The 270,145-nt window shown below is 43.7% G+C and overlaps 1 protein-coding gene across 1 annotated transcript; it reads right to left on the bottom strand.

The window, feature by feature from the left end:
* Positions 1 to 33,107: 33,107 nt before the first annotated feature.
* On the bottom strand, positions 33,108 to 154,196 carry LOC309562077 (coagulation factor XIII B chain-like). Its single transcript, XM_082266194.1, has 5 exons — positions 154,000 to 154,196; positions 143,816 to 144,007; positions 124,521 to 124,712; positions 38,621 to 38,842; positions 33,108 to 33,631 (listed from the first exon to the last, which is right to left on the bottom strand). The coding sequence occupies exons 1-5, from the start codon at positions 154,130 to 154,132 to the stop codon at positions 33,576 to 33,578; spliced, it is 795 nt and encodes a 264-aa protein (XP_082122320.1). The 5' UTR covers positions 154,133 to 154,196; the 3' UTR covers positions 33,108 to 33,575.
* Positions 154,197 to 270,145: the final 115,949 nt, after the last annotated feature.

Here is a 270,145-nt window from a genome sequence, read left to right as displayed (position 1 = left end):
TTTCAATACTTCTACTGCAATATATTTTTTTTGTGCTGCATAGTTACTCGTTACTATTATAAAAATTACCACTGCCAGAACAGTAGATGGCAGGTTTCATGAAGCTCAAAACGTGTATTATCAGCGCATACAAAAATAAATGCTACTTTATGTATAAATAAAAGCTGCATTTGAAATAATAAAAAACAATATGATGTTCAAACTTTTGACTTCTTTCTTTAATAACTACATAACACAGTACTTGTACTTTTACTTTCAGTACTTGAGTAGCATTTTTTTTTCAAAACTACTGGTACTTTTACTTTCAGTACTTGAGTAGCAAAATTTAAAAAAACTACTTGCAATACTTAAGTACAAAAAATGTTGAATACTTTAGTACTTCTACTCAAGTCACTTTTTGATCGAGCACTTCCACTTCTACTCAAGTCACTTTTTGATCGAGCACTTGTACTTTTATTCAAGTATGGGTTTCGAGTACTTTATACAACCCTGTTTATAGCTTAATTGACCCTTTTACATACAGTATTTCTACTACAAGTTTAGAGGAGAAATGGTTCTTTCTGTAACAGTCGCTACTTCAAAGTTTCACATGCCTGTTAGATAAAAATCTGTTTCAGATTAGTTTAAATTGCCACATATCTCCCAACTTTCTGAGACAAGAAAAGGAACATAGGAACCAGTATACTGTATAAGGATACACATCTACCACATCCCCATAAACTAAGAACATGAAAAAAAAAAAATTTACTACTTTTGCTTTTTACAGATTGCATTATTTAGAGAAGAAAGAGGGACAATTAAAAAGAAAAGAGGGACAGAGGGATTTGGTTCCACCCTAAATGAGGAACATTAGGGAGTTATTTATCCAGCATTCTAGTGTAGCTTTCCCTCCTTCTCTATGCATTGTTGCTGGAAGATCTGAGCCAACTAAAGAAATGCTGAACTTCCTGGACTTCTACCCTTAGCCAGTAGATGGTTGATGATGTGTAGATAGCAACTGAACAAGTAAAATAGGAACTGTGACATATTCCTATGTGGAGTTTGCAGGTTTAAATAGGTGAAGAGAAGAGGAATGCCTCGTTACTATGGGGATCCTTACGTATAGACAAAAGAGAAGGCTTAAAGTAAGGTAACACAGGAAGATACAAGAAGCTCGAATTGGTGGTATTGTCATTTGGGTCCAAACAGTCAGCCCTTTCTGAGAGATACAAAGAAACTTCCATTGCTGACTTTCCACTCTGCAAATGTTAGTTTAATGACCACTTGGTTTTTATACTTAGGGTCACAGACCCAAAACAGGTAAGCAGATAAGGACTTCCAACATTATTTGGACTTTTCTGATCTGCATTTCTGCTCTGGTTCAGTGACTCTGAAAGTATTGAAGCCAGAGTATCAGCGCAGCAGCCTGACAACTAGCATTGCCTTGCCAGAAGATTAGCATCGGAAGCTTTCATCTTTCTTTTTTTTTTTCTTTTTCAAGTTAGAACAGTTTACATAAACAGATGTCAAGTGTTTTCTGCCTGAAGTTGTGCTTTTAGTAAAATATATACTGTGTCTTGCCCTCTGTTACAAATATTTTTTTCATATTTAAAATTAGTAGAGGAATTAGAAATACAATGTACACTACACGCCAGCACGCATTATAGACAAATACAATAATTACAACTGCTAACAAAAATTACTCCAAATGCAATCCATAAGTATTTAACCACTTAAGGACCGGAAGGTTTTACTCCCTTTATGACCATGCCATTTTTGCGATTCGGCAAAGCGTTACTTTAACTGACAATTGCGCAGTCGTGCAAAGCTGTACCCAAATAAAATTGATGTCCTTTTTTTCCCACAAAAAACGCTGGTGGTATTTGATCACCCCTGGGATCTTTATTTTTTGCGCTGTAAACAAAAAAAGAGTGACAATTTTGAAAAAAAAAAAAAAAATCAATATGTTTTACTTTCTGCTATATAACATTCCCAATAAAAAATTTTATTAATCAGATTTTTTTCATAATTTTAGGCCAATTTGTATTTCTGGCAAAAAAAAATCCTAGAAGTGTATATTGATTGGTTTGCACAAAAGTTATATCGTATACAAACTAGGGGAAAGATTTATGTCATTTTTATAAAAAAAAAAAATTTTTTACTAGTAATGGCGGCGATCAGTGATTTTTAGCGGGACTGCGACATTGCGGCAGACAGATCGGACACCTAACTGACATTTTTGACAGTTTTGGGGGGACCAGTGACATTACTACAGTAATCAGTGTTAAAAAATATGCACTCTTACTGTACTAATGACACTGGCAGAGAAGGGGTTAACACAAGGGTGATCAAAGGGTTAAATGTATGCCTAGGGGGTGTTTTCTAACTGTGAGGGGGGTGGGCTTATGGAATCAACACAGGGACCTGTGTTCCTAAATAGAAGGAACACAGGAGCCCTGTGCTGATTGCTGACAGAACAATGGTCTGCTGTGTTTACAATGGCAGACCGCCCTTCTTTCTTCCCGGGAAGTGATCGCGGGTGCCGGATGGCAATGGAAATTTGCACAGCCATGCCATCCTGCTGCAGTATTTCTGTGGAGGGCAGTGGCAAGTGGTTAATGTTTTAATAATGTTAAAAGGAGAGAGTAAAGGTGGGGAGGGTAAAGAGAGGGACAAGGACTCATAGAAGACTATGCAACTATCAATATATGATATCACGTGAGATCTGAGATAAGTGAGATAATCAACACACAGCATTTAGTAAAAATTGTTATTAATAACCACCGTAACCAAGTGACTTTTAAAGTTTAAAGTGTTACTAACTACTTTAAACTTTAAAGTGTCCACAACAGTAAAATCAGTGTGTTTATTCCGTAGAGCATGCTTGTTATACTCACTGTGAAACCTAAGGGGTTAATCCTCCGCATTGTGTAAAAAGGCAGTTTGATCCTGTCTTCTCTGATCCTCCCCTCCTTCCACTGTCCCCTGATAATTTCCTGATAACACAGAGTCTATGGAGTCAGGCTGCACATGCTCAGTTTGGTGTGTATTGCCGGAGAAGTTTTTCTTTCTTGGGAGAGTGCATGTGATCAGCACAGATCCAATCAGAACTGTCCAGACAGAAGATCAGGGGACATGCATCCTGATAGGACAGTCAGAAAACTCCTACAAACTTTAACCATTCTGCCTGCATTAAACTCCTGAAGAAGCGGGTACTCCACGAAACATGTAGAGTGTTTGAAACATGTAGAATTTTAATTAATGTGAATTTAGATCCCCCCCTGATTGGGAGGACACTATGTCCAAAATATCCAATCTGTAATAGAGGAATAAATACTATATGAGAACTGTTTGGCTGTCTGTATTTACTCCCCCCCCCCCCTTTTTTTTTAGAGAATTTTAATATGTAATACATTTTTCTATTTTGAAAGAATATTGCGTTGTGAGTTCATACCGTACCATGAAAGTTCTTAGTGCCGCAATCTACTTTCCAAATTGATATTCCAATTCATAGGACGTAGGTACAGGTATTTGTTTTTTATCTATGTAGCATACATCACTTACTATTTAACCAATGCTTGGCTGGACACTGATAGAAGTCAGAAGATTGCTCTAACTACTGATGAGAAAAGGTATTTAGCAGTTTATATTTACTAAAAAGATTGCATTTCCATGCTCTGTGTACTTTAGAAGACCAGATATACTGAATGCAGGGTCCTGGATTTAGTAACACTTTAAAGAGCTAGTTAAAGTTAAGTTTAATAAAAGTTTATGAAAATAACTTAGAGTGTATTTCTTCTCCCATTCCCTATCAGAAATTTTGCGTGATAACTCGAGTTCCCATAATTTCTTATATTTGTCGTCAAAATTCGGCGACGGGGCTATAAGCCACTGATAGGTCATCGATGTCGTCTTCGATATTGGGGACTGTCTCTCACACATCCTCTCAAAAGCAGTTAGTTGTCTAGCCCACAAAGTTTTCTTTTTGTTATTTTGAACAAAGCTGTGCAGCTGGATATAATTCCACTTGTTCAATGAGATGTTTTGGGGTTTTAGGTTGTTTAGTTCGTGAAGAGATATAATTTTTTGATCACGAATGCAATGTTTAATGAGCAAAGGATGGTCAGCAGAGCACTTTATATTAAGACCCGGAACAAAGTCTGGGTTGTGGGAAACCGGAGTCAGAGGGCTCGGGTTGGTGGATAAGTTATATGATTTCGCTAGCTTGTGATAGATGGTAAGGGTGGTGTTGATTAAGGGGTGGTGTTTAACTTCAGAAGGGAAGTTGTGAGGGTCTGTCCAAAGCAGGAACTGGGTCAGATACCGGGAGCTGTGCCTCTCCATGGCCACCCAGTCCTTTTGAGTTGAATGGCAGTGCCAGTCGATCGCTCTGGTGAGGTGAGTGGCTTGGTAATATTTATAATAATCCGGGACCCCTATGCCTCCATTGATCTTGGGTAATTGCATATATTTTAGTTGTATCCTAGGTCTTTTGTTGGCCCATATGAATTTCCTTTGAATAGTCGTTAGTTTCCTGAAAAAGGAGGGAGGTATTGTGATGGGTAAAGCGTGAAATAAATAAAGTAGTCTAGGCAAGATGACCATCTTTAAGATGGCTGCTCTGCCGAACCACGAGAAATGTTTAACATCCCATTTACTCAGGTCATTAGTGATGTTTTTCAGGATTGGGATAAAATTGGCCTCATAGAGGGCATCTAGAGTTGGGGTAAGTTTGATTCCTAAGTATTTAAGTGAGGTCGAATCCCATTTGTAGGAGCAATTAGATTTAGTTAATTGTTTTACTTTATCGGGGAGTGAGATGTCCATGGCCTCCGATTTGGAATGGTTGATTTTAAAGTTTGATATGTATCTGAAGGTGCGGAAATGTAAGTTCAGTTTTGGAATGGAGATATGTGGTTGTGATATATAGAAGAGGAGATCGTCCGCATAAGCAGAAACTTTGAATTCTCTTTCTTTAATGCCGAAGCCATGCACATCTGTGTCCCCGTTAATATGTCTAATTAATGGTTCTAACGCCAATATAAAGAGGATGGGTGACAAAGGACAGCCTTGTCTAGTTCCATTCTTTAGATGGATAGGGGCAGAAAGGATGTTGTTCACCTTAACTTTGGCTGTGGGATTAGAGTAGAGGGATCTTATCCAAGATATCATACTACTTTTCAGTCCTATATGTTCACAAATCATCAACATGTAGTCCCAGGCCACTCTATCGAAAGCCTTTTCGGTGTCGGTTGAGATTAACAGACCTTCAATTCCTAATTTGTGGGCTCTGTGTATTAAGTTCAGGGATCTGATAGTATTATCCCTAGCCTCACGGCCTGGCATGAAGCCTACTTGTTCAGGGCCTATAACTTGTTGCAATAGCGGTCTTAACCTATTTGCTAAGATTTTTGCTAACAGCTTCACATCTAGATTTAGTAGGGAAATCGGTCTATAGCTGGCGCATGTAGTCGGATCTTTAACTGCTTTCGGAATCACTGTGATGTGAGCAGTAAGAAAATCTTGAGATGGTTTTTGCTGTTTGGTTAGTATGTTTAGTGCGTTTTTTAGGGGGTCTGTTAAAGAGGTTTCAAACATCTTGTAATATTGGGACGTTAGTCCATCTGGACCAGGACTCTTCCCATTTTTAAGATCTAGAATTGCCAATTTGGTTTCTTCTGGGGAAATTTCCTTTTCTAATGCCTCCACATCTCCATCTGAAATCTGAGGAAGGCCACTGTCAATGATGTATTGTTTCATAATTGAATGTCTGGAACCTATGAGGTCGCTGGGTCTATTCTGAGGGGGCAAGTTGTAAAGCTTCTCATAGAAAGATCGAAAGGATTCCGCTATCTTTCTAGGGTCATGTGTTAGTTTATTAGATTTGTCTTTTAGTGACATAATGTGTGTAGAGGCTTGCGCGTCCTTTAATGCCCTTGCTAGGTACTTGCTTCCCTTATCCCCAAATTCGTAGTATATTGCCTTTTTAAAAAAAAGTGATCTTTTTATTTTGTTGTTTAGGATTTCGGACAAGGATTTCCTAAGAGATAATAGTTCTTGGTGGTGTTCTTTGGTTAATGACATTTTATGTTGAGCCTCAAGAGTCGAAATTTTTGTGATCAAATCTTGGACCTGTTGCTCCTTCTCTCTCTTGGCCCCGTATTTAATGAATTCACCTCTCACCACACATTTGTGGGCCTCCCACAGGGTCATGGGGGAGATATCAGAGGATTTGTTTTCATTGAAATAATTTGTGATTGTAGTTTGAATTTCACTTTGTATTTTAGCGTCTATTAAGAGAGAGGGGTTTAGCCTCCAATTAAATACTGGTTTGCAATGCGTGGTTGAGGAGAGAGAGAGTGATATCGGAGCGTGGTCAGATGAAGAGATGATCCCGATGTTAGCGTCCGTAAGGTTGGGAAGGTCCCTCTGAGTAGAACAGATGGTCTATTCTTGTGTATCTATTGTGCGGTGCTGAGTAGAAAGTGAAATCCCTGTCGACCGAGTGTAACGATCTCCAGGTATCCACCAGGTTCAGTGATCTTAGTGCATGTTTGATTTTTTTCAGTGATTGGTATTTAATACACGAATGACCTGAAGATGTGTCCTGGAGGGGATTTAGGGGGACATTGAAGTCTCCCCCTAAAATAATACATCCTCTGGCAAAGCTTTTTAATTCATCAATAATTCTTAAGCAAAAGGACACATGTGCCTTATTTGGGAAATATACATTTGCTAGCGTGGTTGGACGTCCGAATAATGTACCAGAGAGGAACAGAAACCTGCCTTCTGGGTCTGAGTGTTGATTTTCAACTACAAAGGGTGCAGATTTGTGTAATAAAATAGCGACTCCTTTAGTCTTAGTGATGGTACTAGATGCCTCATATATTTTAGTGTAGTTTTTGTCAGTCAGGGTAGGGATCTTGGGTCCCTTGAAATGTGTCTCTTGTAGAAACACAATTTGAGCTTTTGATTTTTGTAGTTCATATAGCAATTTCCTCCGCTTTTCTGGGATATTAAGGCCGTTCACATTATGGGAAATTATCAGGGGGTTCTTTCCCAGCTGTGAATAAGCCATGGTTAGTCAGGGGACAAAGGGGTATTGGACACGGACAATGAGGGGAGGGGGAAAATGGTAGTAGAGAAAAGGCAGAGAGAAGAAAGAAGAGAAGGAGGAAGGAAGAATAGACAAGTAAGTAGTATCACCGACACAATGATCAACAGACCGTGAAGGTGAGAATCAGGATTAGGTACAAATCAAAGAATTATTTAACTTTGAATGGATTATGATGAATAATATTCCCTACTGGGGGGTGAGTGGAAGGAGTACAGTCCGGTCTGTCCGGTGAGAAGCCGTAAAAATTTGAACAAATTACGGACAACACGCCAGTCTGAAGCCGGACAACCCCCCATCCATTATTAAACAAACAAGAAAAAAAGAAAAGACTTAACGTAAGCCTAGATTCAATATATAACAATAGGCAATGAATAAAAGGACTGCAAGATATGATATATTTGGTGAATAACCAATGTATCCCTGGGTTCGGCAGTAGCGCTCAGGGACACACAAAAAAAAAAAAAAAGAAAAAAAATTTCTCCCTCAAAGGTTGAAGAAAATTAAAAAGGTACTGTCAAGTAGATTATGACTCCTTGAACTGTTAGCATGTTTATCATGTAACAATTGCTGTGATATGGGTCTAAGAACTTTTCAACATTTTTGGGGAAAATGGAGGCAAACGCCACCCCGAGAATTAGGGGACCCCCGCCTCCACATCCCCAAGAGCAGGATAATATTAACTACTAAGTCACATAAACCATTACATTGGATGAATCAAACCTTTCCAGCATTGATAAAGAGGGAGAAAGGACGGATAGAGTTTTTGATCTCCATTGTTCCGCGTGGATGCTATAAGAAGTAAGTTACAGTACCTTGGAGTAGACCCAGGAATATAACCCGGTAGGTATTTCAATAACGGTCCTCTGTGGAAGTCCCAGTGTAGTTGTCTCTTTTTGCTGCAACCCAAACTATCTCAGAGGTAGGGAGATAGAAAGACAAAAAAGAAAGGGAAAACAAACCCGTTATGGGGCGAGGTTAATTAAATCAAGTATCGACAACATGAGATCTGTCATTGCGAAAGAACATGGGTAGGCATGTCATTCTAAAGACTCAGTATATCTGAGACTCCTGAGATTGAAATCAACTACACAGTGTCGGCATCTTGTGGCAAACTAAAGTATTGCAAGCCGTAAAATGAAGAGAATTCCATTAATGAGAAGTGGTAATATCTTGTAAGATATTATAGTAAATTCCTCATAAAGGCAAATCCCTGTGCGTAGGAACCATCCACAATAGTCAGTCAATCAGGGCTTGCATGTGAGTATTCCTATTATTCATAGGTAAGGTGGAAACTAGGCATCATTGAGCCGGTGAGACTCTTGATTCTGTGTTTATTTCCACCTTCAAGAAGTGGTAACCTGTATGTTGACAACTTCCTGTGGACATAGGAGAACAGTACATCTACCCATTATTTCTGTGGGTCTAGCACCATCTACTGGACAGATGTTCAAACATCAACCTATTAAAAAAAACTTGAAAGCAATTGAGCAGAACCAAAAAACAAAATAAAAAGAAAAAGGGAAGAGACTTGCAGTCCTTTTCAACTTGAGTGAGCGGGATCAAGTGTGATCTTTGGGTCTGGGGGTTTTAGGAGGTGAGGAGAAGACGTTGTGAGGATCTCTGCCTTTAAATTTCTTTCCTCCATTTTTAGTTGCAGGTGACCTCATTGATGTTGAACATGAGGCTTCGTGGGTGTCACTCATGGATGTAGGCAACATAAATTCTGCATACCATTCTGGCAATGAGATTGGCTCCAAATTTAGGTTAGCGCAGAATGTGGGGAGATCGTCTGGTGTGCGAAGAAAAAATTGTTTCCCTTGATATGATGCCTGGACCGCAAAGGGGAATTTCCACCTGTAGGTTATATTTCTCTCCTTTAATGCTTCCAACACAGGTCTTACAGCCCTTCTATTTTTCAGTGTGATGGGGAGAGATCTTGGTATAATTGAATAGGTGTTTCATTGAACAAGATCTGTTCATTTTGCCTTGCCTTATAGAGGATTTCTTCTTTAACTGGGTGGTTTGAGAGGCAGCATATAATGTCTCTCGGAGGGTTGGGATCTGGAGCTTTGGGTCTGAGCGCACGGTGGGCTCTGTCGAACTCAATCGGGGACTCTGGGGTCTCTCCAGAAGATTATTAAAAATGGAGGTCAACACTGGTCTGATATTTTCACCGCTGACCGTTTCAGGTATCCCCCTAATCCTGATGTTATTACGTCGTCCCCGATTGTCCAAGTCCTCTAGTTGACGATTCATGGCAATAATATGTTCAGAGTGTGAGGTGGCTACAGTCTCCAGTCGTTTAATAGCCTTATCTCTGCCTTTTCCTGCTCTCTCCCCCACCGCAATTTGTTCAGTGATCCTCAGTATGTCTGCCTTCAGGTCAGTTATAGCTGCGGCAAATTAATTTTTTATGTCTGCAGTTATATCTGCGGCAATCACAGTCATGTCTTTAAATGTGAGTTGTCTGTCAGAATGTGGAGAATCTCCTACCGTATCCTCCGATGCGGTGATTGAGTCTGCATCATATTCTTCTTCTTCCTCCTGTGTTGGTCGTCTCGCCATGTTGGAACCTGCTTTGTTCCTCCTCACGGGAGCCTGGGTTTTGAAAATATCGGCAATTCCCTTGCTGCTAACATCTTTTCCAGAGCGTTGTATTTTCCCCTGGGATCCTGTCTTAAGTATCCTGCCCATTGTATGCTGTCTTACATTAGAAATGTGGCTGCATGGTGGATGGGGGGTTGTCCTGTGATCGGCTCTCTCTTTTTAGTCGGCCATCTCCGCTGCGCACAGACTTTTTTTTTTTTTTTTAACGTTATTTTAAGTGCTACTGTGTCAGGTGGGTGGGTGGGTGAGCCCCGGTTTTACACAATGTCCGCTACATTCAAATAATGCCAAGTTTCTTGGGTTTCCAGGGAGGGGGTAGCGGGTGTGTGGAATTACAGCCAGCTACACCAGTATGTCTTCAGGGGCAATTACTGGATTTGTTTAGTGGTGTGCTGCTTGCTGAGTGTCTCTGTCCCCTTCTGCAGCCAAGATGGCGGACTGCTATGTTGTGGGGGTTGTAATTTTTGTTGGGGCCTTACTGTGAGAAGCTGGTGGGGATGGGTAGGCAAGTGGGGCACCTCTAGGAGGAAGGATGGCCTCTGTACAATGCGGCCCCACCAAAACCCGGAAGTCCCGGCCTACTCCAGGAAAGGCCGCGGCTCCGGAGCCCAACTAGGCCGCCGAAAAACCGGGCCTTCAATCCGTTGTATCACCTCTCAAAAATGTCCAGTGGCAGTACCTGGAGTGCTGATGGGTCCCCCCGAGGCGTTTGCAGGCGTTTGCAGCCCTCCTCAGATGCGGCCTTACCCGGATCCCGTATCGCGGCCGCGGGTGCCGCTTTTAGGCGAGTCCGCGGCTTTAGAGCCCGACTAGGCCGCAACCTCAAAAGTCCCTCCCGGAGCCAAAATAGACCTACTGGTGGGTTCCTTGGGCTCTGGTGTGGAGGATTGTGGAATTAGTGTCGCTCCCGGGGTGATCAGAGAGGAGGATTAGGCCTGATTAATTCTGCCAAAAAGGAGCCTCTCCACAAGACGTCCTTCCCGGTCCGCTTCCGACCACGCCCACCTAGAGTGTATTTCTTATAGCCTATCTTGTGCTACAACTTTCACTTAACCCTTAGCAGCTGGCATTTAAAGTGAACTTTTTTTTAATGAGCTCACTGCTCTGGTGAAACAGTGCTACCAATTGACCAGTTAGGAAAAATTCTCAACAAATAGAAAAAAAAGACTTTCAAACTCAGCTTTAAATGGAAAAATACTGTGAGCCATATTTGTTCTATTAAAAATAAAAATCATACAAAAATTCAGCAATTGTGTTTTTTTAATGTAAAGAAATATTTTACACAAATAGAAAGGGCTGCACTAATAATAATGGGGAATTTTAACTACCTGGAAATTGACTGGAGTAATGGCACTGCAGGAACAGTTAAAGGGAAAAAATGTATTAAGTATTTTAAAAGACAATTTTATGGTGCAGTTTATAAAGGCCTGGACTAGAAATGATGCTCTGCTGGACCTGGTATTTTGAAATCATGCAGAGCCTATTATTAATGTTGATATAAAAAAACATCTGGGTAGCAGTGATCATAACATGATTTCATTTATTGTTAGCTGTAAGCAAGCACATACTGGAAAGGTAAAAACGCGTAACTTTAAGAGAGCAAATTTTCCAAGGTTGGGGGCTGCTCTCCAAGACTGGGAGGGAACATTGGCATTGATGAACACAGATCAGAAATGGGAGATCTTCAAGAAGGCTGTATGTGAACACAATGCAAAATACAGTATATTCCCACGGGCAAGAAGAAGGCTGTATGTGAACACAATGCAAAATACAGTATATTCCCACGGGCAAGAAGTTTAACACTTGAGCTCCAGAAGCTTTAACCCCTTTTATGACCAGGCCATTTTTTTGCAAAACGGCACTGCATTACTTTAACAGACAATTACCCAAACAAACGCTGTACCCAAACAAAATGTATGTCCTTTTTTCCCCAAAAATAGAGCTTTCTTTTGGAGGTATTTGATCACTGCTGCAGTGTTTATTTTTTGCGCTATAAACAAAAAAAGACAGATAATTTTGAAAAAAAAACAAAAAAAAAAAACACAACAATATGTTTTGCTTTCTGCTATAAAACATATCTAATAAAATAAATGAAAAAATCTAATTTTATCATCATGCTACATATTTTTGGTAAAAAAAAAAAAAAAAAAAAAATATATATATATATATATATATATATATATATATATATATATATATATATATATATATTTTTTTTTTTTTTAGTAGTAATGACGGTGATCAGCGACCTATAATGGGAATGCGATATTGCAGCAGTCAGTCAGGACAATAACTTTTTGGCACTTTTTGGGGACCAGTGACACTAATACAGTGATTACTATTAGTGCTATAAATATGCACTGTTACTGTACTAATGACTGTACTATTGACACTGTCTGGGAAGGGGTGAACATCAGGGGTGATCAAAGGGTTAAATGTGTGCCTAACCAGTGTTTATTAACTGTTTGGGAGGTGCTTTTACTAGGGGAAGGCATTCATCCATGTTCCTGCTTTGCAGGAACACAGGATCTGAACTGACAGAATGGCGATCTGCCTTGTTTACAATGATAATAATAATGATACAACAATGATAATGATTGGCCCGTGCCGGCGAATATCGAGTCTGCTCTACCCGCAGATCAGCTCCTGCTGTGTCTAATCACAGTAGGAGTGCATGCGTATACCAGGCCCAGAAGTGTTGGATCACTTACTGGGTACAGCACCCGCCCTTCTGCAATATATGTGCAGTGGGCGGTTGTAAAGTGGTTAAAAGGCTAACAATAAAACCTATGTGGCTCACAGCCAAAGTTAAAAAAAACTATAAATAATAAGAAAAGAGCTTTTAAAAAAATATAAAATTGAAGGGACACAATCATCGTTTAAATGTTACAAATAATGTAACAAATTATGTAAAAAGGAAATCAAGGCTGCAAAAATTCAAAACAAACGTCAGATTGCAAAAGATAGCAGGACAAATCCAAAAATAAACTTCAAATATATACTAAAAAGGTCAGGTCTGAGCATGTAGGACCTTTACAAAATAATCTACAGTGGGTGACAAAGAGAAGGCAAATGTATTAAGTACCTTCTTCAGTTCTGTGTATATAATGGACCATGGGGGAGCTCATGCCCATAATGGGGATAGCACTGACACAGCTCGAAATGATCCACAGTCGCTCAAAAATTGATTTATTCCAGAAATATTTAGACAGAACAAAGGTGAATAAAGCACCTGGACCAGATAGCATCCACCCACGGATCCCAAAAGATTTGAGCTCTGTCATTTCAAAGCCATTGTTTCTCATTTTTAGGGACTCTTTAATTACTAGAATAGTACCACTGGACAGGTGTAAATCCAATGTGGTGCCTATATTTAAAAAGGGATCAAAGTCATTACCAAGTAACTAGATGTTGCCTGGTCGCAAGACTAGTGTTGTTCAGACTGTTGTTGTGTTAGAAGTGTGGACTTGTGAATTATGGGAGTTCCGAGAGGAGTAAGGACCATAGACTGCCTGGTAACAAGTCTCTTCTCCCAGGGAGCAATGGGACTCACGGAGCCTGCTGGGAGTGTCTTTATAAAGGGGCGGGATCAACGCTCGCTCTCTTGCCTCGAGGACAGCGTGCTGTGAGGAAGGGGAAGAGCTGCTGCGGAGTGCAGAAGAGTAGGCCGGAGGCCTGGCAGAGGACACCGGAGTCAGAGTGAGCAGTGTGTGTGGAAGGATCTTGGTAGTGTGACCGAGTGGAAGGACGCCCTGAGAGGCCATGAGAGTCGCCAAAGAGAGCGGGACCTTGCTGAAGGAGACCGGGAACAGAGTTCGGGACCTTGGGTGAGAGAAATCCAGTCAAAGCTTTTGTCATACGCCTAGACTGAGCCAGGGTCGAACTGCAGAGTTGTTTAGCAGAGGGCCCTATTAAACTTAATGGTCGCCACAGGACATTGTAGTTCCACATAGTGCATGGCAGGCAGAAAAGGCCTTAAGCCCTTCTCACAGTGTTAGGCTGACTGCCTATCGTGAAGTACTGGAATCTATTCTCCTCTTTCATCTGTTTGGATTACAATTGCTGGTTATAACCCTGGGAATTACAGTTAATTAATCACCTTTACTGTGGATTACAAAGTATCCCTTGCCGGTGAAGACTAGCGAGGCCTCACTCATCCAGGAGACTCTTTCAATTCAGTGTAAAGGGGGCCCCCGTTTAGTATACAGAGTGCATTTATTTAATGCAGAGATAATATTCTTGCTAAAGAGTTATTAATAGTAAAGTTATTCTTTAAGTACTGTCAACCTTAAATTGCGGTCACTCTCTTTTTTTACATTAAAACATAGTGTATTTACAGTATTATAAGGTATTAATCCTCTAGCATATATATGTATACAGTGCTGAACCCTACTTAATTTACAGGTTGGGGATTCAGGATCTATATTGTCATTGCTGTTCTTAACCAATTGGTCTATTGACATTGTTTGTGCATTTTACTAAACTCAAGTCAAAGATCAGTACATTTGATTCTTTATTGTAACCTTTCTGTGGTCTTGATTAGGGTTGAGCAAACACGGACTGTATTATTCGTGTTCGTACCGAATAATTGGATTTTTGTTACCCGAACACGGACCCGAAAACTTTACTGTGTGTTCGGTCATTTTATTTCCGGGTTTTGTATGTATTGGCGCGCTTTTCATGGCGGGCTTTCAACACCCAATCAACAAACGTTTAACTGGTGTGCCTTAAGCCATCCCAGCCATGCCTACAAATGTATTAGTAGCTGTTATTGGCCATCTGAAGCATGTGACCAAGTCTTTATAAGTTCGAGACGGAGCGCCGCTGAGTCATTATGCTATAGTTCAGGGACAGAGCACACATCATACGTGCTGGCTGCTGATTAGGGACAGACAGGCAAAAATCATTTGTGTCCGGATAGAATTAAGGGACAGGTCGGAGTGTTTTAGGCAGGGCGAGATATAGGCATTTTAGGGCGAGGCTGCTGATTTTTAGGGTCAGTGTTCTACAATCGATTTTGCTGTGTGGGGGGGGGGGGTTTGCAGTGACCAATCTTATCAATCCTTTTAGGGAGAGGCTGGAGATAGGCAGGTGTCAGTGGTCCACATCGATTTTGCTGTGTGTGGGGTGCAGTGAACACAATCTTTTTTGCCAACTGAGGAGGAGGGAGAAAAGTCTTTTTCTATCAGTCACTGTGTGCAGCGTTTTTCCTTCAGTGCTGCTGTGCTGACTGTGATAATACACTGTTGTGTTCACATGTGCTATTATTGAGTGATTTCAAAAGTTATACTCTTTTTTTCTATTCCACTATTCAATATACACCCTTGGGTTAAAAAAATTAAATTGTGTCATAGTCTGTACTAATCTAATTAAAAATTACAAACTTAAAAGGGGAATTTTTTTCCCTCCATAGCCTGCAGCAGAGCTGGTCCACATCGATTTTGCTGTGTGTGGGGTGCAGTGAAAATAATCTTTTTTGCCCACTGAGGAGGAGGGAGAAAAGTCTTTTTCATCAGTCACTGTGTGAAGCCTTTTTCCTTCAGTGCTGCTGTGCTGACTGTGATAATACACTGCTGTGTTCATATGTGCTATTATTGAGTGATTTCAAAAATTATACACTTTTTTCTATTCCACTATTCAATATACACCCTTGGGTTAAAAAAATTAAATTGTGGCATAGTCTGTACTAATCTAGTTAAAAATTACAAACTTAAAAGGGGAATTTTTTTTTCCCTCCATAGCCTGCAGCAGAGCTGACTGATATAAGACACTGCTGTTCACATGTGCTATTGATAAATCACACCAATTTTATATAATATTTTCTATTCCGCTATTCAATAAAAACCTTTGGGTATAAACAATTAAATTGCGGGATAGCCTGCGTTGGTACGTGTGAGATACACCTTTCCAATTTTTGGGGTGCATCTCATACTTCCGAGGATTTGAGGGTGCTGCCTGTTCCGAACTCCTCCTACTCCTCATCCTGCCTTTGGGGGTACAAAAAATAGTAATTGGGGCCTAGTCTGGTTCTGTACGTGTGAGATACATACACCTTTTTTAGATAATATTTTCAATTCCGCTATTCAATAAAAACCTTTGGGTATAAACAATTAAATTGCGGGATAGTCTGTGTTGGTACGTGTGAGATACACCTTTCCAATTTTTGGGGTGCATCTCATACTTCCGAGGATTTGAGGGTGCTGCCTGTTCCGAACTCCTCCTACTCCTCATCCTGCCTTTGGGGGTACAAAAAATAGTAATTGGGGCCTAGTCTGGTTCTGTACGTGTGAGATACATACACCTTTTTTAGATAATATTTCCTATTCCGCTATTCAATCAAAACCTTTGGGTATAAACAATTAAATTGCGGGATAGTCTGTGTTGGTACGTGTGAGATACACCTTTCCAATTTTTGGGGTGCATCTCATACTTCCGAGGATTTGAGGGTGCTGCCTGTTCCGAACTCCTCCTACTCCTCAACCTGCCTTTGGGGGTACAAAAAATAGTAATTGGGGCCTAGTCTGGTTCTGTACGTGTGAGATACATACACCTTTTTTTGATAATATTTTCTATTCCGCTATTCAATCAAAACCTTTGGGTATAAACAATTCAATTGCGGGATAGTCTGCGTTGGTACGTGTGAGATACACCTTTCCAATTTTTGGGGTGCATCTCATACTTCTGAAGATTTGAGGGTGCTGCCTGTTCCGAACTCCTCCTACTCCTCATCCTGCCTTTGGGGGTACAAAAAATAGTAATTGGGGCCTAGTCTGGTTCTGTACGTGTGAGATACATACACCTTTTTTAGATAATATTTTCTATTCCGCTATTCAATAAAAACCTTTGGGTATAAACAATTAAATTGCGGGATAGTCTGTGTTTGTACGTGTGAGATACACCTTTCCAATTTTTGGGGTGCATCTAATACTTCTGAAGATTTGAGGGTGCTGCCTGTTCCGAACTCCTCCTACTCCTCATCCTCCCTTTGGGGGTACAAAAAATAGAAATTGGGGCCTAGTCTGGTTCTGTACGTGTGAGATACATACACCTTTTTTTGATAATATTTTATATTCCGCTATTCAATAAAAACCTTTGGGTATAAACAATTAAATTGCGGGATAGTCTGTGTTGGTACGTGTGAGATACACCTTTCCAATTTTTGGGGTGCATCTCATACTTCCGAGGATTTGAGGGTGCTGCCTGTTCCGAACTCCTCCTACTCCTCATCCTGCCTTTGGGGGTACAAAAAATAGTAATTGGGGCCTAGTCTGGTTCTGTACGTGGGAGATACATACACCTTTTTTAGATAATATTTCCTATTCCGCTATTCAATCAAAACCTTTGGGTATAAACAATTAAATTGCGGGATAGTCTGTGTTGGTACGTGTGAGATACACCTTTCCAATTTTTGGGGTGCATCTCATACTTCCGAGGATTTGAGGGTGCTGCCTGTTCCGAACTCCTCCTACTCCTCAACCTGCCTTTGGGGGTACAAAAAATAGTAATTGGGGCCTAGTCTGGTTCTGTACGTGTGAGATACATACACCTTTTTTTGATAATATTTTCTATTCCGCTATTCAATCAAAACCTTTGGGTATAAACAATTAAATTGCGGGATAGTCTGCGTTGGTACGTGTGAGATACACCTTTCCAATTTTTTGGGTGCATCTCATACTTCTGAAGATTTGAGGGTGCTGCCTGTTCCGAACTCCTCCTACTCCTCATCCTGCCTTTGGGGGTACAAAAAATAGTAATTGGGGCCTAGTCTGGTTCTGTACGTGTGAGATACATACACCTTTTTTAGATAATATTTTCTATTCCGCTATTCAATAAAAACCTTTGGGTATAAACAATTAAATTGCGGGATAGTCTGTGTTTGTACGTGTGAGATACACCTTTCCAATTTTTGGGGTGCATCTAATACTTCTGAAGATTTGAGGGTGCTGCCTGTTCCGAACTCCTCCTACTCCTCATCCTGCCTTTGGGGGTACAAAAAATAGAAATTGGGGCCTAGTCTGGTTCTGTACGTGTGAGATACACACACCTTTTTTTGATAATATTTTATATTCCGCTGTTCAATAAAAACCTTTGGGTATAAACAATTAAATTGCGGGATAGTCTGTGTTGGTACGTGTGAGATACACCTTTCCAATTTTTGGGGTGCATCTCATACTTCCGAGGATTTGAGGGTGCTGCCTGTTCCGAACTCCTCCTACTCCTCATCCTGCCTTTGGGGGTACAAAAAATAGTAATTGTGGCCTAGTCTGGTTCTGTACGTGTGAGATACATACACCTTTTTTTGATAATATTTTCTATTCCGCTATTCAATCAAAACCTTTGGGTATAAACAATTAAATTGCGGGATAGTCTGTGTTGGTCAGTGTGAGATACACCTTTCCAATTTTTGGGGTGCATCTCATACTTCCGAGGATTTGAGGGTGCTACCTGTTCCGAACCCCTCGTACTCCTCATCCTGCCTTTGGGGGTACAAAAAATTGTAATTGGGGCCTAGTCTGGTTCTGTACGTGTGAGATACATACACCTTTTTTAGATAATATTTTCTATTCCGCTATGCAATAAAAACCATTGGGTATAAACAATAAAATTGCGGGATAGTCTGTGTTGGTACGTGTGAGATACACCTTTCAAATTTTTGGGGTGCATCTCATACTTCCGAGGATTTGAGGGTGCTGCCTGTTCCGAACTCCTCCTACTCCTCATCCTGCCTTTGGGGGTACAAAAAATAGTAATTGGGGCCTAGTCTGGTTCTGTACGTGTGAGATACATACACCTTTTTTTGATAATATTTTCTATACCGCTATTCAATCAAAACCTTTGGGTATAAACAATTAAATTGCGGGATAGTCTGTGTTGGTCAGTGTGAGATACACCTTTCCAATTTTTGGGGTGCATCTCATACTTCCGAGGATTTGAGGGTGCTGCCTGTTCCGAACTCCTCCTACTCCTCATCCTGCCTTTGGGGGTACAAAAAATAGTAATTGGGGCCTAGTCTGGTTCTGTACGTCTGAGATACATACACCTTTTTTTGATAATATTTTCTATTCCGCTATTCAATAAAAACCTTTGGGTATAAACAATTAAATTGCGGGATAGTCTGTGTTGGTACGTGTGAGATACACCTTTCCAATTTTTGGGGTGCATCTCATACTTCCAAGGATTTGAGGGTGCTGCCTGTTCCGAACTCCTCCTACTCCTCATCCTGCCTTTGGGGGTACAAAAAATAGAAATTGGGGCCTAGTCTGGTTCTGTACGTGTGAGATACATACACGTTTTTTAGATAATATTTTCTATTCCGCTATTCAATAAAAACCTTTGGGTATAAACAATTAAATTGCGGGATAGTCTGTGTTGGTACGTGTGAGATACACCTTTCCAATTTTTGGGGTCCATCTCATACTTCCGAGGATTTGAGGGTGCTGCCTGTTCCGAACTCCTCCTACTCCTCAACCTGCCTTTGGGGGTACAAAAAATTGTAATCGGGGCCTAGTTTGTGTTTGTACATGTGAGATACACCGTTTTGTAAAATTTGTCCTATTCCGCTATTCAATATACACCCTGTTTGAGTTTAAAAAATTAAATTGCGGGATAGTCTGTATCGGTACATGTGAGATACGCCTTTTTAAATTTGTTTGGCGCATCTCCTTCTACCGCCGAGGATTGCAGGGCGCTTCAGTTTGCCTCCTGTTCCCAACTCCTCCTACTCCTCTTCCTCATCCTGCCTTTAGGGTACAAAAAAATGTAATCGGGCCTAGTCTGTGTTTGTACGTGTGAGATACACCATTTTTTATCCTTTTTCCTATTCCGCTATTTAATATACACCCTTTTGGGGTAAAAAACATTAAATTGCGGCATAGTTTGCATATTTGACTGTGAGATACACCCGTGCGATACTGTTGTTGTTTTGTTCTGCTATTCAATAAACACCTTTCTAGGGCAAGATCCTAAATTACAGAAATATGAGGAGACCATCAAATAGGGGCCGTGGCCTGGGTCGTGATGCTGCTGGTAGAGCTCCTGTTGCAAGGAGAGGACGTGGTCGATCTCTGCCAGCTACACGCACAAGTGAAACACCTTCCTCAAGTGTGAGTAGGCGACAGAACCTGCATCAGTATTTTGTAGGGCATCTTACGCCTCTAGAAGTGATGAGGCCAGAACAAGTAGAGGCGATAGTAGATTGGTTTGCTGCTGACAGTGCCTCCAGTTCCTTCACATTGTCTCCCACCCAGTCTACTGCAGAAAGGTCAGAGTTGGCACCTGCAGCCGATGTCCAACCGTCTTTCACCTCACCCCCTTGCAAATCAGGCAAGCAGTCTGAGCCCCAAGCCATACAGCAGTCTCTTCTTCTTTTTGATGACTCTGTCAGCAGGGTTTCCCAGGGCCATAAACCAAGCCCTGCCCCAGAAGTGGAAGAGATTGAGTGCAGTGATGCCCAACCACTTATTTCTCAAGATGAGTACATGCAAGGACCATCGCAGCACGTCTCCGATGATGACGAAACGCAGGTGCCAACTGCTGCGGCGTTCAGAATTGTGGAGACCAACAAGGAGGGCAGGGGTGAAGACTGGGTGGAAGATGATGTGGATGACGATGAGGTCCTCGACCCCACATGGAATGAAGGTCATGCAGGTGACCTGAGTAGTTTGGAGGAAGAGGCGGTGGTGGCACAGAGCCACCAGCACAGCAGAAGAGGGAACAGGGTGCAGAAGCGGAGCGGCCGTGCCCTAGACACTACGCCTGCTACTGCCCAACGCAGCAAGGGAACGAGCGCAGGAAAGCCAGCTCAAAGGAGTTCTCTAGCGTGGAAGTTCTTTAGAAAATGTGCTGATGACAGGACACGAGTGGTTTGCACCCTGTGCAATCAGAGCCTGAAGCGAGGCATAAACCTTCTCAACCTGAGCACAACCTGCATGATCAGGCATCTAAGGCATCCATCCACATCTGTAGTGATACCGGCACCTGCCACCCCGCAAACAGACGATCTGTCAGCAACACCACCACCTGGGTCACCAACCATCTCCACAATGTCCCGTGGAAGCGTTCAGCTTTCCATCTCCCAAACACTTGAGAGGAAGAGGAAGTACCCCCCCTACCCACCCACGATCCCTGGCCCTGAATGCCAGCATTTCAAAATTCTTGGCCTTTGAAATGCTGTCATTCCGTCTGGTGGAGACACACAGTTTTAAAAACCTTATGTCGGTGGCTGTCCCACAGTACGTCGTGCCCAGCCGCCACTACTTTTCCAGGCAAGCCATCCCTTCCCTGCACAACCAAGTGGGGGAAAAAATCAGGTGTGCACTGGGCAACGCCATCTGTGCCAGGGTCCACCTAACTACCGATACGTGGACCAGTAAGCACACTGGGAAAATGCAGTGGCGGATGGGCCTGAGGCGGATAGCAATTTGGCGCATGTCCTTCCACCACCGAGGATTGCAGGGCGCTTCAGTTTGCCTCCTGTTCCTAACTCCTCCTACTCCGCTTCCTCATCCTCTACCGCCTCCTCATCCGGACAGCGTAACACCTTCACCACCAACTTCAGCACGGCCAGGGGTAAACGACAGCAGGCAGTTTTAAAACTTGCCTGTTTGGGGGAAAAAAACACACACCGCGCAGGAGTTGTGGAGGAGCATGGAACAGCAGACAAATGAGTGGTTGCTGCCAGGGACCCTCAAGCCCGGCCTGGTGGTGTGCGATAACGGGCGAAATCTCATAGCAGCTCTGGGCCTAGCCGGTTTGACGCACATCCCTTGCCTGGCGCATGTGCTGAATTTGGTGGTGCAGAGGTTCCTTAAAAATTATCCCGATATGTCAGAGCTGCTGCAGAAAGTGCGGGCCGTCTGTGTGCACTTTCGGCGTTCTCACCCTGCTGCTGCTCGCCTGTCAGCGCTGCAGCGTAACTTCGGCCTTCCCGCTCACCGCCTCATATGTGACGTGCCCACAAGGTGGAACTCCACCTTGCACATGCTGCAAAGACTGTGCGAGCAGCAGCAGGCCATAGTGGAGTTTCAGCTGCAGCACGCACGCGTGAGTTGCTCTGCGGAACAGCACCACTTCACCACCAATAACTGGGCCTCCATGCCGATGACGCCGTTGTCAGCTTAACTATCCCACTTCTATGCCTCCTTGAAAAAACAATTCGGGCGATGATGGAAGAGGATGTGGCACAGGATGAGGAGGAGGAGGAGTAGGAGGATGAAGAGGTAACATTTCCAAGGCTTTCAGGGCAGTCATTCGCAAGGGGCTCCGAGGGTGGGTTCCTGCACACACAAACGCCAGGGACACAATTGTCCAGCAGGGGCACAGTTCTGGAGGATGAGGAGGAGGAGATGGAGGAGGAGATGGAACCATGTTCACAGCAGGGTGGCACCCAGGCCAGCTCATGGCCATCACTGGTGCGTGGCTGGGGGGATACAGAGGACACAGACGATACACCTCCCACAGAGGACAGCCTTTTGTTGCCTCTGGGCAGCCTGGCACACATGAGCGATTACATGCTGCAGTGTCTCCACAACGACCGCCGAGTTGCCCACATTCTAACTTGTGCTGATTACTGGGTGGCCACGCTGCTGGATCCCCGTTACAAGGACAGCGTACCGTCCTTAATTCACTCACTGGATCGCGATCGCAAGATGCGCGAGTACAAGCGCACGCTGGTAGACGCGATGCTGCCGGCATTCCCACCTGACAGCGGGGCCACAGTGGAAGCACAAGGCAGAGGAGGAGGAGGAAGAGGTCGCCAACGCAACCAGGGCACCGCCAGCACCTCAAAAGGCAGGGTTAGCATGGCCGAAATGTGGAAAAGCTTTGTCAGCACACCACAACAAACAGCAGCACCAGCAGCTCATATGGAACGTCTTAGCAGGAGGCAGCATTTCACCAACATGGTGGAGCAGTATGTGTGCACACGCCTACATGTAGTGAATGACGGGTCTGCCCCCTTCAACTTCTGGGTCTCCAAATTGGGCATTTGGCCTGAGCTTGCCCTTTACGCCTTGGAGGTGCTGGCGTGCCCTGCAGCCAGTGTATTATCTGAACGGTATTTAGCATGGCTGGGGGCGTTATCACAGACAAGCGCAGCCGCCTGTCCAGAGACAATGTGGACAAGCTCACGTTCATTAAAATGAACCAGGCATGGATCCCACTGGACTTTTCCGTACCTTGTGCAGAATAGCGATGGATACCGACCTTACCCAGCCATTGTTCTATTTTTGTTCTTTCTCACTCTTATGGGGTGTACCCTCATTTAAAATTTCTGAAAAAAAAGCATTGTTGGCTACCTCATCCTCCTCAGGGCCAGATTAACATAGGGGCTATTGGAGCTGCAGCTCCAGGCCCCTACCTTAATATAGGCCCCGGGTTGGCCATATTCACTGTTACCGCTCTTCTGTCACTTGTAAACACAGAAGTCTGGCTTCTATGCTCGCTTCCCCAGGCAGCTCCCTCAGAACCTCCCCACACAGCACGAAGGCCGGACAAGGAGGGACAGTTGCCGATGCATGGATGTGTTTATGGGCTTCAGAGACAGCATCCCATGTTGAATTAGGCATGCATGGCTGCACCCTTCCTCCTCTGGGTGCATGCCAAGGCACGGCCCTTAAGGCCCTTCACAATCCTCAGCACCAAGCCCATGATGCTCTTAATCCAGCCCTGGTCCTCCTCCACCGCCGCTTCCACCTACACCGCCCATAGGTGTGCGCAGCCTATTGCATTAGGGTGTGCACCCCAAAGTTTAAATACACATGCATGTGTTTGCCTACATGTACATGGCCCCGATACATTACTCTGAAGGACACTGAATTTCAAAAGAGCCAATTTCCCTAAACTGCGCTCGCTGCTAGAAAATATCAAATGGGATAGAACCCTGGGAACAAAGAACACGGAGGAAAAATGGGAGTGCTTCAAGAGCATACTTAACAAGGGGGTGGGCCAGTGCATTCCACAGGGAAATAAATTTAAAAGAGCAAAACTAAACCCTGGGTGGCTAAACTCCAACATAAAAATGTATATTAGAGCTAAAGAAAAGGCCTTCAAAAAATACAAGACTGAGGGGTCATTGGCAGCATTTAAGCACTACAAAGAGTGTAATAAGAAATGTAAAGATGAAATCAGGGCGGCTAAAATAGAACAAGAGAGACATATAGCAGAGGAGAGTAAAAAGAACCCCAAGAAGTTCTTTAAGTATATAAACAGTAGGAAAGCGAGGCCAGAGCACATTGGCCCCATAAAAGATGATAAAGGAAAAATGGCCACTGAGGACAGAGAAAAGGCGGAAGTGTTAAATAATTTCTTCTCTTCAGTCTTCACAAAGGAATCAGGGGGCTACACGAACCTTGCTTGTAAGGCAGAACTAAATAATACACCTCAGGAAGTGCCGCCATGGCTAACAGAGGATAGACTTAGAACTAAACTAGAGAAACTTAACATAAATAAATCCCCGGGACTGGATGGCTTGCACCCGAGGGTTCTTAATGAGCTCAGCCAGGTGATTGCCAGACCATTATTCTTGATCTTTAAGGATAGTTTACAGACGGGTATGGTGCCAGCTGATTGGAAAAAAGCCAACGTGGTACCAATATTTAAAAAGGGGCCGAGATATATCCCGGGTAACTATAGGCCGGTCAGCCTAACATCAGTAGTCTGCAAAATTTTGGAGGGGATGTTAAGGGACCACATACAAGACTTTAGTAATGAAAACGGTATTATAAGTAGTAATCAGCACGGATTCATGAAAAATCGTTTGTGCCAAACCAATCTATTAACCTTCTACGATGAAGTGAGCTGCCACCTAGATAAAGGAAAGCCTGTGGATGTGGTGTATCTGGACTTTGCAAAGGCCTTTGACACCGTTCCCCACAAACGCTTACTGTACAAACTAAGGAAGGTAGGTATGGACCATAAGGTGAGTACCTGGATAGAGAACTGGCTCCAGGGGAGAGTACAGAGGGTGGTGATTAATGGGGAGTACTCAGATTGGGCGGATGTGGAAAGTGGGGTCCCCCAGGGTTCTGTCCTGGGACCAATCCTGTTTAATTTATTCATAAATGATCTGGAGGAGGGGATATCGAGTACAATCTCAGTATTTGCGGATGATACTAAATTAGGCATGCCAATATCTTCTATGCAGGATGTGGAAACCTTGCAAGCGGACCTGAACAAAATAACGGGGTGGGCAACTACATGGCAGATGAGATTTAATGTAGAAAAATGTAAAGTAATGCACTTGGGGGCCAGAAACCAGAAAGCAAGCTACTCACTAGGGGGGGAACCTCTGGGTGAGTCTAGGATGGAAAAGGACTTGGGGGTACTGGTAGACAACAGGCTTGGCAGTGGAATGCAATGCCAAGCCGCCGCAAGCAAAGCCAACAGAATACTGGGATGTATAAAAAAGGGGATTCACTCCAGAAATAAAGAGATTATTCTCCCGCTCTACAAGACTCTGGTCCGGCCACATCTGGAGTATGCTGTCCAGTTCTGGGCACCGGTCCTCAGGAAGGATGTGCCGGAACTGGAGAAAGTCCAGAGAAGGGCAACAAAAATAATTAGGGGAATGGAGGACATCAGCTATGAGGGAAGACTACAAGCACTGAACCTATTCTCTCTGGAGAAGAGACGATTGAGGGGGGATATGATATCAATGTACAAATACTGTACTGGCGACCCGAGCATAAGGAACAAACTATTCAGAGAAAGGAGATACAATAAGACACGTGGCCACTCACTAAAACTTGAGGAAAGGCGGTTTAACCTTAAAATGCGTAAGGGGTTCTTCACTGTAAGAGCGGTAAGGATGTGGAATTCTCTTCCACAAGCAGTCGTATCAGCAGGGAGCATTGATAGTTTCAAAAAACTATTGGATGGACACCTTAAAGACCACGACATACAGGGGTATACAATGTACGGTTAAAAGCAGGCACACACGCATATCATAGGTTGAACTGGATGGACTGATGTCTTTTTTCAACCTCACTAACTATGTAACTATGTAACTATGTAACTCTCCCTGCTGGCAAAGTGAAATAGAGCAGAGCATGTCCGAGGGAGATCTTTCCCATCTCCTCACTGGCAAACAGAGCGATAATGCTAATGTGCCCTAGGTGATTAAGGTGTGCCCAGGTACACCCGGCACACCCTGTGCGCACGCCTATGACACCGCCACATCCACCACCACCTCAAGCTCCCTCCTACTCCATATGGGCCTCGTCCTTCAGAGATGAAGAACATTGTTTTATTTTTCTGAAAAAAGACTAACCCCCTTTGGGTGGGTGGGACTTTAAGGGCAACTAGTAATTATCTCTCATAGGAAAGATTAATTTAGAATAAAACAATTTATTGAAAAAAGTGATTATAGGAAGAATCATCAAGGAAAATCCTGTCAGATATATTCCCCTATTTACAAAAAATATATTTCCAGGGATTTTTCCCATTTTTCTTATCCCCATTTCTTCATCTCTTTTCCCCCCTTTTTGTTTTCTCCCTCTTTCCGCCTGGTGGGTTCACCAGCGGCTTTGGAGCCATAACCTTGCATAGCATGGTCTTGTTTTGTCCTTCTTGGGGAGATTACCCACAGCATAGGAGCCCGGCACGGGTGAGACATTCTCCAATGGAGATCCCCATCCAATAGGGATGTCTCCATTTAACAACTGGAGAAATAAGCGTCTTTTCAGCTGGATCAATTCCCCATAATTTTTTCGGGAATTCCATGTCTGAACCCCGGGTGAGCTCAGGGGGTTAAACGCTATCTCCCGTGCCGGGGCGATATCTGATAGGATTTTCCTTCTCTGTCAACCAGCACCATGCCGTTCTCCACAACAAGTAATTTACATATACATATATAACTGAGGTTTTATTTCATTATGTATTAATGGTCTGATCATATTCATGATCGGATTCTTCAGTGTTAAATGTTCATTTTTCTTTCTATTCTTCATCGTCATTTCATTCTGTCTTTTGGTGGTACCCATGGACCGCGAGAAACATGGGCGGACATATAGTTATGCCCATCTGTAAGTCAGGGCGGAAGTATGTCTTTGACGGCGGCTACGTGGCACGCTTCCAAGATAAAGACTATAAGGGCGGATGTGACGTCACCGTAGACTCGCGAGATTTCACGCGAAATAGGGAAACGGAGGTGACGACATCCCAGTGCGCCGATTAGACGTAATCTCGCGAGATTCAACGAGAATTCACGGCAATGGTTTGATACTTAAGGAAACGCCGAGAGTCAGTCCGGAGAGTTATCTCTCCGTGACATGACAGGTCTATAGCTTATTTTTCCTACAATCAGTAAGTATGCTTCAGGGGACTTAAACAGCCTGTGCTAGGCTTTGACTCCACATAAGGGGATTTTCGTTTTGTTACCTTCAGGATACTGGATGGAATTGATAAGGCTGCGCTATTAAGTCTTGGGACCTGTTTGACGGCCAAAACGCTTGTGGATAGCAACTAGATGTTTGACGTTCCACCTACATTAAACGGTATTTATACGTTATCTTAACGGGCGAGATTTATGCATGGCATATTTTTATATATGGGGAATTAGATGAATATATTTTCTTTATATATTGTTGCAGGCAGCTAGTTGGTATTGATACCGATAAATACTGCAGCCCTTCAAGTGGTGGGGATACTATGGACAACCCACCTCAATATTGAGGTAAGGCAGTCCAAATCTCATAAATCCATTATATATTTTTTTTCTCTTTTTTGGGGGGGATTTCTTTCTCCTCCATATCTTTTCCCACACATAAAGTTATATATGATCCATGTATCTGTCCTAGATTGATATCCAACATCGACCTGAAAATTTGGGAATAAATTTTGGAATAGATACTTTATACATACCCGTGTGAATATTATATCCATAGAAGTCAACAAAGACACCATGGATGTTTCACATTAATATGGAGGTAAGGTATCCGAAATACCAAGGATATATCACATAGTCTACCGTGGTTAATGGATATATTTATTCTGTCGGTTCCCTGTTCTTCTTTTCTTTTTTCATCAGGATTTACCACCTGCCAAGTCCTGAAGGCACCCCCATTGGAGGATAACCATCACAAGTTTTTTAGGATCTTTTTCCTTTCTTTTATATTTGGAGGGAATTTTTTCTCTTCCCCTCTTCACATATTAAACATTTTTGATCATCATAACAGGTGAATTGATCCATAGTCTTCTATATATATGGTGGATTAAATTTATGAAACCCCCCCCCCCTTTTTCCGCTGACAATGAATTATTATCTTTAGGTAATGAACATCATGAGTTAATATCTGACTCTTGCTCCTACACTGTGGGATTACTATATATCCCCCCCTTTTTTGGACAGATATTTTTGGCTCCAAAGGTCTGCAGGTATGTGAACTCTTACCATGTGGTATGCTTCTTTCTTTTTCTTCTTCTTTTCTTGCTTAATTTTCTATAGGGTATAAGATAAGGTTTCTGACTTACTGATGGCTAATTTAGCCAGGAATTTTTCTCACAATAAGATGGAGTAATATGTTGTCGCAACTGCAAAAAGTATTCATGCTAATGATTTGATATATAATATTTAGTCATTATTTTGCTTTTTTCTTTTCTTTTCTTTTTTATATTTTTTTGATTTATTTCTGGCATATGCTTTTCAGGAATATACACAGATTCCCTGAGGAAGATTCTGGTATTATACAATTCTTCGAAACGCGTTGGACTCTGTTGTGCACCTGTAACATTGTATTGTATCACATGTCTATTTATACTGTTACATATGTAATATAAATTACCTTGACGATTCTTCCTATAATCACTTTTTTCAATAAATTGTTTTATTCTAAATTAATCTTTCCTATGAGAGATAATTACTAGTTGCCCTTAAAGTCCCACCCACCCAAAGGGGGTTAGTCTTTTTTCACAATTTTCATGGGATTATGGTAACACCCTACCTGGAAACTACCTACATACTTTTACAGTTTTATTTTTCTGTTTTTTTTTTTGTTGTTTTAAGTTATTTCCCTATCCACATTTGTTTGCAGAGCACTTGCCATGCTCTTAACTATGTTTTGCTGCCATTTGCAGCACTCTAGCCCTTTCCTTTGGTGTTTTAGAGCCATTTTAGTGCCTGAAAGTTCGGGTCCCCATTGACTTCAATGGGGTTCGGTGTCCGGACTTTTTTTTTCAAGTTCGGCCGAACCCGCCGAACACGGACATCCAGGTGTCCGCTCAACTCTAGTCTTGATTATTTCCAATGACAGAACCAATAGTGTCAGGTGGGTTGGAGATCATTCAGGGCCACCGAAGTGAGGAGGATATGTCTGCATTAAGCCACTCCCCTGGGAGCAGGGCTACATATAGATCTGTTAGTTTAACTTCTATAGTTGGGAAGATACTGGAGAGTTTAACAAAAGACCAGATAGATGAGTTCTTGCTGGAAAAAATATTTTAAGCAACAGGCAGCATAAATTCATGAAAGACAGAACTTGTCAGACAAATCTGATTTCTTTTTGTGAGGAGGTAAGTAAAAAACCTTAGACAAAGGAGTAGCTATGGACACCGTACACCTGGATTTTGCTAAAGTATTTGACACAGTTTCCCACACACGGCTAATGTGTAAGGTAAAGTTTACAGGCTTGGAAAAATCAGTTTGTAAATGGATAGAAAGCTGGATTAAAGACCAAATTCAGAGAGTAGTGGTTAATGATTCTTACTCTGAATGGTCTTGGATTATTAGTTGTGTACCCCAAGGTTCAGTGTGGGGCCCTTACTTTTTAATATATTTATAAATGATATAGGGTCTGGGATTAAGAGAACCATTTCAGTCATTGCAGATGACACCAAGCTATGCAGTGGAATAACATCCTAAGGGGATGTCTCCAACTTGCAAGCCAACCTTAATGCGCTGTTTAATTGGGCAACTGCGTGGCAAATGAGGTTTAATGTTGAAAAATGTAAAGTTATGCACTTTGGGGCTAAAAATATGCATGCATCATACTAACTAGGGGGAATCAATGGTGGAAAAGGATCTGGGTGTTCTGGTACATCATAAGCCTAATAATGGCATGCAATGCCTAGTTGCAGTTTCCTAGGCGAGAAAAATCCTTTCTTGTATTAAGAGAAATATAGACTCCAGAGAGAGAGAGAGAGAGGTATATTTTGCTCCTGTACAAATCATTAGTAAGACCTCATCTGGATTATGCAGTTCAGTTTTGGGCACCAATTCACAAAAATAATATTGGGGAACTGGAGAAAGTGCAGTTAAGAGCAACTAAACTGATAAGAAGCATGAAGGAGCTCAGCTATGAGGCAAGATAAGAGGAACTGAATTTATTCTCTCTTTAGAAGAGGAGTTTGAGGGGGATATAATCACTGTGTATAAATAAATAAGTGGTCTATATAGTGAACTTGGTGTTGAGTTTTTCACTTTAAGTCATCACGACAAGGGTCCACTCTTTCATCTGGAGATTTTATCTCCAAATACAGTTGAGAAGAGCAGAGCTGTAACAATTTGGAATAGACTCCCTCAAGAGCTGGTTCTTTCCAGCTCAGTAGATTGCTTTTAAAAAAGGCCTGGATTCTTTCTTAAATGTACATAATACAACTGGATACTAACATTTATAGGTAAAGTTGATGCAAGGTATATATGATTGCCTCTTGGGGGATCAGGAAGGACTTTTTTCCCCTGCTGGAGCAAATTGGATCATGCTTTGCTGTTTTTTTTCCTTCTTCTGGACCAACAGTGGGTAAAGGATTGCATTCTTCCCCCCTCTTTTATTGGTTGAACTTGATGGACTTCAAAAAGCTGTTCAAAAACACGAGACACTTGAGGTTCAGTTTCAAAAGGAGACATTGTTTTCTCACTTGCTAAACCCAGTCATTGTAGCTTGTCACATAAGTCAATTTTCTGCACTTAGTTATTGTGTACTGTCATGCTGGATACATTACAATGAGAACACAAATGCATGGATGCAAATTTTTTAAAGTCATTAGCTGCCCTGGAGTATGTTCAGGCAGTTGCATATGTACAACCCCAACTCTGTCGGATACAAGTTGTTACCTGGCAATTATGCTTCAGCTGTCTAAGCCCAACTCTGTGCTTCAGACGTCTCCCTCCCCTCATTGAGCGCCCTCCCTCAGTTGTGTTTATTTTATGATTTTGTAAAATGTTATTCATAAATTCCTACATGCCTTCAGGCAAGTGATGAGAGAAGTCCTCTTTGGTTCTTTTTCCAGTGGTGGTTGCCCTTTTCCCTCAGTATTGCAAAGAGTGGCACTGATGTAATGACGTCAATGTTGCTAACACCCCCTCAGGGCTAATATTATTTTGCTACTGTAAAATGATGGTTGGACTGATTATTTAGCTAATAGCAGGGTGTGTATTGGTTGATGATACACCCACTGCCTGCTGTCAATCACAAGGCCCGTGGACCTGATGGAGAATGAAGTGCCTGTAAACTCCCATCATGTTTCACACCCCAGGTACAAACACAGTTGTATGCTGTTTACACAACGGATTGCTGACTGTATCTTCAGTTCCAGAGTGCGAGTCCTTTATTAAATATTGAGGATACATATAAAAAGTAGCAATGGGTTTCTGCACCTGGGGGCTTTGGTCATAGCTGACAGCATCGACAAAACACTACAATAAATAGTTTCTCCGATCTTGAGTGCTAAAGGAAGGGACCCAGTTTCACTCTGGCCTCAGTGTGCCTCCACACTTGGCTCATGCCCCAAATTTATGTATCTGTGTACAACAGGTACATAATTCTGCCTGCTTTTCTAATAAATAAGTCATTGCTGTATTCTTTGGCAGTAAGTAGCAATTTAAACCAAACCACACAGAATGAACAAAAGGGTTAAAAGTAGGGATCCTAGAGCTGGGTCTTACCTGCATCTACAAATGTAACATCATCCTTCCATTAAAGGGGCAGGCCTAGGAAACTTGACACTGAAACTGAAATCTTGGGCATGTGCTCTGTGTGCCAGCATCTAACATTGCCACTGACAGAAAGTGATTTTCTCTTGCTATTCAAAGGGCAGCTGAGTGTCACAATATGGGACTTTTTGCAAAAACTCCCTTAAAACAGCAATTTTGACTCTCCCTCTTGAAAAAAACAAAACAAAAACTAAAAAACTGCACGTACCTGCAAAATCTTCAAAAAAGTGTTCACATAAGAAAAAATACCAGGCATGCTGATAGGCAAAGCTCCAAAATTTCTTGATAGTACCAAAGCTTGCCTGCCCTTTCCTGACTCCTGTGCATTCCTATTGACCAATGTGGCAGCCCATGCTGTTAAGCCAACAGTAATCTAACAGGATGGGACAGAGCTCTGGCTTTAAGAACGATCAGGAAGTCATCCATACTTGAAGGCTTTTTGAAGTTCCTATAAGTACATGCAGGCATCTTTAGGTGTCTACGCTTTATACCTGCAGCAGTTTTCTAATTTTTTTTTCTAGAGACAGGGCCCCTGTAAATAATAATCTTATCTCTGTCTTTTTCTTTCTTTACTTGTATACAGTATCTTACACATATGTACTAAATAAATGTATATTTTACAGAAAAACTGATTTAAAATTGCTGATAGAAACAATTTATTTAGATCAATCTTTTATTACTGGTTTTCAAGTTATTTATAATGATTCAAAAAATACAAAATTGTAAGTCACACGGTGGTACACACTAGAAATAAAATACATGGCTTACTAAAACACATAAGCGTAGAAGGTATATGGGAGTACAACCAACAACATTATCTAGAACATTTATCATCCTCAGTCAAAATGTGTACATTTCCTGTTCCTATCACAATATCTGACTGATGATCTATAAAAGATGTTCATTTAATAAAGTTTGAGTTGAAGGCAGTGCTGGACCCCTCAAGGCTGCCTAGCAGCAAGTTACTGTGTGGCACATGTAGATGGGATTGCTTCCAATGGGTTATATCCCAATTGTAGGTAGTAAGTGATAGACTTTGTTGGGGTCTAGGGCTGCTACCTTTCTAATAACGACAATGAAGGCGTTACTGCAGTGAACAATTTGGGTGATTGGAGAAGGGTGCCCGATGTCCAAAAAGAGGAAGGTCTCAGTTGATGAATTGTATAGTTATTTGATGGAGATAAAAGTAAACAAGACTGGCTACTGCAGAGCTGCTGATTAAATATAACCCTCTCACAATTTAACCACTCTTCAAGAAATACAGCCCTGAAGAAAGAAAGGGGGTCTTGTTTACTTTTATCTCCAGAAGATAATGATAAAATTCATCAAGTGAGACCTTCCTCTTTTTGGACATCAGGTGCTCCTCTCCAGTCACCCAAAGTATTTATTAAAGTGTCACTAACCAATGTCTTTACTCGGTTTTATTCAGTGAAATAAGTTACAATGATGGGGACTAGAATGAAAAAAATATTGAAGAATATAAGAAAATAATTTGGAGTAGAGGGTTTCCATGTAGAAGCGGTAGCATATAACTGGTACTAAGAAAAACAGGAGGGGTGGAAAAGGGAGGGAAAGTTTTACCTCTCTCCACCATGATCAAAACAACAAAGAACTGCATTGAAGAGGATGCCATAAATTAAAATTCTGCTGAGTACAGAACGGAATACGCAATACAGTTCAGTTAATCCAAGTAGTTGTATGCTGGTCCAGCCTATCATCTTCTGCTGCTAAGAGCTGTTCTAAGTCCATAATAGAATCCAACTCTAAAACCCCTTCTGTTCAGAAACAATTTTTTTAAACAGTGTATGTACTCTATAATATAAAAATGTAATACCAAGCAGGGTAAAGAGATTTAAATGTGCTGTTTTGCCTGCCCTTGTCAGGCCTTGCAATCCTAATTTGATTGCTTTCTTCATCTCAAGTGCAATATTCTTCTGAAACCAGTTTTCAGTATATATTAGGTTCACTTTCCACAGAAGGCTGAACAGTAATTTCATCTGTTGCTATAAGAAAGAAATAGGGACAATTTAAATTTGTAAGTTGTTGACACTGTATAACAAGCACTAAGATTTTTTTCTGAGGTACACAATGATACCTTCTGAAGGTGCACAAAGATTCCGCTCACCCACCGGGGAGTCCAATAGTGAGCGGAATTGATTGATGCGCATCGGAAGGTACATTGATTATTATTTGCAACCCTCGGTAGTTAAAACAGCCTCCTACTTGAGAGACACTAAGGATGTTATCAATATCCTCGGGAGGACATTTTTAAATGGAGACCATCTGCTAGTGACAGCTGATGTTGCCTCCCTTTACACCTGCATCCCGCATTCCCGAGGGTTTGAGGCGGTTCAATACTTTTTACAAAGAGATGACTCCATCCCTTCATTGCAACGGGATTTTATTTTGGAGCTTCTGTTGTTTGCTGCTGGTCACAATTATTTTTGGTTTGATGGAGATTTTTATTTACAGCAGAGAGGTGTGGCCATGGGGGCAAAGTTCGCCCCCAGTTTGGCCAACCTGTTTATGGCCAAGTGGGAGGAGGATGTCGTTTTACCCTATGGCGCAACCCAAGGTTACTCTCTGGGTTCGCTATATAGACAACATCCTCCTCCTCTGGAAGGGTGATCAGCTGTCTCTTGAAGCATTTATGACCACTCTTAATTTGAATGACAGGGGTATCCAGTTAACCTATGAATAGAGTAAATCCAAGATTCATTTCTTGGATCTGGAAATTTCGGTCAGTGGCGATGGATTAATTACCAGCACTTTTTTTAAAGCCACTGACCGAAACTCATATCTACCCACGGACAGTTGCCATCATAGGTCTTGGCTTAGGTCAATTCCTAACAGCCTATTCACCAGGCTGAGACGCAACTGTACCCTCGATTCAGATTATTTTGAACAGTCCTAAGTCCTTAAGAATAGATTTGTAGCAAAGGGATATAAATCAAGTGAATTGGAAGCAGAAATTGTTAAGGTGTCCCTAATAGACAGAGGTAAGCTATTGTCTAATTCTTCAAGAGAAAATAATGGTTCAAACTTTGCCAAATAGTCCCTCTTTACAGAGTTTTCCATACAGCATAGACAAAATAACCACTTGCCTACTGTGCACTTAAACACCCTTCCCATCCAGGCCAATTTTCAGCTTTCAGCGCTCGCACGCGTTGACTGACAATTGCGCGGTCATGCTACACTGTACCCATATGAAATTTTTATCATTTTTTTTCACACAAATAGAGCTTTCTTTTGGTGGTATTTAATCACCTCTGGGTTTTTTATTTTTTACAAAAAGAAAAAAGACAGAAAATTTTGAAAAAAAAAAAAGTTTTTCTTATTTTCGGCGAGTAAATTTTGAAAATAATTTTTTCTCCCTCACTGATGTGCGCTGATGAGGCGGCACTGATGGGCACTGATAGGCTGCACTGATGGGCACTGATGAGGTGGCACTTATGGGCACTGATGAGGTGGCACTTATGGGCACTGATGAGGTGACACTTATGGGCACTGATGAGGAGGTACTAATATGCCACACTGATGAGCACTGATAGGCGGCATTGATAGACGGCACTGATAGGCGGCACTGATAGGCGGCACTGATGAGCACTGATAGGTGGCACTGCTGGGCACTGAGAGGTGGCACTGCTGGACACTGAGAGGCGGCACTGACGGGCGGCACTGATGGGCACTGATAGGCGGCACTGATGGACACTGATGGGTGGCACTGATGAGCACTGATGGGCGGCACTGATGAGCACTGATGGGCAGCACCATCAGTGCCCACACTCAGTGCCCATAGTGCTGCCAGTCAGTGCTCATCAGTGCCTAGATGAGCAGGCACTGATGGGCACTGACTGGCAGCACTATGAGCACTGATTGTGGGCATTGATGGGGGCACTGATGGCGGGCACTGTGGGCACTGATGGGGGGGCAATGTGTGTGTTTTTTTTTACCTTTAGTAATCAGGGCACTGATCACATTGCTGTGTGTCCCCAGCGGCTGTCGACTCCCCCTCCTTCCTCACACTGCAGTGTCTGTGTGAGGAAGGAGCGCCATATGAGTTTACATATGAGATCATCTCTCATTGGACGGCTTGATCACGTGGTGAATGGCCGCTGTGATTGGCCATTCACCATGATCTGTGATCGGCCGTGTCCAAGGGACACGGCCGACACAGATTCTCCCCGATGCGCGCTCGCGGGAGCGCGCGGGGAGAGTCTTTCTGGGAGGCCGTTTAAAAACGGCCTCCCGAAAATTCAAGTCCGCGCTACAGCCGTATATAGGCTGTAGCGTGGATGTGAGGTAGTTAAAGGCATTTTTTCCAAATATTGGGACATTTTGAAAAACAATTGAGTTTTAGGTCCTGTTCTACCCGATAAAGCGCTGGTCACGTTCAGAGGTGCTCTATCCCTCAGAAATCGTCTTGCCCCGAATGTTATTAACACTCCAAAGAGACCGGTGTTTTTCCAGAATCTAGTAGGATACTATCCCTGTAAGAAATGTAACGTTTGTAAAATGAATTGTACCCGTGGAAAGGTTAGTTCTTTCCAATCCACGGTCACCAATTCCACCTTCCCTATGAAAGTGTTCTCCACATGCGATACAACACATGTGGTTTATTTGATCACATGTCCTTGTAATAAGCAGTATGTTGGCCGCACTATTAGAACATTTTCTGTCCGTGTCAACGAACATATTAGTAACACCTTAAAAGGGAAGACAAACCATAGTGTACCAAAACATTATGCGTTATGTCACAATAAAAATCAGACAGGTACCAGGTTCCAGGTTATTGACCGATTCATTGCCCCCTGGAGAGGTGCATCCAAGATTCAAGGTGTTTCTCGCCTCAAGACTTATTGGATTTACACCTTACAATCGTATGTTCCATATGGGCTCAATGTGGAATGGGACATTAACGCATTTATAAATACCTCTTAGGATGGAGGTGCGTTTCTGTTCCCATTTCTCTATTATTCTATGGTCTCTTTCCATTAATGTGTATATCCCACAATATTTCATTAACGGTTCACCCTTTTAGATGTGTGTGACTTTAAAACCCCATCTTTTCCCCTCCTCTCCCATTCCTCACTTTCAGAGGGATATAATTGGAGATTTGGGGTAGTTTGTCTCTATATTCAATACTCCCGATTCCTATACTTTAGTCACATTTTATAATAATTTTTACAAATTGTATTCATTTTTATTAATTTTTAATAATTTTAGTTCTGGTTTATTTCCACTGGTCATGTTGCGGTTTGTACCGATATAGTGATATAATATATGGCAGTAGAATATATCAGATCGCTAACTATTATCTGTTTTTATCTTTATCAGTTTACTGTGTTTATATTCTATGGGCATTGTCATGAGCTTTTGGCTTGTAACAGTAATAGATCTATACAGTGAAGGATTCAAGATTGTTTGTTTAGATCTCATTAGTGTAGTCTTTTCTCCCCATCTTGCTCAGGCTTCGGTTTAGGATGAAGTATCTTATGTTGCCTCGGTTACAGGGATGCACCTCCTCGCTTCCTGTTGTTGTCCTGTGGGCTGGAGATATGGTCTCGCTGATTACACAGTCAACTGACTCCCGGAAGTGACGCCGCCCCTATGATGAGCTTCCTGTATGAGAGCGAGGCTTGACATGCAAGCCGACACCATTTTGGAGGAAGTGGCAGCTCTCTCAGCTGTCATGGATTATCTGATCTTTATGGGGATAAGACACACTATTTAAGACGCCGGAGAGGGCTCTCCTAATATGGCAACCTCCTATGATTATGTCTGCTTAGAGGAAATGCGTTAGGACCGTCATTCATGCCATCTACTTCTGTATTACAGGCCTAAGTTCATTGGATGCTTGTAAGTGTTTTTTTGGCTTTTATATTATAATAAAGTCTAGTGGTTTTACACTATGTCGGTCTTATCCGGCTTTCTCCATGTATAACTGTGAGAGATTTACGGCTTCCGTTGTGATACCGTGGCTACCTTCCTGATATCCGGTGTTCCAGCCTTGTCTTGGAAGTATACAGCAATACCAGCCCGTATGGCCCATATACTATTTAGTATCTTAGGTCCATACTCTCTGGTGAGCGCAATTTATTGATCTTTGGTGTGCGGTCCCCTGGCATGGTTGAATATCATCTTTGTATTTGGAAGCACACCTATCATCACTACCTGGGACTCTCTTTATGAACTTTTTTCAGTGGCTACACTTGATCACCTCATATTTCATTTGATTATATATCATTTATTTTGATTTGTGTATTCATGGATTCACTTATGGTCACATGATGTTTGTTATTTTGGTTTAGCGCTGCAATTTTCAATTTTTTCATTTTTACACAATGATAGCATACTTTATTACTAGTGATATCTCATATTGCATACTATTATTAGTGGCAAAATAACAAATATCACGTGATGGCACTGCATCACTTATCAAGGAAGAAAAATATTCCAGGAGCTATTTAAAAAAAAGTATTTCTACCTTTTAATTTTAAAGTGAACCTGTCAGTACAGGGTCACTTGTAAAGAAAAACATATCTGTAATTGAAGAGAGGCTCTATGAATACTTAAATCTCCAGCAGCCCATTTCTTGAAATGCTTTTTCGTTGGTTCTTGACAACTGCTGCATGTGTTTCACGCTTTTGAATGTGTGAAATATCTGCTCCCCTACCGCATGCCGTGGTTTCTCCCTTTTAGCTTTTACGTCACTACAGGATGTACAAGCCAGTGGGAGGCATCATTGCGTGTGGTGGGTGATAAAGGCATACGATTTATCAAGCCAGTCAACTACCTGCAGTGGTCAGCTAAAAGCAAAGAGATGTCATTTTTAAAACTTTTTTCGCTTGGTTAGTGAGAAAAAAAAAAAAAGCTAAACGGTCTGAGCTTGGGGAGAATGAGGCTTGGATGCTTTATTCTGTTTTAACCCCTTTTCCACAAAGTGAAAAAAAAACAAAATGAGCTTTATAGAAAGAACTCTGTGTACTTACCTATTTTAAAGCATTTTGGATACTCTATAACTCCGCTGAGACATTTGACTTTTAATTTCTCATGCTCAGAAGTTTTATAATCAGGCAAACAGGCAAATTCAATGGTCTCATTTTCCTTAATACCACATTTGTTTTGCACCTTTTGATTTCCACAATGCTTATTACCATTTTTCACTGTGATGTTGTTTTCTAGCATTGTCATTTCATTTAGAGAACAAGGTTCTGTAACATAAACATATGCTTAAAATAGGAGTTCCAGATAAAAGACATTTAGTTATAGACATACGAGTGTTTTTTGCAGAAAAAAAATCATTCATATAAAAAGGTTTGTTGTTTTTTAAGAACATTTAAAACAACATTTAAGCCCTAAAATGGACAAATGTCTTCCTCTGGCCTTTCCCCTTTTCCACACTGCTAAACATGCCTACTTTTCACTCTCCTGCCAGTTAGGGATGATCGAACGGTTCGGGTCGACGATCGGTTCGGCCCAAACATTGGGTGTTCGAGGTTCGGCCGAATTTAGAACTTTTTGCCCAAAAAGTTCGGAATTCGGCAACCAGAACCGACCAAAATGCAATGGTTCAGGAAATGGGCTTTAAAAGCCTGTGATTGGACCAGAACCATTAGCAAAAGCCAATTGAGGGGGCAGAAGAATGCTAGGAATGTGATTGGAGTGACTAGGGGGTCCCTAGACCAATCATTAGTGAATACGCCCCCCAGTATATAAGATAGCCCCCGCCAAATTCCTAGCATTGTTATACTGGACATGGAAGAGAGTGGAAGCAGTTCTGTTAATTTTACTTTAAAAGTGTCATTTAGCATTTATTAGTGTGAGGAAAGGGATATCTAGTGTAGTTAGAGTGCTCCTTTACACTTTAGTTAGCTTCAAAAATTTAGTTTCTGTAGGGAAAGTATGAAGTGTCAGGGTGACCGTAATGTAGTGTAGGGTGAACTGACACTGACTGCTATGGCAGGGTGACCGCAATAGAGAAAAGCTATTTTCTCTTAGCTGACTTTCGTTTCTGTAATATGGCTTCGCCGCCACCAGCATTTTTGGCTGCAGGCGTTGCTAGTGCTTTTTTGAGCACATGTTTGGAGTCAGACATGACATCTGAACATGTGTATAGGGGGTATATATACACACCCATGTCTGTATATATACACCTGCACATATATAGGTGTGAAAGGAGCAGAAAAAACTACTTGCGCTAATGAAATAATTAACACCAATATATTTCTGCTCCTATCACACCTATATATGTCTAGGTGTGTATATACATATAAGTATGTGTGTATATACACCACTATACACAAGTTCAAATGTTTTGCCTGCCTCCAAAGAACCCAAAAAAATTCCCAAAAAACGCTAGCGTCAAAAAAACAAAAACGCCCAGGTGTGTTGTTGCAGGCATTTTGGGGGGTTTTTTGGAGGCAGGCAAAACATCTGAACTTGTGTATAGTGTACCTGTGAAGTTTCAGCTCTGTAGCATGTCCAGAACCAGAAAAAAAGATAATTTTTCATTAGAGCAGGGAACTTGGGACCCCACTTTTACACTTATATGATTTTTTGGGGGGGTTCTGGACATGCTACAGAGCTGAAACTTCACAGGTACACCTTTTAGACCCCCCAGACACTAAATCACACAAAAAAAAAGTTCTTGAAAATTGTCATTTTTGATAGATTTTTGATAGAGAGCCAATTATTGAAAAAATAAAAAAAATAAAAAAAAATAAAAAAAATAAAAAAAGTTCAGATGTTTTTCCTGACTCCAAAGAACCCAAAAAAATGCCCCCCAAAAAACACCTGCTATTAAACCGGCAAGGTGTGAAAAGCGAGAAGCCATATTCCAGATTCCAGTGGTCTATAAGTGCACAAATACAAACGATCTTTTTTTTTATGGTGTTGGACATGCTACAGAGCTGAAACTTCACAGGTACACTTTTTAGACCCCCCAGATAATAAATCCAAAGAATTTTTTTTATTTTTTTTTATTTTTTCAATAATTGGCTCTCTATCAAAAATCTATTAAAAATGACAATTTTTAAGAACTTTTTTTGTGTGATTTTGTGTCTGGGGGGTCTAAAAGGTGTACCTGTAAAGTTTCAGCTCTGTAGCATGTCCAGAACCCCCCCAAAAAAATCATATAAGTGTAAAAGCGGGGTCCCACCATCCCTGGTCTACTGAAAAAGTATCTTTTTTATGGTTCTGGACATGCTACAGAGCTGAAACTTCCCAGGTACACTTTTTAGACCCAGATACTAAATACTAAATCCAAAGAAATTTTTTTTTTAATTTTTATTTTTAATTTTTTAAATAATTGGCTCTCTATCAAAAATGACAATTTTTAAGAACTTTTTTTGTGTGATTTTGTGTCTGGGGGGTCTAAAAGGTGTACCTGTGAAGTTTCAGCTCTGTAGCATGTCCAGAACCCCCAAAAAAAAGATCATATAGGTGTAAAAGTGGGGTCCCAAGTTCCCTGCTCTAATGAAAAATTATCTTTTTTTCTGGTTCTGGACATGCTACAGAGCTGAAACTTTACAGGTACACTTTTTAGACCCCCCAGATACTAAATCCAAAGTCAAAATAAAAAAAAAAATCTATTTTTTTTTTCAATAATTTGCTTTTTTTTATCAAAAATGACAATTTTTAAGAACTTTTTTTGTGTGATTAATAGTCCCTGGGACATGACCCAGAACCCTAGGCACTTTTTAAGGGCATTTATTGGGTTTTAGGGCTTTAAAATGGTGTTTTTTGATTACTGAAGTTCGGGTCCATTGATTTCAATGGGGTTCTGAAATCCGGGCCGAACTTTCGGGTAGTTTGGATGTTCTGGCCGAACCGAACTTTTCAAAAGTCATCAAAAAAGTCATCGATCATCCCTACTGCAAGTTGCCTGCCAGAGCAGTGTGCGTCCGTATAACTAAAATTGTAGTCCCAGGCTCCTTAGAACATGTGAATCTCTCTCTATTCTTCCATAATCTGCTGCTTGTAAGAATGTCCAATTGGCAGGCCTGAACATTGTTGACTGAGGTTGGGGGAAGAGTCTTTAGCCTGGAGCTTACACAGGTTGGCTGTTATGTAAAACTGTTGTTTTGCTCTGCATGGACAATTTTTTAATCACATCAGCCGTGCCTGGTAGAAATGAAGAGATGTAACATCAAAGCACGGTGCTGTGTATGAATATATATTAAACGTGGGGAAGATTTACTGAAGCTGGAGAGTGCAAAATCAGGCGCAGCTCTGCAAAGAAGCCAATAAGCTTCCAGGTTTTATTGCCAAAGCTTAATTGAACATTCTGAAGTTAGAATCTGATTGGCTATCGTGCATAGCTGCACCAGATTCTGAGTGCTCCAGTTATAGTAAATCTACCCATATATATCTGTTTTAAATACATATACAGTATGTTTACAAACTACATCTCCAATCACAGTGTGTCAATCACAGTCGGTCACAAATGTAAACAAAGACCGGCAACTCACTGTTTCTGGCTTCTTCTCCTCAAACACAGATCTAGTGTGAGGAGAAGAGTGTTGGCAAACTGTGAGTTACCGATCTTAGTGTATTTCTACTGTGCACAACACACACCAGGAAAAAGCTAACTTGTCACATCGCCCATCAGCAGTGTTACTGTCACCCATCAGTGCCCATCAGTGTACCTGTTACCCATCAGCAGTATACCTGTTGCCCATCAGTGCCCATCGGCAGTGCGCCTGTCGCACTTCACACATCATTGCCGCCATCACCAGAGTACCCGTCACACAGCCACCATCAGTAGAGTCCCTGTTCTACAGCCGCCAATAAGCAGGGTACCTGTCCTACAGCCTCCCATCAGTAGAGTACTCATTCTACAGCCACCCATGAGCAGAGTACTCATCACACATCTGCCCATCAGTAGAGTACCCATCCTACAGCCACCATCAGCAGTCTATATGTCAAAAGTGTCACCAGAACCAGCCATGTCAAAATGATTTACACTAGTGAGGAGAAGTTTTAAATCCTCAGTATGACTGATGGGAGCAGCAGGGAGCTCTCACCATCGGATTCTGATTCTGTGTATATACCGGTCAAAAGTAGTGGATCAATGACTGAATCAGAGAAGGAAAGGGTCCCTCCTAAAAGGATAAGGCAATCTGAAAATCAGACAGCCACCAGCAGCGCCATACACCCCAATGGTGAATTTACAGACACCAATGGGGCTAGTCCCCAGGATGAAAAACCCAGTACCAGCACTGGAAAAACACACCAGACCCCCAATAATTAGTACCCATAAAACTCTCCCAGACATAATTGTGAACCCAATATGGCTTCGCTTAAACTTGGGATCAGCAAGTATTCCTCCAAGTATTTGGTGAAGCACAGCCAGGTGTGCAGGCCAACACTGAATATTTTTCAGAAATTTATTTTTTTTATTTATTTTAGCCTGACAACTTACTTTAGTTTATTGTGGACCAGACTAACCTTTTTGCCCAACAATATATTGCAAACAACCCAAATTCATGCTATGCTTGTCCGTTTGAATGGAGGTGTCTTACAGTGGAGGAGTTCAAGTTATTTTTAGGCCTCTCCATTAACATGGACCTTACAAAGAAAATGAAGAACGTGCCTATTGGTCCACCCACCCCATTCATCACATGCCGATTTATTCTTCTGTAATGCCCAAGTTATGCTATGAAATGGTCATGCATTTTCTTCATTTCAGTGAGATTACCCAGTGCCCTCCCCAAGATCATCCCAAATATGACAAACTATACAAAATTCACCAACTTTTTTTCCCAAAGATTTGCTGAACATTATGTGCCTACTCAAAACATCTGTGTGTATGAATCCCTTGTCCACTTCACTGCCCGGCTGGGATTCAAGCGATACATTCCCAGCAAAAGGGCCAGATATGGAGTAAAGATCTACAAGGTTTGTGAAAGAGCCACGGGATATATGTATTCACACAGATTCAGTGTGTATGGAGGCAAAAGATTGCCAGCTCCAGCCCCCTGAGTGACCAACCTACATTGACACATGTGGAAAAAATGTCTGGGACCTAGCATTTCCACGTTTCAACAAGGGTTATCACATCTACCTTGAAAACTTCTTTACAAAAGTCTACACCTTTTCCTCCACCTGTACCGTAAGAAAACCTTGGCCTGTGGTACCACCCAAAAAAACAGGAAGGGCTTCCCACAAAGTTTAGTGTCCACAAAGCTACAAAGGGGAGAGTCAGCAAGTCTGAGGAACGATGAATTGTTACCCGTGAAGTGGAAGAATAAGAGAGATGTGTATGTCCTGTCCACCAATGACACATTGGTGGAAATTCCCAAAAGACACTGTCCCATCCAAAAGCCTATGTGTATCCAAGATTATAATCTCTGCATGGTAGCAGGGGGGTGGATTTCAACAATTAAGTGCTACAGCCCTATTTAGTAACAAGATGGTTGCATTTGTGGTACATAAAAGTTGCAAATAACCTTTTTCAATTGGCCATTTATGATGCATATGTCACCTACCCTAAATCTACAGAAAGACCCACCATATTATAGAAGAAATCATCATATCTCTTATCTAACAGCATGGACCCCCCCAGAAAAAATTTGCTCTGATTCTTTGAGCAGACTTCATGAGTGTCATTTTCCTGAGAGCATTCCACCAACAGAAGCAGTCCGAAGATGCTATTGTCCCCAATGTCTCTCCCAAAAGGGCCTATACATTGGAGACTGCTTCTGACATTATCTCATATCCCTAGCCCATATTTCTAACAGCCTGCCCCATTTTCTAATATCTGTTGATTTTTTGCCTGCTGTCTTAACTGAAAAAAAAAAAAAATTGAAAAAAATAAAATAAAGTCCCATTTTCCCCCCTTTTTTATTGTTTTCCCTGTTAGATATGTTAGGCAATGGGCTGTTTGTACCAATCTATAATTTACTGTGAGTTCAATATTACATTACGATTTTATCTTGTTATATTTGCTATAAGGCCCATTGCCCGGTGTAGCTTTTTTACCAATTTTATTTTTATTTCCCCTATATATGCTGTCTTAACTGATCATACCACTGCCTTCCACCTGAACTGACCCCGATCTGTTTATGGACTATTTCTCTGCCTGCTATCTGCATTGTTTATCAGCCACGTTTCTGCCTTCCACCTGAACTTAACTGGCTTGTTTATTGACTATGCCTCTGCTTGCTGTCTGGATTGTTTATCAACCACGTTTCTGCCTTCTACCTGCACTGGCCTTGGCCTGTTAATCGACTAGGTTTTTTGCCTGTCGCTTGGACTGATCTTTTGCCCTGCTACTTTAGTAGTGGGATTCAAGTAAACACAGGGGTCTCACATATGCCAGGGGCTTCAAAATAGTGTTTTGAGTGGGGAAAACCAATTTTTGTTTTTTTTCTGGGTTTTGTAATTCCCAGATCTGGGTCTGATGACTGAAGGCTTAGAAGAGATTTGGATGGGAAGCAACCTTTACCCCTGTGATTTTTGTGTTACATAGGTTGCAATTTTAGGTACAAAATCCATTCAGAAATTGAAAAGGTTTTGTGGTATCCCCATAATGTAGCAGAATGTAATTTGGGGTGTAATGCTAAATATGTACAGTATATGCTGTTTGTTAGAAATATCTTATAGTTTGACAACTGTGTAAAAAAAAAATAATAATTTTCTTTCCACTTTTTCCATAAACTTATGGAAAAAAATTACATGTTCAAAAGACTCATTATACCTCATGGAAAATAGGTAGGGATGTTTGCTTTCCAAAATGAGTTAATTTCATGGGTGTTTGCACTGTTCTGGTGCTCCAGGGCCTTCAAAAATGTGCTAGGTTGTCAGGAAATTAGATATGTCATGTATGCCCTTAGAACACCTGAACGTGCTACATTGATGTTGGGCCTCTCTATGTGGCCAGACTGTGGAAAAGTCCCACACACGTGGTATCGCCATACTCAGGAGAAGTAGCAGATTGTAATTTGGGGTTTAATTATTGGTATGTACATATTGTGTGCTAGAAATATCTTATAAATTGACAACTTTGTGTAAAAAAAAATTTTTTAAATTTTCTTTCCACTTTTTCCAAAAACTTGTGGAAAAAATGACAAGTTCAAAAGACTCATTATGCCTCAAAGAAAATACAATGGGGTTTCTTTCCAAACTTGGGTCATTTTGTGGGTGTTTCCATTGTCCTGTTAATACAGGACCTTCGAAAATGTGATTTTATCAAGGTTATCAGGAAATTTGCTGTGTAATTTATGCCCTTAGAACGCCTGAAGGTGCTACTTTGATGTTGGGCCTCTCTATGTGGCCGGGCTGTGGAAAACTTTCACACATGTGCTATCTCCATACTCAGGAGAAGTAGAAGAATGTATGTTGGATGTAGTTCTTGGCATGTACATGCTGTGTGCTAGAACAAGCTAGAGATGGCCTTGCGGTTTGCCCAGCGTTCGGTTCGCGTCGAGTTTTGCTTGGTCGCAAATTTGCGAAAAGGCAGACTTTTGCCAATGTTCGTGGCGGCCATATTAGTTTACATTGGGGAGAACTTTGACCCATGACACAGCCGTCAGGTGGAACAGGACAGCCAATTGAAAAATTTCAGCACATGAACATGCCCCCTACCTTATAAATAGACCAGAGCAGGCGGCCATTTCACATTCTGCTTTTTGTCAGCGTAGAGAGAGGTCTGCTGTAAGCATCAGGGAGAGATTGACAGGCACAAATAGCTCTGTTAAGATCCACAAAAGTCCTTTTCAGGGCTGGTATTTTGGTATAGGTCTACTACAGTATCTTTTCAGGTTAGGGGCAGGTATCCAGTCAGTGCTTTAGGGACAGTTAGAGATCGGCAGCAGCGACACAAATCGCTCTGTTAATGTCCACAAAAGTCATTTAAAGGGCTGAAATTTTTGGTATAGGTCCAGTCTCTTTTCAGGTTAGGGACAGGTATCCAGTCTGTGCTTTAGGGGCAGTTAGAGATCGGCAGCATTCACACAAATCACCACACTTGTATAAAGTACTCGAAACCCATACTTGAGTAAAAGTACAAGTGCTCGATCAAAAAGTGACTTGAGTAGAAGTGGGAGTGCTCTATCAAAAAGTGACTTGAGTAGAAGTACTAAAGTATTCAACATTTTTTGTACTTAAGTATTGCAAGTAGTTTTTTTTTTTTAATTTTGCTACTCAAGTACTGAAAGTAAAAGTACAAGTACTGTGTGATGTAGTTATTAAAGAAAGAAGTCAAAAGTTTGAACATCATATTGTTTTTTATGATTTCAAATAATTAACATAAAGGACAATCACAATTCCTTTGGCTGTAACTTTTTGTAAACAAAAACAGATAAAGTATGTCCCTCCCTTCCCCCTTTAAAGCATCCCTCCTTCTCTTCCCTGCATGTATTTTTCTCTCCACAGCTTATTGGTAGTAATGTCGCGAACATAAAATTCGCTGTTCGCGAACGCGAACATCGGCGAATGTTCGCGAACCGGCGAACATCGGCGAACCGCCATAGACTTTAATAGGCAGGCGAATTTTAAAACCCACAGGGACTCTTTCTGGCCACAATAGTAATGGAAAAGTTGTTTCAAGGGGACAAACACCTGGACTGTGGCATGCCGGAGAGGGATCACACAAAAAAAAGTTCTTAAAAATTGTATTTTTTTGATAGAGAGCCAATTATTGGAAAAATTAAAAAAAATAAAAATAAAAAATTTCTTTGGATTTAGCATCTGGGGGGTCTAAAAGTGTACCTGTGAAGTTTCAGCTCTGTAGCATGTCCGGAACCAGAAAAAATTACGAATTAGGGTTAGGGCTAGGGTTAGGGTTAGGGCTAGGGTTAGGGTTAGGGTTAGGGCTAGGGTTAGGGTTAGGGCTAGGGCTAGGGTTAGGGTTAGGGTTATTTTTATGGCTAGGCTTAGAGGGTTAGGGTTAAGGTTAGAGGGTTAGGGTTATGGTTAGAGGGTTAGGGTTAGGTTTAGTGTTAGGGGCTAGGGTTAGGGTTATGGTGAGATACTTAGGGTTAGAGTTAGTAGCCCTACCCCTACCCCTCTAACTCTAACCCTAAGCACTAAAAATAACCCTAACCTTAGCCCTGACCCTAACCCTAGCCCTAACCCTAGCCCTAACCCTGATTCTATTTTTTTTTCTGGTTCTGGACATGCTACAGAGCTGAAACTTCACAGGTACACTTTTTAGACCCCCCAGACAATAAATCCAAAGAATTTTTTTTTTTTTTTAAAGTTTTTTTTTTTTTTTTTTAAGTTTTCCAATAATTGTCTCTCTATCAAAAATGACAATTTTTAAGAACTTTTTTGTGTGATTTAGTGTCTAGGGGGTCTAAAAAGTGTACTTGTGAAGTTTCAGCTCTGTAGCATGTCCAGAACCAGAAAAAAAGATAATTTTTCAGTAGAGCAGGGATGGTGGGAACCCCTTTTACACCTATATGATCTTTTTTTCTGGTTCTGGACATGCTACATATATATATATATATATATATATATATATATATATATTAAAAAAATACTCAAATAACAGCCCTCAAAGGGGCTTTTGGGGACAATATATATATATATATATATATATATATATATATATATATATATATATATATATATATATCACAGAACAAAAGAAATTACACAAATACCAGCCCTCAAAAGGGCTTTTGGGGACAATATATATATATATATATATATATATATATATATATATATATATATATATATATATCACAGAACAAAAAAAATTACACAAATACCAGCCCTCAAAAGGGCGTTTGGGGACAATAGATATATATATATATGTTCTGCCCATATTGGTCAGTGCTGTTACAGATTATACTGCAATGTTGTTGATGTTGCTGCCATATAGTGGTCAGAGTTAGTTATTTGCCAGAGCTTATAGGAAGTAATGTTTTCCATCATAGGAAGAGGTTGTAACCTTCAACCTGGAAGTGTATTTGTTAGAGCTTGACAGGAAAAGGTATTCCCCTCAGAGGGAAGGGCTGTAACCTTTAACCTGGAACTGTATTTCCTCCATTTCATAACTATTCCTGACAGCATTCAGAAGAGCTCTTATCTATTCCAGGACTAATGAGGGAATTGTCTGTAAGTACATCCACTGATGGAGTGAGGCTGCTGTATAATGTTTAATGTACTGACACATATGTTTTGTTTATGCTTATGTTGTAGTTTTACAAAGTTATTCAGAAAAAAGAATACATACAGATTTGATGTCTCACGTTTCTTGACTTCTGAATTATTGTTAAGCTGTCTGACTAGTGTTATACAACAGTTCAATAACACGAACCAGAACAATATATATATCACAGAACAAGAAAAATTACACAAATACCAGCCCTCAAAAGGGCTTTTGGGGACAATATATATATATATATATATATATATATATATATATATATATATATATATATATATATATAAAACCTCAAATACCAGCCCTAGGAAGGGCTTTTTGGGGTGCTGTCCTTACAGCAGGAGTGTACCAAGAACACTGGCTAACAAGACCGGGAACTGTCCCCAGCTATAACAGCAGCAGCAGCACCAGCACTTTCCCTGCTCTCAGTAACAGAAATGATCTAAAATGGATGCTGCCCTTGCTTATTTATAGGAGGTGGGAGGGTGTGGGAGGGAGGTATGCTGATTGGCCTGGAATGTGTCTGCTGACTGTGATGTTCAGGGTCAAAGTTTGCCTCAATGATGATGTATAGGAGGCGGACCGAACATCGCATATGTTCGCCCGCAGCGGCGAACGCGAACGTTCGAAGTTTGCCGGGAACCGTTCGCCGGCGAACCGTTCGGTACATCTCTACTTATTGGTGCGCAAAATCATATATAAACCAATGTGATATACAACAATATGTTCCAATAATGAAATAAAGGAAGAGTGTATGAAATCAAAGTCAATAAAAAGTCCATATATATAATGCCATAATACCATAATACCATATATATGTGACAAAACAAGATGAATATATTTTCAAAGGTGCAGGAAAAAAACAGTTGCTATTCCAAATAATAGGCGCAGACTCCCACCACCTTGTGGATTTCCCCCTTACCCGGCGGATGAAGGTAAGTGCAAAATAATATCCAAATAGACTCTTTCAGTGAAACAAAACTGCAAAACCTGTGCTCTCTCAACTTCCAGTGAAAAAAAGCAAAATCAGCCTCTTACCAGAAAAAAGGTCTATGTACGCTTGTGACTCTCCTTGGTTGGGGAAGGTTCTCTTTCCCCTTAACAGGAGATATGTAGACCATTTTATTGATACATACAGTAGCATTTATTTTCGTATGCGCTGATTTACACATGACATTATACACATTTTTTTGAACTTCATGAAACCTGCCATCTACTGTTCTGGCAGTGGTAATTTTTATAATTGTAACAAGTAACTATGCAGCACAAAAACAAATATCGGAGTAGAAGTATTGAAATCATCGAAAAAATGTAGTGAAGTAAAAGTGAAGTAGGAGAAAAAAATTCTACTCCAGGAAAGTACAGATACCGCCTTTCGGTACTTAAGTACAGTAGTGAAGTAGTTCTACTTAGTTACTATACATCTCTGCAAATCCCTCTGTTAATGTCCACAAAAGTAATTTAAAGGGCTGAAATTTCTTTTGGTATTGCTGTGCAGTGCACTATATGGGGGGGGGGGGGGGTAATCCACAGTACAATATACGTTGTAGAAAGCATATTATAGTGGATTAGTAGTAGTATTGTGCACTGTGCAGAATTGAGACAGGTGTGGTGACTGAGTGTTGCTGCAGCAATACTACAAACAGTGACAAAAGCACTTTTAATGCATTATAACTGGTGTGATAGACCAGTGCCCCCCCCCCCCCCAATACCACATATTGAAGTGGGGTGTTATCTGAGTATACTTTTAGCCCCCGTTCACATAGGGGCGATCCGACTTGGGGGGGCGACCTCCGAGGTCACGGTGCGAGCAGCGCGCTGCGACCTCGGAGCGGCCGCCACGGACTTCATAACTTCGAAGTCTATGGCGGTCGCCTCCGGGTCGCCCCAAAGAAGCTCCGGACCCTTTTTCTAAGTCGGAGCGACTTGTGTCGCTCCTATTAGAACGGGTCCGCAGCTTCCCTATGGAAGGCGACCTACGGCGACCTGTGAGGCGACCAGGTCGCCTCACAGGTCGCCTTAGTGTGAACGGGGGCTTACAAGTGTATTTGTGTCCTGCAACAATTTTGCCACTTTTGCTGCGTTCAGTCTGATACACACAGTGCCAAACTCACTGGACAATTTTTTGAACAACCGGTGTGATAGACCAGTGGCCCCCAATACCACACATTGAAGTGGCGTGTTATTTAACAGTATACTTTTCTAAGAGTGTATTTTAGTCCTGCAAAAATTTGGCTTCTGTTGCTGTGTTAACTCTGCTACACACAGTGACAACAGTTACTGGCCAATTATTTGTAGAACTGGTGTAATAAACCTGTGGCCCCCCAATACCACAGATTGATGCGGGTGTTAACTGAGTATACTTTCCTAAGTGTATTTGTGTCCTGCAACAATATTGCCTCTTTTGCTGCGTTCAGTCTGATACACACAGTGCCAAAATCCCTGGCCAATGTTTTGAACAACTGGTGTGATAGACCAGTGGCCCCCCAATACCACATATTGAAGTGGGTGTTATCTGAGTATACTTTCCTAAGTGTATTTGTGTTCTGCAACAATATTGCCTCTTTTGCTGCATTCAGTCTGATCCACACAGTGCCACACTCCCTGGCCAATTATTTGAACAACTGGTGTGATAGACCAGTTGCCCCCCAATACCACATATTGAAGTATGGTGTTATTTAACAGTATACTTTTCTAAGAGTGTATTTTAGTCCTGCGAAAATGTGGCCTCTGTTGCTGTGTTAACTGTGCTACACACAGTGACAACAGTTACTGGCCAATTATTTATAGAACTGGTGTAATAAACCTGTGGCCCCCCAATACCAGAGATTGACGCAGGGTGTTATCTGAGTATACTTTCCTAAGTGTATTTGTGTCCTGAAACAATATTGCCTCTTTTGCTGCGTTCAGTCTGATACACACAGTGCCAAACTCCCTGACCAATTTTTTGAACAACTGGTGTGATAGACCAGTGGCTAGTGATGGACAAACATCGGCCGGGGTGGTTCGCGAATGGCAGCCGCAAATTTTCTCAAAAGTCCGCAAACCGCGAGTTCGTGGCGGGCCCCATTGACTTTAATGGGAGGCGAACTTTAAAAACCTTTAGGTCATATTTGCAGCCACAAAACATGTACTAGCTGTGCACAAATAGTCCCAGCACATTGTCAGGGAACTAGCCGCATGAATACGCACGCACGTATTGCAAACGCACGTCCGCTAGGGCGAAGACGTGTGCATGCTGGCCCACAAAGTGGACGTCCAATCCCAGCACCCTCTGGCCTTTAAAAGGATATCTGTGGCACATGAACATTGCTGACTGGTCTTCAGCTTCCTGTTTCCTGCTTCCTGTGTTTGCTGCTGCTTCTGATCACCTGTTGTCAACCCGGCTTGTTCTTGGATTCCTCTTGTCTCTCTCCCAGCTCTGACCTCGGATTGTTCACGGATCTTCTCTTGTCCTCTGCCCTGTGTAAGACCCCGGCTTACCTAACTTGATCTGCTGACCTCTGGCTTACTGACCTCTGCTTCTGTCCCCGACTACGCCTTTGGCTGTGCCTTGTCTGCTGTGATCTGCCTTGGTGCCCACCTGTTGTACCCAGCCTGCAGAACCTGCTTCCAGTACTTACCTGTTGATCCTGCCAGCTGCACTCTCCATTACAAACTACTTCCAGCCGTGTACTGTCTGCAACTTCCACAGCACTCCTGGGTCCTAGTGCTCACCTCCTCTGGTGTTCACTTGCAGAGAGATATTCCTACCATCAACCCTCATCTGGGGTACAGCTGGCAATCCCTGCTACTTTGGGCTTCGTGCTTCCTGTTACCACCTTCAGGGACACCGAGCACTCAGCCGCAAGGAGAGCAGCCCTCTCAGCATTTCGGCTTCAGAACCAGGTACGTGACACACATGGACAATGTCATAACAGAAGTATTGCAATTGAAAAAGTTACCCTATATTTTTTTTTTTTTTTTACAGCAAAAAATATATATATTTTTTTATAAATCGGCCAGAACTGACAGCAGCCGATAAAAAAATTGTCTAATACATATTGGGTCCATTCACACATCTGTAAAATGGGTCCGCATCCATTCCACAATTCCGCGGAACCTTTACAGACCCATCGTTTTTCATTTCCAGTCTGAAAAATTTGGCATTCACAGGATAAAGAAGTAAGTGTCGGCCATTAAAGGCCCCAAAAATTAGCCCACATGCGTTTACCTGACAGCTAAGAACGTTGTATTCTGTGGCTGAAGGTACATTAGGCATTCACAGGTAATAGAAGTAAGTGTCGGCCAGTATTGGCTGCAAAAATGACCTCACATGGTTTGAACTGACAGCAAAAACATAGTTTTTGATGGCTAGAGGTGCGGTAGGCGTTCACAGTACACAGAACCGTAAGTGTCGGCCTGTATAGGCTCCAAAAATTAGCTCACATGGTTTGAACTGACAGCAAAGAACTTATTTTTTCTGTGAATGCCTAATATATCCTCCAGCCACCAAATACTAATTGTCGGCCCAGAAAGTCCCCTAAAGTTTGCCATTCAATGGACATGAAATGCTTTTTATGCCGCTGTATGTAGCGAAGCCAAGGACCAGGACTTGTTGTGGGTGGAGGAATTTCGATGAAACCTGGTCTACTGGTCACATGTGTTGAATTCCTCAGAGATCCATGCCTCATTCATTTTTATAAATGTGAGGTAGTCTACACTGTCATGAGCTCGGCGAGTGCGCTTATCGGTCATGATCCCCCCTGCTGCACTGAACGTCCTTTCAGACAGGACACTGGACGGGGGGCAAGCCAACATTTCCATTGCAAATTGTGCAAGCTCTGGCCAGAGGTCAAGCCTGCTCACCCAGTAGTCCAGGGGTTCATCACTCCACATCGGCCGTTAACCCGATGTAGTCGGTCACCTGTCGGTCTAGGCGTTCCCTCATGCTGGATCCGGAGTACAGCTGTCGATGGTTCGGCTGAAAGAAGGATCTCATATCTGAGGTGACCAAGACATCTTCCAACTGCCCTCTTCTTGCAGGCGCTGTTGGATTGCTACCCGCAACTGTCTCTCTGTGACTGGAAATTCCTCTGCCAGCGCACGGAAAAGCAGAAAGCAGCATTTCCCGCAGCAAGGCCCGGAAGTGCTGCATTCTGACCGCCCTCTGTGATTGTGGTACATTTCCGCCATTTTGTGTTTGTACTGGGGGGTCTAAGTACGTTGCCACCCAGTACTGGTCCTTGGCCTTTATGCGTTTTATACGGGGTCCCCCTTAAAACACTGCAGCATGTAGGCCCCCATTCCCACTAAACTGGAAGCGGTATAGTGGCCTGCTTCCAGCTCATCATCCAGGATAATGTCGTCCTCGTTCTCCTCCCCCCATCCACGGATAACAGCAGGGATCCCAGAAAGGTTTAAAGCAAGCTCTTCTTGCTCCTCCTCATCCCCCCCAGCACCATCCTCCTCCTCTGACTCCTCTTCAGACTCCTGCTGTTGATTTGTCTCAGATGGAGTAGCACCCCCTGGGAATTCATCCAACATTGCGAATTCCTCATCTTCCTGCTCCTCGATGGCTTGATCAATGACACAATGAAATGCAAGCTCCAGAAAGAAGGTGTAAGGTATGATGTCACTTACGGTGCCCTGGCCGTGACTGACCAGTTTGGTGATCTCATCGAATGGCCGCAGAAGTCTGCATGCGTCCCGCATGAGCAGCCACTGGCGAGGTGAAAAAAACCCAAGCTCCCCACAACCTGTCCTTCCGCCGAGTTCGAACAGGTAGTCATTAACTGCACGTTTCTGCTGGAGCAGCCTATCGAGCATATGCAACGTTGAGTTCCATTGCGTCGCGCAGTCCCAAATAAGACGCCTGAGGGGCAGGTTGTGTCGCCGCTAAATCTCAGCAAGGCAAGCCATAGCTGTGTAAGATCTTTGGAAATGGCCCGAGATTTTACTGGCCTGCCGCAAGATGTCCTGGACCCCAGGGTATTTGGCAATGAATCGCTGCACCACCAAGTTCAGGATGTGTGCCATGCATGCATGGCACGTGTGTTATTTTGCCCTGTTTCAGCGCGCTCAGCAGATTGGCACCGTTGTCGCACACCACTTTACCAGCTGACAAATTCAGTGGTGTCAGCCACTGATCTGCCTGTGAACGCAAAGCTGAAAGGAGTGCAGGACCAGTGTGGCTCTTGGCTTCCAGGCACAACAGACACAGCACAGCATGGCAACTTCTCACCTGGCATGTGGAATAGGTTCTGGGGATCTTGGGCGGCGCAGGGGAAGAGACGGTAGCAGCGGAAGAGGAGGAGTCAGCCGAGGAGGAGAGGGAGGATGGAATAGGAGGAGAAGAAGAGGCAGGCCTGCTTGCAATCCATGGCGGTACAACTAAATCTACGCGGTGCCACGGGTTGCATGCTTAACGGCCGTCAGAAGGTTCACCAAGTGGGCACTAAAAGTGATATACCTTCCCTGCCCGTGTTTTCTAGACCATGTGTCTGTGTAGATAACACCTCGCTTCAATCTGTGGTATTGGGGGTCCACAGCTTTATCACACCAGTTCTACAAATAATTGGCCAGTATCTGTTGTCAATGTGTGTAGCACAGTTAACACAGCAAAAGAGGCCACATTTTTGCAGGACTAAAATACAATCTTAGAAAAGTATACTGTTAAATAACACCCCGCTTCAATATGTGGTATTGGGGGGGCCACTGGTCTATCACACCAGTTGTTCAAAAAATTGGCCAGTGAGTTTAGCACTGTTTGTATCAGAGTTAACACAGCAAAAGAGGCAATATTGTTGCAGGACACAAATACACTTGTAAAAGTATACTCAGATAACACCCCACTTCAATATGTGGTATTGGGGGGCCACTGGTTTATCACACCAGTTGTTCAAAAAATTGGTCAGTGAGTTTGGCACTGTGTGTACCAGACTTAACTCAGTAGAGGAGGCAATATTGTTGCAGGGCACAAATACACTTATGAAAGTATTCTAAGATTGATAACACCCCACTTCAATATGTGGTATTGGGGGGCCACTGGTTTATCACACCAGTTGTTCAAAAAATTGGCCAGTGAGTTTGGCACTGTGTATATCAGATTGCCAAAAGAGGCAATATTGTTGTAGGACACAAATACACTGGTAAAGGTATACTCAGATAGGCTCCAAAAATTATCTCACAATGTTTTAACTGACAGTAAAGAACGTAGTATATGATTGCTAGAGGTACAGTAGGCGTTCACAGTATACACAAGTTGGTGGCGGGCTGTATAGGCCGCAAACATGAGCTCACATGGGTTGAACTGACAGCAAAGAACGTAGTATATGATTGCTAGAGGTACAGTAGGCGTTCACAGTATACACAAGTTGGTGGCGGGCTGTATAGGCTGCAAAAATTAGCTCACATGGGTTGAACTGACTGCAAAGAATGTAGTATATGATTGCTAGAGGTACAGTAGGCGTTCACAGTATACACAAGTTGGTGGCGGGCTGTTTAGGCCGCAAACATGAGCTCACATGGGTTGAACTGACACCTTTTCTTACGCTCCAACATTCGAACCACAGAAGCCTGCCTTTTTCCATAAAAACGTGACGACGGCATCATGGAAGGTGGAATGTTGGACAAATGAGACAGGAGAAGGAGAAGGGGGAAGAGAAGGAGAAGAGGCTGGATGGTGAGAGCATGGAGTGTGGCTTTGTGGGTTCTGACATTTTTGCTCCCACTGGGCTTGGTGATGGGATTTCAGGTGCCTTCTTAAGGCGGTTGTCCCTAGGTGAGTGTTGGGCTTACCGCGACTTATGCGTTGACTGCAAGGCTGCAGATGGCAACACTGATGTCAGCAACGGACACATTAATAAAAGCCCCCACTGCAAAGCCATGTGCCAGCATCCTGGGAGCGCCACATGTGACAGTACATGGTTGATGGCTCGCTCCTGATACATTTGCAGTCTGCTTTCTACCTATTCTGCAATGCAAGTTCTGCCTGCCTCTCCTCCCTATCTGCCGGTACGTCTGTCCGCCAGTTCTACAAATAATTGGCCAGTAACTGTTGTCACTGTGTGTTGCAGAGTTAACACAGCAAAAGAGGCCAAATGTTTGCAAGACTAAAATACAATCTTAGAAAAGTATACTGTTAAATAACACCTCAATTCAATATGTGGCATGGGGGGGGGGGCACAGGTTTATTACACCAGTTCTACAAATAATTGGCCAGTAATTGTTGTCACTGTGTGTAGCAAGAGGCCAAATTTTTGCAGGACTAAAATACACTCTTAGAAATGTATACTGTTAAATAACACCCCACTTCAATATGTGGCATTGGTGTAGCACACCAGTTCAAAAAATTGGCCAGTGAGTTTGGCGCTGTGTGTACCATGCTTCACTCAGCAAACTAGGCAATATTGTTGCATGACACAAATACACTTGAAAAAGTTTACTCAGAGAACACCCCACTTCAATATGTGGCCAAATTTTTGCAGGACTAAAATACACTCTTAGAAATTTATACTGTTAAATAACACCTCACTTCAATATGTGGCATTGGGGGGGTCCACAGGTTTATTACACCAGTTCTACAAATAATTGGCCAGTAACTGTTGTCACTGTGTGTAGCACTGTTTACACAGCGAGAGGCAACATTTTTGCAGGACTAAATCACACTCTTAGAAAATTATACTGTTATATAACACCCCACTTCAATATTTGGCATGGTTGTAGCACACCAGTTCAAAAAATTGGCCAGTGAGTTTGGCGCTGTGTACCAGACTTCACTCAGCAAACTAGGCAATATTGTTGCATGACACAAATACACTTGAAAAAGCTTACTCAGAGAACACCCCACTTCAATATGTGGCATGGGGGGGGAGCATTGGTGTAGCACACCAGTTCAAAAAATTGGGCAGTGAGTTTGGCGCTGTGTACCAGACTTCACTCAGCAAACTAGGCAATATTGTTGCATGACACAAATACACTTGAAAACGTTTACTCAGATTACACCCCACTTCAATATGTGGCATTGGTGGGGGGGGGGGCAATTGGTCTATCACACCAGTTATAATACATTATAAGTACTTTTGTCACTGTGTGTAGTGTTGCTGCAGAAACGCTCAGTCTCACCACCACACCTGTCACAATGCTGCACAGTGCACAATAATAGTACTAATCCACTATAATATGCTTTCTACAAAGTATGTTATACTATGGATTACCCCCCTCTCCCCCCCCCTTTTTAGTTCACTGCACAGCAATACCAAAAAATTTGCAGCCCTTTACATGACTTTTGTGGACATTGACAAAGCGATTTCTGTGCGACTGCAGCTGATATCTAACTGCCCCTAAAGCATCCACAGGATACCTGGCCCTAATGTTAACCACTCTACTACCGCTCACGGTAATAGTACTGCGGCAGAGTGGCTCGTTCCCGTCCAGTCACGTAGTATTAACGTGACTGGACTCCTCCCCTTCTGGGCGGCGCTTGCGCGCCGCCGGAGGCTCGCTCCCGCTGTTTTCATTCACAGCGGGAGTCGGGCCAGGGGAGGAGCAGCGGCGATCGCCGCTGCTCTTACCCGATCGTCGGGGATCGAGTCTGGAGATCCGCCCGCTGTGTGTAAACACAGCGGGCGGATCTCCATAGTGACAGGGAGTGACAGATCGGACTGTTCAGCATAGCTGGACATCCGATCTGTCCATGAATCACATAGTCACCTCCCCCCCTACACGTCAGTAAGCACCAGGCATACATTAACCCCTCCCTCTCCAATAAAATTAACCCCTTCCCTGCCAGTGTCATTTTTACAGTAACAGTGCATATATATAGCACTGATTACTGCAGTAATGTCACTGGTACCCCCAAAAGTGTCAAAAATGTCAGTCAGGGGTCCGGTCTGTCCGCCGCAATGTCGCAGTCCCGCAAAAAAAATCGCAGATCGCCGCCATTACGCGTTAAAAAAAAAACACCAAAAATGACAGAAATCTTTCCCTTTGTTAGTAAACGCAATAACTTTTGCGCAAACCAATCAAAATACGCTTATTGCGATTTTTTTTACCAAACATATGTAGCATAAAACAAATTGGCCAAAAACTTTTAAAAAAATTGGTTTTTACATCTTTTTTGGGGGGAATTTCATATAAAAAAATGTGAAAAATATTGTTATTTTTTCAAAATAAACGCTCTTTTTTTGTTTATAGCGCAAAAAGTAAAAATCGCACAGGTGATCAAATACCACCAAAATAAAGCTCTGTTTGTGGGAGAAAAAGGACGTAAATTTCGTTTGGGTACGGCGTCGCACGACCGCGCAATTGTCAGTTGAAGTCGCACAGCGCCGAATCGCAAAAAGTGGCCTGGACGGAAGACAGCAAAATCCTCCGGTTGTAAAGTGGTTAAAGAGACTGTAATAGACCCTAAAACGACATTGGAGCATTTTAAATTACTTTTGTGGACATTGACAAAGCAATTTCTGTATAACTGCAGCCGATATCTAACTGCCCCTAAAGCAACCACAGGATACCTGGCCCTAATGTTAAAGAGACTGTAATAGACCCTAAAACGACATTGGAGCATTTTAAATGACTTTTATGGACATTGACCAAGCGATTTCTGTGCGACTGCAGCCGATATCTAACTGTCCCTAAAGCAACCACAGGATACCTGGCCCTAATGTTAAAGAGACTGTAATAGACCCTAAAATGACATTGGAGCATTTTAAATTACTTTTGTGGACATTGACAAAGCGATTTCTGTGCGAATGCAGCCGATTTCTAACTGCCCCTACAGCAACCACAGGATACCTCTCCCTAAGCTCAAAAGTTTCTAGACCTATACCGAAATACCAGCCCTGAGAAGGACTTTTGTGGACATTGACAGAGCGATTTGTGACTGCAGCCGATCTCTAACTGCCCCTAAAGCAACCACAGGATACTTGTCCCTAACCTGAAAAGAGACTGTAGAAGGCCTATACCGAAATACCAGCCCTGGAAAGGACTTTTGTGGATCTTTACGTGTCTAGCAAACTCTCCCTAATGAGCACAGCAGACCTCTCCCTACTCTGGCAGAAAGCGGAATTTGAAATGGCGGACAGCTCAGGTCTATTTATAGGGTAGAGGGACTGTCCATGTGCTGGAATGTTTCAATTGGCTGTCCCGTTCCACCTGACGGCTGTGTCATGGGTCAAAGTTCTCCCCAATGTAAACAAATATGGCCGCTGCGAATGACGTCATGTGTCCGAAAATTTGGCGGGTAGCAAACAAGCAAAGTTAGCCGCGAACTGACCGCCGGGCGAACCGCAAGGCCATCTCTAATCTCCATTACCATTACTAATGATGTCCAAGAGGAAAGAAGTGGGATATATATCTTTTCAACCCTCCTGCTCCTGTTATTAGATATGACATCATTTTTACCACCCTGAGGCATTTCAAAGGTTTATAAATATTCTTACAATGCAGCGCAACCAAAAATCACCATAAAAATAATAGAATAAAAATATAATAAATAATCAAAATGTGTCCTTTTAAATCAACAATATGTAAAATTACACCCCAAAAATCAAAGTCCATGTGTAAAAAAAAAAAAAAAAAAAAAAAAAAAAAGCAATATAAAGAGTAGTGTTGAGTGAACACGGACTGTATTATTCGTGTTCGTACCGAATAATTGGATTTTTGTTACTCGAACTTTACTGTATGTTCGGGTTTAAAATCCGTGTTCGGTCATTTTATTTCCGTGTTTGTATGTATTGGCACGCTTTTAATGGCGGGCTTTCAACAGCCAATCAACAAGCGTTTAACTGGTGTGCCTTAAGCCATCCCAGCCATGCCTACAAATGTATTAGTAGCTGTGATTGGCCATCTGAAGCATGTGATCAAGTCTTTATAAGTTCGAGACCGAGCGCCGCTGCGTCATTCTGCTGTAGTAAAGGGACAGAGCACACATCATACGTGCTGGCTGTTGATTAGGGACAGACAGTCAAAAATAATATTGTGTCTGAAAAGAATTCAGGGACAGGTCGGAGTGCAGGCAGGGCGAGATATTAGGGCATTTTAGGGCGAGGCTGGAGATAGGCAGGGTCAATGTTCTACAATCGATTTTGCTGTGTGGGGGGTTTGCAGTGCCGGCAGTGACCAATCTTATCGATCATTTTAGGGCGAGGCTGGAGAATAGGCAGGGTCAGTAGTCCACATCGATTTTGCTGTGTGTGGGGTGGTGTGAACACAATATTTTTGCCTGCTGAGGAGGAGGGAGAAAAAAATCTTTTTTATCAGTCAGTTGTGTGCAGCGTTTTTCCTTCAGTGCTGCTGACTGTGATAATACACTGCTGTGTTCACATGTGCTATTATTGAGTGATTTCAAAATTTATACACTTTTTTCAATTCCACTATTCAATATACACCCTTTTGGGTTAAAAAAATTAAATTCTGGCATAGTCTGCACTAATCTATTTAAAAATTTCAAACTTAAAAGGGGAATTTTCTTTTTTTTCCCCTCCATAGCCTGCAGCAGAGCTGACTGATATAAGACACTGCTGTTCACATGTGCTATTGAAAAATCACCAATTTTATATCATATTTTCGATTCCGCTATTCAATCTACACCCTTGGGGTAAAAAGAATTAAATTGCGGGATAGTCTGCATCGGTACGTGTGAGATACACCTTTCCAATTTTTGGGGCGCATCTCATACTGCCGAGGATTGCAGGGTGCTTTAGTGTGCCTCCTGCCTGTTCCGAACTCCTCCTACTTCTCATCCTGCCTTTGGGGGTGCAAAAAATAGTAATTTGGGCCTAGTCTGGGTCTGTACTTGTGAGATACATACACCTTTTGATATCATATTTTCTATTCCGCTATTCAATCTACACCTTTGGGGTAAAAACAATTAAATTGCGGGATATTCTGTATCGGTACGTGTGAGATACACCTTTCCAATTTTTGGGGCGCATCTCATACCGCCGAGGATTGCAGGGTGCTTCAGTGTGCCTCCTGCCTGTTCCGAACTCCTCCTACTCCTCATCCTGCCTTTGGGGGTACAAAAAATAGTAATTTGGGCCTAGTCTGGGTCTGTACGTGTGAGATACATACACCTTTTGATATCATATTTTCTATTCCGCTATTCAATCTACACCTTTGGGGTAAAAACAATTAAATTGCGGGATAGTCTGTATCGGTACGTGTGAGATACACCTTTCCAATTTTTGGGGCGCATCTCATACCGCCGAGGATTGCAGGGTGCTTCAGTGTGCCTCCTGCCTGTTCCGAACTCCTCCTACTCCTCATCCTGCCTTTGGGGGTACAAAAAATAGTAATTTGGGCCTAGTCTGGGTCTGTACGTGTGAGATACATACACCTTTTGATATCATATTTTCTATTCCGCTATTCAATCTACACCTTTGGGGTAAAAACAATTAAATTGCGGGATAGTCTGTATCGGTACGTGTGAGATACACCTTTCCAATTTTTGGGGCGCATCTCATACCGCCGAGGATTGCAGGGTGCTTCAGTTTGCCTCCTGTTCGGACCTCCTCCTACTCCTCATCCTGCCTTTGGGTGTAAAAAAAAATAGTAATCGGGGCCTAGTCTGGGTCTGTACGTGTGAGATCCATACACCTTTTGATATCATTTTCTATTCTGCTATTCAATCTACACCTTTGGGGTAAAAACAATTAAATTGCGGGATAGTCTGTATCGGTACGTGTGAGATATACCTTTCCAATTTTTGGGGCGCATCTCATACCGCCGAGGATTGCAGGGTGCTTCAGTCTGCCTCCTGCCTGTTCCGAACTCCTCCTACTCCTCATCCTGCCTTTGGGGGTACAAAAAATAGTAATTTGGGCCTAGTCTGGGTCTGTACGTGTGAGATACATACACCTTTTGATATCATATTTTCTATTCCGCTATTCAATCTACACCCTTGGGGTAAAAACAATTAAATTGCGGGATAGTCTGTATCAGTACGTGTGAGATACACCTTTCCAATTTTTGGGGCGCATCTCATACCGCCGAGGATTGCAGGGTGCTTCAGTGTGCCTCCTGCCTGTTCCGAACTCCTCCTACTCCTCATCCTGCCTTTGGGGGTACAAAAAATAGTAATCTGGGCCTAGTCTGGGTCTGTACGTGTGAGATACATACACCTTTTGACATCATATTTTCTATTCCGCTATTCAATCTACACCTTTGGGGTAAAAACAATTAAATTGCGGGATAGTCTGTATCGGTACGTGTGAGATACACCTTTCCAATTTTTGGGGCGCATCTCATACCGCCGAGGATTGCAGGGTGCTTCAGTGTGCCTCCTGCCTGTTCCGAACTCCTCCTACTCCTCATCCTGCCTTTGGGGGTACAAAAAATAGTAATTTGGGCCTAGTCTGGGTCTGTACGTGTGAGATACATACACCTTTTGATATCATATTTTCTATTCCGCTATTCAATCTACACCTTTGGGGTAAAAACAATTAAATTGCGGGATAGTCTGTATCGGTACGTGTGAGATACACCTTTCCAATTTTGGGGGCGCATCTCATACCGCCGAGGATTGCAGGGTGCTTCAGTCTGCCTCCTGCCTGTTCCGAACTCCTCCTACTCCTCATCCTGCCTTTGGGGGTACAAAAAATAGTAATTTGGGCCTAGTCTGGGTCTGTACGTGTGAGATACATACACCTTTTGATATCATATTTTCTATTCCGCTATTCAATCTACACCCTTGGGGTAAAAACAATTAAATTGCGGGATAGTCTGTATCAGTACGTGTGAGATACACCTTTCCAATTTTTGGGGCGCATCTCATACCGCCGAGGATTGCAGGGTGCTTCAGTGTGCCTCCTGCCTGTTCCGAACTCCTCCTACTCCTCATCCTGCATTTGGGGGTACAAAAAAATAGTAATTTGGGCCTAGTCTGGGTCTGTACGTGTGAGATACATACACCTTTTGATATCATATTTTCTATTCCGCTATTCAATCTACACCTTTGGGGTAAAAACAATTAAATTGCGGGATAGTCTGTATCGGTACGTGTGAATACACCTTTCCAATTTTTGGGGCGCATCTCATACCGCCGAGGATTGCAGGGTGCTTCAGTTTGCCTCCTGTTCGGACCTCCTCCTACTCCTCATCCTGCCTTTGGGGGTACAAAAAATAGTAATCGGGGCCTAGTCTGGGTCTGTACGTGTGAGATACACCATTTTGTAAAATTTTTCCTATTCCGCTATTCAATATACACCCTGTTTGAGTTTAAAAAATTAAATTACGGCATAGTCTGTATCGGTACATGTGAGATACACCTTTTTAAATTTGTTTGGCACATCTCCTTCCACCGCCGAGGATTGCAGGGCGCTTCAGTTTGCCTCCTGTTCCGAACTCCTCCTACTCCTCTTCCTCATCCTGCCTTTAGGGTACAAAAAATTGTAATCGGGGTCTAGTCTGTGTTTGTACGTGTGAGATACACCGTTTTATAAAATTTTTCCTATTCCGCTATTCAATATACACCCTGTTTGAGTGTAAAAAATTAAATTACGGCATAGTCTGTATCGGTACATGTGAGATACACCTTTTTAACCGCTTCCATACAGAGCAGTTAGACACCCTTCCTGCCCAGACCAATTTTCAGCTTTCAGCACTCTCACACTTTGAATGACAATTGCTCAGTCATGCTACACTGTAACCAAACAACATTTTTATCATTTTTTTCACACAAATAGAGCTTTCTTTTGGTGGTATTTGATCACAACTGGGGGTTTTTTTTTCGTGATATATGCAAAAAAAGAGCAAAAATTTTGAAAAAAAAACACTTTTTTTTAGTTTCAATTATGAAATTTTGCAAAAAATAAATTTTTCTTCATACATTTGGGCCAAAATGTATACTGCTACATGTCTCTGGTAAAATTAACCCAAATTAGTGTATATTATTTAGTCTGTGTGAAAGTTATTGAGTCTAGAAGCTATGGTACCAATTACTGAAAATTGATCACACCAGATGTACTGACTGCCTATCTCCTTTCTTGAGGCCCTGAAATGTCAGGACAGTACAAATACCGACCAAATGACCCCTTTTTGTAAAGTAGACAGTCCAAGGTATTTAGTAAGAGGCATGGTGAGTTTTTTGAAGTTGTAATTTTTTCCCACAATTCTTGGGAAAATGAAGAAAATTTTTTTTTTTTTTTTTTTCCCCACAAAGTTGTCAATTTATAAGCTATTTCTAACACATAGCATGTACACAGCAAAAATCACACCCAAAAATACATTCTGCTACTCCTTCCGAGTATGGCGATACCACATGTGTGAGACTTTTACACAGCCTGGCCACAAAAAGAGACTCCACGTCCAAGAAGCACATTCAGGCGTTCTAGGAGCATAAATACACATAAAACTTTCTTACTACCTATCACACTTTTCAAGGCCCTAGAGCACCAATACAATGGAAAAGTCCACAAAATGACCCCATTTTGGAAAGCAAACACTCCAACGTATATTCTATGAGGCATTATGGGTCGTTTGAACATATCATTTTTTTCCACAGGTTTTTGGAAAATGTGGGAAAAAAATGAAAACTTTTTTTTTTACACAAAGTTGTCAATTTATAGGATATTCCTAACACATAGCATGTACACAGCAAAAATGACACCCCAAAATACATTCTGCCACTCCTCCTGAGTATGGCAATACCACATGTGTGAGACTTTTTCACAGCCTAGCCATATAGAGGGGCCTAACATCCAAGGAGTATCATCATGCATCCTAGCCACTTGCCTAGGCCTATTTTTGACATTTGGTGTTTACAAGCTAAAATCAGTTGTTTTGCTAGAAAACTGCTTAGAACCCCCAAACATTATATATATTTTTTTTAGCAGAGACCCTAGAGAATAAAATGGAGATTATTGCAATATTTTTTATCACACCGTATTTGCGTAGCGGTCTTCCAAACGCAATTTTTTTGGAAAAAATTCACTTTTTTTAATTAAAAAATAAGAAACCAGTAAAGTTAGCCCAATTTTTTTCCATAATGTGAAAGATAATGTTACGCAGAGTAAATAGATACCCAACATGCCATGTTTCAAAATTGCGCACGCTCACGGAATGGTGACAAACTTTGGTACTTAAAAATCCCCATAGGCGACAATTTAAAAATTTCTACAGGTTGCCATCTTTGAGTTACAGAGGAGGTCTAGGGCTCAAATTATTCCGCTTGCTCTAACGATCGCGGCGATACCTCACATGTGTGGTTTGAACACCGTTTACATATGTGGGCGGGTTTTCTGTATGCATTCGCTTCTGCGCGCGAGCTAACGGGGACAGGGCGCTTTTAATTTTTTTTTTTTTTTTTTTTTACTATTTATTTTATTTATTATTTTTTATTTTTACACCGTTTAAAAAAAAAAAAAAAATTGATCATTTTTATTTCTATTAAAAGAAATGTAAATATTCCTCGTAATAGAAATAGGCACGACAGGACCTCTTTTTTGTGAGATCTGGGGTCAAAAGGTCCTCATATCTCACAAGTACACTAAAAGATAGAAAAAAAAAAAATAAATAATTATAATATAAAATGAAAAAAAAAAAAAAAAGGACCTTTAAACCGGTTGCTAGGCAACAACATTTTCCGTAGCTCCGGTCCTCCAAGACCATAGAGTCAAGTGAGGGCAAGCTTGCCCTCACTCGACATCCTGTCTGTGAGGATTCGGGACCGGATCGTTTTCCCCGCTGCCGGCGGGTCCGGTAAGCGGGGAAAAGGACCGGAACGCGTCGGGAGGGGGGGGGGGCGCCTCTTCCGCCATCCCGGAAGGGTGATCCCACAGCGAATCCGCCGCTGGGACCACCCTTATCGGAAAGCCAACCGTCCACCGTTTAAAAAAATACCAGGGTTATGGCAGCTATCTGCTGCCATAACACAGGTATTTAGGTTTAAACGGAGGACGTATATAAACCTTTTTGGACTTGGACATGGTGGCTGTATGAAGGGTGACAGGTACTCGGGTACTTTGTTGGGCAGGTGACAGGTACTCTGGTACTGATGAGCAGGTGGCAGGTACTCGGGTACTCCGATAGGCAGGTGACAGGTACTCGGGTACTCTGATGGGCAGGTGACAGGCAGGTGATAGGTACTGATGAGTAGTACTGATACTGATAGGTGATACTGTACTGATGGGTACTGATGATCAGTACTGATACGTGATAGGTACTGATGAGTACTGATGAGTAGTGATGGGTACTGATGAGCAGGCGGCAAGTACTTGGGTACTTCAGGCGTCAGGTACTCTGATGAGCAGGTGGAAGGTACTCGGGTACTCTGATGGGTATGTGACAGGTACTCAGGTACTCTGATGATGGGTACTCCGTTGACAGGTACTCAAAGTACCCGAGTACCTGTCATCAGAGTACCCGAGTACCTGTCATCAGAGTACCCGAGTACCTGTCAGAGTACCCAAGTACCTGTCATCAGAGTACCCGAGTACCCGTCATCAGAGTACTCGAGTACCTGTCATCAGAGTACCCGAGTACCCGTCATCAGAGTACCCGAGTACCCGTCATCAGAGTACCCGAGTACCCGTCAGAGTACCCGAGTACCTGTCATCAGAGTACCCGAGTACCTGTCATCAGAGTACCCGAGTACCCGTCATCAGAGTACCCGAGTACCTGTCATCAGAGTACCTGTCATCAGAGTACCCGAATACCTGTCACCAGCCCATCAGAGTACCCAAGTACCTGTCATCTGAGTACCTGATGGGCTGGTGACAGGTACTCGGGTACTTTGATGGGCTAGTGACAGGTGCTCTTTATTGGGGGGGGCAATCAGTGTGTTTAGCGTGCACTGTAATCAGTAACTAGCTGTTACCACACTCTCTTCCTCACACAGGATCAGTGTGTGAGGAGGAGAACACGGTGACAGCTAGTTACCGTGTTCTCTGTTGACATTTGTGACCGGCTGTGATTGGACACAGCCGGTCACGTGGTAAAGAGCCAATTTCATTGGCTCTTTACCTAGATCAGGGATCGACTCTGTCCGAGGGACGAGCCTCGTCCCCGATCGCTGCTCTGCGCGCCCCCGGGGGCGCGCATTGCAGAGAGAACGAGCGGCTCGTGCTGGAGCCGCTCATGTGATCGGCTGTGATTGACACAGCCGATCACGTGGTAAACAGCCAATTTCTCTTGGCTGTTTACCTTGATCAGGGATGGGCTATGTCCGAGGGACGAGCCTCATCCCTGATCGCGCTGCTGCGCGCCACCGGGGGCGCGCAGTAGCAGCTAGAACGGGCCGACGTCATATGACGGCGGCCCGGATCTAGACAACCACTTTGCCGACGTCATTTTACATGACTCGGAATGGAAGTGGTTAAATTTGTTTGGCGCATCTCCTTCCACCGCCGAGGATTGCAGGACGCTTCAGTTTGCCTCCTGTTCCGATCTCCTCCTACTCCTCTTCCTCATCCTGCCTTTAGGGTACAAAAAATTGTAATCGGGGCCTAGTCTGTGTTTGTACGTGTGAGATACACCATTTTTTATCCTTTTTTCTATTCCGCTATTCAATATACACCCTTTTGGGGTAAAAAAAATTAAATTGCGGCATAGTTTGCATATTTGACTGTGAGATACACCCGTGCGATACTGTTGTTTTGTTCCGCTATTCAATAAACACCTTTCTAGGGCAAGATCATAAATTACAGAAATATGAGGAGACCGTCAAATAGGGGCCGTGGCCTGGGTCGTGGTGCTGCTGGTAGAGCTCCTGTTGCAAGGAGAGGACGTGGTCGATCTGTGCCAGCTACATGCACAAGTGAAACACCTTCCTCAAGTGTGAGTAGGCAACAGAACCTGCAGCAGTATTTGGTAGGGCATCATGCGCCTCTAGAAGTGATGAGGCCAGAAGAAGTACAGGCGATAGTAGATTGGGTTGCTGACAGTGCCTCCAGTTCCTTCACATTGTCTCCCACCCAGTCTACTGCAGAAAGGTCAGAGTTGGCACCTGCAGCCAATGTCCAACCGTCTTTCACCTCACCCCCTTGCAAATCAGGCAAGCAGTCTGAGCCCCAAGTCATGCAGCAGTCTCTTCTTCTTTTTGATGACTCTGTCAGCAGGGTTTCCCAGGGCCATCCACCTAGCCCTGCCCCAGAAGTGGAAGAGATTGAGTGAAGCGATGCCCAACCACTTATTTCTCAAGATGAGTACATGGAAGGACCATCACAGCACGTCTCAGATGATGACGAAACTCAGGTGCCAACTGCTGCGGCATTCAGAATTGTGGAGACCGACAAGGAGGGCAGGGGTGAAGACTGGGTGGAAGATGATGTGGAGGACGATAAGGTCCTCAACCCCACATGGAATGAAGGTCATGCAGGTGACCTGAGTAGTTTGGAGGAAGAGCGCCCATGCCCTAGACACTACGCCTGCTACTGCCCAACGCAGCAAGGGAACGAGCGCACCAAAGCGAGCTCAAAGGATTTCTCTAGCGTGGAAGTTCTTCAGAAAATGTGCTGATGACAGGACACGAGTGGTTTGCACCCTGTGCAATCAGAGCCTGAAGCGAGGCATAAACCTTCTCAACCTGAGCACAACCTGCATGATCAGGCATCTAAGTGCAAAGCACGAGCTTCAGTGGAGTAGACACCTTCAAAACCAAGAAAGGTCTCTGGCTCCTCCTGCTTCCTCTTCTGCTGCAGTCTCGGCCTCTCCATCCACATCTGTAGTGATACCGGCACCCCGCAAACAGACGGTCTGTCAGCAACACCACCACCTGGGTCACCAACCATCTCCACAATGTCCCGTGGAAGCGTTCAGATTTCCATCTCCCAAACACTTCAGAGGAAGAGGAAGTACCCCCCTACCCAACCGCGATCCCTGGCCCTGAATGCCAGCATTTCAAAATTCTTGGCCTTTGAAATGCTGTCATTCTGTCTGGTGGAGACGCACAGTTTTAAAAGCCTTATGTCGGTGGCTGTCCCACAGTATGTCGTGCCCAGTCGCCACTACTTTTCCAGGCAAGCCAAAATCAGGTGTGCTCTGCTCAACGCCATCTGTGCCAAGGTCCACCTAACTACCGATACGTGGACCAGTAAGCACGGTCAGGGGCGTTATATCTCCCTAATGGCACACTGGGTAAATGCAGTGGCGGATGGGCCTGAGGCGGATAGCAATTTGGCGAACATCCTTCCACCACCGAGGATTGCAGGGCGCTTCAGTTTGCCTCCTGTTCCTAACTCCTCCTACTCGGCTTCCTCATCCTCTACCGCCTCCTCATCCGGTCAGCGTAACACCTACACCACCAACTTCAGCCTGTTTGGGGGAAAAACCACACACCGCGCAGGAGTTGTGGAGGAGCATGGAACAGCAGACAAATGAGTGGTTGCTGCCAGCGAGCCTCAAGCCCGGCCTGGTGGTGTGCGATAACGGGCGAAATCTCATAGCAGCTCTGGGCCTAGCCGGTTTGACGCACATCCCTTGCTGAATTTGGTGGTGCAGAGGTTCCTTAAAAATTACCCCGATATGTCAGAGCTGCTGCAGAAAGTGCGGGCCGTCTGTGCACACTTTCGGCGTTCTCACCCTGCTGCTGCTCGCCTGTCAGCGCTGCAGCGTAACTCCAGCCTTCCCGCTCACTGCCTCATATGTGACGTGCCCACAAGGTGGAACTCCACCTTGCACATGCTGGAAAGACTATGCGAGCAGCAGCAGGCCATAGTGGAGTTTCAGCTGCAGCACGCACACGTGAGTCCCTCTGCGGAACAGCACCACTTCACCACCAATAACTGGGCCTCCATGCGAGACCTGTGTGCCTTGTTGCGCTGTTTTGAGTACTCCACCAACATGGCCAGTGCAGATGACGCCGTTGTCAGCTTAACTATCCCACTTCTATGCCTCCTTCAAAAAACGATTCGGGCGATAATGGAAGAGGATGTGGCACAGGATGAGGAGGAGGAGGAGGATGAAGAGGTAACATTTCCAAGGCTTTCAGGGCAGTCATTCGCAAGTGGCTCCGAGGGTGGGTTCCTGCACCCAAACGACAGGGACACAATTGTCCAGCAGGGGCACAGTTCTGGAGGATGAGGAGGAGGAGATGGAGGAGGAGATGGAACCATGTTCACAGCAGGGTGGCACCCAGGCCAGCTCATGGCCATCACTGGTGCGTGGCTGGGGGGATACAGAGGACACAGACGATACACCTCCCACAGAGGACAGCCTTTCGTTGCCTCTGGGCAGCCTGGCACACATGAGCGATTACATGCTGCAGTGTCTCCACAACGACCGCCGAGTTGCCCACATTCTAACTTGTGCTGATTACTGGGTGGCCACGCTGCTGGATCCCCGTTACAAGGACAATGTACCATCCTTAATTCACTCACTGGAGCGCGATCGCAAGATGCGCGAGTACAAGCGCACGCTGGTAGACTCAATGCTGCTGGCATTCCCACCTGACAGCGGGGCCACAGTGGAAGCACAAGGCCAAGGCAGAGGAGGAAGAGGTCGCCAACGCAACCAGGGCACTGCCAGCACCTCAGAAGGCAGGGTTAGCATGGCCGAAATGTGGAAAAGCTTTGTCAGCACGCCACAACAAACAGCAGCACCAGCAGCTCATATGGAACGTCTTAGCAGGAGGCAGCATTTCACCAACATGGTGGAGCAGTATGTGTGCACACGCCTACATGTAGTGAATGACGGGTCTGCCCCCTTCAACTTCTGGGTCTCCAAATTGGGCACATGGCCTGAGCTTGCCCTTTATGCCTTGGAGGTGCTGGCTGCCCTGCAGCCAGTGTATTATCTGAACGTGTATTTAGCATGGCTGGGGGCGTTATCACAGACAAGCGCAGCCGCCTGTCCAGAGACAATGTGGACAAGCTCACGTTCATTAAAATGAACCAGGCATGGATCCCACAGGACTTTTCCGTACCTTGTGCAGAATAGAGATGGATACAGACCTTACCCAGCCATTGTTCTATTTTTGCTCTTTCTCACTCTTTTGGGGTGTACCCTCATTTAAAATGACTGAAAAAAAGCAGTGTTGGCTACCTCGTCCTCCTCCACCGCCGCTTCCACCTACACCACCCATAGGTGTGCGCAGCCTATTGCATTAGGGTGTGCACCCCAAAGTTTAAATACACATGCATGTGCTTGCCTACATGTATATGGCCCCGGTACATTACTCTCCCTGCTGGCAAAGTGAAATAGAAGTGTGTGGCACTTCTCTTATGGCAGAGCAGGTCCAAGGGAGATCTTTCCCATATTCTCACTGGCAAACAGAGCGATAATGCTAATGTGCCCTAGGAGATTAGGGTGTGCCCAGGCACACCCGGCACACCCTGTGTGCACGCCTATGATACCGCCACATCCACCACCACCTCAACCTCCCTCCTACTCCATATGGGCCTTGTCCTTCACAGATGAAGAACATTGTTTTATTTTTCTGTTTTTGTTTTTTGTTTTTTAAGTTATTTCTCTATCCTATTTGTTTGCAGAGCACTCGCCATGCTTTTGCAGCACTCTAGCCCTTTCCATAGGTGTTTTAGAGCCATTTGAGTGCCTGAAAGTTCGGGTCCCCATTGACTTCAATGGGGTTCGGTGTCCGGGTAATGTTCGGAAAAAGTCTGGGACACGGACCCGGACTTTTTTTTCAAGTTCGGCTGAACCCGCCGAACACGGACATCCAGGGGTCCGCTCAACTCTAATAAAGAGTGATTCAATGGCGCATGCGCGGCTTCTGGACATGGTGGACGTGTGAGAGCCCAGTCTGCTCTCCGTGACCCCTGCTCAGCTACAATTCACTCCTTTTGCATCGGGGGTAAGCTGTATCTCTCCCTGATTCCTGATTCCTACGGGCAACCCATGGGCAAAATTGGCCAGCAGAGGCACGTGTATAACTCGTCCCAAGAGCCGCGCTCACAGGCCGCCATGGATCGCTTCCTCACTAGGCCGCAATCCCCGGCCTCGCTTACACCGGTGGATCCATTTGCCTCCATGGATCCCCTGCTGGGGATCGAAGGTGCTGGCAGTACTCCCCCAAATGCTCCAGTTCACCCGGCACATTTCTCGCGTCCCACGCAGGCACTATTAACCCCTGCCATCCTGGACAAAAAGCTGCAGGCTCTGCTTCATCAAATCACACGAAATATTGCAGCAGAGGTGAGCAAGATATCACAGGAGCTTAGGGGGGAAATTACTCAGATTGGTGAATGCACAGATGCTTTAGAGACTAAATTTGATGATCTAGTACAGTATGTTCAGGTGCTGGAGGAGGAAAATTCTGTTTTGAAACACTCCGTTTCGCAATTACAACTGCAACAGGAGGATTTGGAGAATTGTGAGAGGCGCCAAAATCTCAGTTTTTGGGGTATTCCAGAAAATGTGGGTGATAATAACCTTCAGTCTTTCCTGCTGGGGCTTTTAAACACTCTAGTCCCCAACATTGTGGACATTGATTGGCGTTTGGATCGGGCTCATAAATCCTTAGGCCCCAATCCACCTGCAGGGGCCTGTCACTATTATGACAGTAAGGAGGCTCTGACTCTGGCCACTCACAATAAATCACAGTTTGAATATAAAGGGGCTAAGATTCAAATATTTAATGACTTGTTCCCAATAACCCTCACCAAGCGGAGAAACCTGAGACCTGTAACTTCTCATTTACAACAACATCGTATTACTTACTACTGGGGGTTTCCATTTTGCCTAATTGTCACCCAACACAGCTTACGTGATCTGCACGAAGGAGATGCCTTTATAAAAGGTCTAGGACTTCCCCCCTCTTCCTGAAGATGATCTGCTTCAGCCACCACACTTGGGGAGGCCTGCTCCTAGTACCCCTAGTCGACTCTGGACCCCTGCGAAACGACAGCCTCGGAAATCTACAGCCACCCTTCAGCATTCCCGTTTTCCTAAACTTCCTACCTGATGAGACCTGGGTGTCTTCTGAGAACTTTTTGTCTTCTTTTTTTCCTTCCACCTAGGCCTGATGCCTCTGTGGTCTGATTTCAGGCTTCTTGCTGCCCTAGCTTGGGCTGCCATTCCCCTACCCATGGGGTTTTTGTTGCTGCTTAACTTTTTCGATCTGGAACTTTGGCCCTGTTTTGTTTGCCTTTATTAACCTCTTTTTTGACTTACAGGTTTTTCTTTTGCTGGAGTGTAGACGGGTCCCTCCTCTGGAGTTCACATGTTGGAGGCCCCCGTGTTTCCCCATGTAACCCAAGGCCTCGGCTTTGGACTCCTGAGACGCTTTTGCCTCTCAGGCTTCCTACTGATGTTTTTGGTTATTATTTTTTCTTTCTTCTTTTCTTTTTTCTGAACCTTTTTTTGGTTCATGTCTGTGTTTTTGGTACTCTGTATTGGTGCCTCTGTGACTTTCCCCTTGGCTCGCTACAGACAGCATTGGGGTGTGGTCGCTCATATTGTTGTTTTATTATGTGCAATTATTCTTTTTCATTATTTTATGCTTCTAAACCTCTATTCACATTTCCTAAAGTTATGGCATTAGGTTTCTTTCATATAATGTGAAGGGTTTGAATTCAGTACAAAAGCGGTGGCTGGCTCTCAGGGAGTTTAGCAGACATAGGAGTAAGTCACACATGTGCAAGTCACAAGCAAGTCTCAAGTCTTAACCTTCAAGTCTCAAGCAAATCCCAAGTTACTGTGGCGAAAAGCAAGCAAGTCAAGTCGAGTCCCTGCTAGAAGTCAAGCAAGTCAAGTCAAGCCATTTATTTTGGTCAAGTCACAAATCAAGTCAAAATACTGATCTACCCCAATTTTTACCTTTAAATCAGTTAAAGGTCAGTGGTCAGGAAAGGTTTTGTTTTATTTTCAACATTAACAAAACTGCTTAGTGCTTTTTTCTTGGCATATTAAAGAAACACTTTGAATGCCCAAACAGCTCAAAATCCTTTGTCTGGTCATGTTTCAACACCACAGTCACTAAAAAATGTTAAGTATTTCCACTGTTAAACAGCCAGTGTCCTAAAAATCAGAACACGCTGAGGTGTTTTAAGTGACTGTGGTGCCAGAAACATAACAGGCACATTCATTTTGCTTTAACACATCTTGAGAAAATGCAAATACTTAATAACTAGGGTTGAGCGAACCCGGACTGTATTTTACGGGATCGTACCGAACTTTTGGGTGTTCAGTACCCGGACATGGACCCAAACATTTTACTGTATATTCGGGATACAGTCCGTTGTTCGGTAATTTTATTTCATGTTTTGGCACAGTTTTAATGTTTTGGCGCGGTTTTAATGGTGCGGTTTCAACAGCTGCAGGGCAGCCAATCAACAAGTGTTTAACTAGTGTGCCCTTAGAAGCCATCACAGCCATGCCTACTAATGGCATGGCTGTGATTGACCTGTGCAGCATGTGACCCAGCCTCTATATAAGCTGAAGTCCCGTAGCGCCGCACGTCACTCTGCTCTGACTACTGTAGGGAGAGGTTCCTAAAGCTGCTGAGGGAGAGATAGGAGATTATTGTAGGGGCAGGCTGGTTGCTTTCAGGGAAAGAATAGGAAGAATCTTCTTTAATCAGACAGCGATCTACATCGATTTTATTGTGTGGGGGTGCAGTGCACGATCTTTTTGCCCTGACCTGAGCCCAGTGAGGAGGGAGGAAAAAAAAACTTTTATCAGTCTGTTAGGTGGGCGACGTGCGGCGTGTAGCAGCCATGTAATGCAAGCTCAGTGCATATGTGTCTGCTTAATCTGGATTTAAAAAAAAAAAAATGTTTTCCTTCATATTGTACAGTAACATACGTTGTTTAGACACTGCTGTTCCAATCTGCTATTCAAAAATCAACAATTTAAGGGGAAAAAAATATTTTTCAGGTTTTCATTCAAATGTTTTTTTTTTTTACTCAATAGCGGAATAAAACAACAATAGTATCTAACCTGTTAGGCGTGCGGCGTGTAGCAGCCATGTAATGCAAGCTCAGTGCATATGTGTCTGCTTAATATGGATTTAAAAAAAAAAAAAACTTTTTTCCTTCATATTTTACAGTGACATACACTGTTTAGACACTGCTGTTCCAATCTGCTATTCAAAAATCAACAATTTAAGGGAAAAATAACAATTTTTCATTCATACATTACTGTGAGATACACCCTTTGTATACTGTTGTTCTATTCTGCTATTCAATAAAAACCCATTTAGGGGGGGAAAAAAATTGCGGCCTAGTCTGCATATTTTACTGTGAGATGCACCCGTTGGATACTGTTGTTCTAGTCCGCTTTTCAATATAAACCCATTTAGGGGGGGGGGGGAAACTGCGGCCTAGTCTGCATATTTTACTGTGAGATACACCCGTTGGATACTGTTGTTCTATTCTGCTATTCAATAAACACCCATTTAGGGGAAAGAAAGATATTAAATTGCGGCCTAGTCTGTGTCTGTATGTGTGAGATACACCCTTTGGATACTGTTGAACTATTCTGCTATTCAATAAACACCCATTTAGGGTAAAGAAAGATATTAAATTGTGGCCTAGTCTGTATCTGTACATGTGAGATACACCCTTTGGATACTGTTGTTCTATTCTGCTATTCAATAAACACCCATTTAGGGGAAATTAATAATTTTGCAGCATTTGCTGATTATGTTACTGTGAGATACACCCATTAAATTTGTTTGGCGCATCTCCTTCCACCACCGAGGATTGCAGGGCGCTTCAGTTTGACTCCTGTTTCTAACTCCTCCTACTCCGCTTCCTCATCCACTACCGCCTCTGCATCCAGAGCAGTGATCATTTCCAAGGCCTTCAGGTCATTCACAAGTGGCTTCGAGGGTGGGTTCCTGCACCAACAAATGCCAGGTGCACAATTGTCCAGCAAGGGCACAGTTCTGGAGGATGAGGAGGAGGAAACATGTGCACAGCAGGGTGGGCACTCAGATAACTGATAACAACAGATACTACACTTGATCTTAGCCAAAAGGTCGAGAAGCGATGCTGGTGGCATTCCCACCTGACAGCGGGGGCACAGTGGAAGCACAAGGCAAAGGCAGAGGAGGTTGCCAACGCAGCCAGGGCACTGCCAGCACCTCAGAAGGTAGGGTTAGTGTGTATGAAATGTGGAAAAGCTTTGTCGGCACGCCACAACAACCAGGACCACCAGCTGTTTGTTTTTTTTAAGCCTGTGGTGTGTGAACACACTCAGACTATCACCCGGTGGGTGCATTAATAAGTGCACACCAAAAAAGTGAAAGACAAAGAGTGCACAGGGTGTACACATGGTCCCTGACCCTGATCCCCCGGGGTGCAAGGCTCCTGGCAGGGACTGGGGTACTTACACTGGCTAACCTGGCCGAAACCAGGCAGCCCCGTTATTTAGGAAACAGACCACCCAAAGAGAGACCCCATGAGAGAGGGGGAACCAAGCCAGAAGGCCATATCCTACCCCTCCCAAGACTTTCAGGGACAGGCCCAAGGACCTACATCCTAATAATCACGCTGTGCAAAATAAAGTGTACCGCCACAATAAAAAACACAAAACGTGAGACACACAACACATAAAAGCGGGGAAAGGGATAGTGAAGAAAAAGTGCAAGGTTAGTGCCACGTTGCAATACTATGGCAGGCCTTTCGGCCAGGAATATAAAATTCCTCTGGTCCTGACTCCTGACCAAAAGGCCTGGCCCTAGAGGCAGGTGTGAAAAACGTGTGTAGGAAGTGCAGTGTCCTTGGTGCCATACTCATAGTGTTGCCATCCACCGTGAATTATGGTACCTCTGGACTGCCACCCCAGGGGCAAATACACCACAGGCTTTTCAGAATCCCGGTCCCTGGCAAGACCAGACCAGTGAACTCGCTTCCAGGTGTTCGTTCAACTCTATTAATAGCTTTAAAAAGTAAAGTCATTTCAAGTCATATGTCTCAAGTCAAAGTCAAGTCTCAAGTCATGAATACCAAGTCAAAGTCAAGTTGAGTCTTTTATTAATTTTAGTCAAGCAAGTCTCAAGTCCTCAAATTGGTGACTTAAGTCTGACTCAAGTCAAGTCAGTGACTTGAGTCCCCCACCTCTGGAGTTTAGGTCCTCCAGGGCGGATGTGGTCCTGGTTCAGGAAACGCACTTCCGCTCTGGGGGCACATTGAAGTTTGCTCCCGGATACTTTCCAACCTCATTCCTTGCCTCTGACCCTACTGGGAAGGCCAGAGTGGCAATCCTCATTAGGAAATCCTGCCCTTTAGGCTTCAAGGAAACCTACCTTTATCCCCATGGAAGGTTTATTATTCTAGTTTGTGACTACATGTCTTCCTCATTTACATTGTTGAATATATATGCCCCGAATTCCGGGCAATTCAAATTTCTTGATGGGGTGTTTGATTCCAGCCAACGCTATTCTCAGCCATTCATGATAGTTGGTGGTGATTTCAATATGGTAATGTCCCCTAACAGAGACAGACAAACCTTGAGCCAGGAAATTGCTTCTCGCAGAGTGCTGTCACAAGCTACTTCCTTTCATAAGTGTGTTAGATCTTGCCGACTGTTTAACTCTTGGAGGATCAAACATCCCCTGCATAGGCAGTACTCCTTCTACTCAGCTGCTCATAAAATGCATTCTAGATTAGATTGTTTCCGCCCCTCTTATTTCATGTATTGTAAATTCAGACATATCCCCTATTACCTGGTCTGATCACGCACCTATTATTCTAGATGTTACCCTGTCTTCATCATCCCCCAAGAAGTGTCATTGGAGCCTTAACGACCATCTCCTTCAGTCCCAGGTTGTTCGCGGCAGATTGGCTGGGAGCTTGGTGGAATTTTTTACCTTAAATAAGGGTTCGGTCCAGGATACCTTCACACTGTGGGAGGCCCACAAGGCCTTCTTTGGGGGCTCTAGTATTGCTGTGGGCACTCGCTTAAAGAGGGAGTCCGACGGCCTTAAATATTCCTTGTTGGCCGATTTGAAGTTGGCGGAGCGTCGGCTTGTGGGTGCTCCCTCAATGTCGAACCTCCGAAGAGTCACGTGTCTCCCTTTTTCCAATAAACCACATAGAATGTTGGTGAATAAACTCCGTCCACACCCTTTTCACTCGATTCCAGACCTCCTTACTGTATACAGACTAACGGTATGGTACTCTGACCCACTGCCCTTATACTATGGCTAAAGCTTTTGGAACATTTTACAGTAAGCTTTATAATTGTTTAACCCCTGAGAATCGTTTTACTTTTACACAGGAAAACTTTGAAAGTTTTTTTAAGGACCTTCTCTTGCCTAAGTTGTCCATATCAGATTTGGCTAAGCTGAATGCTGATATTTCCCTTGAGGAACTTATGGCCACAGTTAAAGGCCTGCCCTCACGTAAATCTCCAGGACCAGATGGTCTTCCTTAACTGTATTACAATACCTTCCTACCCATTCTAGCACCGCACATGTTAGAGCTTTATGCCACTTTGCTCCAGGGGACTGTCCCTCATCCCCAATTTACGTATTCTTATATCTCTGTAATCACTAAACCTGGTAAAGATGCTTCCTTGCCTGATAACTATAGGCCTATTGCCCTGTTGAACTCAGACTACAAGATATTCACCAAGATCTTGGCCACTAGACTATCAAAATGTATCCCCAAACTGATTAATGAAGACCAGGTGGGATTTTTTTCATCTAGACATGCTGGGGACAACACTAGGTGCACCATTGACTTAATTGACCTCCTCAACAGGTTCCCTCGTCCGGCTCTAGTCTTGAGTTTAGATGCCCAGAAGGTCTTTGATAGGCTGAGTTGGCCTTATATGTTCTCCACCCTGTCCTGCTTTGGCTTTCGGGCCCCTTTTTTAGGGCCTTAGAGGCACTGTACTTGCCCACTACTGCTCAGGTCCGGATGTCATCTACCTTTCTGTCGCCTCCATTAGTGCTATCTCAGGGTATAAGGTTAATAATGCAAAGACTGAGGCTATGCCGCTACACATGCCACAATCCCTATTGACCCAACTTGAGCAGGCATACCCGTATAGGTGGTGCCCTTCTTCGCTTACTTATCTAGGTATTAAACTGACCCCCTCTTATTCCACTCTCTACTCAGCTAATTATTCCCCTTTGCTTCTGGAGGGTTTTCACTCTTTGCACCAATGGACTGGGTATCCCCTATATCTCTTGGGAAGAATCAATGTTTTGAAGATGTCAATTTTGCCTAAGCTACTTTACTTCTTTGAGATTTTGCCATTTGCCATCCCCATGTCCCAACTTCAGGCCCTTCAGAGGGGCTTTCTTACATTTATTTGGAATAATAGGGTACATTGCTAGCTCAGTGGCATTTTCTCCACAGAAGCGGGGGGGGGGGTCTGGGGGCTCCTGATATTATTAAATATTATTATGCTTCCCACCTCCGGTCAGTGGCCTTCTGGTCTTCTTTTGCGGCTCCCAATCAGTGGTCGGAAATAGAGAGGGGATCTGTGTATCTGGTTCATCCCGGTTCTTTGGTGGTCTGAGGCATTACATGTGGATCCTGTTCTGAAACGTTTATGTCTTGCCCCTATGCTTTTCACCTTGGAGATATGGCGGAAGTGTTTTCGGAAGTTCTCTTTCTCTTCACCATGCCCCCCCCCCCCAGCAATTGTGCTGGATGTGGGTCTGCCAGGGTTACCGTTAGCAACAACAGCACATTTAAGCATGTTCTCCAAGTGTGAGCACTGAGACAGGAAACAGTCCAGCATCTTTGGGTTTTGTATTTATTTAGGAACTTGGATGGGAGAAGGGAATTAGTGGGATACTCCTCTGGCTCAACTATTCATAAGATAATGGGACAACTGAGAAAAATGCCCATGGACGCTGACTTGACGCTGGCCGAATGCCGGTCAACGCAAGTTGGCGCTGGTTAACGTTGACTTACTGTCTGTTATCTCCGACCTGACTTTGTTACTCCCCATTGGCACAAAGTCCTTTGTACTGCTGCCTTTAGCCCTCCTGGCTGAGGTAGCTACCTGTAAACACTGCTGCAACTCAACACTTCAGGGCCCACACTGGCACCCTCTCTCACAGACTTCTCTTCAGGGGTTAGACTCTGGCACCTCCTTTCTAAGCCCTCTCTCCCGGTTGACTGGCTCCTGGATCCCTCTGACCTTCCAGAGCGGTCCCCTATCCTAGGCAGACCCCTGGGCAATTTACAGTACTCATGACACTGCTTTCCTGGAAACTACTGCCCCAGCAGCTCCACTCGGTCCACAGCACACTGGACCCCTCTCTGCAGCTCAGCTCAACCTTCCGTCCTCTAGGCCGACCGCCAAGGACACCTTTCCTCACGCTGACAGGAGGAGAGACAGCCGTCACCCTCCTACTGGGACTCTGCTTTCCGTCAAAGACACCCTATCTCCTGCCAGAATGCACTGCGGCAGATTCTGCCCTCTAGGGTAGATACAAGCCTTGATGTGCAATTGGCCTTGTTACCTCCACTGTCCAATGATAGCCATCATTGGACACAGTGGGGAGACTCCCCAAGCTCAACAGGCACACCTGAGAACACATGACAGCCTAGCTGAACAATTAAGGCCCCCCTGATAAGCAGACAGGGCCACCCATATACTTTTCCTAGCACCTACCTAGGAGGGTGCTACACATATATTTTGTTTAATCCACTGCTACCGGATAGTCTACAGTTTAGTCACACATGGTCATGGTCGCAGGCTCCCCTGTTTCAGCTCTTTAACCTGGTTCACCCGGTGTCTCGAATTCTGTACCCTTTCGAGGCGTTGCGGGAGAAGTTCGCCATCCCGAAACACTCGTTTTAATTTTACTTACAAGTTCGACACTTTTTTCACTCTATGTCAATGTCCCTGACTTTAGATAGATCTACTATGTTTGAGTACTTGTGTGCCCATGGCTCCCACCAGGGACACTTAGTGTCATCCATCTATTGCATCCTTCATGATGCGGTTCCCCTTACTGAAGAGTCTCATTCTTATATGCGTCAATGAACACGATTGTTGCAACAACTCATATCTTTACACATGTGGGATAAGATATGGACTTCAGCTTTTAAATCCTCCAGATGCGTGGTGCAGAGAGAGACCACTTTAAAAGTTTTAATGTTTTGATATAGGACCCCAGAGTGCTTACACAAAATGGATCCGTCCTGTACAGACAGGTGTTGGCGATGCGGCCTGGACTTGTGATCACTCTACCATATTTTTTGGCTTTGTTCTCGCATACAGCCCTTTTGGACTGAGGTGATGTCATTGATTCAGTCGGTGACAGGTTTATCCTGCCGCTCTATCCCATTCATTACTTATTGGGTCTTCCATTCGCTGGTGTCTCCAGGCCTGTCAAACGCTTGATCTCATATCTTCTCTTGGCTGCCAGGAGGGCTATTCCACTCTGTTGGGTGTCAACAGAGGCTCCTGATAGATCTCTTTTTCTCCGACTGGTGGCGGAGATCCGGAGGATGGAATTCTTAACGGCCACTGTTCATGATGATGTCCCTCGGTTAAATATTATTTCGGAAAGTTGGGACCGGTCCGACTTTAGTATTGTTTAATTTTTGAGGTTCCCTCCTTTTTTCAGGGAGCTTTATACATACTTAATTACACCATCAGGTTTTGTGCTTGTGCAGGTTTTCTCTGAGTCTGGGTTGGATCCAGGACTTCTGAAAATGTTCTATACTTGAATTATTGGTCAAGATGTTCTCTCCTTTCTTGCATATTTCTGGCCTCCCTTACAGAGAATGTTACTCATTGACTTCTTTTTTTATGTCTTTTACTTTCCTTTTGTGTGTGTCTTAGCACTATTGTTATTTTTATTATGTTTTATTTCTTGTTCCTTTTGTTATACTTGTACTGTTATACATAATTGGGCTGTTTGTCCCTTGTTTGTACATTATTCTTTCTCAAAACAAATAAAAATATAATTTCCAAAAACAAAAAAAAGAGTGATTCACCGCAGTGTTCTTCAATCACTTAATGACACCAAAAAGTGCACACCACCACCGGCTGGAAAACCTGCTCACCTCACAGATGATATCAATCAGCTTTGTAGATAGACACTCCTACAATCTCCTGCTACAGTCTCCTCTCCAGGCATTCAGCTCTGCAAGCTCCTCTTACTGCTCTGTGAACCTCATGCAAGTACAAAGGCAGACTACATAGTGCTCTCCATTTGAACAATGTTTATTAAAAGCCCCCATATAAAAAACACTTACAAAATGTAAAATCAAAAGTGCTTGTAATCACATTCACATTCGTCTGCTCAGATCGCACAGATCTCAGAGGCTGCGTGACATCACGAGCTCAGCCCCTCCCTCCTATACGCGTGTCACCCACTCATTGGGCTTCTTCAGTAAGTGGGTGGGCCCCCTTACCCGAGCCTTTATATATGCTTAACATTGTCATGGTAACCTCCTGAGCTTCACCATGACAGCCTAGAGCAGTAATGGCGAACCTTGGCACCCCAGATGTTTTGGAACTACATTTACCATGATGCTCATGCACTCTGCAGTGTAGATGAGCATCATGGGAAATATAGTTCCAAAACATCTGGGGTGCCAAAGTTTGCCATCACTGGCCTAGAGTTACAAAGCCCAGCCCACTTCCTGTAGACTACGGAAGGAGGAATTCTAATGCAGCTGTGATGTATTCCCTACCCACTGCAAAAATCTCTAGTTTCCCCACATTCCCCACTGGGCTAACAACAATTTAACTCATTGCTGGCTATCGGGGTGAGCGCTCAGATACATTCTAAGACTTTACATCTTAGAAACTAGAACATATAAGTACACAATTATAATACTAATCTCAAATACTGAAAAAACACATATAAAAACACTAATTTTTTTACACCAACTATGTATATACATTAACCCTTAATAAGACTCTATATCAAAAGCCGGAGATCTCTCCATCTCTCCACTACATACAGTAATTGTAAACCTACTATTAGATACTCTATTCCCCTTTAACTCTATGGGGCCCATTCAGTCGCTAAAAAGCGAGTGTTAATATCTTAAAACCCCTATCTAATAAAAGACCATTCTCTATATCTATACTGTGGAATCACACCACAATTATGTTCATATTCTATTACCAATCACTAGCAAGACCCCCTACAAGATTATTTTATTACTAATATTCTCCTACACCCCTAATCCAAATCACTGTACCCCAATCGACCATGACATCGATGTCATGTTGCTCATTACTAATAAAACAATATAAATCAAAATCAACATTAAGTCCTCTGGGTACCAAAACCTGGGTTTCATACGTAGATCCAAAAGGACTCACATTGACTGAGGGAGCGTACAAAATTTTCCCCTCTCCAATGATTACTCACTTTCTCTACTCCCCAAAATCTGAGACCCTCCGGATTCTTATCATGGACCTCTCTGAAGTGTTTTAACACACTGTGATCCCTTTTACCCTTTTTAATATTGATTATATGTTCACGCACCTTACCAAGAGGGGTCTGGAAGTTCGGCCCACATATTGCATCTTGCAAAGGCCCTCCAACATATAAACAACACCGTCTGTTGTGCATGTAATAAACTCTTTTATCATATGGACCCTCCCAGTGGTTGTTGTTGTAAATTCATTTCTTCTTTTTTTTATTATGCCCCTTTGTTGTCCTACATGCCAGACATCTTCCACATGAGTAAAAGGTTTTTAGAGGTTTTAATTAGTGACTGTCCGATATCGGTTTTTCGTTGCCGATACCGATATTTTGCCCAATTCGTATCGGTATTGTATATTTTCTTTTTATTTTATTATTTTTTTTTTTTCAAAGGTACTTTTGTGGAGGGATCTGGGGGTCTAAAAGACCCCAAACCCCTCCTCTGCACTTAAAAGCATTCAAAACGCCAAGGATGGATGCCCGGGTCTCCCCGGGAAGGCGGTGAGGAGGGTGAAGCGAGCCTCAGAAGGCAGTGGGAGGGGGGACGTCCCGTCCTGCTCCTTGTAATGACAGCCGGGCGGCTTCCCAGCCACATCGGTTATCATTACAAGATAATGGACGGTACCGGGGTGATGCCTCTAACTGCAGGCATCACTCCGGTACAAGCACTTTCCCAAAATATCGGCAATATCGGTAACCTCAGGGGCCGATTCTGATATATCGGAAAAAGTGCATATCGGCCCTCGATATATCAGCTTTGCCGATAATCGGTTGATCCCTAATGTTCCCATCCTACTCACAGGTGGGTCTAATACCCCTGGGGCTGGTCTATGTCTTAAACTAGGGGCCTTTTTATATATGAATGTTAGGAGGGAAGTATCTCCCCTAACACCCTGTCCCTAGGCAATATACCCCAATATTTCTTGAAAATGTTCTCCACCTTTTGGACATTGTAACCTAATAAAATCCTAAACTCATCCCCTTCTTTTGTTTGACCTCCTGCCTTTTCTTTTGTTACCAATAATTCATTTCTTTCTATATTTCTTACTGTGTGCTTCACCGCAGTCACCACCATTAGCATTGTCTGTAATACATGTTGTATCATGGGCAGGTCTGGCACAAGGGGTGGGCAGGAGGGGAGGCTGCCCTGGGCACTGTGGTATCATGTGAGGTGGGGGTGGCACGAGGAGATTGGGGGGAGGGGACTTGTGTTTGGAGGAGGAATTTGGGGGGTAGCAGAGCGTACAAATTGCTCTAGGAGGGGAAATTTAGGGTGGATGTGCTAGGAGTGGTGTTTTTTTTTTTGTTTTGGGGGGGGGGGATTTGTGTTAGGAGTGGGGATTTTGAGTGGGGGGGGGTGAGGTTGTGTACTTGGAGGGATAATTTGAGGGATTTGAAGGGTAAAGGATCTGTGCTGGGAGAGGTGTTTTTTTTTTTGGGGGGGGGACATTTGTGTTGGGGGATTTCAGCAGGGGAAGTGGATTTGTACTGGGAAGAGGGGAAATGTATGCTTAGAGGGAAGGCATGCAGATTAGTGTTCATTTTTTTTGGGGGGGGGGGGTTGCTGACACATGATGCTCATACATCCTGGGGGGGGGGGCGCAGTTTGGCATTGTTACCCTGGGCTCTACATGACCTTGTCCCAGCACTGATCATATGGAATGAAGTATATTTTGCTCTCCAATTTATTTTGTATTGTTCTATGAAACAAATAAGCCAGATGAGTGTTTTCAATCTAATATAGGAGTATCATAAAGAGGCTCTGTTTCCTTTCATCAAAGTTTGATGTAGGGTCCCACTTTATAACATTCCTTCGAAAAATGATGAGACTTACAGAATATCTTAGCGAAAAGAAAACCCTTATAGCAAATCCAGTAAACGAATAACACAAGTAGGAATTATATTTCTGAAGGCATTCTTTACACTGCCAGCTTGAACACCCTCATGTTTCCATACTACAAGCAAGTGAGGTTTAATTTTTTTACAACAATATATAGTATATGTGATATCAATAATTTAGAAAAAGTGACTTCCGGTTCCGGCGCCACATGAGCAGGGAGTGAAGAATGGCGGCTCCGGTAACCCCCGGATACAAAGCCTCTAAATCACCGCTCTCAGACTGCTCACACTGGCCCCGCTACTATCCCTGTGATCTGCCAACCCTCGCCATCCGGATGGACCACTTCATGGTACACAGCGGGACCGGGAATGTCGCAATACACAGGGAGGACTCCCAGCAGCAGACCGTGCTATCACAGGCAAGTAACATGGCCGTTGCTGACAGTATGGACATCACAGCTCCTGCACTCCCCACATCCGCACACACAGATGTCCATATCAGAGGTGGAACACAGAGTCTCGGACATAGAAGATGAAATTCAATCCTCATTTGCTAATGACAGCAAAACCGCCCAGACTCAACTGTACATATTAGAGAAACTAGATGATCTTGAAAACAGATCTCGCAGGAATAATCTTAGAGTCATTGGGCTGCCAGAATCTTTTAATGCGGGCATGCTGACTGAAATCTGTTCAATCCGGATTCCCTATGCATTGGGCATCAACACGGTCTGTACCATTGAACGTGCACACCGCCTTGGATCCCCGTCAAACAATCGCAGATCCCCACGCCCTGTCATAGCGAGATTCCTCAATTACTCAGACAGGCTGGCCATTCTCAAGTCCTTTAAAAATGCCAAATCCCTCGCTCTAGACAGCCACAAGCTTCTGTTGTTCGCAGATTACTCACAGGCAATGCTCTTTACCTCAAAGGCATTAAGTTTACCCTGGCCTACCCCGCCACCCTTCGGTTCACTGACCAATTTGGAGAATCCAAGTCCTTTTCACACCCCGAAGAGGCGGCGGACTACATCCGATCTCACCTTCATCTCTCCATGGATACCAACTCCACTGCTGCCCCCTCCCTCTCTCCTTCCATTAGGGATCTTCGCAGCACATGAAAGGAATCTCCTAAGAGGGCTCGCCTCTCCCAAAACCCACCCTTGCAGGACCGGCACCGCTAGGACCCTACCTTAACCCCCAGGGGTGTCCTTCACTCAATTTTCAGTAGTTGTTGGAGGTGTCTTTACCGTCCACTCAGTGCTACTGTCTGTGCTTTACGCACTAACTCACCATAATGCAATGTATCTATGCTCCTACTGCTACCTAATGTTGTTTGTCACACCTTGTTATATGCATTTTTCATGTGTTTTGTTGATCTGTTATTAACTTTTGCTGTCCCCCCACAGCCTTCCCAGAGTTCTGATTCCTCTTGCGCTTTTCTTTTCCTAAGTGTCACCACTCTACTCTCCTATTGGCCGGAGACTTCAACTCAGTAATGGACTCTAAGGAAGACAAATCCCCCCTAAATCCTGTAATTCATACTGCTCCCCTTTGGCTGCCACATCTCTAGCGTCCTTTGCTGACAGTCTGCAACTAGCTGATGTTTGGCGATTGGCTAACCCTGTAGGCAGGGAATACACTTTCTACTCCTCTCCACATGCCACCTTTTCTCGAATAGACTACATCTTCAGCAACTCCCTATTGCTTCATTCTTTACTCTCCTCCTCCATCTCCGACTTGGTCCTCTCTGATCATGCCCCCATTTCTATCATTATGACCTCTTCCTCACCCTCCCCTATCTCTAAACCTTGGCGATTCCCATCGTATCTTGCAAACAAATGCTGACCTTCGCTCGTCCCTTCAGGCCACATGGTCGGATTTTCTCAGAGACAATGCAGAGCATACAAATGACCCAGTCCTTCTGTGGGAGACGGGCAAAGCTGTTCTCAGAGGCAAGATTATTGCCTTTGCCTCAGCCTACAAAAAGAAGGCCAATGCAAACTACTCAATATAATGGGGGGAAGTACCGCGCTCTAAAGGTGCATATGTGCTACAACTAACGATGTGTCATCCAAATATATATAATAAATTAATCAAACAATGTATAAAGTGATCATGTGCTTCAGTGATTAATATAATATGTATATCTCCAAAAAATTAATATCATAAATTGGTGGGTGTCTGACAAACCTTATAAATCCGATTTTTTATAAATATACCATACAAAATATTCTTGGTAATGAATAAATAATATAAATAAAGTGTTCCATGCTTAAATTATTTAAAATCAATCCATATAAAATATAGATACATGCAGTAGGTGGTATAATAAAGTGCATAAAGTGTCCTGTAACGTCATTGCGTACTATCAGAAAGCAGACAGACAGTCATTGGGGATTACAGGACCAAGGATCTGGGATTGTTTTTGTGACCTGAAGGGGAGTTTACACCCCAATTGTACCTAGCGAGTCACCTGTGTGCACCAGAGACAGTGCACCTGTTAGGATACCTGGAGAGATTCAAAAGTCCCCCCCCCCCCACATCTTTGTGAAACCGATCCCCAATGTAAGGAGAATATCGGGTTCCAGCAGCCTTACAGTATCCATATAGCAGAGAGGAGTAAAGAACGACTCCCAGAGATACAACATAAGGCGTTTTTTAGAAGGAATGGAGGTGAGCGCTTAGGACACCTAGTGGTCGCTGCACTGAAGAGCACCTGCATGATTTTTTAGAAAGAAGATTTTGATCACCATTTTTCACTATTGAGGACACTTTATGCACTTTATTATACCACCTATGTATCTATATTTTATATGGATTGATTTTAAATAATTTAAGCACGGAACACTTTATTTATATTATTTATTCATTACCAAGAATATTTTGTATGGTATATTTATAAAAAATCGGATTTATAAGGTTTGTCAGACACCCACCAATTTATGATATTAATTTTTTGGAGATATACATATTATAATAATCACTGAAGCACATGATCACTTTATACATTGTTTGATTAATTTATTATATAAATTTGGATGAACACATCGTTAGTTGTAGCACATATGCACCTTTAGAGCGCGGTACTTCCCCCCATTATATTGATTAGTATTGTGTAGGTTACCAATAACAGTACCTGCAGCATTAAAGGTTTGAGGCAAACTATATCATCAGACAGCGCGACAATTACACACCCCTTTGTTTCAAATGCAAACTACTCACTTGCGAGTGCAACACTGCGTCAGGCACATTCCCGTCTCCTACAGCAGGATACACAGAGCACAGTGGAAGGAAGCTAAATCTCAATTTGACCATTGGGCCCTCACCCAGGAACAATTCCATAAATCATTACTTAACCTCCACTATCATAAATTTGGTAACAAATCAGGGAAGCTCTTAGCCCGATTGTGCAAACCCCAGTTCACCCCCTCCCACATTACTTCTCTCAGAGACGCAACAGGAAATCTCGCCTCCTCTCCAAAAGATATTAACCTGATCATGGAACGCTTCTATGCGACTTTATATGGCCCGGACCCTATAGATGTCACTGTAGCTAACAAGTTTCTGGAGGAACTCACATTGCCCAACTTATCAGTATCCCAACTCTCATATCTTAATGCACCCATCACCACAGATGAGACACTTGCTGCCATTTCCTCTCTTTCCCCTGGTAAAGCCCCTGGCCCTGATGGGTACACCTCAGAGTTTTATAAACTCCCCAAATACATGGTTTCACCTACCTTATCTGATATGTTCCAACACATCATGGCCGGAGGTAACTATTTGCCTACGGTCTCTCAATCATTCATCAAACTCATTCCTAAACCTGGTAAAGACCCTACTGAACCGGGCACCTACCGCCCAATATCTCTTATCAATCTGGACGCCAAACTATTATCCAAAATTCTTGCTGGTAGAATACCTCAAATTATGCCATCTTTACTACATCCTTCCCAGGCAGGCTTTATCAGGGGAAGTTCAGCTACTGCCAACATACGGAAAGTTTTAGCTTTTCTATCCCATGCCCAATCAGATCCAGACAATAACTACGCCATAATCACCTTGGACGCCGAAAAAGCCTTTGACAATGTCAACTTTCAATGGCTTTACTTAAATTCGGCTTCTCTGGACCTTTCCTACACCTGATTTCAGCCATGTATGCCTCTCCCACTGCCAATGTTGTCACCTCCAACTTAATCTCGAATACTATCCCCCTCCACAAAGGCACCAGACAGGGATGCCCTCTTTCCCCCCTGCTCTTCAACTTGGCCATTTAACCCCTATCCAGATACCTCACCTTCTATGCCACCCTTAAAGGAATCGCTATCGGCCGTGAGGAAATTAGATCCACTTTATTCGCAGACGATATCCTTCTGTTCACGTCCAACCCATCGCAAGACATGCATCACGTGAAAAACATATTCGATAGATTTCGGCACTGCTCAGGCCTGCGAATAAATTTCTCAGAAAGTGAGATACTCCCTCTGGGCAAATCCCATCTTTCGCAATGGACACTGTCCTCCCCTTTCACTATAGCCAAGTCTAACATAAAGTACCTAGGCATCCACTTCGGCAAATCCCCTTCTCCATATATCATCTTAACTATGCCCCACTCCTCACCAAAATCACCAAAGAATTAGACAGTTGGGTCAAACTTCCCCTCTCCCTGATAGGAAGGTGTCACCTTTACAAAAGGGTTAGCTTCCCCAAACTTCTATACCTCTTGCAGACACTTCCTATACTCATTAAACACAACGACAATAAAAAGCTTAATAAATATTTATCTACATTCATATGGAGTGGCAAGAGGCCACAAATAACTTTGGCTAAGCTCTCCCCCCCTAAACTGATGGGAGATGTGAACCTCCCAGAAATTAGGCTGTATAATCTTTCTTTGTTTATTGAGAGTGGGTATAGATTGGATCAAAAGCACTTCCAAATTTCCAAATATGCATTAGAATCACAAATAGCTGGGAATCTGGATCTAGCGGCCATACTCCATAGCAAATGGGGAAATCTCCCTTCAGCCCTAAGACAGAATATACTCTTCAGGGATACTCAAGTAGCTAAGTAACTTAGGAAGAAGCTAGGTCTCCCAAGCCACATCTCCAGTCATCTCCCTATAAAAGGTAATCCTGCCCTTCAATCTCTCAACCTGGAATCTGTGTATGCTTCCTGGGCCTCCTCTGGGCGGAAGTACCTCTCCCAGTTGTTCGACTCCTCAACAGGAAATCCTCTTTCTTTCAAAACTCTCAGACGAAACTTCAATATTCCTCCGGACCACTTTTTGTATGTGTACCAACTAACGGCTCATAAAAAATCTATGTATCAGGACAGGACCAAAAGATTTACACCATCAATTATAGACACCTTACTACTAGAGTTGAGTGGACACCTGGATGTCCGTGTTCGGCGGGTTCGGCCGAACTTTAAAAAAAAGTCCGGGTCCGTGTCCCGGACTTTTGCCGAACTTTTCCCGGACACCGAACCCCATTGAAGTCAATGGGGACCCGAACTTTCAGGCACTAAAATGGCTCCAAAACACCAATGGAAAGGGCTAGACTGCTGCAAATGGCAGCAAAACGTAGTTAGAGCATGGCAAGTGCTCTGCAAACAAATGTGGATAGGGAAATAACTTAAAACAACAAAAAAAAAACAGAAAAATAAAACAATGTTCTTCATCTCTGAAGGACGAGGCCCATATGGAGTAGGAGGGAGGTTGAGGTGGTGGTGTATGTGGCGGTGTCATAGGCGTGCGCACAGGGTGTGCCGGATGTGCCTGGGCACACCCTAATCACCTAGGGCACATAGCATTATCGCTCTGTTTGCCAGTGAGGAGATGGGAAAGATCTCCCTCGGACCTGCTCTGCTCTATTTCACTTTGCCAGCAGGGAGAGTAATGTATCGGGGCCATGTACATGTAGGCAAACACATGCATGTGTATTTAAACTTTGGGGTGCACACCCTAATGCAATAGGCTGCGCACACCTATGGGCGGTGTAGGTGGAAGCGGCGGTGGAGGAGGACCAGGGCCGGATTAAGAGCATCATGGGCTTGGTGCTGAGGATTTTGAAGGGCCTTAAGGGCCGTGCCTTGGCATGCACCCAGAGGAGGAAGGGTGCAGCCATGCATGCCTAATTCAACATGGGATGCGGTCTCTGAAGCCCATAAACACATCCATGCATCAGCAACTGTCCCTCCTTGTCCGGCCTTCGTGCTGTGTGGGGAGGTTCTGAGGGAGCTGCCTGGGGAAGCGAGCATAGAAGCCAGACTTCTGTGTTTACAAGTGACAGAAGAGCGGTAACAGTGAATATGGCGTACCTGGGGCATATATAAAGGTAGGGGCCTGGAGCTGCAGCTCCAATAGCCCCACGTTAATCTGGCCCTGAGGAGGACGAGGTAGCCAACACTGCTTCTTTTCACAAATTTTAAATGAGGGTACACCCCAAAAGAGTGAGAAAGAGCAAAAATGGAACAATGGCTGGGTAAGGTCGGTATCCATCGCTATTCTGCACAAGGTACGGAAAAGTCCCGTGGGATCCATGCCTGGTTCATTTTAATGAACGTGAGCTTGTCCATATTGTCTCTGGACAGGCGGCTGCGCTTGTCTGTGATAACGCCCCCAGCCGTGCTAAATACCCGTTCAGATAATACACTGGCTGCAGGGCACGCCAGCACCTCCAAGGCGTAAAGGGCAAGCTTAGGCCATGTGCCCAACTTGGAGACCCAGAAGTTGAAGGGGGCAGACCCCTCATTCAGTACGTCTAGGCGTGTGCACACATACTGCTCCACCATGTTGGTGAAATGCTGCCTCCTGCTAAGACGTTCCATATGAGCTGCTGGTGCTGCTGTTTGTTGTGGCATGCTGACAAAGCTTTTCCACATTTCGGCCATGCTAACCCTGCCTTCTGAGGTGCTGGCGGTGCCCTGGTTGCGTTGGCGACCTCTTCCTCCTCCTCCTCTGCCTTGTGCTTCCACTGTGGCCCCGCTGTCAGGTGGGAATGCCAGCAGCATCGCGTCTACCAGCGTGCGCTTGTACTCGCGCATCTTGCGATCGCACTCCAGTGAGTGAATTAAGGACGGTACGTTGTCCTTGTAACGGGGATCCAGCAGCGTGGCCACCCAGTAATCAGCACAAGTTAGAATGTGGGCAACTCGGCGGTCCTTGTGGAGACACTGCAGCATGTAATCGCTCATGTGTGCCAGGCTGCCCAGAGGCAACGAAAGGCTGTCCTCTGTGGGAGGTGTATCGTCCGTGTCCTCTGTATCCCCCCAGCCACGCACCAGTGATGGCCATGAGCTGGCCTGGGTGCCACCCTGCTGTGAACATGGTTCCATCTCCTCCTCCAGCTCCTCCTCCTCAATCCTCCTCATCCTCCAGAACTGTGCCCCTGCTGGACAATTGTGTCCCTGGCGGTTGTGTGTGCAGGAACCCACCCTCGGAGCCCCTTGCGAATGACTGCCCTGAAAGCCTTGGAAATGTTACCTCTTCATCCTCCTCCTCCTCCTCATCTTGTGCCACATCCTCTTCCATCATCGCCCGAATTGTTTTTTCAAGGAGGCATAGAAGTGGGATAGTTAAGCTGACAACGGAGTTCCACCTTGTGGGCACGTCACATATGAGGCGGTGAGCGGGAAGGCCGAAGTTACGCTGCAGCGCTGACAGGCGAGCAGCAGCAGGGTGAGAACGCCGAAAGTGCACACAGACGGCCCGCACTTTCTGCAGCAGCTCTGACATATCGGGGTAGTTTTTAAGGAACCTCTGCACCCCCAAATTCAGCACATGCGCCAGGCAAGGGATGTGCGTCAAACCGGCTAGGCCCAGAGCTGCTATGAGATTTCGCCCGTTATCGCACACCACCAGGCCGGGCTTGAGGCTCGCTGGCAGCAACCACTCATTTGTCTGCTGTTCCATGCTCCTCCACAACTCCTGCACGGTGTGTGGTTTGTCCCCCAAACAGGCAAGTTTTAAAACTGCCTGCTGTCGTTTACCCCTGGCCGTGCTGAAGTTGGTGGTGAAGGTGTTACGCTGTCCGGATGAGGAGGCGGTAGAGGATGAGGAAGCGGAGTAGGAGGAGTTAGGAACAGGAGGCAAATTGAAGCGCCCTGCAATCCTCGGTGGTCGAAGGACATGTGCCAAATTGCTATCCGCCTCAGGCCCATCCGCCACTGCATTTACCCAGTGTGCCGTTAGGGAGATATAACGCCCCTGACCGTGCTTACTGGTCCACGTATCGGTAGTTAGGTGGATCTTGCCAGAGATGGCGTTGCGCAGTGCACACCTGATTTTTTCCCCCACTTGGTTGTGCAGGGAAGGGATGGCTTGCCTGGAAAAGTAGTGGCGGCTGGGCACGACGTACTATGGGACAGCCACCGACATAAGGTTTTTAAAACTGTGCGTCTCCACCAGACGGAATGACAGCATTTCAAAGGCCAAGAATTTTGAAATGCTGGCATTCAGGGCCAGGGATCGCAGGTGGGTAGGGGGGTACTTCCTCTTCCTCTCAAGTGTTTGGGAGATGGAAAGCTGAACGCTTCCACGGGACATTGTGGAGATGGTTGTTGGTGACCCAGGTGGTGGTGTTGCTGACAGATCGTCTGTTTGCGGGGTGGCAGGTGCCGGTATCACTACAGATGTGGCTGGAGCGGCCGAGACTGCAGCAAGCGAGGAAGCAGGATGAGCCAGAGACGTTTCTTGGTTTTGAAGGTGTCTACTCCACTGCAGCTTGTTCTTTGCACTTAGATGGCTGATTATGCAGGTTTTGCTCAGGTTGAGAAGGTTTATGCCTCGCTTCAGGCTCTGATTGCACAGGGTGCAAACCACTCGTGTCCTGTCATCAGCACATTTTCTAAAGAACTTCCATGCTAGAGAACTCCTTTGAGCTGACTTTGGTGCGCTCGTTCCCTTGCTGCGTTGGGCAGTAGCGGGCGTAGTGTCTAGGGCACGGCCGCTCCGCTTCTGCACCCTGCTCCCTCTTCTGCTGTGCTGGTGGCTCTGTGCGACCACCGCCTCTTCCTCCAAACTACTCAGGTCACCTGCATGACGTTCATTCCATGTGGGGTCGAGGACCTCATCGTCCTCCACATCATCTTCCACCCAGTCTTCACCCCTGCCCTCCTTGTCGGTCTCCACAATTCTGAACGCCGCAGCAGTTGGCACCTGCGTTTCGTCATCATCGGAGACGTGCTGCGATGGTCCTTGCATGTACTCATCTTGAGAAATAAGTGGTTGGGCATTGCTGCACTCAATCTCTTCCACTTCTGGGACAGGGCTAGGTGGATGGCCCTGGGAAACCCTGCTGACAGAGTCCTCAAAAAGAACAAGAGACTGCTGTATGGATTGGGGCTCAGACTGCTTGCCCGATTTCCAAGGGGGTGAGGTGAAAAACGGTTGGACATTGGCTACAGGTGCCAACTCTGACCTTTCTGCAGTAGACTGGTTGGGAGACAATGTGAAGGAACTGGAGGCACTGTCAGCAACCCAATCTACTATCGCCTGTACTTCTTCAGGCCTCATCACGTCTAGAGGCGCATTATGCCCTACCAATTACTGCTGCAGGTTCTATCGCCTACTCACACTTGTGGAAGGTGTTTCACTTGTGCATGTAGCTGGCACAGATCGACCACGTCCTCTCCTTGCAACAGGAGCTCTTCCAGCAGCACCACGACCCAGGCCACGGCCCCTATTTGGCGGTCTCCTCCTATTTCTGTAATTTATGATCTTGCCCTAGAAAGGTGTTTATTGAATAGCGGAACAAAACAACAACAGTATCGCACGGGTGTATCTGACAGTCAAATATGCAAACTATGCCGCAATTTAATGTTTTTTACCCCAAAAGGGTGTATATTGAATAGCGGAATAGGAAAAAGGATAAAAAAACGGTGCATCTCACACGTACAAACACAGACTAGTCCCCGATTAAAAATTTTTGTACCCTAAAGGGAGGATGAGGAAGAGGAGTAGGAGGAGTTGGGAACAGGAGGCAAACTGAAGCGCCCTGCAATCCTTAGCGGTGGAAGGAGATGCGCCAAACAAATTTAAAAGGTGTATCTCACACGTACCGATACAGACTATGCCGTAATTTAATTTTCTTACACTCCAAAAGGGTGTATATTGAATAGCGGAATAGGAAAAATGTTATAATACGGTGTATCTCACACGTACAAACACAGACTAGGCCCCGATTACAATTTTTTGTACCCTAAAGGCAGGATGAGGAAGAGGAGTAGGAGGAGTTGGGAACAGGAGGCAAACTGACGCGCCCTGCAATCCTCGGCGGTAGAAGGAGATGCGCCAAACAAATTTAAAAAGGTGTATCTCACATGTACCGATACAGACTATCCCGCAATTTAATTTTTTACACTCAAACAGGGTGTATATTGAATAGCGGAATAGGAAAAAATTTTACAAAACGGTGTATCTCACACGTACAAACACAATCTAGGCCCCGATTACAATTTTTTGTACCCTAAAGGCAGGATGAGGAGTAGGAGGAGTTCGGAACAGGCAGGAGGCAGACTAAAGCACCCTCAAATCCTCGGCAGTATGAGATGCGCCCCAAAAATTGGAAAGGTGTATCTCACACGTACCGACACATACTATCCCGCAATTTAATTGATCCCCAAAGGTTTTTATCGAATAGCGGAATAGGAAATATGATCAAAAAAAGTGTATGTATCTCACACGTACAGAAGCACACTAGGCCCCAATTACTATTGTTTGTACCCCTAAAGGCAGGATGAGGAATAGGAGGAGTATGGAACAGGCAGCACCCTCAAATCTTCACAAGTATGAGATGAACCCCAAAAACTTGGAAAGGTGGATCTCACACGTACCAACACAGACTATCCCGCAATTTAATTGATCCCCCAAAGGTTTTTATTGAATAGCGGAATAGGAACTATGATCAAAAAAAGTGTATGTATCTCACACGTACAGAAGCACACTAGGCCCCAATTACTATTGTTTGTACCCCTAAAGGCAGGATGAGGAGTAGGAGGAGTTTGGAACAGGCAGCACCCTCAAATCTTCAGAAGTATGAGATGAACCCCAAAAACTTGGAAAGGTGGATCTCACACGTACCAACACAGACTATCCCGCAATTTAATTGATCCCCCAAAGGTTTTTATTGAATAGCGGAATAGGAAATATGATCAAAAAAAGTGTATGTATCTCACACGTACAGAAGCACACTAGGCCCCAATTACTATTGTTTGTACCCCTAAAAGGCTGGATGAGGAGTAGGAGGAGTTTGGAACAGGCAGCACCCTAAAATCTTCAGAAGTATGAGATGAACCCCAAAAACTTAGAAAGTTGGATCTCACACGTACCAACACAGACTATCCCGCAATTTAATTGATCCCCAAAGGTTTTTATTGAATAGCAGAATAGGAAATATGATCAAAAAAAGTGTATGTATCTCACACGTACAAATCCACACTAGGCCCCAATTACTATTGTTTGTACCCCTAAAGGCAGGATGAGGTGTAGGAGGAGTTTGGAACAGGCAGCACCCTCAAATCTTCAGAAGTATGAGTTGAACCCCAAAAACTTGGAAAGGTGGATCTCACACGTACCAACACAGACTATCCCGCAATTTAATTGATCCCCCAAAGGTTTTTATTGAATAGCGGAATAGGAAATATGATCAAAAAAAGTGTATGTATCTCACACGTACAGAAGCACACTAGGCCCCAATTACTATTGTTTGTACACCTAAAGGCAGGATGAGGAGTAGGAGGAGTTTGGAACAGGCAGCACCCTCAAATCTTCACAAGTATGAGATGAACCCCAAAAACTTGGAAAGGTGGATCTCACACGTACCAACACAGACTATCCCGCAATTTAATTGATCCCCCAAAGGTTTTTATTGAATAGCGGAATAGGAACTATGATCAAAAAAAGTGTATGTATCTCACACGTACAGAAGCACACTAGGCCCCAATTACTATTGTTTGTACCCCTAAAGGCAGGATGAGGAGTAGGAGGAGTTTGGAACAGGCAGCACCCTCAAATCTTCAGAAGTATGAGATGAACCCCAAAAACTTGGAAAGGTGGATCTCACACGTACCAACACAGACTATCCCGCAATTTAATTGATCCCCCAAAGGTTTTTATTGAATAGCGGAATAGGAACTATGATCAAAAAAAGTGTATGTATCTCACACGTACAGAAGCACACTAGGCCCCAATTACTATTGTTTGTACCCCTAAAGGCAGGATGAGGAGTAGGAGGAGTTTAGAACAGGCAGCACCCTCAAATCTTCACAAGTATGAGATGAACCCCAAAAACTTGGAAAGGTGGATCTCACACGTACCAACACAGACTATCCCGCAATTTAATTGATCCCCCAAAGGTTTTTATTGAATAGCGGAATAGGAACTATGATCAAAAAAAGTGTATGTATCTCACACGTACAGAAGCACACTAGGCCCCAATTACTATTGTTTGTACCCCTAAAGGCAGGATGAGGAGTAGGAGGAGTTTGGAACAGGCAGCACCCTCAAATCTTCAGAAGTATGAGATGAACCCCAAAAACTTGGAAAGGTGGATCTCACACGTACCAACACAGACTATCCCGCAATTTAATTGATCCCCCAAAGGTTTTTATTGAATAGCGGAATAGGAAATATGATCAAAAAAAGTGTATGTATCTCACACGTACAGAAGCACACTAGGCCCCAATTACTATTGTTTGTTCCCCTAAAGGCAGGATGAGGAGTAGGAGGAGTTTGGAACAGGCAGCACCCTAAAATCTTCAGAAGTATGAGATGAACCCCAAAAACTTGGAAAGGTGGATCTCACACGTACTAACACAGACTATCCCGCAATTTAATTGATCCCCCAAAGGTTTTTATTGAATAGCGGAATTGGAAATGTGATCAAAAAAAGTGTATGTATCTCACACGTACAGAAACACACTAGGCCCCAATCACTATTGTTTGTACCCCTAAAAGGCTGGATGAGGAGTAGGAGGAGTTTGGAACAGGCAGCACCCTCAAATCTTCAGAAGTATGAGATGAACCCCAAAAACTTAGAAAGTTGGATCTCACACGTACCAACACAGACTATCCCGCAATTTAATTGATCCCCAAAGGTTTTTATTGAATAGCGGAATAGGAAATATGATCAAAAAAAGTGTATGTATCTCACACGTACAGAAGCACACTAGGCCCCAATTACTATTGTTTGTACCCCTAAAAGGCTGGATGAGGAGTAGGAGGAGTTTGGAACAGGCAGCACCCTCAAATCTTCAGAAGTATAAGATGAACCCCAAAAACTTGGAAAAGGTGGATCTCACACGTACCAACACATACTATCCCGCAATTTAATTGATCCCCAAAGGTTTTTATCGAATAGCGGAATAGGAAATATGATCAAAAAAAGTGTATGTATCTCACACGTACAAAACCACACTAGGCCCCAATTACTATTGTTTGTACCCCTAAAAGGCTGGATGAGGAGTAGGAGGAGTATGGAACAGGCAGCACCCTCAAATCTTCACAAGTATGAGATGAACCCCAAAAACTTGGAAAGGTGGATCTCACACGTACCAACACAGACTATCCCGCAATTTAATTGATCCCCCAAAGGTTTTTATTGAATAGCAGAATAGGAAATATGATCAAAAAAAGTGTATGTATCTCACACGTACAGAAGCACACTAGGCCCCAATTACTATTGTTTGTACCCCTAAAGGCAGGATGAGGAGTAGGAGGAGTTTGGAACAGGCAGCACCCTCAAATCTTCAGAAGTATGAGATGAACCCCAAAAACTTGGAAAGGTGGATCTCACACGTACCAACACAGACTATCCCGCAATTTAATTGATCCCCCAAAGGTTTTTATTGAATAGCGGAATAGGAAATATGATCAAAAAAAGTGTATGTATCTCACACGTACAGAAGCACACTAGGCCCCAATTACTATTGTTTGTTCCCCTAAAGGCAGGATGAGGAGTAGGAGGAGTTTGGAACAGGCAGCACCCTAAAATCTTCAGAAGTATGAGATGAACCCCAAAAACTTGGAAAGGTGGATCTCACACGTACTAACACAGACTATCCCGCAATTTAATTGATCCCCCAAAGGTTTTTATTGAATAGCGGAATTGGAAATGTGATCAAAAAAAGTGTATGTATCTCACACGTACAGAAGCACACTAGGCCCCAATTACTATTGTTTGTACCCCTAAAAGGCTGGATGAGGAGTAGGAGGAGTTTGGAACAGGCAGCACCCTCAAATCTTCAGAAGTATGAGATGAACCCCAAAAACTTAGAAAGTTGGATCTCACACGTACCAACACAGACTATCCCGCAATTTAATTGATCCCCAAAGGTTTTTATTGAATAGCAGAATAGGAAATATAATCAAAAAAAGTGTATGTATCTCACACGTACAAATCCACACTAGGCCCCAATTACTATTGTTTGTACCCCTAAAGGCAGGATGAGGTGTAGGAGGAGTTTGGAACAGGCAGCACCCTCAAATCTTCAGAAGTATGAGATGAACCCCAAAAACTTGGAAAGGTGGATCTCACACGTACCAACACAGACTATCCCGCAATTTAATTGATCCCCCAAAGGTTTTTATTGAATAGCGGAATAGGAAATATGATCAAAAAAAGTGTATGTATCTCACACGTACAGAAGCACACTAGGCCCCAATTACTATTGTTTGTACACCTAAAGGCAGGATGAGGAGTAGGAGGAGTTTGGAACAGGCAGCACCCTCAAATCTTCACAAGTATGAGATGAACCCCAAAAACTTGGAAAGGTGGATCTCACACGTACCAACACAGACTATCCCGCAATTTAATTGATCCCCCAAAGGTTTTTATTGAATAGCGGAATAGGAACTATGATCAAAAAAAGTGTATGTATCTCACACGTACAGAAGCACACTAGGCCCCAATTACTATTGTTTGTACCCCTAAAGGCAGGATGAGGAGTAGGAGGAGTTTGGAACAGGCAGCACCCTCAAATCTTCAGAAGTATGAGATGAACCCCAAAAACTTGGAAAGGTGGATCTCACACGTACCAACACAGACTATCCCGCAATTTAATTGATCCCCCAAAGGTTTTTATTGAATAGCGGAATAGGAAATATGATCAAAAAAAGTGTATGTATCTCACACGTACAGAAGCACACTAGGCCCCAATTACTATTGTTTGTTCCCCTAAAGGCAGGATGAGGAGTAGGAGGAGTTTGGAACAGGCAGCACCCTAAAATCTTCAGAAGTATGAGATGAACCCCAAAAACTTGGAAAGGTGGATCTCACACGTACTAACACAGACTATCCCGCAATTTAATTGATCCCCCAAAGGTTTTTATTGAATAGCGGAATTGGAAATGTGATCAAAAAAAGTGTATGTATCTCACACGTACAGAAGCACACTAGGCCCCAATTACTATTGTTTGTACCCCTAAAAGGCTGGATGAGGAGTAGGAGGAGTTTGGAACAGGCAGCACCCTCAAATCTTCAGAAGTATGAGATGAACCCCAAAAACTTAGAAAGTTGGATCTCACACGTACCAACACATACTATCCCGCAATTTAATTGATCCCCAAAGGTTTTTATTGAATAGCGGAATAGGAAATATGATCAAAAAAAGTGTATGTATCTCACACGTACAGAAGCACACTAGGCCCCAATTACTATTGTTTGTACCCCTAAAAGGCTGGATGAGGAGTAGGAGGAGTATGGAACAGGCAGCACCCTCAAATCTTCACAAGTATGAGATGAACCCCAAAAACTTGGAAAGGTGGATCTCACACGTACCAACACAGACTATCCCGCAATTTAATTGATCCCCAAAGGTTTTTATTGAATAGCAGAATAGGAAATATGATCAAAAAAAGTGTATGTATCTCACACGTACAAATCCACACTAGGCCCCAATTACTATTGTTTGTACCCCTAAAGGCAGGATGAGGTGTAGGAGGAGTTTGGAATAGGCAGCACCCTCAAATCTTCAGAAGTATGAGATGAACCCCAAAAACTTGGAAAGGTGGATCTCACACGTACCAACACAGACTATCCCGCAATTTAATTGATCCCCCAAAGGTTTTTATTGAATAGCGGAATAGGAAATATGATCAAAAAAAGTGTATGTATCTCACACGTACAGAAGCACACTAGGCCCCAATTACTATTGTTTGTACACCTAAAGGCAGGATGAGGAGTAGGAGGAGTTTGGAACAGGCAGCACCCTCAAATCTTCACAAGTATGAGATGAACCCCAAAAACTTGGAAAGGTGGATCTCACACGTACCAACACAGACTATCCCGCAATTTAATTGATCCCCCAAAGGTTTTTATTGAATAGCGGAATAGGAACTATGATCAAAAAAAGTGTATGTATCTCACACGTACAGAAGCACACTAGGCCCCAATTACTATTGTTTGTACCCCTAAAGGCAGGATGAGGAGTAGGAGGAGTTTGGAACAGGCAGCACCCTCAAATCTTCAGAAGTATGAGATGAACCCCAAAAACTTGGAAAGGTGGATCTCACACGTACCAACACAGACTATCCCGCAATTTAATTGATCCCCCAAAGGTTTTTATTGAATAGCGGAATAGGAAATATGATCAAAAAAAGTGTATGTATCTCACACGTACAGAAGCACACTAGGCCCCAATTACTATTGTTTGTTCCCCTAAAGGCAGGATGAGGAGTAGGAGGAGTTTGGAACAGGCAGCACCCTAAAATCTTCAGAAGTATGAGATGAACCCCAAAAACTTGGAAAGGTGGATCTCACACGTACTAACACAGACTATCCCGCAATTTAATTGATCCCCCAAAGGTTTTTATTGAATAGCGGAATTGGAAATGTGATCAAAAAAAGTGTATGTATCTCACACGTACAGAAGCACACTAGGCCCCAATTACTATTGTTTGTACCCCTAAAAGGCTGGATGAGGAGTAGGAGGAGTTTGGAACAGGCAGCACCCTCAAATCTTCAGAAGTATGAGATGAACCCCAAAAACTTAGAAAGTTGGATCTCACACGTACCAACACAGACTATCCCGCAATTTAATTGATCCCCAAAGGTTTTTATTGAATAGCGGAATAGGAAATATGATCAAAAAAAGTGTATGTATCTCACACGTACAGAAGCACACTAGGCCCCAATTACTATTGTTTGTACCCCTAAAAGGCTGGATGAGGAGTAGGAGGAGTTTGGAACAGGCAGCACCCTCAAATCTTCAGAAGTATAAGATGAACCCCAAAAACTTGGAAAAGGTGGATCTCACACGTACCAACACATACTATCCCGCAATTTAATTGATCCCCAAAGGTTTTTATCAAATAGCGGAATAGGAAATATGATCAAAAAAAGTGTATGTATCTCACACGTACAAAACCACACTAGGCCCCAATTACTATTGTTTGTACCCCTAAAAGGCTGGATGAGGAGTAGGAGGAGTATGGAACAGGCAGCACCCTCAAATCTTCACAAGTATGAGATGAACCCCAAAAACTTGGAAAGGTGGATCTCACACGTACCAACACAGACTATCCCGCAATTTAATTGATCCCCCAAAGGTTTTTATTGAATAGCGGAATAGGAAATATGATCAAAAAAAGTGTATGTATCTCACACGTACAGAAGCACACTAGGCCCCAATTACTATTGTTTGTACCCCTAAAAGGCTGGATGAGGAGTAGGAGGAGTTTGGAACAGGCAGCACCCTCAAATCTTCAGAAGTATGAGATGAACCCCAAAAACTTAGAAAGTTGGATCTCACACGTACCAACACAGACTATCCCGCAATTTAATTGATCCCCAAAGGTTTTTATTGAATAGCAGAATAGGAAATATGATCAAAAAAAGTGTATGTATCTCACACGTACAAATCCACACTAGGCCCCAATTACTATTGTTTGTACCCCTAAAGGCAGGATGAGGTGTAGGAGGAGTTTGGAACAGGCAGCACCCTCAAATCTTCAGAAGTATGAGATGAACCCCAAAAACTTGGAAAGGTGGATCTCACACGTACCAACACAGACTATCCCGCAATTTAATTGATCCCCCAAAGGTTTTTATTGAATAGCGGAATAGGAAATATGATCAAAAAAAGTGTATGTATCTCACACGTACAGAAGCACACTAGGCCCCAATTACTATTGTTTGTACACCTAAAGGCAGGATGAGGAGTAGGAGGAGTTTGGAACAGGCAGCACCCTCAAATCTTCACAAGTATGAGATGAACCCCAAAAACTTGGAAAGGTGGATCTCACACGTACCAACACAGACTATCCCGCAATTTAATTGATCCCCCAAAGGTTTTTATTGAATAGCGGAATAGGAACTATGATCAAAAAAAGTGTATGTATCTCACACGTACAGAAGCACACTAGGCCCCAATTACTATTGTTTGTACCCCTAAAGGCAGGATGAGGAGTAGGAGGAGTTTGGAACAGGCAGCACCCTCAAATCTTCACAAGTATGAGATGAACCCCAAAAACTTGGAAAGGTGGATCTCACACGTACCAACACAGACTATCCCGCAATTTAATTGATCCCCCAAAGGTTTTTATTGAATAGCGGAATAGGAACTATGATCAAAAAAAGTGTATGTATCTCACACGTACAGAAGCACACTAGGCCCCAATTACTATTGTTTGTACCCCTAAAGGCAGGATGAGGAGTAGGAGGAGTTTGGAACAGGCAGCACCCTCAAATCTTCAGAAGTATGAGATGAACCCCAAAAACTTGGAAAGGTGGATCTCACACGTACCAACACAGACTATCCCGCAATTTAATTGATCCCCCAAAGGTTTTTATTGAATAGCGGAATAGGAAATATGATCAAAAAAAGTGTATGTATCTCACACGTACAGAAGCACACTAGGCCCCAATTACTATTGTTTGTTCCCCTAAAGGCAGGATGAGGAGTAGGAGGAGTTTGGAACAGGCAGCACCCTAAAATCTTCAGAAGTATGAGATGAACCCCAAAAACTTGGAAAGGTGGATCTCACACGTACTAACACAGACTATCCCGCAATTTAATTGATCCCCCAAAGGTTTTTATTGAATAGCGGAATTGGAAATGTGATCAAAAAAAGTGTATGTATCTCACACGTACAGAAGCACACTAGGCCCCAATTACTATTGTTTGTACCCCTAAAAGGCTGGATGAGGAGTAGGAGGAGTTTGGAACAGGCAGCACCCTCAAATCTTCAGAAGTATGAGATGAACCCCAAAAACTTAGAAAGTTGGATCTCACACGTACCAACACAGACTATCCCGCAATTTAATTGATCCCCAAAGGTTTTTATTGAATAGCAGAATAGGAAATATGATCAAAAAAAGTGTATGTATCTCACACGTACAAATCCACACTAGGCCCCAATTACTATTGTTTGTACCCCTAAAGGCAGGATGAGGTGTAGGAGGAGTTTGGAACAGGCAGCACCCTCAAATCTTCAGAAGTATGAGATGAACCCCAAAAACTTGGAAAGGTGGATCTCACACGTACCAACACAGACTATCCCGCAATTTAATTGATCCCCCAAAGGTTTTTATTGAATAGCGGAATAGGAAATATGATCAAAAAAAGTGTATGTATCTCACACGTACAGAAGCACACTAGGCCCCAATTACTATTGTTTGTACCCCTAAAAGGCTGGATGAGGAGTAGGAGGAGTTTGGAACAGGCAGCACCCTCAAATCTTCAGAAGTATGAGATGAACCCCAAAAACTTGGAAAAGGTGGATCTCACACGTACCAACACAGACTATCCCGCAATTTAATTGATCCCCAAAGGTTTTTATCGAATAGCGGAATAGGAAATATGATCAAAAAAAGTGTATGTATCTCACACGTACAAAACCACACTAGGCCCCAATTACTATTGTTTGTACCCCTAAAAGGCTGGATGAGGAGTAGGAGGAGTATGGAACAGGCAGCACCCTCAAATCTTCAGAAGTATGAGATGAACCCCAAAAACTTGTAAAGGTGGATCTCACACGTACCAACACAGACTATCCCGCAATTTAATTGATCCCCAAAGGTTTTTATTGAATAGCGGAATAGGAAATATGATCAAAAAAAGTGTATGTATCTCACACGTACAGAAGCACACTAGGCCCCAATTACTATTGTTTGTACCCCTAAAGGCAGGATGAGGAGTATGAGGAGTTTGGAACAGGCAGCACCCTCAAATCTTCACAAGTATGAGATGAACCCCAAAAACTTGGAAAGGTGGATCTCACACGTACCAACACAGACTATCCCGCAATTTAATTGATCCCCCAAAGGTTTTTATTGAATAGCGGAATAGGAACTATGATCAAAAAAAGTGTATGTATCTCACACGTACAGAAGCACACTAGGCCCCAATTACTATTGTTTGTACCCCTAAAGGCAGGATGAGGAGTAGGAGGAGTTTGGAACAGGCAGCACCCTCAAATCTTCAGAAGTATGAGATGAACCCCAAAAACTTGGAAAGGTGGATCTCACACGTACCAACACAGACTATCCCGCAATTTAATTGATCCCCCAAAGGTTTTTATTGAATAGCGGAATAGGAAATATGATCAAAAAAAGTGTATGTATCTCACACGTACAGAAGCACACTAGGCTCCAATTACTATTGTTTGTTCCCCTAAAGGCAGGATGAGGAGTAGGAGGAGTTTGGAACAGGCAGCACCCTCAAATCTTCAGAAGTATGAGATGAACCCCAAAAACTTGGAAAGGTGGATCTCACACGTACCAACACAGAATATCCCGCAATTTAATTGATCCCCAAAGGTTTTTATTGAATAGCGGAAATAGGAAATATGATCAAAAAAAGTGTATGTATCTCACACGTACAGAAGCACACTAGGCCCCAATTACTATTGTTTGTACCCCTAAAGGCAGGATGAGGAGTAGGAGGAGTTTTGAACAGGCAGCACCCTCAAATCTTCAGAAGTATGAGATGAACCCCAAAAACTTGGAAAGGTGGATCTCACACGTACCAACACAGACTATCCCGCAATTTAATTGATCCCCCAAAGGTTTTTATTGAATAGCGGAATAGGAAATATGATCAAAAAAAGTGTATGTATCTCACACGTACAAAACCACACTAGGCCCCAATTACTATTGTTTGTACCCCTAAAAGGCTGGATGAGGAGTAGGAGGAGTTTGGAACAGGCAGCACCCTCAAATCTTCAGAAGTATGAGATGAACCCCAAAAACCCCAAATATCATTCAGCTCTGCTTCAGGCCACAATTTAATTTTTTTTAACCCAAGGCTGTATATTGAATAGTGAAATAGAAAAAAAGTGTATGATTTTTGAAACCACTCAATAATAGCACATGTGAACTGAACACAGCAGTGTATGATCAGTCAGCACAGCACAACTGAAGGAAAAATGCTGCACACAGTGACTGATAGAAATATACTTTTCTCTCTCCTCCTCAGTGGGCAAAAAAGATTGTGTTCACTGCACCCCAAAAAGAATGTGTTCACTGCACCCCAAAAAGATTGTGTTCACATCAGCCCACACACAGCAAAATGGATGTGGACCACTGACACCTGCCTATCTCCTATCCCACCCCACACAGCAATATCGATTGTAGTTTGCAGAACACACTGACCCTAAAAATCAGCAGACTCTCTCCCTAAAAGGATTGATAAGATGATGATCGTAGATCGGGTGACTGCAAACCCCACCCCACACAGCAATATCGACTGTAGTTTGTAGAACACACTGACCCTAAAAATCAGCAGACTCTCTCCCTAAAAGGATTGATAAGATGATGATCGTAGATCGGGTGACTGCAAACCCCACCCCACACAGCAATATCGATTGTAGTTTGTAGAACACACTGACCCTAAAAATCAGCAGACTCTCTCCCTAAAATGCCTACAACTCGCCCTGCCTAACACACTCCGACCTGTCCCTTAATTCTATGCGGACATAAATGAGTTTTGCCTGCCTGTCTGTCCCTAATCAGCAGCCAGCACGTATGTGTGCTCTGTCCCTGAACTAGTACACGGCAGAATGACGCCGCAGCGGCGCTGCCTCGAACTTATAAAGACTTGGTTACATGCTTCAGACGGCCAATCACAGCTACTAATACATTTGTAGGCATGGCTGGGATGGCTTAGGCACACCAGTTAAACGCTTGTTGATTGGCTGTTGAAAGCCCGCCATGAAAAGCACGCCAATGCATGCAAAACCCGGAAATAAAATGACCGCACAAGGATTTTTACCCGAACATACAGTAAAGTTTTCGGGTCCGTGTTCGGGTAACAAAAATCCAATTATTCGGTACGAACACGAATAATACAGTCCGTGTTCGCTCAACCCTACTTACTACCACTGGAATCCCTCAAACTCTCCCATGTATACCGTCCCATTCAATCTCATCTCTTAAAATATTCACAAGTATTCCTGCGCTCTTCATGGAACAAAGCCTTATCTTGCATGGGCTCTAAACAGCTTCTACTAGATGGTTTCCGTTCAACCTGCATATTTATCCAGAACAAATTTTGGAGGGAGCAGCAGCTCAAAATTCTTCACCATGCTTACTCGCCTTTTTCATCTTCTCCATTAGGGATGGCCTTGCGGTTTGCCCGGCGGTCGGTTCGCGGCAAATTTTGCTTGTTCGCTACCAGCCAAATTTGCGAACACATGGTGTTGTTCGCGGCGGCCATATTAGTTTACATTGGTGAGAACTTTGACCCATTACACAGCCGTCAGGTGGAACGGGACAGCCAATTAAAACATTTCAGCACATGGACATGCTCCCTACCCTATAAATAGACCTGAGCTGTCGGCCATTTCACATTCCGCTTATTGCCAGTGTAGGGAGAGGTCTGCTGTATGCATCAGGGAGAGATTGGCAGACACAAATAGCTCTGTGAAGATCCACAAAAGTCCTTTTCAGGGCTGGTATTTCGGTATAGGTCTGCTAGTATCTTCTCAGGTTAGGGGCAGGTATCCAGTCGGTGCTTTAGGGGCAGTTAGAGATCGGCAGCAGTCACACACAAATCGCTCTGTTAATGTCCACAAAAGTCCTTTTCAGGGCTGGTATTTCGGTATAGGCCCAGTCTCTCTTCAGTATAGGGTCAGGTATCCTGTCTGTGCTTTAGTGGCAGTTAGAGATCGGCATCTGCAGTGACACAAATCGCTCTGTTAATGTCCACAAAAGTAATTTAAAGGACCGCAATGTCGGTATAGGTCTATTACAGTCTCTTCAGTATAGGGACAGGTATCCAGTCTGTGCTTTAGGGGCAGTTAGAAATCGGCATCTGCAGTGACACAAATCGCTCTGTTAATGTCCACAAAAGTAATTTAAAGGGCTGCAAATTTTTTGGTATTGCTGTGCAATGCACTAAAAAGGGGGGGGGGAGAGGGGTAATCCACAGAATAATATACTTTGTAGAAAGCATATTATAGTGGATTAGTAGTATTATTGTGCACTGTGCAGCATTGTGACAGGTGTGGTAATTGAGCGTTGCTGCAGCAATACTACAAACAGTGCCAAACTGTTTTGAACAACTGGTGTGATAGACCAGTGGCCCCCCAATACCACATATTGAAGTGGGGTGTTTTCTGAGTATACTTTTACAAGTGTATTTGTGTCCTGCTACAATATTGCCTCTTTTGCTGAGTTAAGTCTGATACACACAGTGCCAAACTCCCTGGCCAATTTTTTCAACAATTGGTGTGATAGACCAGTAGCCCCCAATAACACATATTGAAGTGGGGTGTTATCTGAGTATACTTTTACAAGTGTATTTGTGTCCTGCAACAATATTGCCTCTTTTGCTGAGTTAAGTCTGATACACACAATGCCAAACTCCCTGGCCAATTTTTTCAACAACTGGTGTGATAAACCAGTGGCCCCCCAATACCAATATTGTTATTTAACAATATTCTTTTCTAAGAGTGTATTCCTCCTTCCCTTCCTTACTTGTTGATCATGATAAGGGCTATATCTATCTCCTCTTTGGTGGTGGCTAATGTGATCCTTTCATTCTGGTTGGGATGCTCTCAATCTTTTCTCTGGATATTTGCCCCTCTTCTCTTGTGGTGATTTACAGTGCACCTTATAGAGATAGAGGGGGATTGGGACACTAACTAACCCCTTGTAAAAAGAGATGGTACCCTTTCCTAAGTTGGAATCCATTGGATGGGACATGCTCTTTTGAGGTGGTATATATCCTTTCCCTCTAATCCTCTACTCGTTCTTTGAAATGCTGGATGGAGCTTCTAACCTGTCTAGCATGAATGTGTAGCCTGAGATGATTCATTGAGGAGGAGGGGAGGGGGGCCCTCTTGGGAGTTATGAGGCCTGTCATGGTATACATACGCCTTTTATTTTTCAGAACCCACGGGGCTACCCCGTATTGGGGACATCTTATTCTCTTTTTTCTGGATAGCCCTGTTCGCTTTATTTTCCCCGAGGTCTTTCATCTTGATCTCCTCTGGAATAAGGGGCAGGGCTCGACACCCCATATTTTGGGACAATCCTCCTACCCTCCCTCTGGGGGCTGGAGGTACCCAGTCTGCGTTCCCCCTGGGCGTGAGTGCGAAATTGTGCGGCAGGCTATATATGGAACCCCTGGTCACCAACAAGCATCCCTAATCTCCATGTTCATGTGGTGAGCATTTGTTATATATATATATATATATTTCTTGATGCAGTAGATTATTGTCTCTTAGTAGATACAGTTGTACTGGAATACTATGATGTTGTACATGTAAACTTAATGATACATTTTTCTCTTTCTGTAATAGTCCACCCGGGACTGGCTATGGTCTTTGAAAAAGCCCATCCAAGGGCGAAACGCGTCAGCACTGTCCCAGGGCACATGTGAGATTTATTGGGACTATTGTCTTGAATGTACCACGGAAAATGTTTTTCTCTTTTTAAATGTCTGTTCATTTTATACTGATTAATTGTAAACTCAATAAATGATGTTTTTTTCTAAATGTGAAGTGATTGTGTTATGCTCACCCATCAGGAGTCTTCCTCAACACATCCACTATTTTTATTCCCAGATACCAGTACCCTTTACCCTTACAGGTAAAGGATCAGAGTTCTGAGTTCTTTTTATCTGTATTTTAGTCCTGAAAAAAATTGGCCTCTCTTGCTGTGTTGACTGTGCTACACACAGTGACAACAGTTACTGGCCAATTATTTTTAAAACTGTTGCAACAAACCAGTGGCCCCCCAATACCACATATTGAAGTGGGGTGTTATCTGAGTATACTTTTACAAGTGTATTTGTGTCCTGCAACAATATTGCGTCTTTTGCTGAGTTAAGTCTGATACACACAGTGCCAAACTCCCTGGCCAATTTTGTCAACAACTGGTGTGATAAACCAGTGGCCCCCCAATACCACATATCGAAATGGGGTGTTATTAAACAGTATTCTTTTCTAAGAGTGTATTTTAGTCCTGCAAAAATTTGGCCTCTCTTGCTGTGTTGACTGTGCTACACACAGTGACAACTGTTACTGACCAATTATTTGTAGAGCTGGTGTGATAAACCTGTGCCCCCCCCCCAATACTACAGATTGAAGCGGGGTGTTATCTACCTTTTTCCAGATATACTTCTATTCTCTAGAGACTTTTGTCACAGGGTAATTAAAAACATGACGGGCAGAGGCAGACACGTACGCAGGGGTGGTAGGGTTAGGGCAGGAGCAATAGGCCAGAGCCATACTGTGAAGTTTCAAAAGCCGCATGCAATTACGTCAAAGGACGCACCAGACTTGGTTGAGTGGCTCACTCAGCTTTCCTCTTCTGCACCCTCCTCATCCTCTCTATTTGCACCCTCTTCACTCTCTGCTGTGTGCACCCACAAAGACACCACCACCACCACCACATACCCTTCGCTTGAGTCACTTGAATTATTTTCCGATCCATCACAAGACATTTGCGATGTGCAGCCATTGTTGGAATCGGATCAGGTAGAGGAGGTAGCAACAGCCGCCACTCAGCAGTCTGACTACAGTACCCAGATCAGCCCAAGGAGGTTGGTCCCCGCTGTTGCTACCTACTCCGAGATCTTGAATGTTAATGGTGGGGAAGGTGACGTGGATGATGACGAGTCTATGGACGTCACACGGGTGGTCACAAGAGAGGAAGAGGAAGGGAGTTCAGAGGGAGAGACGGACCGGCAGATAGGGAGGAGAGGCAGGCAGAACTTGCATTGCACAAGAGGTACAAAGCAGACTGCAAATGTATCAGGAGCGAGCCCTCAACCATGTACAGTCACATCTGGCGCTCCTAGGACACCGGCACATGGCTCAGCAGTGTGGGCTTTTTTTAATGTGTCCGTTACTGACAACAGTGTTGCCATCTGCAGCCTTTGCAGTCAACGCATAAGTCACGGTAAGCCCAACACTCACCTAGGGACGACCGCCTTAAGAAGGCACCTGAACTCCCATCACCGAGTCCAGTGGGAGCAACACTGTCAGACCCCTCAAAGCCACACTTTAGGCTCTCACCATCCAGCCCCTTCTTCTCCTTCTCCTTCTCCTCTCTCCTCACATATGCCCTCCACTCCACCTTCCATGATGCCGTCGTCACGTTGTTCTGGAAAAAGGCAGGCTTCTGTGGTCCAAATGTTGGAGTGGAAAAAAATTATGAACCCTGATACCCCTCTTGCCCAACGTTTTCCTGCTGGCTTGTCAGAACTGATAGCCCGCCAACTACTGCCATATCAACTGGTGGACTCGGAGGCCTTTCATAAATCTGTGGCCATTGGAACACCACAATGGAAGGTCCCAGGCAGGAAATATTTCTCACAGAAGGGTATTCCAGAGCTGTATGGCCATGTTCAGTGGCAAATGTTGGTGCCAAGATACATCTGACCACAGACACATGGTCTAGTAAACACGGGCAGGGAAGGTATATCACTTTTACTGCCCACTGGGTGAACCGTCTGACGGCCGTCAAGCATGTAACCCGTGGCACCCGTGTGGATTTAGTTGTACCGCCACGGACTGCAAGCAGGCCTGCCTCTTCTTCTCCTCCTCCTCCTCCATCCTCCCTCTCCTCCTCGGCTGACTCCTCCTCTTCTGCTGCTACCGTCTCTTCCACTGCGCCGCCCAAGATCCCCAGAACCTATTCCACATGCCTGGTGAGACATTGCCATGCTGTGCTGCGTCTGTTGTGCTTGGAAGCCAAGAGCCACACTGGTCCTGCACTCCTTTCAGCTTTGCGTTCACAGGCAGATCAGTGGCCGACCGCTGAATTTGAGAGTTGGTAATGTGGTGTGCGACAATGGTGCCAATCTGCTGAGCGCGCTCAAACAGGACAAAATAACACACGTGCCATGCATGGCACACATCCTAAACTTGGTGGTGCAGCGATTCATTGGCAAACACCCTGGGGTCCAGGACATCTTGCGGCAGGCAAGGAAAATCTCAGCCCATTTCCGAAGATTTTACACAGCCATGGCTTGCCTTGCTGAGATTCAACGGCGACACAACCTGCCCATCAGGCGTCTTATTTCTGACTGTCCGACGCGATGGAACTCAAAGTTGCATATGCTTGATAGGCTGCTACAGCAGAAATGTGCAGTTAATGACTACCTGTTCGAACTCTGCGGAAGGACAGGTTCTGGGAAGCTTGGGTTTTTTTCACCTCATCAGTGGCTGCTCATGCGGGACGCATGCAGACTTCTGCGGCCATTCGATGAGATCACCAAACTGGTCAGTCACGGCCAGGGCGCCATAAGTGACATCATACCTTACGCCTTATTTCTCGAGCGTGCATTGCGTCGTGTCATTGATCAAGCTGTCGAGGAGCAGGAGCAGGAAGATGAGGAAGTCGCAATGTTGGATGAATTCCCAGTGGGTGCTACTCCATCTTTGTTTTTTAAATTATTAGCAAACAAAACAGTACAATAATACAAAACAACAAAAAGAAAATATATAAAAGAAAAAGGGGGGGGGAGGTGGGTGTGCTGGTCACGGGTGGTGGCGGTGGGTTTCGTACTGGGCATAGTTTACAGCCTCAAATAGATGTCATTGGTTAATTCTTATATCAACATCCACAATATTATATTCAGAGCTCAAGCGTGATTATAATTTCTCTGTAATTTGGAGTGTCTTTAAACAAGTACCATTTGTTCCGTATTGCTTTATGTCTGTCCACATTTCTTCTAGATATATACAGAAGCTCTTCCAGTCGACACAGATCATCTATTCCCTTCATCCATTGTTTCAATGTCGGGGCTTCTGTCTCCCCCACATAGCCAGAACTAGTGCCTTTGCAGCATTCAAAAGATGTGGAATAATTCTTATATGCAGAAGGTGATTCGCTAGTGCAGTGGAATAATAATATTATCCAAGGGTCCAGCCGCATTATATAATTTGTTATTCTTCCTATATAATCCACCACTTGTTGCCAGAACTGACGAATTTTCAGGCAATCCCACCAAATGTGAGCGTGTGAGGCAGATTTCCCACATTCTCTCCAACATAGCGGGGATTTGGAGGGAAACATTTTTTGCAATTTGACTGGTGTATAATACCATCTTGCTAATAGTTTATAATTTGTTTCTGTCATATTTGATGAAACAGAAGTTGTACACATTAAATACAAAATTTTATCTTTCTGTGTATCCGTCAGTGGATGTTGTAAGTCTCATTGCCATTTCTCAAGATATTCTGGATATGTAGAAGAGCGAATACATATTAATGTGTAAAAACTAGAAGTGTTAAAACCCGCTTTATAGTGAAAATTGAATAAATAAGTAAATACTTCCTGAAGCTGCTACTCACTTAGGTAAAAACCAAGAAAAACTAAAAAACAATCTAGAAGCAGCGCTATCAGGCATATAAATAGTGAAAAGAAATAAAGTGAATCAGTGCCTATATATAATCAATACATCCAAAAATGATAATAAGCAATAAAGTGCATAAATGGATTAAAGTGCATTCATAGAATATTCATAGTGCAAATAGTGCAAAAATTACTGAATAAAGGTGCAGTCCAAAGTAAATAGTTCACTTAGGTAGAACTAAGGTGCTGAAAAGGTGCTTGAAGTATTCCACCTAGGTGCCAAGGTGCTCTCAAGAAGAAACCCTTTTGGGGATGCACTCACCAGACCTAGAATATAAACAAGCCTCGGACTGCAACAATATTCCCTGGATGGATGGGTCTAGTACAGCCTCCAAGTACCTCTGTTCCAGCTCCTCTACGCTATCTCCTTAATCAGATATTCATAAAAAAGGGGAAGGAGCCAGGCATAGTGAAACCCGTAGGGTGTTTTATTAAATAAAATATATATAAAAACTACTCACAAAAGTGCAGTTATTAAAAGCATTAGAATATAGCAGAATCACAACGAATCATTCCACTTCCGCGTACGCTGCCGGAGTGCGTTCCACGGTGGTTTCAGGAAGTGACGTTGTGTGATGATCCTCTGCCCAGAAGTACGTTGATGCTTTTCGCCCACCTACTATGGGCGTTATCAAAGACATCACTTCCGGTTGGGCAGATCTTATTTATACTATACTGACTCATCATATAGCCAATAAAATAAAAATAAAAATAAAATTTAATAAAAATAAAAATAAAATAAAAAAAATATAAAATTATAAAAGAAAAATAGGAATAAAAATAAAAATAAAATAAAAATAATAAAATAAATAAAAAAATAAAATAAAATATAAAATAAATAATAAAATATAAAATTAAAAAGCTTTAGTTGTTTTTTTTTTTAGCTGTGGAAAATGTATAATGTGTAGGACCTCAAAACATCGTAAGAGGAAAACGATTGATTTTAATTCACATGTATATAGGAAACAGTTTACTAGTAACAAGTTTATTACATTTGCATCCACCCATGTCACCTATTTATTGTCATGCCCATGTGGACTTCAATACGTGGGTAGGATCACCAGGGAACTAAAAGTCAGACTGCGTGAACATGTCGCTAATATCATGAAGGGTTATCGCTATCACAGTGTGTCCAATCACTTTAGATTGGTTCACAAATGTGACCCCAGTGGCCTCACATTTTGTGGCATTGACAAGGTGGAAGCCCATTGGAGGGGAGGGAACCTAAAGAGAGCGATCTAAAAAATGAAACACCGTGGATACACCGTCTAGGGACCCTTCAACCTTGGGGGCTTAACATCGATTTAGATCTAAACGGTTTCCTATCTAATTGGTAATATGCACTGATATCTGAATTTAGAATTATATATTTGCATAGATCTGGCTAGTAATTTATATTTTTTTATTTATTTTTTATTTCATTTTTTCAGATTTCATCTTTTATTTTATGTTCATTTTGATTTTATTTTTATTTATTTTTATTTTATTTTATTTATTTATTATTCATTTTTTTATATATTTTTATATTTTTATATTTGTTTTATATTGGATTATTTATTTTATATTTTATTTTTTATTTATTTATTTTTTTTTATTTTTATTTATTTTTTTATTTTCTTATTTTTAATTTTATTTTTTAATTTTATTTTTATTTTATTTTTATTTTTATTTTTATTTATTTATGATTTTCTATATTATTTATATTTTTGAGGTATTTTATCTATTTTTGATCTACTAATATTTTGTGGGCCATCTATTTATTAAATATTGCTATATATATCTTTGTAGTGATTTTAATTGATTTTAAACATTTTAACATAATAAAATAAGTTTTAATATGATAATATTTATTGTGGTGGTTACATTTATTTAGCTAGTTCAATAATTATTTTCGGCTATTTATATATTATTGTTTGCTCTGTTTGATTCATATCACGGAAGTTCGCTGCAAACACAATTTCCTGTATCGCTGTGGGGACACCAAGAGCTCTATAATAATAGCAGGAAGTTGTAATAAGAAAGCTTGGTGTCCACCCCGCTCCCTTTGATTGACTATATGATGAGTCAGTATAGTATAAATAAGATCTGCCCAACCGGAAGTGATGTCTTTGATAACGCCCATAGTAGGCGGGCAAAACGTGTCGACGTACTTCCGGGCAGAGGATCATCACACGACGTCACTTCCTGAAACCACCGTGGAACGCACGTTGGCAGCGTATGCAGAAGTGGAATGATTGGTTGTGATTCTGCTATATTCTAATGCTGTTAATTACTGCACTTTTGTGAGTAGTTTTTATATATATTTTATTTAATAAAACACCCTACGGGCTTCACTATGTCTGGTTCCTTCCCCTTTTTTATGAACATCTGATTAAGGAGAGAGCGTAGTGGAGCTAGAACAGAGGTACTTGGAGGCTGTACTAGACCCATCCATCCAGGGAATATTGTTGCAGTCCGAGGCTTGTTTATATTATAGGTCTGGTGAGTGCATCCCCATAAGGGTTTCTTCTTTGAGAGCACCTTGGCACCTATGTGGAATACCACCTTTTCAGCACCTTAGTTCTACCTAAGTGAACTATTTACTTTGGACTGCACCTTTATTCAGTAATTTTTGCACTATTTGCATTGTTTGCACTATGAATATTCTATGAATGCACTTTAATCCATTTATACACTTTATTGCTTATTATTTTTGTATATATTGATTATTTATATGCACTGATTCACTTTATTATTTTTCACTATTTATATGCCTGTTAGCGCTGCTTCTAGATTGTTTTTTAGAATACATATTAATGCTTTATAAAATTTAGATATCCCATGTAGAGGAGGTAGTTTATTCTGGAATATTAACTCAATTGGGGTTAGTTCTTCTATAGCTCTTAAAGGTTGTGGCAAAGCTCTTATAAACAGCCGCAAGTTGATTATATCTCCATTTATCCAGGTACTTGATTGGTTGGTCCCCCAAGATCTCCGTAAGAGGCCTGAGGAAGTCAGCATCAAGCACCTGGTGGAGTAATAGAGGTCCCTCCTGCGACCATCGAGTAAAGCCCTGACCAATCATACCTGGGGGGAAGAATTTATGTGTAAGTAACGGCATCAGTGGAGAGTTATATGGCCAGTTAAATCTTTTATACAAGTCCCAGACGTCCAGTGTGGAGATAGTTAATGGTGAAACACCCATTGAAATACTTCTGAAAGATCTTGGAAGCCATGGAATAACTGCTAGATCTACTTTCCCCATCTCTGACTCGACCTTGACCCAAAGTTTTTTATTTTCTGCATATTTCCAGTCTTTGATCCGATTCAAGATTATCGTTTTTATGTCGGGATAAGAAAGACCTCCATTATTGGGGAGTCGGGACAGAATCAGTTTGGAGATTCTTGGGTGTTTCCTTCTCCAGATATAACATGAAATTAATGTTTCTATCTTTGAAAAGAAACCCGTAGAAACTCCAAATGGTATCATTTGAAATAGAAACAAAATTTGTGTAAGAATATTTATTTTTATAACATTGATCCTCCCTATCCAGGAGTGTGCAAGTGATGACCGTCTTTGCTGTTGCTAAGGTGAGCGCGGCCTAGTTTCCTTCTGCAGCCCGGTCTCACCTCCGCTGTCATGTTCAAGAGCGGGCACTAACTTGTTAACCATAACTGGTGGAGAGTTTACAGGCTGATTATGATCTCTGTCGTGGGGGTCATATCATTATGGTAAGAGGCCAATTTATCTAGTGGTGGCGGTTCTCTTCACACATGGTGATCTGAGTTTGAAGTAACCATAGGAGCACCCTGTCCTTTCCTGCTTGGATTCTACAGTACACAGATTTGGATTGTCTGTTGTTTACATGGACTATGTGGTTCTTCAGTTCATTTTTAGCGCTACACCTGCTTTGCTTTTAACTGTTTTTAAAGATCTATATTTCTGATTCATGGATCAATGTGTTGGCAGCTCATTCATTTATTTATGTGATTTGTGATTTATCCCCAAATTTTTTTATATATGCGCAGCATATTCCTTACAATATTTATTAAGATTGGTTTTAATCTCATTTAGTAACGGGGTATAATTAGGTCGGAATAGGGAGGATATATGAGACGTCAAATATATTCCCAAATATTTAATTTTATGTAATTGCCAAATAAATGGGAATAGTGGTTTCAGAAGTTCTACTTCCTTTTTTGGGATATTGATATTTAATATTTCTGATTTTGTTAGATTTATTTTAAAGTTAGAAAGATATTGAAATTTTTGAAAAGCTTCTAAGAGGTTCGGAAGAGATATACGTGGGTTCTGAATAAAAAACAAAATGTCATCCGCTTAGGCAGCATATTTATGAACTACTGTACCTATCGATACCCCTTTGATGTAGCTTACACAGCATGTAGGGTCCTTACCAGGCTTAGGAATGACTACAATATTAGCTCCTAATGTCTCTCATCGGAGACCACTGGAGCTATCAATGGAATTAGCGTATTTAGTTAAATTAGGTAGCAAGATTTCGCCAAACGTTCTGTAATATGCAACAGTAAATCCATCTGGACCTGGTGCCTTTCCAACAGGGACAGATGCTAATGCTTGTTTAAATTCGTCTATAGTGAAGTCTTCCTCCAATTTTTCCAGTTCTGATTCTGGTAGTTTAGGAAGGTTAGCTTGTTCAAGAAAATCTTGAATCAGTTCAGATTTATTTTTAGAATTATTGGCTAGTGAATTAATATTTTTGATATTATAGAGTGCTGAGTAAAAGTCTTTAAAAGCGTTAGCTATTTGGGGTGTAGAATATACCATTTTGCCCGAAGGGAGTTTAATTTTTGGTATAAACGCTGCCATTTTTTTTATCTTTTAGTGACTTCGCCAACTGTTTCCCTGGTTTATTGTCCCACTCATATCTTTTTTGCGTTACTAAATAAGCTTTCTTTTTCACCTCCAAATCTAAGATATCTTCTAATTCTTCTCTTTTTTCCGTTAAGGCCTCTAAATGGGACTTGTGCATAGATATTTTGTGCATTTTTTCCTGCTCTGCCACCTGTCTCAGCGTGTCTTTAAGTATCTGTCCCCGCTCCCTCTTTCTCCTAGCCCCAAGTTTCATGAATCTACCCCTCATGGTGGCTTTATGGGCCTCCCATAACAAAGACGGGGGGATTTCTTCCGAGCTATTATCTCTAAAATATTCTCGCATACACTCCGAGAGCTTATCAACGTCTTCCAAGTTAGTGAGAAGATATTCATTAAGTCTCCAGTTATTACAGCGTGGGGAGAGAGAGGACAGGGACAGACCAACAGACACCTGAGCATGATCAGAGACAGATGCAGTACATATGATTGCTGATCGTAAATATGGAAGGCTATAGTGATCGATAAATATATGATAAAGAAGCGAGTATGCATTATGTACTTTAGAGTAGTAAGAGTAGTCTCTAGTTTTGGGATGTAGTAACCGCCATGTATCCATCAGCTGTAATTTATTTAACTTTTTCTTAATCATCGAAATGCATTTAAAAGAAATATGAGAACGAGATTGGGATGTGTCTATTAGGGGGGTCTAATGTCATATTGATATCTCCTGCTAATACAATCATACCTTCCGCAAATTCATCTATTTTTGATAGTATCTGTGACATAAATACAGGCTGATCATAATTTGGTGCATATACGTTAACCAAAGTATATTGTAAGTTATCAATATATCCTTTTAAAAATAAAAAACGTCCAAAATCATCTGCTAGCATTTTAGTTAGGCGGAATGATACATTTCTATGGAACCCAATAGCAACACCTTTTTCTCTATGAATATCAGATAAGCTATAATACCACTGTGGATAGTGTGATGAGAAGATTTTTACTGTAGTTGTGTGGGTAAAATAAGTCTCTTGTAAAAAAACAATGGAACTAGCTGTTTTCTTTAATTCTCTCATCACCTTGTGTCTCTTAACTGCAAGATTTAAACCTCTTACATTATAAGAGGTTATTATTAAATTAGTCACATTATAAGAGGTTATTATTAAATTAGTCATTTAATATATAGGTACTGTTTGCCCACTGCAACCACCACCTGTGCCAGCACCACACAAAGGGAAAACAGCAATAACACAAAAAAAAAAAAAGGGGGGGGGGGAAAGAGGGGAAAAACAACTACTCCATCTGAGACAAATCAACAACAGGAGTCTGAAGAGGAGTCAGAGGAGGATAGTGCTGGGGGGGGGGGGGGGATGAGGAGGAGCAAGAAGAGCATGCTTTAAACCTTTCTGGGATCCCTGGTGCTATCTGTGGATGGGGGGGGGGGAGGAGAACGAGGACGACATTATCCTGGATGATGAGCTGGAAGCAGGCCACTACACTGCTTCCAGTTTAGTGTGAATGGGGGCCTTCATGCTCCAGTGTTTTAAGGGGGACCCCCGTATAAAACGCATAAAGACCAAGGAGCAGTACTGGGTGGCAACGTACTTCGACCCCCGTTACAAACACAAAATGGCGGAAATGTTACCACAATCACAGAGGGCGGTCAGAATGCAGGGCTTCCAGGCCTTGCTGCGTGAAATGCTGCATTCTGCTTTTCCGTGTGCTGGCAGAGGAATTTCCAGTCACAGAGAGACAGTTGCAGGTAGCAATCCAACAGCGCCTGCAAGAAGAGGGTGGTTTGAAGATGTCTTGGTCACTTCAGATATGAGATCCTTCTTTCAGCCAAACCATCGACAGCTGTACTCCGGATCCAGCATCAGGGAACGCCTAGACCGACAGGTGTCCGACTACATCGGGTTAACGGCTGATGTGGACGCTCTGAGGAGTGATGAACCCCTGGACTACTGGGTGGGCAGGCTTGACCTCTGGCCAGAGCTTGCACAATTTGCAATGGAAATGTTGGCTTGCCCCCCGTCCAGTGTCCTGTCCGAAAGGACGTTCAGCGCAGCAGGGGGGGGGATCGTGGCCGATAAGCTCACTCGCCTAGCTCATGACAGTGTAGACTACCTCACATTTATAAAAGTGAATGAGGCATGGATCTCTGAGGAATTCAACACATGTGACCAGTAGACCATGTTTCATTGAAATTCCTCATGCCAGGCCACAAATATCCGCCCGACCGCCATCCACCACAGCAATTCCTGGTCCTTGGCTTCGCTATATACAGCTGCATAAAAGGCATTTCATGTCCATTGAATGGCTAATTTTTTGGGCCTTTCAGGGCCGACAATTATTTTTTCTGTGAATGCCTAATGTACCTCCAGCCACCAAATACTACGTTCTTACCTGTCAGGTAAACCCATGTGAGCTAATTTTTGGAGCCTATATAGGCCGACACTTCCTTCTGTATCCTGTGGGAATGCCTAATGTACCTCTAGCCATCAAATACTACGTTCTTAGCTGTCAGGTAAACCCACGTGGGCTAATTTTTGGGGCCTATACTGGCGGACACTTACTTCTGTATCCTGTGAATGCCTAATGTACCTTCAGCCACCGAATACAACATTCTTAGCTGTCAGGTAAACGCATGTGGGCTAATTTTTGGGGCCTTTTATGGCCGACACTTACTTCTGTATCCTGTGAATGCCTAATGTACCTTCAGCCACAGAATACAACATTCTTAGCTGTCAGGTAAACCCATGTGGGCTAATTTTTGGGGCCTATACTAGCCGACACTTACTTCTGTATCCTGTGAATGCCTAATGTACCTTCAGCCACAGAAAACTACGTTCTTAGCTGTCAGGTAAACGCATGTGGGCTAATTTTTGGGGCCTGGAATGGCCGACACTTTCTTCTTTATCCTGTGAATGCCTAATTTTTCAGACTGGAAATGAAAAACATTGGGTCTGTTAAGGTTCCGCCAAATTGTGGAATGGATGCGGACCCATTTTACAGATGTGTGAATGGACCCTATATGTATTAGACATGTATTTACCGGCTGCTGTCAGTTCTGGCTGATTTATGAAAAGAAAAAGAAAATAATTTTTTGCTGTAAAAAAAAAAAATTTAGGGCAACTTTTCCAATTGCAATACTTCTGTTATGACATTGTCCATGTGCTGGGACTATTTGTGAACAGCTAGTACGTCTTTTGTGGCTGCAAATATGACCTAAAGGTTTTTAAAGTTCACATCCCATTAAAGTCAATGGGGCCGCGGTTCGCGGACGTTTGAGAAAATTTGCGGCTGACGTTCGCAAACCGCCCCGACCGATGTTCGTTCATCTCTATTCTCCATTGCACTCTCCAATCCAGGGTTGCTCATGGTGTTTGACTCATAGACCTACCCTGCACCACAGGCTGTGGAGTTTCCGCATCATCTCCTCATTTTGGAACAAGGTGGAACATTTTGTCTCCTCACTCACTGGACTTCCCCCAATGAAAAATCCGTTCCCCTTGCTCTTCGGCCTCCTAGACGGATCTTCACCATCTCCATACGCGACCCGGGACAGGCTACAACTCTCTATTATGACGACCCATAAAGCATGGATTTCTACGTGTTATATGATTGCCAGGAGAGTTATCCTTAGAAACTGGACTTCTGCTACCCCCATCTATACGAGAGGTTAAATCTGATTTTGACGCCCTCTTCCAAAAGGAGCATCCGGATCTGACTTTATCTAAAACCAACCCTCATCGTTTTTGCTCCAAATGGTCAATGTACATCGATAAATTCTGCCCTCATCTCCACGGGGTTGGCCATCCCACTGGATACGCGCACACCTAAAGTCGATAGACCCCCCCCCCCCTTGGCTTCCTTCCATCACCCTCCATTTGATCCCTCCCCTCCAGACTTAGACTTGTACCCACTACACTTACTGCTTTACCGTTAGATAGTTCACTCGGTTGCTCCTTCACTTGTTCATTGGATCTTACAGCCTGTTAATGTTTTATACTTTAGCTCTCACCCCTCCTCTGAATTTACCGAGCGGGGGCATGTGTTATCTGCTTTGGTACTGCCTCCACACCTTTTTCTAGACTTTTCTTTTTAAACCTTTCTAAACCTTTTACCTACTCTATCTCCCCCCCTCCCTTACACTCCCCCATCACCCTTTCCACTCTCCAACACCCCTCCTCCCCCTACAGCCCTCCCCTGCCCCCCCATCCCACCTTTACCTCCCCCCATCCCCATTTTTTCCCTCCTTTCTCCCTTCCCCCCCCCTATCCTCCTCGTGACAATTATGGGTTCACACGTTCAGTGCTCTTTTCTTATGGTCTAGTACAGTATATTGACGACTTGAACCTACATCAGATACTTTTAGTCACTTTGTTATGTTTACTTGACTTTGAAACCGATGTTAATGTTTGGTTGTTCTTACTGTATTACTTTTGAAAACCCAATAAACATTTTATTAGAAAAAAAAATTTGAAAAAGTGGAGATTTCTTTAAAACATTATTTAAACTGATTAGTACACAAATAGTGGGAACCAGATCTTTTAGCTAAGAAAGTGACTGTGGGAAATGAAAATGTATAACAACAAGAATGTAAAAACATTTTAAAGTAATTGTAAAGGTTCCTTTTTTTTTCTTTTAAATAACAAACATGTTATACTTGCCTGCTCTGTGCAAGGGTTTTGCACAGGTCAGCCCCGATCCTTCTCTTCTGGGGTGCCCCGGCATCACTCCTCCTCTTCATCGGGTGCCCCCATGGAGAGTCGCTTTCTCCCCCCCCCCCCCCTGCTGACAGCAGCGGCAGCCAATGGCTCCTGCTGCTAACAATCTATCCAATAAGGACCAGAGACAGCGGCTGGAGCTGCTGGATTCATGCTTGTCGCTGGAATGTTCCGGTTCAGGTAAGAATAACAGGGGGTCTGGGGGGCAGCTGCTACCAAGAAGGTTTTTCACCTTAATGCATAGAATGCATTAAGGTGAAAAACCTTGAGACTTTACAACTCCTTTAAGCCACAGTATTTTGGCTGCTACTTACCCATCTTGACACATTTGGGGTATTTTAGCTTTCCATCCAAGCATTTACCATTTAACAGCTTAGAATCAGATATGTTGAATGTTGGCAGGCACTTAAATTTTACAGTTTCGCCATGTTTCAAATGCATTTTACTGGCATGTACAACAATTGTGTTATTTCCTTTTAGGTAATCATCATTTAGGACACATGGCTCTGAAAAGGCAATAGAAAAATGACTTTGGAATTATTTTTGCAACATATGATAATTTGACATTGTAAATAAGTATGCTTTTGTAAAAGTACAGTTTCAACTATAATCAATTTTTTTTAACCACTTAACGCAAACTGACATAGACCTACGTCGGCTAATTTTAAGTGGTTGTACCGGGATGATGCCTCTAGCTAGAGGCATCATCCCAGTACCGTTTTCTAGAGTCGGTGGTCGGCTTTCGGGCGGTAACGACTGATGTGGCTCAGGAGCCGCACAATTGTTACCCCGGCGAGCGGCTTTGCCCGGGTCTCGCGTCCGCCGGCTGGATGGAGTCCCGATGCTGGATGCGGCTTCGATCGGGTCTTCGATGACGTAACCCGGAGGCTGCGTCCATGACGTCACATCCGGGTTACTCGGCTGCTAAAGGCGTCAGTTTCAAAAAGTGAATGCTTCCCAAAAATGCAGTTTTTGGCGTTTTGAATACATGGAATAGCAGTGGAGGGGTCTAGGGTATTTTAGACCCCGATCCCTCCATAAAGAGTACCTGTCACTGCATATTGCAGTCACAAGGGATGTTTACATTGCTTGTGACAGCAATAAAAGTGATCAGATTTTTTTTTTTTAAAAACCTGTGTTAAAATTAAAAAAAAAAAAAAATAAATAGGAAAAAAAAATTTAGCCTCCCCCGTCGCCGTGAGCTCGCGCACGAAAGAAAACGTATATGGAAGTGGTGACACAAATTAAATCGCTGTTCAAACCACACATGTGAGGTATCGCCGCGATCGCCAGAGCATGAGCAATAATTTAAAAAAAAGAGCTACATTCTAACTCTAAACTGGTAACCGTTAAAAAATTTTAAAGTGTCGCCTATGGAGATTTTTATTGACAGTAGTTTGTCGCCATTCCGCGGGTGTACGCAATTTTAAACCATAAAATGTTGGGTATCTAATTACTCGGAGTGACATCTTTCACAATATACAAAAAAAAAATGGGCTAACTTTACTGTTTAGTTTTTTTTTAAATGCAATGAAATGTGATTTTTCTTAATTTTTCCAAAAAAAATGGCGTTTGAAAGACCGCTGCGCAAATACCGCGTGACAAAAAATATCGCAATGACCGCCATTTTATTCTCCAGAGTCTTTGCTAAACATATATATATATATATATATATATATATATATATATATATAATGTTTGGGGGTTCTAAGTAGTTTTCTAGCAAAAAAAAATACAGACTTTAACTTGTAGACAAAAAGTGTCAAAAATAGGCCTGGTCCTTAAGTGGTTAAAAATCATACAAATGTACACTGGTTTTATATAGTGTACCTTAGGTACTATTTTTGAAGAGGCAGACATAAGGCATTTTAAATGTTTGTAATATCATAGGCAAATTTTAAACAGTTAATAAAAATTGAAATATATTTTACACATATCAAAACATAATTCTGAAAGTAGAGGCAGAGCTAACCCAGGTTTTGGTTGGGCCTCTACCACCTGAGATGTCCCAAATCACAAAGAATAATGAGCTGTACATCTTTCCCATTGTCACAAATGTTAGCGCTGTGGCTCTTCTTTTCCCCTTCAACAGTCAATCATTTATTATAGAATAATCTGTAGCCAGCTTGATTCCATGATTAGTAAATTATAGCTACAGGCGAGAGCCTCTGACTGGAGAAAAACTTGTTCTAATTGCTCTTTAGACTGCTGTGAAGAACTTATTTCTATGTTATTATACAAGATCATGGCCCCCGTTCACATACTAGCGACGCTACTTCGCACCGCGCCGCGACCTCGGAGCAGCCGCCACGGACTTCATAACATTGAAGTCTATGGCGGTCGCCTCCTGGTCGCCCCAAAGAAGCTCCGGACCCTTTTTCTAAGTCGGAGCGACTTGTGTCGCTCCTATTAGAACGGGTCTGCAGCTTCCCTATGGGAGGCGACCTATGGCAACCTGTGAGGCGACCAGGTCGCTTAACAGGTCACCTTAGTGTGAACGAGGACTTATAGTTACATTTGCTAATTAGTCTGCAAAGAATATGGACAAAAATATTTATAAAATGACAAAGATTTTCAACTAATGCAAAATGGACATATTCTAAACATTTAATACTTTTATTGAAAAAATGTATAGTCATATTATAGTCAAATACACCAGAAGGGTTCTCCCCTAAAATTCACATAATTGTATTTTGCCACTAAGTAGGGTATTTGAAGTTATTGAAGGTCTGGTTGAGCTAAGACCCCTCCGAATGCAAATAACAAAAAAGGATTTATATTTTTTCACTGAAGGGAATTTCTGACTTAAATTGAATTTTTCCATCTCCTTCTGACTGACTACAGTAAACCCCCCTCCATTGCGGGGGTTACGTTCTGGACCCAGCCGCGAAAAGTGAAAATCCGCGAAATAGAAAAACCCTATTAAAATGCATTGTAGGCATGTTTTTTTTACTGTCACTGTACGTGTAAAAGCATTTTAAGGTCTTTAAACACACTTTTAAAACAATAGAAACTCATTCAAACACATAAAAGATACTGAGAGACATAGCAAAAGCTACGGAAAACACAATAATATTTCATTTTTAATGATTTATATAGTAAAATAACATTACAAAAAAAACCGCAATATACCGGGACCGCAAAAACTGAACCGCGATGGAGCGGGGGTTTACTGTACTTTGCAAAGTGATTGTTCACTTGGATTGGTGGATAGGGTGACGCTACTTTTACTTCAGTCATCCAGTCATTTGCAAGCAATGGGGCCTATTTACCAAAGTATTGTTGCTGTTCACTTAGCAAGCAGAATGTTTACTGGAAAATAAGTGTAGTGAACAAGGCAATGCTTTGTACACTTTAAATACCCAATCAAGTATCAGAAATAAACCCTGTTTTTTTAATCACTTAGGGACCAGGCCTATTACTGACATTTGTTGCTTACAAGTTAAAATCAGTATTTTTTGCTAGAAAATTACTTAGAACCCCAAGACAATATATATATATATATATATATATATATATATATATATATATATATATATTAGCAGAGACCCTAGAGAATAAAATGGAAATGGCTTCAATATTTTATGTCACATGGTAGTTGTGCAGCGGTCTTACAAACACAATTTTTTTGAAAAAAAATCCACTTTTTTAATAAAAAAAAAAAGAAAACAAAAAAAAGTTAGCCTAATTTATTTTGTATAATATACAAGATAATGTTATGCTGAGTAAAAAGATACCTAACATGTCATGCTTAAAAATTGTGCACGCTCGTGGAATGGTGACAAACTACAGTACTTAAAAATATCCATAGGGGACGCTTTAAACAATTTTATATCTGTTTAGAGTTACCAAGGTGGTCTAGCACTAGAATTATTGCTCTCACTCTAACAATTGCGGTGATACCTCATATGTGTGGTTTGAACAGCATTTACATATGTGGGTGCGACTTATGTATGCATTCGCTTCTGCACATGACCTCGGAGGGACGGGGAGCTTTAAAATATTTTTTTTTCTTATTTATTTTATTTTATTTTTACACTGTCTGTTCATTTTTTTTTTTGGATCACTTTTATTCCTATTACAAGGAATGTAAACATAGCTTAGAAATAAGCATGACAGGGCCTCTTTTTTTGCAAGGCCTTGGGTCAAAAAAACCTCCGATCTCACACTTACACTTTGAAGCCAAAAAAAAAAAAAAAAGTAATTTTGCCCTGAATAGATGAAAAAAATCATCCCTTTAAGGCCGGAATGCGGAAGTGATGTCGGACATCACTCCATTCCTCCAAGGCCATAGAGATGAGTGGGGGCTATCTAACCCTCACTCCACTTGCTGTCAGAACACAATAGAACAGCAGGGGAGATGGCTGTACTAACATTGGATTGTTAGTACAGTGGTATTGATCTCATCTGTCAGGTTAAAAAAAAAAAAAACTAGCAGTGTGTACAAGGCTTAAATTTAAGGTGACCCACCTCTACTCCCTAAAGTACTCCTTAAATCAACCCAAATGTCTCTAAAAGTTAGTGTGATTTGCTGCAGTCTGGATTTTGTGTCTAAAAAAATGTAGGTTGGGGGCGTGTCCAAGCCGCGGATCCGGACGGTCGCATGTAGGAGACGCTCTGAGCTAGATTGAGCCTTCTTATCACTCCCCGGGGCCTTTTCGCTGGAAAATTCTATTCCTCTCCTACTTGATCACCCCCGTGGGACTTCATAGTGTATGCCTACCCCCAAGAAACGCAAGAAGAAGCCCGTCCAGCGGTCCCTGACGACCTACCTTCTTCGAGTCCGGGAGAAGACTATGTCCCAAGATGGCACCCGCAGGCTCCGGCGGAGGCTGCAAACCAGACCGCCCCTGCTCCTGTCCCTGCGGACCGCAGTGAGTATACTCCGCAACTTACAAAAGCGGATCTGGAAGATAGCCTTGCCATCATGTATGATCGCATCGCTCAAAAATTTCAGGCCGAACTCCACAAGTCCACGAACACTCTCACCGCGGAGATAGCGGCTTTAGGGGGCAGGACGGACATGCTGGAGACCAGGCATGATGAGCTAGCCCTGGCTCACACTGACCTGAGAAAGGATCATGAGACTCTCTCTGATACGGTTGTCCAGCTTCAATCACACCTAGAAGATCTGGACAACCGCAATCGTAGAAATAACCTCCGGGTGCGGGGGGTGCCGGAGACCACCACAGACCTTGCGGCTGCAATGAAGAAGCTTTTTGGCTCCCTCCTCCCTGAACACCCTGCTTCGGCCTTTGCGTGCGACAGGCTCCACAGAGCCCTCAGGCCTAAACCTACCCCAGGTAAACCTCCTCGGGATATAATAATGTGCTTTAAGGACTATGTTGTGAAGGAGGACATTCTCAGAGCTGCACGCACCACACAGCATATTCAGCTAGAGGGGGTTACCATTCAAATCTACCCAGACATCTCCCCAACGACATTGGATAAAAGAAGAAAGATGAAGGAAGTCACATCAATACTTCAGTCAGCCAGGATCAGATATCGATGGGGATTCCCATTTAAACTCACAGTACCCCACAATGGCTCCACTTATACAGTATCCAATGTCGTGGAGGGTAAGGAGCTCCTGGTTAAATTGGGTCTCATGGCACCCCAAAATAATCCAAGACTCCCATCTACCCCACGCCCATCTGCTATTTGGGCGACACCATCACCACAGAGAGCAAATAATAGTGGATCTCGGTCTAGGAATCGCGTTCCTTGACCATCCCTGACATGGCAATTCCTGGATGTGAAACTTACCCGGACCGATGGACACCCACACCTCCCATGCCATATTCTCTATCCTACTAGGATTTGAGTATTTGAGTCCTATGTCATCGGGCATGGGGAAGGGACGTGGGTCTCTGTGAGGCTCAGTGACTTTTTTTTTTTTTCCCTTGTTTTTGGTTATATTTTTGAACCCTTAAGGGGATGTTGGTCTTCTCCACCACTGATATTTCTTTTTTTTATTTTCTGTTACTGCTGGACCTTTTTTTTTCATGTTGGTTATTTTTTTGGGGACACACTGAAGGCTCTAGATGCTCACTCTCTTACTCCCCCCACTCTTCAGCACTTGCTGTAGTTGCCTAGGATTCCCTGCACGATATTTGCAGCAGGGAAGGCTACGGTACACCGCTTGATGCTGTAGGTTTGCTACCTATTTCAAAGAGTGTAGGACGATTTAGTCCTTGGTTATCCTTTTCTTAGAACCGGGGTACTGTCCCCCGAAGTTCTCCAATGACAAGAACTCTATGTTTTGTTAAATTTTATTTTTTGTTGTTCATTATTTTGTATATGAAAATAAGTCTCTCATTTTTATTTGATATGTTCCTGACTATGTGTGGACCGCTGGGCGCTGACGGGGAGTTGCCACCGAGACTCCTGATTAATACACGCCTTACTTATAAGAATTACCAAGTGCCTTACTCTGACTCACTGGATATGTTGGTGCCTTGTGGACAAGTGGGTTATAGTCTCCCTTTATATACCCAGATATGGGGCTACGGGTAATCTCACATAATGTGAGGGGTTTTAATACCCCTCAAAAGAGACATAAAGCATTCCGCTTTTATAAGCATTTAGGCGCAGATATTATTATGCTACAAGAGACTCATTTTGCTGCCCAAAACCACCCCAAATTTTTCGATAAGGCATATAAACAAGTCTATTTCACCACATATACATCAAAGACGAGGGGTGTTATGATCCTGGTACGTGGTCATCTGTTTTTTGATGTGCAAAAGATATATAGAGACCCGGATAGCAGGTTCATTATAGTACAAGGTACTATTCAGGGTAAATCAATTACAATTGCTAACCTTTATGCCCCGAATGTCTCACAGGGTTCTTTTTTTCAACATTTTTTCCAGATCCTGGAACGATATCCGTCTGCACATGTCCTGGTTGGAGGCGATTTCAATCTGGTGGCACATTCTATGCTTGACAAGAGCCGATCGGTGAGCACGGCCAACGCCTTTCCACGTACTTTACATAAGTCATTAACCAGCTGTCAATTATTAGATACATGGAGGGCATTGAATGTGGGTGTGAGGGAATATACCCATTACTCGCACCCGCATGATAGTTATGCTAGGTTGGACTATATATTTAGTACACCAGTCTTGTTGGCAAATTCCACATCAGCGGATATTCATGTATGCCCATGGTCTGACCATCATGTAGTATCCTTTAATACGGATCATGTTGGCCTTCCGTATTCTGCGTCGAACTGGAGGATGAACGACTCTATCTTCTCTAATTTAGAGACATTCACCACAGTAACTGACCATCTGCGTGAGTACTTTGCCCTTAATGATAATGGTGAGGTGTCACCCCCTATGCTCTGGGCTGCCCATAAGGCAGTGATGAGGGGTAAGTTAATAGAGCTAGCTACTCAGGCCAAACGTAAACGACTGGCAGATATCCGCTCACTGACATCTGATCTGCATAAATTATATCATACGCATGGCCAAAATCACTCACCAGATGTACTACACCAAATTTCACAGAAGAGAGCTGCTCTAGATTCTATATTGTCTTCGGCCACAGAAAAATCTCTTAAGTGGGCAAAAGCTAGGTTCCTTCTGCACAGTAATACTGCCTCGACCATGTTCACCAGGAAGCTCCACCAGTCTCTCCAACCGGCACATGTATATAAGGTAAGGGATGAGGGAGACAACTTGGTCTCACATCCTAAGGAAGTACTTGATGTATTTTCACGATTTTATAAGAAGTTGCTTTCTCCCCCAGAGATCAACAACCCAAATATATCTTACTCATGGTTAAACAGCCTGAAGTTACCTGTCCTAACTGAGGAGCAGCTTGATAGTTTGAATGCCCCATGTACAGAAGCAGAAGTTGCGACTGTGATCAAGTCCCTTAAAACTTCTAAAGCCCCAGGCCCTGATGGCTTTACGTCCACATATTATAAGAAATTTGTAGATTTTTTATCCCCTAAATTGGCACAGGTTTTTAATTTTATTCTACAAGGCAACTCTCTTCCCCCGGATATGCTGCATGCCAACATGACTTTAATTCCTAAACCCAATAAGGATCACTCTTTCCCCCAAAATTACAGACCGATCTCTGTCCTTAATAATGATCTCAAGATTTTTGGAAGACTGTTGGCAGCTCGCTTAGCCCCCATTATTTCATCTCTGATTGCTCCAGAACAGACTGGTTTTATTCCATCCAGACAAATAACGGATAATATCCGACTAGCCTCTAATATTATTCAGGATGCAGATCTATTCCACCGTAAGGCCTTGATATTGGGACTTGATATCAACAAGGCATTTGATAGTGTGCTTTGGCCATATTTAGACGTCATCCTGGCGAAATTTGGTTTTCGGGGGGCTTTTGTTCATGGCTTTAAGGCATTATACAGGGATCCCCAGACTAAAATAAAGCTGCCAGGCTGCTCCTCGGACCTTTTCACGCTGGGTAGGGGTACCAGGCAGGGGTGCCCCCTATCACCACTAATCTTTGCACTGGCCATGGAACCCCTGGCCAGAGCTATCTGTGAGGATGCAGCCATAAGGGGATATAAGAAGGGCCTAGAGGAACATAAGATTAGTTTGTACGCGGACGATGTACTGGTCTTCCTCCCGGACCCTCTGGGCTCCCTCCCTAGACTGGTACAGGTATTGGGGAAATTTGAGGGAATTTCAGGATTAAGCGTTAACCTCTCTAAGTGTTCAGCCCTATCAGTAAACATACCTCAAGAAATGATAGATACCGTAACTGCCAGATTTGGTTTCCCAGTCTCAAAACAATCCTTACAGTATCTTGGAGTGCGACTGGCTCCATCCCTATCAGCAATTTATAGCAATAACTACCCTCAAGCTTTCACTAAAGTGAGGCAGTGGTTGTCCCTCTGGCATTCTTTCCCGATCCCATTTATGGGCAGGATAGTAGCAGTTAAAATGTCTATATTACCTAAATTGCTATATCTCTTCCGTGCCCTGCCAATAGCGCTCCGGAGAGGGGACGTGGAGGACATACAAAGGGAAGTGAGCAGGTTCATATGGAAAGGTAAGAGGCCCAGGTGTGGGAAGCCCACAGTTTTTAGACCTCTCTCTCAGGGAGGGCTGGGGGTCCCTAGCCTGTGGCACTATTACCTAGCGGCTAGATTGGCCCAAACCGCACAATGGCATGCAGGTGCCCCACAGCCTCCTTGGCTGAGGTTCGAAAATGAATCTGTTCGCCCCTTCAACCTTCAGGGCCTGCTTTGGTCCTCCATGTCGCATCCTCGGGATGTCAAGCAGCTTAATAGCATAGTGTGGCATACCCTAAAACTTTGGTCTACCTGTCATGACAGGTACCAGCTGCGCTCCTCTAGACCTCCATTGATGTCCTTTATGGGTAATAAAAGTTTTACACCAGCATTCGCGTCTCCGGATGACTATAGCTGGTGGGTGCAACACTCCTTGGTCACCCTCCACGCCCTGTTCCGAGACAACTCCTTCTATTCATTTGAAGGCCTTAGAAACAATTATCAAATCCCAGATTCTGAATCCCATAGATTCCTTCTAATTAGAGACTTTTATGGCTCCCAGGGCCCTTTGACGGGCAACCTTGAATCCTCTTTATTTGAACTTATCAGCCGTACCTCATCTAGAGATAGAGGAGTGGTCTCGAGATTATACAGTTACCTTAATGGACTTCACCTCCCGGACAAATCTCGGGCCATGCTGGCGTGGGAGGCTGATCTTGGGGTGGAATTTTCAGTTGAATCATGGTCCTCCATGTTACAAAATATGCATAAATGTACTAAATCCATGTCAGTAAAGGACACAGTAGTGAAGCTCCACACTAGGTGGTATTTTACTCCAGACAGGGTTCATAGATTTTACCAGGGAGTCTCCGACCGTTGCTTTCGAGGCTGTGGAGCCGCAGGCACCATATTTCACACCTTTTGGGAGTGCGGTAGATTGACGACTGTGTGGAATAGAGCATCAGAAGTAGTCTCTCAAATGTTGAACTCTAGAATATCCATTACCCCTCAGATGGGACTTTTGTTTGCTAAAATTCCTAGTGCCCCGGCACCAACTCAAAGATTGGCGCATACGCTATGTTGCTCGGTGCTATGGGCTGTGGCCCTTAACTGGCGGTCGGAGACGGTCCCTTGGACTCAGGTATTGTCAAGAATGGAGGCGATTAGAAGTATGGAGAGGGTTCACCACACCTTATATGACACTATGCATATATTCCATAAAAAATGGGAGAACTGGTCCACGGTCTGATGTATTTCAGACCTTATAGGATTTCCTTAAATCAGCGCCCAGTGGTCTACGTGGGGGTCATACCCCCTACCAATGTTTTCTTTCTTTTTGATTCTATATGTCAGGAACATTTTGTTAATGTTATTTTTGTTCATTTTCCCTAAGTATGCATACATGGAAATCGGTATAGTTGGACTATGGAGGTGACTTTAGTTTGTCATTCTGTTTCCTATGTTCTCTACGAATGCATGTTTACATCACCGCTTATAAAGCATACTACACCGCCACTTTACATATCATTATATGTCATATGATATATTTTCTTCTCCCCTTTTATTACTATGTGATGTGTAAGACACTTGTTTGGAATAACATGTATTTGCACAGCTCAGATATGTCATACTTTGATTTTGTTGTTTGTTGACTTTTTTGTGTTTACAAAGCTCAATAAAACGTTTGTATTCAAAAAAAAAAATGTAGGTTGCTTCACCACTTGCCGACTGCCTAACAACTATTTACATCGGCAGTCAGCCCCTCACAGGCAAAGCGACGTAGTACTATGTCGCTAGCCTGTGAGGCTCTAGGGAGAGAGCGTGCGCCGCCGGAGGTGGGCTCCCGCTCGCTCACGGACCCCCCCACACGTGTGCCCGGTGGACCCGATGTCCGCCAGGCACTCGCGATTGTCCGTTACAGCGGGAGAAAGGCAGGCGGCCTGTCATTCTCCCCTGTGTAAGAATGGAGATCATACGGTTCTGCTATGTAGGACCGTTGATCTCTGTTCTTACACCTCAAGCCACATCCAATCACAGTTAGAAGCACGCCCCTAGGGACACACTTAACCCCTCCTTCTCAAATAAAGTTAACTCCTTCCCTGCCAGTGTCATTTTTACAGTAACAGTGCATATGTATAGCACTGATTACTGTAGTAATGTCACTGGTAACCCCAAAAGTGTAAAAAATGTCAGTGAAGGGTCTGATCTGTCCGCCGCAATGTCGCAGTCCCGCAAAAAAAAAAAAATCGCAGATCGCCGCCATTACTCGTTAAAAAAAAAAACAACATACATGACAAAAATCTTTCCCTTAGTTAGTAAATGCAATAACTTTTGCGCAAACCAATCAAAATACGCTTTTTGCGATTTTTTTTTTTACCAAACATATGTAGCAGAAAACAAATTGGCCTAAAATGTTAAAACATTTTGATTTTTACATTTTTTTTTTTTTGGGAATTTCAAATAAAAAAATATGAAAAATATTGTTATTTTTGCAAAATTGACGCTCATTTTTTTGTTTATAGCACATGAGCAAAAAAAAAAAATCGCACAGGTGATCAAATACCACCAAAAGAAAGCTCTGTGGGAAAAAAAGGACGTCAAATTTGTTTAGGTACAGCGTCGCACGACCCCGCAATTGTCTGTTAAAGTCACGCAGTGCCGAATCGCAAAATAGGCCCTGGTCAGGAAGGGGGTAAAATCTTCCGGGGCTTAAGTGGTTAAAAGCAGACCTTCACTCAATAACACTTTCCACCATCCTAATCCTCTCCTCTGCAGAACATAAAGCACACCAAATTTTTTGTTACCAGTTTTTTTATTTACATTTTTTAGCTCATGTTCGACTCATCCCCTGCCTCCATTTTCACCGGGGCAAGAATGATGTAGAGCCTCTTTTTGCAGCCTCCTGGGACAATGATGTCACATATCCCAGGAGGCTTGGCCACAGTGCAAGAAGATTCATCTGGTGCCGCGTCATCAGGGGGGAGGCTGCAAGAACCCGAAAGAGACAGCCAGCTCCCTATGATAAAGAGAAGGAGGAAGGCTGCTTGGGGATGGTATATGCAGAAGAGGCGCGGTCAGGAATAAAAAGCGCTATGCAGGATTTGCTGGGCTTTTGAGTATGTTTTTCTTGGATAAAAGGTAAATGCAATTTTGCGATTTAATGAATTGGGAACATGGGCACTTGTTTTCTGTGCCATATTATCATTTCTACTTGTAGTTTTTCATCCAAGCGCCTACCTTTTGTATATGTCAGGCAATATTTTTAGTATCTCTGCAGAAGGATAATCCACATAAATGGCCTTTTTTATCTATATACATCCATACACTTGCAATTAGACAGACAAACAGTAAAACCTAATCACTGTAAATCACTACTAATTAGGAAGCACAGTCTGCTTATGCAATGTGTAAAGTATATGTTAAAAAGTATAGTTTACAGACTCCCTTTAAAATTAGATGGAAAGTGTACTTGATAAATATATCCTGTTAGATGAAGCATACTGTCAGTAATAAAATACAACATTAAAAAAAAAAAACGACCTTGATTTATTAGAAATGTCTACGTAAACTACACACATTTTCCCCAGAAACAATATTCAGGCTTAACATAGATGCTGCATTGCAAAAATTGCACATTTAGAGACAATGATGAGCAAAAGAAAAAAAATTGCTAAGATGGAAATTTGAGTTTTGCATACAAAAATATCCAAAAATGTAGTTTTAAAGTGTTTTATAAACTCTCACAGTGAAATCTGATATATAGCAGCATAGGATGTGTTATGTTTGCTGTGCTATCTCCCTACAGGTTGCCACTTGTTTGCATTCTGTCTTGGATTTTTTCCTCTGTTCTAGTTCCATCTTGAGGTTGTCTCTGCTGCTTTGTATGATCTTGTTGAAGCCACTCTTGCATGTGTACCTCAGCCTCTTGTTGGCACATATGCCGCTTGTTGTTATTGTGAAGGGGATGGGTGATATTTTATATGCAGCAGGGGACCTTGCACTACATTCCTGAACTCACTGGGAAAGAGTAAACCTTATTGTGGACTTCCATGGATCTGGGGGCAGGGGCGCTCATGCATTGTGTTCTCAGTTAATGAGGGACCAACTACAGTAATGTGATGATCATGTAACCTCTGCAGTGCACGCTCCCTGTATTCACCGACTGTAAGTTCACTGAAGGAATCACCTATGACACCAAACTAATAGAACAGGAGCATATTCTTCAAAAAATTTTAATGTTCGAGGTTGAATTTGTGTAAGGGAACACTTTACTTTACAAAAGTGGAAGATTTAATACTACTTTAAAGATTCTGATTGTGTGGAAGTTTGCTCTTTGTCTCAGTTGCCATTGGTTTCATGGTAGAAATGTAAAATTGTATGCAGGGAATAATCCAAAGGCAGGGAATTGTTCTCATGCTTTATTTTTGGGAGGGAGGATGGTAGAACATAGCAGTAGCAGTGACTGGCATTGGTTGATGGATATATATATATATATATATATATATATATATATATTACACACTATATTGTTAAAGTATTGGGACACCTACCTTTACAAGTCCATGAACTATAATGGAATTACAGTCTTAGTCTGTAGTGTTCAATCTTAAGTTGGCTCACTCTATGCAGCTATACCACAGCTTCAACTCTTCTGTCCACAAGGTTTAAGAGTGTGTCTATGGGAATTTTTGACCATTCTTCCAGAAGCACAGGGTTGAGGTCAGGACTCTGTACAGGCTATTCAAGTTCCTCCCCCTTAAACTCGCTCATCCATGTCTTTATGGACCTTGCTTTGTGCACTGGTGCGCAGTCATGGTGGAACAGGAAGGGGCCATCCCCAAACTGGTACCACAAAGTTGGGAGCATGAAATTGTCCAAACTGACTTGGAATGCTGACACCTTAAGAGTTCCCTTCCCAGAACAGTTGAAGCTGTTATAGCTGCAAAGGGTGGGACAACTCAATATTGAACCCTATGGACTAAGGCTGGGATGCCTATAAAGTTAATCTATGTGTAAAGGCAGGTGTCTCAATACTTTTGACAATTTAGTAAATATATATATATATATACTCCCGGCCCACGGAGGGAGGGGCCGCTTCAACATACTCCCAGAGGAAAAAGAGGACTAGAGGGAGGAGATCAGGAAGACGTGTCCAGCAGAAAAAGATCCCGCTAGGTGCTGGGATCTTTAACATTAGTGGTTCGGAATTATCGAGGGAAGAACTTAAAGTCCTTGACAAAGGACTTAAGTTCGCCCCTGTCAAGAATCTTGACAAATTCCACACTTTTATTAATGTTCAGAAGTTCGTCAGGACTCTAAACATTAAGAAATATTTCCTGAGCAAACCAGGCGAAAGGTCTGCAATACAACAAAGGGGGAATCATTCCAACCTCTCCAATAAATCCATCTTTAACCCACCTGTGAAAGATAATAAACATCTGGTAGTTTTTAAAAATATGGTGACCAGAGACCTCGAGGATCTGAAAATCAAAAAGGTGAATGACCCAGCGTATATTAAACGCGGTATTAAGTCTCTTGAGCAGAAACGGGATCTTGTCGTCCGTCCTGCTGACAAGGGAGGAGGTTTAGTGGTTATGTCAAAATCCTACTACAAAGAGGAAATGGGACGACTGGTGGGAGACCGAGATACTTATTTACCCCTAAGTAAAAATCCTGTTTTTGATTTTCAAAAGGAGTTACATGCACTTATCCTGAGAGGGAAGGACCATAACATTCTTAACAAGAAGGAATCATTGTTCCTTGATCCATTGTCTTGTCGTACCCCCATCATCTACTTTTTACCAAAGGTACACAAGGATGCCCTGCGACCACCTGGGAGACCTATTGTGAATGGGATTGGGTCTGTGTCTGCACGTTTGGGTCAATACATTGATCATTTCCTGAAACCCTTAGTGTGTAACACAAAAGCATATTTGCGAGACACCCGGCATATTATTCAGATCCTTGAAAACACGAGTATTCAGTCGGATATCTTTCTAGTGACCGCAGATGTAGGGTCCCTCTACACGATTATTGGCCATGAGGATGCTATGACCTCAGTCCGTTGGGCACTCGAGGCTTCTCCACTGAGTAATGAACATCGATCTTATTTGTTGGAATGTCTTGATTTCTGTCTCCAAAAAAACTATTTTTGGTATGACCATCGTTTCTTCCTTCAACGGAAGGGAGTGGCGATGGGAGCCCGCTTTGCTCCCAGTGTGGCCAATTTATTCATGGCCCACTGGGAGGAAGCTGTGGTATTTCGCCAACGCCCAGAGGAGCTGATCTGTTACCACAGGTACATAGATGACGTGTTCCTTATTTGGCAGGGCAGCTCTGAAGGTCTCAATAGGTTTATGGAACGGTTGAATTCCAATAATCTGAACATTGTTCTATCCTGGAATACCAATCCGGAAAAGATTGTCTTTTTGGATTTAGAGATTTTCAGAGAGGAGAATGCTATCAAGACACGCAGCTACTTCAAACCTACCGATAGGAATGGTTACATTCCATTGAGTAGTTGTCACCACAAAGCTTGGCTTTGTAATATCCCCAGGGGGCAGTTCGTCCGTTTGAGGAGGAACTGTTCCTCTGAAGTGGATTTTTTATCACAATCCGCACAGTTATCTAAAAAGTTTGTGCAGAAAGGTTACAACCAAGCTGATCTTGAGAAAGAAATTACTCGAGTGGCAGATATGGACAGGGGTGCCCTTGTCTCTGGTCCACCTAAGAATAAAGCAAATGCTCAGGATTTCAGGATGGTTTTGGATTACAACATACAATTCAAACAATTTGAAAAGATAGTGGCCAAGCATTGGGACATTTTGTTAAAGGATCGTGATTTAGGTCCAGTTTTACCTTCTCGTCCCCATTTCATTTACAGAAAGGCCAGAACCTTGAGAGATGTACTGGCTCCTGGAGTGGTGGACCCGCCAGTGGTTAAAGAAAATAAACTTTTTACTTTTTTATCAGGCTTCTATGCTTGTGGGCGATGCCGAGCTTGCAGGCATTCCAAGTGCAATTTAAAGAAGCGGAAGGAATTTTCAGCATCTGCCACAAATAAGGTCTATCCAATACGGGAATTGATCACATGCCAGACCCAGGGAGTTGTCTACATGCTGGAGTGTGATTGTGGCCTCCAGTATGTCGGCAGAACTTCCAGGGCATTGCAGGTTCGCATTGGCGAACATGTGAGTAACATCAAGAAAGGCCTGAAAACCCATAGTGTGTCCAAACATTTCAGGATGGTGCACAATCGTGACCCCAGAGGCTTGCGGTTTTGGGGCATAGAGAGGGTGAATAGGCACTGGAGGGGAGGACATTTTGTTAGGTTCCTGAGTCAAAGGGAATCTTACTGGATATTTGAAACTAAAGTTTCTCATCCGTCAGGGTTAAATGTTGAATTTGACCTTAATTGTTTTATTTCGGATAGGTGATTGACTTTTTATATCTTTGTTTCTGATTTTATATGAACTTTTTAATACATATATATTTTTTTATGTGTTTTTATGTGTTTTTAACAGTGTGGGTATTTTCACATTATATGTATGTGCCTTCATTTGTAAAGATATATACATGTGTTATTTATTACAGCAGCGGTTGATGTCAGGTCTTTTTACTGTCTGGGATATGGAAAAAAGTTTTTTACAAATTGACCATGAGACATTAGTATTTACAAGAGACCTTGTGGGTTCTTTTACTTGAAGGATGTAATACTTGACATTGACCACTAGATGTCCTCAGTGTTCTGTCAAGTACGTCCTCAAGATCATGTGAGCAGCGTCAGGTTATATAATCATGTTGGTGACTGATAGGCTCCACCCCCGCTGACGAAGTCCCGGTGGACGTAACGTACGTACGGGAGGTTGAGCCGCATCCGTCTGACGTCACCCGCTGCTGCTGCTGTTCCGACTTCCGAGCGTGTGTGGCTGGCTGCCGGCATGCACAGCCCACGACGCTGAAGTCTTATCGATGTGCACCTGTACTGATGTGCCTGTGTTTATCGTTTACCATGTAAGTGCATATTATATTTATTAAAGGAAGTTTAGTACTGGCAGTCTGCACTTAGAGGTTTTCTTCTTTCATTTATACCTCGGAATGTCTGCATTTGGGGAATCCGATCTGTGAGTCCTATCTTGGTCCTTAGTTATCAAGGAGTGTATACGAATGTACCTGAAGCCTGCTTATTGATGTGGATTGACACTGCGATTTTTGACCTCTGGTAACACAGTGGTCGAATCATGAGGTGAGGGCATCAGTGTGCTTTATGGTGGAGGGAGATCACTGTGTGGAATCGTTGTCTCCTATATCCTCTTTCAACACAGATTGGACCTAAGGAACTGTCTCTTTCATCTTTTTGGGACTCTTTATTTCTTATGCCATTATTTACAGGATTTGCGCTGCATCATTTTGTCTGTTATATCTCTCTGGGATTTTTTGCTGTGTGTCCTGGGTCGGTGTTCAGCTGGCATCTCCATCTAGTTTAGCTACACTTACCTGTCTGCGCTGATTGTTTTTTCATTTACTGATATATATATATATACACACACACACACAGTGCATTGCAAAAGTATTCGGCCCCCTTGAACTTTTCAACCTTTTGCCACATTTCAGGCTTCAAACCTAAAGATATAAAACTATTTTTTTTTGAAGAATCAACAACAAGTGGGACACAATCCATGAAGTGGAATGAAATTTATTGGATATTTCAAACTTTTTTAACAAATAAAAAACGGAAAAATTGGGTGTGCAAAATTATTCAGCCCCCTTAAGTTAATACTTTGTAGCGCCACCTTTTGCTGCGATTACAGCTGTAAGTCGCTTGGGGTATGTCTCTATCAGTTTTGCACATCGGCAGACTGAGATTTTTGCCCATTCCTCCTTTCAAAACAGCTCGAGCTCAGTGAGGGTGGATGGAGAGCGTTTGTGAACAGCAGTTTTCAGTTCTTTTTACAGATTCTCGAATGGATTCAGGTCTGGACTTTGACTTGGCCATTCTAACACCTGGATATGTTTATTTGTGAACCATTCCATTGTAGATTTTGCTTTATGTTTTGGATCATTGTCTTGTTGGAAGACAAATCTCCGTCACAGTCTCAGGTCTTTTGCAGACTCCATCAGGTTTTCTTCCAGAATGGTCCTGTATTTGGCTCTATCCATCTTTCCATCAATTTGAACCATCTTCCCTGTCCCTGCTGAAGAAAAGCAGGCCCAAACCATGATGCTGCCACCACCATGTTTGACAGTGGGGATGGTGTGTTCAGGGTGATGAGCTGTGTTGCTTTTACGCCAAACATAACGTTTTGCATTGTTGCCAAAAAGTTCCATTTTGGTTTCATCTGACCAGAGCACCTTCTTCCACATGTTTGGTGTGTCTCCCAGGTGGCTTGTGGCAAACTTTAAACTACACTTTTTATGGATATCTTTAAGAAATGTCTTTCTTCTTGCCACTCTTCCATAAAGGCCAGATTTGTGCAGTATACGACTGATTGTTGTCCTATGGACAGAGTCTCCCACCTCAGCTGTAGATCTCTGCAGTTCATCCAGAGTGATCATGGGCCTCTTGGCTGCATCTCTGATCAGTCTTCTCCTTGTATGAGCTGAAAGTTTGGAGGGAAGGCCAGGTCTTCGTAGATTTGCAGTGGTCTGATACTCCTTCCATTTCAATATTATCGCTTGCACAGTGCTCCTTGGGATGTTTAAAGCTTGGGAAATCTTTTTGTATCCAAATCCGGCTTTAAACTTCTCCACAACAGTATCTCGGACCTGCCTGGTGTGTTCCGTGTTCTTCATGATGCTCTCTGCACTTTAAACGGACCTCTGAGACTATCACAGTGCAGGTGCATGTATACGGAGACTTGATTACACACAGGTGGATTCTATTTTTCATCATTAATCATTTAGGTCAACATTGGATCATTTAGAGATCCTCACTGAACTTCTGGAGAGAGTTTGCTGCACTGAAAGTAAAGGGGCTGAATAATTTTGCACACCCAATTTTTCAGTTTTTTATTTGTTAACAAAGTTTGAAATATCCAATACATTTCATTCCACTTCATGATTGTGTCCCACTTGTTGTTGATTCTTCAAAAAAAAAAATTACAGTTTTATATCTTTATATTTGATGCCTGAAATGTGGCAAAAGGTCGAAAAGTTCAAGGGGGGCGAATACTTTGGCAATATATATATATATATATATATATATATATATATATATATATATATATATATATATATATATATATATATGTATGTATTAGAGTGTTGTATTTATAAGATAAAATGGAAAGGCAACTTTTAATGATGGGTCGAATGTCAGGAGACCTCCCCCTGTCAGAACACAACAGCTCAGTGGGGGACATCATTGAACTAACCTCACAGGGCTAGTACAGCAGCTCCGACCGGAGCTGACTGTTTTTTTTTGTGCAACCCAAAAAAACGAATAGTGTGTACCCGGCTTCAAACTTTAGTTTACCTGATTAGTACACAAAAGGTGAGAACCAGGTATTTTGCTGAGAAAAGTGACTGTGGGAAATAAACATGTAATAAAACAAGAATGTGAAAACATTTCAAGCCACAAAATGTTACAGTACAGTGGGGGCTACTCACCCATCTTGACACATTTGGGGTATTTTAGGGCTCCATTCAAGCATTTTACATTTAGCAGCTTAGCATTAGCTATTCCAAATGTTTGTAAGCACTTAAATTTTACAATTGTGCCATGTTCCACATACTTTTCTTTGGCATTTACAAGTTCTGTGTTATTTCCTTTTATGTAATTAGAATTTAGAATACATGGAACTGAAAAAGTAGCAGAAAAACAACTTTAATTGTTTTTGTAACATTCTTATATTAAAACAATGTAAAATAGTATGTTTTTAAAATAATACAGTTGCACGTATTTTATTGCATATGTATACTTGTATAATCATAAAAATATACCTTGGTTTTAAATATCTTTAACTAGTTTCACACTATTGTGGGTGCAGCAATGAATTTGTAATGGCATCCCCACGCACTGGAAAGTGTAGTGTGTTTCCCCGTGCACGGAAAAGCATAGAAACACGTGAAAACGCATAATGCCAAAGCACCATGCAGTTTCTGTGCTGCTGCAGTTTTAGAAAAGGGTCAGGGACCTTTTCTGTAGGTACAGAAGTCCATTTAGGCCTGGGTTCACACTAGGTGCGGAGCGAATTCACAGCAAGTTCACTGCAAATTTGCACCGCATTAAAATCACAACCTGTTCATGCAAACTGATTGCAAAGTGTATGTTCATTTAACAACAACCCGCAATCAATTTGCAAAATGCAGCACAATTTGCAGAATCGGATCGCATGCGTGTGGACAACATGCGATCCGATTCTGGTGCGGACAAAAAAAGGGTCCTGCACAAGTTTGGTCTGAATGCGATGGAAATTCAGCCATACATTTTGTATGGCTGAATTTTCATCGCACAGACATTGCATGTGATCTGCACAGCAATGCGGTGTGAATCACATGCAATGTCTGCTATCGCATTAGTGTGAACCGGCCCTTAGGCCTCATTCACATCATATGTGCAGAAAAACCAATGGAAAAAACGCACAGATTTCACTTGCAGAGACACAAATTTACATTGGTTTTTATGCGAGCTTCAGTGAGTTTTATACATGTTGCAGATTCCTGCGCAGAAAAAATCCACTTGTGATACTAGTGTTGTGGTGTGAACAGGCACATAGAGAACAATTGTTTTTTTTTTGTGCCCTTGCAGAAGGCATGCAAAAAAACTCATGTCGCTGTACACTGATGTGAACAAGGCCTTAAATAAATGGCTGCAGGGAACCGCATAGTGTGAACTGAGCCTTAAGAATGATTTTTGAACTTGCAGAGGCAAGCATAAGTCTGTTTATTTGTTTGTAATGTCTTACACACATTTTAAACAGTTCATCCAGTTTAAAATATGTTAAAATGTAGTTTTGAAACTTGGGAAGACAGCGTATACCCAGGTCTCAGATGGTCTTCTAGGGGGAAAACAAAGTTGCACTAATTCCATAACACTACCAGCAGCTGTTCTCATATCGATTGAACTCTGAACTGAACATATCCATTGAGTCATAGACCCTTGCAGAGGTTTTTCAGAAGATGCCCCCATTTCTTCACTTGGCCGAGGCTAGGCAGGGGAGAGGGGGGGATCAATAAACAGCAGGAGGTGAGCGGGGAAGGAAAGACGACTTGAACCTTTTAAAAAAACTCATATAATGTCAATGGATTAATTACGCCTACTAAAAGATATACAGAATTAGAAGAGCCTACACGTAACTCTGCCAATATAGTTTTCTTACAGGAGACATATATTGCACAAGATACAAATATTACAATTTATTCAAAGCATTATCTGATATGGTACTATGGAGACTCACCAATTAAAAGGGCAAAGGGGATAGCAATCGGCCCAGCCAAGGACATAAGGTTCTCCCTTGAGGAAAGTCTGGTCAACCCAGAGGGCCGATATATTTTCCCGGAGGGGACAACTGCAGGGTATAGAATGTACCTCGGGAAATATCTACTGTCCAAATAAAAATCCAAAAGGTATTTAAGAAAAAGTAATAGACAAGCTGATCTCCTTTAAAAAAGGTAATTTGTTCCTAGCAGGGGATTTTAATTTCCACATGGATCCATCTTTGAGTACATTGAGTGCGCGGGTGACGGAGTATTTCAACTCAAGGTAAGAAAAGGTAATGTAAGGAAAAAAGCTTTTCTGCAGCCAACTGGTAGATGTTTGGAGGATCCTGGGGAGAGGGATTATTCTTTCTTTTTTTTTTTTTTTTATTTAAAATTTTTTCAGACAATACACAAAATACAACAACAGCTGTAACAGAAACATTTTCATACTTTAAGCATAATGGTGGTCTGAGCAGATAGCGTCTGCTGGCAAAGTAGGTGGGAGGTGGGTGGAGAGGGAGGGGGGGGAGAAGCCTCAGTGGTTCATGAGGCTGGAAGGTGAATCTGAGAGTGGGGGTGAGGTCATGGGCGAGACTCTGAAGTTAAACCTGTAATGAGCCATAGTGGGGTCAGTCTGGGGAAAGGTGTAAGTGATATATCTGTCCCATTTCAGGTAGAACGATTCCCTTGAAGATGAAGCTGAAAAGTCAGTATTGGCGATATCTATGGTGAGAAGTGTGGAGAGCTCTGATCTAACCCGAGTGAGAGATGGAGGAGATGTGGAGATCCAGTTGCTTAGAATAGTCCTCCTGGCGATTAGTAGACAAGTCAGGATCCACATACGGGGTGTCTTAGTAGGGAGGCTAGACCATTTTTGGAGTCGCTTGTCCCAGTAGCCGAACAGGAGTAGCATAGGGTCCTTGGGTAGGCTGAACTTGGTCACGTCCGTAATGTACAAAAGGACTTGGTCCCAAAAGTGACTTATACCGGGGCAGGACCAAAACTTGTGGTGGAGTGAGGGTCTTTCCACCGCACACAAGGGGCACTTGTGGGCGTCCGGAATAGTTTTGTCCGATAAAAAAGGAATATGCGCCCGATGGAAGATTTTTAGTTGGGTCTCTTTCCATATTGAGTTAGGAGTTAGAGCAAGGGTAGTTCGGAGACCTTTGACCATATTGGGTAATGTGTCATCGCCTGGGAAGTCCTTAAGCCAATTGGAGGCAGTGGAGGTGGACAAAGCCGGCGGGCATTGTTGCAAGAGGGGCTTGTATATCGTGGAAATAGTATAGGTGTCAGCATCCAGCAGGGAGTCAATTAATGACAATTGAAAGCGGGTCCCTGGTTTCCCAGTGGTTGAGGAAAGATAGTGAATGCATTGTGTCCAATAGAAAATGTCCTTGTCCTGGACACCGTATTTATCCTTAATGACCCGGAAGGGAAGGGGAGTACCCGAGCTGGAGTCGCACAGTTGTCCAAAGGTATTCAAACCCTTCTCCTCCCATTGGTGGAACACGGATTGGGTCAATCCTGGAGTGAAGGTCGGATTACCCCGTATTGGAAGGAATTTGGAAAAGTGCATTGGCAGTTTCAATAGTTTTCGTACCTCCCTCCATGCTATGACAGTGTCTCTCAAAAGTATATTTTGACGTAAATCAGGGCACAGTGTCGCCCATTTGGCATGCAAGAGGGCAGTTAGGGAGAATGGACTGGCCATCTGAGACTCAAGCACATAATTGGAGTAATGTGAGGTCTGTGATACCCAGTCCAGAGCAGCCCTGAGCAAACAAGACAGGTTATACATTCTCAGATTAGGCAAGTTAATACCCGCGTCGCTTCTGGAGAGTTGCAATTTGTTATACGAGATTCTCGGTCTCTTTCCCCGCCATAGAAATCGGGAGAAAGTTTTCTGCAGGGTTTGCGCATCTTTATGTCTGATTAATAGGGGAAGAGTTTGCAGGAGATAGAGAAGGCCGGCAAAGTTAACCATCTTAATAAAGTGGCATCTCCCCAAAAGCGACAGCGGCAGTTCCTTCCAGTTTTCCAGTTCCTTTGTTATTTTGGATAACAGGGGGGGGGGTAGTTCAGTGTGTAAATTGATGCCGGAGTGCGTCCTATCTTGATACCCAGATAGGTAATGTGTTTGGATGCAATCATGAATGGGGATTCCCTTTCCCATGGACGGGGGGGGGCCAGTTCCCAAAGGGAGGATTTCGCTTTTAGAATAGTTTATCTTGAGACCCGAGCACTGTCTGAATCTGTCGAACGCGGAGACTATCACGGGGACGTCTGCTGTGGGGTTTGAGGTAAACAGTAAAACATCGTCCGCAAAAAGGGAGAAGCGCAGCTCCTGAGAGCCTATTCGAATACCATGGAGAGGGGCTCTGGTCAGTAGATAACAGGAGAGGGGTTCTAGAGCGAGGTTAAACAGCAGCGGCGATAGGGGGCAGCCTTGTCTAGTGCCTTTGTGTAATCTAAACTCGTCCGTAAGCGCCCCCCCTACACACAATCTGGCTGATGGTGTAAGATACATTGAAGTAATGAGATTCACGAAGGGTCCACTAAAGCCCATGCTGTTTAAAACCCGACTCAGCCACTGGAAGTTGACGTTGTCAAATGCCATTTCGGCGTCAAGAGTTACAATAGCCATGTCTCGGCCAGGGTGTATACGAGCCTGGTCCAGAGCAACCAGGACCTTCCTTATGTTAACAGTGGCCGAACGACTCTTGGTGAACCCAGACTGCGCGGGATGTATCAGATGGGGCATGATATTGGCTAGACGTGTGGCAACAATTTTAGATAGGATCTTGACATCAAGATTTAATAGGGATATGGGCCGGTATGAGCCCGGCTCCAGCGGATCTTTCCCTTTCTTCGAGAGAAGCTTGATAATGGCTTGGTTACCCGTCTGGAGATAGGGTCCGCCGTGCCAAATGGAAGAATACACGTCCACTAGAGTTGAGACCACACCGGGGGAGGCTATCTTGTAAAATTCCCCGGAAAGACCATCGGGGCCCGGAGACTTATTGGCTGCAAGATGTTTTATCGTCGACGCAATCCCGTCCGCCGTGATCGGGGCGTTAAGTGTATTTAAATGCTCTTCGGATATTTTGGGGATTTCAGTCCCGGATAGGAAAAAATCAGCTACTGAACTGTCCATGGCCTCGGGGGCGTACAGCGAGGCGTAGAAATCACGCATGATCCCCTGCACCCCTTGCGGGGTAGAGTCCACCGCTCCCGATTTGTTCCGTAACGAGCCTATGTGTGTGGTGGACATCGGGCCCTTGCATAACCGGGCAAGCAGTTTCCCGGCCTTGTTACCGAAGCGGTGCAATGTCGCCGCGAGGTGTGCTTTGTGAATCATTTCAACCCTATCCGCCCAAGTGTCAAAGTCCCGTTTAGCCTCAAGCCATGCCGTGCGCACCGTGGGGGTGTCGGCCTGTATCAGTGCCCGCTGAGCCGTCGTCAACCTTTCACTAGCCGTTTTGTATCTGCTATTCGTGTGCCATTTGAAAGCCGCAGCATAGGAAATAATACGGCCTCTCAGAAAGGCCTTCCCCGCCTCCCAGAAGAGGAGAGGGGAGCTGCTGTGCTGTTTATTCGTCGCAGAGTAATCATCCCACTCACGACGAAGGTACAAGGCAAAATCCGAATTGTCTTTAAGGTAGGAAGGGAATCTCCAAATTAGAGGGGCTGGGGGGGATTCCGCTAATGGTAGAGATACTGAAACTGGGGAGTGGTCTGAGATCGCGATGTCATGTATGGTGGCGTCGCGCAGGAGGGGAAGGAGGGAGTCCCTACAGAACAGGTAATCGATTCTAGTAAAAAGTTTATGGGGGTGGGAGTAGAAGGAGTATTCCCGATCCGTGGGGTGCGAGTGACGCCAAACATCTGTCAGGGAGAGTGATTCTATTACCGATGCCAGCGGAGTGGGGTCAGCTCGCAGGGTGTCACGCAGTCCCTGCCGGGGCGTGGATTTATCTAGAACCGGGTCCATTACTGCGTTGAAGTCACTGCCCGCAATACGGGGGACATCAGGAAGGGAGAGAAGCCGGGCCGCAATTGCGGCGTGGAAGGAGTGGTCCAGGACATTTGGGGCATATATGTTGGAGATAACTAACTCAGTGTCACGGAGCCGTATGTGTGCGGATGCATATCGCCCCTCGCTATCTGTGTCCGTGGAAAGAATTTCCACCGGGAGACGTTTATGGAACAGTATCAACACTCCGGTTTTGCGGCCGGAGGAGGGTGACCCTACTATCTTGCCCACCCAGAGTTTCTCCATGCGCTTCATATCCTCCGCAGGCAGATGCGATTCCTGGATAAGAGCAATGTCCGCCTTTAACCGTTTGAGATGGCGCAAGACTTTCATCCTCTTAACCGGGGATCGGAGGCCCTTAACATTCCACGTCACTATAGGCATGGGACGGGAAAAAGGGGAATTATACTGGAAGCATTCAGAGTTGGCCTGGCCCTACCCTGGGGCAGTGTTATGCAAAATACCAGAATTACATGCCTGACCTTAGACAGCTCTCGGAACCATGGGCTCGCATACTGAGGATAGAAGCACACCTTCGTAGGGGAAAAGGGAGAAGGTAGGGAAGGTGGGAAAACAGGGAGAAACCGAGCATAAACATACAATGCAATACGGCAGATTAACAATGTAAACAGTAAGAACTTCTCTTTTTTCCGCATGTGTACAACACGGAGCCCAGCCCACCAAGCGTGCCCCCGAATCAAGCCAGGGCGGTGAGACCCACTTAACGGTCCGAGAGGTCAGTATAGCTCAGGTACCCAGCCCTTCTTGGCACTCTGGGCAGCCGAAGAGTACAAATCGGAAGTAGAGCGGGAGCACACAGTGTGGAAATACATAAAACAGTAAACGATATACCTAGGCATTGGAACAAACAAAAGAGACATGCCAGTGAAACAGAGCAACATATAAATCAAACCTGAGAGAATGGCGGGGGTACCCCGAGTCCTCTAAGCCCACGTCCTAGTGGGAACAGGCCCAGGCATGGGCCTAGTAGTGCAAATCAGAGACAGTCGTGAGGGTCAAATCAACGGGGGACATTCGGGCGACCAGAGCTGACCACATCGGCATATCTTTGCCATTTGGGAGATTCCTTTCTGGGGCTCCTTTGATCTAACGGTCTGGAAAAAGGAAGGGCTTTAGCAGATGATGAAGAAGAGGGGCCCTGATCCCCCAGGCGAAGTGAGCGAACAAAAGCTTCTGCTTCCTCTGGATCCTGAAACGCCATTTGGTCGCCATTAGGTGCACAAAGGCGCAACGTCGCCGGATAGGCCAAGGTGAACTTCAAGTGTTCCTGGTGCAGTTTTGAACATACGGTCTGAAAGGCTTTGCGTCTTTTTGCGACATCCACAGAATAGTCCGCAAATATTAGAATGTTCATGCCCTCAATTTGGAAATTGGAAGTCTGCCGGAATTTTTGTAGGATAGCAGACTTGTCCGCATAATTCAAGTATTTTGCAATGATCGGGCGCGGGGTTTTACGGTCTTCGGAGTATAGCCCCATCCTGTGGGCCCGTTCGACCACACACGTGCCATGTAGCCCCAAGGCAGCGGGGATTTTTTTTTGCGCAAAGTTCAGGAATGGCAGAGGGGGCAATGTTCTCCGGAATCCCAATAAATCGCAGATTACTCCGACGCGATCTGTTTTCCAGATCCTCCAACTTATCCATGATGATGCGATTGAGCTTATCCTGCGCCTGTTCAGTTCCCTGCATTTGATACACCTCATCCTCGACATTAGACAAGCGGGATTCAGCCTCATTAAGCCTCTTAGAATGTGCCTCCAGCTCCTTCTTTATGCTGGCCATGCCAGCAGCCACCGCTTTCTCCACAGAGGCCGCAATGGTGGGGTTTAGCAGAGCTGCGACAGCCTGAGCTATTTGCTCTGTGGAGGTGCCTTGCAATGCAGAGGAGAGAGCCAGTGTAGGGGGCTGCTGTGTCGTGCCCGGCTGTGGCGGAGTGATGTCCATGGCTGGGAGCTCCGCAGTCGCGCCGGAGCAGGCCGAGACCGGGGCCTCAATTTGCGGAGGGGCCGGCGGAGGTCGGGACGCGGCCTTCTCAAGGAACCGCTCCATTCGGCCGGGTTTAAAATAGTACCGCTGGGTCCCTGGGTGTCGATGGACCTCCGGTGGGGGAGTAGAAGCTGATCCTGGGCTGTGGGCAGGTTTTTTAAGCCGTTTTCGGAGGGCACGCCGCGGGAGCTGGAGAGCGCTCACCTACTCCATGCGGCGCCGGAACCGGAAGTGGGATTATTCTTTCTATTCCCCTGCGCACTCAATGTACTCAAGACTGGATTATATAATGATAGAACATAGGCTGATAGAAGCAATAGTTAGTACATCAATGGGGACAATGACCATATCAGACCATGCCCCAAATGTTTTGGAAAAAAACAACTCCCAGGGTCCCATAAAAAAAAACAAATACTTGGACAATAAATGAAGAACTGCTGCAGGATGAGGACGTGAGAAGAAGGGAAGAAAAATAACTGGACCAATATTTCCTGAATGAAACACCAGATAACTCTTCAGTTGCTAAGGAACTATATCAATGGGGAAATAAACCAGGAAAATATCTAGGAAGATTAATAAAAAATAAAAAAATAAATAAATAAAAAATGTATTTCATAGAAAAAATAAAAAATAGCAAGGGGGAATTGGTTGATTCAATGACAGAAATAGCTAAAGCATTTCAAAATTATTATAAAAACTCTATACACTGTCCGTCAAGTCCTTAAAAACAAAAATTACAAGAATATATAAAAGAATCAAAATTGCCTAAAGTAGAAATAGATAAATTATCAGCATTGGATACTTCAATTACCCAGAAGAAGATATGGGAGACCTTAAAGAATTCTCCAACTGGGAAAAGCCCCGGTCCAGACGGGTATACCACCCGTTACTACAGGAGATTCAAGGAAATATTGGTTCCAAAACTTTGCTCATATTTGAATGAGATAGGAGAAAAAGGGAAGATGAGAGTAGAATCACTGCAGGCTCATATAACAGTATTACCTAAAGATGGGAAAGATGCTCTAGTTATAGGCCAATAGCACTATTAAATGCAGATACAAAATTGTATGCAAAAATACTGGCTTCCCGGTTAAAAGATTTAATGACCGAATGGATCCATGCAGAAAGAGAAGGAAAAGACAATGGAATAAGAACACAACTGCTATTACATAAGTCCAGTGACCATGACATCCTAGCCCTCTTACTGTCAATTGATGCGGAGAAAGCATTTGACAGGGTGGACTGGGAGTTCATGGTCGAAACAATAAAGCATTTGGTTATTGGTTCAAGGATGAGTCAGTGGATAGGAGCACTGTATCGGAACCCATCAGCATTGGTAAAAAGTGAATGGCAACCTATCACCTCAGTTTGAATTGTGCAACGGGATGAGACAGGGATGTCTTCTTTCGCCCCTGCTGTTTGTTCTGTCATTGGAACCATTATTGGCGACTATTAGGAATAATATAGATATAAGGGGAGTGACGGTCGAGCAGGAAGAACATAAAATTGCAGCATATGCAGATAATATTTTGTTTTTTATTATTAATCCTAGAATAACTCTTCCAAATGTTATTAAGGAGTTGAAGAGATATGGGGAATTGTCAAACTTTCACGGACACAGCAGGTGACAGGACAAATCGTGGCACAGCGTGGCCCTTAGGGTGCATGCAAGGTGCATGACTAGGAGAATGGCATATGACATCCACCCAGACTAGCAGTGCTCCCACTCAGCCGTCATTTGTGTATAGGCCGGGCAAGAGACAATTAATCTTCAAGAATGAGGAAAACTTTATTAACAGAACAAAGATTTTTAACTAATGCAAAATTGACACATTCTAAACTTTTTGTGCTCTTACTGAAAAAAAGAATACTAATTTATCCTATAGTAATGTATTGCAGCAAGGTATTTTGGAATTGCAGCTACCCAGAGGAAAACCCTTATGTTAGAATCACATCTACGTACATGAGGTAACATGTGATTGTGGAAGTGGGTTTCTTGAAGCTCAAAGTGAATGGTCTGCCTAAACGGAATATTCAAAAACGTTTGCATTAAAGCAGGCACTGGCACTCAAAGATGCTATATTGTAAGTTTGGAAACACAAAAAGGGGTTTCGTTTGAAGTACAGATTAACTTTAGTTATCATTTACCATAGCACTTTGGAAACAAAAATTCTTTAATTACAAGTGTTTCTGTATTAAAACACAAAAACGTGACACGTCGCACAAAATCATTTCTACGTTTGAGAATTTTCAGTTCTTTCAGGCTTTCCTCATTGTCTTTTTATTTTGATATATATGAGAATATGATTTTATTGTATTGTTTATCTTACCTAGACATTCTGGTGAGTTATCCCAGATTCCATTCCGACATTTGTTTTCTCTCTTTCCTTTAAGTTTATAATAGCTAACACATTTGAACTGGATGATGGATCCTGAGTCATACATCTGCTTTTTCTCTCCCATCCACTCACCATTCCGAACTTCAGGTGGAGGAGAACACGACTCTTTTTTACCTTTGTGTTCTTTAATATATAAAACAAATGAAAAGTTCATCAGAATGCATGCAAAGCAGATGAACAAATCTTATAACAACCAAAAATGTTTACACTGGGAAACTTCAACTTTGAATTTTCCCTAATTTTTAGCCAAAACCAGCATTTTTGTGAAATTTCACAATTTTGAGTGAATAGGGTAGGCAAAAATAAAATGATTGGTAGTTTTTTAATTGTAACTTAGTGGTGTCTGAGCACCACAAACTGAAAACAAATCAATTTTTATTATTCAATGCAAACTCAACTATCCATCCGTGTCTCCATGCTGTAGTTTGTTGAGAAATCACTTTGAAATACATCCCCCTAGCATTTCTAGCTGTAGAAAAACAACCACCTAATTGCATAGTCAAACATCAACAACAACCTCTGATGGCCAATAAAGCTTCAATAATCCATCCAGGGATAGTGGAAGATCTGTTTTAGAATTCTGTATCTCCCTGTCAGCATTTCTAGTTGTGGCTGTCTTGAGTAAGGGCAGATGTTTTATGTAGCATTTATTTATTGGAATCCATCTGCCCTTAGCACAGGCATGCAAGCAGGAGGGTGTGCTTAGTTGCAAAAGCCTCTAATCTCCATTTTTATTTTATTGAAAGAAAAAAAATGTCTATGAATACTTTGGGGATGTATGACATTATTTTGGCCCAGGTCAGAAATCAGAAAGCAACCGAAGAAACGTAAAAAAAAAAAAAAACGAGTAAAACAAGTAAACATGATATACCTTCCTATCTATTTACTAATGCTAGCAGTATAAGGATTAAACATTATAATGTTAATTAAGAATGCTTAGTTCCCCTTTAAGGATACAATAGCCAATAAATAGCTCCTGAGGGCTACAGAAGCTTCTTTCAACTATCCTAGATCTATTCTTGCGTCAAAAAGGTCCCATCATTAGCCTTATTATTAGCCTTATTATTTTAGAGTTTTTTTTTCCACAGCAAGAAGAAAAGGTTGAGAAAAAAGTAAAATAAAAATACAAGCAAAAGTGCACAAATAATTAAAAAAAAGAATTAAATAAACCAAACTACACTAAATAAACCTCCCCCCTAACCCCCCCCCCCCAAAAAAAAAAAAAAAAAAAAAACACCCACTATATAAATTAAGCAAAATTCTTCTGAGCAGCTTGAAAAACAAAGTTGAACATACTGTACTTTTTGAGCTGCTCATGGTAATGAGTTGTGTTTACCATTTTGTTTACCTTTAATTAAACTATATTCTTCGAACCACAATATTGAAAATTTTTGCTTCTTGGAAATTTCACCAATGGCAAAATCAATAGTGACAAAAAACATTCCTCTCATCCCTACACCCTATAAACAATTGTTCAGTAGGCTAAAGTCTGTCCTTATTGAATATGATCTTATACATTCACACACACACACACACACACAGATGTAAAAAATAGCAAGGAAATATAATTAAAATGACTTGATGATCAAAACACCAAAAAAAACTACATACAATAGTTTGAGTTTTCGTGAAAATGAAATGCTATCATGCAGGTCTGTTTTTCTAAATAATGGTAATAGATAATGCCTTGCAATAGCAAGACACCCTAACATTACAACAGTAGCAACAACTTACCCAGCTAACACAACTCAAAATGGAACTCCAAGCAAACAGCTACATTCACAATTGAAATAAAAATATGTACTGTATACGGGCTTAAAAGCCAAAGGATTTAGAATTTGAGTCAGTCTTCCAATTAAAAAAAAAAATATTCCCACTTTACCCTATCCACAAGCCCAAGTATTCTTGCAGAGCTGCTAACATCCTTGTATCACCAACTCAAACAATAAAAAAAAAAAAAAAAATATATATATATTAGTGCAGCACCCTTTAGCACTTCCTAAATTGTCACATATATTATAATAAAAATATCAATGCCACAAACTTGTTGTAAACAGTGGGAGAAAGACATAAGTGATAAAAAATATTTAAAAAATAAATAAATATGTGCACCACATGTGAAGAATCTTGTGTCTAAAATCACATATCACAAAGTCCATAAAATCATCATCTCCAAATATCAGTTCCATACATTAAAATTGTGCAAATCTCAGTTCACTCCATTTGCTGTCCCAAAACACCACTAAGACAGTGTATTGATGCAATCCACCACTGTGATCTTTAGGTGTGCCCTCATCTATTCCAATGGACATCAGGAACCCTCCTCCACAGCCAGCTGCTAACTAATCTAGCTCCTCTCACCACCAAGAGTTAATATCATCCATAGAGAGATATACAAAGAAAGCTCATAGTTTTCACTGCATAAACTTCTTACATTTTAAAAGATGAACATCAGCATCCCAGTATTTTACAGGATACTTCAATAACTGATCACAAGCCTCTGCACAGTCCTACCCAGCGGGATGACCTCACAATACTGCCCATCTGACGCGTTACACCCTCCATGGACTTTCTCAAAGGTAGGAGATGCATCACACACTAAATACAAGCACCCAAAGGTTGTCAAAGCAATTGGTAACCAAAACCACTACCTGGAACTCCCTCTGCATGTACTCTCTTCTGACCCTTGATATTTACAATTTAAACAGATTTGCCACACTGTACAAACAAACAGGTGGCACGTTTTTTTCCCGGTTCAGCAATGGAGCTGCCTGTGTTACTTTTCCAATTAATTAACATCATCAACTCTTTCCAATTAGCAAGGAGCAGGGATGTGCAAATGTGTCTGGGTTTGATTTGATGGCTGTTCATCTAACCTATTGTAAAGACCGAAAATGTATTTCAAACCCTAATGAAGTCTACAGGGGACGAATCTTGAAAATTAATATCACCCATTTTTTAGTTAGTTATATTTATTTTGAACATGTAAAAAACAAAAAATAAAAAAATAAAAGAATTAATCATTCAGTAGTAGACAATCACAGAACAACTAGTAAGAGAAGACAAAAAAAGAACTATAACAAAAAAAGAAAAAAAAACAAGAGAGGATAAAAAAAAAAATGGCATGGGGAACATGTACTGAAAAAAAAAAAAAAAATAATCTTTAGCAGAGAGAAGGTTGTCCTTTTTATGCAACTTTAGGGGGCGACATGGGAAGAATGATCACTTTAAGCTGTATTTGTTGTTAGAGAACAATACAATTCTCACAGTCAGCTTTAGTGAAACTGTATTCTTGCATCACATATTTAGCATGTGTATTACATTTTTTTATTTTTACATTATTACGTGGCTCAAAAACAGCATCAGCAGCACCCAAATCTGAATCATTATAACTTGAGAAAATTGCTTTAGATAGTTTAGGATGCAACAGTTGATTTTTTCTTTTATCCAGTGGTATTTGGCCGAGTTGACAGGTGGAAGTGTCAGCCACAGCAGATCTAAAAGCTATAGAAAAGTGTACTCTTTAAAAAAAATAAAAATAAAGCCTTCACCTTTATGCAACTTGAACAAAGGCAAAACAGTTTGGTATTCTACTTCATGAGCTTCTTTTTTTCAGAGTACCTCATGCCTTGTCTTAAAAGTCAAGGTATACAGAGATCGAAAATCAGCTGGTTCAGCAGAAACTGTCTGACTTTAAGTCCATGCATACCGCTGACCAGTCAACAGAAGCTAGCCTAGCGGGTTCTGCCGAATGTTCAGGCTGGAAAGCATTTAACTGCAGTGCTGATCAGGGCCGCTGTTAGAAATCATGGGGCTCCCATACAGCCCTCTTGATGGGGCACCCCCAACCCTGCCCCACCCTCCCGGGCTAGAGGAAAAGCAGCACAGACTTTATCTGCCTACACCTCAAAAATTGAAAAAAAGTCCCTCCTCTTCTCCCACCTCCTGATGGGGGCCCAGGGAAATGTAGTTTAAGCCCTGGTAACCAAGTAGGAGTGAGGGTGTAGACTAGTAAAATCCATTTATTCCTTTAGGCAGAAATGAACAATAAAGTTGCTCTGGGACTCCCTTTTTAGCTGATGGGGCCTGGGCCCCCCTGTTTAGATGATGGGGCCTGGGCCCAGTACAACAGGACATGTTGTACTGCCTTATCAGCGGCCCTGGCTCTGATCAGTGTATTCTGATGTCAGAATATGATAGCTCAGTGGGAGAAGTCCCTGCATCACACATTGTGTTGGAGGGATCTGTCAGTTTTTTTTTTTGTTCAACTCACTGATTGAATGAAAAGAATGAATGTATCGCTGCCAGCCCAGGTCCTATCCCAATGTAAGCAGAACTTTCCTTTCAAATGGGAATCAAAGGCAGTCAAATATCTAGGCATTTTTCTTCCCCCCAAACTATCGGATTTGTTTACCACAAATTTCCCTCCTATTCTTAAAACCATCACAGAAGACCTGCGTAGATGGGACAGATCGTTCTTTTCCTGGTTTGGCAGAGCTGCTCTGCTCAAGATGAACGTCCTTCCGCGTATTTTATTTCTCCTTCAAACTATTCCTATTGCTATCCCGTGCCAATTTTTTCAAAATCTTAAAACAATCTGCTCTAATTTTCTTTGGAATCATAACAGACCTAGGATAAGCTATGAACAAATGACCAGACCTAAACATAAGGGTGGTGTCGGCCTTCCAGATGTCCAGCATTACTATTGGGCATGCCACTTGTCTAGAATAGTGGACTGGAACGTTCATGGAGATCTGAAAGACTGGATAACAATAGAAGCCTCCTTTAGCTCACTAAACCTTGCCTCTACGCCGTGGATATCAGAAAATCTCATTCCCCCATCACTCAAGAGTCACCCTTTAATTGGCCCAAGACTCAAATGTTTTAAAGCCACATGCTCTAAATTCAAACGCTCTTCTTATCCCGGTCCCCTAACGCCAATCAACAACAACCCGGCATTTGTCCCAGGCACACATATACCCCATATCTGTGATATTTGCCCTCATTCCAATCTACTAGCCCACCACTTCTTCCAAAATGGTGATATCCTCACGTTTGCCGACGTCTCGGCCATGTCTAGAAATAATTCTTTCCCCTTCTGGCTATACCTACAGATTAGACACTTCTTGAAAGATATCAACCGTGATAAGCAAAAACTCACGCTCACTCACACAGTTCGAAACTCTATGTATGCAAAACACCCCCCAAAGACATGTGATTTCAGCGATACATAATCTATTTTTTGTGAATCTCTCCCCGAAAGTGGGAAAGGCCTGCCTTTCATGGGAACGTGACCTGCACATGGATCTGTCAGAAGGGGATTGGGAGCGTATTTTTACATTGACCCACAAGAGTTCTGTTAATGTGGTCACCCAAGAGAACAACTTTAAACTCATTACAAGATGGTATAGAACTCCAGAGCTCCTGGCGTTGCTCTCAAGACACAGGCTCATTGATACACATCTGGTGGGAATGTCCATGAATAAAACCCTTTTGGTCACAAATCCACCAACTAATTTCACAAGTTTCCACGTACTCTTTAGACTTCAACCCTGCCCAATTTCTCCTTCATCATTCTAACACCTCAGTCACCTCCTACCGTAAAATCTTACCCATGCATCTTCTTAATGCAGCCAAGTTGTGTATACCAATACACTGGAAATCCACGGAGGTGCCATCCATAAAAGAATGGATCATAAGAGTAAACAAAATTTCAGAGATGGAGGAGCTCATTCATATAGCAAGAGATACCCCGAAAAAGTTTTCAAACACATGGGCGTGTTGGTCCCACTTCCACACAACAAATACATATTCTGATCTTATGAAATAAGAGTTGAGAATTCTTATCCTCTGAGGTAAAAGATTAGCTGTTTAATTATTTCCTCTGTTAGCTCTTGTATTAGTCAAGAGGCATCCCCCCCCTAACACAGGGTTGTGAGGGGTTGCCTAGACTACTGATAATCCTACTCTAAACGCAAGTCTTGCGATTAGGTTTACAACATGGGTCAATTTCAGTGTTGTCAATATCTTTATTTTAAAGCTCTCAGGTTTGCTTTGCCTAAATATAAGGAGCTCTCTCACATAACCCTCATTAAAAGGTATATAATTAGGACTGAGGATCTACCAGAATACTTTTACATTGATAACTTGACATTCTTATGAAAGACCGGATAAAGGAATTTCGTCTCCACCCCAAAATTCTCCCCTTTCTTCTCCTCTATCTCCCCTCCTTCTTATATTTGAATATGCACTATTATTGCTAAGTATGTACTATTCTACTGTTGACTGTAATGCAGAGATTTTTATCCTCTGGATATATTAACAATTTTGTTAAACACTTGTTGGATGTTTAATGCTTATGCTGTATGCACAATTACTTTTCAATAAAAACTTTATGGAAAAAAAGAAAAGAAAAACTGAAAGTGTATACCCCCCTTAACAGCCATTTAGCTAATACATGCAAGAGGATTCACATTACCCTGCACCACAGGGCGGTGGGAGCAACTCGTTATTGAGACAAGTCAGCAGCAAAAGGTGCTTCCTCCTTGTTCCTCACAAGCGCCTAGGAGTCATTTGATTTAAGAACACTGGTATTACATAATTTTCCTCCTCCTCCTCAAGGGCATATAGCAACCATTTTATTTTACATTGTTGCTAATGTACCATTTTTTTGCTGCTTTTCCACAAGGGTGCAAAGCAGCCATTTTATTTGGATGACTGCCAAGTGCCTTTCTCCTCATTAAGGATGCATTGAAGTCAGTTTTTAGGAGGACTGATAATATCATTCCTCCTGCTCCTTATTTGCTAATTTCAAACAGAAGAAGATTTTTAGTGCTGGATGTAAGGAGGAGAGATGGTATTAAGGATAAAGAGGAGTATAGCAAAAGTAAAGAGAGAAGGAGGGGGGTTATTATACAGCCATGGGAAGGGCAGGCAGCAGCAGAAATTATTTGTATAATCCTATGACCCTAGGCAGCCAACTGTTTCACAAATCTACCTTCAGGGAAAATAGATTGAAGGTGACCAGATCACCCTTCATACAAGTAAGCACAAAGGATTGCTAAGAAACAAGGAGGCACTGAAACACTGCATAAACTGAAGAAATGGCATATAAGCCATAAAATGCATCTTCTTTTTTTCTTTCCACCTTTGAGTTCTACCCACCTCCTCCCTAATATCTTCTGGACTTAGGGTGCCCAAGAGGCATTGAGTGTGACCACCTACTTCCTGCATGGAGACAGGTATATTCTCCACATGCCAAACTGGAAAGTTGCATTTAGCATACAGTTTGGTTACTTGCAACCTTACTAAAATAAAAAGAATTGTAAAGTCAGAAGGTTTTTTTTTTTTATCTTAATGCATTCTATGCTCTAAGATAAAAAACCTGTGTGTAGCAGCCTCCCCAGCACCCCCTAATACTTACCTGAGGTCCATCTCTGTCCAGCGATGTCCATAAGTCCCTTGGCTGTCCGTGACACTCTCTCCTGATTGAATCAAAGTCAGTTAGCCAAACAGGAGAGCAAGGGGGTGAGGCCGAATGGTAGCTCTGTGTCTGAATGGCTATATGGAGCTGCTGTTCGGCTCAGGTGCCCCCATAGCAAGCTGCTTGCTGTGGGGGCACTCAATAGGAGGGAGGGGCTAGGAGCAGCAACAAGGGACCTGAGAAGAGGATGATCCGGGCTGCTCTGCTCAAAACCAACTGCACACAGGAGGTAAGTATAACATGTTTTTTTGTAGAAAAAAGAATGGGACTTTATAATCACTTTAAGCGTTTCTCATCTTTGTTAAATCATAACACTTCTAAAAATACTTTATATTTGCTACATTATAAGCGCTCACCATTCTCTCCTCTTTTTTTCTGAACATTGAGGAGTGTGTTCCCCTGCCACAGAGTATTTTCACTCCACAAATGTCAGATTGGACTCTTAGCTGTCATAGACTTTAAGAAGTTTTATTTGAACTTGTTAGATACATTTATTTTACAAATGCAAAAATGTACTTACGTACTTACAAATTCATTTTGGCCAAATTCGTTGCACTGCAACCCCACCTTTATAATCTAGTGCAAAGTTTCTAGTCTTATTTCTCCTCCTTCCCAACAAAGGCACATAGAAGCCATTTATTTCCGGCCCGGTGATGTGTCCTGTTCCTCCTCCTCAAGGCTGCAAATCAACCATTTTCATGGAATTCTAAGGAGTATTTTTTCCCTCATTCTCCTCATCAAGGGTGCGAAGCAGGAGGAGGACAAAAAGGGCCTGCTAATGTGCCCTTTTTGTCCTCCTCCTGCTCCTCATCAAGGGCACAGAGCAACCACTTGCCTTTTTAGTGCTGCTCCTGAACCTTTCTCCTTTGTTTTCTCTCACCATATCCTAGTCAACTGGCTATGAGAAGTTAGGGGATTTTTTAGTGGTTGTTAATCCCAGGACTGCTCTACAAACCTCTGCTCCACTGATGAGGAATCAAAAGACAAAAAATTCCCCATTTCGCCCCCATCTCCAGCAACCTAATGCCAGCTTTGCTGAATGTGTTTATTTTTTTTTTTGTGGACTGTGCCGCACAACACTGTCAGGTTTTCAGCAGCCATTAGTTTATGCAAAAAGTCATATGCAGGTGCCATTATTCTGTACAGAAAGCAATCCATGCATATGTAGAGTGCCATGCAGCAGCAGGAGGTTGAGTGGGAATACAAGTTGGAGGAGGCAGGGATTCTGGTGGTAAGGAGGAGAAGGAGGGTTGGGGTTTTGACAGTAATGATGAGGTGTGCTGTGGTGCTGGTGGTAACAATGGGAGGGAGGGTTGGGGTGCTGGAGGTGAGGTAGAGGAGAGTTGGCAGTGCTGGCTGTAAAGTGGAAGATGAAAAGGGGGAAGCCTCATGGATGTTGTACCCTACCCTGATACAAGGGGAAAAAACATGTGAGGATCAATACCAATATTAAAGAGAGAGAGCAAAGTCTCCCATTCTGATGATGACTAGCAATGTTCTTGAGGGCTTACATATGTAGATGTCATTCTTTTCACTCAACCTTAGCCAATCCTTGCTACATGGAGAATAAGGAACATTTCAAATGAGACCACATGGATTATATGGAACAGAGCTATGAACTTGTGATCATTTATGTTTTAGAACTTTTTAAAGTATGAGCCCCTATGTCCACAGCGTTGTGAACTTGGCCCTTACTGGTGTGCTAGGGAGGTGCTTACAACTTTGGAGTCTTCATCTGGTTATCCATAAGGGGACTGGATTCTTATATCTGAAGGAAGTACTCAAGTGCATTGTGGGTCGCGGTTCCATTATGTAGTATTGATAAGTGTGATTTCTTGAGAGGAAATTTGACCTCGAGGGTCATGGTATTTTTTTTTTTTTTTTAAATACTTTTACCAGGCCATAGTTTCACAAGGAGACACCAAGCAGCTTTTAATCAAGAAATCCAAATTCAAGTAGTTCACTTAAAACAGCCAAATATATTGCAATGACATATATCGTAATGACTCCATGCACCACACTTTAGTACTTTTAGAAGGCTGCAATTTTATAGCCAGAGATCAGTGAGGTTAATAATCAAAAAAATCCAAAAGTGAGTGTATTTTCTAACATAAAAAAAGATGAGAGATTATAAAGTAAACCAAAAGTTCCTGCGAGCAACCTCCCTATATCAGATATTAGATGCTGCAGACACCTCACTTCTCATAAAACGTGCAAATGATGAACAAACAATATAATAGTGCTGCGCAATAAATACCTATAAAATGCTAAATAATCACACAAAATGTATAGATCTGGTGTATAAATAAGATAAAAAGTGAACATATATAAACAAATAAATAATTGTTCCAAATATTAAATATGTGCAAAAAATAAATGACACAGTATTCCATCAATCAGAATCAATATATAAATGCCAAAAAAGTGCAAAGTGCAAAAAGGTGTCTAAAAAGTCTTCAAAGTGCTAGTCCCAGTGATGATATATATATATATATATATATATATATATATATATATATATACACACACAAAAAAAAAAAAAATATATATATATATATATATATATATATATATATATATATATTAATAAAATTATATAACAGTCTTTGTGAAAAGTGCAAATAGCCAAAATCTTCAGTAAGTGCGCAGGCCACCTGAGTGTGGCTGGTGCTTCCCAAAATGAGTGAGTGACCAGAGTGTCACAGATCGATATTAACCGTGCACCCCCTTGTGAGTGGGTGCTCACCTCGAATAAGGTTCAATCAGGCATTAATGCAGGGGAACTTTAAGGATGACCCATCCGGGTGGATTCACTTCAGAAGCTCAAAACAGGTCAGCAAAGCTCAATATCCAGCGTGACATGTAGAAACAAAAAGCCTCCAATAGTGCTTATAACTTTAAAACTTTATTCAGATAAAAAGGTAATAAGTTACACTCACATATATCGGTGCATCCATGCACCTTTAACTCGCCACAGGGTGTCGTCACGCGTAGGGGATGGGCAAGGACGGACGGAGTGCTTCGCTGCCAGCGAGACTGTCGGGCTGTGTCAGCGTAGGAGGACACACACAGCTGCGGTATCTCCCACTATACCACCACGGTACTTACATGTACATCGATTATACCTACATGGCGAGTTAAAGGTGCATGGATGCACCGATATATGTGAGTGTAACTTATTACCTTTTTATCTGAATAAAGTTTTAAAGTTATAAGCACTATTGGAGGCTTTTTGTTTCTACATGTCACGCTGGATATTGAGCTTTGCTGACCTGTTTTGAGCTTCTGAAGTGAAACCACCCGGATGGGTCATCCTTAAAGTTCCCCTGCATTTATGCCTGATTGAACCTTATTCGAGGTGAGCACCCATTCACAAGGGGGTGCATGGTTAATATCGATCTGTGACACTCTGGTCATTCACTCATTTTGGGAAGCACCAGCCACACTCAGGTGGCCTGCGCACTTATTGAAGATTTTGGCTATTTGCACTTTTCACAAAGACTGTTATATAATTTTATTAATATATATATATATATATATATATATATATATATATATATATATATATATATATATATATTTTGTATATATATACGTACATATATATCTATCATCACTGGGACTAGCACTTTGAAGACTTTTTAGACACCTTTTTGCACTTTGCACTTTTTTGGCAATTATATATTGATCCTGATTGATGGAATACTGTGTCTTTATTTTTTGCACATATTTAATATTTGAACAATTATTTATTTGCTTATATTTATATATGTTCGATTTTTATCTTATTTATACACCAGATCTATACATTTTGTGTGATTATTTAGCATTTTACAGGTATTTATTGCGCAGCACTATTATATTGTAAAATGAGAGATTATACTGATCCCAGGCACACTATGTAAGTAGAATTTACTATGCCACAGTTTCACAGGGTGACATGAGGTCACACTTTTACTTGGTCACATTTTGAAAATAAGAGACATCAGGCAGCATTTAATATAAATAAATATATAATAACATTAGTAACATTAGAGAGTAATTATGTAATATATGTGTAAGTTGGTAAAATATTGGACTAACTCCATGTACAGTATTTAAGTACTATATTAGGCACAATTTTAAAAGGAGGAGCTTAAGATTTGGTCCGACCACAAGTTCAGACTGAACCTTGGATTTTCGGTTGAATGCCCAAACATTTACACGAAGTTTGCCCGCTGATGAGCAACCCATAATGCACTGCACTGTTGCATTGATACTGATGATTGGCCAAAGCATGCACCTGACCTGTATGCTTTAGCCAATCGCAGCACAATGTCCTGTCAGAGCCATGATTGGCCAAAGGCATGGTGCCTTTAGCCAATCATGGTTCGGGGGCTAAATCCACACCCCACACTATATAAGGCTGCTGCTTACACGGCAGAGACTAGGCAGGTAGTTAGTGGATGGTGTGTTGAGTCAGTTTAGTGCAGTCAGTGTAGTGTACAGGCATACTCCACTTTTAAAATATATAGATATGTTGTAATCCTGCGTCCCCTCTCGGTGCTCCCCAAGTTTTGTGTCCCTGTCACTTATAGTTTGGGAGCAGTGCCATGTCAAGATGACCAATATTTCCCATAGACGCCAATGTTAAAGACAGGGAGCAGTGCTATGCCAAGCTGACCAATATTTCCCATAGACGCCAATGTTAGACAGGGAGCAGTGCCATGTCAAGCAGACCAATATCTCCCATAAATACCAATAAAGTATTGGTAAGCTGAAAGCTGAAAATTGGTCTAGGCAGCAATGTGGTGATAGTGCCCTGTATTTAAGTGGTTGAGGGGAACCCTATAACAGAATTATAAAAAATAGAAAATGGTATTTGGTCCCCCCAAAATCTATACCAGGCCCTTAGGGTCTGGTATAGATTTCATGGGGAAATCCATGGCAAAATAAAAAATAAAAAAAAAATGGCATGGGTTCCTCCCCTAAAATGCATACCAGGCCCTTTGGCTCTGGTACAGATTTTAAGAGGAACTCAATACCAAAATGAAAAAAAAAAAAAAACAGTGTGAGGTTCCCCCTAACATCCATACCAGACCCTTATCTGAGCATGCAGCCTGTCAGGCCAGGAAAGGGGGGGGGGGTGACGAGCATGAACCATACCAGGCCGCTTTCCCTCAACATGGGGAGGGTGCTTTGGGGTGCCCCCCCAAAAGCATCTTGTCCCTATGTTAATGGGGACAAGGGCCTCTTCCCAACAACCCTATTCGCCAAAAAAGTGTAAAAAAAGTAAAAACCAGAGAACAGTTTTTGACAAGTCCTTTATTAAAAAGAAAAAAAATTGTGTCCCTCGATGTAAATCCATCAATCACGACATTCGCCGGACCCGAAAAATAGAAAAAAATTCAAAAACGCTTCTGCCTCTTCAGAGGCTACCGGCGTATGCCGCTCTTCAGCTTTGACAGTTCTTTTATAGGCAAGGGGTAGAGCCACCTGGTTACATCACTCGGTGGTGCCGCCCCCTTCTGAAGTCACATGGTCGTTTTCAATCATTGATACATGTCCCCTAGAGCAGTACCCAGGTCGCCATACACTTTTTATGGCAATAAATTGCATGTAAACCTATAAAATGAGGACTTTTGATTTTTTTATGTTTATGTCCCATAGACTTTAATAGAGTTTGCATATTCGCTAAAACTTTTCCCGGTTTGAGATGTTCTGGTGCGAACCAAACAGGGGGATGTTCAGGCCATCACTAGAGATGTACAGAACTGTTCGCCGGCGAACAGTTCCCGGCGAACTTCGCATGTTCGCATTCGCCGCTGCGGGCGAACATATGCGATGTTCGGTCCGCCTCCTATACATCATCATTGAGGCAAACTTTGACCCTGAACATCACAGTCAGCAGACACATTCCAGGCCAATCAGCATACCTCCCTCCCACACCCTCCCACCTCCTATAAATAAGCAAGGGCAGCATCCATCTTAGATCATTTCTGTGTTACTGAGAGCAGGGAAAGTGCTGGTGCTGCTGCTGCTGTTATAGCTGGGGACAGTTCCCGGTCTTGTTAGCCAGTGTTCTTGGTACACTCCTGCTGTAAGGACAGCACCCCAAAAAGCCCTTCCTAGGGCTGGTATTTGAGGTTTTTTTTGTATATATATATATATATATATATATATATATCTATTGTCCCCAAAAGCCCTTTTGAGGGCTGGTATTTGTGTAATTTTTTTTGTTCTGTGATATATATATATATATATATATATATATATTGTCCCCAAAAGCCCTTTTGAGGGCTGGTATTTGTGTAATTTTTTTGTTCTGTGATATATATATATATTGTCCCCAAAAGCCCCTTTGAGGGCTGGTATTTGAGTATTTTTTTAATATATATATATATATATATATATATATATATATATATATATATATATATATATATATGTAGCATGTCCAGAACCAGAAAAAAAAGATCATATAGGTGTAAAAGGGGTTCCCACCATCCCTGCTCTACTGAAAAATTATCTTTTTTTTCTGGTTCTGGACATGCTACAGAGCTGAAACTTCACAGGTACACTTTTTAGACCTCCTAGACACTAAATCACACAAAAAAAGTTCTTAAAAATTGTCATTTTTGATAGAGAGCCAATTATTGGAAAAAAAAAAAACTTAACAAAAAAAAAATTTCTTTGGATTTATTGTTTGGGGGGTCTAAAAAGTGTACCTGTGAAGTTTCAGCTCTGCAGCATGTCCAGAACCAGGAAAAAAAGATCATATAGGTGTAAAAGGGGTTCCCACCATCCCTGCTCTACTGAAAAATTATCTTTTTTTTTCTGGTTCTGGACATGCTACAGAGCTGAAACTTCACAAGTACACTTTTTAGACCCCCTAGACACTAAATCACACAAAAAAAGTTCTTAAAAATTGTCATTTTTGATAGAGAGCCAATTATTGGAAAACTTAAAAAAAAAAATGTCTTTGGATTTATTGTCTGGGGGGGTCTAAAAAGTGTACCTGTGAAGTTTCAGCTCTGTAGCATGTCCAGAACCAGAAAAAAAAATAGAATCAGGGTTAGGGCTAGGGTTAGGGCTAGGGTTAGGGTCAGGGCTAAGGTTAGGGTTATTTTTAGTGCTTAGGGTTAGAGTTAGAGGGGTAGGGGTAGGGCTACTAACTCTAACCCTAAGTATCTCACCATAACCCTAACCCTAGCCCCTAACACTAAACCTAACCCTAACCCTCTAACCATAACCCTAACCCTCTAACCTTAACCCTAACCCTCTAAGCCTAGCCATAAAAATAACCCTAACCCTAACCCTAGCCCTAACCCTAACCCTAACCCTAGCCCTAACCCTAACCCTAGCCCTAACCCTAATTCGTAATTTTTTCTGGTTCCAGACATGCTACAGAGCTGAAACTTCACAGGTACACTTTTTAGACCCCCCAGATGCTAAATCCAAAGACATTTTTTATTTTTATTTTTTTTTAATTTTTCCAATAATTGGCTCTCTATCAAAAAATTACAATTTTTAAGAACTTTTTTTTGTGTGATCCCTCTCCGGCATGCCACAGTCCAGGTGTTTGTCCCCTTGAAACAACTTTTCCATTACTATTGTGGCCAGAAAGAGTCCCTGTGGGTTTTAAATTCGCCTGCCTATTAAAGTCTATGGCGGTTCGCAATGTTCGCCGGTTCGCGAACATTCGCCGATGTTCGCGTTCGCCGTTCGCGAACAGCGAATTTTATGTTCGCGACATCACTAGCCATCACTTTTTACCAGCATGGATTTATAAATGATAGTTCTTGCCAGACCAACTCGTTACCATTCTATGAGGAGGTGAACTATAATCTTGATAAGGGAAGACCTGTGGATGTGGTGTATCTGGATTTTGCCAAAACATTTGATACCATTCCCATAAATGCTCAATTTACAATTTGAGGTCTGTTTGCATAGGTGATGGTGTTCGTACCTGGATAGTAGCGCATTCAGAGGGTGGTGATAAACAGCATATCTACTGTTATAAGAGTTATAAGTAGTGTACCCGAAGGCTTGGTCTTGGGAAAATTCTGTTTAACTTGTTTATACATTCTGGTATGAATAGTTCAATCAATAGTTTACTGATGATACAAAGCAAAGCAGAGCAACAACTTCGCAACAGGATATAGCAACTTTACAGAAAGACCTCCATAAAAGAGGGGTGGGCAAATACATGGCCATTGAGGTTCAATATTGAAAAATGTGAAGTAAAGCATTTGGGAGATAAAAATATGAATGTGAGCTACTCGCTAGGGGAAGAACCTCTAGAGGGAATTGAGGATAGAAAAAGATGTATGGCTCATAGTAGGTCTTAGGCTCAGGAATAGCATGCAATGCCAAGCTGCAGCAAGTAAGGCTAGTGGACTATTAACATGCATTAAAAAGGTTAATTACTCAAGAAATAAGACTATAATTCCACCACTTTACAAAACTCTGGTTCGGTCACATCTAGAGTATGCTGCCCAGTTCTGGTCACCAGTCCTCAGGACGGATATGCTGGAACTGGAGAGAATCTAGAGAAGGGCAACAAAACAAATAAGGGAGTTGGAGGACCTCAGCTATGGGGAGTGACTAGATCTATTAAACTTATTATGCCTGGAGATGCCTTAGACGAGATATAATCAACATTTACAAATATCTAAATTGTGATTCCATCATTGGCAAAAAAAACCTATTCAGTCTCAGATTGCTTAAGAAGATATGCCGCCACTCAATGAAGTTGGATAAAAAATGGTTCAATGTTAAACTACTTAAGGGGTTCTTTATTATAAGAGCGGTAAGAATGTGGAACTCCCTTCCACAGTTGGTGGTGTCAGCAAGAAGTGTAGCTATTTTCAAAAAACTTTTAGATGGGCACCTTAACAAACACAATATACAGGGATTTGGGAATTGGTAGTCACATAATTACATACACCCACACACACACTGACACAGGTTGACTGTATGGACAGGTGTCTTTATTCAACCTTTCCAACTATGTAATTAAGTAACTAGGTTTAGACTGACTGTTCCTTCATGTGAAGGTCATCCAAAAATCCCACAACGGGGTCTCCCTGAGAGCACAGCAGAGCTTGGACAGGGGTCAACATCTTAGTGAGGTGCCAACTGTGGACAGGTCAAAAGGACGAGAAAAAAAATGGTAATATCGGATGCCTGCAGCAAATTGCAAGCATGTTGATATGGAGGGAAGAGGAGGATGTGCAGGTAGATCACCAGATAACCTTGATGGTCACAAAGGCCAGTTAATCCCCTGATTGAAGGGAAGTGATGACTGACCAGACAGACTACATTAGGATTTTTTGAATCCAAAAGACTCTTTTGAGAATCTTTAGATCCAGAATCCTGAAACCCTTCAGGAAATCACTGTGAGAGGAGCTGTTGGAGAGCAGCATAAGATCCTCCCACTTTTGTGGGGAAGAGAGTAGGTTTGACAGCAAAATGCAGGGTGGGGGCAAGCACCAGAACTTGGCAAAACAAAATTACAAATGCTTTTGCAGGCAAGATCTAAAGCAAAGGTGGTAGCTTCATTCATTTTCTTTTTTCAGCCTTTACCTTTTCACCTAGAGATCCTGCATATAACACACACTTTATCCTTGGGTGACAACACTGTACTGTATACTTCCCCTTTTCTCATCTCTACATCTATATATATCATCTATATATATATATATATATATATATATATATATATATATATATATATATATATATATATATATATATATATATATATATATATATTTTGTATATATATACGTACATATATATCTATCATCACTGGGACTAGCACTTTGAAGACTTTTTAGACACCTTTTTGCACTTTGCACTTTTTTGGCAATTATATATTGATCCTGATTGATGGAATACTGTGTCTTTATTTTTTGCACATATTTAATATTTGAACAATTATTTATTTGCTTATATTTATATATGTTCGATTTTTATCTTATTTATACACCAGATCTATACATTTTGTGTGATTATTTAGCATTTTACAGGTATTTATTGCGCAGCACTATTATATTGTAAAATGAGAGATTATACTGATCCCAGGCACACTATGTAAGTAGAATTTACTATGCCACAGTTTCACAGGGTGACATGAGGTCACACTTTTACTTGGTCACATTTTGAAAATAAGAGACATCAGGCAGCATTTAATATAAATAAATATATAATAACATTAGTAACATTAGAGAGTAATTATGTAATATATGTGTAAGTTGGTAAAATATTGGACTAACTCCATGTACAGTATTTAAGTACTATATTAGGCACAATTTTAAAAGGAGGAGCTTAAGATTTGGTCCGACCACAAGTTCAGACTGAACCTTGGATTTTCGGTTGAATGCCCAAACATTTACACGAAGTTTGCCCGCTGATGAGCAACCCATAATGCACTGCACTGTTGCATTGATACTGATGATTGGCCAAAGCATGCACCTGACCTGTATGCTTTAGCCAATCGCAGCACAATGTCCTGTCAGAGCCATGATTGGCCAAAGGCATGGTGCCTTTAGCCAATCATGGTTCGGGGGCTAAATCCACACCCCACACTATATAAGGCTGCTGCTTACACGGCAGAGACTAGGCAGGTAGTTAGTGGATGGTGTGTTGAGTCAGTTTAGTGCAGTCAGTGTAGTGTACAGGCATACTCCACTTTTAAAATATATAGATATGTTGTAATCCTGCGTCCCCTCTCGGTGCTCCCCAAGTTTTGTGTCCCTGTCACTTATAGTTTGGGAGCAGTGCCATGTCAAGATGACCAATATTTCCCATAGACGCCAATGTTAAAGACAGGGAGCAGTGCTATGCCAAGCTGACCAATATTTCCCATAGACGCCAATGTTAGACAGGGAGCAGTGCCATGTCAAGCAGACCAATATCTCCCATAAATACCAATAAAGTATTGGTAAGCTGAAAGCTGAAAATTGGTCTAGGCAGCAATGTGGTGATAGTGCCCTGTATTTAAGTGGTTGAGGGGAACCCTATAACAGAATTATAAAAAATAGAAAATGGTATTTGGTCCCCCCAAAATCTATACCAGGCCCTTAGGGTCTGGTATAGATTTCATGGGGAAATCCATGGCAAAATAAAAAATAAAAAAAAAATGGCATGGGTTCCTCCCCTAAAATGCATACCAGGCCCTTTGGCTCTGGTACAGATTTTAAGAGGAACTCAATACCAAAATGAAAAAAAAAAAAAAACAGTGTGAGGTTCCCCCTAACATCCATACCAGACCCTTATCTGAGCATGCAGCCTGTCAGGCCAGGAAAGGGGGGGGGGGTGACGAGCATGAACCATACCAGGCCGCTTTCCCTCAACATGGGGAGGGTGCTTTGGGGTGCCCCCCCAAAAGCATCTTGTCCCTATGTTAATGGGGACAAGGGCCTCTTCCCAACAACCCTATTCGCCAAAAAAGTGTAAAAAAAGTAAAAACCAGAGAACAGTTTTTGACAAGTCCTTTATTAAAAAGAAAAAAAATTGTGTCCCTCGATGTAAATCCATCAATCACGACATTCGCCGGACCCGAAAAATAGAAAAAAATTCAAAAACGCTTCTGCCTCTTCAGAGGCTACCGGCGTATGCCGCTCTTCAGCTTTGACAGTTCTTTTATAGGCAAGGGGTAGAGCCACCTGGTTACATCACTCGGTGGTGCCGCCCCCTTCTGAAGTCACATGGTCGTTTTCAATCATTGATACATGTCCCCTAGAGCAGTACCCAGGTCGCCATACACTTTTTATGGCAATAAATTGCATGTAAACCTATAAAATGAGGACTTTTGATTTTTTTATGTTTATGTCCCATAGACTTTAATAGAGTTTGCATATTCGCTAAAACTTTTCCCGGTTTGAGATGTTCTGGTGCGAACCAAACAGGGGGATGTTCAGGCCATCACTAGAGATGTACAGAACTGTTCGCCGGCGAACAGTTCCCGGCGAACTTCGCATGTTCGCATTCGCCGCTGCGGGCGAACATATGCGATGTTCGGTCCGCCTCCTATACATCATCATTGAGGCAAACTTTGACCCTGAACATCACAGTCAGCAGACACATTCCAGGCCAATCAGCATACCTCCCTCCCACACCCTCCCACCTCCTATAAATAAGCAAGGGCAGCATCCATCTTAGATCATTTCTGTGTTACTGAGAGCAGGGAAAGTGCTGGTGCTGCTGCTGCTGTTATAGCTGGGGACAGTTCCCGGTCTTGTTAGCCAGTGTTCTTGGTACACTCCTGCTGTAAGGACAGCACCCCAAAAAGCCCTTCCTAGGGCTGGTATTTGAGGTTTTTTTTGTATATATATATATATATATATATATATATATCTATTGTCCCCAAAAGCCCTTTTGAGGGCTGGTATTTGTGTAATTTTTTTTGTTCTGTGATATATATATATATATATATATATATATATATATATTGTCCCCAAAAGCCCTTTTGAGGGCTGGTATTTGTGTAATCTTTTTGTTCTGTGATATATATATATATTGTCCCCAAAAGCCCCTTTGAGGGCTGGTATTTGAGTATTTTTTTAATATATATATATATATATATATATATATATATATATATATATATATATATATATATATATGTAGCATGTCCAGAACCAGAAAAAAAAGATCATATAGGTGTAAAAGGGGTTCCCACCATCCCTGCTCTACTGAAAAATTATCTTTTTTTTCTGGTTCTGGACATGCTACAGAGCTGAAACTTCACAGGTACACTTTTTAGACCTCCTAGACACTAAATCACACAAAAAAAGTTCTTAAAAATTGTCATTTTTGATAGAGAGCCAATTATTGGAAAAAAAAAAAACTTAACAAAAAAAAAATTTCTTTGGATTTATTGTTTGGGGGGTCTAAAAAGTGTACCTGTGAAGTTTCAGCTCTGCAGCATGTCCAGAACCAGGAAAAAAAGATCATATAGGTGTAAAAGGGGTTCCCACCATCCCTGCTCTACTGAAAAATTATCTTTTTTTTTCTGGTTCTGGACATGCTACAGAGCTGAAACTTCACAAGTACACTTTTTAGACCCCCTAGACACTAAATCACACAAAAAAAGTTCTTAAAAATTGTCATTTTTGATAGAGAGCCAATTATTGGAAAACTTAAAAAAAAAAATGTCTTTGGATTTATTGTCTGGGGGGGTCTAAAAAGTGTACCTGTGAAGTTTCAGCTCTGTAGCATGTCCAGAACCAGAAAAAAAAATAGAATCAGGGTTAGGGCTAGGGTTAGGGCTAGGGTTAGGGTCAGGGCTAAGGTTAGGGTTATTTTTAGTGCTTAGGGTTAGAGTTAGAGGGGTAGGGGTAGGGCTACTAACTCTAACCCTAAGTATCTCACCATAACCCTAACCCTAGCCCCTAACACTAAACCTAACCCTAACCCTCTAACCATAACCCTAACCCTCTAACCTTAACCCTAACCCTCTAAGCCTAGCCATAAAAATAACCCTAACCCTAACCCTAGCCCTAACCCTAACCCTAACCCTAGCCCTAACCCTAACCCTAGCCCTAACCCTAATTCGTAATTTTTTCTGGTTCCAGACATGCTACAGAGCTGAAACTTCACAGGTACACTTTTTAGACCCCCCAGATGCTAAATCCAAAGACATTTTTTATTTTTATTTTTTTTTAATTTTTCCAATAATTGGCTCTCTATCAAAAAATTACAATTTTTAAGAACTTTTTTTTGTGTGATCCCTCTCCGGCATGCCACAGTCCAGGTGTTTGTCCCCTTGAAACAACTTTTCCATTACTATTGTGGCCAGAAAGAGTCCCTGTGGGTTTTAAATTCGCCTGCCTATTAAAGTCTATGGCGGTTCGCAATGTTCGCCGGTTCGCGAACATTCGCCGATGTTCGCGTTCGCCGTTCGCGAACAGCGAATTTTATGTTCGCGACATCACTAGCCATCACTTTTTACCAGCATGGATTTATAAATGATAGTTCTTGCCAGACCAACTCGTTACCATTCTATGAGGAGGTGAACTATAATCTTGATAAGGGAAGACCTGTGGATGTGGTGTATCTGGATTTTGCCAAAACATTTGATACCATTCCCATAAATGCTCAATTTACAATTTGAGGTCTGTTTGCATAGGTGATGGTGTTCGTACCTGGATAGTAGCGCATTCAGAGGGTGGTGATAAACAGCATATCTACTTTATAAGAGTTATAAGTAGTGTACCCGAAGGCTTGGTCTTGGGAAAATTCTGTTTAACTTGTTTATACATTCTGGTATGAATAGTTCAATCAATAGTTTACTGATGATACAAAGCAAAGCAGAGCAACAACTTCGCAACAGGATATAGCAACTTTACAGAAAGACCTCCATAAAAGAGGGGTGGGCAAATACATGGCCATTGAGGTTCAATATTGAAAAATGTGAAGTAAAGCATTTGGGAGATAAAAATATGAATGTGAGCTACTCGCTAGGGGAAGAACCTCTAGAGGGAATTGAGGATAGAAAAAGATGTATGGCTCATAGTAGGTCTTAGGCTCAGGAATAGCATGCAATGCCAAGCTGCAGCAAGTAAGGCTAGTGGACTATTAACATGCATTAAAAAGGTTAATTACTCAAGAAATAAGACTATAATTCCACCACTTTACAAAACTCTGGTTCGGTCACATCTAGAGTATGCTGCCCAGTTCTGGTCACCAGTCCTCAGGACGGATATGCTGGAACTGGAGAGAATCTAGAGAAGGGCAACAAAACAAATAAGGGAGTTGGAGGACCTCAGCTATGGGGAGTGACTAGATCTATTAAACTTATTATGCCTGGAGATGCCTTAGACGAGATATAATCAACATTTACAAATATCTAAATTGTGATTCCATCATTGGCAAAAAAAACCTATTCAGTCTCAGATTGCTTAAGAAGATATGCCGCCACTCAATGAAGTTGGATAAAAAATGGTTCAATGTTAAACTACTTAAGGGGTTCTTTATTATAAGAGCGGTAAGAATGTGGAACTCCCTTCCACAGTTGGTGGTGTCAGCAAGAAGTGTAGCTATTTTCAAAAAACTTTTAGATGGGCACCTTAACAAACACAATATACAGGGATTTGGGAATTGGTAGTCACATAATTACATACACCCACACACACACTGACACAGGTTGACTGTATGGACAGGTGTCTTTATTCAACCTTTCCAACTATGTAATTAAGTAACTAGGTTTAGACTGACTGTTCCTTCATGTGAAGGTCATCCAAAAATCCCACAACGGGGTCTCCCTGAGAGCACAGCAGAGCTTGGACAGGGGTCAACATCTTAGTGAGGTCCCAACTGTGGACAGGTCAAAAGGACGAGAAAAAAAATGGTAATATCGGATGCCTGCAGCAAATTGCAAGCATGTTGATATGGAGGGAAGAGGAGGATGTGCAGGTAGATCACCAGATAACCTTGATGGTCACAAAGGCCAGTTAATCCCCTGATTGAAGGGAAGTGATGACTGACCAGACAGACTACATTAGGATTTTTTGAATCCAAAAGACTCTTTTGAGAATCTTTAGATCCAGAATCCTGAAACCCTTCAGGAAATCACTGTGAGAGGAGCTGTTGGAGAGCAGCATAAGATCCTCCCACTTTTGTGGGGAAGAGAGTAGGTTTGACAGCAAAATGCAGGGTGGGGGCAAGCACCAGAACTTGGCAAAACAAAATTACAAATGCTTTTGCAGGCAAGATCTAAAGCAAAGGTGGTAGCTTCATTCATTTTCTTTTTTCAGCCTTTACCTTTTCACCTAGAGATCCTGCATATAACACACACTTTATCCTTGGGTGACAACACTGTACTGTATACTTCCCCTTTTCTCATCTCTACAACATGGTGCGGAGAGGGGCATTTTTACAATGTAACACATTCATTATATATATATATATATATATATATATATATATATATATATATATATATATATATATATATATATATATATATATATATATATATAAAATAGGTATACCTCTCAAGTGACATGTAGGATATGTAACCCCCCCCCCTCCCTTTCACTGCACTTTATATTAAGGCACAGTGATATACAGGTTTCCTCAACTTATTATTTGTATATTGTGGTGTTTCATTTTGTCATTCAATACTGTGCAAGGGCAGACACTTGGATTAAAACTGTGACCTATACAGTATATGTGTATATCAGACCCATGGGTTCTGCATGTAAATTGGAGGCCAGAAACATGAAGATTTTTTTGCTTGTAGCCAAGAAAGTAAAAATGTAATTACCATATTGAAGTCTCCCATCTTTTTACCTCTTTAAGTGAGTTTCGCACACTTCCTGCCCTATGGATGCAAGAGGAACTGGGAAAAAAATTCCCAAAAATCTCCCAAAAGTGAGGATACTTGTCATCCTAGATTATTGTCACCAGAACCCTCCTCTTTTGCCCTGGTGACAGCCTTTAGATTAAAAGAGAGGTAGATGTCCCCAGTGGAGACAAAGACCTCATTAAAACCTGACATAAGGTTTTTTCACTCCCCCTTCCTCACTATCCAAAACTAAAAAATAATGCATTTACATAAACTTCAAGAAGGTCTGTAATGCTGTACAACCCAAAATTGTCACTTATGAAAGTACTCACTGTCATGTTTTCCACTGTGCAAACATATGGTGTTTCATTGTAAATACCTGAATCAGAAACAATTACAGTTTACATACCTTTGCATGTTGGTGGATCTACATTCCAAGTTCCATTGGATGTGCATTGAATCTGAGATGGCCCAATAAGTTTACTATTTGTGTTTTTGCACTCTAGGTTTATTACATCATCTGCTGTATATTGTTCATTATTAGAGTTGAGCGAACACCTGGATGTTTGGGTTCGGCAGGTTTGACCAAACTTGAAAAAAAAGTCCGGGTTCGTTAACCGGACTTAACCCGAACTTTGTTCCGATCCTGAACCCCATTGAAGTCAATGGAGACCCGAACTTTTGAGCACTAAAATGGCTCTAAAACAAACATGTAAAGGGCTAGATGGTTGCAAATGGCAGCAAAATCATCTTAAGAGCATGGCAAGTGTTCTGCAAACAAATGTGGATAGGGAAATAACTTAAAATAACAGAAAAAAGAGAAAAATAAAAAATATTCATCTTGAATGTTGTAGGAGGAGGACGAGGCCCATATGGAGTAGGAGGTTGAGGTGGCGGAGGATATGGCGGTGGATATGGCGGTGTAGGTGGAAGCGGCGGCGGCAGTGAAGGAGGAGGACGAGGTAGCCAACACTGGTTTTGGTTTTTAATAAAACAAATTTTTTAAATTCGGGTACACCCCAAAAGAGTAAGAAAGATCAAATCCAGCAATGGCTGGGTAAGGCCGGTATACATGTCTATTCTGCACAAGGTACGGACAAGTCCTGTGGGATCCATGCCTGGTTCATTTTAATGAATGTGAGCTTCTCCACATTGGCTCTGGACAGGCAGCTGCGCTTGTCTGTGATAACGCCCCCAGTCGTGCTAAATACCCGTTCAGATAATACACTGGCTGCAGGGCAGGCCAGCACCTCCAAGGCGTAAAGGGCAAGCTCAGGCCATGTGCCCAACTTGGAGACCCAGAAGTTGAAGGGGGCAGACCCATCATTCAGTGCGTCTAGGCGTGTGCACACATACTTCTCCACCATGTTAGTGAAATGCTGCCTCCTGCTAAGACGTTCCATATCAGCTGCTGGTGCTGCTGCTTGTTGTGGCGAGCTGACAAAGCTTTTCCACATTTCAGCCATGCTAACCCTGCCTTCTGAGGTGCTGGCGGTGCCCTGGCAGCATTGACGACCTCTTCCTCCTCCTTCCCTGCCTTGGCCTTGTGCTTCCACTGTGCCCCCGCTGTCAGGTGGGAATGCCACCAGCAGCGCGTCTACCAGCCTGCGCTTGTACTCGCGCATCTTTCGATCATGCTCCAGTGAGGGAATTAAGGATGGTATGTTGTCCTTGTAACAGGGATCCAGCAGGGTGGCCCCCCAGTAATCAGCACAAGTTACTATGTGGGGAACTCGGCGGTCTATGCGGATACACTGCAGCATGTAATCGCTCATGTGTGCCAGGCTGCCCAGAGGCAACGAAAAGCTGTCCTCTGTGGGAAGTGTATCCTCTGTGTCCTCCGTATCCCCCCAGCCACGCACCAGTGATGGTCATGAGCTGGCCTGAGTGCCACCCTGCTGTGAACATGGTTCCATATCCTCCTCCATCTCCTCATCCTAGTCATCCTCCAGAACTGTGCCCCTGCTGGACAATTGTGTCCCTGGCGTTTGTGTGAGCAGGAACCCACCCTTGGAGCCACTTGCAAATGACTGCTCTGAAAGCCTTGGAAATGTTACCTCTTCATCCTCCTCCTCCTCCTCATCCTGTGCCACATCCTCTTCCATCATCGCCTGAAGTGTTTTTTCATGAAGGCATAGAAGTGGGATAGTTAAGCTGAGAACGGCGTCATCGGCGCTGGCCATGTTGGTGGAGTACTCAAAACAGCGCAACAAGGCACACAGGTCTCGCATGGTGGCCCAGTTATTGGTGGTGAAGTGGTGCTGTTCCGCAGAGCGACTCACGCGTCCGTGCTGCAGCTGCAGCTGCAGCTGATACTCCACTATGGCCTGCTGCTGCTGCTCGCACAGTCTGGCCAGCATGTGCAAGGTGGAGTTCCACCTTGTGGACACGTCACATATGAGGTGGATACATAAGTAAGTGTCGGCCTGTATAGGCTCCAAAAAATAGCTCACATGGTTTGAACTGACAGCAAAGAACTTCGTTTTTGATGGCTACAGGTACAGTAGGCGTTCACAGGATACATAAGTAAGTGTCGGCCTGTATAGGCTCCAAAAATTAGCTCACATGGTTTGAAATAACAGCAAAGAACTTAGTTTTTGATGGCTAGAGGTACAGTAGGCGTTCACACAGTATACAGAAGTAAGTGGCAGCCTGTATAGGCTGCAAAAATTAGCTCACATGGGTTGAACTGACAGCAAAGAACGTAGTATATGATGGCTAGAGGTACAGTAGGCGTTCAGAGTATACACAAGTAAGTGGCGACCTGTATACGCTCCAAAAATTAGCTCACATGGGTTGAACTGACAGCAAAGAACTTTGTTTTTGATGGCTAGAGGTACAGTAGGCATTCACAGTATACAGAAGTAAGTGTCGGCCTGTATAGGCTGCAAAAATTAGCTCACATGGGTTGAACTTAGGGATGATCGAACTTTTGAAAAGTTCGGTTAGACCAGAACACCCGAATTTCCCGAAAGTTCAGTTCGGATTCCCGGACCCCATTGAAATCAATGGGACCCGAACTTCGGAATCAAAAAACACCATTTTGAAGCCCTAAAACGTAATAAATGCCCCTAAAAAGTGCCTAGGGTTCTGGATCATGCCCCAGGGACTATGAATCAGGCAAAAAAAGTTCTTAAAAATTGTCAATTTTGATAGAGAGACAATTATTAAAAAAAAAAATGAGATTTCTTTGGATTTAGTGTCTGGGGGGTCTAAAAAGTGTACCTGTGAAGTTTCAGCTCTGTAGCATGTCCAGAACCAGAATTATAGCAACTGTGCAATGTGAAAATCGCCTGCAAGACGCACACTGCTATGCGACCCAAAGTTGTCGCTAAATAAACAGATGTGTGTGACGCAGAGTAGAAAAGCCTTTTGCAGTGGACTTAACGCTTACAACAAGAACAGGCATTAACTTGTCACTGAAGCTTTATCAACTGTGCGATGTGAAAATCATTTTCAATCGCACAGTTGATAAAGCCTCAGTGACAAGTTAACGCCTGTTTAACACGTTGGAGAAACACATGCTTTCAGTCTCTTCCAAAGCCTCTGTATTACAGTGCTAGAGGTTAGGCGGGGCTATGTTATATACTGGGGGGCGTATTCACTCCTGATTGGCCTCTGGTCCCCGTAGTCACTCCAATCACGTTTCTAGCAGACTCCTGCCCCCTCATTGGCTTTTACTGACGTTTCTGGGCCAATCACGGGCTTTTAAAGCCCACTTCCTGTCCCATTGCATTTTGGGCGGTTCAGGTGACCCGAATTTCGAACACCCAATGTGCGGGCCGATGGTCGACCCAAACCATTCGATCATCCCTAGTTGAACTGACAGCAAAGAACGTAGTATATGATGGCTAGAGGTATATTAGGCATTCACACAGTATACAGAAGTAAGTGTTGGCCTGTATAGGCTGCAAAAATTAGCTCACATGGGTTGAACTGACAGCAAAGAACTTAGTTTTTAATGGCTAGAGGTACAGTAGGCGTTCACAGTATACAGAAGTAAGTGGCGGCATGTATAGGCGGCAAAAATTAGCTCCCATGGTTTTAACTGACAGCAAAGAACGTAGTATATGATGGCTAGAGGTACAGTAGGCATTCCCAGTACACAGAACACTAAGTGTCGGCCTATAAAAGGCCCCAAAAATTAGCCATTCAATGGACATGAAATGCCTTTTATGCCGCTGTATTTAGCGAAGACAAGGACCAGGAATTGTTGTGGGTTGATGGCGGTCTGGCAGATATTTGTGGCCTGTGATGAGGAATTGAATGAAAGATGGTCTACTGGTGGTCACATGTGTTGAATTCCTCAGAGATCCATGCCTCATTCATTTTTATAAATGTGATGTAGTCTACACTGTCATGAGCTAGGCGAGTGCGCTTATCGGTCATGATCCCCCCTGCTGCGTTGAACGTCCTTTCGGACAGGACACAGGACAGGGGGCAAGCCAACAGTTCCATTGCAAATTGTGCAAGCTCTGGCTAGGGGTCAAGCCTGCCCACCCAGTAGTTCAGGGGTTCATCACTCCTCAGAGCGTCCACATCGGCCGTTAACCCGATGTAGTCGGACACCTGTCAGACACCTTTTTTTACGCACCAACATTTGAGCCACAGAAGCCTGCCTTTTTCCAGAACAACGTGACAACGGCATCATGGGAGGTGGAGTGTTGGACAACTGTGAGTAGACAGGAGAAGGAGAAGAGGCTGGACGGTGAGAGCATGGAGTGTGGCTTTGTGGGTTCTGACGGTGTTGCTCTCACTGGGCTTGGTGATGGCGGATTTAAGGTGGTTGTCCCTAGGTGAGTGTTGGGCTTACCGCGACTTTTGCGTTGACTGCAAAGGCTGCAGATGGCAACACTGGTGTCAGCAATGGACACATTAAAAAAAGCCCACACTGCGGAGCCATGTGCCGGCGTCCTGGGAGCACCAGATGTGACTGTACATGGTTGATGGCTCACTCCTGATACATTTGCAGTCTGCTTTGTACCTCTTGTGCAATGCAAGTTCTGCCTGCCTCTCCTCCCTATTTGCCGGTCCGTCAGTCCGCCAGTTCTATAAATAATTGGCCAATAACTGTTGTCAATGTGTGTAGCACAGTTAACACAGCAAGAGGCCAAATTTTTGCAGGACTAAAATACAATCTTAGAAAATTATACTGTTAAAAAACACCCCACTTCAATGTGTGGTATTGAGGGGGCATTGGTGTATCACATCAGTTCAAAAAATTGTCCAGTGAGACTTCACTCAGCAAACGAGGCAATATTGTTGCATGACACAAATACAATTGTAAAAGTTTACTGTTAAATAAAACCCCACTTCAATATGTTGTATTGGGGGGGCCACAGGTTTATTGCACCAGTTCTAGAAATAATTGGCCAGTAACTGTTGTCACTGTGTTTAGCACTGTTTACACAGCAAGAGGCCAAATTTTTGCAGGACTAAATTACACTCTTAGAAAAATATACTGTTAAATAACAACCCACTTCAATATGTGGTATTGGGGGGGCCACAGGTTTATCACACCAGTTCTACAAATAATTGGCCAGTAACTGTTGTCACTGTGTGTAGCACTGTTTACACAGCAAGAGGCCAAATTTTTGCAGGAATAAAATACAATCTTAGAAAATAATACTGTTAAATAACACCCCACTTCAATATGTGGTATTGGGGGGCCATTGGTGTATCACATCAGTTCAAAAAATTGGCCAGTGAGTTTGGCGCTGTGTTTACCAGACTTCACTCAGCAAACGAGGCAATATTGTTTCATGACACAAATACACTTGTAAAAGTTTACTCAGATAACACCCCACTTCACAATGTGGTATTGGGGGGCCACAGGTTTATTACACCAGTTCTACAAATAATTGTCCAGTAACTGTTGTCACTGTGTGTAGCACTGTTTACACAGCAAGAGGCCAAATTTTTGCAGGACTAAAATACAATCTTAGAAAATTATACTGTTAAATAACACCCCACTTCAATATGTGGTATTGGGGGGCCATTGGTGTATCACACCAGTTCACATAATTGGCCAGTGAGTTTGGCACTGTGTGTACCAGACTTCACTCAGCAAACGAGGCAATATTATTGCATGACACAAATAAACATGTAAAAGTATACTCAGATACCCCACCAGACTTCACTCAGCAAAAGAGGCAATATTGTTGCATGACAAATACACTTGTCAAAGTTTACTCAGATAACACCCCCACCTCAATATGTGGTATTGGGGGGCCACAGGTATATTACACCAGTTCTACAAATAATTGGCCAGTAACTGTTGTCACTGTGTGTAGCACTGTTTACACAGCAAGAGGCCAAATTTTTGCAGGACTAAAATACAATCTTAGAAAATTATACTGTTAAATAACACCCCACTTCAATATGTGGTATTGGGGGGCCACTGGTCTATCACACCAGTTCAAAAAATTGGCCAGTGAGTTTGGCGCTGTGTGTACCAGACTTCACTCAGCAAACGAGGCAATATTATTGCATGACACAAATAAACATGTAAAAGTATACTCAGATACCCCACTTCAATATGTGGTATTGGGGGGGGGGGGAATTGGTCTATCACACCAGTTATAATACATTATAAGTGATTTTGTCACTGTGTGTAGTGTTGCTGCAGAAACGCTCAGTCTCACCACCACACCTGTCACAATGCTGCACAGTGCACAATAATACTACTAATCCACTATAATATTCTTTCTACAAAGTATATTATACCGTGGATTACCCCCCTCCCCCACCCCCCCCCCCCCTTTTTAGTGCACTGCACAGCAAAACCAAAAAATTTGCAGCCCTTTAAATTACTTTTGTGGACATTAACAGGGCAATTTGTGTCACTGCTGACGATCTCTAACTGCCCCTACAGCAACGACTGGATACCTGACCCTATACTGAAGAGACTGTAATAGACCTATACCGACATTGCAGCACTTTAAATGACTTTTGTGGACATTAGCAGAGTGATTTTTGTCACTGCTGACGATCTCTAACCGCCCCTACAGCACAGACTGGATACCTGCCCCTATACTAAAGAGACTGTAATAGACCCTATACCGACATTGCAGCACTTTAAATGACTTTTTTGGACATTAACAGAGCGATTTGTGTCACTGCAGATGATGATCTCTAACTGCCCCTACAGCACAGACTGGATAACCTGTCCCTATACTGAAGAGACTGGACCTATACCGATATACCAGCCCTGAAAAGGACTTTTGTGGACATTAACATAGCGATTTGTGTCACTGCAGCCGATCTGGATACCTGTCCCTAACCTGAAAAGAGATTGTAGAAGGCCTATACCGAAATACCAGGCCTGAAAAGGACTTTTGTGGATCTTCACAGCGCTATATGTATCTCTCCCTCATGAGCACAGCGGACCTCTCCCTACACTGGCAGAAAGCGGAATGTAAAATGGCCGACAGCTCGGGTCTATTTATAGGGTAGGGGGACTGTCCATATGCTGGAATGTTTCAATTGGCTGTCCCGCTCCACCTGATGCCTGTGTCATGGGTCAAAGTTCTCCCCAATGTAAACTAGTGTAAAGTAGCGAACAAGCAAAATTCGCAGTGAACCGACCGCCGGGCGAACCGCAAGGCCATCTCTACTAGGGAACTCCTGTGAGCTGGCTTTGGTGTGCTCGGTCCCTTGCTGCATCGGGCAGTAGCATGCATAGTGTTTAGGGCACGGCCACTACGCTTTTGCACCCTGCTCCCTCTTCTGCTGTGCTGGTGGCTCTGTGCGACCACCGCCTCTTCCTCCAAACTACTCAGGTCACCTGCATGATGTTCATTCCATGTGGGGTCGAGGACCTCATCGTCCTCCACATTGTCTTCCACCTAGTCTTCACCCCTGCCCTCCTTGTCGGTCTCCACAATTCGGAATTCCGCAGCAGTTGGCACCTGTGTTTTGTCATCATCTGAGACATGCTGCGATGGTCCTCCCATGTACTCATCTGGAGACATAAGTGGTTGGGCATCGGAGCACTCAATCTCTTCCACTTCTGAGGCAGGGCTAGGTGGATAGCCCTGGGAAACCATGCTAACAGAGTCATCAAAAAGAAGAAGAGACTGCTGCATGATATGGGGCTCAGACTGCTTGGCTGATTTGCAAGGGGGTGAGGTGAAAGATTGATGGACATCGGCTGCATTTGCCAATTCTGACCTTTCAGCAGAAGACTGGGTGGGAGACAGTGTGAAGGAAGTGGAGGCACTGTCAGCAACCCAATCTACTATCGCCTGTATTTGTTCTGGCCTCAACATTTGTAGAGGCACATTAGGCCCTGCCAAATTCTGTTGCAGGTTCTGTCGCCTACTCGCAGCTGAGAAAGGTGTTTCACCTGTGCGTGTAGCTGGCACAGATCGATCATGCCCTCTCCTTGCAACAGGAGCTCCACCAGCAACACTACGACCCAGGCCGCGTCCCTTATTTGACCTTCTCCTCATATTTATGGAATTTTGGATCTTCCCTGAAATGTTTTTTTTTTTTATTGCAAAGCGCAACACAACAGTATGCAATGGGTGTATGTCACTGTAACAAACGCAGACAGGGCCGCAATCAACTTTTTTTGCCCCTAAATGTTTTTTTTTTATTGCAAAGCGCAATACAACAGTATGCAATGGGTGTTTGTCACTGTAACATATGCGGACAGGGCCGCAATCAAATTTTTTTGCCCCTAAATGTTTTTTTTTTATTGCAAAGCGCAATACAACAGTATGCAATGGGTGTATCTCAATGTAACATATATGGACAGGGCTGCAATTAACTTTTTTTGCCCCTAAATGGTTTTTTTTATTGCAAAGCGCAATACAACAGTATGCAATTGGTGTGTCTCACTGTAACATATGCGGACAGGGCAGCAATCAACTTTTTTGCCCCTAAATGGGTTTTTTTATTGCAAAGCGCAATACAACAGTATGCAATGGGTGTATGTCACTGTAACATATGCAGACAGGGCCACAATCAACTTTTTTTGCCCCTAAAAGTTTTTTTTTATTGCAAAGCGCAATACAATAGTATGCAATGGGTGTATCTCACTGTAACATATGCAGACAGGGACGCAATTAACTTTTTTTGCCCCTAAATGTTTTTTTTTTTATTGCAAAGCGCAATACAACAGTATGCAATTGGTGTGTCTCACTGTAACATATGCGGACAGGGCCGCAATAAACTTTTTTGCCCCTAAATGGTTTTTTTTTTTATTGCAATTCACAATACAACAGTATGCAATGGGTGTATGTCACTGTAACATATGCAGACAGGGCCGCAATTAACTTTTTTGCCCCTAAATGGGTTTTTAGTGCAAAGCGGAATACAACAGTATGCAATGGGTGTATCACACTGTAACGTATGAATGAAAATCTGATAAATAATTGTCCCCTTAACCACTTTACGTCCGCTCACATTGCTGCTACTGCAGCAATGTGGCTCGTTATCGTCCAGCGACGTAGACCTACGCCGCTGGACTCATCCCACTGTGTTCAGTCACAGCGGGAGTCGGGCCAGGGGAGGAGCAGCAGCGATCGCTGCTGCTCTTTCCCGATCGTCGGGGAATCGAGTGTGGAGATCCGCCCGCTTGTGTAAACAAAGCGGGCGGATCTCCTAAGTGACTGGCAGTGACAGATTGCAGGGTTCAGCATAGCTGAACCCGCGATCTGCGCCTGTGTCACTCAGTCACCTCCCCCCACACATGTCAGTAAGCACCAGGCATACATTAACCCCTCCTTCTCCAATAAAATTAACCGCTTCCCTGCCAGTGTTACTTTTACAGTAACAGTGCATATTTATAGCACTGATTAATGTAGTAATGTCACTGGTACCCCCAAAAGTGTCAAAAATGTCAGTCAAGGGTCCAATCTGTCCGGCGCAATGTCGCAGTTCCGCAAAAAAAAAAAAAAAAATCGCAGATCGCCGCCATTACTCGTTAAAAAAAATCCACTAAAAATGACAGAAATCTTTCCCTTAGTTAGTAAACGCAATAACTTTTGCGCAAACCAATCAAAATACGCTTATTGTGATTTTTTTTACCAAAAATATGTAGCAGAAAACAAATTGGCCAAAAATGATAAAACATTTTGATTTTTACATTTTTTTGGGGGGAATTTCATATAAAAAATGTGAAAAATATTGTTATTTTTTCAAAATTTTCGCTGTTTTTTTGTTTATAGCGCAAAAAGTAAAAATCGCACAGGTGATCAAATACCACCAAAAGAAAGCTCTTTTTGTGGGAAAAAAAGGACGTAAATTTGGTTTGGGTACGGCGTCGCATGACCGCGCAATTGTCAGTTAAAGTCGCACAGTGCCGAATCGCAAAAAGTGGCCTGGACGTGAGACAGCATAGTTACATAGTTAGTGAGGTTGAAAAAAGACATCAGTCCATCCAGTTCAACCTATGATGTGTGTGTGTGTGTGTTTGCTTTTAACCGTACATTGTATACCCCTGTATGTTGTGGTCTCTAAGGTGCCCATCTAATAGTTTTTTGAAACTATCAATGCTTCCTGCTGATACGACTGCTTGTGGAAGAGAATTCCACATCCTTACCGCTCTTACAGTGAAGAACCCCTTACGCATTTTAAGGTTAAACCGCCTTTCCTCTAGATTTAGTGAGTGGCCACGTGTCTTATTGTATTCCCTTACTCTGAATAGTTTGTTCCTTATGCTAGGGTCGCCAGTACAGTATTTGTACATTGATATCATATCCCCCCTCAATCGTCTCTTCTCCAGAGAGAATAGGTTCAGTGCTTGTAGTCTTTCCTCATAGCTGATGTCCTCCATTCCCCTAATTATTTTTGTTGCCCTTCTCTGGACTCTTTCCAATTCCAGCACATCCTTCCTGAGGACCGGTGCCCAGAACTGGACAGCATACTCCAGATGTGGCCAGACCAGAGTCTTGTAGAGCGGGAGAATAATCTCTTTATTTCTGGAGTGAATCCCCTTTTTTATACATCCCAGTATTCTGTTGGCTTTGCTTGCAGTGGCTTGGCATTGCATGCCACTGCCAAGCCTGTTGTCTACCAGTACCCCCAAGTCTTTTTCCATCCTAGACTCACCCAGAGGTTCCCCCCCCCCCCCCCCTAGTGAGTAGCTTGCTTTCTGGTTTCTGGCCCCCAAGTGCATTACTTTACATTTTTCAACATTAAACCTCATCTGCCATGTAGTTGCCCACCCCGTTATTTTGTTCAGGTCCGCTTGTAAGGTTTCCACATCCCGCATAGAAGATATTGGCAAGCTTAGTTTAGTATCATCCGCAAATACTGAGATTGTACTAGATATCCCCTCCTCTAGATCATTTATGAATAAATTAAACAGGATTGGTCCCAGGACAGAACCCTGGGGGACCCCACTTTCCACACCCACCCAATCCTAGTACTCCCCATTAATCATCACCCTCTGGATTCTCCCCTGGAGCCAGTTCTCTATCCAGGTACTCACCTTATGGTCCATACCTACCTTCCTTAGTTTGTACAGTAAGCGTTTGTGGGGAACGGTGTCAAAGGCCTTTGCAAAGTCCAGATACACCACATCCACAGGCTTTCCTTTATCTAGGTGGCAGCTCACTTCATCGTAGAAGGTTAATAGATTGGTTTGGCAAGAACGATTTTTCATAAATCCATGCTAATTACTACTAATAATACAGTTTTCATTACTAAAGTCTTGTATGTGGTCCCTTAACATCCCCTCCAAAATCTTGCAGACTGCTGATGTTAGGCTGACCGGCCTATAGTTACCCGGGATACACCTCGGCCCCTTTTTAAATATTGGTACCACATTGGCTTTTTTCCAATCAGCTGGCACCATACCCATCTGTAAACTATCCTTAAATATCAAGAATAATGGTCTGGCAATCACCTGGCTGAGCTCTTTAAGAACCCTCGGGTGCAAGCCATCCGGTCCCGGTGATTTATTTATGTTAAGTTTCTCTAGTTTAGTTCTAAGTCTATCTTCTGTTAGCCATGGCGGCACTTCCTGAGGTGTGTTGTTTAGTTTGGCCTTACAAGCTAGGTTCGTGTAGCCCCCCGATTCTTTTGTGAAGACTGAAGAGAAGAAATTATTTAACACTTCCGCCTTTTCTCTGTCCTCAGTGGCCATATTTCCTTTGTCATATTTTATGGGGCCAATGTGTTCTGGCCTCGCTTTCTTACTGTTTATATACTTAAAGAACTTTTTGGGGTTCTTTTTACTCTCCTCCGCTATATGTCTCTCGTGTTCTATTTTAGCCGCCCTGATTTTGTTTTTACATTTCTTATTACACTCTTTGTAATGCTTAAATGCTGCCAATGACCCCTCAGTCTTTTATTTTTTGAAGGCCTTTTCTTTAGCACTAATATGCATTTTTATGTTGGAGTTTAGCCACCCAGGGTTTAATTTTGCTCTTTTAAATTTATTTTCCTTTGGAATGCACTGGTCAATCCCCTTGTTAGGTATGCTCTTGAAGCACTCCCATTTTTCCTCCGTGTTCTTTGTTCCCAGGGTTCTATCCCAATTGATATTTTCAAGCAGCGAGCGCAGTTTTGGGAAATTGGCTCTTTTGAAATTCAGCGTCCTTATATTACCCCTCTGCTTCCTATAACTGTAATTAATACTGAAACTTATTGACCTATGGTCACTGTTTCCTAAGTTGCCCCGTATTTTTATATCCGTGAGCAGGTCTGTATTGTTGGTAATCAGTAGGTCAAGTACCGCATTGTTTCTCGTCGGTGCATTCACCATCTGACCCATGAAATTATCCTGCAAAACATTTAGGAACTGCCTAGCCTTGGCTGAGTGTGCGGTTCCTTCTGCCCAGTCTATATCAGGATAATTAAAGTCCCCCATTATAATGACATTTCCCATCCTTGCTGCCAATCCTATCTGTAAAATGAGGTCCGCCTCCCCCTCCTCCCTCTGGTTGGGGGGAGTATAGCATACGCCCAATATTACCTTCCCCACCGTGCCTTCCCTTTGAAGCTCTACCCATAGGGATTCTGCCTCGTCCTTAGCTCCATTATTAATATCATCCCTCATATTTACCTGTACACTGTTCTTAATATACAGACATACCCCTCCCCCTTTTTTACCTTCTCTATCTCTGCAATAAAGGGAATACCCCTGAATGGTCGCCATCCAATCATGAGAGCTGTCGAACCAAGTCTCTGTTATCCCCACAAAATCTAAGTCCTCCTCAAACATCAGTAGCTCCAGCTCTCCCATCTTGTTGGCCAGGCTTCTGGCATTGGTATACAAACCTCTTAATTTTGACCGGTTACATATATCCTCATTTGATGTTTTTAGGCTGCTCTCTTGATTTTTTCCCCATACCCACCCTGGGTATAGGAGCTCCGAACACCCTACCGCTAATGCCCCCATTTCTGCCCTCTGAAACTTGCTTTCCACTGGCTAATTCTACATCTGTACCCTCCCCCCCATCACCTAGTTTAAAAGCCCCTCTAACTTTTTGGCCATCTTCTCACCCAGTACGGCTGCACCCTCCCCCAGCAAAATCCTCCAGTGGTAAAGTTGTTAATTGGTGCTTGTTGAATAGCAGATTTGAAATGCAGTGTCTGTCTAAAAACTGTAAGTCACAGTAAAATATGAAGGAAAAAAGTTTTTTTCTTTTTTAAATGCAGATTAAACAGACACATATGCACTCAGCTTGCAGTAAATGGCCGCTACACACCGCACGCCTAACAGGTTGGATACTGTTGTTGCTCTATTCCACTATTGAATAAAAAAAAAACAAAAAAAAACATTTGAATGAAAAACTGAAAAATATTTTTTTTCCCCCTAAATACTGAAAAATAATTATTTTCCCCTTACATTGGTGCTTTTTAAAGAGCAGGTTAGAAAAGCAGTGTCTGTCTAAAGACTGTATGTCAAAGTTAAATATGAAGGAAATTTTTTATTTTTATTTTTAAAATGCAGATTAAGCAGACACATATGCACTGAGCTTGCATTAAATGTGCAGCACCACAAGTCGCCCACCTAACAGACTGATAAAAGTTTTTTTTTCTCCTTTCTCCTCCTCACTTGGCTCAGGTCAAGGCATAAAGATCATGCACTGCACCCCCCACTATACAATCAATGTAGATCAATGTCTGATTAAAAAAGATTGTTCCTATCTATGCTTTCCCTCAAAGCAATCTCCAGCCTGACCCTACAGTAATCTCCTATCTCTCCCTCCGGGCATAAAGATCGTGCACTGCACCCCCACACAATCAAATCAATGTAGATCGCTGTCTGATTAAAGAAGATTGTTCCTATGCTTTCCCTCAAAGCAATCTCCAGCCTGACCCTACAGTAATCTCCTATCTCTCCCTCCGGGCAAAAAGATCGGGCACTGCACCCCCACACAATCAAATCAATGTAGATTGCTGTATGATTAAAGAAGATTGTTCCTATCTATGCTTTCCCTCAAAGCAATCTCCAGCCTGACCTTACAGTAATCTCCTATCTCTCCCTCAGCAGAAATATCAGGAACCTCTCCCTATAGTGGTTATAGCAGAGTGGCGCGCGGCGCTGTGTGACTCCAGCTTATATAGACTCTGGGTCACATGCTGCACTGGCCAATCACAGCCATGCCATTAGTAGGCATGTCTGTGATGGCTTCTAGGGCTCTCTAGTTAAACGCTTGCTGATTGGCTGCCTTGCACCTGTTGAAAACGCCTCATTAAAACCGCGCCAAAACATCAAATAATGTTACCGAACAACGGACAGTACCCAAACATACAGTGAAATGTTCTGGTTCGGGTCCGGGTACCGAATATCCAAAAGCCCGGTACAAACCCGAACAATACAGTCCGGGTTCGCTCAACACTATTCATTATACATGGTGGACAAAACTCTTACACTGTCATCCATTACTGGCGGACATAGTTTGGCTGTAAAAAAATAAACAAAAAGATGTATAATTGAAAACACCTACACACTTTAAATACATGTTAAGCTTAAAGTGATTGTAAGCGATCACCTGCTAAAATAACCCATTCAGTATAAAATAGAAATTAAAGGCAAAACATGTTTTTTTAGATATAAAATAACATTATAAATACCTTTTTCCAATTTTTTTAAATTATCACATTGCCTCTATTCTCAGCTGCATAAGAGCTGGGGGAGGAGAAGCAGCAGCACACTGAGCTTGGCAGTAAAAAACTATGCAGCGGGGGAACATCAGGACAAATCTGATCATTGCAGGAGAGCAGCCTGAGTTCCCAGCATAGCTAGAGAACTGACCATGGTGTGCTCTTCTGCTTAGTGTGGTCAGTTTTTATTAGAAAAACAGAGGGACTGGCAGGATCACCAGAGATTTCACACAAATCAGGAAGAAATACAAAGAGAACAGGATACTTTTTTCAAACAAATGCATGGTATAGCAGCCACATATCAGGAATATGAAGTATTGGGGTAACAAACGATTTAGGTAAAGAACTTTATTGATATGATTAATTTTTGTATTTTTTTGTTTTATAGCATAGAAACTCTTATTGCTTTCATCACTTCACTTTTCATTTGTAGATGCATATTCTGCTCACCCTTAGCAGCTGTACCTCTGCCTCTCTCTTAAGGCCTGTCTGACATAATGAATATAGGGCACTGCTTAAGGGAACTCTATGGTCACAGCAATCACTTTAATTTTATAATATCAGCACTGTAATAGCAATGCAAACAATCACTATTTTCTTTACAATACAATCTTACAGGGGCATTGAATTAATATTAACCGCTTGCCGACCGCCGCAAGTACATATACTGCGGCGGTCAGCCCCGGACAGGCAAAGTGACGTATCGGTACGTCACTAGCCTGTGAGCCAATAGCGGGCGAGCATGCGCCCCCGAAGGCGCACTCCCGTGCCGGCTCGTTCCCTAACGAGTCCGCGCGTGTGACTGGCGGACCCGATGTCCGCCGGTCACTCGCGATCGTCCGCCGTGAAGGGAGAAAGGCAGGCGGCTAATGTAAACAAAGCCGCCTGTCATTCTTCCCTGTGTAAAAATGGAGATCATACGGTTCTACTATGTAGGACCATTGATCTCTGTTCTTACACCAGTAGCCATGTCCAATCACAGTTAGAAACACGCCCCTAGGGACATACTTAACCCCTCCTTCCCCAATAAAGTTAACCCCTTCCCTGTCAGTGTCATTTTTACAGTAACAGTGCATATGTATAGCACTGATTACTGTAGTAATGTCACTTGTACTCCCAAAAGTGTCAAAAATGTCAGTCAAGGGTCCGATCTGTCCGCCGCAATGTCGCAGTCCTGCAAAAAAAAAAAAAAACGCAGATCGCCGCCATTACTCGTTAAAAAAAAAAAACAACAAAAAACAACAAAAATTACAAAAATATTTCTCTTAGTTAGTAAACGCAATAACTTTTGTGCAATAACTTTTGTGCAAACCAATCAAAATATGCAGAAAACAAATTGGCCAAAAATGTTAAAACATTTTGATTTTTACATTTTTTGGGGGGGGGGGGGGATTTCATATAAAAAAAATGTGAAAAATATTGTTATTTTTGCAAAATTGTCGCTCTTTTTTTATTTATAGCGCATGATCAAAAAATCGCACAGGTGATCAAATACCCCCAAAAGAAAGCTCTGTTTGTGGGAAAAAAAGGACGTCAAATTCGTTTAGGTACAGCGTCGCACGACCACGCAATTGTCCGTTAAAGTCACGCAGTGCCGAATCGCAAAATAGGCCCTGGTCAGGAAGGGGGTAAAATCTTACAGGGCTTAAGTGGTTAAAAGAGGTCTGGCCAGTAAAAAAAATTCCAGTCTGAATCACCTGTGTGCGATGGGTTGGATCCTTCACATCACAGGCCCCTTCTTAGATCAGTTTCTCAGTCCCCCCTGCAAAACACAGCCCCCTCCCTTTGCATTACAGTCTCCCCTTTACATCAGCATCCTCAGTCCCCCTTCACATCAAAGTCCCCCCTACACATCAAGATCTGTCTCTTTACCTCATAGTTTACCTCCCTTACATCAGTCACCCCTTCACAGCATTGTCCTCAGCTCCCCTTTACATCACATTTCTTCTTCACAGTAATCCTCATTCCCCTTTCACATCACCCCCCCCCCTCCCACCTCCACAGCATTGTTCCCAGTCCCCCTTAAAATCACCCCCCCCACCACCTTTCCAGCACTGTCTTCAGTCTCCCTTCACATCACACCCTCCCGCCTTCACAGCATTGTCTTCACTTCCCTTTAAGCACATTTCTCTATTCACAGTAATGTCCTCAGTCCCACTTCACATCACCCCTCCACAGCATTGTTCTCAATCCTTCTTCCTATCACACACCCCTCCCCCTTCACAGCAGCATCCTTAGTCCCCCTTTACATTACACAACCCCCCTCCTTCACAGCAGTGTCCTCAGTCCCCCCCTCACATCAGGTCCTCCCACCTTCACAGCATTGTCCCTAGTCCCACTTCACATCACATACTCCCATCACAGCACTGTCCTCAGTACCATTTCACATCACCCTCCCCCCACCTCCACAGCATTGTCCTCAGTCCCCCTTTAAATCAACCCCCCCTCCCCTTGACAGCACTGTCATAGTACCTTTTGCAGTCCTATCTTGCCCAAGTTGGAGGGCAAAAGATGCAGCTCTAGATTGAGGGCTGGAGCTGCTAGACTTTTTAGGTTAGCAAGCTGATTGGTTGCTAGGACTGCCCTGCCCCCAGCAAACAATCACGCACTTGTTAACATAAAAATTTAACTTGGGCAGTTCCCGCCCTCCATCCAGAATTGCCATGCCTCTCGTCTTCCTCCCTGCTCCCTGTTGTGAGAATGACAGCAGTGGCGGGGAAGAACAGGGAAAAGGATCTATAGGACACCAGGCAAGTTAGAAAGACTGGGTTCCCAAGTAGCCACACTGCAGCAGTCCAGATAAGAATGTCACTCTGTTTGGATCTGGACTGTCATTTAGTAAGCAGTATAAGCTTACTTGAAAATCTCCTCTCATAACTTGAGTGCTGCCTGTCTGATGGCAGCTTCTCCTCTGCTGTGTATTTAAAATGTCTAAGAACTACATTTCCCATGGTTCTTTTCAGCCTACAAGCAGTGATTTCTGTACTGACTCTGACCTCTAAACTACTCCTCTCAGCAGCTCTGTAGTTCAGAAGGCAGGCTCTGTGAATTCTTTGACACAGCAGTCCCTACTAGGGTTGAGCGAACCCAAACTGTATTGTTCGTACCGGACTTTTGGGTATTCGGTACCCGGACATTTCACTGTATGTTCAGGAAACTGTCCGTTGTTCGGTAATGTTATTTGATGTTTTGGTGCGGTTTTAATGGCGCGGTTTCAACAGGTTCAAGGCAGCCAATCAGCAAGTGTTTAACTAGTGTGCCCTTAGAAGCCATCACAGCCATGCCTACTAATGGCATGGCTGTGATTGGCCAGTGCAGCATGTGTCACAGATCAGCAGAAAGGGCAAAAGAACCGCTCCAGTGATAAGGTAATCCCAACCATCAAAAATAAGGTGCAGCAAGGATCATCTCTTGTCTCTGACTATATTATGGATACACTTTGAATTGATTTTATCTTTTGGATACGAATAAAACAGATTTTATATTTTTTCACCTTCAAGTTGGAGTGCGGCTATTTCTCTCTATACATTACAGTGCAGCATGTGACCCAGACTCTATATAAGCTGGAGTCACATAGCGCCGTGCGTCACTCTGCTATAACTATACTAGGGAGAGGTTCCTGATGCTGCTGAGGGAGAGATAGGAGATTATTGTAGGGTCAGGCTGGAGATTGCGTTCAGGGAAAGAATAGGAAGAATTTTCTTTAATCAGACAGCGATCTACATTGATTTTATTGTGTGGGGGTGCAGTGCACAATCTTTTTGCCCTGAGGGAGAAATAGGAGATTATTGAAGGGGCAGGCTGGAGATTGCTTTCAGGGAAAGAATAGGAAGAATCTTCTTTAATCAGACAGCGATCTACATTGATTGTATTGTGTGGGGGTGCAGTGCACAATCTTTATGCCCTAACCTGAGCCCAGTGAGGAGGAGGAGGGAGAAAAAAATAACTTTTATCAGTCTCAGTCTGTTAGGTGGGCGGCGCACGGTGTGTAGCGGCCATGTAATGCAAGCTCAGTGCATATGTGTCTGCTTAATCTGCATTTAAAAAAGAAAAAACTTTACTTTGACATACATTGTTTAGACACTGATTTTTCCAATCTGCTCTTCAAAAAGCACCAATGTAAGGGAAAAATAATTATTTTTCAGTATTTAGGGAAAAAAAAATTTTTTTCAGTTTTTTCATTCATACTTTACTGTGACACTATCATACAGCATCTAGACACTGCTGTTCAAATCTGCTCTTCAAAAATCACCAATTAAAGGGAAAAATAGAAATTTTTCATTCATACATTACAGTGAGATACACCCATTGGATACTGTTGTTGTATTCCGCTTATCAATAAAAACCCATTTAGGGGAAAAAATAAATTGTGGCCTAGTCTGCATATTTTACTGTGCGATACACCCTTTATATATGGTTGTTCTATTCCGCTATTCAATAAACACCCATTTAGGGAAAAAATATTAAATTGCAGCCTAGTCTGCATATGTTACTGTGAGATACACCCATTGGATACTGTTGTATTCTGCTTATCAATAAAAACCCATTTAGGGGAAAAAAAAAAAATTGGCGGCCTAGTCTGCATATGTTACAGCGCAACAAGGCACACAGGTCTCGCATGGAGGCCCAGTTATTGGTGGTGAAGTGGTGCTGTTCCACAGAGCGACTCATGCATGCGTGCTGCAGCTGAAACTCCACTATGGCCTGCTGCTGCTCGCACAGTCTGGCCAGCATGTGCAAGGTGGAGTTCCACCTTGTGGGCATCTCACATATGAGGCGGTGAGCGGGAAGGCCAAAGTTATGCTGCAGCACTGACAGGCGAGCAGCAGCAGGGTGAGAACGCCGAAAGTGCGCAGAGACGGCCCGCACTTTCTGCAGCAGCTCTGACATATTGGGGTAATTTCTAAGGAACCTCTACACCACCAAATGCAGCACACGCGCCAGGCAAGGGATGTGTGTCAAACCGGCTAGGCCCAGAGCTGCTACGAGATTTCGCCCATTATCGCACACCACCAGGCCAGGCTTGAGGCTCACTGGCAGGCATCACTCATCGGTCTGCTGTTGAATGCCCCTCCACAACTCCTGCGCGGTGTGTGGTCTTTCCCTCAAACAGGCAAGTTTTAAAACTGCCTGCTGTCGTTTACCCCTGTGCTGAAGTTGGTGGTGAAGGTGTTACGCTGACCGGATGAGGAGGCGGTAGAGGATGAGGAAGCGGAGTAGGAGGAGTTAGGAACAGGAGGCAAACTGAAGCGCAATGCAATCCTTGGTGGTAGAAGGACATGCGCCAAACTGCTATCCGCCTCAGGACCAGCCGTTATGTGGACCTTGCCACAGATGGCGTTGTGCAGTGCACACCTGATTTTGTCACCCACTTGGTTGTGCAGGGAAGGGATGGATTGCCTGGAAAAGTAGTGGCGGCTGGGCACGACGTACTGTGGGACACCCACCACCATAAGGCTTTCAAAACTCTGCGTCTCCACCAGACGCAATGAAAGCATTTCAAAGGCCAGGAATTTTGAAATGCTGGCATTCAGGGCCAGGGATTGCGGGTGGGTAGGGGGGGGTACTTCCTCTTCCGCTCCAGTGTTTGGGAGATAGAAAGCTGAACGCTTCCACGGGACATTGTGGAGATGGTTGTTGTTGACCCAGGTGGTGGTGTTGCTGGCAGATCCTCTGTTTGCGGGGTGGCAGGTGCCGGTCTCACTACAGAGGTGGATGAAGAGGCTGAGACTGCAGCAGAAGAGGAAGCAGGAGGAGCCAGAGACCTTTCTTGGTTTTTGAGGTGTCTACTCCGATGCAGCTCGTGCTGTGCACTTAGATGCCTGGTCATGCAGGTTGTGCTCAGGTTGAGAAGGTTTATGCCTCGCTTCAGGCTCTGATTGTACAGCGTGAAAACCACTTGTGTCCTGTCATCAGCACATTGTCTGAAGAACTGCCACGCTAGGGCACTCCTTAGGGCTGGCTTTGGTGTGCTCGGTTCCTTGCTGTGTTGGGCAGTAGCAGGTGTCTAGGGCATGGCCTCTCTGCTTTTGCACCCTGCTCCCTCTTCTGCTGTGCTGGTGGCTCTGTGCGACCACCGCCTCTTCCTCCAAACTACTCAGGTCACCTGCATGACGTTCATTCCATGTGGGGTCGAGGACCTCATCATCCTCCACATCATCTTCCACCCAGTCTTCACCCCTGCCCTCCTTGTCGGTCTCCACAATTCGGAATTGTGCAGCAGTTGGCACCTGTGTTTCGTCATCATCCGAGATGTGCTGTGATGGTCCTCCCATGTACTCATCTTGAGAAATCAGTGGTTGGGCATCGGTGCACTCAGTCTCTTCCACTTCTGGGGCAGGGCTAGGTGGATGGCCCTGGGAAACCATGCTAACAGAGTCATCAAAAAGAAGAAGAGACTGCTGCAGGACTTGGGGCTCAGACTGCTTGGCTGATTTGCAAGGGGGTGAGGTGAAAGATTGATGGACATCGGCTGCAGGTGCCAACTCTGACCTTTCAGCAGAAGACTGGGTGGGAGACAATGTGAAGGAACTGGAGGCACTGTCAGCAACCTAATCTACTATCGCCTGTACTTGCTCTGGCCTCAACATTTGTAGAGGCACATTAGGCCCTGCCAATTACTGCTGTAAGGTTCTGTTGCCGACTCGCAGCTGAGAAAAGGTGATTCACTTGTGCGGGTAGCTGGCACAGATCGACCACGTCATCTCCTTGCAACAGGAGCTCCACCAGCAGCACCACAACCCAGCACTAACATGGTGGAGCAGTATGTGTGCACATGCCTAGACGTACTGAATGACGGGTCTGCCCTCTTCAACTTCTGGGTCTCCAAATTGGGCACATGGCCTGAGCTTGCCCTTTACGCCTTGGAGGTGCTGGCCTGCCATGCAGCCAGTGTATTATCTGAACGTGTATTTAGCACAGCTGGGGGCGTTATCACAGACAAGAGCAGCCACCTGTCCAGAGCCAATGTGGACAAGCTCACGTTCATTAAAATGAACCAGGCATGGATCCCACAGGACTTGTCCATACCTTGTGCAGAATAGACATGTATACCCGCCTTACCCAGCCATTGTTGTATTTGATCTTTCTAACTCTTTTTGGGTGTACCCTAATTTAAAAAGAAATAAAATTAAAAACAAAAACCAGTGTTGGCTACCTCGTCCTCCTCCACCGCCACTTCCACCTACACCGCCACATCCACCACCACCTCAGCCTCCTACTCCATATGGGCCTCGTCCTCCTCCTACATCATTCAAGATTATTATTTTTTATTTTTCTGTTTTTTATGTTATTTTAAGTTATTTCTCTATTCACATTTGTTTTCAGAGCACTTGCCATGCTCTTAAGAAGATTTTGCTGCCATTTGCAGCCCTCTAGCCCTTCCCATGTGTTTTTTAGAGCCATTTTAGTGCTCAAAAGTTTGGGTCACCATTGACTTCAATGGGGTTTGGGATCTGGGTAAAGTTCGGGTTAAGTCCGGTTCACGAACCCGGACTTTTTTTTACAAGTTCGGCCGGACCCGCCAAACCCTGACATCCAGGTGTTCGATCAACTCTAGTTCCTACCTATAGGGGTTTTTCAGGTTTTGCATTTGAAAACTTGAAAAAGGCTTATAGTTAGGGTTGAGCGAGCCCGAACTGTAAAGTTCGGGTTCGTACCGGACTTTAGGGTTTTCGGGTACCGGACCCGAACCCGGACATTGTACTGTATATTCGTTATCGAGTTTGGTGTCTTGTAATTTAATGGCGCGTAAAAAAAGATGCAGGGCAGCCAATCCACAAGCGTTTAACTGGTGTGCCCTTAGAATCCATCACAGCCATGCCTACTAATGGTATGGCTGTGATTGGCCAGTGCAGCATGTGACCCAGCCTCTATATAAGCTGGAGTCACATAGCGCCGCACGTCACTCTTCTCTATCTAGTGTAGGGATAGGCTGCCTGCGGCTGCTGCTTTGAGGGAGAGCATAGGAGTAGGACAGAATCTTTGGTCGTTCTAATTAATCTACATAGATTTTGTTGTGTACTGGGGCGCTGCTGCTTTGAGGGAGAGAGGGAGAGAATATAGAAGGAGGACAGAATTATTAATATTATTCTTTAAACAGAACTTCAACTCATCTACATAGATTTTGCTGTGTGGGTGCAGTGCACAATCTTTTTACCCTGCCCTGATCCCAGTGACAAAAAATTACTTTTTTTCATCTGTTAGTTAGGTGGGCGCACGGGGGGGGATTTTATGCAAGGTCAGTGCACCAGCATATTCAGTGCGCATTTTTAAAGCTATATATAGCTATAATTTTCTGGGTTTTTAAAAACACCCTTTTTGGGCTAAAATCCATAATTTTATAATCATTGCTTGCTGCCTCTGTACGTGTAGAATTCAAGCTGCTGTCCTACTGTGTTAGTCAAAAAACACCCTTTTTGGGCAAAATACACAGTTTTACAGACTTTGCTTGCTGCATGTGTGATAAAAACAAGCTGAAAATACTGCAATAGTTTTCTGTGTTTGAAAACACACCCATTTTTGGCATCACCCTTCATCTTGGGGCTCTGTCGCATTATTCAGTGCACATTTAAAGCTATATATAGCTATAATTTTCTGGGTTTTTAAAAACACCCTTTTTGGACTAAAATCCATCATTTTATAGTCCTTGCTTGCTGCATCTGTACGTGTAGAATTCAAGCTTCTGTCCTACTGTGTTAATCAAAAAACACCCTTTTTGGGCACAGTTTTACAGCCCTTGCTTGCTGCATGTGTGATAAAAACAAGCTTGAAATATTGCAATAGTTTTCTGTGTTTGAAAACACACCCATTTTTGGCAACACCCTCCATCTTGGGGCTCTGTCACATTATTCAGTGCACATTTTAAGCTATATATATATATATAGCTATAATTTTCTGGGTTTTTAAAAACACTATTTTTGGACTAAAATCCATCATTTTATAGTCCTTACTGGCTGCATCTGTACGTGTAGAATTCAAGCTACTGCCCTACTGTGTTAGTCAAAAAACACCCTTTTTGGGCAAAATACACAACATACTGTTGTTCTATTCTGCTATTCAAAAAACACACATTTAGGGGGGAAAATATTTTTTTGCTGCGTTTGCTGCATATGTTACTGTGAGATACAACCTTTAGATACTGTTCTATTTTGCTACTCAAAAAACACCCATTTAGGAATCCTAAATTTGAGAAATAGGAGGAGAACGTCAAATAAGGGATGTGGCCCCCGGTCGTGGTGCTGTTGGAGCTCCTGTTGCAAGAAGAGGACGTGGTGGATCTGTGCCAGCTACACGCACAAGTGAAACACCTTCCTCAGTTGCGAGTAGGCGACAGAACCTACAGCAGTATTTGGTCTGGCCTAATGCGGCTCTACGAATGTTGAGGCCAGAACAAGTACAGGCGATAGTAGATTGGGTTGCCTCCAGTGCCTCCAGTGCCGTCACATTGTCTCCCACCCAGTCTACTGCTGAAAGATCAGAGATGGCACCTGCAGCCGATGTCCATCAGTCTTTCACCTCACCCCCTTGCAAATCAGCAAAGCAGTCTGAGGCCCAAGTCATGCAGCAGTCTCTTCTGCTTTTTGATGACTCTGTTAGCATAGTTTCCCAGGGCCAGCCACCTAGCCCTGCCCCAGAAGTGGAAGAGATTGAGTGCACCAATGCCCAACCACTTATGTTTGAAGATGAGTACATCGGAGGACCATCGCAGCATGTCTCGGATGATGACGAAACACCAACTGCTGCGGCTTTCGGAATTGTGCAGACCCACAAGGTGGGCAGAGGTGAAGACTGGGTGGAAGATGTGGAGGACGATGAGGTCCTCGACCCCACATGGAATCAACGTCATGAAGGTGACCTGTGTAGTTCGGAGGAAAAGGCGGTGGTCGCACAGAGCCACCAGCACAGCAGAAGAGGGAGCAGGGTACAAAAGCAGAGCGGCCGTCCCCTAGACAGTACGCCTGCTACTGTCCAACGCAGCAAGGGACTGAGCACACCAAAGCCAGCTCAAAGGAGTTCCCTAGCGTGGCAGTTCTTCAGACAATGTGCTGATGACAGGACACGAGCGGTTTTCACGCTGTGCAATCAGAGCCTAAAGCGAGGCATAACCCTTCTCAACCTGAGCACAACCTGCATGATCAGGCATTTAAGTGCAAAGCACGAGCTGCAGTGGAGTAGACACCTCATAAACCAAGAAAGGTCTCTGGCTCCTCCTGCTTCCTCTTCTGTTGCAGTCTTGGCTTCTTTATCCACCTCTGTAGTGACAGTGGCACCTGCCACCCCACAAACAGAGGGTCAGCCAGCAACACCACCATCACCTTGGTCACCAACCATCTCCACAATGTCCCATGGAAGCGTTCAGCTCTCTATCTCCCAAACACTGGAGCGGAAGAGGAAGTAACCCCCCTACCCACCTGCGATCCCTGGCCCTGAATGCCAGCATTTCAAAATTCCTGGCCTTTGAAATTCTGTCATTCAGTCTGGTGGAGACGCAGAGTTTTAAAAGCCTTATGGCGGTGGCTGTCCCACAGTACGCCGTGCCTAGCCGCCACTACTTTTCCATCCCTTCCCTGCACAACCAAGTGGGGGACCAAATCAGGTGTGTATTGCGCAACGCCATCTGTGGCAAGGTCCACCTAACTATGGATACGTGGACCAGTAAGCACGGTCAGGGACGTTATATCTCCCTAACAGCACACTGGGTAAATGCAGTGGCGGCTGGGCCTGAGGCGGATAGCAGTTTGGCGCATGTCCTTCCACCACCGAGGATTGCATGGTGCTTCAGTTTTCCTCCTGTTGCTAACTCCTCCTCCTACCGCCTCCTCATCCGGCCAGCGTAACACCTTCACCACCAACTTCAGCACAGCCAGGGGTAAAAGACAGCAGGCAGTTTTAAAACTTGCCTGTTTTGGGGGAAAAACCCCACACCGCGCAGGAGTTGTGGAGGGGCATTGAACAACAGACCGATGATTGGTTGGTGCGAGTGAGCCTCAAGCCCGGCCTGGTGGTGTGCGATAATTGGCAAAATCTCTTAGCAGCTCTGAGCATAGCAGGTTTGATGCACATCCCTTGCCTGGCGCATGTGCTGAATTTGGTGGTGCAGAGGTTCCTCATATGTGACGTGCCCACAAGGTGGAACTCCACCTTGCACATGCTGGCCAAACTGTGCGAGCAGCAGCAGGCGATAGTGGAGTATTAGTTGCAGCACGCACGCGTGAGTCGCTCTGTGGAACAGCGCCACTTTATCACCAATAACTGGGCCTCCATGTGAGACCTGTGTGCCTTGTTGCGCTGTTTCGAGTACTCCACCAACATGGCCAGTGCCGATGACATCGTTCTCAGCGTTACTATCCCACTTCTATGCCCCCTTGAAAAAAACGATTCTGGCGATGATGGAAGAGGATGTGGCACAGGAGGAGGAGGAAGAGGGATCATTTCCAAGGCTTTCAGGGCAGTCATTCACAAGTGACTCCGAGGGTGGGTTCCTGCACCCACAAACGCCAGGTACACAATTGTCCAGCAAGGGCACAGTTCTGGAGGATGGCAAGGCAGAGGATGAGGAGATGGAGGAGGAGGAACCATGTTCACAGCAGGGTGGCACCCAGAGCAGCTAATGGCCATCACTGGTGCATGGCTGGGGGATAGAGAGGACACAGACAATACACCTCCCACAGAGGACAGCTTTTTGTTGCCTCTGGGCAGCCTGGCACACATGAGCGATTACATGCTGCAGTATCTACACAACGACCGCTGAGTTTCCCACATTATATCTTGTGCTGATTACTGGGTGACCAGGCTGCTGGATCCCCGTTACAAGGACAATGAACCGTCCTTAATTCCCTCACTGGAGCGTGATCGTAAGATGCATGAGTAGACGCGCTGCTGGTGGCATTCCCACCTGACAGCGGGGGCACAGTGGAAGCACAAGGCGAAGGCAGAGGAGGAGGAAGAAGTAGCCAACGCAGCCGGGGCACCGCCAGCACCTCAGAAGGCAGGGTTAGCATGCCCGAAATGTGGAAAAGCTTTGTCAACACGCCGCAACAACCAGCACCACCAGCTGATATGGAACGTCTTAGCAGGAGGCAGCATTTCACCAACATGGTGGAGCAGTATGTGTGCACACGCCTAGAAGTACTGAATGATGGGTCTGCCCCCTTCAACTTCTGAGTCTCCAAATTGGGCATATGGCCTGAGCTTGCCCTTTACACCTTGGAGGTGCTGGCCTGCCCTGCAACCAGTGTATTATCTGAACGTGTATTTAGCACAGCACGGGGGCGTTATCACAGACAAGTGCAGTCGCCTGTCCAGAGCAAATGTGGACAAGCTCACGTTCATTAAAATTAACCAGGCATGGATCCCACAGGACTTGTCCGTACCTTGTGCAGAATAGACATGTATATAACCTTACCCAGCCATCGTATTTTTGATCTTTCTCACTCTTTTGGGGTGTACCCTAATTTAAAAAGAAATAAAATTAAAAACAAAAAACAGTTTTGGCTACCTTGTCCTCCGCCACTGCCGCCGCTTCAACCTACACTGCCACATCCACCGCCACCTCAACCTCCTACTCCATATGGACCTCGTCCTCCTACATCAAGATTATTATTTTTTATTTTGATGTATTTTATGTTATTTTAAGTTATTTCCCTACCCACATTTGTTTGCAGAACACTTACCATGCTCTTAACAACATGTTGCTGCCATTTGCAGCCCTCTAGCCCTTTCCATGACTTTTTTAGAGCCATTCTAGTGCTCAAAAATTCGGGTCCCCATTGACTTTAATGGGGTTCGGGGTCAAGTTCGGGTCCCGAACTCAAACATTTTTGCGAAGTTCGGCTGAACCCATGGAACCCGAACATCCGGTTGTCCGATCAACTCTACTTATAATGTAACCCAGAGAAGGTATGCGGTTCTGATGAAAGCTACATTTTTCAGTTTTGGCATAGAGTTGATTCTTATGTAACCACTGTACAATATGTGCTCATGTTGAATTGCTCCTAGAAGTGCCACATCCAGAGTATAAGCTACAAAAAGGAAATTCCCCTGGTTGTGGGATTTTTAAGGCACTGGTTAGAAAAATTGAATATAAATAACACATTTTTTTTTAGGAAAATACAATTTATTTAAAGAAAAATACAAAAAGTAAAAAAATGGCAAGCTGTATACAATACATCGGATCACATGACAGAAAATGACCACTAGACCCCAGGGTGAGAACCCAGCGCATTTCAAAGTCACACATATAACTCCTTCTTCAGGGATAACCTTGGATAGCGGTCTGTGGGTGATTCATTGCATAAATAAGTCATTTCATAATATTTACACACATACTGTATTATAATCCTATCACAGAGATTTATAGAAAAAGGGACAATGTCCCAGGACAAAAACAGAATTTCAAAGTGAAAAACCACTTACATAATCTGCTGTGTTGATTTGGGATTGTGAGTCTGCCAGCATAACATTAAAAACAGATCAGAATGCTCAGACCATTAACCAAGGAATGCTGATCAAGGGTATCGGAGAAGGATCTTTGTTAAAGATGATCCATAAAGGAAGATCTTAGAGGTATGTGCTATCCAGCCAGCGGCTGGTTGGGGACAGTTGAAACCCAGGAGTTGGAAGCTCTGCTGAATAAAAATTGAGGAGAAAAAATCAAAAAACTTTATATCCAAAGTGGGGGATCAAAAGTGTAAGATATGAAATCTTACAATTATTTGTTATAATGAACAAGATATTACAGAAAGAGTCACGATAGATGGGTTCCTCTATCTTGGATTATCACATAAGGATCTATAATCTTTCTTCCAAATAAATGATCATATGTGACAATGTTAGATACTGCAACAGGGCTAACATTTCACCATAGCATTATGGAGTAATGAACTTTATAGGGCTGGATTACAAAAGGGTCTATAAACTTGTCTCATTCATTTATAAGTTACTATTGGTTAATTAACTACCTCAATACTGGGCACTTAAACTACCTTCCTTCCCAGACCAATTTTCAGCTTTTAGCGCTGTTGCATTTTGAATGACAATTGCGCAGTCATGCAACAGTGTACCTAAACCAAATTTGTGTAATTTTTTCCCCACAAATAGAACTTTCTTTTGGTGGTATTTGATCACTGCCAGTGCACAAATAAAAAAAGACCGAAAAGTTTGAAAAAAAAAAAAAAAGTTTTTTTGTTTAGGTTATAAAATTTTGTGAATAGATACGTTTTTTCCTGCACTGATGAGTACTGATGACGCCGCACTGACAGGCACTGATGAGGAGACACTGATTGGGTGGCACTGATGGGTGGCACTGATAGGCAGCGCTGATGGGCACTGATAGGCAGCACTGATGGGCACTGATCGGCGGCACTGATGGGCACTGATAGGTGGCACTAATCGGCACTGATGGGCGGCACTGATTGGCACTGATGGGGGGGCACTGATGAGCACTGATGGGCACTGATAGGCAGCACTGGTGGGCAATAATGGGCACTGGTGGGCAGCACTGGTGGATGGCAATAACGGGCACTGGTGGGCAGCACTGATATATGGCATTGGTGGGCAGCACTGATAGGAGGGCACCACTGGAAGGCTGTTTGCCATCCCTGGTGGCCATGGTGGGCATCCCTGGTGGTCATAGGTGGGCATCCCTGGTGGCTCTAGTGGCACCCCACCCCCCCCCAGGGCTGCACTGGTAATCAATGTTCTGATTACCAGCACAGACCCCCCCTGTGATCAGTGAGTACTTAGAAATACTCACTGATCACCCCAGCTCCAGTATCGATCCTCTTCTTCTCCTCCCTGACAGGATCTGTCAGGGAGGAGAAGAGATCGAAGCCGTTACAACGGCTGTATTTACATTGCATGACGGCTGTGATTGGACACAGCCGTCATGTGATCAGGAGGGCCAATCACAGGGCCCTCCTGACACATCTTGTTGCGCTGTGTCCGAGGGACACAGGCACAACGAGATCGCGCCGCTGCGCGTGCCCGCGGCGGCGCGATCTTGCTCCTTCTGAAGGACGTTCCGGAACGTCCATTCAGAAGGACGAGACTCCCACCCGGCCGTATATGTACAATGGCCGGGTGGGAGGTGGTTAAAGAAAAAGAAAAGACCTTCATGGAATTCCTAATGCAGTTATATTCTCTCATAAAGCGAGTATGATCAGAGAAATAATTACCTTGTGGATATTCAGTGGTTCCAGAAACACAAATAAGAAAGGGTCATCCTCTTCCTGGCAGGTGAGCAATGCAGCTCATCGTCGGGAAGTTGCAGTTTATATTACCTGGATGATTATTTGATGAGTCGCAGCCCTGTGTGGTTTCCAATCAATTCCAATCAGCAGCCTCCTGTGAGGGTTCCATGGTACACGGGAGCTGGCCGCGGCCCCAAACGCACATGCGCATCAGCATGACGGGGCGGAAATGCGACCGACTCCTGCGTTCCACCGGCACAGAATGATTCCGTCGGCGTGGAACGCAGGCAGAAGCAGAATGAGCGTGCGCGATAGATCTCAAGGAGATCTAGATGGTAAGACACTGCTCATACAGCGGACAGCCACTAGATGGCGTCCACTGGCCGTGCCGGGCATGTCCCCAGGAAGCACATTAAAAGCAAAAGGAAATGCCTGTGAGTAAAAAGGGCAAATTTATTAAATTAAAATACAATCAATTAGTGCAGCCAGCATGAAAGAAACTTTCAAAACATGGCAATACTATCATATGGTCGACATGACCACAATTAAACACAGACCATATACGGTTATCAGCAAACCTATATCAGCATTGTGTTTTGATGAAGGGATGAGAGCAGACTTATACCTGTACGTAAAACAGTGTGAAAATGCAACAAGATCAGTGAAAAATATATACATATATTATATGGACGGTCATCCAATACATAACAATACATAAATATATTATAATATAAATAGTAAGATATGCAATGCATCTATCTCATTCATAATTTGCTTTTTCCCACATAAATAATGATGAAGACAAACAATCAGAGAAAACAAAGAAGCAGATAGAGGAGGAAATAGTTGAAATTTATTTTTCCATGCCTCCTGATGTAAATCCCTCAAGGAATGGCTTAAATTATACCATTTCATTTAACCCAGGAGGGTCAGTGGCCCTCAGGGTATAAATCCAGCGTAGTTCCATCTGTAACAAAACTTTGTTACAGTCCCCGCCTCTGGGACTGGGATGGAATCTATCCAAAATGAGGAATTAGATTTTTGTGAATTTCCCGGCATGAACCAGGCTAGTATGGCGACCGAGAGGTAAATCAGGGGCGCAGGTTTTCATACTTCTAATGTGTCTATATGCGTGTTTTGAAAATTCCAGTTTAGTCTTTCCAACATAAAAGCAGCCGCACTCACAGAGGAGCAAGTAGATCACTCCGTGAGTGCGGCAGTTGGCAAAGTGCTTGGGTGAAAAAATGTGTCCATTGGGTAGTGTGGGATTTTTTGTGGTGAGCATAAAACCGCAGTAATTGCAATTTCCACACATATAGGTCCCTTTATATTTACATGGATCTTTATTTTTCTGTGTTTTAAACTCACTTTGTACCAGCTTGTCTTTCAATGCTGGCACTTTTTTGAAAGTAAAGTGAGGACAATCGGGAAGGTATTTGCCCAAAGTAGTGTCCAACGTCAGCATATGCCAATATTTGGAGACAATTTTTCTGATATCTGGGTGTTGTTCAGAATATCTGGTGATTATTCTGAGAATATGGTCACCTTGCTTTGGAGCTTGAGAGGATAGTAGTGCCGATCTATCGCTCACAATGGCCTTTTTGTAGGCCTTTTTGAGGGTGGTTTTAGTATATCCTCTAAGAAGGAGTCTGTCCTTTAGGTTGTATGCAGCCTTTTGGAAACTCTCCATGTCTGTACAATTACGTCTGGCTCGTAAATATTAAATATACGCCCTGCACCTGGAGGAAGTGGGAGCCATTGAAGGTGAATACATTATGGAGAAGTATGTATTGCAAAATAGACAAAATGAATTCCCCATAAGCGACGAAACTTTCGCCCTGCACCAATATGTGTCTTACAGCTGATACACTCCGATCATGTGGGATTGAGCTGTAAAGAGCTTCAACATCTATGGTGACTAATAAGCAGTCTTCAGAGATGATTACATTTTGAATTTTTTGTAGAAAATGTATAGTGTCTCGTACATGCGAGGGTAAAGAGGTGACAAAGGGTTTCAAATACGTATCGACTAGTTTGCCGGCATTATCCGAGATTGAACCTCGGCCTGAGATAATAGGCCGCCCTAGTGGATTAGTGGCATCTTTGTGGATTTTTGGGAGCGCATAGAATGTTGGGGTAACTGGAAAAGTTATACGGATAAACTCCCAAGTGTGTTTAGGGATGGTGCCATTGAGATATGCTATATCTATTAGTTTGTAAAATTCTTGTTGGTACTTTACAACAATATCAGCTGTCATTTTCCTGTACCAGTTATGGTTTTTCAGGATTTTTTGGCACATTTCTACATATTGGGTGTTATTCATGATGACAACATTGCCACCCTTGTCCGCCTGTTTAAATGTGATCGATTGATTTTCTGATAATTTATTTATAGCCTGTCTTTGTTGAAATGAAATATTTGGCTTAGGGGATGGCCGAACATTGAGTTTTTCAACCTCCTTCGAAACCAACTTTACAAAGGCGGCAATGTTGGCATTCAACGTTTTAGGGTACTTGTCTGATTTCTTCTTTAATAGTGATGTCTGAACAGTGGGGGTTGGTTGGTTAGAGTCGATCCCTGCTAGTAGTGATGGTAAATCGACACGATCAAGTAGATCGTCGTTTTCTTCGAGTAACGATATGAGAGTATCAAGGATGGAATCTTTTTTGGTCTTAGATATCTCAGTGAGACTTTCTTTGTCAAATATGGCTTTGAAATTTAATTTACGGGCAAACAGGTGTAGATCTTTAATAAAATCAAATTTATCCAACTTGGTGCTTGGACAGAAGCTGAGGCCTTTAGAAAGAACCTCAACTTCGTCCATGGATAATTTGTAACTTGAAAGATTAATAATTGACAAATCAAGATCGGATGTATTGGTGGAAGGGGTGAGCAGCGAGTTCAATTGTGTGGCATTTGAGGAGATGGTAAGGTGGTTGGAGTGAAGTTTGGGGTTCGCTGGTGAATTAACTCTAAAAAAGTTGAATCTTGTAAATTAATAGTGGATAAAAGGGATGGTGGCAAGTGACTAGTGTTGGATGTGGAAGCATTGGTGACAGAGTTAGTAACCAACGGGGAAGAGTCATTGGTTTGTTCTGGGTGAGGGGTAGATGGTTTGCATAGTGAGAGATTTGTTCTAGAGCCATGTTGTGTGTTTGACTTTTTTGTAGATTGCCCAAGTGTTGAATCACCCTGATAGGCACGTTTTCACATGTGAAATGTGTTCCAGGTGAGTCTTAGAAAAGAGTTAGATGTTATCCAGGTAGATTATGACAAACTTGTTTCTGAAGTCATGAAATACATTATCCATAAAACACTTGAAGACGGCAAGAGCATTACTGAGCCCAAATGGCATAACTAGATACTCATGGTGTCCGTTGTGAGTTGCGAATGTTGATGCTGTCTTCCAGCCATCACCCTCTCTTATGCGAATTAGGTTATTGGTAGGGATGGACAAACATCGGCGGTTCGCGAACGTCAGCCGCAAATTTTCTCAAAAGTCAGCGAACTGCGAGTTTGCGGCGGGCCCCATTGACTTTAATGGGAGGCGAATTTTAAAAGCTTTTAGGTCATATTTGCAGCCACAAAACACTTACTAGCTGTGCACAAATAGCCCCAGCACATGGACAATGTCATAACAGAAGTATTGCAATTGGAAAAGTTGCCCCAATATTTTTTTTTTTTTTTACAGCAAATTTTTTTTTTTCATAAATCAGCCAGAACTGACAGCAGTCGGTAAATATATGTCAAATACATATAGGGTCCATTCACGCGTCTGTAAAATGGGTCCGCATCCATTCCAAAATTTGGCGGACCATTTACAGACCCATTGATTTTCAATTCCAGTCTGAAAAATTAGGCATTCACAGGATAAAGAAGTAAGTGTCGGCCAGTACAGGCCCCAAAAATTAGCCCACATGGGTTTACCTGACAGCTAAGAATGTAGTATTCTGTGGCTGAAGGTACATTAGGCATTGACAGGATACAGAAGTAAGTGTTGGCCATTCCAGGCCCCAAAAATTTGCCCACATGCGTTTACCTGACAGCTAAGAATGTTGTATTCTGTGGCTGAAGGTACATTAGGCATTCACAGGATACAGAAGTAAGTGTCGGCCATTCCAGGCCCCAAAAATTAGCCCACATGCGTTTACCTGACAGCTAAGAACGTTGTATTCTGTGGCTGAAGGTACATTAGCCATTCACAGGATGTAGAAGTGTCGGCCATTCCAGGCCCCTAAAATTAGCCCACATGGGTTTACCTGACAGCTAAGAACGTTGTATTCTGTGGCTGAAGGTACATTAGGCATTCACAGGATACAGAAGTAAGTGTCGCCCAGTACAGGCCCCAAAAATTAGCCCACATGAGTAGAGATGGATGTTTGGGTTTGGGGGGTTCGACCGAACTTGAAAAAAAAGTCCAGGTTTGTGACCCAGACTTAACCCGAACTTTGTCCCGATCCCGAACCCCATTGCAACAAAATCATCTTAAGAGAATGGCAAGTGCTCTGCAAACAAATGTGGATAGCAAAATAACTTAAAATAACAGAAAAAAAATGAAAAATAAAAAATAATCATCTTGAATGATGTAGGAGGAGGACGAGGCCCATATGGAGTAGGAAGTTGAGGTGGCGGAGGATATGGCAGAGTAGGTGGAAGCGGCGGCGGCGGTGGAGGAGGAGGACGAGGCCCATATGGAGTAGGAGGTTGAGGTGGCGTGGATGTTGCGGTGTAGGTGGAAGCGGCGGTGGAGGAGGACGAGGTAGCCAACACTGGTTTTTGTTTTTAATTTTATTTCTATTTAAATTAGGGTACACCCCAAAAGAGTTAGAAAGATCAAATATAATGGCTGGGTAAGGCCGGTATACATGTCTATTCTGCACAAGGTACGGACAAGTCCTGTGGGATCCATGCCTGGTTCATTTTAATGAACGGGAGCTTGTCCACATTGGCTCTGGACAGGCGGCTGTGCTTGTCTGTGATAACGCCCCCAGCCGTGCTAAATACCCGTTCATATAATACACTGGCTGCAGGGCAGGCCAGCACCTCCAAGGCATAAAGGGCAAGCTCAGGCCATGTGCCCAATTTGGAGACCCAGAAGTTGAAGGGGGCAGACCCGTCATTCAGTACGTCTAGGCGTGTGCACACATACTGCTCCACCATGTTAGTGCTGGGTGGTGGTGCTGCTGGTGGAGCTCTTGTTGCAAGGAGAGGACGTGGTTGATCTGTGGCAGCTACACACACAAGTGAAACACCTTTCTCAGCTGCGAGTAGGCGACAGAACCTTACAGCAGCATTTGGTAGGGCCTAATGCGCCTCTACAAATTTTGAGGCCAGAGCAAGTACAGGCGATAGTAGATTGGGTTGCTGACAGTGCCTCCAGTTCCTTCACATTGTCTCCCACCCAGCCTTCTGCTGAAAGGTCAGAGTTGGCACCTGCAGCCGATGTCCATCAATCTTTCACCTTACCCCCTTGCAAATCAGCCAAGCAGTCTGAGCCCCAAGTCATGCAGCAGTGTCTTCTTCTTTTTGATGACTCTGTTAGCATGGTTTCCCAGGGCCATCCGCCAAGCCCTGCCACAGAAGTGGAAGAGATTGAGTGCACCGATGCCCAACCACTTATATCAAGATGATGACGTCTCGGATGATGACGTCTCGGATGATGACGAAACACAGGTGCCAACTGCTGCGCAATTCCGAATTGTGGAGACCGACAAGAAAGATATAATATGGAAAAAACCTATTCGCTACCAATAGAGAGAAGGAGACGAGGAGCGGGGAGAAGATCTATGGAGCACCAGAAATCTGCTGCTAATTTTGTAGTGTCACCACATACAACAAAGTATAAAAAGGAATAAAAAATCAGCGCAAATATTTTAAAATCGGTGAATCATATAAAAGTATAAATAACTGTATAAATAACTGTAAAAATCTTCATCAATCTTCAATCATAAATAAATATCAAAGTGCTCATGTGCCAAATAAATATTAAAGGAGAATGATAGTAGTGCAATTAAGTGATCCAAAGGTGATCAATTTGGGTGAAATAAATTGCAACTGGGTGAGTATCCTGTGCAAAGTGAACCACTGTGATTTAGTCAGTTGCAGAGGTATAATAGTTCTGATCGGTTGATGATCGAAAAAAAGAAAAAAAGAAGAAAAGAAGAAAAAAGGAATAAAGTGCAAAGAGTGGCTAGTGAAGAGTGAACCACTGCGACTCTTCAGTTGCACAATGGAATAAAAGAATGAATCAATTGACAACAGTGGTGGTACTGGTAATAATGTATAACTCCAAGTGCTGAAAGAGTGACAGAAAATATATGAAAATGTTTAAAAATATATATAAATGCCCTATGAAGGGCAAACCACTGTGACTCTTCAGTTGTATAACAGGAAAAAAAATATTTTTTTTGATAAAAGTGACAAATGTGATAGTAATAAATATAACTCCAAGTGCCGAATATATACACTGTGATCAGTGTGAAGATAATATTGTATAACAGTCCCAGGATGAGATACAAAAAAACGACGTACTCAATGCTGATAAGTGAAATATAAAAGCAAAGTTCATATGCAGTGCAGTGATCAAATGCTTCCGGTGACCCCCAGTGCGGACTTTGGTGAGCTATGGATCCAAAATTAAGTGTAGTGGCCGCTCACCTCCATTAACACTCATATGAGCGTTTCAGGTATCACTAGTCAACCTGCAGACTTTAAGGGGATGTCTCATCTGTTGTTTCTCATCAAATAGTTAGGTACACCGAATGCCTCAATGTAAAAGATCTTCTGTAGTGGCTTCCTGTATGTTGCATCTGCTATAAGACTCTTAGGACACTCGTTTACCAGGAAGAAATATGGAGGACTCTCATAGTGTAGTATATTAATATTGCATTTAATAAATCAAAGTAAAGGTTGCACTTAGAATAAGACAGGATAAAATTCGCATTCAGAGGGAGAGGATGCCGCCGATGCGGTTAGTTCCAATACTTCCGGTCCGAAGGGTTGCAAGGGTTGCAGGGGTGAAGACTGCATGGAAGATGATGTGGAGGACGATGAGGTTCCGACCCCACATGGAGTGAACGTCATTCAGGTGACCTGAGTAGTTTGGAGTAAGAGGCGGTGGTCGCACAGAGCCACCAACACAGCAGAAGAGGGAGCAGGGTGCAAAAGCAGAACAGCCGTGCCCTAGACACTATGCCTGCTACTGCCCAATGCAGCAAGGGACAGAGCACACCAAAGCCAGCTCACAGGAGTTCCCTAGCGTGGCAGTTCTTCAGACAATGTGCTGATGACAGGACACAAGTGGTTTGCACGCTGTGCAATCAGAGCCTGAAGCGAGGCATAAACCTTCTCAACCTGAGCACAATCTGCATGACCAGGCATCTAAGTGCAAAGCATGAGCTGCATCGGAGTAGACACCTCAAAAACCAAGAAAGGTCTCTGGCTCCTCCTGCTTCCTCTTCTGCTGCAGTCTCGGCCTCTTCATTGACCTCTATAGTGACAGTGGCACTTGCCACCCAGCAAACAGAGGATCTGCAAGCAACACCGCCACCTGGGTCACCAACAGCCATCTCCACAATGTCCCATGGAAGCGTTCAGCTTTCTATCTCCCAAGCACTGGAGCAGAAGAGGAAGTACCCCCCTACCCACCCGCGATCCCTGGCCCTGAATGCCAGCATTTCAAAATTCCTGACCTTTGAAATGCTGTCATTCCGTCTGGTGGAGACGCAGAGTTTTAAAAGCCTTATGGCGGTGGCTGTCCCACAGTACGACGTGCCCAGCCGCCACTACTTTTCCAGGCAAGCCATCCCTTCCCTGCACAACCAAGTGGGTGACAAAATCAGGTGTGCACTGCGCAACGCCATCTCTGGCAAGGTCCACCTAACTACGGATACGTGGACTAGTAAGCACGGTCAGGGACGTTATATCTCCCTAACAGCACACCAGGTAAATGCAGTGGCGGCTGGGCCAGAGACGGATGGCAGTTTGGCGCATGTCCTTCCACCACCGAGGATTGCAGTGTGCTTCAGTTTGCCTCCTGTTCCTAACTTCTCCTACTCCGCTTCCTCATCCTCTACCGCCTCCTCATCCGGTCAGCGTAACACCTTCACCACCAACTTCAGCACAGCCAGGGGTAAAAGACAGCAGGCAGTTTTAAAACTTGCCTGTTTTGGGGGAAAAACCCCACACCGCGCAGGAGTTGTGGAGGGGCATTGAACAACAGACCGATGATTGGTTGGTGCGAGTGAGCCTCAAGCCCGGCCTGGTGGTGTGCGATAATTGGCAAAATCTCTTAGCAGCTCTGAGCATAGCAGGTTTGATGCACATCCCTTGCCTGGCGCATGTGCTGAATTTGGTGGTGCAGAGGTTCCTCATATGTGACGCTTCCTCATCCTCTACCGCCTCCTCATCCGGTCAGCGTAACACCTTCACCACCAACTTCAGCACAGCCAGGGGTAAACGACAGCAGGCAGTTTTAAAACTTGCCTGTTTTGGGGGAAAAACCACACACCGCGCAGGAGTTGTGGAGGGGCATTGAACAGCAGACCGATGAGTGGTTGGTGCCAGTGAGCCTCAAGCCCGGCCTGGTGGTGTGCGATAATGGGCGAAATCTCGTAGCAGCTCTGGGCCTAGCCGGTTTGACACACATCCCTTGCCTGGCGCATGTGCTGAATTTGGTGGTGCAGAGGTTCCTTAGTAATTACTCCGATATGTCAGAGCTGCTGCAGAAAGTGCGGGCCGTCCGTGTGCACTTTCGGCGTTCTCACCCTGCTGCTGCTCGCCTGTCAGCGCTGCAGCGCAACTTGGCCTTCCCGCTCACCGCCTCATATGTGACGTGCCCACAAGGTGGAACTCCACCTTGCACATGCTGGCCAGACTGTGCGAGCAGCAGCAGGCCATAGTGGAGTTTCAGCTGCAGCACGCATGCATAAGTCGCTCCGCGGAACGGCACCACTTCACCACCAGTAACTGGGCATCCATGTGAGACCTGTGTGCTTTGTTGCGCTGTAACATATGCAGACTAGGCCGTAATGTAATCTTTTTCCCCTAAATGGGTGTTTATTGAATAGCGGAATAGAACAACAGTATCCAACGAGTGTATCCCACAGTAAAATATGCAGACTAAGGCGCAATGTAATATTTTTTCCCTAAATGGGTGTTTATTGAATAGCGGACTAGAACAACAGTATCCAATGAGTGTATCTCACACGTACAGATACAGACTAAGCCGCAATTTAATATCTTTCTGTCCCCTAAATAGTTTTTTTATATTGCAAGGCGCAATACAACAGTATGCAATGGGTGTATATCACAGTAACATATGCGGACAGGGCAGCGATAAACTCTTTTGTCCCCTAAATAGTTTTTTTTTATTGCAAGGCACAATTCAGCAGTATGCAATGGGTTTATCTCACTGTAACATACGCGGACAGGGCCGCAATCAACTTTTTTTGCCCCTAAATGTTTTTTTTTTATTGCAGGGCGCAATACAACAGTATGCAATCGGTGTATCTCATTGTAACATATGCAGACAGGGCAGCAATAAACTCTTTTGTCCACTAAATAGTTTTTTTTATTGCAAGGCGCAATTCAACAGTATGCAATGGGTGTATCTCACTGTAACATACGAGGATAGGCCCGCAATCAACTCTTTTTGCCGCTAAATGTTTTTTTTTTTTTATTGCATGGCGCAATACAACAGTATGCAATGGGTGTATCTCACTGTAACATACGCGGACAGGGCCGCAATCAACTTTTTTTGCCCCTAAATGTTTTTTTTATTGCAAGGCGCAATACAACAGTATGCAATGGGTGTATCTCACTGAAACATATGCAGACAGGGCCGCAATCCACTTTTTTTACCCCTAAATGTTTTTTTTTTTTATTGCACGGCGCAATACAACAGTATGCAATGGGTGTATCTCACTGTAACAAATGCGGACAAGGCAGCAATAAACTCTTTTGTCCCCTAAATAGTTTTTTTTATTGCAAGGCACAATACAACAGCATGCAATGGGTGTATCGCACTGTAATGTATGAATGAAAAACTGAAAAAATATTTTTTTCACCCTAAATACTGTAAAATAATTATTTTCCCCTCACATTGGTGCTTTTTGAGGAGCAGGTTAGAAAAGCAATGTCTATCTGACATACAGTCTTTAACCGCTTGCCGACCGCCGCAAGTAAATTTACTGTGGCGCTCAGCCCCGGCCAGGCAGAGTGACGTTATTTAACGTCTCTAGCCTGGGAGGGTCTGGGGAGCGAGCACGCGCCCGAGGAGGCGCGCTCCCCCTCCCGCGCGGTCACAGACCCCCCCGCGCGTGTGACCGGCGGACCCGATGTCCGCCGGTCACTCGGCGATCGTCGGGGGAGAGGGAGAAAGTCAGGCGGCTTGTGTAAACAAGCTGCCTGTCATTCTCCTCGGTGTAAAAACACTGATCAAACTGTTCTACTATGTAGAACCGTTGATCAGTGTCCTTACACCTCAAGCCACAGCCAATCACAGTAAGAATCACGCCCCCAGGGACACACACAGCCCCTCCCTCTCAAATAAATTTAACCCCTTCACTACCAGTGTATTTTTACAGTAACAGTGCATATATATAGCACTGATTACTATAGAAATGTCACTGGTACCCCCAAAAGTGTCAAAAATGTCAGTCAAGGGTCCGATCTGTCTGCCGCAATGTCGCAGTACCGCAAAAAAAAACGCAGATCGCCGCCATTACGCGTTAAAAAAAAACCAACAAAAATGACAAAAATCTTTCCCTTTGTTAGTAAACGCGATAACTTTTGCGCAAACCAATCAAAATACGCTTTTTGCGATTTTTTTTACCAAACATATGTAGCATAAAACAAATTGGCCGAAAATGTTAAAATATTTTGATTTTTACATTTTTTTTGGGGGGAATTTCATACAAAAAAATGTGAAAAATATTGTTATTTTTGCAAAATTTACGCTCTTTTTTTGTTTATAGCGCAAAAAGTAAAAAGCGCACAGGTGATCAAATACCACCAAAAGAAAGCTCTGTTTGTGGGAAAAAAAGGACGTCAAATTCGTTTAGGTACAGCGTCGCACGACCGCGCAATTGTCCGTTAAAGTCACGCAGTGCCAAATCGCAAAATACCCCCTGGTCGTTTAGCAGCCAAATCCTCCGGGGCTTATTATTAACAATCATGTGCTTTAACTGCAGACTTTCAGCTTTAATTTGAGGGTATTTACATCCAAATCAGGTGGAAGGTGTAGGAATTACAACAGTTTGTATATGTGTCTCCCACTTTTTAAGGGACCAAAAGTAATGGGACAATTGGCTGCTCAGCTGTTCCATGGCCAGGTGTGTGTTATTCCCTCATTATCCCATTTACAAGGAGCAGATAAAAGGTCCAGAGTTCATTTCAAGTGTGCTATTTGCATTTGGAATCTGCTGCTGTCAACTTTCAATATGAGATCCAAAGAGCTGTCACTATCAGTGAAGCAAGCCATCATTAGGCTGAAAAAACAAAACAAACCCATCAGAGAGATAGCAAAAACATTAGGTGTGGCCAAATCAACTGTTTGGAACATCCTTAAAAAGAAAGAACGCACCGGTGTGCTCAGCAACACCAAAAGACCCGGAAGACCACGGAAAACAACTGTGGTGGATGACCGAAGAATTCTTTCCCTGGTGAAGAAAACACCCTTCACAACAGTTAGCCAGATCAAGAACACTCTCCAGGCGGTAGGTGTATGTTTGTCAAAGTCAACATTTAAGAGAAGACTTCACCAGGGTCTACAGAGGGTTCACCACAAGATGTAAATCATTGGTGAGCCTCAAAAACAGGAAGGCCAGATTAGAGTTTGCCAAACAACATCTAAAAAAGCCTTCACAGTTCTGGAACAACATCCTATGAACAGATGAGACCAAGATCAACTTGTACCAGAGTGATGGGAAGAGAAGAGTATGGAGAAGGAAAGGAACTGCTCATGATCCAAAGCATACCACCTCATCAGTGAAGCATGGTGGTGGTAGTGTCATGGCTTGGGCATGTATGGCTGCCAATGGAACTGGTTCTCTTGTATTTATTGATGATGTGACTGCTGACAAAAGCAGCAGGATAAATTCTGAAGTGTTTCGGGCAATATTATCTGCTCATTTTCAGCCAAATGCTTCAGAACTCATTGGACGGCGCTTCACAGTGCAGATTGACAATGACCTGAAGCATACTGCGATAGCAACCAAAGAGTTTTTTAAGGGAAAGAAGTGGAATGTTATGCAATGGCCAAGTCAATCACCTGACCTGAATCCAATTGAGCATGCATTTCACTTGCTGAAGACAAAACTGAAGGGAAAATGCTCCAAGAACAAGCAGGAACTGAAGACAGTTGCAGTAGAGGCCTGGCAGAGCATCACCAAGAATGAAACCCAGCGTCTGGTGATGTCTATACATTCCAACCTTTAGGCTGTGATTGACTGCAAACGATTTGCAACCAAATATTAAAAAGTGAAAGTTTGATTTATGATTGTTAATCTGTCCCATTACTTTTGGTCCCTTAAAACGTGGGAGGCACATATACAAACTGTTGTATTTCCTACACCGTTCACCTGATTTGGTTGTAAATACCTTCAAATTAAAGCTGAGAGTCTGTCGTTAAAGCACATCTTGTTTGTTTAATTTCAAATCCATTGTGGTGGTGTACAGAGTCAAAAATATTATAATTGTATCGATGTCCCAATATTTATGGACCTGACTGTATGCACTGAGGTTGCATGAAATGTGCAGCACCGCATGCCTAACAGACTGATAAAAATTTTTTGTTTCTCCTTTCTCCTCCTCACTTGGCTCAGGTCAGGGCTTAAAGATCATTCACTGCACTCCCACACAATACAATCAATGTAGATCGCTGTCTGATTAAAGCAGATTGTTCCTATCTATGCTTTCCCTACAAGCAATCTCTCCAGTCTCGCCCTATAGTAAACTTCTATCTCTCCCTCAGCAGCAGCAGTCAGGAACCTCTCCCTATAGTAGTTATAGCAGAGTGACGCGTGGCGCTGTGTGACTCCAGCTTATATAGAGACTGGGTCACATGCTGCACTGGCCTATCACAGCCATGCCATTAGTAGACATGGCTGTGATGGCTTCTAGGGCACACTAGTTAAACGCTTGCTGATTGGCTGCATTGCACCTGCTGAAAGCACACCATTAAAACCGCGCCAAAACATTAAAATAACGTTTCCGAACAACGGACAGTACCCCAACATACAGTGAAACACGAACAATACAGTCCGGGTTCGCGCAACCCTACACATGAGTTTACCTGACAGCTAAGAACATTGTACTTTGTGGCTGAAGGTACATTAGGCATTCACAGGATACAGAAGTAAGTGTTGGCCATTCCAGGCCCCTACAATTAGCCCACATGGGTTTACCTGACAGCTAAGAACGTTGTATTCTGTGGCTGAAGGTATATTAGGCATTCACAGGATACAGAAGTAAGTGTCGGCCAGTACAGGCCCCAAAAATTAGCCCACATGGGTTTACCTGACAGCTAAGAATGTTGTATTCTGTGGCTGGAGGTACATTAGGCATTGACTGGAAAAATAATTGTCGGCCATGAAAGGCCCCAAAAATTAGGCATTCAATGGACATGAAATGCCTTTTATGCCGCTGTATTTAGCGAAGACAAGGACCATAAATTGTTGTGGGTGGATGGCGATCTGGCGGAAATTTGTGGCCTGTCATGAGGAATTGTAATCAAACATGGTCTACTGGTCACATGTGTTGAATTTCTCAGAGATCCATGCCTCATTCATTTTTATAAATGTGAGGTAGTCAACACTGTCATGAGCTAGGCGAGTGCGCTTATTGGTCACCATCCCCCCTGCTGCGCTGAACGTCCTTTCGGACAGGACACTGGACGGGTGTAACGCTCCTGCGTTTTATGTATGATGTGGATTTACAGCTGCAGAAATATTCCACTTCAGTAGTCATGTAGAGAAACGCTGAGACACCAATCCCAACTCCCAAGACTCATCATGTGTGGATGATCTCAATTCAGCAAGTAAATACACACACTCAATAAGATGTTCCTAGAGTGACTTATGTATATAGTAACACAGTGATGATAGGCTGAAGAGACAGGTTGGGTAGAGATGGTAGATGACAGACACTTGAAAGGAAATGTTCTTGAAAGTAAGATAGTAGCAGATGGGATGCAGATAGGTTAGCAATCATGTATGGTAGCAGATGATAGAGTAGCAGGTGAACATACAGGAGAGACCAACCCAGTGCAAGAGCAGATGGTAGTAGGCTCAAGAGCTAGCAATCTTAGATAATGCAGATGTAATAATAGTCCTTAGTATGCAGAGCTAGATAGTGTAAGCTTTAGTATGAAGGTTATAGAGGTTTCCCCTGTGGGGTACTTATCACTAGTAGCAATGTAGCAGAGGAGAGGTTCGACAAGAGCGGATGATCCGGTAGCGGGATACAGGGATCAGCGCAGCGTGGTTCCGACAGCGAGGTATGCTTGCAAGCATGAGAGCTTCAAGACAGGTTAGCATCAAGGCACAAAGCAGGTTGAACGAACACATGTGAGTGAAAGCTGGTGATTTAAATAGCTGTTCAGTCCGGCGCTCAGTGATGACAGCATCAGCCTTAAAGGTGTATGCGCACCTTACCAAAAGAGAATGGTGGGGCGCATACACTTAGGAAAAGAGTAATTAGGGTACCCAAAGGTACCAGAACATTACAGTACCCCCCCCTTAAGGCCGGCTCCTGAAGGCCTCTGGAGCTGGTTTGTCTGGGTACTTCGCATGAAAATTGCGGATTAATCTAGGGGCATGTATGTCAGAGGTGTTTAGCCAGGTGTCGTCTTGGGGCCCATAGTTCTTCCATCGAACTAAGTATTGAAGTCTTCTTCTGTGGATACGAGAATCCAGAATCTCTTTTATCTCATATTCTTCTCCACCTTCAACTTGTACAGGAGGAGGAGGTGGGATAGTAGGCCTTATTCCTTGGTCAGGAACATGGGGCTTCAGTAGCGACACATGGAAAATGGGATGTATTTTGAGGTCTATTGGCAATGTAAGCTGTACTGCAGCTTTTCCAATAAGTTTCTTGATTGGGAAAGGTCCCAAGAACAGAGGTCCAAGCTTTTTGCTAGGGATTTTCAGTCTTAAATTTTTTGTTGAGAGCCAAACGAGGTCCCCAATAGCATACTGAGGAGAAGGTCTTCTGCGAAGATCATAGTACTTCTTTTGTTGACTATGAGCGTGTGCAATGGTAGTATTAAGCAAACCCAGAGAGTCCTTTATTTGGGTAAGATAGTCTGAGGCTACTGGGTTATTTGAAGGAAGGATGCGTGGTGGAAGAATAGAGGGATGAAACCCATAGTTCAAGTAGAACGGACTCTGCTTGGTCGTACTGTGGGTTGCGTTGTTGTAGGCAAATTCTGCCAGAGGGAGAAGATCCACCCAATCATCCTGTTGGTAAGAAGTGTAGCAACGTAAATATTGCTCGATGCATTGGTTGACTCTTTCAGTCTGTCCGTTGGTCTGCGGATGGTAAGGAGAAGTGAGCTTCCGCTCAATTCGTAGTATGTGACATAGTTCTTGCCAGAACTTGGAAATAAATTGTGATCCACGGTCAGACAGAAGAGTTTTTGGGATACCATGTAACTTAAAGACATGTTTCATCAGGAGTTCTGCCGTTTGTTTGGACGAAGGTAGTCTGCGAATAGCAATGAAATGTGTCATTTTTGTCAGATGGTCCACTGACACTAAGATGGTATTAAATCCTTTGGAAGGAGGTAGTTCTACTATAAAGTCCAAGGACACAACTTCCCATGGAGTTTGGGGTATTGGTAGACTGCATAGTAGACCGGATGGTCTCGTAATGTCAATTTTGGACCTGGCACAGACATTGCATGAAGAGACTAATTTTTGTATAGATGTTTTCATGTCAGGCCACCAGAATTGCCTGGTAATCAGATTAAGAGTCTTTGTCATACCCATATGTCCTGCCATAGGCACATCATGCGATAATTCCAAGATCTTGGTGCGCATGGTAGGTGGTATGTAAAGTTTGTCGTTGTAGTAGAGGAAGCCTTCTGCATCAGTATTTAGTTGTGGTGGGGGTGAATCCAAACTTATACCATGCAAAACCTCTTCCTTCAAGGAACGGACAACTCCAATAATGCGTTTGTGAGGTATTATAGGAACGGAAGGGATTTCGAAGTAGTTTTCTTCAGTTAGTCCTGATAGTGCATCCGCCTTTTTGTTCTTATCTGCAGGTGTGTAGGTCACTAGGAAGTTAAACCTTAGAAAGAATAGTGACCATCGTACCTGTCGGTGAGAGAGAATTTTGTTAGTCTGAAGATATTGAAGATTTTTATGGTCCGTGTATATAAGTATTGGTAATCGGGTGCCTTCGAGTAGATTTCGCCAATTCTCCAGAGCCAATTTTATAGCAAGCAGTTCCTTTTCACCCACGGGGTAATTTACCTCTGGACTGCTTAAGGATTTAGAAAAAAAGGCGACTGGATGAAGTGGTGAAGTGTGAGTTGGTCGTTGGGAGAGTATTGCTCCTACTGCCATGTTTGACGCATCTACTTCCAGAATGTATTGGAGGGATGGGTCTGGATGGCGTAGTATGGGAGCAGAAGTAAACCTTGTCTTTAACAGATGAAAAGCTTTATTTGCTTCATCTGACCATTTGAATGGTCTTTTAATGCTAGTGAGCTGTGTGAGGGGTCTCACAATGGCAGAGAAGTTTCTGATGAACTTCCTGTAGAAATTCGAAAATCCAAGGAATCGCTGTAGCGCCTTGCGTGTGGTTGGTGTAGGCCAATCCTGAATGCAGGATATCTTACTCATGTCCATCTTGATTCCTGTTTTGGATATGATGTAGCCTAGAAACAGTACCTCTTCTTTATGAAACAAGCATTTTTTCAGTTTCACGTATAGGTTGTGTGCAAGCAATCTCGATAATACTAGTCTTACATGTCTTATGTGTTCAGACAGGGATCGTGAATATATAAGTATATCGTCCAGATATACCACAACACAGACATCTAGTAAGTCTCTGAAAATATCATTTATAAATCGTTGAAAGGCTGCAAGGGCGTTGCATAGCCCGAATGGCATTACAAGATATTCGAACAATCCGTATCTGGTTCTGAATGCAGTCTTCCACTCGTGTCCATCACGGATTCGAATAAGATTGTATGCTCCTTTCAGGTCCAATTTTGAAAAATAGGTAGCTCCACGCACCTGCTCAATTAGCTCAGGGATAAGCGGTAGAGGATAGCGATCTTTTATTGTAATAGCATTCAATTTCCTATAGTCGATGATAGGCCTGAGACTTGAGTCCTTATTGCGGACAAAAAAGAGTCCTGCTGCTGTGGAAGAAGTGGAAGGTCTAATAAAACCTTTTTTCAAATTCTCATCCAAATAGTCTTTGAGATGGGAAAGTTCATCCTGCGAAAGAGGATAAACATGACCGAACGGCAATTTGCTATTTGGGAGTAGATCAATACTACAATCATAGTCTCGATGGGGAGGTAGTGCTTGAGCATTTTTCTCAAGAAAAACCTCAGAGAGATCCTCATAACATAGTGGTGCAATCTCATCTGTCACCACAGACAGGATCTTCCCGAAAGACGGGAGGTTACACGTACCCTCGCAATAGCAAGAGAGGAAGGCCAGGGTCCGTTCCTTCCAATCTATGGTTGGTTGATGTGTGTGTAACCAGGGAAGTCCCAAAACAATGGGAAAGTGGGGTGAAGGTATTAGATCGAAGGTAGTGGTCTCCATATGAGACCCGTTAGTAGTGACTATGAGTGCCTGTGTCTGATCAGTGATCGGACCAGAGGATAAAGGAACACCGTTAATAAGACTCACTGAGACAGGTTTAGGTTTAGAAATAATAGGAACTTTATTTAAAGCAGCAAAACGTATGTCAATATAATTTCCACAAGATCCTGTGTCAATCATGGCCTTAGTAGTAATCCTGTTCTGGTCCCACTGTAATGTTAAGCAAACAAAAAGGTAAGGGTTAGTAATTGAAGTTGTCAATCCCCCTAGGAGGACATGTGAACACTCACCCTTCTTTTTGTAGACTAGGGGACAGACGTTTATCTTGTGATCCGGGGATGCACAGTACAAGCAGAGATTACCAGATCGTCTTCTGGCTTTTTCCATAGTTGATAGAGGTGGGCGTATGGTTCCTACCTCCATAGGAATGGGGTCAATGGCCGAAATCCGAGAAGAACTGGATAATGGCATTCCCATTTTCTCAGCCTTTCTTTCTCGTAGTCTTCTATCTATGGTGATACTGAGTTGTATCAATGCATCCAGGGTTTTTGGCAGATCCGCTCGGGCGAGCTCGTCTTTAACGGCCTCTGATAGGCCAAGCCTAAATTGGGTTTTCAGAGATGCATCATTCCATTCTGAATCAAGGGTCCATCTCTTGAATTCTGCGACAAAGTCTTCCACAGGTCTCCTACCTTGTTTCAAGGATCTTAATTGAAGATCGGCAGTACTCTGCCTATTGGGATCATCATATAGGCTAGTAAGTTCTGCTAGGAACAAGGCATAGGAGTTGAGAAGCTTTTCTCAAAAAGAGAGTCTGCCAGGCCCGAGGATCGCCTGTTAGGTAAGAAATAATAGTACAAACCTTAATGTGATCAGTAAGGTAGGTACAGGGTTTTAGCAAGAAAAGTAACTCACATGCGTTTTTAAATTCGCGAAATTTTTTGCGATCGCCTGTAAATACCAAAGGAGGATTTATTTTGGGTTCAGGGGACTGAGCAGTGGTAAGTTGTGTCAGTCTAATTACCTGCTGCGACAGAGCCTGATTGTCTTCTTTTAATTCAGCAAGTGCGTGTATTAACGCAGTTACTTGCTGTTTTAATTGTGTCACCTGAGTGGTTATTTCTGCTGAATCCATTTGAGGTTCGTTCAATCTGTAACGCTCCTGCGTTTTATGTATGATGTGGATTTACAGCTGCAGAAATATTCCACTTCAGTAGTCATGTAGAGAAACGCTGAGACACCAATCCCAACTCCCAAAACTCATCATGTGTGGATGATCTCAATTCAGCAAGTAAATACACACACTCAATAAGATGTTTCCTAGAGTGACTTATGTATATAGTAACACAGTGATGATAGGCTGAAGAGACAGGTTGGGTAGAGATGGTAGATGACAGACACTTGAAAGGAAATGTTCTTGAAAGTAAGATAGTAGCAGATGGGATGCAGATAGGTTAGCAATCATGTATGGTAGCAGATGATAGAGTAGCAGGTGAACATACAGGAGAGACCAACCCAGTGCAAGAGCAGATGGTAGTAGGCTCAAGATCTAGCAATCTTAGATAATGCAGATGTAATAATAGTCCTTAGTATGCAGAGCTAGATAGTGTAAGCTTTAGTATGAAGGTTATAGAGGTTTCCCCTGTGGGGTACTTATCACTAGTAGCAATGTAGCAGAGGAGAGGTTCGACAAGAGCGGATGATCCGGTAGCGGGATACAGGGATCAGCGCAGCGTGGTTCCGACAGCGAGGTATGCTTGCAAGCATGAGAGCTTCAAGACAGGTTAGCATCAAGGCACAAAGCAGGTTGAACGAACACATGTGAGTGAAAGCTGGTGATTTAAATAGCTGTTCAGTCCGGCGCTCAGTGATGACAGCATCAGTCTTAAAGGTGTATGCGCACCTTACCAAAAGAGAATGGTGGGGCGCATACACTTAGGAAAAAAGTAATTAGGGTACCCAAAGGTACCAGAACATTACAACGGGGGGCAAGCCAACAGTTCCATTGCAAATTGTGCAAGCTCTGGCCAGAGGTCAAGCCTGCCCACCCAGTAGTTCAGGGGTTCATCACTCCTCAGAGCGTCCACATCGGCCGTTAACCCGATGTAGTCGGACACCTGTCGGTCTAGGCATTCCCCGATGCTGGATCCGGAGTACAGCTGTCGATGGGTCGGCTGAAAGAAGGATCTCATATCTGAAGTGACCAACACATCTTCAAACCGCCCTCTTCTTGCAGGATCTGTTGGATTGCTACCTGCAACTGTTTCTCTGTGACTGGAAATTCCTCTGCCAGTGCACGCAAAAGCAGAATGCAGCATTTCTTGAAGCAAGGCCTGGAAGTGCTACATTCTGACCGCCCTCTGTGATGGTGGTAACATTTCTACAATTTTTTGTTTGTACCAGGGGTCTAAGTATTTTGCAACCCAGTACTGGTCCTTGCTCTTTATGCTTTTTATATGGGGGTCCCCCTTAAAACACTGGAGCGTGAAGGACCCCATTCGCACTAAACTGGAAGTGGTGTAGTGGCCTGGCTCCAGCTCATCATCCAGGATAATGCCGTCCTTGTTCTCCTCCCCCCATCCACGGACAACACCAGGGATCCCAGAAAGGTTTAAAGCATGCTCTTCTTGCTCCTCCTCATCTGCCCCGGCAACATCCTCCTCTGACTCCCCTTCAGACTCCTGTTGTTGACTTGTCTCAGATGGAGTAGCACCCCCTGGGAATTCATCCAACATTGTGACTTCCTCATCTTCCTGCTCCTGCTCCTCGACAGCTTGATCAATGACACGACGCAATGCACGCTCCAGAAAGAAGGCGTAAGGTACGATGTCACTGATGGCGCCCTGGCTGTGACTGACCAGTTTGGTGATCTCATCAAATGGCCGCAGAAGTCTGCATGCATTGCGCATGAGCAGCCACTAGTGAGGTGAAAAAAGCCCAAGCGCCCAAGAACCTGTCCTGCCGCAGAGATCGTACAGGTAGTCGTTAACTGCACATTTCTGCTGGAGCAGCCTATCAAGCATATGCAAGGTTGAGTTCCATTGGGTCGGGCAGTCACAAATAAGACGCCTGACGGGAAGGTTGTGTCGCCGCTGAATGTCAGCAAGGCGAGCCATGGCTGTGTAAGGTCCTCTAAAATGGCCCGAGATTTTCCTGGCCTGCCGCATGACGTCCTGGACCCCAGGGTATTTGGCAACGAATCGCTCCACAACCAAGTTCAGGACATGTGCCATGCATGGCAGGTGTGTAATTTTGCCCTGTTTCAGCGTGCTCAGCAGATTGGCACCGTTGTCGCACACCACTTTACCAAATGTCAAATTGAGCGGTGTCAGCCACTGATCTGCCTGTGAACGCAAAGCTGAAAGGAGTGCAGGACCAGTGTGGCTCTTGGCTTCCAGGCACAACAGACGCAGCGCAGCATGGCAACGTCTCATCTGGCATGTGGAATAGGTTCTGGGGATATTGGGTGGCGCAGCAGAAGTGACGGTAGCAGCGGAAAAGGAGGAGTCAGCAGAGGAGGAGAGGGAGGATGGAGTAGGAGGAGGAGGAGAAGAAGAGGCAGGCCTACATGCAATCCGTTGCGGTAAAACCAAATCTACATGGGTGCCACGGGTTACATGCTTGATGGCCATCTGAAGGTTCACCCAGTGGGCAGTAAAAGTTATATACCTTCCCTGCCCATGTTTGCTAGACCATATGTCTGTGGTCAGATGTATCTTGGCACCGACACTGTGTGCCTGAGATACATTCGCTTGCCGCTGAACATGGCCATACAGCTCTGGAATGCCCTTCTGTGAGAAATATTTCCTGCCTGGGACCTTCCATTGTGGTGTTCCAATGGCCACAATTTTCCGAAAGGCCTCCGAGTCCAGTTGATATGGCAGTAGTTGGCGGGCAATAAGTTCCGACAAGCCAGCAGTCAACCGTTGGGCAAGAGGGTTATCTGGCGTCATCATTTTTTTATGCTCCAACATTTGAGCCATGGAAGCCTGCCTTTTTCCAAAACAACATGAGGACGGCAGGATGGAAGGTGGAGTGGAGGACAATTGTGAGGAGAGAGGAGAAGGAGAAGAGGCTGGATGGTGAGAGCCTGGAGTGTGGCTTTGTGGGTTCTGACAGCATTGCTCCCACTGGGCTCGGTGCTTTCTTAAGGCGGTCGTCCCTAGGTGAGTGTTGGGCTTACCGCGACTTATGCGTTGACTGGAAAGGCTGCAGATGGCAACACTATTGTCAGCAGCGGACATATTAAAAAAGCCCACACTGCGGAGCCATGTACCGGCATCCTGGGAGCGCCAGATATGACCGTACATGGTTGATGGCTCGCTCCTGATACATTAGCAGTCTGCTTTGTCCCTCCTGTGCAATATAACTTCCGCCTGCTTCTCCTCCCTATCTGCTGGTCAGTCTCTTCCTCTGAAATCCCCTCCTCTTCCTCTCTTGTGGCCACCTACGTGACGTCCATAGACATGTCATCATCGACGTCACCTTCCCCACCACTAACATTAGAGACCTCAGTTTAGGCAGCAACAGCGGGGACCAACCTCCTTGGGCTGATCTGGGTACTGTCCTCAGACTGCTGAGTGGCGGCTGTTGCTACCTCCTCTTTCTGATCCGATGCCAAGAATGGCTGCGCATCGCAAATGTCTTGTGATGGATCGGAAAATAATTCCAGTGACTCAAGCGGAGGGTATATGGTGGTGGTGGTGGTGTCTTTGGGGGTGCACACAGCAGAGAGTTAAGAGGGTGCAGATAGAGAGGATGAGGAGGGTGCAGAAGAGGAAGGCTGAGTGAGCCACTCAACCAAGCCTGGTGTGTCCTTTGACGTAATCGAAAGCACCTTCTGAAACTTTACACTTTGGCTCCGGCCTACTGCTCCTGCCCTACCCCTACCACGCCTGCGTAAGGGCCAGCCTCTTCCTCTGCCTGTCATTTTTTAAATTACCCTGTGACAAAAGTCTCAAGAGAAGCGCAGTATATGTGGAACAAGGTATATAACACGCCGCTTCAATCTGTGATATTGGGGGGCCACTGATCTATCACACCAGTTGTACAAAAAAATGGCCAGTAAGTTTGGCACTGTGTGTAGCAGAGTTAACGCAGCAAAAGAGGCAATATTTTTGCAGGACACAAATACACTTATAAAAGTATACTCAGATAACACCCCACTTCAATCTGTGGTATTGGGGGGCCACTGGTCTATCATACCAGTTGTACAAAAAATTGGCCAGTAAGTGTGGCACTGTGATAACTCTGCTACACACAGTGCCAAACTTACTGGCCAATTTCTTGTACAACTGGTGTGATAAACCAGTGGCCCCCCAATACCACAGATTGAAGTGGGGTGTTATCTGAGTATACTTTTATAAGTGTATTTGTGTCCTGCAACAATATAGCCTCTATTGCTGCGTTAACTCTGCTACACACAGTGCCAAACTCACTGGCCATATGTTGTACAATTGATGTGAAAAACCAGTGGCCCCCAAATACCACATATTGAAGTGGGGTGTTATTTAGCAGTATACTTTTCTAAGAGTGTATTTTAGTCCTGCAAAAATTTGGCCTTTTTTGCTGCGTTAACTGTTCTACACACAGTGACAACAGTTACTGGCCAATTATTTGTAGAACGGGTGTGATAAACCTGTGGCCCCCCAGTACCACAGATTGAAGCCGGGTGTTATCTGAGTATACTTGTATAAGTGTATTTGTGTCCTGCAACAATATTGCCTCTTTTGCTGCATTAACTCGTATACCACAGACCACAGATTGAAGCGAGGTGTTATATACCTTGTTCCACATATACTGCGCTTCTCTAGAGACTTTTGTCACAGGGTAATTTAAAAAATGACAGGCAGAGGAAGAGGCAGGCCCTTACGCAGGGGTGGTAGGGGTAGGGCAGGAGAAGTAAGCACGGAGCCAAAGTGTGAAGTTTCAGAAGGTGCGTTCAATTACGTCAAAGGACGCACCAGACTTGGTTGAGTGGCTCACTCAGCCTTCCTCTTCTGCACCCTCCTCATCCTCTCTATCTGCACCCTCTTCACTCTCTGCTGTGTGCACCCCCAAAGACACCACCACCAACACCACCATATACCCTTGGCTTGAGTCACTGGAACTATTTTCTGATCCATGACATTTGCGATGCGCAGCCATTGTTGGCATCGGATCAGGAAGAGGAGGTAGCAACAGCCGCCACTCAGCAGTCTGACGACAGTACCCAGATCAGCCCAAGGAAGTTGGTCCCCGCTGCCTACTCCAAGATCTCAAATGTTAGTGGTGGGGAAGGTGACGTGGATGATGACGTGTATTTGGACGTCATGTGGGTGGCCACAAGAGACGAAGAGGATTGGAGTTCAGAGGGAGAGACGGACCAGCAGATAGGGAGGAGAAGCAGTCGGAACTTGCATTGCACAAGAGGTACAAAGCAGACTGCTAATGTATCAGGAGCGAGCCATCAACCATGTACAGTAACATCTGGCGCTCCCAGGACGTCGGCACATGGCTCCGCAGTGTGGGCTTTTTTTAATGTGTCCGCTGCTGACAACAGTGTTGCCATCTGCAGCCTTTGCAGTCAACGGCGCATATGTCGTGGTAAGCCCAACACTCATCTAGTGACAACAGCCTTAAGAAGGCACCTGAACTCCCATCACCGAGCACAGTGGGAGCAACACCGTCAGAACCCACAAAGCCACACTCCAGGCTCTCACCGTCCAGCCTCTTCTCCTTCTCCTCTCTCCTCCCAATTGTCCTCCACTCCACCTTCCATGATGGCATCTTCACGTTGTTCTGGAAAAAGGCAGGCTTCTGTGGCCCAAATGTTGGAGCGTAAAAAAAAGATGACGCCGGATAACCCTCTTGCCCAACGTTTGACTGCTGGCTTGTCGAAACTGATAGTCTGCCAACTACTGCCATATCAACTGGCGGACTCGGAGGCCTTTTGGAAATGTGTGGCCATTGGAACACCACAATGGAAGGTCCCAGGCAGGAAATATTTCTCGCAGAAGGGCATTCCAGAGCTGTATGGCCATGTTCAGCGGCAAGTGATTGTATCTCTGGCACACAGTCTTGGTGCCAAGATACATCTGACCACAGACACATGGTCTAGCAAACACGGGCAGGGAAGGTATATCACTTTTACTGCCCACTGGGTGAACCGCTTCTGTGAAGCATGTAACCCGTGGCACCCGTGTAGATTTGGTTGTACCGCCACGCAGTGGCGTGGCGTGGGTTGTCAGCACCTGGGGCAAGGCAAGTAATTTGCGCCCTCTAACCTGCGGGATTTTAGCACTCGAGTCTCTTCCACTAGATTAGGTAAATAAACCCTTACCCCCTAAGAACATGTATTGTTTGTTATGAAAATACTGATGTAATTAAAGTAAAATGCATCTAAATACAAGTTTGAATGACCAGCGTGCCCCTTTTAATGCAGAGAGACCAGCGTGCCCCCTTTCAATGCAGAATGACCAGCGTGCCCTCTTTCAATGCAGAGAGACCAGCATACCCCCTTTCAAAGCAGAATGACCTGCATGCCCCCATTCAATGCAGAGAGACCAGCGTGCCCCCTTTCAATGCAGAGAGACCAGCGTGCCCCCTTTCAATGCAGAATGACCAGCGTGCCCCCATTCAATGCAGAGAGACCAGCGTGCCCCCTTTCAATGCAGAGAGACCAGTGTGCCCCCTTTCAATGCAGAATGACCAGTGTGCCCCCTTTCAATGCAGAGAGACCAGCGTGCCGCCTTTCAATGCAGAATGACCAGCGTGCCCCCATTCAATGCAGAGAGACCAGCATACCCCCTTTCAATACAGAATGACCAGCGTGCCCCCATTCAATGCAGAGAGACCAGCGTGCCCCCTTTCAATGCAGAGAGACCAGCGTGCCCCCTTTCAATGCAGAATTACCAGTGTGCCCCCCTTCAATGCAGAGAGATCATCGTGCCCCCTTTCATTGCAGACAGACCAGAGAGACTTACCTGCAGCGGAGGCTTTTCCTCAGTTCCCCGCGTCTCCGAGTCCTCCCGCCTCCTCCTCAGCCAATGGCATGCGATCGCCTTTAGGACAATCAGGAAGCAGGTCTTGGACCCGCTTCCTGATTGGCCAGGAGGAGGATCCGTGTGACAATAGCACATTTTCATTCGCTATTGTCACACAATGGGTGGGCTCAGGGCGCACTGCTCTGCACCCCAGGTCCACCCTTTTTTGAAGCCTATTAGAGCCTCTGGCTCTAATCAGGTGATTCGGAAAAAAAACCCACTCTGTGACAGCGCCAGGCTGCTGACTCACTTGCTGCTATACTGACTGAGCAGTGAAGAGAGGCGGCATAGGCGGGGCTTGTCTTGCAACGCCACCCCACCCTACACCAATGGACAGGTGAGGCACAGTCCAGCCTCGCTCGACCCACCATTTTCAGCCATAGGGCGGCTGCGCTGGACATCTCCCAGCCTAAAGATGGAGGCAGCCGCAGACAGTGTGTGAACTGTGTATGTCAGAGTCAGACAGACAGAGTGACACTGCGGATGCGCCCCCCCAGATGTTGCGCCCGGTGCGGCCGCCCCCCCCTGCACCCCCCACGCTACGCCACTGCCGCCACGGATTGCATGAAGGCCTGCCTCTTCTTCTCCTCCTCCTCCATCCTCCCTCTCCTCCTCGGCTGACTCCTCCTTTTCCGCTGCTAACGTCTCTTCAGCTGCGCCGCCCAAGATCCCCAGAACCTATTCCACATGCCAGGTGAGACGTTGCCATGCTGTGCTGCGCATGTTGAGCCTGGAAGAAAAGAGCCACACTGGTCCTGCACTCCTTTCAGCTTTGCATTCACAGGCAGATCAGTGGCTGACACCGCTCAATCTGACAGTTGGTAAAGTGGTGTGCGACAGCGTTGCCAATCTGCTGAGCGTGCTGAAACAGGGAAAAATAACACACGTGCCATGCATGGCACACGTCCTGAACTTGGTCGTGCAGCGATTCGTTGCCAAAAACCCTGGGGTCCAGGACATCTTGCGGCTGGCCAGGAAAATCTCGGGCCATTTCAGAAGATCTTACACAGCCATGGCTCGCCTTGCTGGCATTCAGCGGCGACACAACCTGCCCATCAGGCGTCTTATTTGTGACTGCCCGACGCGATGGAACTCAACGTTGCATATGCTTGCTTGATAGGCTGCTCCAGCAGAAACGTGCAGTTAATGACTACCTGTATGAACTCTGCGGCAGGACAGGTTCTGGGGAGCTTGGGTTTTTTTCACCTCACCAGTGGCTGCTCATGCGTGACGCATGCAGACTTCTGCGGCCATTCGATGAGATCACCAAACTGGTCAGTCACGGCCAGGGCGCCATCAGTGACATCGTACCTTAGGCCTTCTTTCTGGAGCATGCATTGCGTTGTGTCATTGATCAAGCCGTCAAGGAGCAGGAGCAGGAAGATGAGGAAGTCGCAATGTTGGATGAATTCCCAGGGGTGCTACTCCATCTGAGACAAGTCAATAACAGGAGTCTGAAGAGGAGTCAGAGGAGGATGGTTCCGGGGCAGATGAGGAGGAGCAAGAAGAGCATGCTTTAAACCTTTCTGGGATCCCTGGTGTAATCCGTGGATGGGGACAAGAGAACGAGAACGCATTATCCTGGATGATGAGCTGGAGCCAGGCCACTACACCGCTTCCAGTTTAGTGCGAATGGGGGTCTTCATGCTCCAGTGTTTTAAGGGTGACCCCCATATAAAAAGCATAAAGGGCAAGGACCAGTACTGGGTGGCAACGTACTTAGACCCCCGGTACAAACAAAAAATGGTGTAAATGTTACCACCATCACAGAGGGAGGTCAGAATGCAGCACTTCCAGGCCTTGCTGCAAGAAATGCTGCATTTTGCTTTTGCGTGCGCTGGCAGAGGAATTTCCAGTCACAGAGAGACAGTTGCAGGTAGCAATCCAACAGCGCCTGCAAGAAGAGGGCGGTTTTAAGATGTGTTGGTCACTTCAGATATGAGATCCTTCTTTCAGCCGACCCATCGACAGCTGTACTCTGGATCCAGCATCAGGGAACGCCTCGACCGTCAAGTGTCCGACTACATCGGGTTAACGGCCGATGTGGATGCTCTGAGGAGTGATGAACCCCTGGACTACTGGGTGGGCAGGCTTGACCTCTGGCCAGAGCTTGCACAATTTGCAATGGAACTGTTGGCTTGCCCCTTCCCGTCCAGTGTCCTGTCCGAAAGGACGTTCAGCGCAGCAGGGGGGATCGTGACTGATAAGCGCACTCACCTAGCTCATGACAGTGTAGACTACCTCACATTTATAAAAATGAATGAGGCGTGGATCTCTGAGGAATTCAACACCTGTGACCAGTAGACCATGTTTCATTTAAATTCCTCATGACAGGCCACAAATATCCGCCAGACCGCCATCCACCCACAACAATTCATGGTCCTTGTCTTCGCTAAATACAGCGGCATAAAAGGCATTTCATGTCCATTGAATGCCTAATTTTGGGGCCTTTCATGGCTGACAATTATTTTTTCTGTCAATGCCTAATGTACTTCCAGCCACAGAATACTACGTTCTTAGCTGTCAGGTGAACCCATGTGGGCTAATTTTAGGGGCCTGGAATGGCCAACACTTACTTCTGTATCCTGTGAATGCCTAATGTACCTTCAGCCACAGAATACAACATTCTTAGCTGTCAGGTGAACCCATGTGGGCTAATTTTTGGGGCCTACAGTGGCCGACATTTACTTCTGTATCCTGTGAATGCCTAATGTACCTTCAGCCACAGAATACTACGTTCTTAGCTGTCAGGTAAACCCATTTGGGCTAATTTTTGGTGCCTATACTCTCCGACACTTACTTCTGTATCCTGTCAATGCCTAATGTACCTTCAGCCACAGAATACTACGTTCTTAGCTGTCAGATAAACCCATGTAGGCAAATTTTTGGGGCCTATACTGGCCGACACTTTCTTATTTATTCTGTGAATGCCTAATGTAACTCCAGCCACAGAATACAACGTTCTTAGCTGTCAGGTGAACCCATGTGGGCTAATTTTTGGGGCCTATAGTGGCCGACATTTACTTCTGTATCCTGTGAATTCCTAATGTACCTTCAGCCACAGAATACTACGTTCTTGGCTGTCAGGTAAACCTGTGTGGGCTAATTTTTGGGGCCTATAGTGGCCAACATTTACTTCTGTATCCTGTGAATTCCTAATGTACCTTCAGCCACAGAATACAACATTCTTAGCTGTCAGGTAAACCCATGTGGGCTAATTTTTTGGGCCTATAGTGGCCGACATTTACTTCTGTATCCTGTGAATTCCTAATGTACCTTCAGCCACAGAATACTACGTTCTTGGCTGTCAGGTAAAACTGTGTGGGCTAATTTTTGGGGCCTATACTGGCCGACACTTACTTCTGTATCCTGTCAATGCCTAATGTACCTTCAGCCACAGAATACTACGTTCTTAGCTGTCAGATAAACCCATGTAGGCTAATTTTTGGGGCCTATACTGGCCGACACTTTCTTATTTATTCTGTGAATGCCTAATGTAACTCCAGCCACAGAATACAACATTCTTAGCTGTCAGGTAAACCCATGTGGGCTAATTTTTGGGGCCTATACTGGCCAACACTTACTTCTGTATCCTGTGAATGCCTAATGTACCTTCAGCCACAGAATACTACATTCTTAGCTGTCAGGTAAACCCATGTGGGCTAATTTTTTGGGCCTGTACTGGCCGACATTTACTTCTTTATCCTGTGAATGCCTAATTTTTCAGACTGGAATTGAAAATCAATGGGTCTTTAAATGGTCCGCCAAATTTTGGAATGGATGCGGACCCATTTTACAGATGTGTGAATAGACCCTATATGTATTTGACATGTATTTCTCGGCTGCTGTCAGTTCTGGCTGATTTATGGAAAAAAAAAAAAAACATTTTGCTGTAAAAAAAAATAAAAATTTAGGGCAACTTTTCCAATTGCAATACTTCTGTTATGACATTGTCCATGTGGTGGGACTATTTGTGCACAGCTAGCAAGTATTTTGTGGCTGCAAATATGACCTAAAGGTTTTTAAATTTCATCTCCCATTAAAGTCAATGGGGCCCGCTGCAAACTTGCGGTTCGCGGACATTTGAGAAAATTTGCGGCTGACGTTCGCGAACTGCCCCGGCCGATGTTCGTCCATCATTATTGGTTTGTGTTAAACATCCTATCTATCTAGTTCTAACAACTTAGAAAATGTAGGTTAGGCACTTCTGCAATCACACATACTTTTAAAGCAATAACCTCACTTAACATTGATGAGAAGACCCTCCCGTGGGGGCGGCCTTCCCATTCAGCATCCCTAACTAGATTAATCAGTTCCATGCGTAGTCTTGACTCGGCGCCCAGCTCACTCCTTCAAGGCAATCCTGAACCCTGCCACTGACTACCTACAACAGTCCAGTAGTGATGTCTGCAATGTCCTTCTAGGCACACCCAACATCAATTTTCTTCCTCTCACAGGAACTGGGTTGCTGGAGCTTGGGCAACCCAACAGTCTCGTGAAAACAAGATTTCTTCAGGGGCCCCTGGCACCAGGGCACCCACCACCAAAAGAATCCTGGAGCTTTGCCTACTTCTTCCGGGCAGTCACTCCCATAGTTCCAGTTCTGGCCCGTTGGCCCAACGTAGTCCGCCTGGAACTTGATGCAAAATTTCACCTTCTTTTTTGTAATCTGTGACCCCGGCCCGATGGCCCAAAGGGTCTCTGGAACAGCAAACTGAAGTTTTCAAGGTTCTCCTGAGAGGGTCGACCCTCTGATATAAGTTCACTACCTGTTGGTGTCTCTTAGTTTCTCAACCACTTCTGCAAGGATAGAAGGGGAAGGGGTGATGGAAAACATTTTTTTTCTTCTTGTTCAGTTCAAAGACATAGGCTAGCCAGCCTTACTTGAATTTGAATGTTCTTCTCAACACTAGAAATCTGGATGGGGAATACAAACCAGCTTCCCATCCTTATCCTGTATGCGGATAGACCAAGCCTGGCCAGATCCATCTGGGCAGCGGACCTCCACTCGGTTCAGGTAGATGGACCGCCCATGATTCCATTGAGTCTTGACGGACAAAAAGGTCTTCCACAAATCCATCCTGGATTGGTTACGACATGGTTTAGGGACAAAGAGGAAGTCCCATATGGCCTCATCACACCAGGACTCTCTCTTGGCCTCGATCTCAAGCATAACCTCCCATGGAGCTTAGGGATAGTCATACCCATACTCCAAGGCCACCTTCCTCTGTATCCAATGTTGCATCCTGGAAAGTCTGAGGAGGGTCTTCTGGTTTCCTCTCCCAGCTGGAGAATATGGGGTCTCATCTCTTTTGATGAGGGAGTCGTAGGCCTCATTCTGATCCCAAGCCCGGGCATAGTTCTCTCCTCGCACCATGGAGACCCTTGTCTCCTCATCTGGCACAACAAGACTGGCTGGGCTGCTCCTTTCTTCAGACCCCTAGTCCCATTCAGTTATTTCCTCAGATTTCCAAACATCTAGTCCTTCCTCCAAGGACCCGAATAGATTCTAAAAGCTGGGAGACCCCACATCAATGACCCTGGCCTCTTCCTCACTGCTCACATCAGCAGCCCCGGTCCACACTGGCCGTCTTTTCTCCTCTGCCTGTGTAAGAGCAGACTTTGTCTCTGCCGCTGCAGTCTTCAATGCACCAGGTGATCACTCCCTTGCCCACACTACCTGCATGCATCCTGACTTGGACATTCAGGCCTCTTTCCATCCGCAGGCTGGACCACTGACAGACTGCATGGTCTCCAGCTGCATCATGAACCGCAGCATTCCTCTGCCATGGCGTAGTAGATGCCCAAATTCCAAAGCCAACAAGGCACGAGTGACCCCGGTCTCCCATGTCACACTCAACTTCTTGGGCCGACCTTCACTCCTCTCTTCCCGCAGCAGCAGATTGCCGCAGCGCCCACACTGGCCCCAAGCTTGCACACGCATGGTCATCTTCAGACACTGAGGACATACCAGACCCAAATGCTCCACGCCTCCTTCTGTGCACATCGCCAGTCTTCCGTTGGGCACCATCCGCACCCCTATATCTCACAGGGTGGACGTCTTTGGCTCTCCGGTCTGCTCCCCAGGCTCTCTGCCAACATGTGGGTAAGCCTCTGCGCTCCGGATCAATCTGGTACTTGCCATCTTGCTCCTCCGCACACGTGTCTCCCTCTCAGCCACACCCGGAGGCGGAAGTAATTTATAGACTTTCCTTCCCGCCCTCGATTCACTGTGCGTGAGTGGCATCTCCGCCCACATCTCTAGATTGGCGGTGGCTCCTCCTGCTAGGCAGAACTTTCCAGCGCACGCTTTCCCACGCAGTACAGTAACCCCTCCGATGCTGCTCTCAGCTCAGCCTGCATGGAAGTTACTGCAAAGCAGACCATGGCTCTCAGCTTGCATGCATCTGCTCCCCTTACTTGTACCAGGGCCAGTGGCGACTGGTGCTCAAAATTTTTTTTTGGGGGGGGGGGGGGGGCGCAAAAAGAAAAATGTAATAGGTATTGCTTTGCGGCAAAAAACACGGTAAAAAATTGCGTGACTTTGAGGTCATGGTACAGGCATGGCACAGGTGATGGTACAGGCATGGCACAGGCATGGCACACATGATGGTATAGGCATGTCACAGGTGATGGTATAGGCATGTCACAGGTGATGGTACAGGCATGTCACAGGTCATGGTACAGTCATGTCACAGGTCATGGTAAAGGCATGTCACAGGTCCTGGTAAGGGCATGGCACAGGTCATGGTAAGGGCATGGCACAGGTGATGGTACAGGCATGTCACAGGTGATGATATAGGCATGTAACAGGTGATGGTATAGGCATATCACAGGTGATGGTAAGGGCATGTCACAGGTCATGGCACAGGTCATGACACAGGCATGGCACAGGTCATGGTACAGGCATGGTACAGGTCATGGTAAGGGCATGGCACAGGTGATGGTACAGGCATGTCACAGGTAATGGTACAGGCATGTCACAGGTCATGGTAAGGGCATGGCACAGGCATGGCACAGGTCATGGCACAGGCATGTCACAGGTCATGGTACATGCATGTCACAGGTGATGGTATAGGCATGTCACAGGTCATGGTAAGGGCATGTCACAGGTCATGGCACAGGTCATGGTACAGGCATGGCACAGGCATGGCACAGGTCATGGTACATGCATGTCATAGGTGATGGTACAGGTGATGGCACAGGCATGTCACAGGTCATGGTATATGCATGTCACAGGTCATGGCACAGGTGATGGCACAGGCATGGTAAGGGCATGGCACAGGTGACGGTACAGGCATGTCACAGCTCATGGTAAGGGCATGTCACAGGTCATGGCACAGGTCATGGTACAGGCATGTCACATGTCATGTCACAGGTCATGTCACAGGTCATGTCACAGTCATGTCCCAGGCACGTCACAGGTCATGTCACAGGTCAGGTCACAGTCATGTCACAGGTAATGTCACAGGTCATGTCACAGTCATGTCACAGGTCATGTCACAGGTCATGGCACAGGCATGTCACAGGTCATGTCACAGGCATATCACAGGTCATGTCACTTACCTGCTCTTGGGCTGGCTCACTCGACCAGACCGACTGCTGTGCTGTGGCGCTGCTGAAGACAGGAGACACCTCGCTCCTGGGTCCGGAGGGACAGCTCCCCCACATGTGCTCCCCCCACAGGTTCAGGCCATGAGGGGGCGACACGCCGACACTGGACACCCCGACTTCTTCGGGCACTGCAGGCAGCTCCTGTTTTGCCGATCCCTGGAGGTGAAGCAGTGACCGGATGTGATCCTCCTGTAGAGCGCAGACTTACAGTTAGTCTCTGCCAGCAGCTGTAGCGGGGCGGGCGGCCTCACGTTGTGAATGATTGGTCAGCTCGATCGGATCGTGCAGAGATAATCTGCAATCAGACTCAGACCAATCATTTACAACGTGAGGCCGCCCGTGCCGCTGCAGCTGCTGGTACAGAATAACTGGAAGTCTGCGCTCTGCAGGAGGATCACATCCTGTCACTTCTTCACCTCCAGGCTCCTCGGTACTGCGCTCTGCTGGTACTGCTCCGGGCAGCGGGCTCCCTTTCAGCGGCGGCTTCTCTGGCGTGGCGGCGACTGGCAGTGGCGACTCCTCAGTCCTCCCGGCTCCCGCCTTCATCCTCCCCAGAGTCCCCCAGCCAATGGCATCGGGTAGGTCACTCACCGATTGTGAAGTTCCGATCCGATCCAAGTCACTCACTCACTCAAGTCACCTCTCCTGTCCTGTGTGTGTCCTCTCTCTGTGCTGGGCGGGAACGAAGGTGATCGTGACGCCAGGGTGGTGCACTGCCCCCACGCGTCAAGTCACCAGATTCATGTCCTCCTGTGATTGGTCCAGGCTGGAGTCTGGACCAATCACAGAACGGACATCAGTAAAGTGGGGAGTGTCGGGGCGCATTTCTCTGCGCCCCGATGACCCCCAGATGAGCGCCAATCGGCGCCTCTGCCAGCCGAAGGTGTGGTCAAAAACCCCACCCCCCGCCATACCCACACTAGGTCCGGCGCCCCCAGTGGGCAAAAATTGACAATTTTTTTTCTTCTTCTTTTTTCTGGGGGCACGGCCCCTGCGCCCCCTGTCGGCCGGCCGCCACTGACCAGGGCTCCAACTGCGCCTCCATCACTCTGAGCCAGCTGACCCTCCTTGCTAGTCCGTAGAATTGTCCCACTGTCATATGCACAGCCAACATTTCTCTTCTTAGCACTTGTACAAGCAAGATTCACCATACTGTACTAAAAAAATGTCCCACTGTTATTAAATGCATGGCCGACAGATTTCTTTACAGCATCCACATTGCCACTATATTGAAAGAATGTACCGCTGTCACTGAATGCACGGTCGACACTTTTCTGTATAGCTCTGGCACACACGCGGCTCCCAGCACACCGATCCATGTGCCCTGGGCCGCCATTTTCTCCGTCCACACTCGCACCATTTATTGTTAAGCAGACACAGTCCATGTTCACAGAAAGATGCATTTCTCCCGTTTCCCTAGCACATCACCGGAAACAAGCAATTTGCGATTCTGATAGGAAATTTTCCATTGCCACGGGCAACCATCATTGTGCATTTGACTCTTCGTCTCACTCTCCCTATCTCCTGTAGAGCAGGCCTCACACTTCTCTTGAGCATTAGAGCACAGTTCTTGAGAGAAAAGTGACAATTTTGAAAATTTTCTTCGACCGTTGCCGTAAGCAACCATTCCAGTAAACCAGGGCAACATCCCAAACGAGTTCTCAAATGTAGCACTACTCCCATGGGAGCTGCTGAAAGTGGATTCCCCTGGGTTACCCATAGCAACAACTTGTGAATTCTTAGTACTTTAGATTCTTGGCTCAGTCAGTAAACAGTCCAGGGGATTTCGTTTTTGTTGTTTTTATTTTATAATGGGATGGGGAAAGGGATGAGTGGGATACTCCAACTTTAGCAAACTATGCACAAACTTGAGGACCTTGATCTAAGTTTAATGTGGCAAGGCCGCTGCTTCACCCTGCCACTGAAGTGAAGAATTTGAAAGGCAAACTACTTGGTAGATTACTCTTCAGGGTTCTACTTGGCACCCCCTTTCTCACTGACTGTGTGCGCTGACCTTCTGTCCACTGACCTCACTGGAGTGGCCCCTTCCTTGGCAGACCCCTTGGCAAGCCCCCTGGTACTCACGGACACTGTTTTTTCCAGGTAGCTCTGCCTTCAGCTCCACTGTCAGCTTCTCCAGGACCTCTATGGCTCAGCTCCACACCGGGCTCACTAGGCCGACTGCCTGTGACCACTTTCCTCAGCATACAGAAGGAGAGACAGCCGTCAACCTCCTCCTGGGACTCTGCTTCCCGCCAAAGACACCCTGCCTCATGTGCTCTCAACTTTTAAGTTCAATCCCAGGATGCACTGTGGGAGTGCCCTCCCACTGGGGCTCCCACAAAAGCCTGTGCATCATTGGTCAGGTTTCCTCCACTGTCCAACATGCCTCCCTATTGGATGCAGTGGGGACACTCCCTCAGACCAGATGAATGCACACTGAGCACAGAGAGCAGGCCTAACTAAAAGATCAGGCTCCCCTGATAAGCAGACGGAGCAAAACAAATGCTTTACCTAGCACCTGTGTAGGAGGGTGCTACAGACAGTTAACATTGAAACATGTCTCATAACTGAAACATGGGTCACCTCCTGTTTTAATGACAATTACAAAATGCTCACTAGGAGAAATGCAGAAGGTGAATCTTTCCAGCAGAAACACAGACAGCAATAAAAATCTTGGAAGTAAAAGAAAGGTGTGGGGTGCAGGATCCCAATAAGCAGTAGGTGTTTCAATTAGGTCTTAAGCAGTGTAAAAGGAATGAATATTCTTCCTTAGGCAGCACTCCCAGGAGTGGTGGTTAAAAGTCGGCTCTTGCTGGATAAGGACTGGGTGTGCAAGGAATAAAGTCCCAAAAACAGAATGTATTAAGGCCAGATAATATTTTCTTTAAAGTGGTTCTAAAGCCTTAAGGTTTTTCACATTAATGAATTCTATTCAACCTTCTGTATAGATAAAAACACTATATATATATATATATATATATATATATATATATATATATATATATATATATATACAGTCAGGTCCATAAATATTGGGACATCAACACAATTCTAATCTTTTTGGCTCTATAGACCACCACAATGGATTTGATGATAAGGAAACAAACAAGATGTGCTTTAACTGCAGACTTTCAGCTTTAATTTGAGGGTATTTAAATCCAAATCAGGTGAAAGGTGTAGGAATTACAACAGTTTGTATATGTGCCTCCCACTTTTTAAGGGACCAAAGTAATGGGACAATTGGCGGCTCAGCTGTTCCATGGCCAGGTGTGTGTTATTCCCTCATTATCCCATTTACAAGGAGCAGATAAAAGGTCCAAAGTTCATTTCAAGTGTGCTATTTGCATTTGGAATCTGTTGCTGTCAACTCTCAATATGAGATCCAAAGAGCTGTCACTATCAGTGAAGCAAGCCATCAATAGGCTGAAAAAACAAAACAAACCCATCAGAGAGATAGCAAAAACATTAGGTGTAGCCAAATCAACTGTTTGGAACATCCTTAAAAAGAAAGAACACACCGGTGAGCTCAGAAACACCAAAAGACCCGGAAGACCACGGAAAACAACTGTGGTGGATGACCGAAGAATTCTTTCCCTGGTGAAGAAAACACCCTTCACAACAGTTGACCAGATCAAGAACACTCTCCAGGAGGTAGGTGTATGTGTGTCAAAGTCAACAATCAAGAGAAGACCAGAGTGAATACAGAGGGTTCACCACAAGATGTAAACCATTGGTGAGCCTAAAAAACAGGAAGGCCAGATTAGAGTTTGCCAAACAACATCTAAAAAAGCCTTCACAGTTCTGGAACAACATCCTATGGACAGATGAGACCAAGATCAACTTGTACCAGAGTGATGGAAAGAGAAGAGTATGGAGAAGGAAAGGAACTGCTCATGATCCAAAGCATACCACCTCATCAGTGAAGCATGGTGGTGGTAGTGTCATGGCGTGGGCATGTATGGCTGCCAATGGAACTTGTTCTCTTGTATTTATTGATGATGTGACTGCTGACAAAAGCAGCAGGATGAATTCTGAAGTGTTTCGGGCAATATTATCTGCTCATATTCAGCCAAATGCTTCAGAACTCATTGGACGGCGCTTCACAGCGCAGATGGAAAATGACCTGAAGCATACTGCGAAAGCAACCAAAGAGTTTTTTTAAGGGAAAGAAGTGGAATGTTATGCAATGGCCAAGTCAATCACCTGACCTAAATCCGATTGAGCATGCATTTCACTTGCTGAAGAAAAAACTGAAGGGGAAATGCCCCAATAATAAGCAGGAACTGAAGACAGTTGCAGTAGAGGCCTGGCAGAGCATCACCAGGGAAGAAACCCAGCGTCTGGTGATGTCTATGCATTCCAGACTTCAGGCTGTAATTGACTGCAAAGGATTTGCAACCAAGTATTAAAAAGTGAAAGTTTGATTTATGATTGTTAATCTGTCCCATTACTTTTGGTCCCTTAAAAAGTGGGAGGCACATATACAAACTGTTATAATTCCTACACCGTTCACCTGATTTGGATGTAAATACCCTCAAATTAAAGCTGAAAGTCTGCAGTTAAAGCACATTTTATTTGCTTTATTTCGAATCCATTGTGGTGGTGTATAGAGCCAAAAAGATTAGAATTGTGTAGATGTCCCATTATTTATGGTCCTGACTGTATATATACAGGCATACCCCACTTTAAGTACACTCACTTTAAGTACACTCGCGAGTAAGGACACAGCTTGTTCAGCTTGGCATGACACTACTTCTGGTTTTTAACATTGGCGTCTATAGGAAATCTTGGTCAGCTTGACATGGCACTGCTCCCAAACCATAAGTGACAGGGATACCAAACTTAGGGAGCACCGAGAGGGGACCCAGGACTACAACATATCCTGTTTGTGGCTGGCCAGCTTGCCTAGGTAATCTACTATGTCATAGTCCTGGATCCCCTTAACATGCTCCCCAAGCTTGGTGTCCTTGTCACATGGTTTAGGAGCAATGCCATGTCAAGCTGACCAAGATTTCCTATGGAGCCAGTGTATTTACATGCATTGAGAAATGAAAAATGGTATTGCTTCACTTTAAGTACATTTTCGTTTTACATACATGCTCTGGTCCCATTGTGTATATGTATATATATATATATATATATATATATATATAGAGAGAGAGAGAGAGAGAGAGAGAGAGAGAGAGAGAGAGAGAGAGAGAGAGAGAGAGAGAGAGAGAGAGAGAGTATCTCACAAAAGTGAGTACACCCCTCACAATTCTGTAAATATTTTATTATACCTTTTCATGTGACAACACTGAAGAAATTACACTTTGCTACAATGTAAAGTAGTGAGTGTACAGCTTGTAGAACAGTGTACATTTGCTGTCACCTCAAAATAACTCAACACACAGCCATTAATAGGTATATAATAATAAAGCCGCGCTTATCCTAACATAATTAATATCTATAATCAATAAATATAAGAGAATAAACAATTAACAATGTGCTTGATCAATATTAAATGATTAATATATTCAAAGTGCTCCTAGTGCCATCCAATGTGTAAAAATAAAATATATAATAGCATGAATAATCCGTGAGGTGCAAACTGCTGTGACAAAGGTGCTAAGTGCAAGGAGATTCAATATAAATCCAGGAACGTCAATACATATACACTCTTCGTCCCAGTGTGACGGCTAATTGTACCTCCAAAATAAATATAGTGAACAAAGTGACAAGTGCACAACAGCTGCGTAACAGTAGGATGATAATGTGATGTATAAAGCTAATAAACAATGAAATAAATAAAAAAATCCCATAAAACAAGTCCATTCAGTGATCTATTGCAGCTTCAATCATCATGCAGTGAAAGTGGCATCAAATCAGGTGGTGTAAAATCAGGTGAGTGATTCCAGGAATCAACCAGTGAGGTGTAATAGGGAGATATCAAAGCTTCTGGGTGTGCTACACCCTTACCTTACTGCTGTAAGGTTACAGTATTTGGATGGTGTCAATCCCGTGTTCCTGTGTGTTGCTGGGATGGGGTATTTAAATTGGATCCTATCCGACTTCCACCTTCCAGGGGTGAGGGAGGGAGCTGTTTATGTCCTGTGTGCTTCCAAATGGGGGCAGAAAAGCAGAAAAACTTCCTCTTGTGTAGTATTTTACAGCATTTATTGACCAAAAAAAGTAGCAGCTTACATTTAAATTCACAGTAGTTGATGTGTACAGCTGTCCGTTACGAGCGGTCAGTGATGCCACACTTCCGCATCCAGTTTCTGTTCCTGCGTCTCTACGCGTATCGTCACGGCCCACGTGACTTCTTCAGGAGATCGTGATTGCCTGGAGAGGACTGGCTTAAATAGTATAGTGGCGGTTGGCGCCATCTTGTGGAAGACCAGGACGCTGCACTAGGGCTATGAACAATCTCATATGGCAGCTCAAAAAATAGAATATGGTGCCAAAAACGAGGGGCATAAAAACGTACTAAAAAACAGCTCAGTTAAAAAGCAGGCTAAACTAAAAATATTTGTATGTATGTAATATTTTAATATTTGTATTAATAATAATGTGGAGCTTACTTTAACATCGTAGATAAAAAATGTGAAAGCCCGAAGCAATCAAAATATATTGTAGCATTCTCAAACGTATCAAAAATATGTATTGTAAGAATATCATAAGATGAATCTGCATTATAAAATATAAAAGGTATATAAAAAATTGGTCATGGGTGGGAAAAAATCCACTCACATAAAATCACATAGTATGTAATAAAGCACAAAAAGTCGCTAAAAATCGCTAATATAAAAAAATAATCGCATGGTGTATGAGAGAAACAAGGAAATCATCAGAGAATCCTTTTCAGTCGCATAATGTATGGTAAAAATGGGAAACTCATTAAAAGATGTAAAAAATTGCATGAATGAGACATCACACACATACAATATAATCGCATGGTGTATGAAAAAAACGGGGAAATCATCAAAAATGTGTGGGAATCACAGGAATCGCAGGGAAATCCCTCAGAGAATCCTTGTCAGTCGCATAGTGTATGGTAAAAACGGGAAACTCATTAAAAAATGTACAAAATCGTAGGAATGAGACATCACATCAGCTCATACATAAATAATTATTCGTATCTCTATAAGAACCATTACAAAACTTGAAGCTAACAAGATGAATATGCAAGAACTATTAGTTAAATATTAAAAATGCATAGAAGAAGTAGGGGAAGAACATACTAATAAGATGGGAGTCTCTAAAATCCTGTATTATTAAAAAGTCAATCAAAAATCGCTCAGAAAACAGTTCAAGTCAAATTCGATGTTGAGTCCATGAGGAACGAATGTATTCATATCCACTTGGATTCTAGTTGGCTAAGAGTTCTAACTTTGTGACTACCTCTCCAGTGTTTTTGATATGGTGTAATCCCCCAAAATTTCAAATGTTTGGGGTCCTTGTTATGCACCAGAGCAAAGTGTTTAGAAACACTGTGCTTATCATATCCATTCATGATGTTTTTCACATGCTCTTTGATCCTTTGGAGGCCTTTTTGTATATAAACCTCGGATTTATAGGAATGATCTCCCATAGAATCTTGTCTTCCTTTAGGATATGCCAATGACGCCTAAAAATGTTTTCAATTTTTTTATATTGAATATTGAAGTACAGAAGGATCGCTGTTCCATCATTAACCACTTAAGCCCCGGAAGATTTTACCCCCTTCCTGACCAGGGCCTATTTTGCGATTCGGCACTGCGTGACTTTAACGGACAATTGCGCGGTCGTGCGACGCTGTACCTAAACAAATTTGGTGTCCTTTTTTTCCCACAAACAGAGCTTTCTTTTGGTGGTATTTGATCACCTGTGCGATTTTTTGATCATGCGCTATAAACAAAAAAAGAGCATCAATTTTGCAAAAATAACAATATTTTCACTTTTTTTTATATGAAATTCCCCAAAAAAAAATGTAAAAATCAAAATTTTTTAACATTTTAGGCCAGTTTTTTTTTTTTACCATATGTTTGGTAAAAAAAATCGCAAAAAGCGATCTGCGATTTTTTTTGCGGGACTGCGATATTGCGGCGGACAGATCAGACCCTTGACTGACATTTTTGACACTTTTGGGGTTACCAGTGACATTACTACAGTAATCAGTGCTATATATATGCACTGTTACTGTAAAAATTACACTGGCAGTGAAGGAGTCAACTGTATTGGAGAGGGAGGGGTTAAGTGTGTCCTAGGGGCGTGCTTCTAACTGTGATTGGCTGTGGCTTGATGTGTAAGAACAGTGATCAACGGTCCTACATAGTAGAACCGTTTTATCATCATTCTTACACAGGGAGAACTGGTAGGCGGCTTTGTTTACACCAGCCACCTGCCTTTCTCCCGCTGTCACGGACGATCGCGAGTGCCTGGCGGACATCAGGCCAGCCGGGCACACGCGCGGGGGGGGGGGGGCTGTGACCGCGCGGGAGCGCGCCTCTGGCGCCGCGCGCTCGCTCCCAAAACCGTCACAGGCTAGCGACATAGATCTACGTTACTCTGCCTGTGAGGGGCTGACTGCCGACGTAAATAGTCGTGCGGCAGTCGGCAAGTGGTTAATAGTTTCCTTTTTCTTTTCTTTTTTTAATCAGTTAATTTCTATCAATCTGGGACACTTCCTTTACTTTTTCTCTTATGAAGCCTGGATCATATCCTTTTTCAACAAACCTCTCTCCCAACTTTTCTGCCTGTGAAAAATAGTCATCTATATGTGTACAGTTCCTTCTTATTCTGACCATCTGGCTTTTCGGAATATTAAAAAGCCAGTTCTTGTGGTGACAGCTTTCTATGGGGAGATAACTGTTTCTGTCTACACCCTTAAAGTGCTGAAGCCTTTATTTGCTTGGATGATTGTCAAGTCTAGGAAGGAGATTTCTGTTTTACTTATCTTCCATGTTAATTGAATATCCCTGTCATTCAAATTTAGATTTTCTAAGAAGCATAGAAGACTTTCTTCACTTCCTTTCCATAGAATCAGGATATCATCTATATACCTTTTATAAAGAATTAGCTCTTGTGGTGCCTCATGGAAGATTGAGTCCTCCTCCCATAATGCCATAAACAGGCGAGCGATGCTCGGAGCAAACTTCGCTCCCATGGCAACTCCGTTTGTCTGTTGGTAGAATTGATGGTCATACCAAAAATGATTGTGCTTCAGACAGAAATTCATGCATTTTACTATAAATTTTTTCTGCATGCATGATAAACTTATATGTTTTCTTAATACCCATTTGAGAGCTTCACAGGCCCTATGATGCTTAATAATGGTGTATAGTGAGGCGACGTCTGCTGTCACCATCCAGTAGTCTGCCTCTTTTGATTGAAATTCTTCTAACAGCATTAATAGATGTTTTTGTGTCCCTCAGGTAGAGTGTGGTGTTCTGAATCTGTTTATTAGTTTTATACATCATATTATCATCCTACTGTTACGCAGCTGTTGTGCACTTGTCACTTTGTTCACTATATTTATTTTGGAGGTACAATTACTGGGAGGAAGAGTGTATATATATATATTGACGTCCCTGGATTTATATAGAATCTCCTTGCACTTAGCACCTTTGTCACAGCAGTGTGCACCTCATGGAATATTCATGCTATTATATTTTATTTTTACACATTGGATGGCACTAGGAGCACTTTGAATATATTAATAATTTAATATTGATCAAGCACATTGTTAATTGTTTATTCACTTATATTTATTGATTATAGATCATATTAATTATGTTAGGATAAGCGCGGCTTTATTATTATATACCTACTTTGATTGATTCGGTTTTAATTGAAAGGCTGAGTTGAGAGCTGCAGCAGATCCTGTCTTTTACACCTGATTCCTGCAAGAGATTTCTCTGTTACTAAGTGATAGCGCAGGGGTCATTTCTTAAACTATTAATTAAACAGCCATTAATGTCTAAACCGCTGGCAACAAAAGTGAGTACACCCCTAAGTGAAAATGTACAAATTGGGCCCAAAGTGCCAACATTTTGTGTGGCCACCATTATTTTCCAGCACTGCCTTAACCCTCTTGGGCATGGAGTTCACCAGAGCTTCACAGGTTGCCACTGGAGTCCTCTTCCACTCCTCCATGATGACATCATGGAGCTGGTGGATGTTAGAGACCTTGCGCTTCTCCACCTTCCCTTTGAGGATGCCCCACGGATACTCAATAGGGTTTAGGTCTGGAGACATGCTTGGCCAGTCCACCACCTTTACCCTTAGCTTCTTTAGCAATGCAGTGGTCATCTTGGAGGTGTGTTTGGGGTTGTTATCATGTTGGAATACTGCCCTGCGGCCCAGTATCCAAAGGGAGGGAATCATGCTCCTCTTCAGTATGTTACATTACATGTTGGCATTCATGGTTCCCTCAATAAACTGTAGTTCCCCAGTGTTGGCAGCACTCATGCAGTCCCAGACCATGACACTCCCAGCACCATTCTTGACTATAGGCAAGACACACTTGTCTTTGTAACTCTCAACTGGTTGCCGCCACACATGCTTGACACCATTTGAACCAAAAAAGTTTATCTTGGTCTCATCAGACCACAGGACATGGTTCCAGTAATCCATGTCCTTAGTCTGCTTGTTTTCAGCAAGCTGTTTGCGGTCTTTCTTGTGCATCATCTTTAGAAGAGACTTCCTTCTGGGACGACAGCCATGCAGACCAATTTGATGTAGTGTGCTGCGTATGGTATGAACACTGACAGGCTGACCCTCCATCCAGGGCCGCTGATAGGCCAGTACAACCAGCCCTCTTGTACCAGGCCTGGTGATCTCAGCTCGGCAGGGGGGGCCTGGGCAGCCTCACACACAGCACAAAATAAAATGACATACTGGCTTTCTAAACTACACCCCCGCTCAGCTGCTCCTGCTAGCTTAGGGGGATGTATTATTGCTGTCTTCCGGGCCCCTCCTCTCTGATGATAATAAGGAAGTAGAGGGACTTTTTTCTCATTTTCGGGCACATGCGCAGACTGTACTGGCCGCCGGCCTGCCGCTGTGGCTGCCTGTTTCCTTCCCTGGCGGAGTGATCCGCTCAGCTCCCCACTCAGTCAGTAGTTGGTCGGAGAAACAGAAAGCATGAGGCTGTGAGGCAAGCGGTGGCAGCAGGCAGCTGCTCGGGGTAGGTGAAATATATACTACAGTGCAATGTACATTTATATAATGTCACCATCCATATTAGTACCATCTACAACACACGGGCAGCAGTCAGCAGAGGTTCTCTGTCAAAGTGTGTCACATAGCATGGCGGTTGGTTGCTGATTTTGTTAACTCATTGTTAATAAGTTAACAAGGTCAGCATCCAACAGCCATGTCCTGTGACACTGCGACAGTGCCAGCCATGATAGAGCACCTGCTGACTGCTGCCTGTGTGTTTAAATTCCGATGATCTTAAGCTCCCTGTGTTAATGTTTGTTATCACGGCTTTCACAGAGAGTGGAATCTGTTTGTTCAGAGGGGGATCTGTCCACTGATCCCCCACTGAGCGGAGTGGGCAGATGACAGGTCTGTGACCACTCAGCTTATGTAGAGTGGACATGGACACAGCCCACTCTGCTCTAAGGGTGGCTGGTGTAAAAAACCAGATGTCCGTTAACACCCGACTGCCCCCCAATTTGATCCACTAGACGAAGGGGAACAGATCCCTTTCCATTTTGTTAAGCGGATCGGATTGGAGGTAGGTGGGTGTAAATGGACACAAGTATAGAGGGTCAGATTAGGTCCACCTGTAAAATGGACAGGCGTATCTGATCAGTCCTGTCACGTGGACCCACCCCCAACCTTTTCCCCCTAACTGCTTGCCGCCCACCCTCAGTCAATTTACTGCAGCAGGGTGGCACGGCAGGCTGGATAGCATACTTGTACTTCATCCAGCCTGTTCCTGCACTTTGCTTCAAGGCGGGGTCTGGGGAGGGGCCAGGGGCAGGGTTGAGGATGTGACTGAAGGGGGCCCCATCAGGTAGGCATGATTTCTATCAGCGGCCCTGCCTCCACCCTGCCTCCACCCCTTCAACCTCTGCAGCAATGCTGGCAGCACTCATACGTCTATTTCCCAAAGACAACCTCTGGATATGACGCTGAGCATGTGCACTCAACTTCTTTGGTCAATCATGGCAAGGCCTATTCTGAGTGGAACCTGTCCTATTAAACCGCTGTATGACCACTGTGCTGCAACTCAGTTTCAGGGTCTTGTCAATTTTCTTATAGCCTAGGTCATCTTTATGTAGAGCAACAATTCTTTTTTTTCAGATCCTCAGAGAGTTCTTTGCCATGAGGTGCCATGTTGAATTTTCAGTGACCAGTATGAGAGAGTGAGAGCGATAACATCAAATTTAACACACCTGCTCCTCATTCACACCTGAGACCTTGTAACACTAACCAGTCACATGACACTGGGGAGGGAAAATGGCTAATTGGGACCAATTTTGACGTTTTCACTAAGGGGTGTACTCACTTTTGTTGCCAGCGGTTTAGACATTAATGGCTGTGTGTTGAGTTATTTTGAGGTGACAGCAAATTTACACTGTTATACAAGCTGTACACCCACTACTTTACATTGTAGCAAAGTGTTATTTTTTCAGTGTTGTCACATGAAAAGATATAATAAAATATTTACAAAAAATGTGAGGGGTGTACTCACTTTTGTGAGATACTGTATAAAATGTATTTGTGTAAAGTATAATTTTTGTCCAGCCAAACAGCCATGTTTTTTTTCATTTTGGATAGAGTAGGGAATAGTTGCTATCTGGGGCTCTGTTGAAGAGTAAGAAAGAGCTTGAGCTTGTTCCAACATGTAGTCATAGTAGGTCAATGATCTCTGCCCCTGGAAATGACAGCTTCCTTCTGAGTTCATTCAAATGTAATTGAATTAGATCTATGCTCATCCTTATTGGAAAGATTTACCCTCACTTCCTGTCCTGCTGAAAACGTTTTACTAGACAGTAAGTGTGAGTAACTCTGCAACGACAACACATACAGAAATACAAATGCTTTTGTATAACACAGTAGGGGAAGGCTAGAACCCCTGCCAGATTTTCTTCTCTGCTGGTGTCCTTATTACAGAATTATTCTCACTTTCTGTCCGGTGAATCTGGTCATCAGGACATGAAGTGAGAGTCATCCTCTCACATAGAGCCCCAGATAACAGTAAAAACAAATAGAAAGGTTTAATGCTTCTCCACTCTATCCAAAACTTAAAAATATGTGCAGCACCCTCCTAGGTAGGTGCTAGGAAAACTATAAGGGGGGCCTTGTCTGCTTATCAGGGGGGCCTGATTGTTCAGCTAGGCTGTCATGTGTTTCCAGGTGTGTCTGTTGAGCTTGCGGAGTCTCCCCACTGTATCCAATAAGGGCTCTTGTTGGACAGTGGAGGAAACCTAACCAATAGCGCACTGGGGCTCATATAAGTCCCAGTGGGCGCAACCTGCCGCAAAGCATCCTGGGATGGGATATAAGTCTGAGGGGAGCACATGACAGGGCGTCTTTGGCGGTAGGCAGAGTCCCAGGAGGAGGGTGATGGCTGTCTCTCCTTCTGTCAGCGTGAGGAAAGTGTCCTTGGCAGTCGGCCTAGAGGACGGAAGGTTGAGCTGAGCTGCAGAGAGGGATCCAGTGGGCTGTGGATCGAGTGGAGCTGCTGGGCAGAAGTTTCCAGGAAAGCAGTGTCGTGAGTACTGTAAACTGCCCAGGGGTCTGCCTAGGATAGGGGACCACTCCAAAAGGTCAGAGGGATCCGGGAGCCAGCTAACCAGTAGAGAAGGCTTAGAAAAGGGGGTGCCAGTGTCTAAGCCCTGAAGATAAGTGTGTGAAAGAGGGTGCCGTTGTGGGCCCTGAAGTGTTCAGCAGTGCAGCAGTGATAAAAGTAGCTACCTCAGCAAGGAGTGCCAAAGGGAGCTTCAAAAGGACTTTGAGACACAGGGAAGTGGTCAGAAGTCAGTTCAGAGTTAACAGGCAGCAGGCCAGCATTAACCAGCGTTAACCGGCGTTGACCGGCATCAAGCCAGCGTCAAGTCAGCGCCAACAGGCATTTTTTAGTTGTCCCCTGCAAATTGTGAAAGTTGAGCCAAAGGAGTATCCCACTTAAAAAACCAAAGATACTGGAATGGTTACTGTCTCAGTGCTCACACTAGGAGAACATGCTTAAATGTGCTGATGTTGTTAGCGGTAACCCAGGCGGACCCACATCCAGCAAAATGGCTGGGAATCCTGCTACATTTGGGGGCTCGTCTGGGATTTCGCCATGGGTTACTGGGTCGGTTGCCCTTGGCAACGGCCAAAGAAAACCTCAAAAATCTAAATTTTTATGTCCGAAACGTTTTTAAAAACTCGAGCCAAGTGTGAGGTCAGCTCTGAAGGAGATAGGGAGAGTGGGATGAAGATTGAAGTGCACATGGAAGGTTGCCCATGGCAACGCAGTGTTCCAGTCAGTATTGCCGAATGGTGGGGACCTTTAATTTCATTTATGACATATACTCTGCTGTCAGGCATTGGAGAGCAGGAAAGAAGTCTATGTCAGTAAATCAAAGCTGCAGCTGCTTAACAGAAAAAGGTCCAGGAGTGGACGAAGAAAATGGCGGCCTAGGGCACGAGGAGCAAGGTGCTAGGGGCCCAGTGTGCAGGCTATATGGAATGATGTTGACCGTGCTTATGACAGCGGGACATTTGTTCTATACAGCAATTGCAGTGATACTGTGAAGATTGCAGTCGGCCATGCCGGGAGAGGCAGTGGGATTATCTTCGGAGACAGTATGGTGGGCCTTACTTGCACATGTGTTGGGGGGAGGACTGTTGACCGTGCATGTGACAGCGGAACAATTCTCTTGCCTGGCAAACAGGGACATCTGGCTCTGGGAGAGGGAGGCACAGCTGGGGTCCTGTTGTACGTAAGAAGAGCATGGATGCATGTCTGGCGAGGAACATGATCCTCTTTGCAGTAACTTCCATGTGGGCTAGAGAGAGAGAGCATGGCATCAGAAGAGTTACTGTCCCATGCGTGAAAGCTTGATCCAGAAGGCACTGCCTGGCAGGAGGAGCCACCGCCAAACAAGGAAAACAGGTGGAGAAATTGGTCGCACCCAGCCAATCAGGAGTGACTAGAGGAGCCCACATAATACACCCCCCTTTGAGTGTGGCTGAGAGGGAGACACGTGCGAGAGGAAGCAACATGGAGCTTGCTGGAGAGCAGAAGTGCGTGACTGTGATCGCTTCACCTGCCGGTGGAGAACCTGCTAGGCAGACACAGGAGCAGACTAGAAATCCAAGCCAAGCCAGACCTTTGTGTGGGACATGGGCATACGGATTTTGCCTGAAGGAGGACTCACGCTGTGCATGGAAGGAGGCCTGGAGTACCTTGGAACGGTATGTCCCCAGTGTGCAAGCATTACCATGAGGGTGCAAGCATGGAGTCAGTGTTGGCAGTGTGGCTATCTGCTGCTGTGGGCAGAGAGAGGTGAAGGCCAGCCCAAAAAGATGTGTGTATCTTGGGAGTCCAGATTCCCTAGAGAGGTGACAGGCATGGAGTCCATGTTCCTCCGCGGAGGCAGGAGGGGCATGTTCCGAGTAATAATGAAGCTGGAGGCCATGCGATCTGACAGTGGATCAGTTTTATCAGTGAGAGGGACTCAGTCACCAGGATCTCAAGGGAGAGGGTGCATGTCGATTCAGCAGGCCGGGAGGTGGCCAGAGGATGCATCAGTCTCCACTGCAGCAGAGTCAAAATCTGCCGCTGTTCCCATTCCGCAGCACTAAAGCCTCACCGACCAGCACCAGCAGCGAAGAAGGGGCAGGAGTCATAAATGTGGGGTCGACATCCTTTTAGTACAAATATGAAGTATTGAAGAAGGGATTGATGATTGGAGATCCAAAGATGAGACCGAATGGGATTGGGGTTCTGAAGCTGGGAGCAGCTCACCAGGCCCTGAGATTGTTATTGTACCAGATAAAGAGACTCAAGAGTCGATAGAAAGAGGGGAGTTGGCTCAAAAATTGGGGTTTTGTGCCTACACAAAAAGGTTCCAGACCTAACCCCACCTACAAACTATACCCAGGCTCGGGACCAGAGCAAGGCATACAGCTCGTTGATTACAAGACAGGAAACCTCTCTTTCTTTGCCAGGGAGAGGCAATAGGAAAACCCTCCCCCGATTATCTTGGATGCAGAGATGGATGCAGCGTAAGGTGGCGATGGAGTACGTGTACGATTATCCATATGCTCCCAGGGAGGTCATGATACTTATTGAAGAGAAAAGGGACTTCTGGTGTGACGAATAGGGTTGAGCGAACCCGGACTGTATTGTTCGTGTTCGTACAGGACTTTTGGGTATTCGGTACCCGGACCCGAACATTTCACTGTATGTTCGGGTACTGTCCGTTGTTCGGTAACGTTATTTTAATGTTTTGGCGTGGTTTTAATGGCACGCTTTCAACAGGTGCAAGGCAGCCAATCAGCAAGCGTTTAACTAGTGTGCCCTAGAAGCCATCACAGCCATGTCTACTAATGGCAGCATGTGACCCAGACTCTATATAAGCTGGAGTCACACAGCGCCACGCGTCACTCTGCTATAGCTCCTATAGGGAGAGGTTCCTGACTGCTTACTATAGGGCGAGGCTGGAGAGATTGCTTGTAGGGAAAGCATAGGAGGAACAATCTGCTTTATCATACAGTGATCTACATTGATTTTGTTTTGTGGGGTGCAGTGAATGATGTTTTTGCCCGGAGGGAGAGATAGGAGTTTACTGTAGGGCCAGGCAGGAGAGATTGCTTGTAGGGAAAGCATAGATAGGAACAATCTGCTTTAATCAGACAGCGATCTACATTGATTGTATTGTGTGGGGGTGCAGTGAACGATCTTTAAGCCCTGACCTGAGCCAAGTGAGGAGGAGAAAGGAGAAACAAAAAAAAGGTTATCAGTCTGTTAGGCGTGCGGTGCTGCACATTTCATGCAACCTCAGTGCATATGTGTGTGCTTAATCTGCATTTAAAAAAGAAAAAAAAATGTTTCCTTCATATTTAATTTTAAAGACTGTATGTCAGACAGACATTGCTTTTCTAACCTGCTCCTCAAAAAGCACCAATGTGAGGGGAAAATAATTATTTTACAGTATTTAGGGTAAAAAAAATATTTTTCAGTCTTTCATTCAAATGTATTTTTTTTTTTAATTCAATAGCGGAATAGAACAACAGTATTCAATCTGGCTGTTAGGCATGCTGTGCTGCACATTTCATGCAACCTCAGTGCATATGTGTGTGCTTAATCTGCATTTAAAAAAGAAAAAAAAATTTTTCCTTCATATTTAACTTTAAAGACTGCATGTCAGACAGACATTGCTTTTCTAACCTGCTCTTCAAAAAGCACCAATGTGAGGGGAAAATAATTATTTTACAGTATTTAGAGTAAAAAACATATTTTTCAGTTTTTAATTCATACATTACAGTGCGATACACCCATTGCATACTGTTGTATTGCGTCTTGCAATAAAAAAAACTATTTAGGGGGCAAAAGAGTTTATTGCTGCCCTGTCTGCATATGTTACAGTGAGATACACCCATTGCATACTGTTGTATTGCGCCGTGCAATAAAAAAAAAACATTTAGGGGCAAAAAAAGTTGATTGCGGCCCTGTCTGCATATGTTACAGTGAGATACCTCCATTGCATACTGTTGTATTGCGCCATATAATAAAAAAACTATTTAGGGGACAAAAAAGTTTATTGCGGCCCAGTCTGCATATGTTACAGTGAGATACACCCATTGCATACTGTTGTATTGCGCCGTGCAATAAAAAAAAAACTATTTAGGGGACAAAAGAGTTTATTGCTGCACTGTCCGCATATGTTACAGTGAGATACACCCCTTGCATACTGTTGTATTGCGCCTTGCAATAAAAAAAAACTATTTAGGGGACAGAAAGATATTAAGTTGCGGCTTAGTCTGTATCTGTATGTGTGAGATACACTCGTTGGATACTGTTGTTCTAGTCCGCTATTCAATAAACACCCATTTAGGGAAAAAATATTAAATTGCGGCCTAGTCTGTATCTGTACGTGTGAGATACACCTGTTGTTTACTGTTGTTCTAGTCCACTATTCAATAAACACCCATTTAGGGAAAAAATATTACATTGCGCCTTAGTCTGCATATTTTACTGTGGGTTACACTCGTTAGATACTGTTGTTCGATTCCGCTATTCAATAAACACCCATTTAGGGGAAAAAGGTTACATTGCGGCCTAGTCTGCATATGTTACAGCGCAACAAAGCACACAGGTCTCGCATGGAGGCCCAGTTACTGGTGGTGAAGTGGTGCTGTTCCGCAGAGCGACTCATGCGTGCATGCTGCAGCTGAAACTCCACTATGGCCTGCTGCTGCTCGCACAGTCTGGCCAGCATGTGCAAGGTGGAGTTCCACCTTGTGGGCACGTCACATATGAGGCAGTGAGCGGGAAGGCCGAAGTTACACTGCAGCGCTGACAGGCGAGCAGCAGCAAGGTGAGAACACCGAAAGTGCACACAGACGGCCCGCACTTTCTGCAGCAGCTCTGACATATCGGGGTTATTTCTAAGGAACCTCTGCACCACCAAATTCAGCACATGCACCAGGCAAGGGATGTGTGTCAAACCGGCTAGGCCCAGAGCTGCCCATTATCTCACACCACCAGGCCGGGCTTGAGGGTCACTGGCACCAGCCACTCATCAGTCTGCTGTTCAATGCCCTCCACATCTCCTGCGCGGTGTGTGGTTTTTCCCCACAAAACATGCAAGTTTTGAAACTGCCTGCTGTCGTTTACCCCTGGCTGTGCTGAAGTTGGTGGTGAAGGTGTTACGCTGACCGGATGAGGCGGCAGTAGAGGATGAGGAAGCGGAGAAGGAGGAGTTAGGAACAGGAGGCAAACTGAAGCGCCCTGCAATCCTTGGTGGTGGAAGGACATGCGCCAAGCCGCCACTGCATTTACCCAGTAAATGGGTAAGGGAGATATAACGTCCCTGACCATGCTTACTGGTCCACATTTCCGTAGTTAGGTGGATCATGCCACAGATGGCATTGCACAGTGCACACCTGATTTTGTCACCCACTTGGTTGTGCAGGGAAGGGATGGCTTGGCTGGAAAAGTAGTGGCGGCTGGGCATGACGTACTGTGGGACAGCCACCGCCATAAGGCATTTAAAACTCTGCATCTCCAGCAGATGGAATGACAGCATTTCAAAGGCCAGGAATTTTGAAATGCTGGCATTCAGTTCAAGGGATCGCGGGTGGGTAGGGGGGTACTTCCTCTTTTGCTCCAGTGCTTGGGAGATAGAAAGCTGAACGCTTCCATGGGACATTGTGGAGATGGTTGTTGGTGACCCAGGTGGTATTGTTGCTGGCAGATCCTCTGTTTGCGGGGTGGCAGGTGCAACTGTCACTACAGAGGTGGATGAAGAGGCCAAGACTGCAGCAGAAGAGGAAGCAGGAGGAGCCAGAGACCTTTCTTGGTTTTTGAGGTGTCTACTCCATTGCAGCTCGTGCTTTGCACTTAGATGCCTGGTCATGCAGGTTGTGCTCAGGTTGAGAAGGTTTATGCCTTGCTTCAGGCTCTGATTGCACAGCATGCAAACCACTTGTGTCCTGTCATCAACACATTGTCTGAAGAACTGCCACGCTAGGGAACTCCCGTGAGCTGGCTTTGGTGTGCTTGGTCCCTTGCTGCGTTGGACAGTAGCAGGCGTAGTGTCTAGGGCACGGCTGCTCCTCTTTTGCACCCTGCTCCCTCTTCTGCTGTGCTGGTGGCTGTGTGCGACCACCGTCTCTTCCTCCAAACTACTCAGGTCACCTGCATGATGTTCATTCCATGTGGGGTCGAGGACCTCATCGTCCTCCACATCATCTTCCACGCAGTCTTCACCCCTGCCCTCCTTGTCATTCTCCACAATTTTGAATTGCGCAGCAGTTGGCACCTGTGTTTCGTCATCATCCAAGACATGCTGCGATGGTCCTCCCTTGTACTCATCTTGAGACATAAGTGGTTGGGCATCGGTGCACTCAATCTCTTCCACTTCTGGGGTAGGGCTAGGTGGATGGCCCTGGGAAACCATGCTAACAGAGTCATCAAATAGAAGAAGAGACTGCTGCATGACTTGGGGTTCAGACTGCTTGGCTGATTCGCAAGGGGGTGAGGTGAAAGATTGATGGCCATTGGCTGCAGGTGGCAACTCTTACCTTTCAGCAGTAGACTGGGTGGGAGACAATGTGAAGGAACTGGAGGCACTGTCAGCAACCCAATCTACTATTGCCTGTACTTGCTCTGGCCACAACATTTGTAGAGACGCATTAGGCTCTGCCAAATAATGCTGTAAGGTTCTGTCGCCTACTCGCAGCTGAGAAAGGTGTTTCACTTGTGCATGTAGGTGCCACAGATCAACCACGTCCTCTCCTTGCAACAGGAGCTCCACCAGCAGCACCACCACCCAGCACTAACATGGTGGAGCAGTATGTGTGCACACGCCTAGACGTACTGAATGACGGGTCTGCCCCCTTCAACTTCTGGGTCTCCAAATTGGGCACATGGCCTGAGCTTGCCCTTTACACATTGGAGGTGCTGGCCTGCCCTGCAGCCAGTGTATTATCTGAACGTTTATTTAGCACGGATGGGGGCGTTATCACAGACAAGCGCATCCGTCTTTCCAGAGCCAATGTGGACAAGCTCACGTTCATTAAAATGAACCAGGCATGGATCCCACAGGACTTGTCCGTACCTTGTGCAGAATAGACATGTATACCGGCCTTACCCAGCCATTGTATTTGATCTTTCTAACTCTTTTGGGGTGTACCTTAATTTAAAAAGAAATAAAATTAAAAACAAAAACCAGTGTTGGCTACCTCGTCCTCCTCCACCGCCGCTTCCACCTACACCGCCATATCCTCCGCCACCTCAACCTCCTACTCCATATGGGCCTCTTCCTCCTCCTACATCATTCAAGATGATCATTTTTTGAATTTTCTGTTTTTTCAGTTATTTTAAGTTATTTCCCTATCCACATTTGTTTGCAGAGCACTTGCCATTCTCTTAAGATGATTTTGATGCAATTTGCAGCCCTCTAGCTCTTTCCATGTTTGTTTTAGAGGCATTTTAGTGCTCAAAAGTTCAGGTCTCCATTGACTTCAATGGGGTTCGGGATCGGGACAAAGTTCCGGTTAAGTCCGGGTCACGAACCCGGACTTTTTTTTCAAGTTGGGTCGAACCCGCCGAACCCAAACATCCAGGTGTTCGCTCAAATCTAGTGACAAAGCCATATGGGATTTTCTTTTTGTCCCTAAGCCTTTTCGAGATTCACCCAGGACTGACCTCAAAGAGAAATTTGATGCAGTAAAAACACAGTGGCTATATGGACAATCCATTTACATTGACAGGGTGGAAGTTCGCCGTCCAGACGGATCGGGCCAGGCTTGGTCCATCTGAGTGCGGGACAGCCCCCCACCCAGAGTTTTATATTTAACCAGATTCCTTCATTTACAAGACTGTACATTTTAGGCTGGCTAGCCATCACAAAGAAAAATATAATGCTGAATTTCACAGTTACTGTTCCATTTAAAGTCGTTACTTTGTTCTACCGACCCCTTTGGCCATCGGGCCAGGGTCCTAAATAGATACTCTAACCTTACAGATCCCTTGGGCCAGCGGGCCAGGATCTCTTGGATTACAAAAAAGTGTTTAAGAGACCGCAGCATTTTCAACCAGAAGGATAAAATGGGTGGCCGTTGCAGCAGTGGGCAGTGCATCCAGGAAGTCTGGTAGGGGGTGCTCTGGAAGACCCCTTTTCATTTCCCTGACTCTGCAGGAATACAGACCACTCAGGCTCCAGTGGTTTGCCCTGTTTCCAAAAAGGATAAGTGTTCTGAGCGACAGCAGGAAGATGCTGTGTTTACCTTCTTCAAGGACTCTGCATAGGTAGTAAGTGGTAGGGCACAGATTCCCCCAGGAGGGGGGAGGATTGGATCTGGCGTGTCAAGTAAGGATGATCAAACTTTTGAAAAGTTCGGTTCGGCCAGAACATCCGAACTTCCCGAAAGTTCGGCCCGGATTTCAGAACCCCATTGAAATCAATGGGACCCGAACTTCGGTAATCAAAAAACACCATTTTGAAGCCCCAAAACCCAATAAATGCCCCTAAAAAGTGCCTAGGGTTCTGGGTCATGACCCATTAACTATTAATCACACAAAAAAAAGTTCTTAAAAATTGTCATTTTTGATAAAAAAGCCAATTATTGAAAAAATTAAAAAAAAAAAAAAGAGAGAGATTTTTTGATTTTGACTGGATTTAGTATCTGGGGGGTCTAAAAGGTGTGCGTGTGAAGTTTCAGCTCTGTAGCATGTACAGAACCATGAAAAAAAATATATAATTTTTCAGTAGAACAGGGATGTGGGTCGGGAGCCTCCTTTAACTTTAACACCTATATGATCTTTTTTTCTGGTTCTGGACATGCTACAGAGCTGAAACTTCACAGGTACACCTTTTAGACCCCCCAGACACAAAATCACACAAAAAAAGTTCTTAAAAACTGTCATTTTTGATAAAAAAAAAAGCCAATTATTGAAAAAAAAAAAAAAAAGAGATTTTTTTTTTATTTTTACTTTGGATTTAGTATCTGGGGGGTCTAAAAAGTGTGCATGTGAAGTTTCAGCTCTGTAGCATGTCCAGAACCAGAAAAAAAAAGATTGTTTGTATTAGAAAACTTTCTGACAGGGGGTTGGCTCCGCTCCTGTAACACCTTGCCGGTTTAATAGAAGGCATTTTTTGGGATCTTTGCAGTCAGGAAAAACATCTGAACTTGTGTATAGTGGTACTGTGCACAAGTTCTGATGTTTTGCCTGCCTCCAAAAAACCCCAAAAAATGCCAGCAAAAACACACCTGGGCATTTTTTTTTTTTGACGCTTGCGTTTTTTTTTGGCATTTTTTGGGGTTCTTTTGAGGCAGGCAAAACATCTGAACTTGTGGTATATATACACACATCCATATATTTATATACACACCTAGACATATATAGGTGTGATAGTAGCAGAAATATATTACTGTAAATGATTTCATTAGCGCAAGCATATATTTCTGCTACTATGACACCTATATATGTCTAGGTGTGTATATAAATATATGGATGTGTGTATATACACCACTATACGCAAGTTCAGATGTTTTGCCTGCCTCAAAAGAACCCCAAAAAATGCCAAAAAAACCGCTAGCGTCAAAAAAAAATGCCCAGGTGTGTTTTTGCTGGCATTTTTTGGGGGTTTTGGAGGCAGGCAAAACATCTGAACTTGTGCACAGTACCACTATACACAAGTTCAGATGTTTTTCCTGACTGCAAAGAACCCAAAAAAATGCCTGCTTTGAAACCGGCAAGGTGTTACAGCAGAGAAGCCATATTCCTGTGCTGAAGGTTTTCTAATACATACAATCCTTTTTTTCTGGTTCTGGACATGCTACAGAGCTGAAACTTCACAGGTACACATTTTAGACCCCCCAGACACAAAATCACACAAAAAAAGTTCTTAAAAGTGTACATGTGAAGTTTCAGCTCTGTAGCATGTCCATAACCAGAAAAAAAAGATTGTTTGTATTAGAAAACTTTCTGACAGGGGGTTGGCTCCGCTCCTGTAACACCTTGCCGCTTTAATAGAAGGCATTTTTTTGGGTTCTTTGCAGTCAGGAAAAACATCTGAACTTGTGTATAGTGGTACTGTGCACAAGTTCAGATGTTTTGCCTGCCTCCAAAACCCCCAAAAAATGCCAGCAAAAACACACCTGGGCATTTTTTTTTTTACGCTAGCGGTTTTTCTGGCATTTTTTGGGGTTCTTTTGAGGCAGGCAAAACATCTGAACTTGTGTATAGTGGTATATATACACACATCCATATATTTATATACACACCTAGACATATATAGGTGTGATAGTAGCAGAAATATATGCTTGCGCTAATGAAATCATTTACAGTAATATATTTCTGCTACTATCACACCTATATAAATCTAGGTGTGTATATAAATATATGGATGTGTGTATATATACCACTATACACAAGTTCAGGTGTTTTGCCTGCCTCAAAAGAACCCCAAAAAATGCCAAAAAAACACTAGCGTTAAAAAAAAAAAAAAAATGCCCAGGTGTGTTTTTGCTGGCATTTTTGGGGGGTTTTTGGAGGCAGGCAAAACATCAGAACTTGTGCACAGTACCACTATACACAAGTTCAGATGTTTTTCCTGACTGCAAAGATCCCAAAAAAATGCCTTCTATTAAACCGGCAAGGTGTTACAGGAGCGGAGCCAACCCCCTGTCAGAAAGTTTTCTAATACAAACAATCTTTTTTTTTTTCTGGTTCTGGACATGCTACAGAGCTGAAACTTCACACGTACACTTTTTAGACCTCCCAGATCTGAAATCCAAAGTAAAAATCAAAAAATCTCTTTTTTTTTTCAATAATTGGCTTTTTTATCAAAAATGACAATTTTTAAGAACTTTTTTTGTGTGATTTTGTGTCTGGGGGGTCTAAAAGGTGTACCTGTGAAGTTTCAGCTCTGTAGCATGTCCAGAACCAGAAAAAAAAAGGATTGTATGTATTAGAAAACTTTCTGACAGGGGGTTGGCTCTGCTCCTGTAACACCTTGCCGGTTTAATAGAAGGCATTTTTTTGGGATCTTTGCAGTCAGGAAAAACATCTGAACTTGTGTATAGTGGTACTGTGCACAAGTTCTGATGTTTTGCCTGCCTCCAAAAACCCCCAAAAAATGCCAGCAAAAACACACCTGGGCATTTTTTTTTTACGCTAGTGTTTTTTTTGGCATTTTTTGGGGTTCTTTTGAGGCAGGCTAAACATCTGAACATGTGTATAGGGGGTATATATAGACATATATGTCTGAATATATACCCCTAGACATATATAGGTGTGATAGTAGCAGAAATATATTACTGTAAATGATTTCATTAGCGCAAGCATTTATTTCTGCTACTATCACACCTATATATGTCTAGGGGTATATAATCAGACATATATGTCTATATATACCCCCTATACACATGTTCAGATGTCATGTCTGACATCAAACATGTCCTCAAAAAAGCACTGGCAGTGGCAGCCCCTGCAGCATAAAAAATGCTTGCTTGGTGAGAAGCCATATGCCTGTGCCGAAGCTATTCAGAGAAATGATCATTTCTCTATAGCGGTCACCCTGCTATGGAAGGGTTTTGTCACCCTTCCATAGCAGTCACTGCCAGTTAACCCTACACTACACTACGGTCCCCTGACACTTAACACTTTCCCTACAGAAACTAAATTTTTGAAGCTAACTAAAGTGTAAAGGAGCACTCTAACTACACTAGATATCCCTTTCCTCACACTAATAAATGCTAAATGACACTTTTAAAGTAAAATTAGCAGAACTGCTTCCACTCTCTTCCATGTCCAGTATAACAATGCTAGGAATATGGCGGGGGCGATCTTATATACTGGGGGGCGTATTCACTAATGATTGGTCTAGGGACCCCCTAGTTACTCCAATCACATTCCTAGCATTCTCCTGCCCCCTCAATTGGCTTTTGCTAATGGTTCTGGTCCAATCACTGGCTTTTAAAGCCCATTTCCTGAAGCATTGCATTTTGGTCGGTTCTGGTTGCCGAATTCCGAACTTTTTGGGCAAAAAGTTCTAAATTCGGCCGAACCTCGAACACCCAATGTTCGGGCCGAACCGATGGTGGACCCGAACCGTTGGATCATCCCTAGCTTCAAGCACTGAAAAACAGAGGAGTCAGGGAATGGAGTGAGAAGGTCGCCCCTGCAGGGAGGGTCTTCATACTCAACTGTTCAGATAGTTAGTCCTGTAATGGATGTATATGCAGTATGACTAACCTTTCATTTTTCTCTGCAGGTGAGCTCACCATAGAAACAGATAGTCAGGAAATGTATGTTGCTTAAAATCCCCACCAAGCGGTTTTGTTTGGTGTGGGGGGGTGCATCCTCTCATGCACCTTAAATAATTTACAGAAAACAATAAATCACTGTGCTTAATCAATATCTAAAAATATAAATGGTTTTAGCACATATTAGCAGCCAGCACGTAAAGTTGTTGAATCCAAACCAAACACTGAAAATACTGACAAAGTGTGCAGCGCTCAATATATAAAACCAAACAAAGGGTTAGTCAACCTGTACGCAGTAACTGTTAGATAATATACACATAGGATCCCATAATGAAATGAACACCACCTAAAATATATTATAAGAAGTCCATAAAAAGTCCATAAAAAATGAATGAACCCCTGAGAAAGAAAGTCCCATTTACAATTTGTATATGTGTACAGTATAAAGATGTCTATATATTTTTTCACGTAAATTATTTGTACATTAGTTTCTTTCCCTTTTCCCCCTTTCCAAATTTGTGGGATACTCCTGATTTTCAACAGATTTTTCTAGGAGGCGGCTGCCTCAGAGGCAATGGAGACATGGCTCATTTTTGATGGGGGGTGGATGTAGCACCCTCCTAGGTAGGTGCTAGGAAAACCATAAGGGGGGCCCTCTCTGCTTATCAGGGGGGCCTGATTGTTCAGCTAGGCTGTCGTGTGTTTCCTGGTGTGTCTGTTGAGCTTGGGGAGTCTCCCCACTGTATCCAATAAGGGCTCTTGTTGGACAGTGGAGGAAACCTAACCAACAGTGCACCAGGGCTCATATCAGTCCCAGTGGGCGGAACCTGCCGCAAAGCATCCTGGGATGGGATATAAGTCTGAAGGGAGCACATTACAGGGCATCTTTGGAAGGAAGCAGAGTCCCAGGAGGAGGGTGACAACTGTCTCTCCTCCTGCCAGCATGAGGAAAATGTCCTTGGCGGTCAGCCTAGAAGACGGAAGGTTGAGCTGAGCTTGAGAGAGGGATCCAGTGTGCTGTGGACTAAGTGGAGCTGCTGGGCAGAAGTTTCCAGGAAAGCAGTGTCGTGAGTACTGTAAACCGCCCAGGGGTCTGCCTATAATAGGTGACCACTCCAGAAGGTCAGAGGGATCCGGGAGCCAGCTAACCAGTAGAGATGGTTTAGAAAAGGGGGTGCTAATGTCTAAGCCCTGAAGATAAGTGTGTGAAAGAGGGTGCTGGTGTGGGCCCTGAAGTGTTAAGCAGTGCAGCAGTGATAAAGTAGCTACCTCAGCAAGGAGTGCCAAAGGGAGCTTCAAAAGGACTTTGAGACACAAGGAAGTGGTCAGAAGTCAGTTCAGAGTTAACAGGCAGCAGGCCAGCATTAACCAGCGTCAACTGGCATTGACCGGCATCAAGTCAGCGTCAAGTCAGCGCCAACAGGCATTTTTCAGTTGTCCCCTGCAAATTGTTCATAGTTGAGCCAAAAGAGTATCCCACTTATCCCTTCTCCCATCCAAGTTTTCAATAAATATAAAAACCCAAAGATACTGAACTGGTTACTGTTGCAGTGCTCACACTTGGAGAACATGCTTAAATGTGCTGTTGTTGTTAGCGGTAACCCAGGTGGACCCACATCCAGCAAAATGGCTGGGAATCCTGCTACATATGTTTTATCTTTAGATGTACTTTAACCACTTGCCAACCGCCAGCAGTACATACACTGCGGCAGGTCGGCTCTATTGCACGAAACTGCGTACCTGTCAGTCACCTAGTTAGTGGGGGCACACTCCCCACAGAGACAGAACGATGGTCAGCCTATGTAAACAAGGCAGACCATCGTTCTGTCAGAGATGAACACAGTAATCTGCTATTTAGGAACATGGATCTCTGTGTTCATCTAGTGAGTCGATTTCCCACACAGTTAGAAAGCATCCCCTAGGGACACACGTAACCTTTGATCGCCCCTAGTGTTAACTCCTTCCCTGCCAGTGTCATTAGTACAGTAACAGTGCATATGTTTAGCACTGATTACTGTAGTAATGTCACTGGTCCTCTCAAAAGTGTCAGTTAGGTGTCCGATCTGTCTGTCGCAATGTCACAGTCCCGTTAAAAATTGCAAATTTGTTTCAGAATTGCCGCTCTTTTTTTGTTTATAGCACAAAAAATAAAAAACGCAGAGGTGATCAAATACCACCAAAAGAAAGCTCTATTTGTGGGAAAAAAAGGGACATGAATTTTATTTGGGTACAGTGTCACACGAGCATGCATTTGTCAGTTAACCGCTTGCCGTGGTCAGCCCCTCACAGGCAAAGTGACGTATATATACGCGCTCCAGCGCGGTCACTGACCCCCCCGCGCGTGTGACCGGCGGACCCGATGTCCGCCGGTCACTCTGCGATCATCGGGGGAGAGGGAGAAAGGCAGGAAGCTTGTGTAAACAAGCTGCCTGTCATTCTCCCCTGTGTAGAAACACTGATCATACGGTTCTACTATGTAGGACCGTTGATCAGTGTTCCTAAAGCTCAAGCCACAGCCAATCACAGTTAGAATCCCGCCCCTAGGGACACACACAGCCCCTCCCTCTCAAATAAAGTTAACCCCTTCACTGCCAGTGTAATTTTACAGTAACAGTGCATATATATATAGCACTGATTACTGTAGAAATGTTACTGGTAACCCCAAAAGTGTCAAAAATGTCAGTCAAGGGTCCGATCTGTCCGCCCCAATGTCGCAGTACCG

This window comes from Pelophylax lessonae, assembly GCF_965119305.1.
Source record: "Pelophylax lessonae genome assembly, chromosome: 8".
Lineage (NCBI taxonomy): Eukaryota > Metazoa > Chordata > Amphibia > Anura > Ranidae > Pelophylax > Pelophylax lessonae.
This window is presented reverse-complemented; position numbering and strand designations above follow the sequence as displayed.

Excerpts from the sequence above, each read along its gene's own strand:
- LOC309562077 (XM_082266194.1), bottom strand. The coding sequence starts at position 154,132 with ATGGGAGAGAAAAAGCAGATGTATGACTCAGGATCCATCATCCAGTTC. Across the intron at positions 124,713-143,815 it reads CCCCAAATGTGTCAAGATGG|AGCCATGTGTCCTAAATGAT; the intron begins GTGAGTAGCCCC and ends TTGCCTTTTCAG. Across the intron at positions 38,843-124,520 it reads CCCCAAATGTGTCAAGATGG|AACCTTGTTCTCTAAATGAA; the intron begins GTAAGTAGCAGC and ends TTTATGTTACAG.